Consider the following 253073-nt stretch of genomic DNA (forward strand, 5'->3'; position numbering starts at 1 on the left):
TTTATGGCTTTTAAACGCGTTTTCTCCTCGAGAGAAACACGATTTCACTAAAAACGTTATAGTTTAAACATGCCTGTTGTACATGTGTGCAAATACCTCAGAGCCTTAAGATAGGGGTTTCACCAATGTGTTTTTTGGTGAGAAACCTTCTATTTCAAGGTTCTGTGCGTTTTCAGACAAGTACAATATGTATTTATAGTGTTTCTGATGAAATCCCTCCTTTTAGTGCATTTTCTCACAGAAAACGAGTCTCTCGCCATGGGAACATGGCTTTTTTGAAAAAGCATATTCTGGTCGAGAAATCGTGTTTTAAACAATAAAAACGACTCCCGGCCTTACTTAGTTCACATTTTTACTTTTGGTAAGCTAGCCCGTATTCATAACGCACTGAACCTTTTTATCGCGTTAAACGCCTTTTCTCGACGAGAAAAGCACAATTTCATCAAAAACAAACAAAACAAGAAAAATGAATCTATTCAACAAGTCTACAACACGTCCTTAAGAGTTACATGATTTCACCCAATGTCAATGTGTCATTTCTCCAGTTCTGATCATTTTTTGGTTGTTGGTAGCTTGGTCAATGAAAAAACACATTGAAATCTTTTTATGGCTTTAAACGCGTTTTCTCCTCGAGAGAAACACGATTTCACTAAAAACGTTATAGTTTAAACATGCCTGTTGTACATGTGTGCAAACACTCAGAGCCTTAAGATAGGGGTTTCACCAATGTCTTTTTTGGTGAGAAACCTTCTATTTCAAGGTTCTGTGCGTTTTCAGACAAGTACATTATGTATTTATAGTGTTTCCGATGAAATCCCTCCTTTTAATGCATTTTCTCACAGAAAACGAGTCTCTCGCCATGGGAACATGGCTTTTTTGAAAAAGCATATTCTGGTCGAGAAATCGTGTTTTAAACAATAAAAACGACTCCCGGCCTTATTTAGTTCACATTTTTACTTTTGGTAAGCTAGCCCGTATTCATAACGCACTGAACCTTTTTATCGCGTTAAACGCCTTTTCTCGACGAGAAAAGCACAATTTCATCAAAAACAAACAAAACAAGAAAAATGAATCTATTCAACAAGTCTACAACACGTCCTTAAGAGTTACATGATTTCACCCAATGTCAATGTGTCATTTCTCCAGTTCTGATCATTTTTTAGGTTGTTGGTAGCTTGGTCAATGCCAAAACACAGTGAAATCTTTTTATGGCTTTAAACGCGTTTTCTCCTCGAGAGAAACACGATTTCACTAAAAACGTTATAGTTTAAACATGCCTGTTGTACATGTGTGCAAACACTCAGAGCCTTAAGATAGGGGTTTCACCAATGTGTTTTTTGGTGAGAAACCTTCTATTTCAAGGTTCTGTGCGTTTTCAGACAAGTAAAATATGTATTTATAGTGTTTCTGATGAAATCCCTCCTTTTAATGCATTTTCTCACAGAAAACGAGTCTCTCGCCATGGGAACGTGCCTTTTTTGAAAAAGCATATTCTGGTCGAGAAATCGTGTTTTAAACAATAAAAACGACTCTCGGCCTTATTTAGTTCACATTTTTACTTTTGGTAAGTTAGCCCGTATTCATAACGCAATAAACCTTTTTATCGCGTTAAACGCCTTTTCTCGACGAGAAAAGCACAATTTCATCAAAAACAAACAAAACAAGAAAAATGAATCTATTCAACAAGTCTACAACACGTCCTTAAGAGTTACATGATTTCACCCAATGTCAATGTGTCATTTCTCCAGTTCTGATCATTTTTTGGTTGTTGGTAGCTTGGTCAATGAAAAAACACATTGAAATCTTTTTATGGCTTTAAACGCGTTTTCTCCTCGAGAGAAACACGATTTCACTAAAAACGTTATAGTTTAAACATGCCTGTTGTACATGTGTGCAAACACTCAGAGCCTTAAGATAGGGGTTTCACCAATGTCTTTTTTGGTGAGAAACCTTCTATTTCAAGGTTCTGTGCGTTTTCAGACAAGTACATTATGTATTTATAGTGTTTCCGATGAAATCCCTCCTTTTAATGCATTTTCTCACAGAAAACGAGTCTCTCGCCATGGGAACATGGCTTTTTTGAAAAAGCATATTCTGGTCGAGAAATCGTGTTTTAAACAATAAAAACGACTCCCGGCCTTATTTAGTTCACATTTTTACTTTTGGTAAGCTAGCCCGTATTCATAACGCACTGAACCTTTTTATCGCGTTAAAAGCCTTTTCTCGACGAGAAAAGCACAATTTCATCAAAAACAAACAAAACAAGAAAATGAATCTATTCAACAAGTCTACAACACGTCCTTAAGAGTTACATGATTTCACCCAATGTCAATGTGTCATTTCTCCAGTTCTGATCATTTTTTAGGTTGTTGGTAGCTTGGTCAATGCCAAAACACAGTGAAATCTTTTTATGGCTTTAAACGCGTTTTCTCCTCGAGAGAAACACGATTTCACTAAAAACGTTATAGTTTAAACATGCCTGTTGTACATGTGTGCAAACACTCAGAGCCTTAAGATAGGGGTTTCACCAATGTGTTTTTTGGTGAGAAACCTTCTATTTCAAGGTTCTGTGCGTTTTCAGACAAGTACAATATGTATTTATAGTGTTTCTGATGAAATCCCTCCTTTTAATGCATTTTCTCACAGAAAACGAGTCTCTCGCCATGGGAACGTGCCTTTTTTGAAAAAGCATATTCTGGTCGAGAAATCGTGTTTTAAACAATAAAAACGACTCTCGGCCTTATTTAGTTCACATTTTTACTTTTGGTAAGTTAGCCCGTATTCATAACGCAATAAACCTTTTTATCGCGTTAAACGCCTTTTCTCGACGAGAAAAGCACAATTTCATCAAAAACAAACAAAACAAGAAAAATGAATCTATTCAACAAGTCTACAACACGTCCTTAAGAGTTACATGATTTCACCCAATGTCAATGTGTCATTTCTCCAGTTCTGATCATTTTTTGGTTGTTGGTAGCTTGGTCAATGAAAAAACACATTGAAATCTTTTTATGGCTTTAAACGCGTTTTCTCCTCGAGAGAAACACGATTTCACTAAAAACGTTATAGTTTAAACATGCCTGTTGTACATGTGTGCAAACACTCAGAGCCTTAAGATAGGGGTTTCACCAATGTCTTTTTTGGTGAGAAACCTTCTATTTCAAGGTTCTGTGCGTTTTCAGACAAGTACATTATGTATTTATAGTGTTTCCGATGAAATCCCTCCTTTTAATGCATTTTCTCACAGAAAACGAGTCTCTCGCCATGGGAACATGGCTTTTTTGAAAAAGCATATTCTGGTCGAGAAATCGTGTTTTAAACAATAAAAACGACTCCCGGCCTTATTTAGTTCACATTTTTACTTTTGGTAAGCTAGCCCGTATTCATAACGCACTGAACCTTTTTATCGCGTTAAACGCCTTTTCTCGACGAGAAAAGCACAATTTCATCAAAAACAAACAAAACAAGAAAAATGAATCTATTCAACAAGTCTACAACACGTCCTTAAGAGTTACATGATTTCACCCAATCTCAATGTGTCATTTCTCCAGTTCTGATCATTTTTTAGGTTGTTGGTAGCTTGGTCAATGCCAAAACACAGTGAAATCTTTTTATGGCTTTAAACGCGTTTTCTCCTCGAGAGAAACACGATTTCACTAAAAACGTTATAGTTTAAACATGCCTGTTGTACATGTGTGCAAACACTCAGAGCCTTAAGATAGGGGTTTCACCAATGTCTTTTTTGGTGAGAAACCTTCTATTTCAAGGTTCTGTGCGTTTTCAGACAAGTACAATATGTATTTATAGTGTTTCTGATGAAATCCCTCCTTTTAATGCATTTTCTCACAGAAAACGAGTCTCTCGCCATGGGAACATGGCTTTTTTGAAAAAGCATATTCTGGTCGAGAAATCGTGTTTTAAACAATAAAAACGACATCCGGCCTTATTTAGTTCACATTTTTACTTTTGGTAAGCTAGCCCGTATTCATAACGCTCTAAACCTTTTTATCGCGTTAAACGCCTTTTCTCGACGAGAAAAGCACAATTTCATCAAAAACAAACAAAACAAGAAAAATGAATCTATTCAACAAGTCTACAACACGTCCTTAAGAGTTACATGATTTCACCCAATGTCAATGTGTCATTTCTCCAGTTTTGATCATTTTTTAGGTTGTTGGTAGCTTGGTCAATGCCAAAACACAGTGAAATCTTTTTATGGCTTTAAACGCGTTTTCTCCTCGAGAGAAACACGATTTCACTAAAAACGTTATAGTTTAAACATGCCTGTTGTACACATGTGCAAACACTCAGAGCCTTAAGATAGGGGTTTCACCAATGTCTTTTTTGGTGAGAAACCTTCTATTTCAAGGTTCTGTGCGTTTTCAGACAAGTAAAATATGTATTTATAGTGTTTCTGATGAAATCCCTCCTTTTAATGCATTTTCTCACAGAAAACGAGTCTCTCGCCATGGGAACATGGCTTTTTTGAAAAAGCATATTCTGGTCGAGAAATCGTGTTTTAAACAATAAAAACGACATCCGGCCTTATTTAGTTCACATTTTTACTTTAGGTAAGCTAGCCCGTATTCATAACGCACTAAACCTTTTTATCGCGTTAAACGCCTTTTCTCGACGAGAAAAGCACAATTTCATCAAAAACAAACAAAACAAGAAAAATGAATCTATTCAACAAGTCTACAACACGTCCTTAAGAGTTATATGATTTCACCCAATGTCAATGTGTCATTTCTCCAGTTCTGATCATTTTTTAGGTTGTTGGTAGCTTGGTCAATGCCAAAACACAGTGAAATCTTTTTATGGCTTTAAACGCGTTTTCTCCTCGAGAGAAACCCGATTTCACTAAAAACGTTATAGTTTAAACATGCCTGTTGTACATGTGTGCAAACACTCAGAGCCTTAAGATAGGGGTTTCACCAATGTTTTTTTTGGTGAGAAACCTTCTATTTCAAGGTTCTGTGCGTTTTCAGACAAGTAAAATATGTATTTATAGTGTTTCTGATGAAATCCCTCCTTTTAATGCATTTTCTCACAGAAAACGAGTCTCTCGCCATGGGAACGTGGCTTTTTTGAAAAAGCATATTCTGGTCGAGAAATCGTGTTTTAAACAATAAAAACGACTCTCGGCCTTATTTAGTTCACATTTTTACTTTTGGTAAGCTAGCCCGTATTCATAACGCACTAAACCTTTTTATCGCGTTAAACGCCTTTTCTCGACGAGAAAAGCACAATTTCATCAAAAACAAACAAAACAAGAAAAATGAATCTATTCAACAAGTCTACAACACGTCCTTAAGAGTTACATGATTTCACCCAATGTCAATGTGTCATTTCTCCAGTTCTGATCATTTTTTAGGTTGTTGGTAGCTTGGTCAATGCCAAAACACAGTGAAATCTTTTTATGGCTTTAAACGCGTTTTCTCCTCGAGAGAAACACGATTTCACTAAAAACGTTATAGTTTAAACATGCCTGTTGTACATGTGTGCAAACACTCAGAGCCTTAAGATAGGGGTTTCACCAATGTGTTTTTTGGTGAGAAACCTTCTATTTCAAGGTTCTGTGCGTTTTCAGACAAGTAAAATATGTATTTATAGTGTTTCTGATGAAATCCCTCCTTTTAATGCATTTTCTCACAGAAAACGAGTCTCTCGCCATGGGAACGTGCCTTTTTTGAAAAAGCATATTCTGGTCGAGAAATCGTGTTTTAAACAATAAAAACGACTCTCGGCCTTATTTAGTTCACATTTTTACTTTTGGTAAGTTAGCCCGTATTCATAACGCAATAAACCTTTTTATCGCGTTAAACGCCTTTTCTCGACGAGAAAAGCACAATTTCATCAAAAACAAACAAAACAAGAAAAATGAATCTATTCAACAAGTCTACAACACGTCCTTAAGAGTTACATGATTTCACCCAATGTCAATGTGTCATTTCTCCAGTTCTGATCATTTTTTGGTTGTTGGTAGCTTGGTCAATGAAAAAACACATTGAAATCTTTTTATGGCTTTAAACGCGTTTTCTCCTCGAGAGAAACACGATTTCACTAAAAACGTTATAGTTTAAACATGCCTGTTGTACATGTGTGCAAACACTCAGAGCCTTAAGATAGGGGTTTCACCAATGTGTTTTTTGGTGAGAAACCTTCTATTTCAAGGTTCTGTGCGTTTTCAGACAAGTAAAATATGTATTTATAGTGTTTCTGATGAAATCCCTCCTTTTAATGCATTTTCTCACAGAAAACGAGTCTCTCGCCATGGGAACGTGCCTTTTTTGAAAAAGCATATTCTGGTCGAGAAATCGTGTTTTAAACAATAAAAACGACTCTCGGCCTTATTTAGTTCACATTTTTACTTTTGGTAAGTTAGCCCGTATTCATAACGCAATAAACCTTTTTATCGCGTTAAACGCCTTTTCTCGACGAGAAAAGCACAATTTCATCAAAAACAAACAAAACAAGAAAAATGAATCTATTCAACAAGTCTACAACACGTCCTTAAGAGTTACATGATTTCACCCAATGTCAATGTGTCATTTCTCCAGTTCTGATCATTTTTTGGTTGTTGGTAGCTTGGTCAATGAAAAAACACATTGAAATCTTTTTATGGCTTTAAACGCGTTTTCTCCTCGAGAGAAACACGATTTCACTAAAAACGTTATAGTTTAAACATGCCTGTTGTACATGTGTGCAAACACTCAGAGCCTTAAGATAGGGGTTTCACCAATGTCTTTTTTGGTGAGAAACCTTCTATTTCAAGGTTCTGTGCGTTTTCAGACAAGTACATTATGTATTTATAGTGTTTCCGATGAAATCCCTCCTTTTAATGCATTTTCTCACAGAAAACGAGTCTCTCGCCATGGGAACATGGCTTTTTTGAAAAAGCATATTCTGGTCGAGAAATCGTGTTTTAAACAATAAAAACGACTCCCGGCCTTATTTAGTTCACATTTTTACTTTTGGTAAGCTAGCCCGTATTCATAACGCACTGAACCTTTTTATCGCGTTAAAAGCCTTTTCTCGACGAGAAAAGCACAATTTCATCAAAAACAAACAAAACAAGAAAATGAATCTATTCAACAAGTCTACAACACGTCCTTAAGAGTTACATGATTTCACCCAATGTCAATGTGTCATTTCTCCAGTTCTGATCATTTTTTAGGTTGTTGGTAGCTTGGTCAATGCCAAAACACAGTGAAATCTTTTTATGGCTTTAAACGCGTTTTCTCCTCGAGAGAAACACGATTTCACTAAAAACGTTATAGTTTAAACATGCCTGTTGTACATGTGTGCAAACACTCAGAGCCTTAAGATAGGGGTTTCACCAATGTGTTTTTTGGTGAGAAACCTTCTATTTCAAGGTTCTGTGCGTTTTCAGACAAGTAAAATATGTATTTATAGTGTTTCTGATGAAATCCCTCCTTTTAATGCATTTTCTCACAGAAAACGAGTCTCTCGCCATGGGAACGTGCCTTTTTTGAAAAAGCATATTCTGGTCGAGAAATCGTGTTTTAAACAATAAAAACGACTCTCGGCCTTATTTAGTTCACATTTTTACTTTTGGTAAGTTAGCCCGTATTCATAACGCAATAAACCTTTTTATCGCGTTAAACGCCTTTTCTCGACGAGAAAAGCACAATTTCATCAAAAACAAACAAAACAAGAAAAATGAATCTATTCAACAAGTCTACAACACGTCCTTAAGAGTTACATGATTTCACCCAATGTCAATGTGTCATTTCTCCAGTTCTGATCATTTTTTGGTTGTTGGTAGCTTGGTCAATGAAAAAACACATTGAAATCTTTTTATGGCTTTAAACGCGTTTTCTCCTCGAGAGAAACACGATTTCACTAAAAACGTTATAGTTTAAACATGCCTGTTGTACATGTGTGCAAACACTCAGAGCCTTAAGATAGGGGTTTCACCAATGTCTTTTTTGGTGAGAAACCTTCTATTTCAAGGTTCTGTGCGTTTTCAGACAAGTACATTATGTATTTATAGTGTTTCCGATGAAATCCCTCCTTTTAATGCATTTTCTCACAGAAAACGAGTCTCTCGCCATGGGAACATGGCTTTTTTGAAAAAGCATATTCTGGTCGAGAAATCGTGTTTTAAACAATAAAAACGACTCCCGGCCTTATTTAGTTCACATTTTTACTTTTGGTAAGCTAGCCCGTATTCATAACGCACTGAACCTTTTTATCGCGTTAAACGCCTTTTCTCGACGAGAAAAGCACAATTTCATCAAAAACAAACAAAACAAGAAAAATGAATCTATTCAACAAGTCTACAACACGTCCTTAAGAGTTACATGATTTCACCCAATCTCAATGTGTCATTTCTCCAGTTCTGATCATTTTTTAGGTTGTTGGTAGCTTGGTCAATGCCAAAACACAGTGAAATCTTTTTATGGCTTTAAACGCGTTTTCTCCTCGAGAGAAACACGATTTCACTAAAAACGTTATAGTTTAAACATGCCTGTTGTACATGTGTGCAAACACTCAGAGCCTTAAGATAGGGGTTTCACCAATGTCTTTTTTGGTGAGAAACCTTCTATTTCAAGGTTCTGTGCGTTTTCAGACAAGTAAAATATGTATTTATAGTGTTTCTGATGAAATCCCTCCTTTTAATGCATTTTCTCACAGAAAACGAGTCTCTCGCCATGGGAACGTGCCTTTTTTGAAAAAGCATATTCTGGTCGAGAAATCGTGTTTTAAACAATAAAAACGACTCTCGGCCTTATTTAGTTCACATTTTTACTTTTGGTAAGTTAGCCCGTATTCATAACGCAATAAACCTTTTTATCGCGTTAAACGCCTTTTCTCGACGAGAAAAGCACAATTTCATCAAAAACAAACAAAACAAGAAAAATGAATCTATTCAACAAGTCTACAACACGTCCTTAAGAGTTACATGATTTCACCCAATGTCAATGTGTCATTTCTCCAGTTCTGATCATTTTTTGGTTGTTGGTAGCTTGGTCAATGAAAAAACACATTGAAATCTTTTTATGGCTTTAAACGCGTTTTCTCCTCGAGAGAAACACGATTTCACTAAAAACGTTATAGTTTAAACATGCCTGTTGTACATGTGTGCAAACACTCAGAGCCTTAAGATAGGGGTTTCACCAATGTCTTTTTTGGTGAGAAACCTTCTATTTCAAGGTTCTGTGCGTTTTCAGACAAGTACATTATGTATTTATAGTGTTTCCGATGAAATCCCTCCTTTTAATGCATTTTCTCACAGAAAACGAGTCTCTCGCCATGGGAACATGGCTTTTTTGAAAAAGCATATTCTGGTCGAGAAATCGTGTTTTAAACAATAAAAACGACTCCCGGCCTTATTTAGTTCACATTTTTACTTTTGGTAAGCTAGCCCGTATTCATAACGCACTGAACCTTTTTATCGCGTTAAAAGCCTTTTCTCGACGAGAAAAGCACAATTTCATCAAAAACAAACAAAACAAGAAAATGAATCTATTCAACAAGTCTACAACACGTCCTTAAGAGTTACATGATTTCACCCAATGTCAATGTGTCATTTCTCCAGTTCTGATCATTTTTTAGGTTGTTGGTAGCTTGGTCAATGCCAAAACACAGTGAAATCTTTTTATGGCTTTAAACGCGTTTTCTCCTCGAGAGAAACACGATTTCACTAAAAACGTTATAGTTTAAACATGCCTGTTGTACATGTGTGCAAACACTCAGAGCCTTAAGATAGGGGTTTCACCAATGTGTTTTTTGGTGAGAAACCTTCTATTTCAAGGTTCTGTGCGTTTTCAGACAAGTAAAATATGTATTTATAGTGTTTCTGATGAAATCCCTCCTTTTAATGCATTTTCTCACAGAAAACGAGTCTCTCGCCATGGGAACGTGCCTTTTTTGAAAAAGCATATTCTGGTCGAGAAATCGTGTTTTAAACAATAAAAACGACTCTCGGCCTTATTTAGTTCACATTTTTACTTTTGGTAAGTTAGCCCGTATTCATAACGCAATAAACCTTTTTATCGCGTTAAACGCCTTTTCTCGACGAGAAAAGCACAATTTCATCAAAAACAAACAAAACAAGAAAAATGAATCTATTCAACAAGTCTACAACACGTCCTTAAGAGTTACATGATTTCACCCAATGTCAATGTGTCATTTCTCCAGTTCTGATCATTTTTTGGTTGTTGGTAGCTTGGTCAATGAAAAAACACATTGAAATCTTTTTATGGCTTTAAACGCGTTTTCTCCTCGAGAGAAACACGATTTCACTAAAAACGTTATAGTTTAAACATGCCTGTTGTACATGTGTGCAAACACTCAGAGCCTTAAGATAGGGGTTTCACCAATGTCTTTTTTGGTGAGAAACCTTCTATTTCAAGGTTCTGTGCGTTTTCAGACAAGTACATTATGTATTTATAGTGTTTCCGATGAAATCCCTCCTTTTAATGCATTTTCTCACAGAAAACGAGTCTCTCGCCATGGGAACATGGCTTTTTTGAAAAAGCATATTCTGGTCGAGAAATCGTGTTTTAAACAATAAAAACGACTCCCGGCCTTATTTAGTTCACATTTTTACTTTTGGTAAGCTAGCCCGTATTCATAACGCACTGAACCTTTTTATCGCGTTAAACGCCTTTTCTCGACGAGAAAAGCACAATTTCATCAAAAACAAACAAAACAAGAAAAATGAATCTATTCAACAAGTCTACAACACGTCCTTAAGAGTTACATGATTTCACCCAATCTCAATGTGTCATTTCTCCAGTTCTGATCATTTTTTAGGTTGTTGGTAGCTTGGTCAATGCCAAAACACAGTGAAATCTTTTTATGGCTTTAAACGCGTTTTCTCCTCGAGAGAAACACGATTTCACTAAAAACGTTATAGTTTAAACATGCCTGTTGTACATGTGTGCAAACACTCAGAGCCTTAAGATAGGGGTTTCACCAATGTCTTTTTTGGTGAGAAACCTTCTATTTCAAGGTTCTGTGCGTTTTCAGACAAGTACAATATGTATTTATAGTGTTTCTGATGAAATCCCTCCTTTTAATGCATTTTCTCACAGAAAACGAGTCTCTCGCCATGGGAACATGGCTTTTTTGAAAAAGCATATTCTGGTCGAGAAATCGTGTTTTAAACAATAAAAACGACATCCGGCCTTATTTAGTTCACATTTTTACTTTTGGTAAGCTAGCCCGTATTCATAACGCTCTAAACCTTTTTATCGCGTTAAACGCCTTTTCTCGACGAGAAAAGCACAATTTCATCAAAAACAAACAAAACAAGAAAAATGAATCTATTCAACAAGTCTACAACACGTCCTTAAGAGTTACATGATTTCACCCAATGTCAATGTGTCATTTCTCCAGTTTTGATCATTTTTTAGGTTGTTGGTAGCTTGGTCAATGCCAAAACACAGTGAAATCTTTTTATGGCTTTAAACGCGTTTTCTCCTCGAGAGAAACACGATTTCACTAAAAACGTTATAGTTTAAACATGCCTGTTGTACACATGTGCAAACACTCAGAGCCTTAAGATAGGGGTTTCACCAATGTCTTTTTTGGTGAGAAACCTTCTATTTCAAGGTTCTGTGCGTTTTCAGACAAGTAAAATATGTATTTATAGTGTTTCTGATGAAATCCCTCCTTTTAATGCATTTTCTCACAGAAAACGAGTCTCTCGCCATGGGAACATGGCTTTTTTGAAAAAGCATATTCTGGTCGAGAAATCGTGTTTTAAACAATAAAAACGACATCCGGCCTTATTTAGTTCACATTTTTACTTTTGGTAAGCTAGCCCGTATTCATAACGCTCTAAACCTTTTTATCGCGTTAAACGCCTTTTCTCGACGAGAAAAGCACAATTTCATCAAAAACAAACAAAACAAGAAAAATGAATCTATTCAACAAGTCTACAACACGTCCTTAAGAGTTACATGATTTCACCCAATGTCAATGTGTCATTTCTCCAGTTTTGATCATTTTTTAGGTTGTTGGTAGCTTGGTCAATGCCAAAACACAGTGAAATCTTTTTATGGCTTTAAACGCGTTTTCTCCTCGAGAGAAACACGATTTCACTAAAAACGTTATAGTTTAAACATGCCTGTTGTACACATGTGCAAACACTCAGAGCCTTAAGATAGGGGTTTCACCAATGTCTTTTTTGGTGAGAAACCTTCTATTTCAAGGTTCTGTGCGTTTTCAGACAAGTACAATATGTATTTATAGTGTTTCTGATGAAATCCCTCCTTTTAATGCATTTTCTCACAGAAAACGAGTCTCTCGCCATGGGAACATGGCTTTTTTGAAAAAGCATATTCTGGTCGAGAAATCGTGTTTTAAACAATAAAAACGACATCCGGCCTTATTTAGTTCACATTTTTACTTTAGGTAAGCTAGCCCGTATTCATAACGCACTAAACCTTTTTATCGCGTTAAACGCCTTTTCTCGACGAGAAAAGCACAATTTCATCAAAAACAAACAAAACAAGAAAAATGAATCTATTCAACAAGTCTACAACACGTCCTTAAGAGTTATATGATTTCACCCAATGTCAATGTGTCATTTCTCCAGTTCTGATCATTTTTTAGGTTGTTGGTAGCTTGGTCAATGCCAAAACACAGTGAAATCTTTTTATGGCTTTAAACGCGTTTTCTCCTCGAGAGAAACCCGATTTCACTAAAAACGTTATAGTTTAAACATGCCTGTTGTACATGTGTGCAAACACTCAGAGCCTTAAGATAGGGGTTTCACCAATGTTTTTTTTGGTGAGAAACCTTCTATTTCAAGGTTCTGTGCGTTTTCAGACAAGTAAAATATGTATTTATAGTGTTTCTGATGAAATCCCTCCTTTTAATGCATTTTCTCACAGAAAACGAGTCTCTCGCCATGGGAACGTGGCTTTTTTGAAAAAGCATATTCTGGTCGAGAAATCGTGTTTTAAACAATAAAAACGACTCTCGGCCTTATTTAGTTCACATTTTTACTTTTGGTAAGCTAGCCCGTATTCATAACGCACTAAACCTTTTTATCGCGTTAAACGCCTTTTCTCGACGAGAAAAGCACAATTTCATCAAAAACAAACAAAACAAGAAAAATGAATCTATTCAACAAGTCTACAACACGTCCTTAAGAGTTACATGATTTCACCCAATGTCAATGTGTCATTTCTCCAGTTCTGATCATTTTTTAGGTTGTTGGTAGCTTGGTCAATGCCAAAACACAGTGAAATCTTTTTATGGCTTTAAACGCGTTTTCTCCTCGAGAGAAACACGATTTCACTAAAAACGTTATAGTTTAAACATGCCTGTTGTACATGTGTGCAAACACTCAGAGCCTTAAGATAGGGGTTTCACCAATGTGTTTTTTGGTGAGAAACCTTCTATTTCAAGGTTCTGTGCGTTTTCAGACAAGTAAAATATGTATTTATAGTGTTTCTGATGAAATCCCTCCTTTTAATGCATTTTCTCACAGAAAACGAGTCTCTCGCCATGGGAACGTGCCTTTTTTGAAAAAGCATATTCTGGTCGAGAAATCGTGTTTTAAACAATAAAAACGACTCTCGGCCTTATTTAGTTCACATTTTTACTTTTGGTAAGTTAGCCCGTATTCATAACGCAATAAACCTTTTTATCGCGTTAAACGCCTTTTCTCGACGAGAAAAGCACAATTTCATCAAAAACAAACAAAACAAGAAAAATGAATCTATTCAACAAGTCTACAACACGTCCTTAAGAGTTACATGATTTCACCCAATGTCAATGTGTCATTTCTCCAGTTCTGATCATTTTTTGGTTGTTGGTAGCTTGGTCAATGAAAAAACACATTGAAATCTTTTTATGGCTTTAAACGCGTTTTCTCCTCGAGAGAAACACGATTTCACTAAAAACGTTATAGTTTAAACATGCCTGTTGTACATGTGTGCAAACACTCAGAGCCTTAAGATAGGGGTTTCACCAATGTCTTTTTTGGTGAGAAACCTTCTATTTCAAGGTTCTGTGCGTTTTCAGACAAGTAAAATATGTATTTATAGTGTTTCTGATGAAATCCCTCCTTTTAATGCATTTTCTCACAGAAAACGAGTCTCTCGCCATGGGAACGTGCCTTTTTTGAAAAAGCATATTCTGGTCGAGAAATCGTGTTTTAAACAATAAAAACGACTCTCGGCCTTATTTAGTTCACATTTTTACTTTTGGTAAGTTAGCCCGTATTCATAACGCAATAAACCTTTTTATCGCGTTAAACGCCTTTTCTCGACGAGAAAAGCACAATTTCATCAAAAACAAACAAAACAAGAAAAATGAATCTATTCAACAAGTCTACAACACGTCCTTAAGAGTTACATGATTTCACCCAATGTCAATGTGTCATTTCTCCAGTTCTGATCATTTTTTGGTTGTTGGTAGCTTGGTCAATGAAAAAACACATTGAAATCTTTTTATGGCTTTAAACGCGTTTTCTCCTCGAGAGAAACACGATTTCACTAAAAACGTTATAGTTTAAACATGCCTGTTGTACATGTGTGCAAACACTCAGAGCCTTAAGATAGGGGTTTCACCAATGTCTTTTTTGGTGAGAAACCTTCTATTTCAAGGTTCTGTGCGTTTTCAGACAAGTACATTATGTATTTATAGTGTTTCCGATGAAATCCCTCCTTTTAATGCATTTTCTCACAGAAAACGAGTCTCTCGCCATGGGAACATGGCTTTTTTGAAAAAGCATATTCTGGTCGAGAAATCGTGTTTTAAACAATAAAAACGACTCCCGGCCTTATTTAGTTCACATTTTTACTTTTGGTAAGCTAGCCCGTATTCATAACGCACTGAACCTTTTTATCGCGTTAAAAGCCTTTTCTCGACGAGAAAAGCACAATTTCATCAAAAACAAACAAAACAAGAAAATGAATCTATTCAACAAGTCTACAACACGTCCTTAAGAGTTACATGATTTCACCCAATGTCAATGTGTCATTTCTCCAGTTCTGATCATTTTTTAGGTTGTTGGTAGCTTGGTCAATGCCAAAACACAGTGAAATCTTTTTATGGCTTTAAACGCGTTTTCTCCTCGAGAGAAACACGATTTCACTAAAAACGTTATAGTTTAAACATGCCTGTTGTACATGTGTGCAAACACTCAGAGCCTTAAGATAGGGGTTTCACCAATGTGTTTTTTGGTGAGAAACCTTCTATTTCAAGGTTCTGTGCGTTTTCAGACAAGTAAAATATGTATTTATAGTGTTTCTGATGAAATCCCTCCTTTTAATGCATTTTCTCACAGAAAACGAGTCTCTCGCCATGGGAACGTGCCTTTTTTGAAAAAGCATATTCTGGTCGAGAAATCGTGTTTTAAACAATAAAAACGACTCCCGGCCTTATTTAGTTCACATTTTTACTTTTGGTAAGCTAGCCCGTATTCATAACGCACTGAACCTTTTTATCGCGTTAAACGCCTTTTCTCGACGAGAAAAGCACAATTTCATCAAAAACAAACAAAACAAGAAAAATGAATCTATTCAACAAGTCTACAACACGTCCTTAAGAGTTACATGATTTCACCCAATCTCAATGTGTCATTTCTCCAGTTCTGATCATTTTTTAGGTTGTTGGTAGCTTGGTCAATGCCAAAACACAGTGAAATCTTTTTATGGCTTTAAACGCGTTTTCTCCTCGAGAGAAACACGATTTCACTAAAAACGTTATAGTTTAAACATGCCTGTTGTACATGTGTGCAAACACTCAGAGCCTTAAGATAGGGGTTTCACCAATGTCTTTTTTGGTGAGAAACCTTCTATTTCAAGGTTCTGTGCGTTTTCAGACAAGTACAATATGTATTTATAGTGTTTCTGATGAAATCCCTCCTTTTAATGCATTTTCTCACAGAAAACGAGTCTCTCGCCATGGGAACATGGCTTTTTTGAAAAAGCATATTCTGGTCGAGAAATCGTGTTTTAAACAATAAAAACGACATCCGGCCTTATTTAGTTCACATTTTTACTTTTGGTAAGCTAGCCCGTATTCATAACGCTCTAAACCTTTTTATCGCGTTAAACGCCTTTTCTCGACGAGAAAAGCACAATTTCATCAAAAACAAACAAAACAAGAAAAATGAATCTATTCAACAAGTCTACAACACGTCCTTAAGAGTTACATGATTTCACCCAATGTCAATGTGTCATTTCTCCAGTTTTGATCATTTTTTAGGTTGTTGGTAGCTTGGTCAATGCCAAAACACAGTGAAATCTTTTTATGGCTTTAAACGCGTTTTCTCCTCGAGAGAAACACGATTTCACTAAAAACGTTATAGTTTAAACATGCCTGTTGTACACATGTGCAAACACTCAGAGCCTTAAGATAGGGGTTTCACCAATGTCTTTTTTGGTGAGAAACCTTCTATTTCAAGGTTCTGTGCGTTTTCAGACAAGTAAAATATGTATTTATAGTGTTTCTGATGAAATCCCTCCTTTTAATGCATTTTCTCACAGAAAACGAGTCTCTCGCCATGGGAACGTGGCTTTTTTGAAAAAGCATATTCTGGTCGAGAAATCGTGTTTTAAACAATAAAAACGACATCCGGCCTTATTTAGTTCACATTTTTACTTTAGGTAAGCTAGCCCGTATTCATAACGCACTAAACCTTTTTATCGCGTTAAACGCCTTTTCTCGACGAGAAAAGCACAATTTCATCAAAAACAAACAAAACAAGAAAAATGAATCTATTCAACAAGTCTACAACACGTCCTTAAGAGTTATATGATTTCACCCAATGTCAATGTGTCATTTCTCCAGTTCTGATCATTTTTTAGGTTGTTGGTAGCTTGGTCAATGCCAAAACACAGTGAAATCTTTTTATGGCTTTAAACGCGTTTTCTCCTCGAGAGAAACCCGATTTCACTAAAAACGTTATAGTTTAAACATGCCTGTTGTACATGTGTGCAAACACTCAGAGCCTTAAGATAGGGGTTTCACCAATGTGTTTTTTGGTGAGAAACCTTCTATTTCAAGGTTCTGTGCGTTTTCAGACAAGTAAAATATGTATTTATAGTGTTTCTGATGAAATCCCTCCTTTTAATGCATTTTCTCACAGAAAACGAGTCTCTCGCCATGGGAACGTGGCTTTTTTGAAAAAGCATATTCTGGTCGAGAAATCGTGTTTTAAACAATAAAAACGACTCTCGGCCTTATTTAGTTCACATTTTTACTTTTGGTAAGCTAGCCCGTATTCATAACGCACTAAACCTTTTTATCGCGTTAAACGCCTTTTCTCGACGAGAAAAGCACAATTTCATCAAAAACAAACAAAACAAGAAAAATGAATCTATTCAACAAGTCTACAACACGTCCTTAAGAGTTACATGATTTCACCCAATGTCAATTTGTCATTTCTCCAGTTCTGATCATTTTTTAGGTTGTTGGTAGCTTGGTCAATGCCAAAACACAGTGAAATCTTTTTATGGCTTTAAACGCGTTTTCTCCTCGAGAGAAACACGATTTCACTAAAAACGTTATAGTTTAAACATGCCTGTTGTACATGTGTGCAAACACTCAGAGCCTTAAGATAGGGGTTTCACCAATGTCTTTTTTGGTGAGAAACCTTCTATTTCAAGGTTCTGTGCGTTTTCAGACAAGTACATTATGTATTTATAGTGTTTCTGATGAAATCCCTCCTTTTAATGCATTTTCTCACAGAAAACGAGTCTCTCGCCATGGGAACATGGCTTTTTTGAAAAAGCATATTCTGGTCGAGAAATCGTGTTTTAAACAATAAAAACGACTCCCGGCCTTATTTAGTTCACATTTTTACTTTTGGTAAGCTAGCCATTATTCATAACGCAATAAACCTTTTTATCGCGTTAAACGCCTTTTCTCAACGAGAAAAGCACAATTTCATCAAAAACAAACAAAACAAGAAAAATGAATCTATTCAACAAGTCTACAACACGTCCTTAAGAGTTACATGATTTCACCCAATGTCAATGTGTCATTTCTCCAGTTTTGATCATTTTTTAGGTTGTTGGTAGCTTGGTCAATGCCAAAACACAGTGAAATCTTTTTATGGCTTTAAACGCGTTTTCTCCTCGAGAGAAACACGATTTCACTAAAAACGTTATAGTTTAAACATGCCTGTTGTACATGTGTGCAAACACTCAGAGCCTTAAGATAGGGGTTTCACCAATGTCTTTTTTGGTGAGAAACCTTCTATTTCAAGGTTCTGTGCGTTTTCAGACAAGTACATTATGTATTTATAGTGTTTCTGATGAAATCCCTCCTTTTAATGCATTTTCTCACAGAAAACGAGTCTCTCGCCATGGGAACATGGCTTTTTTGAAAAAGCATATTCTGGTCGAGAAATCGTGTTTTAAACAATAAAAACGACTCCCGGCCTTACTTAGTTCACATTTTTACTTTTGGTAAGCTAGCCCGTATTCATAACGCACTGAACCTTTTTATCGCGTTAAACGCCTTTTCTCGACGAGAAAAGCACAATTTCATCAAAAACAAACAAAACAAGAAAAATGAATCTATTCAACAAGTCTACAACACGTCCTTAAGAGTTACATGATTTCACCCAATGTCAATGTGTCATTTCTCCAGTTCTGATCATTTTTTAGGTTGTTGGTAGCTTGGTCAATGCCAAAACACAGTGAAATCTTTTTATGGCTTTAAACGCATTTTCTCCTCGAGAGAAACACGATTTCACTAAAAACGTTATAGTTTAAACATGCCTGTTGTACATGTGTGCAAACACTCAGAGCCTTAAGATAGGGGTTTCACCAATGTGTTTTTTGGTGAGAAACCTTCTATTTCAAGGTTCTGTGCGTTTTCAGACAAGTACAATATGTATTTGTAGTGTTTCTGACGAAATCCCTCCTTTTAAATGCATCTTCTCACAGAAAACGAGTCTCTCGCCATGGGAACATGGCTTTTTTGAAAAAGCATATTCTGGTCGAGAAATCGTGTTTTAAACAATAAAAACGACTCCCGGCCTTACTTAGTTCACATTTTTACTTTTGGTAAGCTAGCCCGTATTCATAACGCACTGAACCTTTTTATCGCGTTAAACGCCTTTTCTCGACGAGAAAAGCACAATTTCATCAAAAACAAACAAAACAAGAAAAATGAATCTATTCAACAAGTCTACAACACGTCCTTAAGAGTTACATGATTTCACCCAATGTCAATGTGTCATTTCTCCAGTTCTGATCATTTTTTAGGTTGTTGGTAGCTTGGTCAATGCCAAAACACAGTGAAATCTTTTTATGGCTTTTAAACGCGTTTTCTCCTCGAGAGAAACACGATTTCACTAAAAACGTTATAGTTTAAACATGCCTGTTGTACATGTGTGCAAACACTCAGAGCCTTAAGATAGGGGTTTCACCAATGTGTTTTTTGGTGAGAAACCTTCTATTTCAAGGTTCTGTGCGTTTTCAGACAAGTACAATATGTATTTATAGTGTTTCTGATGAAATCCCTCCTTTTAGTGCATTTTCTCACAGAAAACGAGTCTCTCGCCATGGGAACATGGCTTTTTTGAAAAAGCATATTCTGGTCGAGAAATCGTGTTTTAAACAATAAAAACGACTCCCGGCCTTACTTAGTTCACATTTTTACTTTTGGTAAGCTAGCCCGTATTCATAACGCACTGAACCTTTTTATCGCGTTAAACGCCTTTTCTCGACGAGAAAAGCACAATTTCATCAAAAACAAACAAAACAAGAAAAATGAATCTATTCAACAAGTCTACAACACGTCCTTAAGAGTTACATGATTTCACCCAATGTCAATGTGTCATTTCTCCAGTTCTGATCATTTTTTAGGTTGTTGGTAGCTTGGTCAATGCCAAAACACAGTGAAATCTTTTTATGGCTTTTAAACGCGTTTTCTCCTCGAGAGAAACACGATTTCACTAAAAACGTTATAGTTTAAACATGCCTGTTGTACATGTGTGCAAACACTCAGAGCCTTAAGATAGGGGTTTCACCAATGTGTTTTTTGGTGAGAAACCTTCTATTTCAAGGTTCTGTGCGTTTTCAGACAAGTACAATATGTATTTGTAGTGTTTCTGACGAAATCCCTCCTTTTAAATGCATCTTCTCACAGAAAACGAGTCTCTCGCCATGGGAACATGGCTTTTTAGAAAAAGCATATTCTGGTCGAGAAATCGTGTTTTAAACAATAAAAACGACTCCCGGCCTTATTTAGTTCACATTTTTACTTTTGGTAAGCTAGCCCGTATTCATAACGCACTGAACCTTTTTATCGCGTTAAACGCCTTTTCTCGACGAGAAAAGCACAATTTCATCAAAAACAAACAAAACAAGAAAAATGAATCTATTCAACAAGTCTACAACACGTCCTTAAGAGTTACATGATTTCACCCAATGTCAATGTGTCATTTCTCCAGTTCTGATCATTTTTTAGGTTGTTGGTAGCTTGGTCAATGCCAAAACACAGTGAAATCTTTTTATGGCTTTAAACGCATTTTCTCCTCGAGAGAAACACGATTTCACTAAAAACGTTATAGTTTAAACATGCCTGTTGTACATGTGTGCAAACACTCAGAGCCTTAAGATAGGGGTTTCACCAATGTGTTTTTTGGTGAGAAACCTTCTATTTCAAGGTTCTGTGCGTTTTCAGACAAGTACAATATGTATTTATAGTGTTTCTGATGAAATCCCTCCTTTTAGTGCATTTTCTCACAGAAAACGAGTCTCTCGCCATGGGAACATGGCTTTTTTGAAAAAGCATATTCTGGTCGAGAAATCGTGTTTTAAACAATAAAAACGACTCCCGGCCTTACTTAGTTCACATTTTTACTTTTGGTAAGCTAGCCCGTATTCATAACGCACTGAACCTTTTTATCGCGTTAAACGCCTTTTCTCGACGAGAAAAGCACAATTTCATCAAAAACAAACAAAACAAGAAAAATGAATCTATTCAACAAGTCTACAACACGTCCTTAAGAGTTACATGATTTCACCCAATGTCAATGTGTCATTTCTCCAGTTCTGATCATTTTTTAGGTTGTTGGTAGCTTGGTCAATGCCAAAACACAGTGAAATCTTTTTATGGCTTTTAAACGCGTTTTCTCCTCGAGAGAAACACGATTTCACTAAAAACGTTATAGTTTAAACATGCCTGTTGTACATGTGTGCAAACACTCAGAGCCTTAAGATAGGGGTTTCACCAATGTGTTTTTTGGTGAGAAACCTTCTATTTCAAGGTTCTGTGCGTTTTCAGACAAGTACAATATGTATTTGTAGTGTTTCTGACGAAATCCCTCCTTTTAAATGCATCTTCTCACAGAAAACGAGTCTCTCGCCATGGGAACATGGCTTTTTTGAAAAAGCATATTCTGGTCGAGAAATCGTGTTTTAAACAATAAAAACGACTCCCGGCCTTATTTAGTTCACATTTTTACTTTTGGTAAGCTAGCCCGTATTCATAACGCACTGAACCTTTTTATCGCGTTAAACGCCTTTTCTCGACGAGAAAAGCACAATTTCATCAAAAACAAACAAAACAAGAAAAATGAATCTATTCAACAGGTCTACAACACGTCCTTAAGAGTTACATGATTTCACCCAATGTCAATGTGTCATTTCTCCAGTTCTGATCATTTTTTAGGTTGTTGGTAGCTTGGTCAATGCCAAAACACAGTGAAATCTTTTTATGGCTTTAAACGCATTTTCTCCTCGAGAGAAACACGATTTCACTAAAAACGTTATAGTTTAAACATGCCTGTTGTACATGTGTGCAAACACTCAGAGCCTTAAGATAGGGGTTTCACCAATGTGTTTTTTGGTGAGAAACCTTCTATTTCAAGGTTCTGTGCGTTTTCAGACAAGTACAATATGTATTTATAGTGTTTCTGATGAAATCCCTCCTTTTAGTGCATTTTCTCACAGAAAACGAGTCTCTCGCCATGGGAACATGGCTTTTTTGAAAAAGCATATTCTGGTCGAGAAATCGTGTTTTAAACAATAAAAACGACTCCCGGCCTTACTTAGTTCACATTTTTACTTTTGGTAAGCTAGCCCGTATTCATAACGCACTGAACCTTTTTATCGCGTTAAACGCCTTTTCTCGACGAGAAAAGCACAATTTCATCAAAAACAAACAAAACAAGAAAAATGAATCTATTCAACAAGTCTACAACACGTCCTTAAGAGTTACATGATTTCACCCAATGTCAATGTGTCATTTCTCCAGTTCTGATCATTTTTTAGGTTGTTGGTAGCTTGGTCAATGCCAAAACACAGTGAAATCTTTTTATGGCTTTTAAACGCGTTTTATCCTCGAGAGAAACACGATTTCACTAAAAACGTTATAGTTTAAACATGCCTGTTGTACATGTGTGCAAACACTCAGAGCCTTAAGATAGGGGTTTCACCAATGTGTTTTTTGGTGAGAAACCTTCTATTTCAAGGTTCTGTGCGTTTTCAGACAAGTACAATATGTATTTGTAGTGTTTCTGACGAAATCCCTCCTTTTAAATGCATCTTCTCACAGAAAACGAGTCTCTCGCCATGGGAACATGGCTTTTTTGAAAAAGCATATTCTGGTCGAGAAATCGTGTTTTAAACAATAAAAACGACTCCCGGCCTTACTTAGTTCACATTTTTACTTTTGGTAAGCTAGCCCGTATTCATAACGCACTGAACCTTTTTATCGCGTTAAACGCCTTTTCTCGACGAGAAAAGCACAATTTCATCAAAAACAAACAAAACAAGAAAAATGAATCTATTCAACAAGTCTACAACACGTCCTTAAGAGTTACATGATTTCACCCAATGTCAATGTGTCATTTCTCCAGTTCTGATCATTTTTTAGGTTGTTGGTAGCTTGGTCAATGCCAAAACACAGTGAAATCTTTTTATGGCTTTTAAACGCGTTTTCTCCTCGAGAGAAACACGATTTCACTAAAAACGTTATAGTTTAAACATGCCTGTTGTACATGTGTGCAAACACTCAGAGCCTTAAGATAGGGGTTTCACCAATGTGTTTTTTGGTGAGAAACCTTCTATTTCAAGGTTCTGTGCGTTTTCAGACAAGTACAATATGTATTTGTAGTGTTTCTGACGAAATCCCTCCTTTTAAATGCATCTTCTCACAGAAAACGAGTCTCTCGCCATGGGAACATGGCTTTTTTGAAAAAGCATATTCTGGTCGAGAAATCGTGTTTTAAACAATAAAAACGACTCCCGGCCTTATTTAGTTCACATTTTTACTTTTGGTAAGCTAGCCCGTATTCATAACGCACTGAACCTTTTTATCGCGTTAAACGCCTTTTCTCGACGAGAAAAGCACAATTTCATCAAAAACAAACAAAACAAGAAAAATGAATCTATTCAACAAGTCTACAACACGTCCTTAAGAGTTACATGATTTCACCCAATGTCAATGTGTCATTTCTCCAGTTCTGATCATTTTTTAGGTTGTTGGTAGCTTGGTCAATGCCAAAACACAGTGAAATCTTTTTATGGCTTTAAACGCATTTTCTCCTCGAGAGAAACACGATTTCACTAAAAACGTTATAGTTTAAACATGCCTGTTGTACATGTGTGCAAACACTCAGAGCCTTAAGATAGGGGTTTCACCAATGTGTTTTTTGGTGAGAAACCTTCTATTTCAAGGTTCTGTGCGTTTTCAGACAAGTACAATATGTATTTATAGTGTTTCTGATGAAATCCCTCCTTTTAGTGCATTTTCTCACAGAAAACGAGTCTCTCGCCATGGGAACATGGCTTTTTTGAAAAAGCATATTCTGGTCGAGAAATCGTGTTTTAAACAATAAAAACGACTCCCGGCCTTACTTAGTTCACATTTTTACTTTTGGTAAGCTAGCCCGTATTCATAACGCACTGAACCTTTTTATCGCGTTAAACGCCTTTTCTCGACGAGAAAAGCACAATTTCATCAAAAACAAACAAAACAAGAAAAATGAATCTATTCAACAAGTCTACAACACGTCCTTAAGAGTTACATGATTTCACCCAATGTCAATGTGTCATTTCTCCAGTTCTGATCATTTTTTAGGTTGTTGGTAGCTTGGTCAATGCCAAAACACAGTGAAATCTTTTTATGGCTTTTAAACGCGTTTTCTCCTCGAGAGAAACACGATTTCACTAAAAACGTTATAGTTTAAACATGCCTGTTGTACATGTGTGCAAACACTCAGAGCCTTAAGATAGGGGTTTCACCAATGTGTTTTTTGGTGAGAAACCTTCTATTTCAAGGTTCTGTGCGTTTTCAGACAAGTACAATATGTATTTGTAGTGTTTCTGACGAAATCCCTCCTTTTAAATGCATTTTCTCACAGAAAATGAGTCTCTCGCCATGAGAACATGGCTTTTTTGAAAAAGCATATTCTGGTCGAGAAATCGTGTTTTAAACAATAAAAACGACTCCCGGCCTTATTTAGTTCACATTTTTACTTTTGGTAAGCTAGCCCGTATTCATAACGCACTAAACCTTTTTATCGCGTTAAACAACTTTTCTCAACGAGAAAAGCACAATTTCATCAAAAACAAACAAAACAAGAAAAATGAATCTATTCAACAAGTCTACAACACGTCCTTAACAGTTACATGATTTCACCCAATGTCAATGTGTCATTTCTCCAGTTCTGATCATTTTTTAGGTTGTTGGTAGCTTGGTCAATGCCAAAACACAGTGAAATCTTTTTATGGCTTTAAACGCATTTTCTCCTCGAGAGAAACACGATTTCACTAAAAACGTTATAGTTTAAACATGCCTGTTGTACATGTGTGCAAACACTCAGAGCCTTAAGATAGGGGTTTCACCAATGTGTTTTTTGGTGAGAAACCTTCTATTTCAAGGTTCTGTGCGTTTTCAGACAAGTACAATATGTATTTGTAGTGTTTCTGACGAAATCCCTCCTTTTAAATGCATTTTCTCACAGAAAATGAATCTCTCGCAATGAGAACATGGCTTTTTTGAAAAAGCATATTCTGGTCGAGAAATCGTGTTTTAAACAATAAAAACGACTCCCGGCCTTATTTAGTTCACATTTTTACTTTTGGTAAGCTAGCCCGTATTCATAACGCACTGAACCTTTTTATCGCGTTAAAAGCCTTTTCACGACGAGAAAAGCACAATTTCATCAAAAACAAACAAAACAAGAAAAATGAATCTATTCAACAAGTCTACAACACGTCCTTAAGAGTTACATGATTTCACCCAATGTCAATGTGTCATTTCTCCAGTTCTGGTCATTTTTTTGGTTGTTGGTAGCTTGGTCAATGCCAAAACACAGTGAAATCTTTTTATGGCTTTAAACGCGTTTTCTCCTCGAGAGAAACACGATTTCACTAAAAACGTTATAGTTTAAACATGCCTGTTGTACATGTGTGCAAACACTCAGAGCCTTAAGATAGGGGTTTCACCAATGTGTTTTTTGGTGAGAAACCTTCTATTTCAAGGTTCTGTGCGTTTTCAGACAAGTACAATATGTATTTATAGTGTTTCTGATGAAATCCCTCCTTTTAATGCATTTTCTCACAGAAAACGAGTCTCTCGCCATGGGAACATGGCTTTTTTGAAAAAGCATATTCTGGTTAAGAAATCGTGTTTTAAACAATAAAAACGACTCCCGGCCTTATTTAGTTCACATTTGTACTTTTGGTAAGCTAGCCCGTATTCATAACGCACTGAACCTTTTTATCGCGTTAAACGCCTTTTCTCGACGAGAAAAGCACAATTTCATCAAAAACAAACAAAACAAGAAAAATGAATCTATTCAACAAGTCTACAACACGTCCTTAAGAGTTACATGATTTCACCCAATGTCAATGTGTCATTTCTCCAGTTTTGATCATTTTTTTGGTTGTTGGTAGCTTGGTCAATGCCAAAACACAGTGAAATCTTTTTATGGCTTTAAACGCGTTTTCTCCTCGAGAGAAACACGATTTCACTAAAAACGTTATAGTTTAAACATGCCTGTTGTACATGTGTGCAAACACTCAGAGCCTTAAGATAGGGGTTTCACCAATGTGTTTTTTGGTGAGAAACCTTCTATTTCAAGGTTCTGTGCGTTTTCAGACAAGTACAATATGTATTTGTAGTGTTTCTGATGAAATCCCTCCTTTTAAATGCATCTTCTCACAGAAAATGAGTCTCTCGCCATGAGAACATGGCTTTTTTGAAAAAGCATATTCTGGTCGAGAAATCGTGTTTTAAACAATAAAAACGACTCCCGGCCTTATTTAGTTCACATTTTTACTTTTGGTAAGCTAGCCCGTATTCATAACGCACTAAACCTTTTTATCGCGTTAAACGCCTTTTCTCAACGAGAAAAGCACAATTTCATCAAAAACAAACAAAACAAGAAAAATGAATCTATTCAACAAGTCTACAACACATCCTTAAGAGTTACATGATTTCACCCAATGTCAATGTGTCATTTCTCCAGTTCTGATCATTTTTTTGGTTGTTGGTAGCTTGGTCAATGCCAAAACACAGTGAAATCTTTTTATGGCTTTAAACGCGTTTTCTCCTCGAGAGAAACACGATTTCACTAAAAACGTTATAGTTTAAACATGCCTGTTGTACATGTGTGCAAACACTCAGAGCCTTAAGATAGGGGTTTCACCAATGTGTTTTTTGGTGAGAAACCTTCTATTTCAAGGTTCTGTGCGTTTTCAGACAAGTACAATATGTATTTATAGTGTTTCTGATGAAATCCCTCCTTTTAATGCATTTTCTCACAGAAAACGAGTCTCTCGCCATGGGAACATGGCTTTTTTGAAAAAGCATATTCTGGTCGAGAAATCGTGTTTTAAACAATAAAAACGACTCCCGGCCTTGTTTAGTTCACATTTTTACTTTTGGTAACCTAGGCCATATGCATAAAGCACTAAACCTTTTTATCGCGTTAAACGCATTTTATCTTCGAGAAACGCACGGTTTCATTAAAAACTTATAGTTTAAAAATTGCTGTTGTACCTGTATGCAAACACAAAGAAATTCAAAAGGGAAGATTTCTCACTTTATTGTGTTATTTCACAATTTCTAATTATTTTTTATGTTTATTAGCTTAATCTATGCCTGAAGCAGTGAATCGGTTCATGCTCATTAAACGCATTTTCTAGCCTAGAGAAGCACTATTTAAATCAAAATGGCTATAGTTTAAAACGTATGTTTTCATCGCCTTGAAACGTACACAACCTTAAAAGTTATTTGTTTAAACCCTATTGAATGTGTTACTTCACAATTTCTATTGATTGTGTACATTTGGTAGGGTGGTCAAAATGCCTGAGGCAGTGACTTTTTTGTTATCAATTTAATCGCATTTTCTCACCGAGAGACACACGATTTCAATAAAAACGCTTAGTTAAAAAATTGCAATTGTATGAATATAGTGTTTTTACCTTATTGAATGTGTTGATTCACAATTTCTATTGATTGTTAACATTTGGTATTTTTGTCAAAATGCCTGAGGCACTGATTTGTTTTTATTGCTTTAAACGCATTTTCTCATCGAGAAACGCACGATTTCATTAAAACCGTATAGTTTAAAAACTGCCATTGTACGGGTGTAGTGTTTTCACCCTATTGAGTGTGTTAATTCCCAATTTCTAACGATTGTTAACATTTGGTAGGGTGGTCAAAATGCCTGAGCCAGTGATTACTTATCATTGCTTTAAATGCATTTTCACATCGAAAGACGCACGATTTCATTAAAAACGTTTATTAAAAACTTCTGGTTTAAAAACTTCTATTGTACCTGTATGCAAACACACAGAAATTCAAATGAGAAGGTTTCTCACGTTATTTTGTTAATTCAAAATTTCTAATCATTGCTAATATTTGTTCGCTTAATCTATGCCTTAAGTAGTGAATAGGTTTATGCTCATAAACGCGTTTTCTAACCTAGAGAAGCACTATTTATGTCAAAATGGCTATAGTTTAAAACTTATATTTTCAGCGCCTTGAAACGTACACAACCATACAAGTTTTGTGTTTTCATCTTATTGAATGTGTTAATTCACCATTTCTAATGATTGTGTACATTTGGTAGGGTGGTCAAAACGCCTTAGGCAGTGATTTTTTTTTATTGCTTTAAACGCATTTTCTCCCCGAGAGACACACGATTTCAATAAAAACGCTTAGTTTAAAAATTACCATTGTATGACTATAGTGTTTTCACCTTATTGAATGTGTTGATTCACAATTTCTAATGATTGTTAACATTTGGTGGCTTTGTCAAAATGCCTGAGGCACTGATTTGTTTTTATTGCTTTAAACGCATTTTCTCATCGAGAAACGCACGATTTAATTAAAAAACGCTTAGTTTAAAAATTGCCAATGTACCTGTATGCAAACACAAGAGAAATTCAAAAAAGATTATTTCTCATCTTATTGTGTTATTTCACAATTTCTAATCATTGCTTACATTTGTTATCTTAATCTATGCCTTAAGTTGTGAATCGGTTTATCCTCATTAAACGCATTTTCTCGCATAGAGTAGCACTATTTATCAAAATGGCTATAGTTTAAAACATATATTTGCAACGCCTTGAAACGTACACAACCTTGAAAGTTATGTGTTTTCCCACTAATTAATGTGTTAATTCACAATTACTAATGATTATTGACATTTGGTAGCTTGGTCAAAATGCCTGAGGCAGTGATTAGTTTTTATTGCTTAAAACGTATTTTCTCACCGAAAGACCCACGATTTAATTAAAAACTCCTACTTTAAGAATACCTGTGTGTAAGCAAACACAGAAATTCAAAAGAGACTATTGTGGCAGGAATGAGGAAAAACACATGAGACCAAGGCGAGTTTGATGTTTATTCCTCAACTCCAAAAACCAACTGCAGCAGGAACAACCCTGCCCCGGCGAGCCCGGGAACGTAAACCACGCCCCCAGCTCACAGTCCTGCTGGGTGAGAGGCATAGCCCCTAGTGTCCGCCACACATGCCCCCCCCCCCGAACACCCAGAAGGGACTCCTGGAAAGAAACTTAGTGTCTCACTGGAGGCTTAAGCAGCCTGCCATAACGGCTGCGCCGTCCCTCAGCCGAAATAGTAGGTGAAACACAGTCCAAAGCCGGCTGAGAAGCAGAACGCTGAACCCGTGAAGACACTGCCGGGGTCCTGGAAGGAGGACGACCCCGACGGGGAACCTGGGCCGGAAACACAACTTCGCCTGCCCCCCTGTGCGCCGGTTTAAGCCTATCAAGCGTGACACGCTCCCTACGCCCACCCATATCTAGCACAAAACCCTTAGGACCCGTCTCAAGAACCCGAAATGGGCCATCGTATGGGGGTTGGAGGGGTGAGCGGTGAGCATCATGCCGTACAAAAACAAAACGAGCCGACATGAGCTCCGCAGGCACGAACGACCGCGGAAAACAGTGGTGAACGGGGCCTGAAACCCGAGTGCCGTCGGACAAAAAAGGATAAACGGCCGGACGGGGTCGAGGAGCGGAACTCCCAGGCAAAAATTCCCCAGGGACGCGGAGTGGCTGACCGAGCACCAGCTCAGCGGGTGACGCGTCGAGGTCCTCCTTAGGAGCCGAACGCAACCCGAGCATAACCCAAGGTAAACGATCCACCCAGTTACCATCCGAGAGCGCAGCGCACAGCGCTGCCTTGAGCGACCGGTGAAAACGTTCACACAACCCGTTAGCCTGAGGGTGATACGCGGTAGTGCGGTGTACCTGCACACCCAAGGATCGCGCAAGTGCCGACCAGAGCTCTGACACGAACTGGGGGCCCCTGTCTGAGGTGATATCTGACGGAGTGCCGAAACGGGCGACCCAGGAGGAAAGAAAAGCGCGTGCAACATCCGAGGATGTTGTGGAGTATAGAGGGACAACCTCTGGCCACCTGGTGGTCCGATCTACCATTGTGAGCAGGTGCGTAAAACCCTGTGAAGAAGGTAGAGGGCCCACCAGGTCCACATGCACGTGGTCGAAACGTCTGGCCGGGATCGGAAACGGCTCGAGGGGCAATTTAGTGTGCTGGTGGACCTTAGCGCGCTGGCACGCTACACATGCAGCTGCCCACCCCTTGACGTCCTTGCGGAGGCCAGGCCAGACGAACTTGGAACCGACCAACTTCACCGATGCCCGAACTCCAGGGTGCGAGAGGGAGTGAATCGAATCGAAAACTCGACGGCGCCAGGCCACTGGAACAACGGGGCGGGGACGGCCGGTGGAGACATCGCAGAGGAGGGCAGGACTGCCTTCCTGCATCACAGCGTCCTCTAGCTTGACACCGGTACGCGTTGACCTAAGGGCAAGGACGTCCGGGTCACTGGGCTGGTCGGCAGCCATAGCGGAGAAATCCACACCGAGGTGCACAGGACACACAAGCACACGCGACAGACAATCAGCAACAGGGTTGGACTTCCCGGCCACATGCTGAATGTCCGTTGTGAACTCGGAGATCGCCGCTAGGTGGCGCTGTTGACGAGCAGACCACGGCTCAGTCACCTTGGAGACGGCAAAAGTCAGCGGCTTATGATCCACATAAGCCGTGAATGGGCGACCCTCCAGCAGGAAGCGGAAATGCCGGGTTGCAAGGTGCAGTGCCAGCAACCCCCGGTCAAAAACGCTGTACTTGCGCTCGCTATCTCGCAGTTTGCGGCTAAAAAATGCGAGTGGCTGCCACGCATTCGCCACACGCTGTTCAACCACAGCCCCCACGGCTATGTCAGACGCATCGGTTGTTAAAGCTATGGACGCCGTGGGTGTGGGATGGGCGAGGAGGGCAGCGTTAGCCAGGGCGCACTTAGCTCCGTCAAAGGCCTGGACCTGTTCGGGACTCCAGTCGACAGGGTCGTTAGCCTTCTTAAGCCGCAGGGCTTCGTAAAGTGGCTGAAGGAGGTGGGCATCGCGAGGGAGGAAACGGTTATAGAAATTCACCATTCCCAAGAATTCCTGCAATGCCTTTACAGAGACCGGGCGGGGAAATTCCGCCACCGCTTGCACCTTAGAAGGCAACGGGACCACGCCTTGCGGCGAAATGCGGTGACCCAAGAAGTCAATCACCGGCAGTCCAAACTGACACTTGGCCGGGTTGACTATCAGGCCGTGTTCGTCCAGACGACGGAAAACCTGTTTCAGGTGCGCCAGGTGCTCGTCAGCTGACGGACTGGCCACTAATATGTCGTCGAGATAAACAAACACGAAATCAAGGTCACGCAACACCGAGTCCATCAGCCTCTGAAAGGTTTGCGCTGCCCCCTTCAAGCCAAAAGGCATGCGCATGAATTCGAAAAGCCCAAACGGGGTGATCACTGCGGTCTTGGGCACGTCCTCTGCGCGCACGGGAACCTGATGATAGCCGCGCACCAGGTCCACCTTAGAGAAAATAGTGGTACCTGCCAGGCGTATGGAAAAGTCCTGTATGTGTGGGATGGGATAGCGGTCATTGGCGGTGACGTTGTTCAGGCGGCGAAAATCGCCGCAAGGGCGCCACGACCCATCCGCCTTGGGCACCATGTGAAGCGGCGAGGCCCACGGGCTGTTGGAACGCCTTACTATACCCAGACGCTCCATGATGGCGAACTCCTCCTTAGCTGTAGCCAATTTTACCGCGTCGAGGCGCCGCGCGCGCGTGCAAAAACTGGCGGTCCCAGAGTGGGAATGAAATGTTGTACCCCGTGTTTAGTAACCGCGGTGGAAAAGGCAGGTGTAGTCAGCGATGGAGAATCCGCCAGCAAACGCTGAAAAACATCCCCTAATGCTAAAAAGGTAGCGTGTGTTAACGGCCCGGCTCCCCTTGTCTCGCACGGAACAGTGGCGAAAGACACAGCATCAATTAAACGGCGGTTTAAAACATCAACCAGCAGACCATCAGCACACAGAAAATCCGCGCCGATAATAGGAACAGTAATGGCGGCCACTACAAAGTCCCACTCAAAATGGCGCCCGTGGAAGCAAACAGTCACCAACCTTGTGCCAAACGTCGCAATGGACGAACCGTTAGCTGCACTTAACTGTGGGCCGCCGCCTTCGGCCGACCTGTCTGTCTTAGCAGGAGGGAGTAGGCTCTTTTGCGAGCCTGAGTCCACCAGAAACCGTCTTCCTGACATCGTGTCCTCAATGAAGAGCAGCTCACTACGTCCGCCACCGCCCACAGCTGCTACTGAGCGCTGGCCCTGGAGTTTCCCGCCGTCTCAAACGTGCACGGAGGGACGCAGCGCCTCGCCTTGCCGCCGAACCGCTGGTGGAAGAAACAGAGGCCTCTCCCGCGCCGTCTCCGGGCAGTCACTCCAGCCACCACTGCCGGGTCCGCGTCCTCCGACGTCGGCTGCAGAGGCTCCGATGCCACACTCTGCACAGAGAACCGTCTGGTAGCCAGCAGGACCCGATCGGCCTCCTCAGCCAAACCTCGGCAGTCAACAGCGGCCAGACACGGGGAGTTAGCCAAAGCCGCGCGCACAGCAGACGGGAGCTGGCGCAAGAAAACGTGCGGGAAAAGGAACCCACCTTCGTCTGAGCCTAGCAGCGACAGCATATTGTCCATGAGATCCACAGCCGTCCCGTCGCCCAAACCGGATAGGGAAAGGATTCTATCTGCCCTCTCTGCGGCAGATAGGCTGTACTTCCGGAGCAGAAGATGTTTGAGGGCGACGTATTTATCGTGTTGCGGAGGGGCGCGCAACAGCTGCATGGCCCGGCGTGTGGACTGCTGATCCAGCGCAGCGACGACCAGATAGTATCTGGAGTCGTCCGCGGAGATTCCACGCAGGTGGAACAGCGCCTCGACATGCTGGAACCACGAGGCCGGGTCGCTCTGCCAGAACTCCGGGAGCTTCACAGCTGCGGCGAGAACGGCCGGCTGAGAGAGTTGGGGCGGCGTGGCCGAAGTGGATTCACACACATCTTCTGCTCCAAACATGTTCAATTCGGGGTCACCAATGTGGCAGGAATGAGGAAAAACACATGAGACCAAGGCGAGTTTGATGTTTATTCCTCAACTCCAAAAACCAACTGCAGCAGGAACCACCCTGCCCCGGCGAGCCCGGGAACGTAAACCACGCCCCCAGCTCACAGTCCTGCTGGGTGAGAGGCATAGCCCATAGTGTCCGCCACACGATAACAAATATTAGCAATGATGAGAAATTGTGAAATAAAACAATAAGGTGAGAAAATTTCTCCTTTGAATTTCGGTGTGTTAGCATACAGGTGCAGTAGGAATTTTTAAACAGCGTTTTTGATGAAATCGTGTGTCTCTCGGTGAGAAAATGCGTTTAAAGCAATAAGTATTCACTCCCTCAGGCATTTTGACCACCCTACCAAATGTTAACAATCATTAGAAATTGTGAAGTAACACGTTCAATATGGTGAAAACACATAACTTTTAAGGTTGTGTACGTTTCAAGGCAATGAAAATATCCATTTTAAACTATTGCCATTTTGATATAAAAAGTACTTCTCTAGGCTAGAAAATGCGTTCAATGAGGATAAACCGATTCACTTCTTTAGGTATAGATTAAGCTAAGAAATACAAACAATGATTAGACATTGTGAAATAACAATAATCAATCATCTCTGTTGTGCTTACACCGCCCCGAGCTGCCTCCCCGGCACGTTCAAGCCACTCCCCCAGCTCGGACGTGCCGGAAACATCCGAGCGCTCGGCTCGCGCTCTGAGGAGACGAGCGCTGCACTGCACCAGGTGTTTGCCATCATCCATCAGGCACACCTGTGGCAATCAGGCAGCCTTCTACAAGAAGCCTCCCAGAACGTCTCTCAGTGCTTCGACGTACTGAACCCTGCGACTCTCCCTCCGCGATTTCCACGGCTCCCCGCGTCTCCCTCGTCCCCAGCGACCTTCACGTCTCTCCCCGGACCTCTCCTGCGATCTCCCCCCTTGTCCCTCTATCTGGACCCCTCCTTTCGGACTCGACTTCCCGGATCTCGGACCTGGACTTTCTCGGACAACCCCTCTTGGATCACGGACTGGACTTTCTCGCCAGGTGCACGCACATTTTTTCAACACCTCCTGGTCATTTACATACCGCACCACACATTGGCTAAAAACACTCACACATAGTTATTCACGCAAACCACGGGACACCACACATAGTTTATTCACACATCCCACTAACAGAACGCCTTTTTTCACCATACATTTCCCTCCCACAATAAAACCTCCCTTTGTAGCTTTTGAAGTCATCTCGTGTCTGTCTGTCTTGGGTCTCGCCACACGGGTCAGGTTCTGGTGCGCGAGCACAACAATCTCTTTTGAATTTCTGTGTTTACATACAAGTACAATAGACGTTTTTAATGAAATCGTGCCTCTCTCGATGAGAAAATGCGTTTAAAGCAATTAAAACAAATAACTGCCTCAGGCATTTTCACCAAATATTAACAATCATTAGAAATTGTGAATAAGAACATTCAATGAGGTGAAAACACTATAGCCAAACAAACATAATTTTTAAATGAAACGTTTTTGATGAAATATTGTGTCTCTCGGTGAGAAAATGCGTTTAAAGCAGTAAAAACAAATCACTGCCTCAGGTATTTTGACCACCTTACGAAAAGCAAACAATCATTAGAAATTGTGAAGTAACACATTCAATAATGGTGAAAACACATAACTTTTAAGGTTGTGCAAGTTTCATGGCAATGAAAATGTACGTTTTAAACTATAGCCATTTTGATAGCCATTTTCGCGGTGAGAAAATTGTTAGGGTTTGTGGAAGACCCCAAGCGCACGACACCAGACAGAGATGGGGTTAGCCGAAAACTGGCGTACTTTATTCCTTACGCGTACAAATAGTCAACATAGGAAGGCAATGAGCGACAAGGAAAAAAACGGAAAGTCCAAGGGGAGAAAGGCTCGCGGGTAATCCAAACGGGAACACGGCAGGATACTTCCACGGGGAAGCTTTGCAAGGGAAAAACATGAACCAAGGGCTGGGATGAGTTCGTAGAGAAAAGGACCGTGAGAGGAGAATGGCCGCTACTGTGGGTGCGGGGAGGTTACAACACGAACTGACAACGGGCACGTGGGAGGCCACCAAAGTTAAGCCCAGCCCTGATGACTAAGCCCGGCCCTGACGAGCCGATTGGCTGCCGGCGCGGGGTGGGCGGGCCACGGCGCGGGGTTAGCGAGCCATAACAGTACCCCCCCCCCCTCCACGGGAGCCACGAGGCGACTTGCCCGGCTTGTCGGGATGGGAACGATGGAACCCAGTGAGCAGCCCAGGGTCCAGGATGAGCTGGCGGGAGACCCAGCTACGTTCCTCCGGACCGTAGCCCTCCCAGTCCACCAAATACTGGAACCCCCGTCCTCGGCGCCGGACGTCCAGCAGCCGGCGGACCTTCCACTGAGGGTGCCCATCCACGATCTCAGGGGGAGGCGGAGCCGGGGCCGGAGGCATCAGAGGACTGTGGGAGACAGGCTTAACCCGAGACACATGAAACACGGGATGGGTCTTCAAGGAAGCCGGAAGCTTAAGCCGCGGGGCTGAGAACCTTCCTGATCTCAAAGGGCCCGACAAACCGGGGGTTCAGCTTCTTCGCGGTGGACTGAAGCGGGAGATCCTTCGAGAACAGCCACACCCTTTGGCCTGGTTGGTACGTAGGTGCTGGGGACCGGCGTCGGTTGGCTCCCCGACTGGCGCGCTCAGCTGCCCTGAGCAGAGCAGCTCTGGTCACCTCCCAGACGCGACGACACCGGTTCAGATGGGCCTGCACGGAGGGAACCGCCACTTCCGACTCCTGCGCAGCAAAGAGAGGCGGCTGGTAGCCCAGGGACACCTCAAAAGGTGAGAGGCCGGTGACAGAGCTGACCAGGGAGTTGATGGCATACTCGACCCAGGGGAGGAACCGGCTCCAGGAGCTGGGCTTCTTGGCGGCCACGCACCGGAGGACAGACTCCACGCTCTGGTTCATCCTCTCTGTCTGTCCGTTAGTCTGTGGGTGATAGCCAGAGGAGAGACTAACAGAGGCGCCCAACCCCTTACAAAAGGCCCGCCATACCTGGGAGACGAACTGTGGCCCTCGGTCCGAGACGACGTCCAGGGGAAGGCCGTGGAGACGGAACACGTGGCTCGTCAGGAGGTCCGCCGTCTCAGAAGCCGATGGGAGTCTGGGGAGGGCCACCAGGTGCACTCCCTTACTGAAGCGGTCCACCACTGTCAGGATCACAGTGTTACCCTGGGCGGGAGGCAGTCCGGAGACAAAATCCAACGCCACACGGGACCAGGGCCGGCTTGGAGTTGGGAGGGGCTGCAGCAGACCCGTGGGTGCCTGGTGAGAGGCCTTGCTGCGAGCACAGACGGAGCAGGCCCCTACGAAGTCCCTGACGTCGTTCCTCATGGTGGGCCACCAGAAACGCCGAGCCAGAAAGGTGAAGGTGCGGTGGACACCCGGGTGGCAAGCAAACTGACTGGCATGGCCCCAGAGAACCCGGGGCCGGACTGCGTCCGGGACGAATAGGTGGCGTGGAGGGACGCGGCTCGGGGCGGGATGGGAGCGCAACGCCTGCCTGACCACGGTCTCGATGCCCCAGGTAACCACGCCAACCACCCTGGCCTCAGGAAGGATGGGAGTCGGCTCCTCTGTAGCTGGCTCCCTCCTCGGGTGTTGTCGGGACAGGGAGTCTGCCTTCGTGTTGCGGGACCCGGGGCAATAAGTCAGCGTGAAGTCAAACCGACTGACGAAGCTGGCCCACCGTGCCTGCCGACCATTGAGGCGCATGGTTGCCCGGATGAACGTCAAGTTCTTATGATCCGTCCAGATGGTGAACGGCTGTTCCGCCCCCTCCAGCCAATGGCGCCACTCCTCCAGAGCAGCCACCACTGCCAGCAGCTCCCGGTTCCCGACATCGTAGTTCTCCTCGGCGGGGAGGAACCGGCGAGAGAAGAAGGCGCATGGGTGGACCTTCTGGTCAGACGCTGACCGCTGGGAGAGGACAGCCCCCAACCCGGTGTCCGAAGCGTCCACCTCTACGATGAACTGCCTCTTGGGGTTGGGGTGGAGCAGGACTGGGGCGCTGGTGAACCTCTCCTTGAGGGACTGGAACGCAGAGCGGTCAGCCGGGGACCAGATGAACGGCTGGGAGGGGGAGGTCAGCCTGGTGAGAGGTTCTGCCACGCAGCTGTAGTTCGCAAACCCGAGGAAGCTCTGTAATTCCTTCCGTGATGTGGGATCGGGCCAGTCCACCACAGCCTGGATCTTGCGGGGGTCGGCCCGGGTCTGTCCCCTCTCAACGACGAAGCCCAGGTAGTCAACGGAAGGGGAATGGAACCGGCACTTCTCTGCCTTGACAAAGAGCCGGTTCCGGAGGAGACGTTCGAGTACCCGGCGGACATGCTGGACATGTTACTCGAGGGTACTGGAGAAGATGAGGATGTCATCGAGGTACACCACCACAAACTCGTCGAGCATGTCGCGGAGAATGTCATTCATGAGCGCCTGGAATACCGCCGGGGCGTTGGTGAGGCCAAACGGCATGACCAGGTACTCATAATGACCCCGGGGCGTCTTAAAGGCTGTCTTCCACTCATCCCCCTTCCGGATCCGGACAAGATGATAGGCACACCGGAGGTCCAGCTTAGTGAAGACTGTAGCCTGGGCGAGGGGCTCAAGGGTGGAACTCATGAGAGGAAGGGGGTACTTGTTTTTGACGGTTATCTCATTGAGTTGGCGATAGTCAATGCAGGGTCGGAGGCCCCCGTCCTTCTTCACGAAAAAGAATCCAGCTGCCACCTGGGAGGACGAGGGCCGAATGAGCCCCGCTGCCAAGGACTCGGAGATGTACTCGTCCATCGCAGCTTTCTCGGGGATGGTCAGACTGTACAGACGACTGCTGAGAAGGGGTGCCCCAGAGTGGAGGTCGATAGCACAGTCATAAGGCCGATGAGGAGGAAGAGATTGGGCCCGGGTCTTGCTGAAAACCTCACCTAAGTCATGGTACTCAGGGGGAACAGAGGAGAGGTAGGGAGGCGGGGTACTAGGGGCATGTCGGGGGGATGGGGCGGGAGCCGCCTGGAGACATTGAGCATGACAGGAGGAGCTCCACTCCATGATGGAGGCCCAGGCGATGTGTGGCTCATGCTGCACGAACCAGGGGCGCCCTAGGATCACAGGGACTAACGGGGACTGGATGATGTAGAACCGAAGTCTCTCCACATGGTTACCTGCTATGGTGAGAGAGACAGGGTGGGTGCGTTGGGTGACGCTGGCCAGGCAGCGCTCGTCCAGCGCGAAGGCCTCCATGGGCTTCTTCAGCGTCTCTAGCGGGATGTTAGCCTGGGCAGCAAACTCCGAGTCCAGGAAACACTCATCAGCCCCCGAGTCGAGGAGTGCACCCACCGTAAGCCGCTGGTCAGCCCAGGCCAGGGTAACGCTAACTAGATGGTTCTGTGGGGCAGGACGGCGGGAACAGGAAAGTCGGCTCACTAGGATCTCCCGGGGCCCCAGTGAGCCTAGTCTTTTGGCCGAGTGGGGCAGCCGCTGATCAGATGTCCCTTCTGGCCACAGTAGAGGCATTGATGTTGAGGTTTGTAGAACGAACTCAATAGCGACAACACAAGACAAAGTAAAGCACCAACCTGGCAGGACTCGTAGAGGAGAGCCGGCCGGGCCTGGACAGAAGGGGGAGGCGCTTCAGGCGGAACTTGAGAATAGCTTCTTAAAAATGGGAAAACGTAAACTGCCCCCTTAATCCGAAAATGAAAAAACGTAAACTGCTCCTTTAAAGTCTGAAAGGGAAAAAAACACAAACTGCTCCTTTAAAGTCCGAAAGGGAAAAAAACACAAACTGCTCCTTTAAAGTCCGAAAGGGAAAAAAACACAAACTGCTCCTTTAAAGTCCGAAAGGGGAAAAAACACAAACTGCTCCTTTAAGGTAGAAGTCCAACCGAGTAATAAGATCCACAGTGAGAGAGGAGAAATTAGAATATCAAAAACTTGATCTCAACTAGAAAATCACGATGGGAAAATCCAATGGGGAAAACACAAAGAGAGTTCTTCTCCGAACAAGCTCTCAAGGAGAACTGACACAAGGGAATAATCAAACAAGCAAAAACACGGAGAATACTACAATCTGTACTCCACCGGGAGACACAGAAATGTCACAAAACTCGAGACGAAGAATTTACTCACGGGACTGTTCAGGACGAACTCGCGACGAGTTCTGGAAAGCAAACAAACTTATACTAGAGTGGTTAACGAGTAGGTAGGCTGCAGGTGTTTCAGACGCGCCCTTCCCCCGCTCTCATTGCTGGTTGCCAGGTTGGTCAACAGACCGAGCCCTAACAGTACCCCCCCCCCTCTACGGGAGCCACCAGGCGACCTGCCAGGCTTGTCAGGGTGACGGCGATAGAACTCAGCGAGCAGACCAGGGTCCATGATGAGCTGGCGGGATACCCAGCTTCGTTCCTCCACCCCATAGCCCTCCCAGTCAACCAAATACTGGAACCCCCGTCCCCTGCGTCGGACGTCCATCAGCCGACGGACCTTCCACTGTGGATGCCCATCCACAATCTCAGGGGGAGGCGGAGCTGGGGCCGGAGGCATAAGGGGGCTCTCGGAGACAGGCTTTACTCGGGACACATGAAAAACCGGATGGATCTTCATGGAGGCCGGGAGCTTAAGACGCACAACTGCAGGACTGGGTACTTCCTGGATCTCGAAGGGTCCAACGAACTGGGGATTCAGCTTCTTGGCAGAGGACTGAAGGGGGAGATCCTTGGTGGACAGCCAGACTCTCTGTCCGGGTTGGTAAGCTGGTGCTGTGGATCGGCGACGGTTAGCTCCTCGTCTGGCACGTTCCGTAGCACGGAGCAGCGCAGCCCTGGTGATCTCCCAGACACGACGACAGCGGTCCAGATGAGTCTGCACGGAGGGAACCTCCACTTCGGACTCCTGTGCAGAGAAGACGGGCGGCTGGTAACCCAGGGATGCCTCAAAGGGCGAGAGGCCGGTGGCGGAGCTGACCAGGGAGTTGACCGCATACTCGACCCAGGGGAGAAACTGACTCCAGGAGGTTGGCTTCTTGGCAGCGACGCAACGGAGAGCAGATTCCACACTCTGGTTCATCCTCTCAGTCTGTCCGTTAGTCTGCGGATGATATCCCGACGAAAGGCTGACCGAGGCGCCCAACCCCTTGCAGAAAGCACGCCACACACGGGAAACAAACTGGGGCCCTCTGTCTGACACAATGTCCTTGGGAAGTCCATGCAAACGGAAGACGTGGCTCATCAGGAGGTCAGCGGTTTCTGAAGCAGAAGGAAGCTTAGGCAAAGCCACCAGGTGAACACCCTTGCTGAAGCGATCCACCACCGTCAGGATCATTGTGTTGCCCTGAGACGGAGGAAGTCCAGAGACAAAATCCAACGCCACATGGGACCAGGGCCGACTGGGAATAGGAAGGGGCTGCAGCAGACCAGCCGGTGCCTGGTGAGAGGCCTTGCTGCGGGCACAGATGGTGCAGGCCATGACGAACTCCTTGACGTCCCTCCTCATAGTGGGCCACCAGAACCGTCGAGCTATGAAAGTGAAAGTGCGGTGGACTCCAGGGTGGCAAGCGAGCTGACTGGTGTGGCCCCATTTGAGGACCCGAGACCTCACTGAGTCCGGAACAAACAGTCGGCGAGGCGGCACGTTGCTTGGGGCTGGACTGGAGCGCAAGGCGCGCTTGACCACCGTTTCAAGGCCCCAGGTCACCACGCCAACGACCTTGGTCTCAGGGAGGACGGGACTTGGCTCCACCGTTACAGGTTCCTTAAGGTGTTGACGAGACAGAGCATCTGCCTTGGTGTTGCGGGAGCCAGGACGATAAGTCAGTGTGAAGTCGAACCGACTGAGGAAACTGGCCCACCGTGCCTGCCGACCATTGAGACGTTTGGTTGCCCGGATGAACGTCAGGTTCTTATGATCAGTCCAGATGGTAAATGGATGCTCTGCCCCCTCCAGCCAATGGCGCCATTCCTCAAGTGCAGCCACTACAGCGAGAAGCTCCCGATTACCAACATCGTAGTTCTCCTCGGCGGGAAGGAACCGGCGGGAGAAGAACGCGCAAGGATGAACCTTCTGGTCGGTCTCTGATCGTTGGGAGAGCACAGCCCCCAATCCGGTGTCCGAAGCGTCCACCTCAACTATGAACTGCCTCTTGGGATCGGGATGGAGTAGGACGGGGGCACTGGTGAACCTCTCCTTGAGCGACAGAAATGCAGAGCGAGCAGCTGGGGACCAGACGAACGGCTGAGAGGGGGAGGTTAGACGGGTGAGGGGTTCTGCTACAGAGCTGTAGTTTCGGACGAACCTCCTGTAAAAGTTCGCGAACCCGAGAAAGCTCTGCAGTTCCTTACGTGACTTAGGATCCGGCCATTCCACCACCGCTTTGATCTTGCGAGGATCAGCTCGAGTCTTGCCTCCCTCCACGATAAAACCTAAGTAGTCCACTGACTCAGAATGGAACAGGCATTTCTCAGCCTTGACGAACAGCCGGTTACGAAGGAGGCGTTCGAGAACCTGCCGCACGTGCTGGACATGCTCCTCGAGGGACCTGGAGAAGATGAGGATGTCATCAAGGTAGACGACAACGAATTGGTCGAGCATGTCGCGAAGGATGTCATTCATGAGTGCCTGGAACACCGCCGGGGCGTTGGTGAGGCCGAACGGCATTACCAGGTACTCATAATGACCACGGGGAGTCTTAAAGGCTGTCTTCCACTCGTCCCCTTTCCGGATCCGAACGAGATGGTAGGCGTTCCGGAGATCCAGCTTAGTGAAGACAGTCGCCTGGGTCAGGGGTTCGAGGGTGGAGCTCATCAGAGGCAGGGGGTATTTATTCTTGATGGTGATGTCGTTGAGTTGGCGATAATCAATGCAGGGTCGGAGACCACCATCCTTCTTCTTAACGAAAAAGAAACCAGCTGCCACCTGGGAGGATGAGGGTCGGATGAGCCCTGCCGCCAACGATTCTGAAATGTAATCGTCCATAGCAGCCTTCTCGGGAATGGAAAGGCTGTAAAGACGACTGCTAGGGAGAGAGGCCCCAGGACGGAGGTTGATAGCACAATCATATGGCCGATGCGGAGGGAGAGACTGAGCCCGCGTCTTGCTGAAGACCTCCCCGTGATCATGATACTCTGGAGGAACAGAGGAAAGATCGGGAGGAGGGGCAATCGGAACAGTCTGGACTGCTGGACCAGGTGCGGCCTGAAGACACCGGGCGTGACAGGAGGAGCTCCACTCCAAAATGTTACCAGACGACCAAGCAATGTGTGGCTCATGCTGAGCCAACCAGGGACGCCCCAAGATCACAGGAACTAAGGGAGACTGGATGACGCAGAACTGAAGGCTCTCCACATGGTTTCCAGCAATAGTGAGAGACACGGGACAGGACTGTCGGGTAACACTGGCCAGGCGGCGCTCATCCAGAGCAAAGGCCTCTATTGGCCTCTCCAATTCCTCACATGGAATGTTAGCTTGAGCAGCAAACGTAGAGTCCAAGAAACACCCATCAGCTCCCGAATCGATGAGTGCGCCTACAGTGAGCCGCTGGTCTGCCCAAGCCAGGGTAACGCTCACAAGATGGTTAGCCGGAGCAGGATGGCGGGAACAGGAAAGACGGCTCACTAGGATCTCCCGGGGTCCTAGTGAGCCTAATCTTTTGGCCGCGTAGGACACTCGCTGATCCGGTGTCCCTTAAGACCGCAGTAAAGACAGAGACCTGCCTTGAACCGGGCCTCACGTTCAGCGGGAGTCAGTCGTGTACGCCCAAGCTGCATAGGTTCCTCCTCTGTCACTGTCTGGGAGGAGGAGAGGCTTGCCACAGGGGAAGTGGAGTGCGACGAAGAAGAGCCCCCTTCGGAAGCTCTGGATGGCTGAGAGGTAGAAACGGTTCCCCGTAGACCTCGCTCGCGCCTTCTCTCGCGGAGACGTCCATCGATGCGGATGGCAAGGCTGATAAGGTCGTCGAGAGAGGTAGGATCCTCCCGGGTGGCTAGCTGATCCTTGACGGCATCGCTGAGGCCCCTACGGAAGGTTACCCGAAGTGACTGGTCGTTCCAGCCACTCTCAGCCGCAGCCAGCCTGAACTCGACTGAGTAGTCAGTGACACTGCCACTGCCCTGCTGGATCCTGCTCAATCGGACACCCGGATCCTGACCGTACACTGGATGATGGAATACCTTCCGAAGCTCAGCCACAAAGTCATCGTAGGAAGAGCAGAAACTGGCCCCCATGGACCAGGAAGCAGTGGCCCACTGAGCAGCGCGGCCAGTCAGCAGGTTAGTCACGTAAGCAACTCTTGCAGCATCTGTGGTGAACCCCCTGGAATGGTGGGCGAAGACAAGCTCACACTGCATGATGAACGTGGCACAGGTCTCAAAGTTGCCATCAAAAGGCTTGGGATTGGAGATACTGGGCTCCCGGAAATCCGAAACATAAACGGTAGGATTCTCTAAGGCAACGGCTGCGGGCACTGCTGGAGGAGGGGCGGCCGGAACTGGTGGGACAGCTGGCTGGATGGTGATAGCCGCTGTGAGAGTTTGCAACTGCTTAAGAACCTCCTCTTGTTGGCTCGCGAGCGCCGCTTGCTGGGCCGAAAGAGAATCCACCGAAGCCTGGAGGGGTTGCACCTGAGCCCGGAGGCCCTGCATGGCAACAGCGGCCTCTTGTAGTTGCTGGCCGTGGGAGGCTGTAAGCTGAATCTGCTTATAGAGAGCAGCCTGGACAGGATTGGCGTCTAGGTTGTCTGGGTTCATAGTGAGGGCGAGTTCGTACTGTTAAGGTTTGTAGAACGAACCCAATAGCGACAACACAAGACAAAGTAAAGCACCAACCTGGCAGGACTCGTAGAGGAGAGCCGGCCGGGCCTGGACAGAAGGGGGAGGCGCTTCAGGCGGAACTTGAGAATAGCTTCTTAAAAATGGGAAAACGTAAACTGCCCCCTTAATCCGAAAAGGAAAAAACGTAAACTGCTCCTTTAAAGTCCGAAAGGGAAAAAACGTAAACTGCTCCTTTAAAGTCCGAAAGGGAAAAAAACACAAACTGCTCCTTTAAAGTCCGAAAGGGAAAAAAACACAAACTGCTCCTTTAAAGTCCGAAAGGGAAAAAAACACAAACTGCTCCTTTAAAGTCCGAAAGGGGAAAAAACACAAACTGCTCCTTTAAGGTAGAAGTCCAACCGAGTAATAAGATCCACAGTGAGAGAGGAGAAATTAGAATATCAAAAACTTGATCTCAACTAGAAAATCACGATGGGAAAATCCAATGGGGAAAACACAAAGAGAGTTCTTCTCCGAACAAGCTCTCAAGGAGAACTGACACAAGGGAATAATCAAACAAGCAAAAACACGGAGAATACTACAATCTGTACTCCACCGGGAGACACAGAAATGTCACAAAACTCGAGACGAAGAATTTACTCACGGGACTGTTCAGGACGAACTCGCGATGAGTTCTGGAAAGCAAACAAACTTATACTAGAGTGGTTAACGAGTAGGTAGGCTGCAGGTGTTTCAGACGCGCCCTTCCCCCGCTCTCATTGCTGGTTGCCAGGTTGGTCAACAGACCGAGCCCTAACAATTGACCCGCCTTGAACCGGGCCTCCCGTTCGGCCGGACTAAGGCGCGTGCGCCCCAGCTGCATAGGTTCCTCCCCCGTCGTGGTCTGGGGCGCGGGGGGGAGAAACGGCCACAGGGAAAGTGGGGCGAACAGGAGTAGGGATCCTGTTAGGAGTGCTGGACGACTGGGGAATGGACGGGGATCCACGCAGGGCTCGCTCGCGCCTCTTCTCCCGGAGGCGTCCGTCGATGCGGATGGCGAGCTTGATCAGGTCCTCGAGGGAGGTGGGCTCCTCCCGGGTGGCTAGCTGGTCCTTGACAGCCTCGCTGAGACCTCTCCGGAAGGTGACCCGAAGTGACCGGTTGTTCCAGTCGCTCTCAGCTGCGGCCAGCCTGAACTCCACCGAATAGTCTGTGACACTGCCACTGCCCTGCTGGATACTGCTCAGCCGAGCACCAGGGTCCTGGCCACCGACTGGATGGTGGAAAACCTTCCGTAGTTCCGCCTCAAAGGCCTCGTAGGTGAGGCAGAAACTGGCCTTCATGGACCAGGAAGCAGTGGCCCACTGAGCTGCTCAGCCTGTGAGCAGGTTGGTCACATAAGCGACCCGGGCAGCATCAGACGTGAACATGCTGGGTTGGTGCAGAAAGACCAGCTCACACTGCATGATGAACGTGGCACAGGTCTCAAAGTCGCCATCAAACGGTCGTGGGCTGGAGAGGCAGGGCTCCCGGGGAACTGGGTTGAGCCCCACAGGGTTAACCGGGGCGGCGGGCCCGGGGGGCGGGTTACCCACGACTCCAGGGGCAGGCTGGCCCGGCGGCTGGATGGTGAGAGCCGCCGTGATGGTTTGCAACTGCCGCAGGATCTCTGCTTGTTGGCTCGCCAACGCCGCCTGCTGCCTCGTTAGGTTACCCACACAGGCCTGGAGGGGCGGGACCCGAGTCTGAAGATCTCTCAGCGCGGCGGAGGCCGCCTCTAGCTGCAGGGTGGGACCAAGTCATTGTTTTGCAAGTCACAAGTAAGTCTCAAGTCTTTGCCCTCAAGTCCCGAGTCAAGTCCCGAGTCAAGACAGGCAAGACTCGAGTCAAGTCCCAAGTCAAGACCGACAAGTCTCAAGTCAAGTCCCAAGTCCTACCGTTTGAGTTTCGAGTCCTTTCGAGTCCTTTTAACAACAGAGAAATAATGTTTACACAGATCATGTATGCTTTTAAGATCTGTATTTATTTATCAAACCTTTTTTTGCAAGAACATTGTTCAAACACATTTGAAAGAAACAAATGCAAATGTAATTTGCACAAAAAGTGCTGACATTGTATTTCCATAGCATATTGCACTATAACTAGTTGCACAGCAGTTTCTGTCCTGTATTGTATTAATCTCATATCGTATTGCAAAACCGTTTTCACCTTCAACTAGACAGGCTTTTTGACTCCTTTCAAAACTTAAATCTAGCCTTAACCTTTTCCAAACATGTCATCACTTAAAAAAAAAAAATCCTCACTCCCCAAAAAATTATCTGAATTATCTCTTCTGAAAAACTGCACCGACTTTCTTGAAGTGTCTTCATTTTTGAAAAGTTTCCTTAAGATTCAAGTGTCCTGACTTTCCAAAAGTGTTTGTTTCTGTCTCAAAATATCCTCATTTTTGTAAAACAGTCTTCACCTTAAAACTTAAATCTAGCCTTAAACTAAAAACCACGTCTTCACCCTCAAACAGGTATTTGGATGAAGTGAGGATCACAAAAACAGTCCTCCAAAAAATGTTACTTTTCCAAATGTGTCACCACTTTCTAAAAAATATTTTTCAGTCTTTTTAACTCCTTTCAAAACCTAAGTGTAACTGTAACCTTTTCAAACATGGCACCACTTTATAAAAGATATCCTCACTCCCAAAAAAATGATCTGCATTCTATTAAAGTTTCCTGACTCTTCAAAAGTGTTCATCTTCATTACAAAATATCCTCAGTTTTGCAAAACAGTCCTAATTTTTGTAGTTTTCAAAAATTTTCTCTAAAAATGTCTTCACATCTTCAACATATCCACACTTTCCAAAAACTCTCCTTCCACTCCAGCGTGTTCACATCCTCCGTTACGGTCCTCACAGATATAGAAACACGCACAAACATAAATCTACATGTAATATATTCACGCCTCTATCAGTTCCTGTTGCTCCCTTGATAAAAAAATCTTTGTATATATATATATATATATATATATATATATATATATATATATATATATATATACACACACACATGGAGGCTAAACCGCTAAAATAATTGGTATGCATCCCTAGAGACTGAGACTGGTGTTTGTGTGTGTGAGTGTGAGTGTGTGAGAGAGAGAGAGAGAGAGAGAGAGAGAGAGCGAGAGAGAGAGAGAGCGAGCGAGAGAGAGAGAGAGAGCGAGCGAGAGAGAGAGAGAGAGAGAGAGAGAGAGAGAGAGAGAGAGAGAGAGAGAGAGAGAGAGAGAGAGAGAGAGAGAGAGAGAGAGAGAGAGAGAGAGAGAGAGAGAGAGAGAGAGAGAGAGAGAGAGATTGGAAGGGGGGGCGGAGGGCAAATACATGAACATAACAATGAGCAGGGTTGTGCTTTTCTATGTCAGGGCCCTATGCTGCATTGCATTTGCAAAAGATCAAATTGGCCAAAAGTCTGTCAGTCATTTGTGCACGATGGGGATGTAGTATGATGCCACCATGGCTGAAAACTCGCTCCACTGGAGCACTAGAGGCAAGCACCGCCAAGACTCTGATGGCCACTCGGAAGTGTGAAGGAAGAGTCTTCATGTTCAGTGCCCAGAACAAAAGGGCAGCCTGTCCTTTGGCTATGTCAATGTAGTGACTTAGCTGTAGTGCTGGAGTGGTCCCAACATCCTTCTTCTGCCTCTTATGGTATGCAGCAAACAGCCCTTCTCCTTCTCCAATATCCTCTTGCTCTTCTTCATCAACCAGAGACACAGGTTGCTCAGTCTCTGCAGCATCTTGCAGGATCAATTCTGGCAAAATATGTAACAGCAACAGCAGAAACAAAAGAGCCCTTATTACCATTGATGTTGGTGATAGTGTTAGACTGAAAAATGTAATTATTGTTGCAGTCAATTAGATCAGATTATGAGGAAAAAATTTGCATTAAAGTCAATAATATTTACCTTTAACTTGTTGTGCCACCTCTGTCTTGATGTCACGATTGACCAGCACATGGGGCTCCACCCACAGCAGAGAAAAGGCTGGATCCAAGGTGGCTGCTTTGAGGTAGACTGGGTCTGAAAAGGGGGCAGTGATCCCATCTTGAGTCCTGGCCATTTTCACGTTAATGAAGATCCCAAGAAATCTTTTTTTCAGGGATACCTGGAGACTTCTGACCAGGCCGCTCAGGAAACGAACTTGAGACTTCAGCTTCTCAAGGTGGTGATTGAGGGACAAGACGGATGGAACAACTGCACTGATTGTGACGACCTTCTCCCCCTGTGTCAAATCAGTTGCTTCTCCAAACGGCTTCAAGATGTCCACCAACTCCTTCAACAGATTCCACTCTCGTGGTGTGAATGACAACTCCTTATGCCCAGCCTTTTCTAGAACAGCACAGAGCTTTAGATGATCACACTGGAGAACTGCCTTCACTTGCCTCAGTGTTGAGTTCCATCTTGTGTTGACTGCGGCAGGGATGCCTTTCTGTTCCCCAAATTCACTATCAAACACATCTCTGAATGTTGTGCTTGTGTGCAGCAGTGAGCTAAGTTTAGATAACTTGGAAAGAGAAGGACATACCACTTTTGTTTCTTTCAAACTGTCTCTCACCACCAGCTGAAGAGTGTGCGCAAAACACTGCAGGCGCTGTTTCTTTGCAATAGCAGCATCTACCGTTTGCTGATCTTCCAGGGTTAAGTTACACCAGAGCTCAGGGTCATCAAGATGGTCTCCGTCATCATCATCCTCTTGTTCACTGGGGAAGCACACAGTGAACGCCTTTCGCATGTTAGCAGCATTGTCACTAATAATGTAGTACAATTTATCTTTGATGTTGTATTCATCACATATTGACTCAAATTGGTCACAGATTCGTTCAGCTGTGTGTGACCCTTTGAAGCAGTTGCAGGCCAAGAGATTAGTCTTTAGCTGTATCCTCTCTGCCTCTTTCTTTATGCAGTGGACAGTGACACCAAGGAATCCCCTCATCTTTCGGTCAGACCAAATGTCCACAGTGACTGAAACATGGTCAGTGTTGCTCGATTGAGTTTTTAATTTTGAACGTCTCTCCTCAGCGAGGCTCACTGTTTTTGATGTCAATGTTCTGCGACACACTGGGCTGTACTTACTGTCAAGTACTGTCAGAAAGTGCCGAAAACTCTTGTTTTCCATAATAGACAGGGGAAAGTTGCAATCAATAATCAAGTCAGACAGTATTGCATTGGTGATAGCTCTATGCTGTGGATGACTCATGCTGTAATGCCCTACACGACGGTCCAGGAATTTTGAGATTGAAGGCTGTTGTGGTTCATTTATGATGCTTTTGTTCATCTGGTATTCTTCAAATCTGTAACAGGTAAGCATATGAAACAGATGTCAGAAAATCCCTTATAGCCACACATGAATTGCATTTGAAACTACTCTTTACTCACATATCAATCGTAACATTGTGTTAATATTCATTTTGTGTTAATATTAATTGTATACTGTATTAGTGTGTGTGTTGTAACATTACATCAATAAAATCAATTTCATTGTCATTGTATGCTATATTAATAATATTTTCACTGCTTTACCTTGCCATCAAACAGCCCTTTCCATCAGGAAACTGAAGTTTTATGCTTGTTAATTCACTCTCTCCAGCACACCAGATTCCATTGACAAAAACAGCAATTTTACCTCGCGTCACACAGAAATTGCTGGTCTACTGCTACCTCAATCATTAAGTTTATTTGTGCTAATTTATGTCTTCGGTGATAGTTCAGCTTAGTTGTGATTTACCGAAATGACATAAACGACCTCAATGAGGCAGCAGTAAACAAGCAACTCCCGTGTGCTGCAAAGTAAAATGGCTGTTTTTGTCAGTGGAATCTGGTGTGCTGGAGAGAGTAAGATATACTTCGCTTTCCTGTCGGGGGGGAAAACTCGTCTGGCAGCAAGCTAACATGGTAACGTACACATATTCTTAATATAGAGTACATTTAAACTGACCTTGATTTGATTAGGTTTGCTTATGTTTTACTGTTGACAGCAGTCTACTGTGTGTGTGATACACTGACTAAGCACCTTAACTAAGCACCTTATACAATCCCGCTTCAAACATCCCAAACTGTCCTGTTACAACATGATGAGTAGGAGTAAGGGAATGAACCCGCAGTGGATGCAGATTACCGTGTTTGCAAGGTGACGTTAACAGTGAGTTTACACTCTCATTGATTTAACTATGCAGCTAGCAATTACGTTACTTAGCCGATAAGCTAGTGTTAGCTTTCATTCAAAACTTACCGTTCTTTGTGCAACTTCAAATGTCGAGCGAAGTTCGAAGTTGTTGCATCTCCGTCCGTAATCTTCGACCCACATGTTTTACATACTGCAATTCGTTTTTTGTTGACCACCTTGTAATTTTTATACCCAAACGAAACTATCTTTGGTATCATTTTGCCAACTGGCGCCTTGTTATCTGTTATTCTTCATTGGTTGTCCTGTAATTTGATTGGTTGGATGCTGTCGGCTCAAAACAACGTGGATCTAATTTGATTGGATGTCGTGCCGACAGCGCGCCATCTCTCTCTCTCTCACACACACACACACACACACAGATGCACACGTGTATGTACAAAGAGAGATAGAGCGGTCCATGTCAACATACTTTTTAATCTTTGGGTTTGGGGGAAGTGGCAAGTCTTTTCAAGTCAAAAGAGTCAAGTCCAAGTGAAGTCACGAGTTACTGATGTTAAAGTCCAAGTCGAGTTGCAAGTCTCTTTACATTTTGTCAAGTCGAGTCTAAAGTCATCAAATTCATGACTCGAGTCTGACTCGAGTCCAAGTCATGTGACTCGAGTCCACACCTCTGGGAGTTAGTCAGTTGGATCTGTTCGATGAGAGCCGCTCGAAGCGGGCTGGCCGGTACGCTCTCTGTGTCGGCTGGGGTCGTCATGGTCAGTTGGTCAGTGCGGGGAGGTTACAACACGAACTGACAACGGGCACGTGGGAGGCCACCAAACTTAAGCCCGGCCGTGACAAGCCGATTGGCTGCCGGCGCGGGATGGGCGGGCCACGGCGCGGGGTGAGCGAGCCATAACAAAAATGTGTTTAAAGCAATAAAAACAAATCACTGCCTCATGCATTTTAACCACCCTACCAAATGTAAACTATCATTAGATATTGTGAAATAACACATTCAATATGGTGAAAACACATAACTTTTAAGGTTGTGTACTGTAGTGGGAAATGCCTGGGGATGTACTTGGAATGTTGCACTGGGCTCGTGCAGCCAGAGGACCAATCACAGGTTAGCTCGCGCTGTCACAGACGCAACTATATTAGACACCGCGGGAGAGACCAAGCGCCAGAACTGTTTAGTAACCATATCGTAGACTGTCACCTTAGCGTGGGATAGAGCAGGGAAACCTAGCGTATCCTGGGCTAGACAGTAGATACGGTGGCTAGCAGTGGTAGTGTTAGCAGCAGACTGCCTCGGTACCTGTAGCTAGCTGACTACCCCCGAGAGCTTCCCCAGAGAGACTGAGAGAGACATTCACCCGGTCACACCGGAGCCAGAGTACAGAGACTGAGAGAGACATTCACCCGGTCACACCGGAGCCAGAGTACAGAGAGAGAGAGAGACACGCACCCCGGAGAGCAGCCATCCATCTCCCGCCCCGCCTAGAGCTCAGCCGCCCTATTCCATCACCAGCCCTGGTCCCAAGGTGAGCTTGCTAACCCATTAGCACACGGCTAACGAGCTAACTAGCAGGCTAGCCCTAGCATTGGCGCAGCTATCTAGCTAACGGTGGTGAAGCCCGGTTTGTCGCACCTAAAAGTCCCCGCCTCCATCCATAGTTATCCGGGCTATAGAAAAACCGCGACAAGTGGTGTCAGAAGTGGGATAAAAGGTTGGGATTCGCCATAATCTCAACACCGGAGGATCCTGCCCCGGTCACATGGCGGCATAATTCAGCCTGCACACTGTGAGCTAACCCAGCTAGCAAGAAGCCATTTTGTGAAGCACTGTAACTTCTTCAGTAGTCACGTAAATCAGTGGAAAAATAAAAATGTCACAGGACAAAGAAAATGTAAAAGAACAGTCTGAGTTGAGTCTGGATGGTGCTGGTGTGGGGACAGAAGACCCCGGAGAGCACGCCTGGATGAAGCTCCTCCTGGCGCAGATGGAAACCATGAACCAGACCCAGGTTCAGATGCAACGCCAGATGGAAAACATGGAACGCCAGACCCAGGTTAAGATGCAACGCCAGATAGAGATGCAGATCGAGGCCCTCACAGCGCGTAACGATGGACTAGCGGAAGCGGTGGCTAAGCGATCTCGTCCCCCCACACCTCCCATTCAGCGCACCGATTGGGCCCGTCATCGTTCAGATATCCAAGGTGAGCCTCCCGGTTTGTCGCCCATCGCTCAAGTAGTGAAGCAAGGGGTTTCTCCTAGTAGCCCTCAAAGCGATAGTGGTGTAGGGTCGGCAGGGGCTGTGCTCGAAGAACGAACTAGCAGAACGGTGCAAGACATGAGCCTACTCTCGCAGTTCACCCCGGCCCGGGAGAACCCAGGGGCCAGACAGCGAGACGGCGCTGATCACCTGTTGCCAGCAGCTATGGCCGCAGTGGCTAACTTGAGCGACCGGCGCAACGAGGAGACGCCAGCCAGGCCGAGCAGCAAAGCGGCCCCAGCAGCCCTGCGCTATACAGGAAATGGACCCAGTGAGCCCGCATCACTTACCAGCACTCCGATCGGTCATGGTGGAAAAAATGGAGCGACTGCAGTACCATCCCCCGACGGGATGCAGGGTGGCCAAATGTCCCTGGACAGCAACGGCGGCCGAAACCTGCTGGATGACAGCGTTGGAGGGCAGGCAGGTTCCTCTAGAGGTCAACAGAGCCAGACAGGAGACCTTCAAAGTCGGAGCGGCAACCGAAGCTAACAAGGTCCCGACCGAGGACACGAAAATGACATCAAGCTCCTCGCCACTTTTGATGGTAAGGGCGACTGGGATAGTTTCGTTGGACCATTCGAACGGATGGCGAGAAAGAGGGGCTGGACCGACGAGACCTGTTTGGACGCCTTGTATCTCCGACTGAGGGACAACGCCATGTCTTTTGTCATCGCGCAGCCGGCTCCGATAAAAGATGACTACCACGCGCTCATCACCCAGTTACGCCGCCGCTACAGTAAAGAGCTGCCTGAGGGAACTGCGCGCCGTAAACTCAGCGAGGGTAAGCAGGCCAGAGAGATGACCCTCTATGAGTTTGGCGAGGAAGTGAGGAGACTTGTCACACTGGCATACCCGCAGGTTGGTGTTACACTGCAGGAGGCCTACGCTGCAGAAGCCTTTCTGCGCGGGCTGAAGAACCAAAACATCGCGTATGAAGTCCTGGGGGCAGAACCCAAAACACTAGCTGAAGCAATCAGGAAGGTTGAGGCACGCGAGTATGACTTTAAAGCGACGCTGGGGCGAGAGGTTGAAGGAAAAGGGAGAATCCGGCGAGTAGCATGGGAAGACGAGTGGCGTCGCGATAGCTCTCCAAGTCCTCCGCCGGTAGGAGACAGCATGAGCACCCCCGAGCTCAAGACCCTGGCCAGTGGCATCGACAACATTAACAAGGTGAAGTTGCACAGGCACATCAGCCCAGACCACCTACTCCAAGTGTGTTCTAGAGTATGTCCACTGCTGGAGAAAGAGGTTCCTGCCAGCGTGCCTGGTCTCCACAGCATCCTGGGAGCCGGCAGGCAGAACCTCCTGCGTACCAACAAGAGCTGCAAGCATGTTGTGTGGAAGGGCTCAGCGCTGGCTGCTCTGCACTGTGGACGACCCCCAGAGCCTCCTATTATCTATGGGAGTCCACCCAATATCGTGGAGACGAGCAATGGGCGTCGGCTCAATGGCTCCTACCGTCTACGCCAGCTACTGCCTACAGCTGTCTACCAGCACATGAAGATGCACAAGAGGATTCTGGGACATCTCTCCTCTGTCTACTGTGTCACCTTCGACCGCACCGGGCGACGCATTTTCACGGGCTCAGATGACTGCCTGGTGAAGATCTGGGGCACAGATGACAGGCGCCATGCTCTGTTGTCTGCTCCAGCACCAGCCATAGGGCCGCAGGAAACACCTGAAGGAGGTCCTCCCGCTGCTGACATGGAGGAGCCGGGGCCGCAGAGAACAGAGGAGTACGAAGGAGTGACAGAGCAGGAGGAGATCGATGAAGACCTTGATCTCTGGCTGGAGGACCTGTTCCACGCAAATGACGATGGAGGACCCAGCACACCAGGCTCCCCGGCTCGGTTCCAGCCGCTCCAACACACTGCTGCCAGCTACTCTTCAGGCGAGTCGACAATCACCCAACGTCGTGGGACAGCAGCCTGTGCTCCGGGCGGGCAGCCCAACGCCCCTGACCCAGAAGGAGACGAAGCCGACGCCACTGAGTCCCATCTCCCGTACACCACCAGACGGGGCCGGCCAGTCCGGAGGCCCGCCTGGCTCCTAGACTAACTTTGACGGACGTGACTAGTTGACTTGGGGGTTACTAGGCTAGTCACAAGAGTCCAGTATGGATAGCGACCACCCACATTTGTTTGACGCCCTTTGTTCCGGGCCTAGTTCATTTCGCGGGTGTTCTGTCCCGTTTATCGTGTTAGATTAATCAGACTGATCTTTGTAGTCTGTTGTTTATTTATGTTGAAGGGACTCAACAGTGCTGGAGGGGGGCAGTGTAGTGGGAAATGCCTGGGGATGTACTTGGAATGTTGCACTGGGCTCGTGCAGCCAGAGGACCAATCACAGGTTAGCTCGCGCTGTCACAGACGCAACTATATTAGACACCGCGGGAGAGACCAAGCGCCAGAACTGTTTAGTAACCATATCGTAGACTGTCACCTTAGCGTGGGATAGAGCAGGGAAACCTAGCGTATCCTGGGCTAGACAGTAGATACGGTGGCTAGCAGTGGTAGTGTTAGCAGCAGACTGCCTCGGTACCTGTAGCTAGCTGACTACCCCCGAGAGCTTCCCCAGAGAGACTGAGAGAGACATTCACCCGGTCACACCGGAGCCAGAGTACAGAGACTGAGAGAGACATTCACCCGGTCACACCGGAGCCAGAGTACAGAGACTGAGAGAGACATTCACCCGGTCACACCGGAGCCAGAGTACAGAGAGAGAGAGAGACACGCACCCCGGAGAGCAGCCATCCATCTCCCGCCCCGCCTAGAGCTCAGCCGCCCTGTTCCATCACCAGCCCTGGTCCCAAGGTGAGCTTGCTAACCCATTAGCACACGGCTAACGAGCTAACGAGCAGGCTAGCCCTAGCATTGGCGCAGCTATCTAGCTAACGGTGGTGAAGCCCGGTTTGTCGCACCTAAAAGTCCCCGCCTCCATCCATAGTTATCCGGGCTATAGAAAAACCGCGACAGTACGTTTCAAGGCGATGAAAATATCAATTTTAAACTATAGCCATTTTGATATAAAAACTGCTTCTCTAGGCTAGAAAATGCGTTTAATGAGGATAAACCGATTCACTGCTTTAGGCATAGATTAAGCTAACGAATACAAACAATGACAATAGCAATGTTTAAACTAAGGGTTTTTTAATGAAATCGTGTGTCACTCGGCGAGAAAATGCGTTTAAAACAATAAAAAGTATTCACTGACTCAGGCATGTTGCCCACCCTACCAAATGGAAACAATCGTTAGAAATTGTGAATTAATACATTCAATAAGGTGAAAACACTATATCCATACAATAGGAATTTTTAAACTAAACGTTTTACTGAAATCGTATGTCTTTCGATGAGAAAATGCGTTTAAAGCAATAAAAATAATCACTGGCTCAACCATTTTGACCAAGCTACCAAATGTTAACAATCATTAGAAATGGTGAATTAACAAATTCAATATGTTGAAAACTAATAACTTTTAAGGTTGTGTACGTTTCAAGGCGTTGAAAATATACGTTTTAAACTATAGCCATTTTGATATAAATAGTGCATTCTCTAGGTTAGAAAATGCGTTTAATGAAGATAAACCGATTCACTTGCTTAAGGCATAGATTAAGCTATCAAATACAAGCAATGATTAGAGATTGTGAAATAACAATAAGGTGAGAGATGTTCTCTTTTGAATGTCTGTGTGTTTGCATACAGGTACAAGAGGAATTTTTAAAACAAAATATTTTAATGAAATCGTGAGTGCCTCGATGAGAAAATGCGTTTAAAGCAATAAAAACAAATAACTGCCTCAGGCATTTTCACCAAGCTACCAAAAGTTAACAATCATTAGAAATAGTGAATAAGAACATTCAATAAGGTGAAAACACTATAGCCACACAATTTTCATTTTTAAATGAAGCGTTTTTGATGAAATCGTGTGTCTCTCGTTGAGAAAATGCGTTTAAAGCAATAAAAATAAATCACTGCCTCAGGCTTTTTGACCACCCTACCAAATGTTAACAATCGTTAGAAATTGTGAATTAACACATTCAATAAGGTGAAAGCACCATAGCCATACAATGGAGATTTTTAAACTAAGCGTTTTTAATGAAATAGTGTGTCTGTCGGTGAGAAAATGCGTTTAAAGCAATAAAAACAAATCACTGCTTCAGGCTTTTTGACCAAGCTACCAAATGTTAACAATCATTAGAAATGGTGAATTAACACATTCAATAAGGTGAAAACACTATAGCCATACAATGGAGATTTTTAAAGTCAGCATTTTTAATGAAATCGTGTGTCTCTCGCTGAGAAAATGCGTTTAAAGCAATAAAAAGTATTCACTGGCTCAAGGCATTTTGACCATCCTACCAAATGTAAACAATCATTAGAAATTTTGACGAAACACATTCAATAGGGTGAAAACACAGAACTTTTAAGGTTGGTTACGTTTCAAGTTGATGAAAATATATGTTTTAAACTATACCCATTTTGATATATAAAGTGCTTCTCTAGGCTAGAAAATATGTTTAATGAGGATAAACTGATTCACTGCTTAAGGCATCGATTAAGCTTACAAATACAAACAATGATTAGAAATTGAGAAAAAACAATAAGGTAAGAAATCATCTCTTTTGAATTTCTGTGTGTACAATAGCAATTTTTAAACTAAGCGTTTTTTATTGAAATCGTGTGTCTCACGGCAAGAGAATGCGTTTAAAGCAATAAAAAGTATTCACTGGCTCAGGCATTTTGACCACCCTACCTTATGTAAACAATCATTAGAAATTTTGAAGTAACACATTCAATAAGGTGAAAATACATAACTTTTAAGTTTGTGTACATGTTTCAAGGTGTTGAAAATATACGTTTTAAAGTATAGCCATTTTGATATTGTAGTGGTTATGGGGCTACATAATTCCCCTTATTGAGCTGGTAGGAACATTAGTTTACAGCTGCTGTTTTCTCGGTTCGGGTTTACAGTGGTGCACTTCCGCTGCGCGGGTTTTTTGTTGTCGTTGTAATGGTGGAAGGAATAAATGGTGCACGTTGTGTAGCCGAAAGAGAAAGTTGTCACGACTCCTGCTTGAGCTCCTCTACACTGGTGATCCCGACGTTTGTCTCTTGGTAGTTATCAGAGACAATCTTTCGAACGAACATGGTTGACGAAATCAACGCGGTTTCTCTGAAATTGCCAGAGTTCTGGGAGTCATCGGCAACGACGTGGTTCGCCCAGGCGGAAGCGCAGTTTGCTATCCGCAAAATAACAGATGATGCTACTAAATACTACTACGTGGTATCGGCGCTCGGGTTTTCGACTGCAACTAGAGTGGTGAGTCTCCTTACAAATCCTCCGGCGGCAGACAAATACAAGGGGCTCAAAGACCACATCTTGAAGATTTTTTGAACTTTCCGACGCCGAGAAGGCCCACCGTCTCTTTTCTCTGCAAGGCTTGGGTGACAGCAAGCCATCCGAGCTCATGGACAAAATGCTGAATCTGCTGGGACCGGCGCACACACCTGATTTCCTCTTTGTACAACTGTTTCTGCGACAACTGCCTGCTCAGGTGCGGACCGCTTTGGCTAACACCAGCATTACCGATTGCCGCAAGCTAGCTGAAGAAGCTGACAAGTTCTTCCTGGCCAGCCAACAGCAGCACTGCGCGTCCGCGCTCACCCCTGCCCACCCCCACATGCCACCACCTGGTGACTCAATGGTGGTCGCAGCGGCAACCCCCGGTCGGCGACAGGAGCCCGGCCTGTGCTTTTACCATGCAAAATTCGGGGCCAAGGCGAAAAAGTGCACCTCCCCGTGCAACTTCAGCTCGCCGGGAAACGCCAAGGCCGTCGCACACTAGTGGCCATGGGCGTCGGCGTGGAGGACAACAGGCTACTTTTCCAGCGAGACTCCATCTCGGGGCGGCGTTTCCTATACGACACTGGGGCGCAGAGGAGTGTCGTACCTGTATCGAGTGTGGACGCCCTGTCGGGCGCTCACGGCCCTCCCATGGAAGCTGCTAACGGCAGCTCTATCCGTACGTACGGCACAAGGCACATTGACATGTGTTTTAACGGACAGCGGTTCAGCTGGGATTTTGTCACCGCCGACGTGGCATTTCCCCTCCTCGGTGCAGATTTCCTTTGTGCTCATGGGCTGCTGGTGGACGTCAGGAATCGACGCCTGATTGACGCCGTCACCTTCGCTTCACACGCGTGTGCACTCAGCGATACAGGCTCCGTCAGGCTGTCCAGCATGCTCTCCAATGAGGACGTGTTTCTCCATCTTCTCTCCGAGTTCCGTGACCTCACTCAGCCCACATTCTCGTCATCTACGATCAAACATGGGGTTGAGCACCACATCGTCACCACAGGCCCGCCGGTGCACGCCCGAGCTCTCTGTCGCCAAGGCGGAGTTTGAGAACATGGAGCGCCTCGGCGTCATCCGTCGCTCCAGCAACCCGCGGGCTTCACCCCTCCACATAGTGCCTAAGCCTGGCGGTGGGTGGCGTCCATGTGGTGACTACCATCGGCTCAATGACGCAACAACACCGGACCGCTACCCGGTCCCTCACATCCAAGATTTCTCCGCCCACCTGGCTGGGAAAGTGATCTTTTCCAAGGTAGACCTCGTCCGTGGATACCACCAGGTGCCCGTCCATCCCGCTGATGTCCCCAAAACGGCTATGACAACTCCGTTCGGACTGTTCGAGTTCCTGCGCATGCCGTTTGGGCTCAAGAACGCCGCGCAGTCCTTCCAACGCCTCATGGACTCAGTGTTGCGGGACCTGCCTTTCCTCTTTGTGTACCTGGATGACATCCTGGTCGCTAGCGCCTCCGTGTCCGAGCACTTGTCCCACCTCAGAGCCCTTTTCGAGAGACTCAGCCTGCACGGGTTGATAGTTAACCCGGCCAAATGCCAGTTTGGTCTGAGCACCATCGACTTCCTGGGCCACCGGGTCACCAAGGACGGGGCGGCCCCCCTTCCATCTAAGGTGGAGGCCGTCGCAGACTTTCCACGCCCACACACGGCCCAGTCCCTCCGGGAGTTCATTGGCATGGTGTCCTTCTACCACCGGTTCATCCCCCGGGCTGCCGATCTCATCCGCCCCCTATATGAGGCTCTGAAGGGCACAGCCCCCAAACACGCTGTGGACTGGTCTGTAGAGAGGGACAAGGCTTTTAAGGTTGTGAAGGCCGCCCTTGCTGACGCGGTGATGCTGGCACACCTTGTGTCTGGAGCGCCCATCGCCATCACGACGGATGCTTCGGACTACGCTGTCGGCGCGGTTTACGAGCAGTGGGTGAGCAGTGCGTGGCAGCCGCTTGCCTTCTTCAGCCGGCAGTTGAACCTGAGAGAGCGCAAATACAGCACCTTTGATCGTGAGCTGCTTGGCCTTTTCCTCGCTGTTAGGCACTTTCGTTTCCTACTGGAGGGCCGTCGGTTCACGGCTTTCGTCGATCACAAACCGCTGGTGTTCGCGATGGCCAAGGTGGCAGAGCCGTGGTAAGCCCGCCAGCAGCGACAGTTGGCCTACATCTCAGAGTTTACCACCAACATGAGGCATGTCGCTGGGAAGTCCAACCCGGTCGCCGACTGTCTCTCCCGGGCCATCGCTGGTGCCGCCTATTGTATTTTTAAATCACGTCAGGACACAGCGCTGTCGCTCGACACAACCTCTCCGTGGCATTCTTTATTTAGACTGACACAGCATCAAAGGCAGACCCGATCAAACAACCCAGAGCCCGCAGGCATCACCAATCGATCCCAGCACAATAGAACAGCACCAAATCAAATGCAGCACTGTCGATGTGTGCAGACATAACATCCCCCCCCCCCCCGGCAGGATTTCAAACATGAAAGGTTGACACAAAGTCCTCTAGGTGGCCAGGGCGTAAACGTGTGCGAACAGGTCGCGGGGCGGCCTGAGGCTGGGCAGGCCGAGGTGGGGAGGGAGATGGCAGGGGAAGCTGAGGCCCAGAAATGTCTGGGGCCCGTGTAGGAGCTGCATGAAGCCCCGGGGCGTCTCGCCATGCTGAGGGAATGGCTATGGTTGTGTCACCAGCTGTGTGTGGCGGAGCTGACACCTTCCGTAGACGACTGGAGTGCCACCGAGTGACATCGCTGAGGAGGTAAGTGGCTGGGCCCAGCTGACGGGTGACTTGGAGAGGAAAGGACCAGTATGAAGCCATTTTATTGTCCCTGTGGGGCCTGCGGACCCTGACCCAGTCTGACACATTGATGTCTGGCACCCTGGTTCGTTTTGACTGGTCAAACCGTTGCTTCATCCGCGTCTGCTGACGAGTGACTGAGGCTCTGACCCCAGAGGGAGGTGCCTGAGGTGTGGAGGGGCAGAGCCTGTCAAGGGGCATGCACAGTTCCCGGCCTAGCATGAGAGAGGCTGGGGAGACGCCTGTGGTCGAGTGCTGTGTGACCCGATAGTGCAGCAGAGTGTGACGGATGGCCTGCGTGAAAGAGCACCCTTGGGCCATGTGTGCTCTGAGGCCGTTCTTCAGTGACTGGTGAAAACGTTCAACGCCGCCATTGGCCTGGGGGTGGTAGTACGCAGTGCGTATATGACGGATGCCCTTGCTTTCGAGATAAGCAGTGAACTCAGCAGAGACCAGCTGAGGGCCGTTGTCAGTGGTGATGGCCTTTGGGAGGCCCCAGCGAGAGAAAAGAGAGTCCAGGAAGTCGATGATGATCTGTGAGGTCACAGTGCCGGAAGTGGTGAGTTCAGGCCATTTTGAGTGTAGATCGTAGGCGACCACCATGAAGCATTGGTGGTGGGGAACTCCATGGATCTCACCACAAATGTCCAACTGCAGGTGTTCCCAGGGCTGAGAGGGCCAGGCGAGAGGTTGCAGGGGTGGGGGAGCCTGGAACCTTAACTTTTAAAGTTTTGTGTGTTTGCAGACGTGAAATAGTTCTTTTTAATGTGTCACGTTTTTTGAAGTAATTGTGCATATCCTGGCTAGAAAATGTGTTTAATGCAATAAAAATGATTCACTGCTTTATGAACCAAGATATGAAAATCAAACAATGATTAGAAATGCTGAAATAATACATAGACTACGGTAAAAAAAAAAACAACCCTAAATGTAACTACGATTAAAAACCTATTTCGAATAGGTATTTTTGATGACACCATGCTTCTCTTGGTGAGAAAATGTTAGTTTAAATCACCATAAAACGGTTCCGTGTTTCAAATGTTTTGACAAGCTACCAAATGTTAATAATGTGAAATAACATGTTGAGTATGCTGAAAAATCTTAACTTTTAAGGTTCAGTGTGTTTGCAGGCTTGTGGAATATGGGCTTTTTAATTCAAAGCTTTGTTGATAAAACCGTGTGTCTTTTGGCGAGGAAATTAATTTATGTCATTATTAAAAAAAACATTCACTACTTCAGGCATTTTAACCAAGCTATAAAATAAAAAAAACATTAAAAATGGTGAAATAATACATTGATTGGGGTAAAAAACACCTTTTAATTTAAGGTTTTGCGTGTTTTCAGACTTTTTGAATATGTATTTTTAAACTATAGCTTGTCTGATTAAATCTTGTGTCTCGGCGAGAAAATGCGTTTAAAGCTTTAAAAAAAATCCACTGCTTAAGGCATTTTTTATCGTTAACAAATACAAACATTGATTAAAAATTGTTAACTACCGCATTGATTAGTTGTGTGAAACCTAATTTAAGATTCTGTGTGCTTGCAGATTTATGAAATAGTGACTTTTTAAACGATAGCTTTTTTGATGAAATCGCGGTTCTCTATGCGGGAAAAAGTGTTTAAAGCAATAAAAACTATTCCTATCTCAAAGCATTTGGACTTATCTACCAAATGTAAACAATGATTTGAAATTGTGAAATAACACATTGATTAGGGTGAAAAACCATTTTAATTCAAGGTTTTGTGTTTTTTCAGACTTTTGGAATAGGCACTTGTTAAACTATAGCTTGTCTGATTAAATCTTGTGTCTCGACGAGAAAATGTGTTTAAAGCTTTAAAAAAATTCACTGCTTAAGGCATTTTTCATCGTTACCAAATGCAAACATTGATTAAAAATGGTTAACTACCGCATTGTGTGAAACTTAATTTAAGATTCTGTGTGCTTGCAGATTTGTGAATAGTGACTTTTTAAACGATAGCTTTTTTGGTGAAATCGCGGATCTCTATGCGGGAAAAAGCAATTAAAGCAATAAAAACTATTCCTGTCTCAAAGCATTTTGACTAATCTACCAAATGTAAAAAATGATTTGAAATTGTGAAATAACACATTGAAAAGGTAGAAAAACCTTAACTTTTAACGTTGTGTGTGTTTGCAGACACGTGGAAGCTAGCAAAACGATTCACTGCTTTAGGCATTTTGACCAAGCTCCCAAATGTAAATATTAATTAGAAATGGTGAAATAATACATTGATCACGGTGATAATCCTTCTATTCGTGTTTTTGCAGACATGTATAATCGGTATTTTATAGCGTTCTTGATGAAATCGTGGTTCTCTTGTTGAGAAAATGCGTTTGAATCATTAATATTACATTGAACAGGTGGGTAATCTATACTTTTAAGGTTCTTTGTATTTGAGAAAAGTGGTACTTTTTAAACGGTATTTTTGATAAAACCGTGTATCTCTTGGCAAGAAATTGTTTTGACACCAATAAAAACTATTCACAAATTCAGAAAGTTTGATCAAGTTTCTAATTGTAAACAATGGTGAAAATTCATGCGCTATTTCACCGGTTCACAAAGGTGAAGTGGTGAAATAACATATTAAACAGGTGGGAGTTTTCCCTACCTGTTTAATATGATATCCCACCTGTTTAATGTGCTTAAGCTGCTCTGTGTTTGAAAATTTGCGGAATAGGTCCTTAGGAATTTCTGATGAAAATGCGAGAAAATGCCTATAAAATAATAAAAACTTTTCACTACTCAGTCCCATGAGCGAACCTGATTGTCCCATTTACCTGATTGCCCCTGACTGCCCCTGCTGTACTCAGCTAATCTCGAGCCCCTTCTTTGCCTTGCGGTTCCTGCCCTGCTCACCGGTTCCCCATTTCCTTGATTGGCTCTCCAGCGTTATATAGTCCCCCTGGTTGGACTGGCGCTTTGTCGATCGACACACACACACACACACACACACACACACACACACACACACACACACACACACACACACACACACACACAATTTGTCAAAGGCTTTCCACTGTTTGAATTAAATGTTAATAATAGGACTATAATCTTAAAAAGTGTGCTTGTGAAAATGTTAGCTAATGGTCGCAGGCTCTCGCAGCAGGCTTGAGAACAGTGATACTCTTATTTTACATCGCTGAGTCTGGATAATTGCTCTGCTGACCGAGTTTTAACTGAGGTTTTGGGTTTCTTAAAGAAGCGTCTCTTCTTTTCAAAATCTCGACCAGAGACAGCGGCTCAGGTAAAGCCAACCGTAATAATACCTGCCCATACCTAAGGCCGATAAACTGTTATGACTTGTTTCAGAAACATATTTCTGAAAGACAGTCTCCTTTACAGGCGGGTCAGGACTTTTGGGACAGTGCCTCATATTAGGATTTACCTTTAATTGTGAACGATAACCAAGCACAAAACACTAAGAGTACGCTTTTGACATTTCTCGTAATTTTTTTCTTGAAAAAGAAGTCAAAACCAAATTAACATTTTATATACTGCCCTTTCGACCAGTAGTGCCTCTGAATGTAGGCTGTGCACGTAGCTATTGATTTGCAGAGCTATTTTTATATAGATCATCTGTGTCTATACACCGGTAATTGAACATCTGCAAGAAAGAACCGCTTACCTTCTTACCTTACTTCTTACCTTTAATGCGGCATTTAATGTGTCCCTTTTCCCTCCAATAACTAAAACTTCGCTTTGTTAGCTAATTTTGTTGGTACTAATCTAATGAGTGACTGTATTTTGTTGGGGGGGGGTGTTGGAGGGGTTACTAAGTGACTAGTTATTACAGTGGTTTCGCTGAGCATTAATCATATTGACTAAGCAAGAACATGAAATTTTGATTATGAAATGGTGACATAATAGATTAAATAGGGTGACAAACCTTTCATTTAAGGTTCAGTGTGTTTGCAGACGTGACATAGGTACTTTTAAAGTGTCAAGTTTTTTGAAGTAATTGTGCGTCTCTTGGCGAGAAAATGTGTTTAATGCAATAAAAATGATTCACTACTTTATGAACCAAGATATGAAAATCAAAGAAAGAGTAGAAATGGTGAAATAAAACATTAACTGGGGTGGGAAAAACCTTGCAATTTAAGTTTTTGCGTGTTTGCAGAAGTGAATTAGGTATTTTTTAAACGATTGAGTTTTTGATGAAGACGTGATTCTTTAGGCGAGAAAAACCGTTTAACGATCCACTGCTGCAGGCGAAAACTAGCAAATGTATACAAAGCTATCAAATTTATACAGTGATTAGAAATGGTGAAATGATACATTGACTACGGTTAAAAAACTTTATTGTAAGGATCTCTAAAACCTAGGTCCCTAGGATGTAAATAGAGGCCTAGTATAATAGTTTATTGTAATGCATATGTTATGACATTGTACTGTTTAGCATACTGCTTGCTGTACATACTTCGTGGCACTTCATTTACCAGCATGCTTTGTGTCTTAAGCATTTCCTGTGTTCTTATAGGTTTCTAAACATGTAAACTAATGAAATGTATTTGCTCTTTCTATTTTTATTTGAATTTTGTTATCATCCAATGATATTGTGTAAAGTTATTATGCCCGCGAAATCGCGAGGATGTCAACGTTGTATCTCCTCACGGAGAGAGAGGAGGCGTAGTCCAAGCCAGTACTCCCTGGAAAGAGGTCAATTTTTTTCTGCTGCTCCATCTCAGTACCAGTTTCGCGGAGACTTTATACACAGCCCGTGTACTAGGCCCGCATTTGAGTTCATGAGTGTTGCGATTGGCCCGCGGTCGTACTGCACCATGAGGCGACATCGCTGACCGCTCGACTAAAGAGGATCGGCCGGTGAGAAGTGTCGGAGCTTCATTGATTTGGTCCCTGCCTTCGAGAGAGCCAGTGTAGCCGCTAGTTAGCTAAATGGATTTAGCATCCAGTGCTAGTGTGTTAGCCGACTTGAGTTGTGGGGGCTAGCAAGAAGTCATCACTCTGCTCCATTCCTGGGACCTGTCTGCTGTCCAAAGAGGACTCGCTTCATCTGCTCTCCGGTGCTGGGCCCACCGGAGGACCACCATCTTCGCCAGGGTTTTCTGATCATTGCAACCTGTGGCCATCTTGCGGCTGAGGATGCTAACGTGGAGCCGACACCTGCCAGCTGCTAGGCTAGCACCACGCCTTCCATCCTCTGGACTGCACACAGCCTCCCGGTCGAGGGAGCGATGGGTTGTGAGTAACCTAACATTGCATTTATACTGACACACACACACACACTTTTATCTCGTCGCCTGGGCATCGTAGTGGTTGCTGCCTTGGCCTCAGCTCAGAGAGCTGCTTTATGTGCACCAACGGGCCCCAACGGAAAGCGCTGGGTATTTTTGTGTTCTTTTGATACTTTTCTTCATGTTTTTTTGTGACCGGTTGTCACACCCTGTGTAATTTCAATTAATGTACCGATGTCAATAATCTGTTATCGATTTAAGCATACTGCTATTGTTCATTGGGTGTTAAGCTGTGCGATTCACAGCTAGTGCTACTAACACTGGTCTGTAACGCTACTTAGGCTAAAAGCTACAGCTAGCTTGAACCTAGGTTTCATGTAGCTTTTTGAGTTTGTTTATTTAATCGACAGTACTACACTCGTGTGGTACTCTCTCTCTCTCTCTCTCTCTCTCTCTCTCTCTCTCTCTCTCTCTCTCTCTCTCTCTCTCTCTCTCTCTCTCTCTCTCTCTCTCTCTCTATCAAATAAATCCTATTATTATTAATTATATTTCGTGTGTATTGGCAGCTCATTTCCGCTTATGCAAAGCCTAGGTTACTTTTAGAGCGCTGGTAATAAGCTTGTACAGTAATTCAGTACACAGCAGGGTTATAAGATCTGCATTCACCACTAATATAACTGATTCACATGTTTGTTTAATTCTGGGAACATACACCATTCACTAGCCTTATGTAAGTGTAGTATTTTCACAGTGGAGGCACCGCGCTACTAAATTGATTATTATATTGGTTAATTATTTCTATTATCATTTATCACTAATATTGTCATTAGTGGCGCTAGCCTACTAGTACACAGGAAGTTCAGCCAGCTCACCATTCCACCGCTGAGAATTCAGGATCCTGTTGCGCCATTGGATTGTATTGTGATGTAAGGTAGTAATGTAAATCCGCCACAGGGTGGCACTGTTACGCTGTATGTTCCCCTGGGAATGCCGCAAATGGCAATGTTTGTCCCTTTTGCAACACCGTACCCCTAAGTCTTGTCCCGGGCAAAAGGCTACGTCGATCAAATGTTTTTTTGTTTCTTCTGCCGGAAGCTGTGAGTATGAGGAGGCCAGCGGCCAGCTGATTGATGAGAGGTGAAGTGTAAGCGAGTGCCAATAAAGTGTCCAGGTCTCAGCCACGAGCACAAGCCTCCGCCTCCTTCCTTTTCCACGCAAACATCATACTACAACAAACACAACGCAGAGTCCCAGGGCGTGTAGGGAGACGACGGCCGAACGCAAAGTGCGGGTTACATCATGGTGCCGTGACCCGGATCGTGGTGCTTCGAGATCCAAGGAGATACAGAGACTCGCGTCCTCGCCTTTGCTGCTGCATTGAACTGCGTTACCTTCAGTGACTGGACAGTGTGGTGGACTGAACTACTGTCATCGGCGCTGCAGCATTGGCAAGATACTCACCTCTTCAAATATCCTTTAAAGACTGTTGAAAGCTTGCTATATCCATTTGAGGACTTTTTATGATATTTCGACAAACTTAACTGTTATTTGAGTTGTGTAAAAGTGTGCTATGTGAGATCCTGCTATAGGAACACTGTGTTTAACATTATGCTGATATATATCATTCATAATTTTTTGGTTTTGGTTAAGGGTTGTGTATTGACCATCTGATTTTGACTCAAGTTTGATGTGAATTTTGAGTTGATAGTGATTATTGTTTTTTGATATATTTACTGGAAAAAAGGGGAGATTTTGCATACACAGCTAAACTTATTCTGTGAACACAGTGAATCATTAATAGTCATCTGTTTTGACACCAACAGTTACACCAGTCATAGTGATTTAGAAAAAAATATATCAAAATGTTCAGTGACTATGCAGATTATCAGTCAAAGCAAGAAGGTGCCTCTGCTGCCACACCGGGTTCCCAACTGCCCCCGATGCCCACAGCCAGCCACAACTGTGACACTCCAGCCCAGACACAACCCCACCTTTCAAGCAAGGGCGTAACAACCACCAGTGCTGCAAATCAACAGCAATCAGTGAGGCCAAAGCTTAACAACTACTTCACTAGCCCCACCACCACCCAACAGCTGATCCTCCCTCAAGACCACCACAGCAGTCAGCAGCCCCCATACCCAGGACTAAGTGCACCACTCACTCCACCACCCCCAATACTGTCACCTTACCCTATTCACTACTCCACTCCAGCTCATGCACCCACCTTGCCAGCCTCTAGAGCTCCAATGCAAGCACCCTCACTATGTTTTGACAGCAGCCCAGCTGCCAAACCAATCCACCGAAACAGCAGGCCAGACTACAGCCTGCCCAGTGCATCCCTTCCAGCTGTACAGATATTAGTGGAACCTAATCCCCCGGCCAAAGCCAGTGTGAACCAGCACACACACCCTTTGCCCATTCACAGCCTCTCGTGCCCCACCTCCACGGAAATGCAAACTGTACAGCGGCCGACCATGACTCACCCAGACACCCCTCCTTACCAAAGCCCTGCTGCTGAGCCTAAACCCAGGTCTACACTGGTCCTGCATATAATCCCCCTGTGCCCCAGGCCCTCATGCAAAGCTTTCAAATGCCACCAATGATGAACATTATGAGCTACCCCTCTTCTACTGGCCAGACCCTTCAAAGTTTGCAGCATGGATCAATCCCCCAGCTGCATATGTCACAGCCTGCTGCCCTCTACCCCCAAGAGGTGACCACCCCACTAGCAGTGCAACATGTAGCCCCTAACCACACAGCCCCTGCCTCAGACCCTCGAGCTGTCATGTACCACAACACACTCCCACAACACCCTCCACCACACCCATCTACAGTAACACTTTAGTAACTGGTAGCATTGGGCTTTTGTCTTGTTTAAATGTGCTTGGCATTGCCCGCCAGTGAAAAAGGGGTTACATTTTGGAGGCAACGCTGGCATTTTCCTGTTTTACTAACTTTAGTAGGTAGTTTGCTGTTTATTGCTGTTTGCTGTTGTGATTTAAGACAGTTAGCATGGAGCTCAGTCAGGCTGTCGAGTGGAGCCGTGAGGAGAATGTGGATGTGTCTCATGATATTTTGCTTAGCAAAGTGCCACTGAATGTCGGAAATGATATTGTGAGCCGTGTACTTGATACAGTCAAAGTTTTGGGTCGCACTCGGATACATGGTTGCCTTGGCGACAAGACTGGTAGGCACATGTTCATTTTAGTGGAGACTGTTGCTGCTTTAGAGCCCGTTTCTTTACCCCCTGAGGTGGGAATTGTAGGTGAAGCGGGTCCCTGGTCTGTTCATGCTCTGAGTAGCTTGCCGTCTGCTAACCTCCCTGAAGGGGATGCATTTGAGGCCAAGCTGTTGGCATTGTTACAGCAGGAGGGTAAGTCAATGGGTGATGTTAATGCTGTTGTCATGGGCACCCAGCCTCTGAGGTTGTTTTCAGGTTTGCGACCTGTTCCCCCTGGTGAGGAGGAATATGATTCCTGGATGGAACAGGCTACTCAGATGATCACTGAATGGCAGTGTGCAGACGCTGCAAAGAGGCAACGCATTGTTGAAAGCTTGCGTGGGCCTGCTGCGGACATCGTGAGGTTCTTGAAGGTCAGTAATCCCTCTTCCCCGGCTACTGAGTATTTAGCTGCTCTTGACACTGTATATGGGTCAACTGAGAGTGGGGCAGATCTTATGGCATCGTTTCGCCATACATTCCAGGAAGATGGAGAGAGACTGTCTGCTTACCTCTATCGCTTGGATAAACTCCTCCACCGTGTTCTTGTGAGAGGAGGGATTGGTCCTGCTGACTTGAATCATGCATGCATGGAGCAGCTCTTCAAGGGTGCCCTTACCACTGACTTGGTGGCTTTACGTGTGCGAATGATGCATACTTTACAAGATCCACCTACTTTCTCTCAGCTGATGCGAGAAATCCAAGAAGAGGAGCATTGGGTAAGTGTGAGAGAAAACACTAAGCTTTCTGTTGCTGACGCTGCTGTTCCTCGTTTGCCTGTGTCTGTTGCCGCCGCCGTTCCTCGTGACTGCTGCTGCTGCTGTTCCCCAGGTGGCTGTGAATCCGGTGCTATCTGAGGTGGATAGTTTAAGGAATGAAGTCAAGGAACTGACAGCTTTAGTAAGTAGAGTTTTGAGTGCTGTTACCCTGACTCCTGCAATGCCAGCCCCGCAGACTGCAGTGGGCCAGAGATTAGAGACCACTGTTTCAGCTGTTTCCCTGAGGGTTGTTTCCTCGACCTTTCCCACATCTGCTGCTTTATCTTCTTTGCCTGGCATCTTTTGCTATAAGCGTGGGGAGGATGGTCACACCAAGCAAGAGTGTACGCGTTCTGAGAACCTCAGACTGGTGAATCAGAAGCTGATCAAAGATCACGGCCACAGGGAAACTTCAGCAGAGCTCAGTGACGGAACGGCGTCGAGCTCCATCACACAAAATCTGTTCCACCCAATGCTTACCTCAAATTAAAGTCAGCCAGTCACCCTTGCCGGCTTTCTTGGTGGGGCCCTCTGCTGAGGTGCCTGTGCAGATAGAGGGGATTTATGCCAAAGCTCTTCTTGATAGTGGTTCCCAGGTCACTATCTTGTATCGCAGCTTTTATGATGCATATTTGAAACATTTGCCACTGCAGCCAGTGGTAAATCTTGAAATATGGGGTTTGAGATCTCACAAATACCCATATGATGGCTACTTGTCTCTCAAGCTTGAGTTTACTGAGGCTGTTACTGGAGTGCCTCAGGTGGTAGACACCCTAGCTCTTTTGTGTCCTGACCCTCAGACCAAACAGGGGATAGCTATTTTGGTTGCCACAAACACTCAGGTAGTGAGAAAGTTGTTTGCTTCTTGTAGGGAACAGGCAGGAGACCGGTTTCTCAGCACCCTGAGAATACACCCGGTCATTAAAACGGCTTTTGAGTCCCTCCAACACACTGGTATCGTGCAAGATTGTGTGGACAAGCATGGCACTGTGTGGTTTACAAAGCCTAAACCTTTTGTCCTGCAGCCTGGCCAGGTGTTGCAGCTTTCCGGCGTGCCTAAATTACCTGGTACCTTTAGTGAGTGTTCTGTGCTTGTAGACCAGGCTGTTACCAGTGATGAACCGTCTGTCCCTGAGCTACAAGTGAGGCCTGAAGTTCATCTTGTCTCTGTTGTGTCTAGTCGGCATATTACAGTAACTGAAAGGAATGTTTCCTCTAGGGAATTAGTGGCGAAGAGAGGAAGTCCCCTTGCTCACCTCTTTCCAGTTGAAGTAGTGCCGCAGGTTCCGTCCACTAACCGCTCCGAGGATGTCGGTGTGCTCAGTCCTTCTTCTTTTGACTTTGGCACTTCTTCTATGCCAGAGGAGGCCAAGCGGCGCCTCTGTGAGAAGATGATGCAGCGAAACGATGTTTTTCTGTCATGAGTGGGAAGTGGACTGTTCCAAAAGCACCATGCATGATATTAGGTTAAATGATTCACGGCCTTTTCGAGAGAGGTCTCGCCGCTTGGCTCCGGTGGATTTAGAGGATGTGCGAAAGCATTTGCAAGAGCTTCAGGAGAACGGCATCATCTCAGAATCCAGGAGTCCGTACGCCTCGCCTATTGTAGTTGTGCGCAAGAAGTGTGGAAAGGTCAGGATGTGTGTGGACTACAGAACGCTTAACCAGCGGACCATCCCTGACCAATACACGGTTCCCAGAATTGAGGACGCCCTCCATTCCCTCTCTGGCAGCAAGTGGTTCTCTGTTTTGGACTTAAGATCTGGTTACTACCAGATTCCCATGAGTGAGGCTGATAAGGAGAAAACCGCCTTCATCTGTCCTTTGGGGTTCTATCAGTTTGACAGGATGCCTCAGGGAATCTGTGGTGCCCCCGTCACATTTCAGAGTCATGGAGCGGACTGTCGGGGACATGAATTTCCTGGAAGTTCTGGTATACCTAGATGACTTGACTGTGTTCGGACACACATTAGAGCAGCATGAGCAACGGCTCCTTAAGGTTCTGGACAGGTTGAGAGATGAGGGTCTGAAACTATCTCTGGATAAATGTCAGTTCGGCCGGACATCGGTGAACTATGTTGGGCATATAGTTTCACAGGACGGTATAGCCACTGACCCTTCCAAGATAGCTGCTGTTGTTTTTTGGCCTCGACCTCAGACGGTGACCGAGCTGCGGTCATTTCTGGGTTTTTGCGGTTATTACCTTCGCTTTGTGAAGGGGGTTTACACACTGTGTCGACCCTTGAATAAGTTGCTGCAAGGCTGTCCGTCGCGTGTCAAGAAGAAACCAGTGAGTTCCCAATCCCCGGACTCTAAACCTTATTTTCAGCCCTCTGAGCCGTTTGGCCCCAGATGGAGCGACCTGTGTGAGTCTGCTTTTCAGGCGTTGAAGATGAGGCTTACTCAGGCTCCGGTGCTGGCCTTTGCAGATCCTCAAAAGCCGTATGTGTTGCATAGCTGCATGCGAGCTTGGACGGTTTAGGTGGTGTCCTGTATCAGGAGCATGTTTACGGTTTGCGCCCAGTAGTTTTCATCAGCCGTAGTCTTTCTCCTTCGGAAAAGAATTATCCAGCTCATAAGCTGGAGTTTTTAGCTTTGAAGTGGGCTATTGTTGACCGGCTGCATGACTATCTTTATGGGGCCACTTTGGAGGTCAGGACTGACAATAACCCGCCGACATATATAACTAAGTCAGCTAAGCTGGATGCCACTGGTCACCGTTGGTTGTCAGCCTTGTCCACCTACAGCTTCAGCTTGAAGTATAGGCTGGGGCGGCGAAACGTTGAAGCAGACGCGCTGTCGAGACGCCTTCCCATCAGTCTGTCCCCTGATGATGAGTGGCAAGAAATTTCAGCGCCTGATGTCCGAGCCATTTGTCAGGCGGTGTCCTTACAGCGAGCATGTTGTTCCTCGTTCCCCTGTGTTGTCAAGCAGATTGGTAATCATGAGTCAGCCATTCCGAAAGTGTCTGTAATGCTGCTGTGGTAGCGAATGATCAGATGCCCTCTCTCAGTTCTGCTGAGCTTCAGGATGTTCAGAAGACAGATCCTTTCATAGGAGAGGTGTGGCATGCCATTAGTCTGAAGAAACCTGCTGGCAGTATCCAAACTAGGCACCCAGATTTTAGGCTCTTGAAAAGGGAGTGGACAAGTTTTCTATTGAAGGAGGGTTGCTGTATAGGACAGTTAAAAAGGGGGACCCGCGTGTTAAGCAGCTGCTCCTGCCAAAGCGTTTTCACAGTCTTGTCTGTAAGATGCTACATGATGACATTGGTCACCTGGGGTTTGACAAGTCATACAGCTTGGTGCGGGACAGGTTTCATTGGCCTCGCATGAAACTTGATGTTGAACAGTATTGCAAGTCCTGTGAACGCTGCATCAAGCGAAAGACTCTTCCTCAAAGAGCTGCTCCTCTCTCCCACATCCAGAGTTCTGGGCCCATGGATCTAGTTTGCATCGACTTTCTTTCGATTGAGCCTGACTCTCGGAATGTCTGCAATGTGCTAGTGGTCACTGACCACTTCACACTCTATGCCCAGGCTTTTCCCACCAAGGACCAGACAGCTGTCACGGTGGCAAAGACTTTGTGGGAGAGGTATTTTATCCATTATGGCTTGCCTACGCGTGTACATTCTGACCAGGGGAGAGATTTTGAAAGTCGGCTAGTGACTGAGATGTTGTCCATGTTGGGCGTAAAGAAGTTTAGGACGTCTCCTTACCACCCACAGGGTGATCCTCAACCTGAGAGATTCAACAGGACCCTGTTCGATATGTTAGGTACTCTGGAGTCTCATGAGAAGTCTAAATGGAGCCAGCACATTGCACACCTGGTGCATGCATATAATTGCACACCTAATGGGGCTACTGGGTACTCACCCTATTTCTTAATGTTTGGTCGGGAAACTCGGCTCCCTATAGACGTTTGTTTTGGTGTTTCGTCTGATGACACGTCGTCTGCGTCACATATGAGATATGTGGCAAAGATGAAAGCGGAGTTGCAAACTGCTTATCAGCTAGCGCAAGCTTCTGCGGATAGGATGAACCAGAGCAACAAGGCGCGTTATGACAAGAAAGTCCTGGGGATCGGGTTTTGATTCGGAATCTAGGTTTGAAAGGGAAGCATAAGCTTGCAGACCGGTGGAGCTCCTGTCCTTATGTGGTGAATGGGCAGCTGGCTGATCTTCCTGTGTACCGCCTAAAACCTGTGGATGATGGCCGGGCCAGTCAAAGTGATGCACCGTAACCACATCTTGCCTTTGAGACAGGAGGTAAGATTGGGTCCTGTGGCTGACACCACTCCTGCTCCCAGCCCTAGAGCTGTCAGGCGTAGAAGAGCTAAGAATAAGCATAGAGTCGTTGAACCTGAAGTTCCGACTCCTGTAACTCAGGAACGGTTCAGTTTCTCAGATGGCGATTCCGAGTCTGAGTTTGGCAGTTATGCTGAGGATGCAGTGCAAAACGCTCCTCTGTGTGTAAACATCCAGGATGTGCAGCCTGTGATGGAGTTAGACTCCGCAGCGCCTTGTGTCTCCATTGCGGGTAGAGGTTCTACTCTAGTGCATTCACCTAGTAAGAGGGTTAGTGTTCCTGCAGAAATGGAACCTACTGTCAGCTCACACAGTATAGTGGAGGTTGAAGAACCTGTTAACCAGCACTATAGTTCTGATGCTCCCCTTCCAAATGCCTCTGATGTAGTTTCTTCAGAGTCCTTACCTGCAGTACGAAGGTCTCAACGGACGAGGAAACCTACTGATAGGTTAGTGAATGGAGAGTTAGGAGTCCAGGGTACGAACCATGTAGTTGCATCACACATAGCGCCAGTGCAGCCTCCATGCCTGGTGGTGTAGCCCACACTCCTGTTGCAACACATGCGTACCCACACCTGTGCTTATGCCATGCGCTCCTGCCATTGCACCCATAGCTAGTTTCTGAGTGCTAGACTATGTTTGTTGTTTTGGTAATTTCTTTCTTTTCTTTTCTTTTCTTTTCTTTTCTTTTCTTTTCTTTTCTTTTCTTTTCTTTTCTTTTCTTCCTTACTCACCTTATTAAGTATGTGACCTGGTATGGGCAGGACATGTTATTTATTTGGTGGGTTTGGTGGGTGACTTTTTTTGTTTATTGGGTTTCTTTCTTCTCTTACTGCCTGTGTGACTCAGCATGGGGGCATACTGCTTATTTGGTGGGGGGAGTGTAAGGACCTCTAAAACCTAGGCCCCTAGGATGTAAATAGAGGCCCAGTATAATACTGTTTATTGTAATGCATATGTTATGACATTGTACTGTTTAGCATACTGCTTACTGTACATACTTTGTGGTACATCATTTACCAGCATGCTTTGTGTCTTAAGCATTTCCTATGTTCTTATAAGTTTCTAAACATGTAAACCAATGAAATGTATTTGCTCTTTGTATTTTTATTTGAATTTTGTTATTGTCATGTGCATATACGACAGGCAAGGGAGTCGCGATTAATACCGTGCTTTATTCAGCCATCTGCTTCCAGTACAGAGTAGAACAATCCGAGAATGCCCCAGTACAGAACCGCGCTAAAACATATTGTTGCGTGCCCCTCCTCTTACGTACACAGCATGCTGGGCACAGTAGTTCTCATCACATCTCCCTCCTTTTAAAGAACATGTATGTTCCAATGGAAACAATAACATTGCTAGATTAGAAAACATAGCAATAGCAATACCATATTAGCAATTTGCTAATTAACAGCATAACCAGCTAACAATGAAGACATGCACTTCAAAAATTCAAAAATTAACCTGAAGGGTGGGGTAGACTGCCCAGCCCTTCGACTGAGTGTGGGGATTATTCTGCCCCATTGCTCACTCAGTATCTAAACATCATACCGCTTTGGGGGTTTTATAACTCTGCCACTGGAGGTGATGGTGAACCCAGAGGGCCTTACTGGCACGTCCGGCTCCGTGGGAGTGACCGATGAGGTGGCGACCGGTGGGTTGAGTTGCTCCTGCTGCAAGTCATTGCTGTCTCTGGCTGGTTGGGTTGCAACAGTTGCAGGGGCAGGCACGGATTGCAGATGCCTGCGGTTCCGTCTGAAGACAGCCCGTCTTCCGTACGCACCGTGTAGGAGCGTGGCTCACCTCAGGAATTCACCACGACTGCGGGCATGTTCCACCCCTTCTGCCCGTCTAGTTTGACTCGTACCCTCTCACCTGAGTGCAGTTCGGTTAGGGCACGTGCAGAGTGTCTCCTGTCGAAGAAAAACTTATAAGCCTCTTTTGCCCTTCTGTCATTCTTCTCCACCTCCTTGTGGTCGAAGAGCTGTGGCTGGAGTTTCCGGATCTGGCGGCCGGTCAAGAGCTGCGCGGGACTCGCACCTGTGGCAGCAATTGGTGTGGAGCGGTAGCACATCAGCGCTAGGTGTGGGTCAGGATGCCGCAAAATTCTTTTGGCCGTCCCGACGGCCCTTTCGGCAGCTCCATTTGCCTGGGGAAGTCGGGGCTGCTGGCGGAAATCATAGTTTCTCAACAAAACTGCCTAAATTCGGCTGACGTAAACTGTGCGGCATTGTCACTAATGAGTTCCCCAGGGATGCCCCATCGTGCGAACATACCCTTCAGCTGCTCAATCACCTGTAGACTGGAGGTGGTCCGTAGCTGGGCGATCTCAATGTCTCTGGAATAATAATCAACCACCACCAGGTAGTTTTTTCCATCCTGCTCGCAAAGGTCTGCCCCAATCTTGTGCCATGGGCCGGGCGGCAGTGGTGTTGTACGTAGGGGCTCTTTGTACTGTGAGGGCTTATTGATTTGGCAGAATGCGCACTGTGTAACTTTCCGGTAAATGTCCGATCCGATGCTGGGCCACCAGATAGACATCTTGGCTCTTTCACGACACTTTGTAAGGTCTTGGTGCCCTTCGTGAATCCTGTGTAGGATGTCTTCCTGATACGCGGGAGGAATTACAATCCTGTCTTGGTACAGGAGCAGCCCGTCTGCCTCGGACAGCGATGCCCTCGCAGTGTGGTAGCCATGCAGATAAAAGGGCACGTGCCTCGGCCATCCCTCTCTGGTGTGTAGTGATATAATGCTATGTATATCCACTGGAAATCCACTAGGTGTTATGTACTACCCGGACTGTTATTATGGTTACACCACTACCATGTATGGTTATTACGTCTGCCTACTGAGCCACGATTAAACCTGAGTTCTATAACCCGGTGTGATCATTGATCCTCGACCAATACTACCCCAAGTATTAGTTCATGGTGGCAGCGGTAAAGTACTCTCTATGAAGAATGAAGATAGACTGATAAAATTGTCCGTGGATAATTTCTGTCATCATTCAAGCAAGAGGGCGCAGGAGCTGAGCTAGCCGCAAAGCTAACTAGCTAGCTAGCAACAGGAGACGTCATGGCATCGCATCTACCGATGATGAATAGGTCAGACCCGGACCTGGGTGAGGCAATTTCACTGTATAAACAGAAAATGACTCTGTATTTAGAAGATGAAGAAATACATGGCGCAACTAAACAAGCTAGGAAAATATGTCGTGGAATCGGAGATGAAGGATTAAAAAGACTGAACGCCAGTGGTCTCACCGATGATGAAAAGAAAAAGCCTGCCAAACTATGGGACTTCTTTGAAAAACAGCTAAAGTTGAACGTAAATTTCAGAATCCGTAGACTGCAACTGAGGCAACACAGACAGAAACCAGATGAGAATATTGATGATTTTGTGACCAGAGCCCGAACACTAGCACAGAAATGTCAGTTTTCAGACGAAGAGCTTAACGAGTGTATGATTGAGCTTATTATTGCGAGCACTCCCCATGATGCTCTGAGGAATGATCTATACAGCAAACCAAAAGGATATTCCTTAGCAGAGGTTCTGGCCGAGGGACGAAAATATGAAGCCCTGACAGCAGGCAATGTTAGACAAACTTAGCCTGTCACACAATGAGAGAATCCACGCTGTGGACAGGGACCGCATAGGTCGTAACTGTGGGAGAAGCCACAAACCACGTCGATGTCCTGCATATGATGATGAATGCAATGCATGTGGTGCAAAAGGTCACTGGGAGCGGTGCTGCAGGAAGGCCAAACGAGAGCGCCAGGAACACTCCAGCCAGAGCAGGAGCGGGGGAAGTAAGTCCCACACACCACAAGACAAACAGCACAAGCGCAAAACCTATAAAGACAAAAAGCAACAGAGCAGGACTCGCATACATTCTGTAGAGAGTAGCAGTGAAACGGACAGTGAGAACGAAAGTACCTACCAGAAACAGTTCCACTCCATAACTATCAGTGAAAAGTGCATGCATAGCATAGACAGCAAGCCGGCCAGAGAGGAGGCTCACACAGTCCTGAAGGTGACACCACCTGACCTACCTGGTCGTGGATACACACTACGTCTGAAGATAGACACAGGTGCGTCAGGCAACATACTCCCATTACGTACCTTCAAGCAGATGTACGGTGAAAATGCATGCACCCAGAAACGACTGAAAAAAACCAACAGGACGCTATCTGCATACAGTGGTCACGTCATCCCCTGCCTAGGCACCATTGACATTCCATGCCAGTAAAAAGAATCCAAATGGATCAATGCAAAGTTCTACGTTGTAGACGTACCAGGGCCAGCTATAGTTGGGCTGCCAACATGTGAACTGTTAAACCTAGTGACTGTCAATGTAGATGCAGTGACCGAGAAAGGACATGCAAACCAGAAAAAAGTCAACACAAGACAGACAAAACCCAAAATGAGCATATCTAACAGTGCAGACCTAAAGAGAGCATACCCAGACCAGTTTGACAAAATTGGCAACTTCAGTGGAAAGGCCAAGCTCTTCCTGAAAAAGGATGCTGAACCACTCATAGACCCACCACGTAAGTGCAGCATTCACATCAAAGACAAACTGAAAGATGAACTGAATAACCTAGTTGAACACGATGTGTTAAGAAAAGTAGAACAGCACACAGACTGGTGCTCGAGTCTGGCATACAGCACAAAAAAGACGGTTCCCTTCGTATATGCTTAGACCCCCAAACGCGTAATGCCAGCCTTAGGAGATGCCCACACAAGATTCCTAATGTGGAGGAACTGAACACGAAGTTTGCAAGTGCAAAAATATTCAGCAAACTTGATGCAAAAGCTGGATATTGGTCAATACACCTAGAGGAAGAGTCACAACTGCTTAGCACATTCCGAACTCCATTTGGTAGATACTGCTGGAAACGTTTGCCATTTGGTCTCAGTGTCTCTCAAGATCTCTTCCAGGCAAAGATGGAGGGGCTCGACGGTGTCGTCAGCATAGCCGATGATATCGCAGTCTACGGAGCAAGCGAAGAGGAGCATGACAGGAACCTGACCAACCTGATGGAGAGAGCAGCCAAGACAGGTATTGTGTTCAACAGTGACAAGTGCACAATCAAACAGACAAGCATCTCATTCTTTGGCAACCTGTACACAGACAAGGTATCAAACCTGACCCAGCCAAAATCAGGGACATCCAGAAAATGCCGACACCCCAGAACAAAGATGAACTGAGCAGATTCTTGGGGATGCTGACCTACCTGTCACCCTACATCCCAAAGTTCGCAGACAAAGCACACACACTGAGGGTGCTGCTGAAAAGTGAAGTGCCTTGGACATGGGACACTGACCACCAAAAGAGCTTTGAGGACCTGAAATCAGTTATCAACGAACATGACTGCCTGAAGTACTATGATCCAAGCACACCTCTGACACTTGAGGTCGATGCATCACAGAAAGGACTGGGCGTGGCATTAGTGCAGAACAAAAGACCCATAGCTTTTGGCTCAAAGACACTGGACGACTGCCAATCCAGGTACAGCAACATAGAGCGAGAAATGCTGGCCATAGTCTATGGAATGCAGCGATACCATACCTACCTGTATGGGAAGTCATTCATTGTAGTTACAGACCACAAACCCCTCGTTACCATATGCACAAAGCCACTGCATGTCGCCCCGCCACGGCTTCAGCGAATGCTGATAAAAACACAAGGATACAACTACGAGGTCACGTATCGACCAGGAAACCAGATGGTCCTGGCAGACACACTCAGCCGACTACCCAACCCTGAGAACAACAGCAACATCGAGCTGGACGAGCGCATTGACGGAATAGAGGCAGAAGTCGAGGATCCAGAGATGCTCACTGTTGCAATGATAAACTTCTCTCCCGAGAAACAGGACGCACTCCGCACGGAAACCACCAGCGACCCCAGACTCAATGCACTGAAAGAGCTGATCCACCAGGGATGGCTAGACAACATCAAAGCTCTACCAAGACAACTACGTGAGTACTGGTCATTCAGAGATGAGCTCGCAGTTGAAGCAGGAGTCATATTCAAAGGCAGACAGGTGCTCATCCTAGACTCCATGACTGATTCTATACTCGAACAGCTGCATGTAGGACACCAGGGCATCGAAAAGATACGGCGACTGGCGAGAGAAAGTGTCTACTGGATCAGAATGAACGATGACATCGAAAGAGTCTGCAGGTCATGTAGCGTATGCGTGGAACATCAGGATGCAAATCCAAAGCAACCTCTCAACCCACACAACACACCGTCAAAACCATGGCAATCCCTAGCTTCTGATCTATTCGAGATCGATGGACATAAGTATTTACTGATTGTGGACAGATATTCTAAGTTCCCTCTAGTGGATGAAATGCCCATGCCTGTGTCCAGCCGGGCAGTTGCACAAAAAATGGAAATGTACATGTCTCTTTTTGGAAGGCCTGACGAGATACTTACAGATAATGGACCCCAGTACACAGGGCACGCGTTCCAGAAATTCACAGCTGACTGGGGAATCGGGCACGTGACAAGCTCACCCCACTATCCAAAAAGCAATGGATTCATTGAGAGGCATGTGCGACACATCAAATCCATTGTGAAGAAAACCATGAGACAAGGAGGTAACATACAAGTGGCCTTACTACAGGTCAGAGCAACACCCATCGACAGTAAACTACCATCACCAGCAGAACTGATCTTTGGAAGGCCAGTCACCACCCTGCTGCCGAGTCGAGGGGACCCAGGCAAGGAGGAAAACCGACTCCTCCTGGAGCAGAGAACAGCAAACATGAAGGAACATCATGACCGCAGCAGCGGCAGATAACTACCTCCACTCGGTCCCGGACAGCACGTATCTGTCCTAAACAAGGAAAAAGGGACTTGGTATCCAGCCACCGTCGTACAAAAGTGCGATGAGCCAAGGAGCTACATTGTGCAAACATCAAATGGGAACAAACTCAGACGTGGCAGGAGCCACCTGCGGGAAATTCACCACCCCCATGCACTGAGGAGCGCAAGAACCCGCTTCACAGAACCTCAACGGGACACTCATGCAGCTGGAACTCTTCCAGCCAAACCTGTGAAACACACAAGACAGTGCGCACAAGATATGGAAGAGCTGTTTCCAAACCAGCTCACTACAAGGACTACGAGTAGAGACAATCACACACAAAAGGAGGGCTCTGAATATGTTTATTGTTTTTTGAGATGGACAATTCTGAGTGTGTTGTCTAAAAAAAAAGAGAGAGAAGGCAACGTCTGTGTAATGACTGTACAGTACTGATCAATGATTGTACCACATTGGAATGTTCTAGAGTATTTTGATACTGTAAAAATTGAAAATTAAACAGGGGGGATGTAGTGATATAACGCCATGTATATCCACTGGAACTACACTAGGTGTTATGTACTACCCGGACTGTTATTATGGTTACACCACTACCATGTATGGTTATTACGTCTGCCTACTGAGCCACGATTAAACCTGAGTTCTATAACCCGGTGTGGTCATTGATCCTCGGCCAATAGTACCCCAAGTATTACTTCATGCCCATCCTGTTCCTGGTACAATGCCGCACCAAGGCCTGTCGTGCTAGCATCCGTATGGAGAGTATAGGGTAACTTAGGGTCTGCAAACCCTAGGACTGGGGATGATGTTAGTTTCCCAATGATCTCCTCAAAAGCTTCCTGACAAGCTGGTGTCCATCTTTCTCCAAATGGCTCCTTAGGGTTGAAGTATTTGGCGTGTTTTGGTCACTTTGGTCATTTTCCAGGTTGGTGGATAGCCTACAGTGAGATTTGTTAAGGGTTTCACGATTTTTGAGTAATCTTGCACAAATCTCCTGTAATAACCAGAGAACCCAAGAACCTTTCTTCTCCTTTAAGGTCTGAGGTCTTGGCAACGTTTTGAGTGCTTCAGTCTTTTGAGGATCTGTCTCCACCCCACTCCAAGACACAATGTGTCCGAGGTAATGCACTGATGTCTGAAAGAAGCGACACTTTTCTGGTGATAGTTTCAAACCGTTCTCTCGCAAGCGGTTCAGGTCATTTGTCAGTCTAACTTCGTGTTCCTCTAATGTTTAAGACAAAACGATAAGGTCATCAAGGAAAACAAGTACCTCTTGTACAGGTGTATATCGCCCATGTATTTTTCCATCAAGCGTTGGTAAGTGCTTGGTGCGTTTGTTATCCCTTGCGGCATACAATTCCATTCCCAAAAACCTAGTGGGCACACAAAAGCTGTCTTTGCCTTGTCACTTTCTTCCATCTCAATCTGGTAATACTCTGACTTAAAGCTACCTCAACACTTAAGATGTTTGGATGTAAAGCTACCTCAACACTTAACTTAAAATGTTTGAATGTAAAGCTACCTCAACACTTAAGATGTTTGTATGTAAAGCTACCTCAACACTTAAGATGTTTGGATGTAAAGCTAGTTCAACACTTAACTTAAAATGTTTGGATGTAAACTAGCTGGATACTTAACTTGAAATGTTTGGATGTAAAGCTACCTCAATACCTAACTTAAAATGGATGTAAAGCTACCTCAACACTTAACTTGAAATGTTTGGATGTAAAGCTAGCTCAACACTTAACTTAAGATGTCTGGATCTAAAGCTACCTCAACACTTAACTTAAAATGTTTGGATATAAAGCTACCTCAATACTTAACTTAAAATGTTTAGATGTAAAGCTATCTCAACACAACTTAAAATGTTTGGATGTAAAGCTACATCAACACCTAACTTAAAATGGATGTAAAGCTACCTCAACATTGAACTTAAAATGTTTGGATGTAAAGCTACCTCAACACTTAAAATGTTTTGATGTAAAGCTACCTCAACACCTAAAATGTTTGGATGTAAACCTACCTCAACACCTAACTTAAAATGGATGTAAACCTACCTCAACATGTAGCTTAAAATGTTTGGATGTAAAGCTACCTCAACACTTAAGATGTTTGGATGTAAAGCTACCTCAACACTTAACTTAAAATGTTTGGATGTAAAGCTACCTCAACACTTAACTTAAAATTTTTGATGTAGAGCTACCTCAACACCTAACACTCACTGCACTTGATGACATCATAATTCATGGACTCTGGTCAACACAATTTCTGGAGACATGGTTCGGAGGAGAGAAGATGGAGGGGAGGGTTTCATCATTCCTGTAATATGCTCACTTGCCAGATGTGACTAAAAGTCCAACTGTGCCTTTAACAAAAAAGAAAAAAAAAAGAAAAGAAAAAAAGGCTATTTGCCATATCTAGGATACCATTCTGACATCGTCTCTTGGTCTTCAGCAGTTTTCATCAAAAGAGAACACACCCAGACTTTCAGCGTAATTTCAGTAAATCAAGGAAAAATACAATCATGATTAATATTTTCTTTTATTCCGAATACATGTTTTATACCACCCACTTTTAGCACTTTCACTTTCCACCTCTTTATTGACATGGTTATTCAACATCATAAAGTTTTGGGACTTCATAAAGATTTCTGAACAAATAAACTGGTGAAATGTGCTTTTGATTAGTAAAACTGGCGGCATGTAGTGGCTGTCATGGCCACATGATGTTAAGATCAGACACTTGCCAATAATCACCAACGATTCTTTTTAAATCCCTGGCCGGTTTAAGAGCCAAGATATGCCCAGTTATTGGTTTGACACGTGCATTTCAAGGGTATTACGCTGAACACGTCGTGTTTTGGCATGTATACTTCCAACCCATAACAGAACAAGAAGCAACAGTAAGAGAGGTTGAGGCAGTATTTTCTGATAGGGTCCGTTGGAAAAGCCGTTACTCCCCCTTGAAACAAGGCGGCCTCTTCTCCTTGAATGCAGCAAGACCCTCCAGCCTGTCCTTTGTTGGTATCACCTTGGAAGCAACACACATATAAAAGCTGAAACAATTGTCATTTTCATTTTACGCACCTTGTCAAGGCTAGTTTAAATGAAGATTTTAATTTTTAGATGATTTTTCTAGATTTAATGATCGTTACATCCTCAGGATGATTTAGTCACCTAATTTAAACAACATAAAAACTGGACTCCATCCTTCATCAATCCATGCATTTGAAAACCAAAGCATATGAAAACTATGGAGTGAGTGTTACATGACAGTTGACATATGATATAAATGGCACTGTTCTTGGGTCCATGTCACACTTATCAAGTCAATACTACTACTTTCGGCTCCTCCCGTTAGGGGTCGCCACAGCGAATCATCCGTTTCCATTTCTTCCTGTCTTCTGCGTCTTCCTCTGTCACACCAGCCACCTGCATGTCTTCCCTCACCACATCCATAAATCTCCTCTTTGGCCTTCCTCTTACCTGGCAGCTCCATATTCAGTATCCTTTTCCCAATATATCCAGCATTTCTCCTTCACACATGTCCAAGCCATCTCAATCTTGCCTCTCTTGCTTTGTCTCCAAACTGTCCAACCTAATATAATCGTTCCTAATCCTGTCCTTCTTCGTTAGCATCTTCAACTCAGCCACCTCCAGCTCCACCTCCTGTCTTTTCATCAGTGCCACTGTCTCCAAACCATATAACATAGCTGGTCTCACAACCATCTTGTAAACCTTCCATTTAACTCTTGCTGGTACCCTTCTGTCGCAAATCACTCCTGACACTCTTCTCCACCCACTCCACCCTGCCTGCACTCTCTACTTCACCTCTCTACTGCACTCCCCGTTACTTTGGACAGTTGACCCCAAGTATTTAAACTCATAAGCCTTCGTCACCTCCACTCCTTGCATCCTGACCATTCCACTGTCCTCCCTCTCATTCACGCATAGGTATTCCGTCTTGCTCCTATTGACTTTCATTCCTCTTCTCTCCAGTGCATACCTCCTCCTCTCCAGGCTCTGCTCAACCTGCATCCTACTGTTGCTACAGATCACGATGTCATCCGCGAACATCATCATCCACGGAGACGCCTGCCTGATCTTGTCCGTCAACCTGTCCATCACTATTGCAAACAAGAAAGGGCTCAGAGCCGATCCTTGATGTAATCCTACCTCCACCTTGAACCCATCTGTCATTCCAACCTTGCACACTTCACCATTGTCACACTGCCCTCATACATATCCTGTCCCACTCCTACATACTTCTCTGCAACTCCCGACTTTCTCATACAATACCAAACCTCCTCTCTCGGCACCTTGTCGTATGCTTTCTCTAAATCTACAAAGATATCCTTCTGGCCTTCTCTAAACTTCTCGATCAACATTCTCAAAGCAAACATAGCATCTGTGGTGCTCTTTCGTTGCATGAAACCATGCTGCTGCTCGCAAATCGCCACTTCTCCTCTTAACCTAGCTTCTATTACTCTTTCCCAAATGTTCATGCTGTGGCTGATCAACTTTATACCTCTGTAGTTGCTACAGTTCTGCACATCGCCCTTGTTCTTGAAAATAGGTACCAGTATGCTTCTTCTCCACTCCTCAGGCATCCCCTCACTTTCCAAGATTGTGTAAAAAACACTTTTAAAGTCAATATTCACATAATAAATGAACATTTGGTAAATTAGAAAACTGAGTGCCTTAATCCAAAATATCAGCTTTTTGCCTCTAAAATAACAAAATTGGGGGTTTTAATCATTTTTATAATTTTACTGTTTTTTGTTATATGATTGGAACATCAGAAAAGGGAAAATTTGCATCAGGAGTACCAATAATATAAAATGTGTTTCCTTGCAAAATTAAAAGATGGGAAATTGGGGTCGAAATTTGGTAGTTTAATTTTCTGATTTTTGTCATGAAGAAACGTGCAGTCTAGAAACGGATATCACCAAAAGACTGAAAGGTGCCCACACTGCCTTTGGCCGACTTTCTCACCATGTTTTATATGATTGTGATCGCAAGACATCAACCAAAATGATGGTTTACCGTGCAGTGGTTCTTTCAACCCTCCTGTACGGCTGTGAAGCCTGGACCCTCTACAAGTACCAAATCCGTGAACTAGAATGCTCCCACCAGCAAAAACGGAGAACTATTCTGGGAATTTCCTGGCAAGAATGGGTCACCAACAATCAAGTTCTCAAAACAGCTGATCTCCCTTTCATTGAGATGACAACTGAACGTAACCAGCTGCGGTGGCTTGGCCACATCCAGAGGATGCCAAACAACAGACTCTCGAAACAAATCCTATACTCCGAACTGACTGTTGGTCAAAGAAATAGAAGAGCTCTCAAAAAACGCTACAAGGACTGTATCAAGGGAACGCTGATCACCTTCAACATCGACCGTAAGAACTGGGAAAAAGTAGCGGAAAATCGAAAGCACTGGAGAGCTGCCTGCCTGGCTGGTTCCATCAAGGCTGAAACTGACAAATGAATGCATGCGGATGAAAAGCGCCGCCACCAAAAAAATCCGCCAAGAACAGAGAGCCGCAGGAATGGGTCCACCCCCTACTGTCTCCTGTCCACACTGTTCCCGTCTCTTCTATTCTCACCTTGGACTGTCAAGCCATCTTCGTTTCCAGCACACATCTTAATCCCTTGGAACAGATCCTCGGACACAACAGACGCCAACAATGACGATTGAATTTAACACTGCTTACATATGGTTTTGATAATTAACTCGGCTACAGCCTACACTTTTCTTTTCCACTATGCTCTGGTTAGTTGGCATCATTGTGTGCATCCAGTGTTCAACACTAATGCTCCACTTACTTTTCATAAACTGTCACTCAAATTTTGGAGCTGCTAATGGAAAAGTTCAGTTGTTTTCAACATGTGATAATACACTCAACTGTAACTCAGAATACACAAATTAGGTATCAAAATGTTGAGCTATTCCTTCTGTAACTAACCGAGTAAAAGTAATCTGAGCTACAATTTCCAAAATATGAGTAGTTTTTGACAGTAGTGTTTCTTATTTAAACTTATGGAGCGCTAACCCACTGTGCCTCTCTGTAGTTTGCTGAGTCTACTTCCAGTCAAGCCGCTTGTCTTTTTTTCCGATTTTTCCTTTTCCTCCCCAGTTGCACTTGGCCAATTACCCCACTCTCCCAGCCGTCCTGGTCTCTGCTCCACCTGCTTTGCCGATCCGGGAGGGCTGCAGACTACCACATTCCTCCCCCGATACACGTGGAGTCGCCAGCCGCTTCTTTTTACCTGGCAGTGGGGGTTTCACCAGCGGCATGTTTTCATAGGCTTATAAGCCTACGGCATAGCATTTGATTTATATGACTGCGCAGATGCAACCCATGGGCTGTTATTTGCAGCCGATAAAATGCCACCCCCCTTTTTTTCTGATGTTACAATCGTATAACAAAAATCAGAAAATTTCAAAATTGACTAAAAAACAACAAAACTTAAATTTTCTATTTATTTGAGAGGCAAGTGAACTTTTACAATACTGCAGTTAATTTTCTTATCCAGCAGGGTTCAAATCTATTCACTGAATGTTAGTTTTCAGTTCAGGATGCTTTGCCATTCATCCAGATGGTTTCTTTAGTTCAGACACTGGGGGGAAAACCCTCACAAGCACACCTTGCAGTTGTGTTTCCTCAATGTTGTGTAGTAATGCGTTTTGACTCAAAGATGCTTTGTGACACTGCCATTCACTCACATTGTGTTACTGAATTTATCCAGCTTTGGAACTGTGATGACAAATGGGTCCAAAAAAAGATTCGAAGGTACAATGAAAAGCACACTATGTGGGGGTTTCTTATAAAAGCTGAAGACAATTCTGGTTAAGGTGGCCCATCTTGACTATAAAGCACCGGGAGAAACACTCGGTTTGGTGTCCTGTTTGTTTGCTGGTCTGTTTTTGTTTTCCGTGTTTTATTGTTCCTGTTTTCATGAAAGCCCAATCTGTGCGTGTGGGTTTGTTGTATACCCAAATTTCAATTTTTGCCCCCCACTCTGAGAGAAATGGTACAGTCCAAGAAGGCCAGTTTGTTGTCTGTCATTCATTTCCAGCTTTGTGAATCTTGTGTTGTTCAGTAAATGTGCCATTCTCACTGGCCTTGGTCTTCACCCACATGTCATCCACATGTTCACGTCATCCACATATTCACGTCATCCACATATCATGCACATGTCATCCACATGTCATCCACATATCATACATATCATCCACATATCCACGTCATCCACATATTCACATATCATCCACGCCATCCACATATTCATGTCATCCACGTCATCCACATGTTAATCACATATTCATGTCATCCACGTCATCCACATATTCAAGTCATCCACGTCATCCACATATCATCCACGTCATCCACATCATCCACATATCATCCACGTCATCCACATACCACATATTCACATAGCATCCATTGCCATCCATATATTCATGTCATCCACGTCATCCACATGTTCACATATCATCCACACGTTATTCACGTACCATCCACATCATCCACATATCCACACGTCATCCACGCACCATCCACGCACCATCCACGTCATCCCCATACCATCCCCATGTCATCCACATATCATCCACATATCACACATATCATCCACGTCATCCACATATCCACATATCCACACATCATCCACATATCCACATATTCATGTCATCCACGTCATCCACATGTCATCCACATATTCATGTCATCCACATATTCACGTCATCCACATTATCCACATACCACATATCACATATCATCCATGCCATCCACATATTCATGTCATCCACGTCATCCACATGTCATCCACATATTCATGTCATCCACATATTCACGTCATCCACGTCATCCACATTATCCACATACCACATATCACATATCATCCATGCCATCCACATATTCATGTCATCCACGTCATCCACAAGTAATCCACATGTAATCCACATATTCACGTCATCCACATGTCATCCACATATCATCCACATGATCCCCAACCACATATTCACATATCATCCATGCCATCCACATATTCATGTCATCCACATCATCCAAGTCATCCACATGTCAACCACATGTAATCTGCATATTCACATATCATCCACATATCCACACGTCATCCACGTTCCATCCACGTCATCCACATATCCACACGTCATCCACGTACCATCCCCATGTCATCCCCATCATCCACATATCCACATGTCATCCACATATCGTGTTACAGTTTCACCCCCGCAACCTACCTCTTCCGTTCCCTCTGGACCTCCACAGCGCTCAGCTTCGCCTGATTATCCGCTCCTCACCACCAAAGCTGGGGCGCGTTCACGTTCCCCATCACCAGACTCAGACCCTGAGGACGCCAGCACCTCCCAACGGGCACGGCGTGCCCTACGGCACCGGTCACTCATTCCCTCAGCTGTTTCCCATCTACAATCATCTCAGCTGTTCCCCATCTGCAATCACTTCTACCCCTACAAGAACCTGGACTTCTCTCAAACTGCACATAGGATACCTCTGGCTTGTTGCGCAGAGCTGGCTCGCCTGCCAACCAACCTTCCTCCTCGGACCACCACTTAGACTTTGAACTTGGACTGCTGCTTTGCCTTTGAACTCGGTCTACTCCTCGATTCCTCTTTGCCCTCGGACTTGGTACTTTGGCTGGTACACGCACACTTACACAACACCCAATGTCCCATTCACATTTTACACACACTTAGGATAATTTACACTAACAAATAACTAGACACATTACTGCCTGTCACTATACATAGCGTATTCACACACCCCACACACAAAAATACCTGAGCACCATACACATTCCGCATTTCTCTCTCCCCTATTATTTTTCCCCCCTCTGTTAATTTTCATTAAACATTACTAAGAGTCCTCCGCCTCCCGTGTGGTCGTCTGGGTCCTCCTGCACAACCCGTAACAGAGGACCTGGTGCATTGTGCCCTCTTCACGCAAGCCCAGTCTCTCACAGCTCAGGCTGGGCAGCTCCGGGAAATGGTCATGGCCCATCAAGCCTTGCAAGACCAGGTACAGGAGCTCCGGTCTCTTCCGGATGAGATCCGCTCTTTGGTAACCCTGCAACAACAGACTATCGCTAACCTGGCAGCCAGACAGGCTCAGTTGGAGCAGACTATCCAGGAGCTCTCCGCCGCTGTGCTCTCTCTCACCACCACTGCCACCTCAGCTGCTGCCTCCGCTCCACCCGTCGTCGCTGCCACTGCCATAGCTCCCAGCCCTGCTCCCCTGACGACCTCGTTCCATCGGGAGCAGTTCGTTCATGCACCGGAGCGTTATGACGGTGACCTGGGGGGCTGTCGAGCCTTTCTGACCCAGTGCGCCCTGGTGTTTGACCAACAACCCCTTTCCTATCCTACTGACCGCATCGCCTATCTTGTGGGCTGTCTGAGGGGTTCCGCTCTCACCTGGGGTAGTTCTGAACTGGAGAGGGGAACGGCTGCTTGTGCCACATACGAGGCTTTCACCACGGAGATAAACAAAGTCTTCGATCACCCTGTCTGCAGCGAAGAGGCCGCCAAACGTCTCCTCACGTTCCGACAGGGCGCACGCAGGTGTGGCAGAGTTTGCCGTGGAATTTAGGACCCTCACTACGCAAAGTGGGTGGAACAACGAGTCGCTCCAGGCAGCATTTCACAATGTGCTAAGTGAGGTTCTTAAGGACGAGCTAGTATCTCGCGATGCACCCCGTGACCTCAACCATCTCATCTTGCTCACCATCGCCATAGACAATCGTCTCTGTGAACGTTGCAGGGAGAGGGCCACAAGGTCTTCACCACCCGGCACCACTTCCAATGCGCTTCGGCATCCACCCCAGTACCCCCCTGCTCCTGTTGGATTGGAGGAGAAACCCATACAGGTCAGCTGGACCCGCCTCTCTGTGGCAGAAGGGGAACACCAGAGAGCTGGGGGTTATGTATGTACTGTGGCCTTAAGGGACATCTGCTGGAGACCTGAACTGCCCAAGGACCCCAAGAAGACTAGGCTCATCAGTCATCGCAGGATACCTGCTGAACCGAATCTCTCATCCCCAGCCTCCTACTCGCTCCACCAGGTTTGACTCCACTCTCTTGGTCGCAGCTTTCATCGACTCGGGGGCTGACGAGAGTTTTATCAACAAGGATTTTACCCACAAAGTGGCTCTTACCCTTATCCCTCTGGACAACCCCATCACTGCCTTTGCCCTGGACGGTCATCCCATGGGTCCCATCACTCATCGTACTCTGCCCCTCACTCTGACCATATCTGGGAACCATGTGGAGCAGATCCGCTTCCTCATTATCCTTACCCCCGATGCACCTCTCATCCTGGGATGACCCCGGCTGGAACTCCACGACCCCCATATCTCCTGGGCCTCCGGACACATCCTTGGCTGGAGCACCTCATGCCACGTCTGCTGCCTCCGGGCAGCCCTCTGTCCCCCCTTCATCCTTGGGCATCCCTCTTGACCTCTCCTTGGTGCCCCCCATCTACCATGACCTTGGTGAGGTGTTCAACAAGGAACCCTTCCTCCTCACTGTCCTGAAGACTGTGCAATTGAGCTCATTCCTGGGTCACCTCTCCCTGTCAGTCCTCTCTACAACCTCTCCCTTCCTGAGAAGGCAGCCATGGAGGCCTACATCAGTGAGTGTCTGGCTGAGGGGCTCATCTTGCCCTCTTCTTCCCTGGTGGCAGCGGGTTTTTTATTTGTCAATAAGAAGAGTGGAGAACTCCAGCCCTGCATTGATTTACAGACAACTCAACAACATCACTGTAAAAAACAAATACCCGCTCCCTCTCATGAGCTCCAACTTCAAACCCCTCATGGGGTCCACCATCTTTACCAAGTTGGACCTCCGGAGCGCCTATCACTTCGTCCGTATTCAGGAGAGTGACGAGTGGAAGACGGCGTTCAAGACACCTTGAGGCCATTACAAGTACCTGGTTATGCCGTTCGGCCTCACCAACGCCCCAGGGGTTTTCCAGGCACTCATGAACGACGTCCTCTGGGACATGTTCGACATGTTCGTGGTCGTCTACTTGGTCGATATTCTTGTCTACTTCCGGACCCGGAGGAGCACCCCCCAACACGTCCTGATGGTTCTCCAACGCCTCCTGGAGAACTGGCTCTTTGTTAAGGCAGAGAAGTGCACCTTTCATAACCTCTTAGGTGGAGTTTCTCGACCTGATCATGGAGGGTGGAGCCACTAGACCTGACCGCCGCAAGAGCCAAGCTGTTGTGGACTGGCCCCTGCCGACCACACGGAAGCAGCTCCAGAGCTTCCTCGGCTTTGCCAATTTCTATCGGCAGTTCGTCCAGAACTACAGCCAGGTTGCTGCTCTACTCACCCAGCTCACCTCCACTCTCCGCCCATGGTCTTCGGCCACCGACCATGCTTTCGCCGACCACAAGCAATGGTTCACCACGACCCCGATCCTCCTTCACCCTGACCCTGCCAGGCAGTTCATTGTGGAGGTGGACGCCTCTGACACAGGCATCGGGGCTATTCTGTTCCAGTGGTCTGCGGAGGATCAGAAGCTCCACCCCATGCGTTTTTCTCTCGCCGCTACCTCCCTGCTGAGGCCAACTATGACATCAGCAACACGGAGCTGCTGGCTGCCTTGGAGGAGTGGCGCCACTGGCTGGAGGGTGCCAAGCACCCCTTCAACATTTGGCCTGACCACAAGAACCTGACGTACATCAGGTCGGCTAAACGTGTCAACGACCACCAGGCACGCTGGGCCCAGTTCCTGAGTCGTTTCGACTGCACCCTCACCTACCGCCCAGGTTCCCATAACGCCAAGGCGGATGCCCTCTCCTGCTTGTTCCCAGTTAAAGGGACCACTGAGGCTCCGGATACCATCATCCCTGCAGCTCGGGTGGTGGGGGTGGTCAACATGGGCATTGAGACTGTGGTGAAGCGGGCCCAGCGCACTCAGCCCAATCCAGGAAACGGACCCCCACATTCTCTCTTCGTTCCGGACAGGGTTCGGTCCCCGGTCCTCGAATGGGGCCATTCCAGTCGGTACGCCTGCCACCCCGGCATCCATCGCACTCTGGCCTTCATCCAGCGATGGTTCTGGTGGCCCACCATGAAGTCCGACGTCCGGGAGTTCGTCGTGGCCTGTTCGGTGTGCGCCCGCAGTAAAGCCTCACACCAAGCCCCGGCGGGCCTGCTGCGCCCTCTTCCTGTGCCCAGTCGTCCTTGGTCCCACATAGCCTTGGACTTTTTGACCGGTCTGCTCCCCTCTCGGGGTAACACCACCATCCTCACGGTGGTAGATCACTTCTCTAAGGCTTTGCACCTGGTGGCCCTCCCCGAGCTTCCGTCTTCTGCTGAGACTGCCAGGCTGCTTACAGAGCAAGTGTACCGGCTTCATGGCCTGCCCCGTGACATTGTTTCCGACCGTGGACCCCAATTCCCTTCCCAGGTCTGGCGAGCTTTCTGTCGAGGGATCAATGCCACCGTCAGTCTCTCCTCCGGCTACCACCCTCAAACTAACGGGCAGGCTGAGTGAGCCAACCAGAACATGGAGATGGCTCTCCACTTTGTTACGACCAAGCACCCCTTCTCTTGGAGCGACGACCTACCCTGGATTGAATACGCCCTGAACACCATGACCAGCGCTGCTACCAGGCTCTCCCCCTTCGAGTGCTCTCTCGAGTACCAACCAATGGAGGTACTTGTACGGAGGGAACCGCCACTTGTACGGAGGGAACGCCTCCGTACAAGTGGCGGTTACCTCCGTACAAGCCCATCTCTGCCAGTGCTGAAGGGTCTGGCAGACCGAACGGGCCGCCCTGCTCCAATCCAACGACCGCACCTGTCGTGGGGGCTAAATGACGCCACACTCCGGCTCCTGCCTACCAACCTGGGCAGAAGGTATGGCTATCCGCAGTGGGCCTTCCTCTCCAGCTCCAGGACACCTCCAAGAAGCTGTCGCTTCATTGGCCCCTATGTTATCGACAGCCTCATCAACCCCATGGCTGTTCGTCTCATCCTCCCTGCCTCTCTTAAATTTCACCAGGTTTTTCATGTTTCCAATATCTCAAGCCAGTCTCCTCTAGCCCTCTTATGCTCTCTGGGAACCAGAATGAGCCAGAATGAGCCAAAGCAAACCCGAGGGGCAGGCGATCGCTCAGGGAGCTATAGCCCCTAAGCCCCAGAACCCTATAGCTCTCGAGGTAGTGGTAAAGAACCACAGCACTCAACTCACCCAACTCCATTCTGGGCTTAGCGCTGCCTTCTCCCGGATCACTGGAGAAATCAGCGGGCTCCAGGCAAACTCGCATACCTCGGCGAGCACCCTTGCTTCACTCTCTGCGCAGATCGCTGCTCTGACTGTGGCAGTGTCCAAGATCAGCGACCACCCTGCTCTGGCCCCGGTCCCTGCCCCCAGCCCGGCCTCCGGATTCCTCGTACCTGGTCCCGACGTTCCCCCTCCTCTGAGTCAACCCCCAACTGGACCCCCGGTTCTAGCCTAACCTTCCCTGCCCCAAGGCCTTCGGTGGGGAGTTCGAGCTGTGCAGGGGTTTCCTTGGTCAGTGTGAGCTCCTGTTCAAACACCAGCCAGTCAGGTATAGGACAGGAGAAATCAAGGTAGCCCTTGTTATGTCCCTCCTCACCGGCAAAGCCCTCAGCTGCGCCATAGCGGCAGCTGGCCATTCCGAGTGGCTCGCCTTGGACTATGGTGCCTTCCGCCGTGAGTTCTGTCTAGTGTTAGACCCACCTTGTAGTTGAGGATACTCGCGGCAGACAGTGGGTGGGATGACACTGTGCTCAGGAACGCGTACAGGAGGGGGCTGAGCGAGCCCATCAAAGACCTTATCGTTCGGGACCGCCCTGTCTCCTTCAACGAGCTCGTCACCCTCGCCCTCCTGATGGACGAATGGCTACGGGAGCGGCGCCAGGAACGCGCCACGCGCACTGGGCCCTCCCCCATCCGTTCTACCGGTGCCTTCCCTGGGTCAGCGTCCCACGAGCTCTCTCAACCCTCACACTCCCCCTCGCAACCCTGGGTGTCTTCTGGATCCCGGCCGGAGGAGGAGCCCATGTAGTTGGGTCGGTCACGGCTCCCGCTAGAGGTTAGGGAGGAGAGGATGCGCGACCACCTCTGCCTCTACTGCGGGAGGTCAGGCCATTACATCAAGGCCTGCTCGACTCGCCCAAAAAGACCCGGCTCACTAGCGAGGGGTGTCCTAGTGAGCCTGACGACCCCGCCACAGCCCCAGACCAAGAAGGAGCACAACCAGCTGTTTCCTGTCACTCTCACCTGGGGTAACGACTCTCACTCTCTATTGGTGCACTCCTGGATTCGGGGGCGGACGAGTGTTTGATGGACATCTCGCTGGCCCGGCAGGCCGGCGTTCCACTCATCCCCCTTGTCCGCCTGGTCCTCCAACGGCTGCTGGAGAACAGCCTGTTCGTGAAGGCCGAGAAGTGTGTTCCACTCCGCCTCCGTGGAGTTCCTTGGCCACACCGTGGAGAAGGGGCTCGTCCGCACCGACCCCAGGAAGACCCGAGCGGTGGAGGAGTGGGCACGGCCCACCAATAGGACGCAACTCCAGCGCTTCTTGGGGTTTGCAAATTTCTACCGGCGCTTCATCAGGGGGTTCAGCCGTGTGGCCGCCCCCCTCACTGCACTCACCTCCACCCTCCGCCCCTTCTCCTGGACCTCGGAGGCAGAGGCCGCCTTCTCGGCCCTGAAGAGGCTGTTCACAACGGCTCTGGTGCTCGCTCACCCGGACCCATCCAAGCAGTTCATCGTGGAGGTGGACGCGTCAGACATGGGCATCGGAGCCGTCCTCTCCCAGCGGTCGGAGGAGGAGCAGAAGATCCACCCGTGCGCCTTCTTCTCCCGGTGTTTCAGTCCTGCGGAGAAAAACTACGACATCGGCAACAGGGAGTTGCTGGCTGTCCACACCGCCCTAGGGGAGTGGCGACACTGGCTGGAGGGAGCAGGGCAGCCGTTCATCGTATGGTCCGATCACAAGAACCTGACCTACGTGCGGACGGCTAAGAGGCTCAACCCCAGGCAGGCGCGCTGGGGCTCTCTTCTTCAGCCGGTTCAACTTCACCCTCACTTAGCGCCCGGGAACCAAAAACGTCAGGGCAGACGCCCTCTCCCGTCTGTTTCCCGAGGGGTCCCCTGACGCCCCAGACACCATCCTTCTCCCGGCCCGGGTGGTGGGTGTCGTCACCTGCGCCATCGAATCGGTGGTGAGAAGGGCCCAGCGCACCCAGCCCGACCCAGGGCAGTGGACCCCGGAACCGGCTATTTGTGCCTCCCTCTGTCCGGGCCCCAGGTGCTGGAGTGGAGCCACTCCAGCCATTTTGCCTGCCATCCCGGTGTCCACCGAACGGCGGCCTTCATCCGCAGGCGCTTCTGGTGGCCCACCATGGAGGCAGACACCAGGGAGTTCGTGGCTGCCTGCACCACCTGCGCCCGCAGCAAGGCTCTCCATCGCCCTCCAGCAGGTCTCCTGCGCCCCCATCCTGTCCCCGGCCGACCTTGGTCCCACATTGCCTTGGACTTTGTAACTGGCCTCCCCGTGTCCCAAGGCAATGACACCATTCTGACTGTTGTCGACCGGTTTTCCAAGGCCGTCCACTTTGTTGCCCTCACCAAACTCCCCTCTGCAGCCGAGACGGCGGACCTTCTCGTCTCCCACGTCGTCCGACCCCATGGGATCCCCCTGGACATTGTCTCTGACCGTGGTCCCCAGTCACTTCTAAGGTGTGGCAGGCCTTCTGTAAGGGGATTGGGGCCACGGTCAGCCTCTCCTCCGGATATCACTCCCAGACCAATGGGCAGGCAGAGCAGGCCAATCAAGCCCTGGAGGCGGCTTTGCGTTGCGTTACCACCAGCAACCCCGCCTCCTGGTGCAAGTACCTGCCCTGGGTGGGGTACTCGCTCAACTCCATGGAGAGTTCCGCTACCGGTTTGTCCCCCTTCGAGTGTTCCCTTGGTTATCAACCCCCTCTTTTCCCCCGTCAGGAGTTGGAGGTGGTGATCCTGTCCACGAGGGCCCATCTCCGCTGATGTCGGCGCGTTTGGAAGACCGCCCAGGCCGCGAGCTACAGAGCGGGCCCGGCGCAGCGCCAACGGGCGGAGAGTGCCGGCCCCAGCCTCTCGACCTGGCCAGAGGGTATGGCTCCTGGCCCGGGACCTGCCCCTCCCTACCCTCAACCTGAAGCTGGCTCCCCGCTACGTCGGCTCGTACACCATCGACAGCATCGTCAACCCCTCGGCGGTGCGTCTCCATCTCCCTACCTTACTCAAAATCAATCCCGTTTTCCATGTCTCTCACCTCAATCCGGTAGCCTCCAGCCCCCTGTCTCCCCCTGTCCAAGCTCCTCCACCCCCCAGGGTCCTCGACGGTGGTGACATGGTCTGGGATGTTGACCGGCTGCTCGCTGGGGGTGTGGGTACCATTACCTGGTGGACTGGGTTGGCTATGGGCCTGAGGACCGCAGCTGGGTTCCCCGGTCCTACCTGGGCGACCCCGCACTCCTGGAGGAGTTCTATCGGGCCCACCCCAACGCCAGCGGATGGTCGTCCGGTGTCTCCCATAGGAGGGGGGGTCCTGTTGTGGTTACACCGCCCCGAGTTTCCTCCCCGGCACGTTCAAGCCACTCCCCCAGCTCAGACATGCCGGAAACATCTGAGCGCTTGGCTCGCGCTCTGAGGAGATGAGCGCTGCGCTGCACCAGGTGTTTGCCATCATCCATTAGGCACACCTGCGGCAACCAGGCAGCCCTCTACAAGAAGCCTGCCAGAACGTCTCTCCGTGCTTCGACGTACTGAACCCTGTGGTAAAGCTCTGACAAGCCCTCCAGCGTTCCTTGCCCTCTTGCTATTCCGTTTATTCCCAGTATCTATATTCGTGTCTCTGTTTTTTCTCTCCCAGGACTCTCCCTCCGCGACTTCCACGGCTCCACCCGTCTCCCTCGCTCCTCACCCCCAGCGACCTTCACGTTTCCCCCCGGACCTCTCCAGCGATCTCCCTCTGTGTCTCTCTACCTGGACCCCTCCTATTCGGACTTAACTTCCTTCCATCATCCCCTGTGGCAGTGTTAAATCGCCCTTCAGGTTATCCCGGTGATCTGTTGTCTGTCTGTCCTTTTGGGTTTCGCTACACTGGCCTCTGGTCTTCATTCGTGCAACGTAACAGTTGTAATGTCCTCCACATATCCACGTCATGCACATATCATCCGTATGTCATCCACATATCCACGTCATCTACATATCCACCTATCATCCGTATGTCATCCACATATCCACGTCATGCAGATATCCACATGTCAAAATGACTTCGGTACATCTGGATCAAAATCTTTTTTTGTCAAAAAATTATTTCCAGCTACAAAGAGAAGCTTAACATGGTTCGACACATCATACTAAATCAGTGCTTTTTGTTGGCTCATCCATTTAAGAAGATTGCTTACCTTACTGTGGTAGTAAGCCATGTTTAATACAACTGTGCAGCGCCCTTTCTCTGAAGGTAGGACTGTGATGTTTCAGTCCTGTTTGACTGAGAAGGAGCAGTGGTACCTTGGCTTCCTCCCTGGCCCTGCTCAGAGAGAGCCAGGTGACCCACATGATTGATATCATGTTCAGAGCATGCCAAAAGAACATGTGCTCTGAACGCATGTCCTCGTTCCAAAAGAGGCGTGGTATGACCACGGGGACAAATAACGAGTTTGCTACACCTGGCGTCAAAAGTCAAGAAGCCATCTGGATGAATGGTGAAATGTATTCAACTGAAAACCAGCAGCCATTGAATAGAGGTAAACCTCCTTGTTATATGTCATTACATCTTATTTTCCAAACGTTATGACAAAATTGAACTAATAAGTGTTACATGGACCGTTCTAGGGATTTTATATAGTAGTTCAACAAGTTAAATTTTTTAAATACTCACCTGGGCATAGCATGCCTCTTCAATCGCCATTCCTGTAGACAAATCAACCTAGAAGGCATACGGTATTGCATCAGGTTTATTTTTAAATTTACTGTCTAAATTTACTTTTAATTTTAAACACTGAACATTGAGAAAAATCTAACAAACAAAAACACACACAAACACATATATATACACACACACACACACATATATATATATATATATATATATATATATATATATATATATATATATATACGTAGTAAATTCTAGTGGAAGAATTTCATGTGAATATGGAGGTATGGAGGACAGGAAACTTCCACTGGTTGCTGAGGAACTATCAAAACCATTGACTCTACATGAATAGAACATGTGACACCATCAATTCTAATGACTACATGAATAGAACATGTGACAGCATCAATTCTAATGACTACATGAATAGAACATGTGACAGCATCAATTCTCATGACTACATGAATAGAACGTGAGAGCATCAATTCTAATGACTCTACATGAATAGAACATATGACAGCATCAATTCTCATGACTCTACATGAATAGAACATGTGACACCATCAATTCTCATGACTACATGAATAGAACATGTGACAACATCAATTCTCATGACTCTACATGAATAGAACATGTGACACCATCAATTCTTATGGCTGTACATGAATAGAACACGTGACACCATCAATTCTTATGACTCTACATGAATAGAACATGTGACACCATCAACTCTCATGACTCTACGTGAATAGAACATGTGACACCATCAATTCTCGACTACATGAATAGAACACGTGACACCATCAGTTCTCATGACTCTACATGAATAGAACATGTGACACCATCAATTCTCGTGACTCTACATGAATAGAACATGTGACACCATCAATTCTCATGATACTATTTTGAAACCAAAATATTGTTATTTTTGCCACTGCTATTTTAGCAATTGATGAAAACTGGAACCAGCTGCTGCACAGTTGAGGTGGGAGTTGGAGAAGTACCCCTGCCCAACTGTATTATGTGCACGGCCCTGTCATTGCGGGGCATGTGCTCAGTGACTGAGCTGCCTGCTTTTGTGAGTATAGTTGTTATAGCCAGACCCTTTGAATATAAACAAATAATTTCTATAGAATGATAGATGTTGGGAATGATGTTAATGTGAAGGCAAGTGGTTGAAATGACAGAACCCACTTGAAGGAAAACATGTGAAGTAAATCCTTTCAAATAGGCATCCCAGAGGTTTTAAAATAAATAACTTAAATAACAACTTCATTCTTCTGTGCTGCTTTGAGAAAAGCACAAATGTAACAATTGTTTCATAGGTCATCGTTATTGGGAAACACGGTCCTGATATGTATTCCAAAACAGTCGTAGGCAAGATTATCATAAAGTTATCATTATGGTTTTACAATCACTCCTAAAGTTACCCAGAAACTTGGGCAAAAAAGCCAAGATGGCTTTACATCAGTTAGAATTCTTAAAGAGAAATCACCTTAACAGATCCAGGACTTATATAAGAAGACCAGGTTAAGAGTTAGCCCCTGTACAGACCGCACGAGGCTGAATGAGTCAGTCAGATTCACAGAAGTAGAGTACATGAGACGTGCAACACACGACATTAAAATATAATACATGGGAACTTTCATATGTAGGGATAATAGTTGACGTGTTCTGAAAATGCTCTTAGATGCTCTGAGATGTTCTCTCTGAGGATTTTAGACATCTACCATGTGGGTTTTCCACAGAAATCCTTTGGATTACATCAATGATGATGTGCCCTTGCTTATCATCTGAAGATGTTTCGTTACACCTGGTGTCTACCAGGAACAGGCTGGTTAACAACCAGGAGCTGGTAGGTGATGACTGGAGAGTCATCAGACAGCATTTTTGAGGAGTGCGACCACAGCAAACAGATGAGCAGGTACAGTAAACTGATGAAACACATGTCTTCTGGATGCACCTTACCTCTATTCCTTGGTTGATTGCCAGTTTTGCCATCCTAATTGCAATTGGTCCCTGTGGAAAACAAAAGTAACATCAGAAACTACCCATATGAGATCTGAATGGGTGTCCTGGTTAAAGAAATCCATTGGATGCTTTAACCAGTAGTGGCGCTATAGAGCACGGTAAGAAAGTCTGCTCCCGTTTTGTTGTATCACGCTCTTCTAGCATGCATAGGATGAACTTGAAAACCATGATACATTACTACACCTCTGAAGACATGAAACACAAACAACATGAAGAAATGTTGACCAGAGGATGTCTTTTGATTTTTTTTATTACCACCTAGTTGGCATGTTTATAATTATTCTATAAATATGATATAATGAAACAGATAGCTTGTCAGTTTCATAGGATTTAGAGCCCCTGGACACCCGCACAGCGGTTCTCAGTTGAGCTGGCGGGTTAGACATCCTCTCAGGTCTGTCAGAGCATGTACACACTGTTTTACTGACATCTCCCTGACTCGCCTAATTTAGTTTTGTTGCACCTATTGGGTGAACAACTTACACTATTAGTTATTTGGAGTACATGTTACATGCTGACCTTGGCATGTAGCAAGAAGAGCGCTTCCTACCTTCACTCCCAGGAGAGGTCTAACCAGGTAAAGTAACCAAAAACCGCAGTGCAGGTGTCCAGCGAATGTAATGACTGAAAGACAGCAGCCTACTGTCTGCTGCTGTTTGTAACAGCAATTTAAAAACGGACTTTAGGTTAGAGTAACAATGCCCAAACACTTCCTGAAGTACATTATTAATAACCATCGCCTAAGACCTAAAAGTGAAATTAAGGCAGCATTCAGTTATGTCGTGGTGCTAAGAGGTCTTAACGTTTCAGCTCTGCTGCCAGCATGTAATTAATCCTGCAGTACTAACCAGCATGTATTTAATCCTGCAATACTACCCAGCATGTAATTAACCCTGCAATACTACCCAGAATGAAATTAATCCTGCAATACTAAACAGCATGCAATTAATCCTGCAACACTACCCAGAATGTAATTAATCCCACAATGCTAACCAGCATGTAATTAGTCATGCAATACTACCCAGCATGTAATTAGTCCTGCAATACTACCCAGGACTTTATTCAGTCAAGCAAGAGTACTGGGTATTAAAAATTTCACGAAAAGGAAGCAAAAAAGAAAAGGAAATCCCAACATGAGGACGAACATTTGGAGGGGGAAGAAATAAACGACGCCATGGCTGCCGCAGATGACAACCTTGACGAAGGAGATGGTGAAATACTGGACTCAGGAGAGAACAGCAATCAAGACATCATGAATGCCATAATGTCCTTGAAAAGAAGACTCTATAAGAAAACTAATGTTGTGCAAGCAACAGTTATTGATATAAGAAAGCAGGTACAGGAATGCACAGGGCGCCTTGTGCACGCGGAACACTGAACACAACATTCATGGGCTGATATCCACAGTCAGCACACTGGAAAGCACCCTTAAAACATTTACCTACAAGGTGGAGGACCTGGACTGCAGAAGCCAATGGAACAACATCAGACTGATTTCATCATTCATCTGGAACACTTCAAAGCCCAGGATGAAGAAAATATACTTGGAGGTCCCTAAGCAGACAAGGGCTTGCCTAACTTTATTTGTAACTACTATTTAGTACAGATAAACCACAAGTATCTGACCATCACATTTTTGCAAATACCAGCTCGTCATATTGCACAGAGCAGGGCACTGGGGCTTTATAAATCTCCCCAGGCCCCCCTGTGGCATAACAAAGGTATCTTTATAGGAGGCAAGACTGTCTGTTGGAAACAATGGCAGGAGGTGGAGATTAGCTGTATATCTGATTTATTTGATGAACATACTAAACCATACATAACCTTTGACCAAAGTTCAGTTAAGTATTAATCTCCCACAGAATCCATTTTGGAAACATATTCAAATGCAACGTGCTTTGTCCAAATTGCTTGTCTGTCCGACAGGCAGTCCAACTGAGGAGCTTCTAACAAAGGCATCATCCTGAAAGGGAGTGGTTCCAAAAATGGACTGCATGCTACAGGAACAAATGTCTGACCCTTTAAAAAAGGTTAAAGATCAGTGAGCTGGTTCTGGATGTTTCCCCTGTTGAGTGGAAATCATGCTTATTACCGCGAATACTATGTACAAAAAAGTAGGAAATAACGTTTTTTTTTTTAATTTCCCCTCCTTTTTCCTCCCAATTGTACCCAACCAAATACTCCACTCTTCGGAGTCGTCCCAGTCGCTGCTCCACCCCCTCTGCCAATCCGGGGAGGGCTGCAGACTACCACATGCCTCCTCCCATAACATGTGGAGTCAACACCCGCTTCTTTTCACCTGACAGTGAGGAATTTCACCAGAGGGGATCACGCTATTCCCCGCCCCAGGCCCTTCTCCCCTCTGAATAGGTGCCCGACCGACCAGAGGAGGCACCAGTGCAGCGACCAGGACACATACCCACATCCGGCTTCCCTCCCGCAGACATGGTCAATTGTGTCTGTAGTGTAAAAAAGGCTCTGACATTTATAGGTGCCTGCACCTTTAAACCGGCCTGCCCCTTTAAGATTCTGGCCAGATTCTCCAGTTGTGAGTGACGCAGCCTATGTTCAGTTGTAGTTTGAAGCTAGATGCCTTGCCTAGCGCACGTTGAGACTGTGTTCGTGTTATAAGTGCACACTACATGTAGTTTTCCCCTGCAATACTCGTGTCTAGGTGTATAGTGAAGTTATCCTCATTTGTCCTTTGTTGCAATCCAGTTTGTTCTTTGAGTCACTGACGAAAAAACTCGCTATAATTTATGCTGGATTTCAATACAGTTCAGACAAACGAAGTTCACGTCTCCTCTTCATTCCTGTGTTCTGACCGACACACCATCCTGTTTCCTCTCTACCTAAGACAAACTAGCCCTTCCAAATTATCACACTAACAAATAGGTCCTTCGAGCCGGATGAGAGTATTCAGGATGGAGTCAGATGAAGAGATATATCGTGATGTGAGGCCTAAATGACAGATACATCCACCTGCCAGACTGCAAGACTACGAGGTGGACTACGTGGGATATCGCCAGAGAGACCTGCCAGAATGGAGCCTGCCACCTCCAACCCTAGAGATGAGAGTGTCACCAACATGGGAGGGCCCAGTCCAGATGACCCCCTTCCCGACATCCCAGACTCGCCCAGAGAGCTACCATGGGAATGCTGCTCAATACGAGATTCCTCAGCTAGCCCCAGGTCGCACCCAATGGAGAGATCGGTATAGTAATGCCCGACCTGCACACACACTCTCATATTGGCAGAATCAGTACACCTCCCATTCCCATTTGGAAATGAGAGCTATAAAAGAGGAGAATGCTAGGCTGCACCACACACAACAGGCCTTCCAGGCAGGTCTGAAGGAACTTCATGAGGCACTAACTGAGCTGAAAGAGCTAATTGAGGTCACCCGCTCACTGAAAGCAGACGCAAGTCAGGCACCCACCCTAGCCTCAAACTACAGCACCTACGAACCTCCACAAGCCAAAGCTAGGCCTGGAGCCATCATGGTAAAGCGGAACCGGAGGAGGAAGACTGGCCACCACCCCCACCATGGCCAGAGCTTGATGAGGATCTGCATGGAGGTATGAGCAAACTTAAACTTCATAAACAGAGCTCGACAGCAGACAATTCTACCACACTCCTTACAACAATCCACACCTGCCTTCCAAACCTCCACCCCCCATAGAAAAGCATCCTCAGCCTTCCTACCCAGTCGCACAGACTTTTGATCGTGATACCATCACGATTATGAACTGATTTACGTGATGTGGTCACGAAGGTTAGGGTTAGGGTTAGGGTTCTATCAGATCGTGACCACATCACCTAAATCAGGTCATAATCGTGATGGTATCACGATAGATTAATTAACGTGATGCCATCACAAAAGTCTGTGCGACTGGGTTGCAGCCTTCAGCCCCTGCACCCAAGAGGATTCTGTCCTATCTACCCCACCTCCACAACCCTCTCAGCCGCTGTCACACCCTGCTCCAGCACCTGCAGGCTTCATGCACCCGATGCCTGCACAAGCTCATCATCCCTCAGCATCTACTGGGGCAACGCAGAGTATACTGCTACCTAACCACCCTATGCAGCTTTCTGAACAGGTGTATAGAGGCCCCAAACCTACTATCCCAAAGTTCATCCACCCAGACCCCAGTGAGTTCGCAAGGCTTCGCATCGCTTTAGAGAACCTACTCCCATCCAACGCCACAGAACTCTTCAAGTACCAAATACTTGTAGATCCCCTGAAGTCGGAGGACGCCACGCTTATAGCTGATGCTTATCTCACCTCACCAACCCCTTACACAGACACCATGACAGCCCTCCACGACAAACATGGTCAACCTCACCAGCTTGCCTTAAACAAGATAGCTAGTGTCCTAGAGGCCCCTGAAGTCAAGCATGGAGATACTACATCTTTCCAGAAGTTCTCCCTCAAGATACAATCATTGGTGGGCATGCTGCAGACCTTGGGTCCTGACGGGGAAATCGAGCTGAAATGTTGCTCACATGTAGCTCAGCTGTTGAGTAAGCTCCCCGCACAACAGCGAGCTGACTTCCGCCGGCACCAATTCAGACAGTCCAAGGCGACCCCCACTCTGTGTGATCTGTCTGAATAGCTTCGTTACGAGTCGTGGTGTCAGGTCTTGGACGCTCAGACCACCGGCAGAAACAGCAGAAACAAGCAGCATGTAAAGACTGACATTCGCCCTGGGAAACGGACAGCGACAGTCCTGCATGGCACTGGACAGCCTTCAGAGACTGCCTCCCAGCCACAGTAGGAGAGTTCAGAGAACAGGGACGGCAAAGGTAAAGTCTATTGCGCCTACTGCGAGAGCACTGAGCACTACCTCAGTCAGTGCAGTGACGTCGCCGAACTTTCCAAAGACCAGCTCAAAGAGTGGTTCCAGGTTAACAAACGGTGCTGGCGTTGCGCACGAAAATATCAAGCAGCCCAGTGCACGTTGGAGAAGCCCTGCAATATTGCCAGGGAAGACACCTCCGTGCTCTTCACGAGTTAAATACAAAGCCGGCGAAGGGCAGCGAAGAAACAGCAGCTAATGAAGTGAGCTGCTGTACCAACTCTATTCCTAACTCCCTTTACCTGGACAGACCTGGAGCTGAAAATCGTGCCTTGTTAAAGGTTGTCCCGGTGCTCGTACACTATGGAGAGCGCATCCTGGACACCTTTGTAATCATCGACGACGGGTCCGAGAGGACTATGCTACTCTCAGCCGCAGCTAAGTCCTTTGGCATGAAAGGTTTCCCCGAAGATCTTCCTCTGCGCACAGTCCGCCAGGACATCGAAGTACTCCATGGACACTCTGTGTCCTTCCGAGTCTCCACAGCTGCAAACCTCCAGTGTAGCTATAAGATAGATGGTGCCTTCACTGCCAGCCGCCTCAGCTTAGCCCAGCATACCTACCCCGTTGACCACCTGCAAAGGAAGTTCACCCACATACGTGGCCTTCCCATACCTGCCCTGAAGGAAGCCAAGTCATTACTCCTGATAGGTTCTGATTATCCCCATCTGGTCACCCCTGTGGAGCCCGTCAGGCTCGGCCCACCTGGAGGCCCAGCAGCAGTCCACACCAGGCTTGGGTGGACCCTTCAGGGCCCAATCCCACTCATGGGGCGGCCAGCCCTTTCTACGCAGTGCCTGTTCAGCTCATCTCCGCCACCAACTGATGAGCTATACCAACATGTCGTAAGGCTTTGCAAGTCGACACCCTACCCTACCGGCACGAGAGAGAGGTGACCCGGTCAATGCAGGATCAGCAAGCTGTGGCAATGCTTGAAGCCAAGACGGTCCATATAAGCGTAGATGGAACCCTCAGGTATGCCACACCACTGCTGCGCCACGCCAACATGCCGCCATTGCATGCACCGAAGGAGCCGGTCATGCCCCTGCTGCATAGCACCGAGAGATGGCTCATGGAGGACCCTGAGAAAGCGGACGCCTATAAGGCAGAAATGCAGAAGCTCATCGAAGCAAGAGCCGCGCGAGAAATCAGTCAGGAGACAGCTGACACAGAAGGTTGGTACATCCCCCACAATCTTGTCAGCCATAACGGAAAGAATCGCCTTGTCTTCAACTGCTCACACCAATACCTCTGACAGACCCTCAACCAGCACCTGCTAGCGGGCCCTACCCTCAGTGCCCCCCTACTGGGAGTCTTGGTTAGATTCCGCGAGCAACGTGTTGCAGTTAGTGGAGACATAAAAGGAATGTTTCATCAGGTGCGCCTCCTCCCTGATGATCGCCCCCTGCTCAGGTTCCTATGGAGGGACTTGCGAGTTGATGAGCCTCTGAGAACGTTCGAGTGGCAGGTGTTGCCATTCGGCACGACGTGCAGCCCCTGCTGTGCCACCTACGCCCTGCAGCGCCACGTTGTCGACCACAGCCAGCCTGAAGATGACCGGAGATTCTCTGTGGAGAACTGCTTCTATGTCGACAACTGCCTACAGAGTGTGCGTACACCAGGAGAAGCCAAGCTGCTGGTGGACCGGCTCAGAGAACTCCTGGCCTCTGCAGGCTTCGATCTGCGTCAATGGGCTTGCAATGATACAAGCGTCCTGAGCCACCTACCTCAAGAAGCCAGATCAGGAAGCCTGGATCTGTGGCTGGCACAAGATAAGTCCAACCCCCTGGAATCAACACTCGGCCTAAGCTGGAACTGGGAAACAGACAATCTAGGCTACAAACACAGGCCTGTGGTCTACGATGCCTCAACGCTGAGGAATATCTACAGAGTCCTAGCTTCGCAATATGATCCCCTGGGGTACCTCCTACCCTTCAACACTCGAGCGAAGCTCATCATCCGACAACTATGGAGCAAACAACGTGGTTGGGATGACTCTAACCTGCCCTCAGAACTCCTGCAAGCCTGGTCCAGCTGGGAAGCTGAGCTCGAGTCCCTACCTCTCCTTGCCTTTCCGCGTGCCTACACACCTGCTGACGTCAACCTAGAGGGTGCCACCCGCGAAGTGCACATCTTCGCTGACGCCTCGGAGCAAGCCTGTGGAGCAGTAGCCTACATGAGGACTGAGGACAAGGAAGGCCGGACGCACCTGTCCTTCATGCTTGCCCGCTTGCAGATTAAATTCTGCTTTAACCCCCCCGCAGCACCACACTTCGGCGGAGTGTGGGAAAGAGAAGTCCGTTCAGTCAAATCTGCGCTCTACACCTGTGTGGGGGCCCAACCCCTGCACGAAGATGTCCTTCTCACGGTGCTCCTGGAAGTTGAGGCAATCCTCAATTCCAAACCGCTGGGTTATGCGTCTGCAGACATCGCGGGCGTGGACCCCGTGACTCCAAACAGTCTGCTCCTGGGGCGGCCTGATGGATCACTCCCCCAAATGGTCTATCCTGAGACGGAGATCTTGAGCCGCAGACGCTGGTGGCATTCGCAGATCCTCGCTGACCAATTCTGGTCCCAAGTCATCCGGGAGTACCTCCCGAGCCTACAGACCCGACAGAAATGGCACCGTTCTCCTCCCAATCTGCTGGAGAAAGCCGTTGTCATGCTGGTGGACCCCCAGCTGCCTCAGGCCCGGTGGCCCATTGGACATGTAGTCAAGGTTCACCGCAGTGACGATGGGTGCATCAGATCAGCTGATGTAAACATCAAGGGACATTTGTACACCCGGCCAGTAGCTCGGCTGGTGGCACAACTGGATCTTCCGTCTGGGGAGGATGAACACTCGCAGAGCGCCGTCCTCCCTGAACTTGACTGATGAGCCTTTAGTTGGAAGTAAATGTGCCCTGCACATTTTGGGGCGGCTGTAAAAAAGGCTCTGACATTTATAGGTGCCTGCCCCTTTAAGACTGCCTGCCCCTTTAAGACTCTGGCCAGATTCTCCGGTTGTGAGTGACGCAGCCTATGTTCAGTTGTAGTTTGAAGCTAGATGCCTTGCCTAACACATGTTGAGACTGTGTTCATGTTATAAGTGCACACCACATGTAGTTTTCCCCTGCAAGACTCGTGTCTAGGTGTATAGTGAAGTTATCCTCATTTGTCCTTTGTTGAGATCCAGTTTGTTCTTTGAGTCCCTGACGAAAAAACTCGCTATAATTTATGCTGGATTTCAATACAGTTCAGACAAACGAAGTTCACGTCTCCTCTTCATTCCTGTGTTCTGACCGACACACCATCCTGTTTCCTCTCTACCTAAGACAAACTAGCCCTTCCAAATTATCACACTAACACGTAGAGATGCCCAACCATGCCAGAGGTAACACGGGGATTCGAACCAGAGATCCCCATGTTGGTAGGCAATGGAATAGACCGCTATGCTACCCGGACGCCCCCCGGAAATAAATTTATCCAACTGAAAATAATTCATAGATGGCATCCATGAATTATAAAAATTGCATAGGAGGAATGTCATATCAGATGACTGCTGTTGGAGATGTAAGGGAGCTGGGGCCTCTATTTCACATATGGTTATGAGTGGCACTAAAGGACTGGTGGAAGAACATTCAACAAGTTTTATATGACTTGTTATTATCATCCTTGATCTCACCCTCTCTCCCTTGAGCCACATATCTGCCAAATGGTCAAATCCCCCTTCTACCACCTTCGCAACATTGCAAAAATAAGATCCTCTCTCACACATCCTGCTGCTGAGATACTGATCCATGCCTTCATCTCCTCCCACCTTGATTACTGCAACTCACTGCTCGATGGCATCAGTGCTAGCTCTATCAAGAGACTCCAATTGGTCCAGAATGCATCCGCCCGACTTTTAACTTTCACCAAATCCTGGCACCGCATCACCCCAGTCCTAAAAGACCTCCACTGGCTACCCTTCTCCCACCGGATCAATAATAAAATCCTGGTTCTTACTTATAAAGCCCTTCACAAACTGGCTCCCCCATACCTCACCGATCTCCTCTCCCCCTACCAACCCTCTCGGTCCCTCAGAGCCACCTCAGCCTCCCTTCTCTCTACCCCCAGGTCCACCCTCCGCGGTTTTGGTGACCAAGCCTTCCCCAGAGCAGCTCCCAGGCTCTGGAACTCACTTCCCCAAATCATTAGAGACTCAGAATCCCTCCCACTCTTCCAATCCCGTCTCAAGACACACCTTTTCTCCATTGCCTTCTTGTGCCCCCCCCCCCCCCCGTCCACTCATCCACCCCTGGTCTGGGGCAGGCTGGGGACTGAGCGCTCGACCTGCCCCCTCCCTCAACCCCCCCCCCCAACTGCCTCCCAAGCGCATCGGACACTGCTGCGGGCTGCCCACATTCAGGTCATTGGTCGGGACTCACCTCTTCAGACTTCATCTGTGATTTATGTGATTTATGATGTTTGTTTTTCTTTCCCTTTTGTATCTGTCCAAGTAGGAGAGTACTGCTGGCGTCGTGTGCGGCTGCCGCTTCTCCCTCTCGTAGCTCCCCTTCTCATCCACCCCTGTGTGTCTGTGTTATGTTTATCTGTCAACTTGTTTCACCCCGTTTATTGTAGAGCGACTTTCATTATTAGAAAAGCGCTATATAAGATTGATTTATTATTATTATTAGTAATATTGTTATGAGGCAATTCCCAACCACCGTAAAGCTGTTTATGTTAGGCTAACAACAGAACTCAAGGACTCTGGCCTTTCCTCCTTTGAAAAGAGGTGGATTATTCTGGCCACAACTGCAAAGCGTATACTATCCAGACTGGAAAAAAGAATACCCCCCTCCCTATGAAGAGTGAGCTTCAACTATGGCTCAGCTAGCTATGAGAGGGTCTCATACTCTTTTTTGGACAAGATGGACCAATTTGACCTTACCTGGTGCCCATTTGTGGCTTGGTCAACAAGAACATAGAGGTGGAATTGTGTACTGAAGGTTGTATATGGTATTGTTACAAAATTTTGAGGGGTAATTTTATTTATTATTATTATTTATTTTTCTCCCCAATTGTACCTGGCCAATTACCCCACTCTTCCGAGCCGTCCTGGTCTTTGCTCCACCCCCTCTGCTGATCCAGGGAGGGCTGCAGACTACCACATGCTTCCTCCGATACACGTGGAGTCACCAGCTGATTCTTTTCATCTGACTGAGGAGTTTTGCCGGGGGACGTAGCGCGTGGGAGGATCACGCTATTCCCCCCATTCCCCCTCCCCCCCGAACAGGCGCCCCGACCGACCAGAGGAGGCGCAAGTGCAGCGACCAGGACACATAGCCACATCCGGCTTCCTACCCGCAGACATGGCCAATTGTGTCTGCAGGGATGCCCGACCAAGCCAAACGTAACACGGGATTCGAACCGCTGATCCCCGTGTTGGTAGGCAACAGAATAGACCGCCACGCCACCTAGACGCCCTATTATTATTATTATTTCTTTTTCTGTCCTGTCTTTCTCTTTGAAAAATGTTAATAAAATTGTTCATCGCAAAAACAAAAAAAAACACAAGTGGAAAAAATATGGCACAGCAAGTGAAATTACAAAAACCAGGACGACCCTCTAAAATTGACAAGAGGACAAGGAAAAAACTGGTCAGGGAGGCTGCAAGAGGCCTACAGCAACATTAAAGGAGCTGCAGGAATTTCTCCCAAGTATTGGTTGCTCCCTCCATGTGACAACAATCTCTCATATTCTTCATATATAATGAATAATACATAATGCACTTTATTCTGATATTAGGAAGGGCTCCCTCAACCAGCTGCAATTGGTACTACACGCTGCTGCTTGGCTCATTACTGGGATAAAGAGGCATGACCATATCACTGCTGTGCTTGCCTCCCGACACTGGCTCCCTGTTACATTTTCAATTGATTTGAACATTTTATCGCTCACTTTTAAGGCTTTAAATGGTCTTTCTCCTACATATATTTCTGATTTATTTACCAGTTATACACCCTCTTGACCATTAAGGTCCAAAGATGGAGCCCTGCTGGTTATTCCCAGGTCTCGGTTTGTTACAAAGGGGGATGGGGCTTCTGCTGTTAGAGCCCCACACTATGTATCAGTCTTCCTGTTGAACAAACCAAGTCTCTAGCTTCTTTTAAATCTCGTCTTAAAACTTTTCTTTTTATGAAAGCTTTTACAAATATTATATATATGTTTTTATTCATTTATACTGTTTTTAGTTTTACTCTTTGGACTTACTTTTATTTTTGCCTTGTTTGGTTTTATTTCGTTGTAAAGCACTTTGTACCATTGTTTTAGAAAAGTGCTGTATAAAATTATTATTATTATTGTTATTTCTTCCATATTTCCTGTTTTACATCCTGTAGAGCCAGGTCCAAACTATGGACCTGAGGCACTATAGGGCAGATGTCACTTGATTGACAGTACTCGTCGTAATATGTGAGCTTTTCCGAGTAGGGCAATCTTCTGGACTGCATGGATGTTGCTTGGGATACGGTTGGTGAACTTTTCCATTCCCTTCTTCATGAGTCCTAGAGCTCCAATGACCACTGGTGTTGTTTCGGTCTTCATTCCCCACATCCTGTTGATTTCAATCTCCAGGTCTTTGTACTTGGTCAGCTTCTCTGTGACTTTCACTGAGGTGTTTGTTTCGGGTGGTGTTGCCATGTCGATGAGCATGCACCTCTTTTCCTTCCTGCCCTTGATAACGATGTTGGGCTTGTTGGCATTTATCTCTCTGTCAGCGTGGATGGGCGTTTCCCAGAGGATGGTCACATCATTGTTTTCAGTGACCGTTTTTGGCTGATGTTCATACCACTTCTCAGTCGTGTTGATCTTGTAACTCCTGCAGATCTTCCAGTGCAGGTATGCTGCTGCCTTGTTGTGCCTGTATATGTACTCGGTCTTTGCCAGTTCCAGGCAGCCTGAGATAATGTGGTCGATGGGTTCTTCGTACATTCCACAGATTCTGCATTTTGGGTCTGTTTGATAATGTGATGGTGATAGGATCATTTTGCCAGGCTCTGGTCTTGTGCAGCAATTATCAGGCCCTCCGTACAGATGGTCCGGTATGAAACATCTAAGCCCGGCTAAATTTTGCAAAAAGATAAATCCAGTCTCAGTTTACCAGTCACCACCTTGGTCTTATTTTGATACAGGAAATACCCCAAGTTTGAGATTTCTTTTAAGGTTTATTAAAAATAAAATTTTCAATGTGGGGAAATAGGGACCTCAGTGCAATTCTGCCTCGTCATTTTGGTTTGGTTTTTGGTTTCATTGGATTTGAGATGGGCATAAGGGAGAAGGCATGATAGTCTGTTAGGCTGTGAGGGACAATGTTTCTGTTATGGAGGAGTCACGAAAGCGCTCTTGTTCATGATGCATTCACACAATGCCAAACTTTGGTACAGTGTGAATCAATGAAAAGTGGATGGAAAGAAGCAATACAGCGCAACAAGCTACTTTCACCCCAAATATAGACATACATTATATATTTTTGCAGTTGGCAAAACAACACTTGACTGTTACAGGGAGCTGTCCTGATTGGTTTGCTACAAGCAACGTTTTTGCTTAAATATAACATTTTTCAAGAGTGACCATTTCCCTCGTTTCACAAATTTTGGGGTGAAACAGCAGCTCATTGTGCATATTGCCTCTTTCCTTTTCACTTTTAACTGATTTGTGCTGTGACAAAGTTTGGCACAAGCGAGCCCATGATTGCTATCATCATCAGATTAATAAAGAACATGTTTTGGAAAGATGAGAGCGCTAAAATCAGAAAAAAGATTTAGCAGTTATACCGACCATGTAACATATTTACTGTGAAAGTAAGTGACCTTTTGTAATTTCCAGCAACTGTGTTATTGCAGGTATACTACATAGGTGGTGAATCAGGAATAAGAGGGTTGTAGCACTACCCGGCAGCTACACCTTACAAAAAAAACACCCAAAACACAACAGTTACATACAGCAAAATTCAACATTTCCAACATTACAGATTCTACTTCTAAGAAATAGTTTGATTCAAATTACAGGAAGTCTTTTACTTAGTTAGATGCTTCTTTTACCTGGGGATTGAATTCTCGGGCTAATTCAAGTGCACGGTGATAAGCAGCATCTCCACTGTTATTCTGCTCTACAGAATGACTGACAAGGCCAAGGCGGTGAGCCTCTGTCCCATCCACCACCCGTGCTGCAAAAATAAGCTCCTTAGCCAGGGACACTCCAATAGCCCTTGGTAGCCGCTGTGTGCCACCTGTAGAAGAAAGACAAGATATTAGTTAAAACAAAGGCCCTTGAATTTGACATCAAACCCATAACTGTTAATTATCTCCATTACCTGTTGGATTAAAGCTATCTCAGAAGTAAGAAAAATACATTTTAAATCTTGATTGATGCTTTTATAAAAATGCCTAAATTGCACTGCATCCGACATCAGCTTAACCAATAAATTTTTTTTTGCATTAACTGTTATTTGTTGCATCTTAACTGTTATTGTTGCAAGAGTACCACTGTAATCTTATCATTTTTTTGGTACACAGAATGCAAAGCTGGCTGACTGTTGTGGTTACACCACCCCAAGCTGCCTCCCCGGCACGTTCAAGCCACTCCCCCAGCTCGGACGTGCCGGAAACACCTGGTACACTGCACCAGGTGTTTGCCATCATCCATCAGGCACACCTGTGGCAATCAGGCAGCCCTCTACAAGAAGTCTCCCAGAACGCCACTCCGTGCTTCGACGTACTGAACCCTGCGGTAAAGCTCTGACAAGCCCTCCCGCGTTCCTTACCCTTTTGCAATTCTGTTTATTCCCCAGTGTCTTATATTCGTGTCTCTCTGTTTCCTGCCAAGACTCTCCCTCCGCGACTTCCACGGCTCCCCGCGTCTCCCTCGTCTCCAGTGACCGTCACGTTTTGCCCCGGCCCTCTCCAGCGATCTCCCCCCGTGTCCCTCTACCTGGACTCCTCCTTTCGGACTCGACTTCCCCGATCTCGGACCCGGACTTCCTCGGACAACCCCTTTTGGATCACGGACTGGACTTTCTTGCCAGGTGCACGCACATTATTCAACACCTCCTGGTCATTTATATACCGCACCACACATAGGCTAAAAATACTCACACATAGTTATACACGCAAACCACAAGCTTCACATTCACAAAGAGGTTCACTGTTCCATGCAGTACTTAACATAGGTGTTTCAGATGTAGCTCTATATTTGCTGAATTCTAACTTATTTGACAGAACCATTACCATAACAGTTGGTTATGGTACATCTAATTTTTTTGCAGTGAAATATGGTGTACCCAAGGCTTGGTCCTTTGCTCCTCCCTCTAAAACTAACCTCTTGGCCAAATTATACGCAGCAATACATTTTGATTGCTACACTGATGATACTCAGTTGTATGTTCCTGTAAAGTGAGACATCCATCCAGCCATCCATTATCCAAACCGCTTATCCTGCTCCCAGGGTTGCAGGGATGCTGGAGCTTATCCCAGCAGTCATTGGACAGCAGGCGGGGAGACACCCTGGATAGGCCGCCAGGCCATCACAGGGCCAACACACACACACACATTCACACCTAGGGACAATTTAGTACACCCGGTTCACCTGACCTTCATGTCTTTGGACTGTGGGAGGAAACCGGAGCACCCGGAGGAAACGCACGCAGACACGGGGAGAACATGCAAACTCCACACAGAGGACGACCTGGGACAACCCCCAAGGTTGGACTACCCTGAGGTTCGAACTCAGGACCTTCTTTCTGTGAGGTGACTGCGCTAAGCACTGCGCCACCGTACCGCTCTAAAGTGAGACAGTCACTCCAATATCAGAAATTTAGAGGCATGCCTATGCACGGCAATAAACTGAACCTCATCCAAGTCTTTACAACTTAATTCTGAAAAACCAATTGGCCTTGCTAGACAAAGTCACAAATATGATCAAGTAACGGTATCTCTTTACAACTGTGTGATCTTCCAAAGCTCCAAATCCAAAAACCTTGGTGTTATTTTTGATCATACCCGATCTTTTGGATTTCACATTATAGAAATCACCAGGATGGCTTTTTCCACATGCAAACATTGCAAAAATTTGGCCCATTCTGCTTGTGGCTGATACTAAGACCCTGATAATATCTATTCATATAGTGCTTTTCTAAACCATTTTTTATAAAGTACTTTACAAAGAAATAAAACCAGACAAGGCAAAAATAAGAGCAAGGTCAAATAATTAAGAGTAAAAATAAAAAACTATGAATAAATAAAAACAAATATCAAACATTTGTAAAAGCTTTCATTAAAAGAAAAGTTTCAAAATGAGATTTAAAAGAAGCTAGAGACTTGGTTTGTCTTAGTTCAACAGGAAGAGAGGTCTATAGTGTGGGGGCTCTAACAGCAATATCACCCTTTTGTAACAAACCCGAGACCTAGAAATAACCAGCAGGGCTCCATCTGCGGATCTTAATGGTTAAAAGGGCATATACCTGGTAAACCCCGGTGACTGCTGGGATAGCCTTCAGCATCCCCGCGACCCTGAGAGCAGGATAAGTCGTTTGGATAATGGATGGATGGATGGATGGAGGCACAAGACCATTTAAAGCCTTAAAAGTGAGCAATAAAATTACAAAATCAATATTAAATATAACAGAGCCAGTGCAGGGAGGCAAGCACAGGAGCGATATGGTCATGCCTATTTGTCCTGGTAATGAGCCGAGCAGCGGCATTTTGTACCAACTGCAGATGGCGGAGGGAGCCCTTTCTGATACCAAAATAAAGTGCATTACAATAGTCAAGCTGATAATAGATAATAGATGTACAACTTTTTACAGATTGCAAAAGCTTGAGCTGGAGAAAGCATGACTGAACAACATGTTTGATTTGATTATCAAAACCAAGGTCAGCATTGAATACTACCCCAAGATTCCTAGTAGCCTGCTGAAGACTACCTGACAGACCACCAGGATTAGTAACAAAACAGCTGATGGAATTTTCAGGACCGAACAGAATGACCTCAGACTTATCATCATTAAATTTGAGAAAATTTTCAGACATCCAGGATTTAATGTCAGAGAGGTAAGTTATGAGATTTGCTAGGGTGCTAGGATCTGTGGGTTTTAGTGGCACGTATAACCGAACATCGTCAGCATAAAAATCGTAAAGCACATCGTGATTTTGAATGACCTGGCCAAGGGGTAGCATGTATAGATAAAAGAGAAGGGACCAAGAACTGAGCCTTGAGGGACACCACAACTCAACTGAGCCATCGAGGAAGTAGAGTTACCCAGATGCATGCTTTTGTTTCATCCAAATCAGAGATGGGAAACTGGTGGTCCACACTGGCAGGTCACTTTCAAAATAACAATAAATTGTTGGTTTCACAGGCATTGGAAGCAAGCGGGCCATTTAACCACAATTTGAACCAGATCCCAACTGTAATTATACTGTCCACTGATAGAGGGCGCTCCCTCGAAACACAAGAGGCCTGTAGCCAAGCAACTGCTTGCACATAGTCTCGTTTTGGTCTCAGCAGGCCTCTTCTGCAACAACACGCAACGAGATGCGACATGAGCGGCAAAAAAATAAAACTTGGGCATCCGGGTGGCGTAGCGGCCTATTCCACTACCTACCAACATGGGGATCGCCAGTTCGAATCCCCGTTTTACCTCCGGCTTGGTTAGGTATCCCTACAGACACAACTGGCTGTGTCTGCAGGTGGGAAGCCGGATGTGGGTATGTGTCCTGCTCGCTGCACTAGCACCTCCTCTGGTCGGTCGGGGTGCCTGTTCAGGGGGGAGGGGGAACTGGGAGGAATAGCGTGATCCTCCCACACACTACATCACCCTAGCAAAATTCCTCACTATCAGGTGAAAAGAAGCGGCTGGCGACTCAACATGTATCGCAGGAGGCATGTGGTAGTCGGCAGAGGGGGTGGCGCAGTGACCGTGACGGCTTGGAAGATTGGGGTAATTGGGCGGATACAATTGGGGAGAAAAGGGGGGAAAATCCACAAAAAAAAGAAGACGAAAACTTGACCTAGAGAACCGTGTCTTCCAGGCAAGATGGGAAACAGAATATCTTTTTACGGAATTCAAAGGCAAACCAATGTGTTTAGTGGGTCTGGAAACAAATCAGCCATAATAATAATAATATAATAGCCATGAAGGATTTCAATTTGAGTCGCCACTACAATTGTTACATATCACGAATGAAGACGAGGCCAGTGTAGCGGAACCCAAAGGACAGACAGACACAGAGCACCGAGATAACCCGTAGGCAATTTTAATGCAGGAAAATAAACAACACTGCCACAGGGATGATAACAAGGGGAATCTCAGGTGGGGGTTGTTGAGACGATGTGCGTGCTCCTGGCTACCAAAGTCCGAATCCGTAGAGCGAGGGGTTGTCCGAGGAAGTCCGGGTCGTCTCCTCAGCGCTCATCTCCTCAGAGCCTCAGAGTGCGAACTGAAGTCAAAGGCAATATGTGACCAAGGTCGACCGGGGACAGGGAGAGGGCACAGAAGACCCGCCGGCGGGCGATGGGTAGCCTTACTGCGGGCACAGGTGGGGCAGGCGGCCTGCCTCCATAGTGAGGAACCAGAAGCGTCTGCGGATGAGGGCCACCATCCGGTGGACGCCGGGATGACAGGCGAACCAGCTGGAGTGCCCCCACTCCAGCACCTGGGACCGGACGGTGGACGGGACAAATAGGCGATTCCGGGATCCGTTGCCTGGGTCGGGCTGGGCACGCTAAGCTCTTCTCACCACTGATTCGATAGCCCAGGTGATGGCATCCACCACCCGGGCTGGGGGAAGGATGGTGTCAGGGGTGTCCGGTGCATCAGGGGACCCCACTGGAAACAGGCGGGAGAGGGCATCTGCCCTGACGTTCTTGGAACCCGGGTGGTAGGTGAGGCCGGCTAAAAAAGAGCCCAGTGCGCCTGCCGGGAGTTAAGCCTCTTCGCCGCTCGCATGTAGGTCAGATTCTTGTGGTCTGACCACACAACGAATGGCTGCTTCGCTCCCTCCAACCAGTGTCTCCACTCTTCCAGGGCGGCATAGACCGCCAGCAACTTCCTGTTGCTGATGTCATAATTCCTCTCTGCAGGGCTGAAACACCAGGAGAGGAAGGCGCACGGGTGAACTCTCTGGTCCTCCTCCGACCACTGGGAGAGGATGGCTCCGATGCCCATGTCCGACGCGTCCACCTCCACGATGAATGGCTTGGACGGGTCAGGGTGAGTGAGCACCGGAGTTGTCATAAACAGTTCCTTCAAGGCCGAGAAAGCGGCCTCCGCCTCCGGGGTCCAAGAGAAGGGGTGGAGGGTGGAGATAGTGCCATGAGGGGGGCGGCCACTTGGCTGAACCCCCTGATGAAGCGCTGATAAAAAGTGGAGAACCCGAGGAAGCGCCAGAGTTGAGCCCTATGGAGTACAAATTGTACTCCATATGCACTCCGTATGTACTCTGTAGCTTTCCACTTCTCTGTGTGTATGAAACTTCTCACTCACTGCAGACACACACACATGGCCACTAAATCCCACACACTGCAGACACACATGGCCATTAAATCATGAGGGCCTCTCCAGCCTGGGACAGCAAAGATAAGGTTAACGGACCCACAGACACACCAGACACAGGACATGATTAACATAGATGTTTTCCTGCATTCCTTTGTAAGACAACACCTTGGTTAATGCAAGAAACATAGGGTATGACGCGACGGACTGCTCTATAAAAAACCACTACCTCCAGCTCAAGTTAGAGCATATCCTCACAGACTGACTTTTCTGTGGTTATATGTCTCTCCATCTGCAGATGCATTAAAGATTCTCTGTTTACTCCAATATTTGTCCAATGATTATTCTTCCCAGAGGTTGCTGGGGCAAGAGCCCATTAAAAGGTTAAAGGAAAATCCACGACAGCCCTGTCGATAGGCCATGCCCACTCCTCCACCGCTCGGATCTTCCTGGGGTTGGTGTGGGTGTACCCCTTCTCCACAATGTGGTCGAGAAATTCCACGGAGGCGGAGTAGAACACGCACTTCTCGGCCTTCACGAACAGCCTGTTCTCCAGCAGCCGTTGGAGGACCAGGCAGACGTGCTGGTGGTGTTCCTCCTCTGTCCTGGAGAACACGAGGATGTCGTCCAGGTATACCACCACAAACGTATTTAACATGTCCCGCAACACGTCGTTGACCAGCGCTTGGAAGACGGCCGGGGCATTGATGAGACCAAAGGACATGACAAGGTACTTGAAATGCCCTAAGTGCATGTTGAAGGCCGTCTTGCAATCGTCACACTCTCGAATATGCACCAAATGGTACGCACTACGTAGTTCTAGTTTAGTGAACACCGTGGCGTGAATGAGTGGCTCGAAAGTGGAACTCATAAGGGGAAGTGGATACTTATCTTTAACAGCGACGTCATTTAACTGACGATAATCTATACCGGGCCTCAGGCTGCCATCCTTCTTCGCCACAAAAAAGAAGCCCGCTGCAACCAGGGACGACGAGGGCCTTATGATTCCTGAGGCCAGGGACTCTGTGATATAATTGCGCATAGACTCCTTCTCCAGGACCGAGAGGTTACACAGCCAACCAGTGGGAAGGGCAGCCCCGGGAAGGAGGTCTATGGTGCAATGATAGGTATGGTGAGGGGGGAAGTGAAAGTGCACTGTCTTTGCTAAACATGGGAGCTAAATCGTGATAGACAGAAGGTACACCAGTGAGATCCGGGGGAGAGAGCACGGGGCTGGGGCCACTGGTCGGAGAGAGAGCGGAGCGAAGGCAGTTGGCATGACACGCAACGCTCCAACCCAATATCCGCCCAGTGGACAATGAGATGTGGGGATCGTGCCTCTCCAACCACGGTCTACCTAACACGAGGGGCACTGCCGGGACGTGCAAGGCCAAAAAACGCGCAGTCTCTACGTGATTGAGAGAAGCTGTGCTGTAATTCTACGGAGTGAACGACCGTCTAAGGTTTGGGCTGTGAGGGGAGTGTCAAGCGGGACGAGTGGAATGCTGGCTTGCCAGGCCAGTGAGATGTCAATCAAACACTCGTCTGCCCCTGAATCAGACAGTGCGCTGATAGAAAGTGATTTCTTATCCCAGGTGAGAGTGACAGGAAACAATCAATTGTGCTCTTTTTTGGACTGTGGCAGGGTGGTCAAGTTCATTTGGACACCCCCCACTAGCGAGTCTGGTCTTTGTGGGCGAGTCAGGCAGGCTCGAATGTAATGGCCTGACTTCCCACAGTAGAGGCAGAGTCGGTCATTCATCCTCTGCTCCCATTCCTCCAGTGGAAGCCGTAACCGACCCAACTGCATAGGCTCCTCCTCCGATCTGGGTGCAGATGATGCCAGGTGCAGCATGGGGTATTGAGAGGGCGGAGAGTGGCTGCGGGACGCTGGAACAGGGGACCCGCTGGTAGTTCGGGCGGAGGTAGGTCTATGGGAGACTCCGGCGCATTGAGCGCGCTCCAGACGCCGCTCCTGCAACCGTTCATCCATCCGGAGAGCGAGATTGATGAGCTCATTGAAAGAAGAGGGCCGGTCTCTAACAATGAAATCCTTGATGGAATCGTTCAGCCCCCTCCTATATGCGCTCTTAAGCGCTGTGTCGTCCCATCCACTGTTAGCTGCCAGTATCCTAACCTCCAGGGTGTAGTCTGCCACTGACCTAGCTCCCTGCTGGATAGAATGGAGGCGGCCAGCTGCGTCCTCCCCGTCCACTGGGTGGTCGAACACTAAACGAAAGGCATCATAGTTGGTGGAGAATGGTTCGTGATGGCCAACCGCCGCCAATGCCCAACTGAGGGCTCTGCCAGTCAACAGGGATATCACCAGGGCTACCTTAGCCGTCCCATACCTGGCTGGCTGTTGTTTGAACAGGAGCTCGCACTGACCGAGAAAACCTCTGCACTGCTCAAACTCCCCACCAAAGGCTTTAGAACAGGGGAGGTTAGGCTCAACACGGGGATCATGATACAGTTGACCGGAGGGAGGCTCGGAGGGACTGGGAGCTGGAGCTGGGCTGGGGCCAGAGACTGGGGTCACAGCAGGATGATCGCTGATCTTGGACACTGCCACTGTCAGAGCAGCGATCTGCATGGAGAGTGAAGCAAGGGTGCTCGCCGAGGTACACGAGTTAGCCTGGAGCCCGCTGATTTCTCCAGTGATCTGGGAGAAGGCAGTGCTAACCTTAGAATGGAGTTGGGTGAGTTGAGTGCTGCGGTCCTTTACCACTGCCTCGAGCTATAGGGTTCTGAGGCATAGGGGCTATAGCTGCTTGAGCGACCGCTTGTCCCTCGGGTTTGCTTTGGCTCATTCTGGCTTCGACGTTCTGTTACATATCAGGAATGAAGACCAGAGGCCAGTGTAGCAAAACCCAAAGGACAGACAGACAGAGCACCGAGAAAACCCAAAGACGATTTTAATGCAGGAAAATAAACAACACTGCCACAGGGATGATAACAGGGGAATCTCAGGTGGGAGTTGTTGAGACGATGTGCATGCGCCTGGCTACCAAAGTCGGGATCCGTAGAGCGAGGGGTTGTCCGAGGAAGTCCGGGTCCGAGATCCAGGACATCATGTCCGAAGGAAGGGATCCAGGGAGAGAGATACAGAGGGAGATCGCTGGAGAGGCCCGGGGAAAACGTGAAGGTCGCTGGGGACGAGGAGCGAGGGAGACGTGGGGAGCCGTGGAAGTCGCAGAGGCCGTAACAGAGGGTCTTGCGGAAACAAAAACAGTGAGACAAAACACATAAAAACAGGAACACAGGAGTTAGATACTGAGGAATAAAACAGCAGTGTGAAAATAGTCACAAGAAAAAGTTAAGCAGGAAAATCACTGGAATAGACTTGTCAGAGCTTTACCGCAGGGTTCAGTACGTCGAAGCACAGAGAGGAGTTCTGGGGGGCTTCTTGTAGAGGGCTGCCTGATTGCCGCATGTGTGCCTGATAGATGATGGCAAACACCTGGTGCAGCGCAGCGCTCGTCTCCTCAGATCGTGAACCGAGCGCTCGGATGTTTTCAGCATGTCCGAGCTAGGGGAGTGGCTTGAACATGCTGGGGAAGCAGCTCAGGGCGGTGTAACCACAACAACAATACCACGCACAAAGGCAAATATGGCATGTGCACCTGAGTTGCCAGAGCCGCTATCATCGCCGACCTCAAAGGAAAAATACACCAACAACCGAGCCTTTTTACCAAAGCCACATCTTCAGCTTTACCAACAGACAAAAGAAAAGATCGTGGAAGCCTTGAAGAAAGCACCCAGAGTAGCACTAACATGTGGCAACACCAGCCACTCTTAAAAGTGCAGTGTACAGTTACACATGAGAAGTAATGAAAAAGGACTGCCTAATGTTGAATGTGTAACTGGGGAAGCGTAGTGAAGTAAACTTGCCAGTCATGCTATTCAGCTACTTCTGATGTTAGGAAGTATAATGCGGCCATTTTGTGTTACTGTGTGTTCCTGACTTATGTCTGTGAAAGAACAGGAGGAGAAAGAACTGTTTCAGATGGAGACCTCTGGCTAACAGTGTTTATTGCTCATTTTATTTGAGTCCATCCTCCAGGGAAATTTAGTTCACGTTTTAAAAGTTAACCACTAGTTACAGCACTTTGCTGCTAAATGTAGAAGGCAGCTATTGTCTGTTTGATTTTGTTATTTGAGTACTGAATTTAAGTTATTATTTGAAGGTCTGCACTTTGCAGTTTATCTTTGCAAACATTTTTATTTTTGTATTAAGTATTCATGTTACCCTTTGTCTCAGGGCTGCCTTGGTTTCCTGTTGGCTGAGTGGGCTAGGCGTCAGGTTTATGGTTAGGCTTAGGCTTAGGATTAGGGTCAGGCTTACGGTTAGGCTTATGCTTACAATTAGACTTAGACTTAGGTTTATGTTTAGGGTTACGTTAAGGGTTATGCTTAGGGAAAATAAATCTTACTCAGGGTGGACATTGAGTAGTAAACGTTTACATTTGATTGAGTGTGATTTTTTTCCCCCACTGAGACCTATAAAAGTGTCTACCGCAGTCAAGTGGGAAAGTAACTCAAAACAGCAATCCAAAATCAAATCTATGAATGTACTGAACTGAGAATCGATTTTGAATGCGAATCAATTTTGAATTGAATTGTGATCCCAAGAATCGGAATCAAATCGAATCGTGACATTTCCTGAATTGTGCACCCCTAATCTTAGCCATTGATATGATCCCACGCTGGGTGCATTATCATTTATTAACCTCTAGGTGGCTCATCATACCTCTAGAAGGCTATAGATAATCTGCACATAGTTTTGTATACAAAATTATGCGCAGATTATCTGTAGCCTTCTATGGAGTGAACAGTCAATGTAGCTTTGTATGAAGGATTCCGTTAATCTACATACAGTTAGGTCCATAAGTATTTGGAGAGTGACGCAATATTTGTAAATTTGCCCCTGTACACCACCACAGTGGATTTGAAATGAAGTAACAAATATGTGACTGAAGTTTGGACTATCAGCTTTAATTTAAGGGGTTGGACAAAAATGTTGCTTTAACCGTTCAGGAATTACAGGTCTACTATGGTCACTCCATTTTCAGAGGATCAAAAGTAATTGGACACTTGACAAACAAGTGGTTTCATGGGCAAGTAAGACCTTTTCCATCATTATTCCATGACAAATTAAGCAGATAAAAGGTCTGGAGTTCATTCCAAGTATTTACATTTGCATTTGGTAGCTGTTTATCAGAACTCTCAACATGAAGTCCATACAGGTATCAATACAAGTAATGGGGGCCATCATTAGGCTCAAAAAGCAAAGGAAATCTATCAGATGGATAGTAAACACTCCAGGAGTGGCCAAATCAACATTTTGGTACATTTTTGAAAAGAAAGAATGCACTGGCAAGCTCAGCAAACACCAAAAGACCACGGAACACATGTACAGTGGATGATCGCAGAATTATTTCCCTAGTAAAGACAAACACATTCACAACATCTAGTGAGGTCAAAAACACTCTTGAGAGGTAGGGGTATCATTGTCCAAGTCTATAATCAAGAGACGCCTGCATGAAAATAAATACATAGGGTTTACGACAAGGTGAAAACCACTGGTGTCACTTAAGAACAGGAAGGCCAAATTAGACTGTGTTTAAAAACATCTAAAAACCTACCCAATTCTGGAACAAGGTTCTTAGGACAGATGAAGCAATGATTAACTTGTACGAGAAGGATGGGAAGAGGAAAAGTGTGGAGAACAAAAGGAACAGCTCATGATTCTCAGCATACCATATCATCTGTCAAACATGGTGGAGGTAGTGTAATGAAATGGGCATGTATGGTTGCCAGTGGAACTTGGTCATTGGTGTTTATTGGTGATGTGACTACTGACAGAAGTATCAGGATGGATTGTGATGTTTATGAGGATATACCATTTGCTCAGATTTAGCCAAACGTCAAGAAACTGAGAGGACGGCGCTTCACACTGCAGATGGATAATGACACAAAACAAGCTGAAAAAGTAACCCAAGAGTCTCTCAAGGCAGAAAAGTGGAATATTAATCAGTGACCAAGTCAGTCACCTGACCTCAACCCAACTGAGCATGCTTTTCACTTGTTGAAGATCAAACTAATGGCCAAAAGACCTGAAGTAATACTTGGGGTAGTATTGGTCGAGGATCAATGACCACACCGGGTTATAGAACTCAGGTTTAATCGTGGCTCAGTAGGCAGACGTAATAACCATACATGGTAGTGGTGTAACCATAATAACAGTCCGGGTAGTACATAACACCTAGTGTAGTTCCAGTGGATATACATGGCGTTATATCACTACATCCCCCCTGTTTAATTTTCAATTTTTACAGTATCAAAATACTCTAGAACACTCCAATGTGGTACAATCATTGATCAGCATTGTACAGTCATTACACAGAGGTTGCCTTCTCTATTTTTTTTTTTAGACAACACACTCAGAATTGTCCATCTCAAAAAACAATAAACATATTCAGAGCCCTCCTTTTGTGTGTGATTGTCTCTACTCATAGTCCTTGTAGTGAGCTGGTTTGGAAACAGCTCTTCCATATCTTGTGCGCACTGTCTTGTGTGTTTCACAGGTTTGGCTGGAAGAAGTTCCAGCTGCATGAGTGTCCCGTTGAGGTTCTGTGAAGCGGGTTCTTGCGCTCCTCAGTGTATGGGGGTGGTGAATTTCCCGCAGGTGGCTCCTGCCACGTCTGAGTTTGTTCCCATTTGATGTTTGCACAATGTAGCTCCTTGGCTCATTGCACTTTTGTACAACGGTGGCTGGATACCAAGTCCCTTTTTCCTTGTTTAAGACAGACACGTGCTGTCCGGGACCGAGTGGAGGTAGGTCTCTGCTGCTGCTGCGGTCATGATGTTCCTTCATGTTTGCTGTTCTCTGCTCCAGGTGGAGTCGGTTTTCCTCCTTGCCTGGGTCCCCTCGACTCGGCAGCAGGGTGGTGACTGTCCTTCCAAAGATCAGTTCTGCTGGTGATGGTAGTTTACTGTTGACGGGTGTTGCTCTGACCTGTAGTAAGGCCACTTGTATGTTACCTCCTTGTCTCATGATTTTCTTCACAATGGATTTGATGTGTCGCACATGCCTCTCAATGAATCCATTGCTTTTTGGATAGTGGGGTGAGCTTGTCACGTGCCTGATTCCCCAGTCAGCCGTGAATTTCTGGAACGCGTGCCCTGTGTACTGGGGTCCATTATCTGTAAGTATCTCGTCAGGCCTTCCAATAAGAGACATGTACATTTCCATTTTTTGTGCAACTGCCCGGCTGGACACAGGCATGGGCATTTCATCCACTAGAGGGAACTTAGAATATCTGTCCACAATCAGTAAATACTGATGTCCATCGATCTGGAATAGATCAGAAGCCAGGGATTGCCATGGTTTTGACGGTTTGTTGTGTGGGTTCAGAGGTTGCTTTGGATTTGCATCCTGATGTTCCACGCATACGCTACATGACCTGCAGACTCTTTCGATGTCATCGTTCATTCTGATCCAGTAGACACTTTCTCTCGCCAGTCGCCGTGTCTTTTCGATGCCCTGGTGTCCTACATGCAGCTGTTCGAGTATAGAATCAGTCATGGAGTCTGGGATGAGCACCTGTCTGCCTTTGAATATGACTCCTGCTTCAACTGCGAGCTCATCTCTGAATGACCAGTACTCACGTAGTTGTCTTGGTAGAGCTTTGATGTTGTCTGGCCATCCCTGGTGGATCAGCTCTTTCAGTGCATTGAGTCTGGGGTCGCTGGTGGTTTCCGTGCGGAGTGCGTCCTGTTTCTCGGGAGAGAAGTTTATCATTGCAACAGTGAGCATCTCTGGATCCTCGACTTCTGCCTCTATTCCGTCAATGCGCTCGTCCAGCTCGATGTTGCTGTTGTTCTCAGGGTTGGGTAGTCGGCTGAGTGTGTCTGCCAGGACCATCTGGTTTCCTGGTCGATACGTGACCTCGTAGTTGTATCCTTGTGTTTTTATCAGCATTCGCTGAAGCCGTGGCGGGGCGGCATGCAGTGGCTTTGTGCATATGGTAACGAGGGGTTTGTGGTCTGTAACTACAATGAATGACTTCCCATACAGGTAGGTATGGTATCGCTGCATTCCATAGACTATGGCCAGCATTTCTCGCTCTATGTTGCTGTACCTGGATTGGCAGTCGTCCAGTGTCTTTGAGCCAAAAGCTATGGGTCTTTTGTTCTGCACTAATGCCACGCCCAGTCCTTTCTGTGATGCATCGACCTCAAGTGTCAGAGGTGTGCTTGGATCATAGTACTTCAGGCAGTCATGTTCGTTGATAACTGATTTCAGGTCCTCAAAGCTCTTTTGGTGGTCAGTGTCCCATGTCCAAGGCACTTCACTTTTCAGCAGCACCCTCAGTGTGTGTGCTTTGTCTGCGAACTTTGGGATGTAGGGTGACAGGTAGGTCAGCATCCCCAAGAATCTGCTCAGTTCATCTTTGTTCTGGGGTGTCGGCATTTTCTGGATGTCCCTGATTTTGGCTGGGTCAGGTTTGATACCTTTGTCTGTGTACAGGTTGCCACAGAATGAGATGCTTGTCTGTTTGATTGTGCACCTGTCACTGTTGAACACAATACCTATCTTGGCTGCTCTCTCCATCAGGTTGGTCAGGTTCCTGTCATGCTCCTCTTCGCTTGCTCCGTAGACTGCGATATCATCGGCTATGCTGACGACACCGTCGAGCCCCTCCAGGATTTGGTCCATCTTTGCCTGGAAGAGATCTTGAGAGACACTGAGACCAAATGGCAAACGTTTCCAGCAGTATCTACCAAATGGAGTTCGGAATGTGGTTAGCAGTTGTGACTCTTCCTCTAGGTGTATTGACCAATATCCAGCTTTTGCGTCAAGTTTGCTGAATATTTTTGCATTTGCAAACTTCGGGTTCAGTTCCTCCACAGTAGGAATCTTGTGTGGGCATCTCCTAAGGCTGGCATTACGCATTTGGGGGTCTAAGCATATGCGAAGGGAACCGTCTTTCTTTGTGCTGTATGCCAGACTCGAGCACCAGTCTGTGTGCTGTTCTACTTTTCTTAACACATCTTGTTCGACTAGGTTATTCAGTTCATCTTTCAGTTTGTCTTTGATTTGAACGCTGCACTTACGTGGTGGGTCTATGAATGGTTCAGCATCCTTTTTCAGGAAGAGCTTGGCCTTTCCACTGAAGTTGCCAATTTTGTCAAACTGGTCTGGGTATGCTCTCTTTAGGTCTGCACTGTTAGATATGGTCATTTTGGGTTTTGTCTGTCTTGTGTTGACTTTTTTCTGGTTTGCATGTCCTTTCTCGGTCACTGCATCTACATTGACAGTCACTAGGTTTAACAGTTCACATGTTGGCAGCCCAACTATGGCTGGCCCTGGTACGTCTACAACATAGAACTTTGCATTGATCCATTTGGATTCTTTGTACTGGCATGGAATGTCAATGGTGCCTAGGCAGGGGATGGCGTGACCACTGTATGCAGATAGCCTCCTGTTGGTTTTTTTCAGTCGTTTCTGGGTGCATGCATTTTCACCGTACATCTGCTTGAAGGTACGCAATGGGAGTGTGTTGCATGACGAACCTGTGTCTATCCTCAGACGTAGTGTGTATCCACGACCAGGTAGGTCAGGTGGTGTCACCTTCAGGACTGCGTACGCCTCCTCTCTGGCCGGCTTGCTGTCTATGCTATGCATGCACTTTTCACTGATAGTTATGGAGTGGAACTGTTTCTGGTAAGTACTTTCGTTCTCACTGTCTGCTTCACTGCTACTCTCTACAGCATGTATGCGAGTCCTGCTCTGTTGCTTTTTGTCTATATAGGTTTTGCGCTTGTGCTGTTTGTCTTGTGGTGTGTGGGACTTACTTCCCCCGCTCCTGCTCTGGCTGGAGTGTTCCTGGCGCTCTCGTTTGGCCTTCCTGCAGCACCGCTCCCAGTGACCTTTTGCACCACACGCATTGCATTCATCATCATATGCAGGACATCGACGTGGTTTGTGGCTTCTCCCACAGTTACGACATATGCGGTCCCTGTCCACAGCGTGGATTCTCTCATTGTGTGACAGGCTGAGTTTGTCTAACTGTTCATTGCTTGCTGTCAGGGCTTCATATTTTCGTCCCTCAGCCAGAACCTCTGCTAAGGAATATCCTTTTGGTTTGCTGTATAGATCATTCCTCAGGGCATCATGGGGAGTGCTCGCAATAATAAACTCAATCATACGCTCGTTAAGCTCTTCGTCTGAAAACTGACATTTCTGTGCTAGTGTTCTGGCTCTGGTCACAAAATCATCAATATTCTCATCTGGTTTCTGTCTGTGTTGCATTAGTTGCAGTCTATGGATTCTGAAATTTACATTCAACTTTAGCTGTTTTTCAAAGAAGTCCCATAGTTTGGCAGGCTTTTTCTTTTCATCATCAGTGAGACCACTGGCGTTCAGTCTTTTTAATCCTTCATCTCCGATTCCACGACATATTTTCCTAGCTTGTTTAGCTGCGCCATTTATTTCTTCATCTTCTAAATACAGAGTCATTTTCTGTTTATACAGTGAAATTGCCTCACCCAGGTCCGGGTCTGACCAATTCATCGTGGGTAGATGCAATGCCATGACCTCTCCTGTTACTAGCTAGCTAGTTAGCTTTGCGGCTAGCTCAGCTCCGGCGCACTCTTGCTTGAATGATGACAGAAATTATCCACGGACAATTTTATCAGTCTATCTTCATTCTTCATAGAGAGTACTTTACCGCTGCCACCATGAAGTAATACTTGGGGTAGTATTGGTCGAGGATCAATGACCACACCGGGTTATAGAACTCAGGTTTAATCGTGGCTCAGTAGGCAGATGTAATAACCATACATGGTAGTGGTGTAACCATAATAACAGTCCGGGTAGTACATAACACCTAGTGTAGTTCCAGTGGATATACATGGCGTTATATCACTACAAGACCCACAAACAACCAGCAACTGAAGGCAACTGCCGTTAAGTCTTGGCAGAGCATTTCAAAGGAGGAAACTCAGAATTTGAAGATGTCGATGGGTTCCAGACTTCAGACAGTCATTGACTGCAAAGGATTTTCCTCCAAATTTTAAATATAATTGTTATAATCATAGTTATGTTTGTTTGTCCAATTACTTTTGAGCCTCTGAAAACGGGGCGACCCTGTATATCCATGGCTGTAATTCCTGAACAGTTAATGCCATATTTTTATCCAACCCCTTAAATTAAAGCTGAAAGTCTACTCTTCAATCACATCTCAAATACGTCATTTCAAATCCACTGTGGCGGTGTACAGGGGCAAAATTACAAATATTGTGTAACTGTCCAAATACTTATGGACCTAACTGTACATTACCGTTTACTCTTCTAGAAAATGTTGAAACGCACAGCAAACTGGAGGCAGCACTTCAACAACAGTTACTTCACAATAAATAACCAAATGAATGGACGTAGAACGCCACTTTACCTGCTCCTGGAATGATCGCAAGTTTGGTTTCAACTAACCCCATCTTTGCAGAACTGGCTGGAAGAAAAAAAAGAAGAAAAATAACCTACTTTCAGTGCATCCTTATATACCTCATATATTCACAAGTCATTACTTGTATTGACTGCTTGAATATGGTTTAGCTCAACATGGTAAGAGAAAGAAAAGGAGGCCCACATACACAAGCACATTCAAATATGTCAACTGCATATACTGCATCTGTTTCAAGATTCTATTTTTATATATCAATTCCTATTCCTATCACTATTGCTATCATACCTCTATCTATTCCTATGATATCGCTATTTATTCCTATCATACCTCTACCTATTCCTATCATACCTCTATCTATTGCTATCATACCTCTATCTATTCCTATCATATCTCTATCTTGTTGTGGTTTCACTGCCCCCAGCTGCCTCGCCGGCACATTCAAGCCACTCCCCCTGCTCGGACGCACCGGAAACATCCGAGCGCTCGGTTTGCGCTCTGAGGAGACGAGCGCTGCGCTGCACCAGGTGTTTGCCATCATCCATCAGGCACACCTGTGGCAATCAGGCAGTCCTCTACAAGAAGCCCCCCAGAACGCCTCTCTGTGCTTCGATGTACCGAACCCTGCGGTAAAGCTCTGACAAGCCTATTCCAGTGATTCCTGTGAACTCTTTTCTCGTGGCTATTCCACGCTGTTGTTTTGTTTCTCAGTGTCTAACTCCTGTGTTCCTGTTTTTTGTTTCGTCTCGCCGTTTTGGTTTACCTGAAGACCCTCCCTCCGCGACTGATTTGAATATTCCATCAATGTTGGTAGGTTAATTATAAAATATTAAACGCCAAAATTAAAGGTAACGCAGTGTATTTGGATCCAATTGCAGAGAAGAGGCAGAGGTAATTTGTAAAGTAACAAGTTTTTTACTGGACTTCAAAAACAACACAAAATAACAAAAGACCACTGCCCAACAGGGCAGGCAATAACGCAAACTAGAATAAACACACAAAACTAAACGACGCAAAAACACTCTCTCACACAGAGGAGGCAGGAGACACGGGCTTCCACAGACCGACGCGAAACCTCTCCAAGACTCGACCCGGAATGGCTACAAAGGACCCAGTCAAATACCATTCAGCACAGGTGGACCTAATCACAGGCCAACCAGTACACAGGTGCCACTCATACTGGCTGATTGCAGGCCGATAGGGAAATGTTACCTGTTGGCTGCGGATCCTCTGACCAGTGATCGTGTCAAATACATTTATGAGACTGATTTTATGAGACTGATTTGAAAACTCTGTTGCACCCATACCTTCTGGTGGTCCGTGAGAGGGTTGGAATTGTTGATTTCTGTGATATCATTACAACAGGAAAATTATTAATTAGAATAATTAAGTGAATTCCTCTAGTCTAGGGCATTCACGACTGCTGCATTTTACTAGTCATCACATGCTCCCAAAAAGTAGTCATTAGTCAATTAATCGCGAGATATACCATATTTTGTCACTCATTAACAACGATCATTTTCATCAAAAAAGTCTGAAATACATCCAATAGAGGCTTAACTAACGTAGGTGGGACCAACCTGGGATTAGATGAAATAACTAAGTTGTTGATTGGCTCTAAGAGGCCGTTTACAAACCTTCAGCAAGCTTGTCTGAGCTGCAGATACTGTATGACTGCAGTAACAGTGCGACTGCTTTTTCAGAATCAGAATCAGAACCAGAATACTGTAGCGAATTCCGGGGGCAACCACAGGAACTGCCGCAGCCGGGACGCCAACGTGTATCTCCCGCGCTGCGGGAGACATCTCAGACCGCTCGATTAAAGGGTCCGACCCGTTAGCCAGGGGCCAACGTGTCTACTTATCCATGCACGTTACACTACCCCGCTCCTTCGGGAAGCGCGTCCTAACGCTTAAGCATATCAGCTCCTTCACGCCTCTGGGCGCATACGCTTCCGATTGTTTTACGGTCTCACTTTCCCACTTCTGACACCAATGTAGTGAATTTGGTGGGCAGCTTGGGACGCCGCATCCGGGACGCGAACCCATGGCTCCCATACAGCAAGCGACTACGTTAACCAGTCGACTAAAGGGTCCGACCCGTTAGGCAAGGGCTGCCGAGCCTATTCATCCGTGATCGTTACGTTGCCCCCTTCCTTTGGGATTTGCGAATCACCACAGCCAGGACGCAAACCTGGGGCTCCGCACCGCAGGCGACAACGTTAACCAGTCGACTAAAGGGTCCGACCCTTTAATAATAAGTCAAGACCCACAAGCTCCAGGACCCCCACGAGTGCGAGTTCATCAACTGTGACAAATACCTGCAGCAGATCTTTGAGACCCAGCGTGTGAAGTTCTCTGAGATCCCTCAACGTTTGCATGCATTGCTGATGCCCCCGGAGCCCATCATCATCAACCATGTGATCAGCATTGACCCCAACGACCAAAAGAAGACAGCCTGTTATGACATTGATGTGGAAGTGGACGACACCCTGAAGACTCAGATGAACTCATTTCTGCTCTCTACTGCCAGTCAGCAGGAAATAGCAGGCCTCGACAACAAGATCCACAAGACCGTTGAAACCATCAACCAGCTGAAGACACAGAGGGAGTTCATGCTGAGCTTCGCCAGAGATCATCAGGGCTTTATCAATGACTGGCTGCAGTCTGAGTGCAGAGACCTCAAGACCATGACTTATGTAGTCGGGAACCCGGAAGAGGAGCGAAGGGCAGAATTCTATTTCCAGCCTTGGGCCCAGGAAGCAGTCTGTCACTGCTTCTACTCCCAAGGTTCAGCAGAGGTATGAAGGAGTTGATATGCTAAAGCGCGGGGACACACATCCCGAAGGAGGGGGGTAGTGTAACGTGCATGGATAACGGGTCCGACCCTTTAGTCGACTGGTTAGCGATGTGTCCCGCGGTGCGGGCGATACGGGTTTGCGTCCCGGCTGCAGCAGTTCCTGTGGTTGCCTCCCGAATTCGCTACAATACTTTATTCATCCCTGAGGGGAAATTGGGTCCTATTACAGTACAGACACTCGTGCTGTAGTAAAGAAAAACTAAACACTAACAAGATACAAGATAAAAAGAAAATAAAAACAACAAGATAGATTAAGAGAGCAGCTAGCGTTTAATGAAGAATTTGAGATTATGGGTCACTTCCCCACTGAGGATAACGGTATAAAATACAGCTGGCTATGGTTGTTTCCCCACATTATAAGAAATGTTACGAGAGGTGAATGAGTGTTAGTGAGAATTCTATATGTATATATATATATATATATATATATATATATATATATATATATATATATATATTTATTTCTGATTTTTCTCCCAAATTTGTGGCCAATCGATCCCTAGTGAGAAAAATTTAACTTACGGAAATGGTTAGTGCAGATATTAAACATGGATGAGTGTATATTTAAAACTGACGAAGCAAAATTAAAGGCATTTACGAGGACAATGCATGTTCTGTTCGTGTTTTCAACATCACTAAAGTAACCAGTTAACATGATCGGATTTTGATGCAAGAGAGACTTGTATCAAAATCCGACTTTTCCTGTTGTTAATCGATGTAAGGAGCGTGGATGTGATTGATGAGAAAAATGGTAGCCCTAAAATCACAATAATGGCCAGATGAGAGATATCGGCAGTTTACTGGTTTCCGGTTGGCGAAAATGTGGTAACTTGCTGCATCACGAATTATCATTAGCATAGAGGGCGGGTCCGTAGCGGGATGCTATAAAAACGGAGATGCACCCTTTTGGCTCGAAGGAATATGGCTGTATTGGCTGAGCAACATATTTGTGAGGCGAGTAGTCAACTTCAAATGAGAAAGAGGAATCGTCTTCCACTTCCACATCCTCAACCTCAAAGCTGCTGTCTTGTCGCTTGCCTTTTTTTTTTTTTTTGGTAAAGTGACGACAGAGCAGGAAGGGGGCTGCACCAGTGGATTTCTCGTTTTTCTACGGCAAGCGGCAAGCAGTTCAGCCCCAGTGTGTAGCCCACCCAGCCACACCGACACGACCACCCTGAATTTCAGTAGCCAATAGCTATGAAATCATAAAACCACACCTACCTTTCGGTTGTAATTCAAATCACCCGTGTAAAAAATTTGCTCAGAAACAGCATGAAAGTATCTCTAGCCATCGCTGCTCTAATATAATTGTTCCTAATCCTGTCCTTCTTCATCACTCCCAATGAAAATCTTAGCACCTTCAACTCTGCCACCCCCAGCTCCGCCTCCTGTCTTTTCACGAGTGCCACTGTCTCCAAACCATATAACATAGCTGGTCTCACAACCATCTCCTAAAGCTTCCCTTTAACTCTTGCTGGTACCCTTCTGTCGCAAATCACTCCTGACACTCTTCTCCACCCACTCCACCCTGCCTGCACTCTCTTCTTCCTCTCTTCTGCACTCCCCGTTACTTTGGACAGTTAACCCCAAGTATTTAAACTCATACTTACACCTTCGTCAACTCTACTCCTTGCATCCTCACCCTTCCACTGTGCTCCCTCTCATTCATGCATAGGTATTCCGTCTTGCTCCTACTGACTTTCATTCCTCTTCTCTCTAGTGCATACCGCCACATTTCCAGGCTCTCCTCAACCTGCACCCTACTCTCGCTATAGACCACAATGTCCTCCGCAAACATCATAGCCCACGGAGACTCCTGCCTGATCTCGTCCGTCAACCTGTCCATCACCATTGCAAACAGGAAAGGGCTCAGAGCCGATATTTGATGTAATCCCACCTCCACATTGTCACACTTCCCTCATACATATCCTGCACCACTCCTACATACTTCTCTGCAACTCCTGACTTCCTCATACAATACCACACCTCCTCTCTCAGCACCCTGTCATATGCTTTCTCTAAATCCACAAAGACACAATGTAACTCCTTCTGGCCTTCTCTATGTATACTTCTCCATTAACATTCTCAAAGTAAAAATCACATCTGTAGTGCTATTTCGTGGCATGAAACCATACTGCTGCTCGCTAACCATCTCCTCTCCTCTTAACCTAGCTTCTATTACTCTTTCCCATATCTTCATGCTGTGGCTGATCAACTTTATACCTCTGTAGTTGCTACAGTTCTGCACCTTGTTCTTGTTCTTGAAAATTGGTACCAGTATATACTTCTCCACTCCTCAGGCATCCTCTCACTTTCCAAGATTGTGTTAAACAATTCAGTTAAAAACTCCACTGCCATCTCTCCTAAACACCTTCATGCCTCCACAGGTATGTCATCAGGACCAACTGCCTTTCCATTCTTCATCCTCTTCACAGCTGCCCTCACCTCCTCCTTGCTAATCCACTGCGCTTCCTGATTCACTATCCCCACATCATCCAACCTGCTCTCCCTCTCTCATTTTATTCATTCATCAGCCCCTCAAAGTACTCCTTCCACCTTCTCAGCACACTCTCCTCGCTTGTCAGCACAACTGCTCCTATACGATAGGATGGGTTAAATGCAGAGGACAAATATCGTTGTAACCTTACAATGACAAAATAAAGTGGCTTTCTTCTTTCTTCTTCTATTACTGCACAATGCTACAACCACAGATGAACGATTAGTCTACAACTATGCAGAGTGTACACTAGTAGTTTTGTTAGTCGACTAGTCGAATATTCAGTGAAACCCCTACTCTAGTCTAATGACTTCAGTTTGCTGCGCAATTCCAGGTATCTACTAGATAACATCATCGGTCCTTTGAGACTGCTAGGGCATATATTCAGGTGTGGTTGTGAGCTAACAGCAGTATATTGTTATTAACCATCTTAACAGTCGTGTTTTTTAGAATAGCTACTACAGAATCCACAACTGTTAATTTGTCGCCATAGCAACCCTTTTCAATCATCCTGGGGCTCAGCGTCACCTTGGCAAACAAAACACTAAAGGTTTTTGGGGATGTCATCTTTTACTACTGTTTAGCTTGATGTCTCAAAAAAAGCAACCACAGTTCTTGATGCCTGCCCCAAGGGGCACAGGTGTGTCAGGAGACCAGGCGGTATTTGCACTCTGACTGGACTGGATGTTGTTATCTTGCAAAATTTACACAGCAATAATCCAGTCTGTCCTCTGCACATCCATCACTATCTGGTTTGGTTCGGCCATCAAACAGGACAGGGACAGACTACAATGGACAGGTAGGTCTACAGAGAAAAACCATTGGTGCCAACCTGCTCTCCATTCAGGACTTATACACCTCCAGACTCAGGAAACGGGCAGGCAACATCACTGCAGACCCATCACACCCTGGTCACAACCTGTTCCAACTCTTCCCCTCTGGCAGGCGCTATAGTGCACTGTACCCCAAAACAACCAGATATAAAAACAGTTTCTTTCCGCAGGCTGTCATTCAAATGAATGCTTCACTGTCAAATAAATGTGACCATGTTGTATATACTGTTGTATATACATTGTATGTATACTAGTACACTCTGTCATGTCCATCTACCTCAGGCATGTATGTAAGTAACCTGCCAACATCTATTTCAGCATCTCTGATATATTCTCTGCACCACTGCACTTTATCACCTCTTATTTCACCTGTATAAGTCAATCCTTGTGTATAAATATATATATGTGAAGGTTGTTGTGTTGTAGTGTTATTATTCTATGTTAAGTACATTGAGAGAGCCACGAAACCAGAGTCACATTCCATGTATGTGCAAACCCAGATGGCCAATAAACCTGATTCTGATTTATCACTCCTACCACTATATTTACATATACTATTCACTCCAATGATCATGTTTCAACTAGGAGAGAGATAGCCATATTCCTCTTATTTCTTAACTATATCTCTAGTGTGCCATTCTCGCACAAGCTTGGGTGATGAAATAAGCATTGGTCTTTTCCGTGGTTTTTCTTGCTGAACACATTGATAATGTGACCTACTCTTTATAGGTTTTCATTAATGAGGCGATAAAAGGCTTTGAACTAATGTCTATTGAACTCCATAGTTTATGGGCGTTTGCCTTGGTCCCGGACTATCTCCTGGACTATTTCCTAGACTATCTCCTGGACTGTCCCCTGGACCATCTCCTGGACTGTCTCCTTGCTGTGCAAGCGGGGTGTGAACTGTAATAGATGGCCTTTGCTGCACACTAGTAAGTAACTCCATGACAACATGACTGATGGACTATTCTTCTTACCTTACTCAACCTGAACATGTGTTATAGCCCAAATGATATCTTTTCTTGAATATGGTTCAGGTGCTTTATCAATTTTAAGTAGTTTTATTATTTTATCTTGTGTTTGTAGCCTCACTAGTTTGAATATCTATCAAGCACGGTGTGTTTGTAACCTGCTTGAGCACTGTGTATTTTATCTTTGCTATGATTTTGAGTTTGACCTTGTCACAACACTTATACTTTATCATGTAGCATTGTATTAGTATTATCCTTAGTTAATTTCATTTGATTAGTTTGTGTGATTATTCTGTGCTTTAGTTGTGATGTTGGGGAAAACTTGCCTCTATTTGGCATTTTTCCTATTCAGATATTTGAGGTTTTTTTCCTAAATGGCTGGCTAGAATAGTGTAGTCTTATACATTAAGTGTTTTACCTTCTTCTCCTAGTCCCCTATATGCCCCTACCCCATATATCTGGGGTAGGATGTTTGGCTCATGTGTTTGGCCTTTACCCTTTGGTAATGATCAGGTGCTCAGTAACCGTTGGACTGATCAGATGCAACTCTTCAGTCATGTTGGATGTTAGTATGTTATTCATACAAGAAGTTGCCTTATCTGATGTCAAGCATTTCTTCAGTTATCTCCCTTTTTATGCTACTGTTCATTTACACCACTGTTCTGTACATACTTGTGATTTTGGATGTATTCATAAACTACCTACCTACCAGCCCCTCCTAAGACCAGGCTGTGGTGCATTCTGGTCCAGGAGTTCTCAGCTCTGCATGTACCAGGAAAACCCTTCTCATTTTTATAGACACAGTAACCTCATAATTTTTTATAATCAACCACTGGATTCTTCAGTATCCCTCATGTCTCACGTGGCTCTCTTCTGAAACTACTGCATTTGGGCTGATCATACATACGGCTTCCTGTATGCTCAGGACAACTTTGTTTTTACACTCCAGTCAAACATCTTACATGCAATCCTGATGTCACATGCGAGGGCCATCTCCAAGCCCCCTCCCAAAGCTGCTCCGTCAATGGCAGCAATCGTTGGCATTGGCAGATTGCCTAAAAAAAAGTTTAAGATTAGTTAACCATAGAAGAAACTACATACAGCTTTGATACTGTAAAACAACCCTTCATCTCCAAATTAGTCAGTTAGAGTTGACGTTTGCGTTTGATTGTTAAATTAAATATACATGAATCAAAGATGAATAATTAAAGATTAACATTTAAATGTATAATTTAGATATTTATTAGTGATATTTTAAATTGTTTATTGGTTTTCTGATTTATCAAAACATCAAAAACACAAAACAATGTACATATGTTGGAATGGTTAGTAAGAAGCATTACACTGAATAAACATACAGACATGAAGAGACAGTTCTCTGCAGGAAAAACCTACAGGTCCTCTGCAGGAAAAACATTTCACAGAAATGCAAATTTGCTCTGAATAATAATTTTCTAATGCAGGTACTATGTATAACAGGTATACAATAAACGTGGGAGGTTAATAAAAATAATCATACATTTATATAGCGCTTTTCTAGACACCCAAAGCGCTTCACATTGAAGGGGGTAACTCACTTCAACCCCCACCAACGTGTAGCACCACCTGGGTGGTGCACGGCAGCCATTTTGCACCAGAACACTCAGCACACATCAGCTTGAGGTGGAGAGGGAGGAATCATTGAGCCAGTTACACATTAGGTAACCAGATGGAGAGAGCCAGGTTGGGAATGTTGCCAGGACACCGGGGAACCCCCTACTCTTTGTGATAAGTACCATGGGATCTTTAATGACCACAGTCAGTCAGGACCTCGGTTTAATGTCTCACCCAAAGGACGGCATCTCCTACACCACAGTTTCCCTATCACTGCACTGGGGCATTGGGATCTGATATTTGTTGTTTTTATCAGGACCAGAGGGAAGACTGCCCCCTACTGGCCCATCAACACCACTTCTGACAGCAATTCAGTTTTCCCGGGAGATCTCCCATCCAAGTACTAGCCAAGACCATACCTGCTTAGCTTCCATTATTTGGCAGAGCCAGGGTACATGTTGGTATGGCTGCCGACATTATAGCCTAGTTTTTACATGATCAGTGAAAGGTTGCCACATTCTTTAGAATTTGTCAGTCAAACCACTTGAGAGGATTTACGTTTTTCTAATTCATGGTGTGGCATCATGTCATTGCTGTGTATAGTATATATGTATATATAGTATAGTAGTATACAGTGCATCCAGAAAGTATTCACACTCCTTCACTTTCCCCACATTTTGTTATGTTACAGCCTTATTCCAAAATGGATTAAATTACTTTTTTCTCATCAATCTACATACAATACCCCATAATGACAAAGCGAAAAAGATTTTAGAAATTTTTGCAAATTTATTAAGAATACAAAACTGAAATATTGCATGTACATAAGTATTCACACCCTTTACTCAGTACTTGGTTGAGGCACCCTTGGCAGCGATTACAGCCTCAAGTCTTCTTGGGTATGAAGCTACAAGCTAGGTACACCTATATTTGGGGTATTTCTCCCTTCTTCACTGCAGATCCTCTCGAGCTCTATAAGGTTAGATGGGGAGCGTCGCTGCACAGCTATTTTCAGGTCTTTCCAGAGATGTGCAATGGGGTTCAAGTCTGGGCTCTGGCTGGGCCACTCAAGGACATTCACAGACTTGTCCCGAAGCCACTCCTTCGTTGTCTTGGCTGTGTGCTTAGGGTCGTTGTCGTGTTGAAAGGTAAACCTTCACCCCAGTCTGAGGTCCTGAGTGCTCTGGAGCAGGTTTTCATCAAGGATCTCTCTGTACTTTGCTCCATTCATCTTTCCCTCGATCCTGACTAATCTCCCAGTTCCCGCCGCTGAAGAACATCCCCACAGCATGATGCTGCCACCACCATACTTCACTGTAGGGATGGTATTAGCAAGGTGATGAGAGGTGCCTGGTTTCCTCCAGACGTGACGTTTGGCATTCAGGCTAAAGAGTTCAATCTTGGTTTCATCAGACCAGAGAATCTTGTTTCTCATGGTCTGAGAGTCCTTTGGGTGCTTTCTGGCAAACTCCAAGCAGGCTATCATGTGCCTTTTACTGAGCAGAAGCTTCCGTCTGGCCACTCTACCATAAAGGCCTGATTGGTGGAGTGCTGCAGAGATGGTTGTCCTTCTGGAAGGTTCTCCCATCTCCACAGAGGAACGCTGGAGCTCTGTCAGAGTGACCATCGGGTTCTTGATCACCTCCTTGACCAAGGCCCTTATCCCCCGATTGCTCAGTTTGGCTGGGCGGCCAGCTCTAGGAAGAGTCCTGGTGGATCCAAACTTCTTCCATTTACGAATGATGGAGAATACTGTGCTCTTCGGGACCTTCAAAGCTGTAGAAATTTTTTTGTACCCTTCCCCAGATCTGTGCCTCGATACAATCCTGTCTCGGAGGTCCACAGACAATTCCTTTGACTTCATGGCTTGGTTCCTGCTCTGACATGCACTGTCAACAGTGGGACCTTATATAGACAGGTGTGTGCCTTTCCAAATCATGTCCAATCCATTGAATTTACTACAGATGGACTCCAATCAAGATGTAGAAACATCTCAAGGATGATCAGTGGAAATAGGATGAATCTGAGCTCAATTGTGAGCGTCATAGCAAAGGGTGTGAATACTTACGTACATGCAATATTTCAATTTTTTATTTTTAATAAATTTGCAAAAATTTCTACAAAACGTTTTTCACTTTGTCATTATGGGATATTGTGTGTAGATTGATGAAAAAAAAGGAATTCTATCCATTTTGGAATAAGGCTGTAACATAACAAAATGTGGGGAAAGTGAAGGGGCGCCCCCCCCCCACACACACACACACACAAACACACACACACACGCGCTGGAAGGGACATTGCACACAAGCATACGTCAGCACCCAGTGAACTGAACTGAAGTGAACGGGACTGTACAGCAACGGCGCTGGTACACGCGCACACGCGAAACACACACACACACACCACACTATTAACGGAGCAACACGGTCATTCAGACTAGTACAGCAGATGTGTTCAGCCATGTCTGAATAACGGTTTAATCAGAAAGAAGTGTTGTACTTACCTGTTATTGCTGAAGCCAAATGCTTTTAGCGTGACGTCACCCTTTATGGAAACCATGATTTTGAGTGACGTGTCATTTGAATGTTAAATGCCTGTCTAGAGATAATCTGTATTCTAAAGGAAGTTTCCTCTGGCCTGTTTAAAAGGAGCCATTTCAGTTGTCATAATAGGGCTACATTATGGGCTGTTTGTTTCTCACGTTTAAATGTGAATGTTAAATGGAAAGGGTATGGCTCATTAATGGCCAATGGTAAGGGTACTGTATGGATTTCATTCATGGGTTTGCGTATTAGTGGCCAAGTGTTTAAATGAAGTCATACTGTTACCAAGTTTTATTTTAATAATTTTCCTAAAAGCCCTGTGTTTATTATAAAGTAAACATCAGAGAGAAAAGGCTGCAATTTTTCTATTTAATTTACCAGTGTATTGGGATACTTACCTGGGGGTAGGGGCGCTTCACCTGTTTAGCTAGATCTTTGTAAAGTAGGGGGGTGTTATCAGGTCAGTTCGGTACTTACCTTGCACACAATGCACACACTTCAGTCGGCCCCTTAGGACTCTATAAGTACCCTGGAGTCTACTTTACACAGTCTAAGAAGCTACTGTTGGTCCAGGCTGCTAAACAGCGCACCACTTCTTCACTCACCTGAATATTGAAGCCATAAGCATTGGGTGTGAAGGACCTAGATCCTGTCCCACTCAGTCCTCCCCAGATTAAGCACTTTGTTACCCCCTACAAGGCGGCGGCAATAATTCCGACCGTCACAAGTGGCGTCATGAACAGGATAGAATAAGCAAACATTTTAAATGGAAACAATGGCCGATTTAGAGAAACTGAAAAAACAGTTTGAGCAGATGAAGGCGAAATTCAACGACCAGGCTGAGGCCCTGCTACAAGCTAGAAATGAGCAAAGAGAGGCTCTGGCATTAGCTAAAGCAGTCATAGATCAGCAGAAAGAGAAGCCGCCTGCAGCTACTGTGTATATCCCCAGAGGCCGCAAGATTTCGGATTTCAATGGCAAGCAAGGTGATGTGGATATTGAAGAATGGATCTCATCTGTGAAATCCCTCTAAGTCATGAGGGTCCCCATAGAGGACCAAGCTGAGTTCATTAAACAGTACCTTAAAGGCGAAGCCAAACTCACAGTCAAGTGTGTGACGGACGACAAAGTTAAGGATGCAGCGGGCATATTTGAAGAACTACGTAAGACTTATGGCGACAAAGCTCCTTTAGGCACCCGGTTTAAAGAATTCTATGACCGCAAGCAGATGCCTGGAGAGACCATACGTTCTTATGCCTATGACATCCTAGAAAAGCTAATGCGGATTCGGCGCAGAGACTCGAATCGCGTCCCCGATGTGGAGGGAATGCTAAAAGAACAGCTTGCACTTGGGCTCCGAGATGATATCCTTAGAAGAGAGATCAAGAAAAGACCAAAGGAAAATGAGAGTCTTACCTTTGCTGCGCTAACGCAAGATGCTATCTCCTGGTCCGAGGAGGAAGAGGTTCATACTTCTGATAGCGTGCAAAGCAGTTCCCGTGCCAAAGGTACCGTTAATGCTACTAGGGCAACCGATGAACCGTCTTCACAGCTGACGATGGAGATGCTGCATGAAAGCAATACAAAAGATAGCCATTTGTCAGGATGAACTGTTTCAGATGGTGGGTCGCAGGGGCACTAGCGTGACACAAGGGAGAGATGTGAAAGCAAGAAGCCCCCCCCTGAAGAACGAAGAAGGGCAGTTTATCTGCTACACATGCAATGAGCCTGGGCACACAAGCAGACACTGTCCCCTGAACAGAGGAGCTATGGGCCTAGCACGTCCTCCACTCAGAAGGGATGGGCCATCCGGGGCTGTAGGAAACAACCCGGGAGGGGCGATGCACCCGAGTCCAGGCGCCCATGTTATTAGAAGTCACCTGGCAAGGCAGCCCTATAACGCTTCTCAAGCTCTGAGTACAAGTGCCTTCGGAAACTGCTTGGTTATAGAAGTGAAGATAGCTGGCGTGAAGACAGACTGCCTGTTGGTGACCACAATCCGCGAATCTCACTTCAGAGTACTTTGGGAAGTCCGCATTGTCCTCAGCCAACTGGGTGCAGCTCGCCGCTGCAAACGGCCTCGAAATTCCCCTCCTTGGATGCCTGAAGGCGGAGATAGAGTGCATGGGGAAGACCGTTGGCAGGAAGTGTATCTTTGTCCTCAAAGATGAAAGCCCAGATGTGGAAGAGATGAAAGGCCTCCCTGGTATCCTGGGAATGAATGTGCTAAGTGAACTGAAGGATCTTTCCATTGCCACGGACGGCATGAAGAAGATGAATAAGTACAGAGGCCCCGAGGCTAAAGTCCACAGGGTGCTAGCGAACATCAGAAAGGAGACAGGGTCCCTCGGACAGAGCGACCGAATAGGCTATGTGAAAGTGGCAGGCAGAGAGACAGTCACCATTCCCCCACTCAGCGAGTGCATCCTTGAAGGTCGTTGCGGAGTGCCATCAAAAGCAAGCTGTCAAGTGTTAGTGGAGGCCACTTCTGGGATGAGCCTGCCGAAGAGCCTCCTGGTGGTTAATGTGCTCGCTACAACCACAGGTGGGCATGTGCCTATCCGGGTGCTGAATTCAAGTGAAAAGCCAGTGAGGCTGAAGCCAAGGTCACGGATCGCCGTAGTCTATAAGCCACAGGACGCATCCAGAAGAAGGAAAAGAGCCTATGACCGCAGAGCTGCCGGGGCCCTCGTGAGAGCTGGGGATCGCGTTCTCCTACGCAATCACTCCCATCGGGGCAGAAACAAGACAGGAGACAAGTGGGAACCATTTCCTTACATCGTGGTCAAACAAAATCACAGCGACATCCCTGTTTACACCATCCTCCCCGGGAAGGGAGGCCCCTCAAAGTGGTTCACAGGGACCAACTCAGACTCTGTACTTTCCAGTCACCCCCACCACGTCCTGACGGCAGGCACCAGACTGTGTTGTTGACTGTGTGTGTGTGTGTGTGTGTGTGTGTGTGTGTGTGTGTGTGTGTCTTTTGGGTTTTTTTGCCTTGTTCTCGCCATTTTTGCATGTTTTTGGTGGTGTCGTTTTCTTTTGGATGTGTTTTTTGTCTTTTGTGTTGCACTGCTGTGAGCTGGGAGAAATGAAATTTCGGCTCTTTTGTGTGTGAAAGTACATGATTGAGATGAAAATAAATTGTTTCTGATTCTGATTCTGATTTTTGATTCTGAAGGTGGGGATGGAAGTGGAATAGATTAAAAAAGGTACAGAAACTTAGGCAAAACTGACATTTTTAAAATGGTGATACGCCCAATCATAGATATGGGCAATTCTGTTCATTTATTTGTAACCTTATTTGTGAGAGGGTTGTAATTGGTTGGGATAATTTTATCAATACTGGCGGAGCTCGCAACACCCAAATAGGTGAGACCACTTACTGAGACCATAAAAGGCGTAGAGGAGGTATTTTTGCGAATTGCCATGGCAAGTGGCTCGATGTCCAGGGTGAACAACAGGGGAGAAAGGGGACAATGCTATCTTGTTCCCCGATGAAGTTTAAAGGGTGCCATAGAAAGCCCATTAGTTAAAATCACAGCCTGTGGGTTAGTATAAAGCAGCCGGATCCAACTAAGAAATGTTGCCCCTAAACCAAACCTTTGTAGGACGTCAAATAAATACTTGATACTCCACTCTGTCAGAGGCCTTCTCAGCATCCAAAGACAAAATAGCATTATCCGTGCTGTGAGATTTTTCAAAGTACTCTTTGAATATTGTGAACGCCTCGCCTTCCCTGGACAAATCCGTACTGGCCAGAATGAACCAATTTTTGGCAAGAATACCTCTAGTCTTCTAACTAGTACTTTACAAAGAATTTTGGTATTATTAAGAAGCAAAATCGGTCTATAAGATCCACACAGGGTCGGTGTTTTCCCTGCTTTCACCAGTAAAGCAATTGCTGCCATATTGAGAGACGGAGGAAGGGATCCATTATCAAAAGATTCTTGGAACATATCAAGTAGAGGCATCATTAGTTTTGTCTGGAAAGTTTTATATATTCCATTCGGGATCCCATCTAGTCCAGGGGTTTTTCCTGCCATCATACTATATATGGCCTCAGACAATTCTTCAGCCTTTAGGTCAAGCTCTAGAGAAGCTAGGGAGTCTTCATTTAGGGGTGAGAAGGCTAACAAATCCAGAAATTCCTTTTGTTTTTGCAGAGCTGAGGCTGAATAGTCAGAACAATACAAATAAGATAGAAACTCAAGAAAGCTTCATTAATTTATTTTGAATCCACGTCACCACACCTTTATCTGCCTGAATTGAGTTTATTGCCCTTTCAGCTTCCAGCTGTTTAATACGCCAGGCTATGAACTTACTAGCTTTTTCACCCTGCTCATAATAAGATTGCCTCAATCTCATCAAACTTTTAGCTGCCTTATTTATAGATAGAACATTATATTTAGCTCTTAGCTCATTTAGTTCCACAAATAACTGTTGGGTGGGATTCTGGAAAAAAATCTGTTTCCGTTTCCTTTATTCTTTGTTCAAGTTTTTCCATTTCTAATCTAAAAGATTTCTGCTTAAATCTAGTGAAGCTTATCATCTGGCCTCTTAAAAGGGCTTTAAAAGCTTCCAACTATACAGCAGTAGATGTCTGGTACTTATTATATTCAATATAATAATCAATTTGTGCTCCAATAAAATCCATGAATTCTGAGTCCCAAAGTCAGAATGACTGAAGACGCCATCTTGGGGAGTAATGCAAACAGTTAGGAATATTCAAAACAAGTGAAACCGAAGCATGGTCCGAAATTATTATGCTATCATACCAGCAACGTGTAATTGTAGATAATAAAGTAGCAGAGACCAAATAGTAATCAATTCTGGAGAATGTCTGACAAGTACTCGAATAACATGAGAGGGTTAGCTGATCCAGATATTCTCTTCTCCACACATCAACTAAATTAAAATCTTTAATATGCTGTAATAACGCATTTCTTGTCCGATGATGAGAGGTATCTGTCCCCGTGGAGCTGTCTATCTATTGGAGTACACAATTAAAATCCCCACCTATGATAAATTTGCCAGGCAAAGCAGCTAGAGATAAGAACAGGTGTCTAAAAATGGATGGATCATCATTACTGGTTTCATACACATTGACCAGATTTAATCTAATTGAAAGAATTTTGCACTGAATAATGAGGTACCTTGCCAAATCTATCTTCATTAAAACTAATAAGGTGCAAAGGCACAGAATTATGTATCCGAGTGATTACCCCACGTGAGTGTGAACTGAAGGAAGCCGGAAATACTCGACGCAGTCATCTTCTCCTCACTCTAACTACATCTTCAGAGGTCAAATGAGTCTCCTGGAGAAAAACTATTTTGGCTTTTAATTGTCTGATCCTACTCATAACTTGCTTTAACTTTATAAGTTTGTTCAAACCTCTTACATTCCAAGAGGTGAACTGAAGTTCAGAGGACATTTTGTTATAATATCAACCAAGCTGAGTTGAGCAGATTTGGATGGGCTGAGAGGGGAAAACAACAACAACAACAACAACAAAAGACAAATCGAAAGAAATGTGCCTTAGAACATTGTAAACATAACAAAGTGTACTTCCCCAACTGAAATACACCCACCCCTCCCACAATAAACACATCCAAACAGTCCCAAAAGGAAGCCTAACTATAGGGCTTAGCTGGTCTGCCCATGTCAATATCATGGAGAGGAACAGCATGCTTAGCAATCAAAACAAAGCCCCACGTGTAACATTATCAGTAGTGGAAACTATTGCAACCAAACAGCCTAAACACTTTGCACGATTTGAACCAATTCTATTAGCCTACACCTAATGTCAGTATTGTGGCGAATTCTACTAGAGTGTTTCTGCTCCGGGTTCATTCGCATATTACCCACAATGCAACTGAGGTGTCAATGTTTTGGTTTGGTTGTGGGATATTGAACATGTTAAAAACGGACATATCTGTTACAGATAGCGGTGATGTGGTGGAAGGTAATGGGGACGTTATGAGAGAAGTTGTATTACACAACATGCTATTTCCCACCATGAGGGTAAAGAGTAGGCAAATAGATAGGGTCGCTTCGGTGGCCAAGAAAAGGGTGGAGCTAAGACCCATACAAACTTGTATCTGTTTTGACTTGCTTGACTTGCGGTCATTAAAAGCTTACTTGGTAACTCCGAAAGGTTGGCTAAGAAGCCCATTAGTTAACCACGTCACATTGGTGTCAGAAGTGGGATGGACTTCTTTAGAAAGCAAACGTTGGCCGAAGGGCGTAACCGAAAGTCGGCCGGTAAGCGTATGGAAATCGCTACTCTTGAAAAGGAGATCAGTGGTCTGCTCTGTCTGCCAGATGGGAGTAGCGCAGTGCGGCCTCAGGAAGGGGGAGACCCGTGCCCACCCCTGAGTGCGGTAGATGCGCTGGGTAATGTCCGAGGGGCGGAGTCCCAAGGAAATGGAAAATGTCTTCTCTTTCAGAGTGAGTCCAATGAGGAGTCCCCGTCACAGCCTGCCCCGACCGTGCGACGAAAAACAGCCAGCGCTTCAAGCCATGGGGAAGCCACCAGAAGCAAGTTGGACATGACCCGTGGAGAGAGAGCCACCAGCGGCCACCATCAGGAGCAAGTTGGGCACGACTGGAGAGTATGTCACCAGGGGGAAACATCAGCAGCAAGCTGGACACGATCTACAGAGAGGGAACTTCAACCCAAGTTACTCACTGCCCCATTTGCCACTAATGGAGAGTGGAACACACCTTGCAGATATGGTTCCAGTATAAGACTCATCAACTGTACCGACCGCTGGCCAAGCCCAAACACTCCCCCGGTGAAGTTGGGGCACTACGACGGGAGCTCCAGCTGGGAAGGATTCCTTGCTCAGTTCAACCTGATTGCTAGGGTGATGAGATGGATAGAAAATCAACAAGTAGTCAACCTAGCAGCAGCCCTGGAGGGAGAAGCAAGGCAGGCACTCCTAGACCTGGCAGCTGGAGAGATATCACTGGGGGCGCTAACCACTGCCCTGGGTCGCTGGTTTGGCAACACCCAATCGCTGATTAGCCTCCGGGATCAACTCCATTCAAGACAGAGACAAGGCCAGGAGAAGTTGGGTAACCTGGTGGCTGACATTCAATGCCTGGTGAGCCGTGCGTATCCTGATATACCCCAATCTGCCATTCAATGCCTGGCCCTGGATTCCTTCCTATGGGCTTTACAGCCACCTCACCTCAGGCAAAAGGTGCGGCTGGCAAAGCCACTCACCATTGAAGAGGCGCTGCATAGGGCAGCGGAGGTGGAGGCCATTATGGCGGAAAAAGGAGCGGCCCCAACACTGCACCATCATGTGCGGGCACTGCAGGAAAGTGAAGAGGGGCCACGCACATCCGTTCAGGCAACACGACGAGCAGAGACATTTCTGTGCTGGGGCTGTGGGAAACCAGGGCACCAAAGGCAGTGTTAGAAGACAAACAGACGCTTTTACCAATGAGTACGGAGGCCTGTCACCTAAGTAGCCGCCTCTTCTGAACCGGGAAACGACCAAGGGTCGGCCTAGAGGGGGACTGGCCGGCCCACACAACCTCCCCCCGGAGAAATAATCCCAGCGTCGTTGGACGGATTGGCGCTGGCTTCAGCCTCCATGTCTCCTGTCAGCTGAATGGCAATACCTGCATTGCGCTGGTCGACACCGGATCCACCATCAGCTTGGTGAGACCAGGGGTCCTCGGAGAAGAAGTACAGTGGATGCCGACAGAAGTAAAGATGGAGACAGTAACAGGTCAGTGTGCTAGAATGGAGGGGAGAAGTAAACTGACCCTTAAGATGGGAGAGATGGAGGTACAGCAAGACTTTTGGCTAGCAGACATACGAGAGAGCTGTATCCTTGGACTGGATGCCTTGAGAGCCATTGGTGCGGTGGTACGGGCGGCCGGTCCACAGTTGGAGGTGGGCAACCAAGTGCTGAATGCCATTACCAGACGCAGCAATCCGGGGGGGCAATAAAGGTGGACCACGAATCTTGTGCTTGGCTTCAGGGCCACGGGAAGGTACATCACCAGAAACGGCCTCTGCACTGGAAGAACTGGCCCAAAAGTGCATGGAGGGTTTGAGCCAAGAAGAGGGGGAGCAGGTACGGAACCTGCTGATAGAGAACAGACACCTCTTCACTTCGAATGATCTGGAGTGTGGCCGCCCCATCTTGTACAGCACCACATTGACGCTGGTAATGCGGACCCAGTCCGCCAGAGAGCTCGCCGTCTCCCTCTGATGAAATTTCAAGAGGCAGAAGCAAAGATCCAGGAGATGGCAGCTGCAGGGATCATTGAACCCTCCGATAGCCCGTGGGCGTCCCCTGCTGTGCTGGTTACCAAGAAGGATGGTTCCCTCCGATTTTGTGTGGACTATCGGCGACTAAACAACTTGACCCGGAAAGACTCGTACCCACTCCCCCACATTGACAAAGCTCTGGACTGTGTGGCGGGTTCCCAATGCTTCAGCTCCCTGAATTTAAGAAGTGGGTACTGGCAGGTAGAGATGGCCCAAGAATCCCAGGCAAAGGGTGCCTTCACCATTGGCCGAGGACTCCGGCAGTTCCCAGTCATGCCATTTGGCTTATGTAATAGCTCGGCCACATTTGAACGCCTCATGGAGCATGTCCTTGGCCCCATCCCTCGCTCTGCCTGCGTGGTGTACCTGGATGACCTCCTGGTGCATGCAGCTACGTTTACTGAGGCCCTCTCCAACCTCCGACTGGTGCTCGAACGCATCAAGGCAGCCAACCTATGACTCAATCCGAGAAAATGCAATCTACTGCAGCGGGAGACAAGGTTCCTTGGACATGTGGTGGGGCCTGGAGGTGTGTCCACAGACAATGACAAGGTCACTGCAGTCAGGGATTGGCCAACGCCCACCTCAGGAAAGGAGGTGAGGAGTTTTCTGAGACTGGCATCATATTACCATCGGTTCGTGCACGCCTTTGCAGACAGTGCCCGTCCGCTCCACCAGCTCACCGAGAAGGGACGACGGTTCCACTTGACTGAAGCATGTGAGAGCTCCTTTCAGATACTCCGGAAAGCATTGACCCAAGCGAGCCCTCCCAGACAGGCAGCGGCCATTCATACTTGACACTGACGCCAGTGATGTAGGTGTGGGAGCAGTCCTGTCGCAGCCCAGTGGGGAAGGGGAAAGAGTGGTGGCCTATTACAGTAGAGCCTTGAGTAAGGAAGAAAGGAACTACTGTGTGACTCGGAGAGAACTCCTGGCAGTAGTACAGGCCGTAAGGCATTTTAAGCCTTAACTGTATGGAAAGGACGTCCTGCTGAGGCCTGACCATGCATCGCTCCGCTGGCTGCTTAGCTTCAAAGAACCAGAAGGGCAGGTAGCCAGATGGATAGAGGCCTTGCAGGGATTTACTTTCACCACGGAGCACCGAAGAGGCAGCCGACATAACAATGCTGATGCTCTCTCCAGACGCCCCTGTTCGGATCAGGCCTGCCACCATTGTAGCCGGTTGGAGACTCGAGAACAGCAACAGGTGAATCGGGTTACAGTGCGGACACTTGTGGTCCCAAGTGCGCCACTGGAGGAGATGTCACCATCCAAGATAGGGGAACTCCAACGTCGGGATAGCCACCTGGGACCCGTGATACGTTGGCTAGCACATAAAGAGGTCCCAAGAAGAGAGATGGCAGGTCCCCACTCCCCCACCACCAAGGCGTTGCTGGGACAGTGGAATTCACTCATGCTTCATGAGGGCTGCCTCTATCGTGTGTGGGAAGAGCCAAGGAGGGGAGGCAGTACCTGGCAACTAGTTCCCCACGCACTACAACAACAAGTGTTGAGCACAGTACATGGCCCCCCTGGAGTGGGACACTTCGGCATTACCAAAACTCTGCGGCGGCTGCAGGAAAGATTCTACTGGGGGAGGTGCCGGCGAGACATGTAGCGGTTCTGCCGTAACTGCAACACCTGCAATGCAAAGAAGGGGCCAGCTGGGCAATCCCATGCCCCCCTGCAGCAATACAGGGTGGGGGCGCCCATGGAAAGAATTGGGTGGATGTGGTTGGGCCATACCCCGTGACAGAAGATGGTAATGGTTACATTCTCACAGTGATGGATTATTTTACCAAGTGGCCCGAGGCCTATGCCACCCCTGACCAATCTACAGCCACCGGTGGTAGACTTCGTCATTGAGGGGATGTTTACCCGGTTTGGGGTGCCAGAGGAGTTGCACAGTGACCAGGGGCGCAATTTTGAATCCCAGGTGTTTGGGGAGATGTGTCGGCGCCTTGGGGTATGGAAGACCAGGACCACTCCCCTACACCCTCAAAGTGATGGCCTGGTTGAGCAGTTCAATCGGACCTTGGTCACACAACTAGCCATGCTCACGGCGAGGTATCAAAAGGATTGGGACCGCCATCTGCCCCTGGTACTCATGGCATACAGGTCGGCCATTCAGGAGTCCACGGGGTGCACCCCAGCTGCACTAATGTTTGGTCGGGAGCTACAGACGCCTGTGGATCTAGTCTTTGGCAAGCTGCCAAACCCACCAGTACGAGGGCCGCCGGGCCAGGACTATGTAGACGCACTACAGGACCGGATGGAGGCTACTCATCAGCTGGCTCGAGAGAATATGGCCTCTGCAGGAGAAAGGCAGAAGAGAGCCTATGATGTACATTGCCACCACAAAGAGTACCAGCAAGGGACAACGTATGGGTGTATAACCCACAGCGAAAGAAGGGACCGTCCCCAAAGCTGGACAGCAACTGGGAGGGGCCCTGCCTCGTCCTGAAGAGGATCTCAGAGGTTACCTATAGAGTGAAGCTCCACAGCCGCCCTCGGATAGTCATCCTTCACTAAGATCGCCTAGCACCTTAATTAAGTCGGGACAGCGACCCAGCTGGGACTGAAAGTGCGGTGGGAGGAGGTGGGGTGCCAGACTCCTCCTCCTCTGTAGACCAGGCTACCGGGGTCCAGGGAGGGGTTAAGGACACTGCTGGATCAGAGCCAACCTCCCTGGATGTCAGCAAGGAGCTACCATTAGAGCACCTTGTTTTGGGCCAGGGAGGGGGCGGGGACACTGGGTTTACAGAGCTACCCTCCCTGGCCACGAATGGAAACAGCGGTGACGTCGAAGGTGGGGGCTCAGACCCAGCGGATGTAGAGCTACCCCCGTCATCTATCAGCAGCCCGCGGCAAGGAGCAGCCCGGGATGGGAGAGGTGCTTGGCGGAAGAAACCCTCATGGTGGATGGACCCATCCACATGGGATTTGGGTTAGGCCAACGGGACGTTGGTCTTTTAAGGAAGGGGGCAGTGGGGCGAATTCTACTAGAGTGTTTCTGCTCCGGGTTCATTCGCATATTACCCACAATGTAACTGAGGTGTCAATGTTTTGGTTATGTTGTGGGATATTGAACATGTTAAAAACAGACATATCTGTTACAGATAGCGGTGATGTGGTGGAAGGTAATGGGGACGTTATGAGAGAAGTTGTATTAGACAACATACTATTTCCCACCATGAGGGTAAAGAGTAGGCAAATAGATAGGGTCGCTTCGGTGGCCAAGAAAAGGGTGGAGCTAAGACCCATACAAACTTGTGTCTGTTTTGACTTGCTTGACTTGCGGTCATTAAAAGCTTACTTGTTAACTCCGAAAGGTTGGCTAAGAAGTCCATTATTTAACCACATCACAATATTATTAAATTATGTCCATGAAGTCAATGATCAGAGCATGTTGTCTCACTTGCCCCAGCCTCCTGACTGTAAACCTTCAGTACACGCACAAACGTCTCCACTCCCAGTGCCATGTCAAAGATGTGCCGTTTCCCTTTGAAACTTAGACGTTTAGCAGTTTCAATTATTCCATATCACAGGTCGGGATAGAGAGGGAGGCCAGCTCCTTCTTTGCTGTGTCAAAAACTGTCCTTCGCTTGAGAAATTCGGCAGAAACATCGCGAAAAAACAACAGTCTGGTTATGACAAAATCTTTGACCCTTGCTTCTGGCAGCTTTCATGAATCGAGACTTATCCACATAATTTAGAAATTTCATTATCACCACCCTGGGTCGCACAGCATACCGTGTGTCAGCTTTGGCAGTTTTGCCAATTCTGTGCGCTCTTTCAATCAGCAGGAGCCTCGGGAAGTTATATTCACCAAGCACCTCGGGGATCCACTTTTCCAAAAAAAAAAAGGTACGCATATCAGTCCCCTCCTGCTTCTCCGGCAGACCCACCAGACGAAGATTAGAACGGCAGTCTCGGATTTCCAAATCCTCCATTTTAAGCACTAACACTTCAATCACCACCTTCATCGTAGTGTTCTGGTTTCTCAGGGACTCGATATCATCTTTTGTTGGTGCTAATTCTGTCTTCAGCTTCTGTAATACACACCGTGACCACCTTTAGTTCACACTGTATGCTCTGCATAACGTTTAATAGCCCATCAAATCTGGATACGAAGTCTTTTTCCATTGTATGTAGTTTTAAGGATTTGGCTTGGGCTAGCTGCCACAGCCACATCTTCTTCGCTAGCATTGGTGCTAGTTTGCTGCACTGGGTCGCACATGGTGTTTGATTCCACAGATTTTGGAGCCTTTGCTGTGCCATTTGAGCAACTACTTTACCTTAAACAAAAAAAATGTGATTGTTGACAGATTCTGCATAGGCTATCTGGTTGCTTTATTCCCCAAACTTTTCTGCGGAGTTCTGACACACGTCAGCTCAACACAGCGCCATAACCAGAAGTCTGCCCAGGTTTTTTTTTCCGCAAAATGGTTGGTTTGTTTGTCGACTGAGATAGACAGCTATCATGGGCAATGATGGCTTCAAATTGAACTTTCATCTTTTATTATCAATGCATGAATAGTATGCGAGGGTAGGACTAGGAAAGTTCTCAACTTCTTCTTACCCCATTTGACCATTATCGGTATTATTTGGGTTGCTTATTTGTCGTTTATAATTTTGTTTATTTGTTTTTATTGCTTATTTTTTTAATATGTTCAATAAAATTGATTGACTGACTGACTGATAGAGGAGCAAGGAGAGCTCATTGGTGTCAGAAGTGGGATGGTGAGACCGTGAGGCCATTGGAAATGTGTGCGCCCAGAGGCGTGAGGGAGCTGATATGCTGAAGTGTGGGGGGTGCGCTTCCCGAAGGAGGAGGGGGTTATTGTAACGACCACGGATGACTAGACTCGCTAGCCCTTGGCTAAGGGATCGGACCCTTTATTCGACTGGTAAACGTAGTCACCCCGGGTTCAGGTCCCGGCTGCGGCGGTTCCCGGCTGCCCTCTGAATTCGCATTTCTGATTTTTTTTTTTTTGCGAATTCAAAGTGCTTTCTGATTTTGTCTTTACGCATGTTCAATAATTCAGGTAAGGAAATCACAGGGAATCTATCTGTTGTCTCTCACATACTGCTGATTGCCACTTGTCTGTGAGTTTGTGTATGGTCTGGGTAGATTGTGGAACTGAACTGCCCTTCTGGGATAAATAAAGTTGTGAATCTGAATCTGAAATCACAGAAAGTTGAATTAGTTCATCTGGACACAATGTTTATTGTATTCTGATTTTGGACAAGATCTTAACAGAATACCTATCGTACAATGGATTGTTCATTTTAAGTTCTTAATGCAGGGTTAGAGGGGAGAACAAAAGTGCACAAAGAGATGTGGAAAGACAAAAACTATGCTGTCTGCAACTAGGTCAGTTCATTATTTGACTCGCCAGTCAAGGTCCAGAAAGAACGAGCGTGAATATTACAGGCTGGAAGTGTGGTAGTCCATTCCTACAACCTGTTTTGGTCTTTCTAAAAAGTCTTGCGTAATGCCGTTTTTTTATCTTCTAAAAGAACTGCTTTGAGAAGGTTGATGGAGAAGTATAGAGAAGTTCAGGAGTTACATTGAGTCTTTGCAGTTTTAGAGAAAGGATATGACAGGATGCCAAGAGAGGTGTGGTATTATATGAGGAAGTCGGGACTAGCAGAGAAGTATATTAGAGTGGTGCAGGCTATGTATGACAGCAGGTAGGAGTGACGGATAGGTTCAAGGTGGAGATGGGATAACATCAAGGCTGTTAGCCCTTTCTTGTTTGCAATGGTGATAAACAGGTGACAGCCAGGTTGACGGACAAGATCAAGCAGGAGTCTCCGTGACGTTCACGGATGACATTGTGATCTGTAGTGAGAGTAGGGAATAGGTTGAGGAGAGCCTGGAGAGGTGGAGGCATGCACTGGAGCAAAGAGGAATGCAAGTCAGAAGGAGCAAGATGGAATACATATGCGTGAACAAGAGGGAAGGCAGAGGAATGGTGAGGATGCTAGGAGTAGAGGTGACGAAGGTGGATGAGTTTAAATACTTGACATTGCACCTAACATACGGCTGCGCCGTCACACCACTGCTCGATACATGCATTGAGATCAATGTTGCACTGAGAACATTTTTGGTACTGTTCAGCAGGGAGTCTGCATCCAACCATGAGCCGGGGTAAAATGTAAGAATTCCTCATGTATAGCCACAACAGAAATTTGCTCTTTCTTACCCACATCTTTACTCTCATCTACCATGAATGCAAAATACTCTGCCTTCCTCACTTCATTACTGATTTCTTTTCTCAATTTATCTGCCATTACAGAAAAAAAAAATCTCATTTTGAATGTCGTGGTGTGTGTATTTGGCGTTTGATGGGTTGTTGGCCATCTTTTTGGCTACTGTACTGTCAAACATGATTACATGCAGCAGTTCAATGAGATTCCCCCTATTGAATGACTGCTCACCCTCAGTGTGGCCTCGCTGAGCAATGCCTTGGCATGCTGTGTAGCGCAAACTCTCAACCATGGCCTTCATGTACTGCCGATTTTCGTTGACAAGCAATGAATGTCCCTTATGAAACATGTTCGCTATTTTAGAGCCGCTTTCCTGCTTCATTTTGAATTCCGTCCATGCCTCCATTGAAAATTTGTGCCCCACACTTTTGTTATGAGCCTTAAATTTGGCTTTTCACCAACCATTCACCAGTTTTGGAAGCCATTGATGGTGGACGATGACTCGGAATTAAATCTGTGCTGACCTGGTCGTAAAAAATGCCTGCTTACAAAACATAAAGCTGTATCATTTGTGATGCTATATTGCAGCTATTGCTTGTATCAGCTTCTATTGAAACTCCTTTGCTGAGTCCCAAAACTCTATGATCGGTATTGGACGTCTTGGCCCTTCCTGTGGATGTTAGCTAACATCCACATCAGCATCCACGTTGGCTGTAGCATGGTCAAACTGATTCTCCTCCTGCTCTAGCTGATCTCCCATCTCTAAACTTGTTTCAGGAGACTTGCTACCAACTGTTGCGGGTTGATCATTCACAAAACGTGGCCGTTTGGAGACCAAGAAACGATCAATTTGGAATGATATTAGTCACTGACCTCTGCATTGACAATGCGTCTTCGATCATTACACAAGCCCAACAAGCCATTAGCCAACCACACCAGCTATTTTAAGCACAATCACCAAAATGCATGGTGGTGCCAGCGAACGTACCATAAATAATGTAGTATCGGTCATCTATTAATAGGCTCAGACAGGTCCTATTAATAGATGACCGATGATAATGACCAGATAATTTCACTGTCGAACAATGAATTTAATTAATTTAATTTACAATTAATTTACACTGTAAATTGATTTATTAATCTATTTTGTAACAACTTCACACATTTCATTTTTTTCACTTAATAAATTAATTGCTCGACTGACAACCAGATAGTGCCACACAGTCAAACAATTCATTGAATTAATTTAATTTAGGATTAATTTATATTGTTAATTCATTTATTAACGTCTGCGATGGACTGGCAAACTGTCCAGGGTGCTGCCCCGCCTTCCGCCCAATGAGCACTGGGAAAGGCTCCAGCACCCCACGACCCTCATCAGGATAAGCGGCTTAACTACAAAGTCTTGTAGTTAACTACAAAGTTAACTACAAAGCATTTGAGGCTTTCTGCGAGCTACTTGGATACCTCAAAATTAGTCTTATCTACACCACAAATAAAAATTAAGAGCTGTGCGGCTTAATATCGTTGCTTTCGTCAAGTGCAAACGAGAAAAACACAAAGTTTTTAGATTTCTCTTGCAACTGATTGTGCAAATTGGCCCCGATCTCTTCAATTCTCCGTGGAATTGTACTTGCCAATAAACTCACAGAATACAGGACATCTTTTATCGGGACACACCTCCACTGTGATTGCGGTTAAACACTGTTTCACGAACTCACCTTTGGTGAAGGCCTTTCCGTTCTTAGCTACCAGTCTTGCCATACGAAAGCAGAACCAGTCATACCTATGGTATGACTGGTTCTGCTGAGCTTGAGTTAAAAATGTATTCTACTGTGTAGGTAGCAAAAACCTTAGTTTTCTTGTCTGTCCACACGTGTCCTTGCAGATTACCATATTTATCTTCGTGTTTTGTCTCAAAATGTCTGTACAAATTGTAATCCTTGACAACCGCTACCGATTCCTGGCATATCAGACAAATTGCCTTGTCCTTGCATTGAAGAAAAAAAAATCAATCCATTGTTTGTTAACAACTGGCACTCATGATCGATTTTCCGTTTTCAATTCATCTTTAACATGTCCTCTGAAATGAATGAAAATTAACAAGCTGGGTTAAAAAAAGAAATACCTGTAACAATATTCTTGAGGTGCAAGACTGCAGCGGGAGCCTGTCCGGCACAAACAGTTGCTATGGTGACTAAATGGCCGTCTAAATATGGTGGCGAGCAAAGGAAAAAATGGGATTTCGAGCGAAATGCTCCTTATGGCAGAAGGCCAAACTAAATAAACCAGAGGGCCAGTTACAATATATTACATACATTTCTTTGGGGGCCACCTAGAATCTGAGGGCAGGCCGTATCCAGCCCGGAGGCCGTGGTCGTACTTTGGGGACCACTATACTATGTGAATACATAAATATATGGTATAATTTATACAATTATTAGTATAATTTTTGTATTTATGCGTATGTATACTTGCTTATATATATATATATATATATATATATATATATATATATATATATATATATATACACACACACACACATATATATATATATATATATACACACACACACACACACATATATATATATATATATATATATACACACACACACACACATACACACATATATGTATGTGTGTGTGTGTGTGTGTTCATTAATGCACTAATATTCACCAAATCACATAAAAAAAACTGTTTTACGGAAAAGTCTCACTGGCCTCAATTCATTCTGATCTGTTTAAGCCCAGTTTTAGCACTCAAATTTGTCCCCAGGAGGTGGCTTCAGATATTCCATGTTGACGAAACAGTTCTGTTCGAGAGAATCTCTGGCGATATCTACTTTAGCTATCTACATTTTATCAAACCAAAGCTTTTGTCAAGATGCAATATCATTGCGTTTGTCAGGAAGATGTTCCATCTGGTTAGTGCCAAGATTGGGCAAGGGGATCAAACTGAGTAGTGACACTCACTAGAGCTACTGTAAATGTCAAACATCAATATGCCAGGAGATTGCAACCATACAACATATATCTTTTTTTAAAACATCTCTAGACCTACGGAAATCGTATATAAGTTTGTGCAGTCAAAATAGATCAGGCATTTACATTAGACTGAAAGACTTGTAGTGGAAGTACATAGAGTATGCTAAGCTTGCTCCAAAAAAAAAAGAAAGAACATATACTTGTCAGTAAAGAAAATAATAATTGAATAATGATGCAAATAATTAACTTGGTAAATTAAGGACTAAGAAAAAACATTCTGTAAAAAGCCATTGCTAATAAAATGCCCTACCAAGTTCTGAGATTAGTGCCCTTGCTCTGGACACAAAAGGTCCTACTTCACTTTGGTGCATTTTTGCCCTCTCTTTCAGGTCTGCACCTGTAAAGAGTGAAAGCAAACATTCTAAATTCAAAGGCATTAATCAGAAGAAAATATGTTGCTGTTGCAGAATAACAATTTTTGAATATATTTAAATCAAAGTATGTACATTGGACAATTCATTGTGGTAACTGTTGATCAAAATCATACATGTTGCTCAAATCTAAAATAATGCAGGATACATAAACAAAATTTGCACAAATGCAACAGATTGAGCAACTACTTTACCTGCACAGAATATCCCAGGGACCAAACTGCATAAAATGACACTCCGTACTTTGTTGTTTTTTTTAACATTGTCAACAGCCTCAGACATCTAAAATGGCAACAGAAAATAGATTCCACGGATTACATATAAATCATCATATGAATATATGAAAAATGGTAGTATTTACGTAGGTAAGATTTGCGTTTGCAAAAAAAAAGTGTTATTTTCTTAGGTGTGGGTATGATCAACTGCATTTTGGAAATACAAAAAAAATTATATCAATTAGCAATCTGGTTGTTGGTCAGGAGTTTAGTAGTAGGAATGGGTAAGAATAGTCAACTAGTCAGATAGTCAACTACTGTGCCAACTTTACATTTAGGATGTTTTTAAAAGATTCATTTTCTAATACAATATTCTGCATGGATTTGACTAGATTTTCTTAATTCCTTAGATTATAGTAATAAAATAGATGAGCCAAATAATATTGTCCCTATATCAGTTTGACAACATCCCTTTTTGATAGGGAAAAATTATTGATAAGCAGCATGCCATGACACATTATCGTAGGAATAAAATTACAGTGCAAATACAACATATCAATGATGTTAAATTTTTTACACATACACCAATTTATTGTGAATGTTTGTAAGAACACTTAAACAATCATAAGTTTTTACTAAAGCAAAAAAGTCCAGGAAAAGTAGAGCCAATTAATAGGGCTCACTTGAGACCAACTTGTGGACTATTTGCTCAGACAACCTCCTCCCACATTGCTCAGTCTCCCCGGGAAAGTCTACTCTAGGGTGCTGGAAAGGAGGAGCCGACCGATTGTCGAAGCTCAGTCAAGGATGAACAATTCGGACTCCGTCCTGGCCGTGGAACAATGGACAAACTCTTTACCCTTGCATTAGTGCTGAGGGGGGCATGGAAGTTTGACAAGCGAGTCTACATGTGTTTTGTGGACCTGGAGAAGGCTTATGACTGTGTACCCCGGGGCACTCTGTGGGGGGTAATGCGGGAGTATGGGGCAGTTGCTACAAGCCATCCGGTCCTTGTATAACCAAAGTGAGGGTGAGATCGCGGATACAAGCAGCTAAAATGAGTTTCCTCCATAAAGTGTCTGGGCTCAGCCTTAGAGATAGGGTGAGGAGCTTGGACATCCGGAGGGAGCTCGGAGTAGAGCCACTGCTCCTTCACATCAAACGGAGCCAGTTGAGGTGGTTTCGGCGTCTGATTAGGATGCCTCCACGGCGCCTTCCTTTGGAGGTTTACCGGGCATGGCCAACTGGGAGGAGACCCCGGGGTTGAACCACAACTCGCTGGAGGGACTATATGTCCAATCTGGCCTGGGAATGCCTTGGCATCCCCCAGGAGGAGCTGGAGGGCGTTGCTCTACTTAGCCTGCTGCCACTGCAACCTGACCCTAGAGAAGCGGCTGAAGATAAATGAACCTCCCCCCACTCGTCAACTTGGAAAAACTTGACTTTTACACATCCCTACTAGGAAGATGGTCACTATTATTTTGTGGAAGGATTTGTCCAGCAGTTTTCCTGGTATTTCCTTTTTAGAGCCGGAATTTCGCCCAAGAGGTTGTATGGGAATTTAGAATGTGGAGGACAGATCTGCTCTCTTAACAGAAGGAAATCTAACTCAATGCTGCACACACAATTTTTCAGTCACATACACAAAAAATATATCGAAACTTAGGAGAACTTGTGGTGCCACTCACAAAGAAAAAGTAAATAAAATTTATCATTTCTGAGATATGATCATTTGTTTGGAGGGTGCGTGTCCCATTCACTAACATTACATGATCATTTATGATGCATTCTAAATGCCACACTAAATCTTCTAAATTTTCACCGTATTTAAATTGATGTAATGTCCCCAATTCTCACTGTATTTAGACAAAACACATCAAAAGGTATCACTGACTTCTTGTGACACAATGTAAAAATCTAAGCTGTGCAATGTATATGGTTTGACATATGAGCATTTGTTCGAAGTGTGTGTCTTCATAGTAAATGCATTGACCCAGACAGGGAAACAGTTTGATCAACACCTACAAACAGATGAACAAATATGGTCCACTGGAACATCCTCAATTCTCACTCTACTCAGACACAGGACACATCACAATGTTGGCTGACTTCTTCTGACACTGATGATGTACAAATCTAGGCTGTATGATGCATAGTCTTAAAGACAAGAGCACATGTTTGGAGGGTGTGGGCCCATAGAAAATGCATTGACGAGGCTATAATATCCCTAAGCAACATGTCAATGATCATTGACCCCACAGGGATGGCTCAATCCAAGGCCTTTCCTGTGGGTGACCTGGGCTCCTGTATGAACATACTTTTTTTATTCTTGCAGAGAAATGTAACACACAAGTATAATTTATCGTCACTAATTAATGACTTAAATAATAGAATTACAATAAAATTCAAATAAATTCAAAATAAAATGTAACGGTTAATTTTGACAGATCCTCCCATTCAAGAGGATACACCACGGGATATTTGAAGAATATTAGTACTGTTTAAAAATCGGCAGACAAAGGCCACCCTTCTCAAGGGGTTTGTGTATGTGAGCCTTGGGTAACCTAGGTAGACTTGCCATTTTGATTGCATTTATCTGTCCAATCATGGATAAGGGCAGTATCCTTCAGGACTCAATATTAGTTCTTAAGTTTTTTGGTTTTTTTTTACTGATTCTGTTAAGTTAAATCTGAAAATATACTTTGGGGTTCTTGTTCAGTTTAAGCCCCAGATAGGCGAAACAGTCCCTCGTTACTCTAAAAGGCAATTTTAAGGAAGTCTTCAGTAAACTGACCCACTTTACTGACCAATTTATGGTGTAGCCAGAAATAATCCCAAAGGAATTTGTAAATTCTAGTAGGATGGGAATAGAGACTGCTGGGTCGGCTAGACCGACAAGGAGATTGTCTGCATACAGAGTCACGTGGGTTTCAATACTGCCCAGCTCTATACCTTTTATGTCTGGATGCCCCCTAATGCAACCTGCCAGCGTGTCCAGTGCAATGTTAAACAGCAGGGGGAAACAAAGGGTCCCCTTGGTGAATGCCAAATTGCATTGAGAACAGACTGGATTTATCCCCATTTGTGAGAATGGAGGATTGTGGATTGGTATGTGTCGCTGAATCCAAACCTCTTGAGTGTCACAATTAGATAGCGCCACTCTTTCGTGTCAAATGCCTTATCATCTAAAGACAATATAGCAGCTCTATCATCCCATCTTTCCCATGGATGATTTTCGCTATGTGCTTGCCCAGCCGATTTGCTAATACTTTTGTAATTATTTCACCATGACTAGATCATAGTGTAGGAAAGCAATGGGCCTGTAACTGCCAGGATCCGTTTCATCTTTACCTTACTTAATAAAACACAGATGTTTGCTTCGCTAAGAGAGGATGAAGGCTTCTTGTTTTTGAAGGCATCTCGAATCATTTTAAGCAGTGTAGGTGCAAAGACCTCTCGGAAGGCTTTATAGAACTCTGGCCTGAACCCATCTGGTCCAGCCACCTTTCCAATGAGAAAGGCCTTTATGGCTTCCTGTAGCTCATACAGTGAAAAATCAGAGTCCAGGTTTTCCCTGAAGGCTGTGCAGGTGTTGATTTGGAGGTGTAAATATCTGAATAGAACTCACTAAATTGTTTGCTAATACCCTTTAAGTATGTAATCATCAGGCCAGATTTGGATTTTATTTTGTAAATGGCTCGTTTTGCTTGTTCTCCTTTTAACTGCCTTCTCCTTCTAACCCTTCTGTGGTTTGTCACCAAGCTCAAAGTATCTCTATTGAAGTTTAGGTAGTATGTTGCTAATTTGTTCCCCTAGAATGGAGTTGTATACATCAATTAATTTAAGAACATATTATAATCTTGTTAGAGCAAAGAGTTTTTATAAGCTTGCTCTGCAGCTAATAATTCTTTCTAAATCACTTCCAACCTACCTTGCTTTTCAATGTTTTTCACGAGAAATGTCCTCTGATATATACTTTGAGTATTTCCCCATTGGTCTCAAGGAACTGCAAGTTGTGCGTGGTAATGTATTCTTTAAAAGCCTGATCTGTGAGCTAAAAGGGGTTAAAACGCCAAGCTATAGGCTTGCCTGGGGAGGGACAGTTGAAAGTTGAGATTGACAGGACTATGGTCTTATATTATGCTGTGATATTTGGTGTGGTCAATGTTAAAGATTAATCTAGAATTGGCTAAAAAGTAATCGATCCATGTATATGATCTGTGCACATGAGAATAGAAAGAATAATCGTCATCAGATGGATGTTGTAGTCTCCAAATATCCACTGACTTCTGATCAAATTGTTAAGAGTTTGCACAGCAAGAATGGGTGCAGGGAAGCCCATCTAAATATGGATCCAGATAACAATTAAAGTCACCTCCAATCATTATATGGCTTGCACTGTTATCTGGGATCAAGTCAAACACCTTATGAAAAAAAAACTGGGTTGTGTTTGGCCCATAAACATTTAACGGGAAGTGAAGTGATATGCCCAGCTAAAATAATAAGCCTGCCATTTGGGTCAATTGTGGAACAGTGAAAACAAAAAGGCACAGAAACAGCTATGGCTTTGGATGTGAAAGGTGACTGGCAGACCTGTAAAATCCAATTAGCCCTGAGTTTCCTATGCTAAGTGGCTTTAACATGTGTTTCTTTTAAGAATATAATGTCGGATTTCAGTGACTTCAGGCAAGCAAAAACATTACCTTACTTTACTGGGTAACCTAAACTGTGAACATTCCAAGAGACCAAGGCTATGGAATCAAGAGTATTATTCATTTGTGATACCTTGAAGGAGCCACAAGATTGGGCATTGAGCAACAAAAGATCGTTGCATTATTATAAAACACAAACTTAACATTCAAACTGGCAACCAGCAACAACCAAAAAAAAAAAATCGAATAAACAGTGAACAAAATCCCAACCCAGTGCTTCCCCAAACGAAGCAGAGTTACCCTCATCAACATCTGGGACCGCCGGCCAAAGCAGAGAAACACATCTCCACTTTAAAAGCCCCTCAATGGCACACACAGCACAGAACAGGTGGAGCATAAAAAAAAAACGCCATTATATAAGTCTGCTTAGTGCATGTTTAGACTCTTCATTTATGTTTCAGAAAATAGCCTTTGAGAATGTAGGTCTATAAAATCCTTCGGTTCAACCAGATCGCTGAGTACTTTTACTTGTCCTTGATGGTGAACATGGATCCTGGCTGGGAAATGTAATGAGTGCTGAATCTCCTTCTCTCAGCAGTTGCAGCACCTCACGGAAGCTCTGCGGTTGCACCATCACTTTGCAGGGTAGTCGGGAAGATTAAAGTTTAATGACCTTCATATTCCATTGAACGCTGCCTCCCGAGCCACAGAATCTTCTTCTCCTGTGCAACATGCACCAGTGCATTACCGTGCATGGTCTGGATTCTTCCGGTGGTCTGGGCTGTGTGCAGTGTGCCCTGTCGATCACTACCTGCTTGGTAACGTTGTCATCCCCTGCAGCTTGGGGATAAGATTGGAGACAAATTCAGTTGGCCTCCTTTTCTCCTCACCTTCAGGGACGCTACCAAGCTTTATGTCGCTGCGCCTGAATTCCCTTCTAGATCTGAAAGTTTGGCCTGCAGTCTTTTTCTTGCTGCAGCTCAGCAACTGAAGTTTGCATGGCCAGAATTCGCTGCTGGTGGTCTGCAGTTCTATTTCTGGTGGTGGACAGTATGACAGCCATCTAGTTCACTGGAAAGACCCAACAAACAAAAACAAAACAAAACAAAAAAGAAAAAAATACCCTGACCGATTTCGTGTGAGCAGGCTTGACACATGCACCAAATGACGTACCCAGTCAAGCCACACGGGGGGTTTTTTTCCGAGCATCAACAGACAGAAGGTTCGGGAAATTTCCAAGCACTTCAAACTAATTCACAAGCTAGCAACCAGGCTAACTGACTCTTGCTCACTGTAATTAAGTACCACTTCGGTCAGGTTTAAACTGTCTCCAGTAGAATCCGTTTCAGTTTGATTCCTGGGTTTTCTTCTATTTCTGATGTTATTCACGTGCTTGATCACGCTGCTCTGAAAATGGTGCTCTCACTGTTTCTCCACACGACGCCAAAAAAAGAAGAATAAAAACTCACTCAGTTGCTCCCCAATGAGACTGGAGCAGGTGGGCGGGACCAGCTACCGACAGCAGGTGGGCGGGACCAGCTACCGACAGCAGGTGGGCGGGACCAGCTACCGACAGCAGGTGGGCGGGACTAGCTACCGACAGCAGGTGGGCGGGACCAGCTACCGACAGCAGCTTACTGCTTGGCTGGAACCTCGCTCTATTCTATCCTATCGTTCTATTCTCTAATATTTAATTGGGTATTAATATAATGTTGTAGTGCTCTCAACACCTATTGTGTGTGAAAGAATCGCTTTTGGGTTCTTTTACAGAATATTTTGTTGTATCTTGGATTACTAAACTATGAAATCAACTATAAATAAGTCAAAGTAGTGAATACTATTATTTACAAAGTAGTTAAACTAGTAAAGGTATTACTAAATTCACTGACAATGTGGCAGGAATGAGGAAAAACACATGAGACCAAGGCGAGTTTGATGTTTATTCCTCAACTCCAAAAACCAACTAAAGCAGGAACAACCCTGCCCCGGCGAGCCCGGGAACGTAAACCACGCCCCCAGCTCACAGTCCTGCTGGGTGAGAGGCATAGCCCCTAGTGTCCGCCACACAGCCCCCCCCCCCCCCCGAACACCCAGAAGGGACTCCTGGAAAGAAACTTAGTGTCTCACTGGAGGCTTAAGCAGCCTGCCATAACGGCTGCGCCGTCCCTCAGCTGAAACAGTAGGTGAAACACAGTCCAAAGCCGGCTGAGAAGCAGAACGCTGAACCCGTGAAGACACTGCCGGGGTCCTGGAAGGAGGACGACCCCGATGGGGAACCTGGGCAGGAAACACAACTTCGCCTGCCACCCTGTGCGCCGGTTTAAGCCTATCAAGCGTGACACGCTCCCTACGCCCACCCATATCTAGCACAAAACCCTTAGGACCCGTCTCAAGAACCCGAAATGGGCCATCGTATGGGGGTTGGAGGGGTGAGCGGTGAGCATCATGCCATACAAAAACAAAACGAGCCGACATGAGCTCCGCAGGCACGAACGACCGTGGAAAACAGTGGTGAACGGGGCCTGGAACCCGAGTGCTGTCGGACAAAAAAGGATAAACGGCCGGATGGGGTCGAGGAGCGGAACTCCCAGGCAAAAATTCCTCAGGGACGCGGAGTGGCTGACCGAGCACCAGCTCAGCGGGTGACGCATCGAGGTCCTCCTTAGGAGCCGAACGCAACCCGAGCATAACCCAAGGTAAACGATCCACCCAGTTACCATCCGAGAGCGCAGCGCACCGCGCTGCCTTGAGCGACCGGTGAAAACGTTCACACAACCCGTTAGCCTGAGGGTGATACGCGGTAGTGCGGTGTACCTGCACACCCAAGGATCGCGCAAGTGCCGACCAGAGCTCTGACACGAACTGGGAGCCCCTGTCTGAGGTGATATCTGACGGAGTGCCGAAACGGGCGACCCAGGAGGAAAGAAAAGCGCGTGCAACATCCGAGGATGTTGTGGAGGATAGAGGGACAGCCTCTGGCCACCTGGTGGTCCGATCTACCATTGTGAGCAGGTGTGTAAAACCCTGTGAAGAAGGTAGAGGGCCCACCAGGTCCACATGCACGTGGTCGAAACGTCTGGCCGGGATCGGAAACGGCTCGAGGGGCGATTTAGTGTGCTGGTGGACCTTAGCACGCTGGCACGCTACACATGCAGCTGCCCACCCCTTGACGTCCTTGCGGAGGCCAGGCCAGACGAACTTGGAACCGACCAACTTCACCGATGCCCGAACTCCAGGGTCCGAGAGGGAGTGAATCGAATCGAAAACTCGACGGCGCCAGGCCACTGGAACAACGGGGTGGGGACGGCCGGTGGAGACATCGCAGAGGAGGGCAGGACTGCCTTCCTGCATCACAGCGTCCTCTAGCTTGAGACCGGTACGCGTTGACCTAAGGGCAAGGACGTCCGGGTCACTGGGCTGGTCGGCAGCCATAGCGGAGAAATCCACACCGAGGTGCACAGGAGACACAAGCACACGCGACAGACAATCAGCAACAGGGTTGGACTTCCCGGCCACATGCTGAATGTCCGTTGTGAACTCGGAGATCGCCGCTAGGTGGCGCTGTTGACGAGCAGACCACGGCTCAGTCACCTTGGACATGGCAAAAGTCAGCGGCTTATGGTCCACATAAGCCGTGAATGGGCGACCCTCCAGCAGGAAGCGGAAATGCCGGGGTGCAAGGTGCAGTGCCAGCAACTCCCGGTCAAAAACGCTGTACTTGCGCTCGCTATCTCGCAGTTTGCGGCTAAAAAATGCGAGTGGCTGCCACGCATTCGCCACACGCTGTTCAACCACAGCCCCCACGGCTATGTCAGACGCATCGGTTGTTAAAGCTATGGACGCCGTGGGTGTGGGATGGGCGAGGAGGGCAGCGTTAGCCAGGGCGCACTTAGCTCCGTCAAAGGCCTGGACCTGTTCAGGAGTCCAGTCGACAGGGTCGTTAGCCTTCTTAAGCCGCAGGGCTTCGTAAAGTGGCTGAAGGAGGTGGGCAGCGCGAGGGAGGAAACGGTTATAGAAATTCACCATTCCCAAGAATTCCTGCAATGCCTTAACAGAGACCGGGTGGGGAAATTCCGCCACCGCTCGCACCTTAGAAGGCAACGGGACCGCGCCTTGCGGCGAAATGCGGTGACCCAAGAAGTCAATCACCAGCAGTCCAAACTGACACTTGGCCGGGTTGACTATCAGGCCGTGTTCGTCCAGACGACGGAAAACCTGTTTCAGGTGCGCCAGGTGCTCGTCAGCTGACGGACTGGCCACTAATATGTCGTCGAGATAAACGAACACGAAATCAAGGTCACGCAACACCGAGTCCATCAGCCTCTGAAAGGTTTGCTCTGCCCCCTTCAAGCCAAAAGGCATGCGCATGAACTCAAAAAGCCCAAACGGGGTGATCACTGCGGTCTTGGGCACGTCCTCTGCGCGCACGGGAACCTGATGATAGCCGCGCACCAGGTCCACCTTAGAGAAAATAGTGGTACCTGCCAGGCGTATGGAAAAGTCCTGTATGTGTGGGATGGGATAGCGGTCATTGGCGGTGACGTTGTTCAGGCGGCGAAAATCGCCGCAAGGGCGCCACGACCCATCCGCCTTGGGCACCATGTGAAGCGGCGAGGCCCACGGGCTGTTGGAACGCCTCACTATACCCAGACGCTCCATGATGGCAAACTCCTCCTTGGCTGTAGCCAATTTTACCGCGTTGAGGCGCCGCGCGCGCGCAAAAACGGGAGGTCCCAGAGTGGGAATGAAATGTTCTACCCCGTGTTTAGTAACCGCGGTGGAAAAGGCAGGTGTAGTCACCGATGGAAAATCCGCCAGCAAACGCTGAAAAACATCCCCTAATGCTAAAAAGTTAGCGTGTGTTAACGGCCCGGCTCCCCCTGTCTCGCACGGAACAGTGGCGAAAGACACAGCATCAATTAAACAGCGGTTTGCAACATCAACCAGCAGACCATTAGCACACAGAAAATCCGCGCCGATAATAGGAACAGTAATGGCGGCCACTACAAAGTCCCACTCAAAATGGCGCCCGTGGAAGCAAACAGTCACCAACCTTGTGCCAAACGTTGCAATGGACGAACCGTTAGCTGCACTAAACTGTGGGCCGCCGCCTTCGGCCGACCTGTCTGTCTTAGCAGGAGGGAGTAGGCTCTTTTGCGAGCCTGAGTCCACCAGAAACCGTCTTCCTGACATCGTGTCCTTAATGAAGAGCAGCTCACTATGTCCGCCAGCGCCCACAGCTGCTACTGAGCGCTGGCCCTGGAGTTTCCCGCCGCCTCAAACGTGCACGGAGGGACGCAGCGCCTCGCCTTGCCGCCGAACCGCTGGTGGAAGAAACAGAGGCCTCTCCCGCGCCGTCTCCGGGCAGTCACTCCAGCCACCACTGCCGGGTCCGCGTCCTCCAACGTCGGCTGCAGAGGCTCCGATGCCACACTCTGCACAGAGAACCGTCTGGTAGCCAGCAGGACCCGATCGGCCTCCTCAGCCAAACCTCGGCAGTCAACAGCGGCCAGACACGGGGAGTTAGCCAAAGCCACGCGCACAGGAGACGGAAGCTGGCGCAAGAAAACGTGCGGGAAAAGGAACCCACCTTCGTCTGAGCCTAGCAGCGACAGCATATTGTCCATGAGATCTACAGCCGTCCCGTCGCCCAAACCGGATAGGGAAAGGATTCTATCTGCCCTCTCTGCGGCAGATAGGCTTTACCTCCGGAGCAGAAGATGTTTGAGGGCGACGTATTTATCGTGTTGCGGAGGGGCGCGCAACAGCTGCATGGCCCGGCGTGTGGACTGCTGGTCCAGCGCAGCGACGACCAGATAGTATCTGGAGTCGTCCGCGGAGATTCCACGCAGGTGGAACAGCGCCTCGACATGCTGGAACCACGAGGCCGGATCGCTCTTCCAGAACTCTGGGAGCTTCACAGCCGCGGCGAGAACGGCCGGCTGTGAGAGTTGGGGCGGCATGGCCGAAGAGGATTCACACACATCTTCTGCTCCAAACATGTTCAATTCGGGGTCACCAATGTGGCAGGAATGAGGAAAAACACATGAGACCAAGGCGAGTTTGATGTTTATTCCTCAACTCCAAAAACCAACTAAAGCAGGAACAACCCTGCCCCGGCGAGCCCGGGAACGTAAACCACGCCCCCAGCTCACAGTCCTGCTGGGTGAGAGGCATAGCCCCTAGTGTCCGCCACAACAACACCTTTAACCAGGCAAACAAGAAGATCTTAATAAAAGGCAAATTATTATTTTCAAAAGTGAAATAAAATCAAACACAGTAACCAATTCAGCAATACAGCCTTTCCGTGGTTATTTCAAAAGTAAAATAAAAGTAGATATCTGTTTACCCTTTGAGCACACATAGGAAAAACTTCACAATGTTGTGGTCCAGACGCAAGGCGCGTCTCTGCCTGAGTCTACCAGCAGGGCTCAATCAGCGCGCTCGTTGAGAGCGCAGCTGCGCACCAGAGGCTCATCGGTGATCAGCGCACCTGAAGCCAATCTGCAGCCAGCTATAAGAGAGGACGCTGACGTGCAGTCGTTGCCAGATTGTGCCATCTAGTACGAACCCGCCGGTGCTTCTCGGGCTCCGTCTTTCTCGCGTCCCTTGTGTTCCTCGGACCCCTCCCTTGTGCTCCCACACTGCCTCCTGCAGAACTCCTACTCCTGGACTTGCGCTTCACCAACACGCACAAACACCCTCCAGTCATTTACATTCCTGCACACACGCACCACACTCGCCCTGCACACAGACAGTCTTTTACACACCCCACATCCAGGACTCTAGTGCACCATACACATCCCACATTTCCCTTCCCTGAACCGAAATAAACGTGCCTACGGGCTTGATCCTGCCGGACCCCTGCACTGGTTCCTTTCCGACCCACAACACACAACTTCACATTCACTCACATCAATACCCAGAGCTAGCAATTTCCTATAGCGCACACTTAGCTTCTTACCAAGCTAACAATTCTGTGGGCCCATAGTCTTACACTACCGGCCAACACCGCCCCAAACTCCGCGTAGCAGGCCTGGCTCGGTGCTTGTGTTCGTGGCGGCCCAGTGAGACAGAAATTGGCCTCTTCACTCCGCAGAGCAAACAAAAAGAAAACGAGCATCTACCTTATTGTCGTCGAATGTGGTCTTCTTCCGGTCAATGGATCCTTCTACCTCCTCCCGGCCGAACTTGGTCAAGAAGCTGTCTCGGTGCGCCTTGGATCGTTTGGCCAACAATCACTCCAACACTGCAACGGCTCACACAGCGAGCACAGAGTCCATTTCGGAGAACTAGCCGTCTCTCTCGTCCTCCAGCCTTCGCTAAGTCACCGGCATCTCTCTCGTCTTCTCTTCTTTGGAACGCTCTTTCCCTTCCCATAATTCTCAAGTATAACCCAATCAGAATTAAGTACATTTCTAGCAGCCAGTTAGAATTTACTGACGTTACATGTATCTAGGCAGACAGTTTCAACAGCTTTTCACTCAATATAAGCAACAGATTTCCATACAAATTAAAGGAATAAAAGGAAACTTAAACATTATGCATAGGGAACAATCATAATATGGCTATTCTCTTTAACCATACAGCTTCAACTCTTAAACCATATATACATGGAATGTTAAGTATATTCATTCAGCATGAATTATAAAACTTTTTAACCTTTTTACTTTTAGTACTTATTATAATATGAACTGTAATATATAATCTCACTGGATATGTTTACCTTTTAACTATAGTTATTCTAATTATGAACTTATATTTATGTATTACATTATAGCCTTATTTCCGTAAGGCTACACTGTGAACTCTGGGACTATTTCCTTTATTACTTCTTGAGTAAAATTGCTGAACTATACGAATTATATACTTTGTCTTTTTTTATATGTAATCCATTATATTATCTGGGTCACACCTAGTCTGCACATTTGTAGTCTAGTAAGTGGGTGTTCTGTTGCGCCACATAGTGGACACAGGAAGTAATATCTAAGTGATATCTAACTCGACGTTTGATATTCATGAAAACACATATGCATGTCAGACAACCTCCACTAAATGTACTGCTGCATTAATGACACAATTCATGTGTAGCATCGCCCACTGGCAACAGGAAGTGTAGAGTGCTACTCATAGTGCCACCTACTGGCAACCTGAAGTCAGCCTTATATGACAACATTTGATTTACATGGACTTTACATAGTGTGGTCTACACTATGTAAAGTCCATGTAAACAACACGACATATAATTAGTAGACGTTCTCTAGTGCCAAATAGTGGACACATGTAACAATATTCGATATTAATGAAAATACATATGCATGTCATGCTACCTCCACTAAATGTATTGCTACATTAATGACACACTTGTGTAGCACCGTTTACTGGCAACAGGAAGTCAAGCCTTAAGTTGGAAACTTCTTTTGATGTACATGAAATGTAATGTGTTCGGTACATTTGATATGCAGCAACATAAGGTGCACATGATACTCCTCCTACAGCTTTCAAGCTGAACATGCCATTCCAAATTTATAATATTCATCTAGGCTCAGAATAGGTTGCTTGGATTTTGCAAAGACTTTGTCATCATCGTGGCGCTATGATAGGTAATTTAAGGTGTAAAAATTGTAATTGAAGGTATAAAAATTGAGAGCTCGTGCCCCTCACACTGTTTTATCTATAGTCATGATTTCTGGTTCATACGTCCCTCTCTTCACATGGAACAAATATACCTCAAGAACCCATAAACTACATCATCTTTAATATCCTCCCATTTTGAATTTTGCAAAAAGAAAAAAGAAAAACATGAAATAACAGCTGCTCCAGAATGTCTGAAACAATTTGCACAAAATTTGGTAAGTAGCAACTATAGACCAAAATTGTGCCGTAATACTTTTCGATTTTTTGCTCAAACAATACGGTCAAAACTGTCACGTGCAAGACCAACAATTAATATTTTACTTAATAACACTGTAACCATTTTAGATAAATGCTTACATTTACTTCCATTGTAAAGCTGAGATTCATATGTTTACTTTGAGCGATTGTCATTGGCTGAGCTATGGCTAAACTATTCAATATTTTCTGAATGTTTGGAAGTGGTAAAAAGGCAGAATTTGGTGACACAGTAGCACTGTTTGTAAAGTGCAATCCCATTAGGTTTTAATGTTCATCAGGTTAAAGTGGTGGAGTTTTAAGGCTCTTTAACATTTTAATCTGGTAACAGCTAGACAGTGACACAATCTGACACAATCACATTAGGTTATTCATAAACTTTAAATCTGGTTGCTATTGTAGTTTTGTAGGCTATTGTAGTTTGGACCTGCTGGACCTGCTGAGTGAGCAGTTACAAGTCAGCAGTGTCAGCCATCTCATTAGCTCACAGTTGTTAATGTTGAGACTGAGAATACACATGTACACCGATCAGCCAAAACATTAAAATCACCTGCCTAATATTGTGTAGGTCCCCCTTGTGCTGACAAAACAGCTCTGACCCATTGAGGCATGAACTCTACAAGACCTCTGAATGTGTCCACTGGTATCTGGCACCAGCAAATCCTTTAAGTCCTGTAAATTGCGAGGTGGGACCTCCATGGATTTGACTTGTTTTTTCAGCACGTCCCCCAGATGCTCAATCGGATTGAGAGCTGCGGAATTTGGAGGCCAAGGCAACACCTTGAACTCTTTTGTCATGTTCCTCAAACCATTCCTGAACATTTTTAGAGTGCAGGTGCATTATCCTGCTGAAAGAGGCCACTGCCATCAGAGAATGCCGTTGTCATGAATGGGTGTACTTGGTACTTATCGATGGGCGTTGGTAAACATCTGATCACAAAGAGCCACGTATATCAATAGCTCTGACAAAGACTCCTAGGTGATAAATATTGAGTCTCATCACCAGCCAGTCAGACTAGCTTGGTCTAGTCAGAAAGGCACGAACTGAGGAAGCCTCTTGGATGAGAGGCGAAACGTCTTCACGGATATATACCAAGTCCAGTTGCACTTGATTCAGCTCCTTTGGATAACCATGACTTGGATGAATGAGAACATTCACAGACATGTTTAGGTAAGTTGTGCGTGTCAAAGTAACATCCACATGAATGCCAAGACCCAAAGTTTCTCAGCAGAACATTGCGCAGAACATCACACTGCCTCTGCCGGCTTGCCTTCTTCCCATAGTGCATCCTGGTGCTATCTCTTCCCCAGGTAAATGACGTACACACACCTGGCCGTCCACATGATGTAAAAGAAAATGTGATTCATCAGACCAGGACACCTTCTTCCACTGCTCCATGGTCCAGTTCTGACGCTTACATGCCCATGGTATGCAATTTCAACAACGGATAGGGGTTATCGTGGGTACTCTGACCGGTCTGCAGCCATGCAGCCCCATACGCAGCAAGCTGCAATGCACTGTGTTCTGACACTTGTCTATCATAGCCAGCATTACATTTTTCAGCAATCTCAGCTACTGTAGCTCCTGCTGGGATTGGACCAGATGGGCTACCCATCGCTCCTCACATGCTTCAATGAACCTTGGGCGCCCATGACCCTGTCTCCGGTTCACCGGTTGTCCTTCTTTGGACCACTTTTGGTAGGTACTGACCAGTGCATACCAGGAACACCTCACAAGGAGTATCGTTTTGGAGATGCTCTGACCCAGTCGTCTAGCCATCACAATTTGGCCCTAGTCAAAGTCGCTCAGATCCTTATGCTTGCCCATTTTTACTGCTTCCAACACATCAACTTCAAGAGCTGACTTTTCACTCACAATGTTAATCACTTACCTGCCAGTGGTTTTAATGTTTTGGCTGATTGGCATATACTCATATTCGCACTTCCATTGGATGATGCAGTTTGGTAGCCAACTAAGCCATTTGGAACAAGGTTTATAGAGATTGATGATGGCACTGCCTTAAGTTCTCTCTTTGAAAGCAGGGGAAAGTATTGAAATTGGTTGGATTAAGTTTTTCTGAATTGGGCTTTTTTTTGTGCGGTCCCCAACAACAAGGGATTCAACATGAGAACCTGTGTATTATTAAATGTTCTTGAAATACATGTTTAACATTTCTTAATGTAACCTTTGGTTAAATTAGTGATAGAGTCAGAAGTACAATAATATATTGTAAAAAAGGATACATACCAATCGCACCAGGTTCTTGCTGATGGCGTTTTTGGCCTTTGGTCGATTTATTCCAAAAACGACAATTCCTGAGGAATAGGATGTGATCATTAAAAATAACATTTAAGATCATGTAAATCATGATAAATAGATATGAAAAGCTAAGCAAATACCAGATTCTGTAATAAAAATCATGAAATAAAGACACACGGCTGAGACAGTATCCTTTCATGTACACAGTATCCCAGTCAAAGCAATGCTCTCCAATTGTGCCGTCTGTCGGCTACGTAGCAAATTACAATTATCAACTCTGCTGACGATTTTGCTATCATGAAATAGTGAAAAGCGCAATCTATTATATTCCCAATCTGCATATGTTGTTCCTCCGTGCATCACAGAAGAACCATAGCATCCACTGTCCCAACATATTACATTGAGTATGGGTAGCGCCAACGAAAGACTTGCAATCTGGAAGTGAGAGCAGTTGAACTTTCATTCGGTAAAGAAAGGTCTACTGATACGTATTTCTTATCATTCTCTTCAAAGCTCAACTGGTTGAAAATTAATAGTCTTCAAAGTATCAAACACTAGAACAATTTACACAATTAAAAGCTAATAGAGCACACATATGCTAACCCACAGTGTCTTGCAAAAGTATTCAACCCCCTTGACAGTCGTCACTAATTTCTGGATTATAACAGCATGTTCCCAAAGCCAAAATAAGTTACGTATTACAAACATTTTATTAATGAATTAAAAACTAAAATACAGTGCTTGCACAAGTATTCAACCCCAACATATCAATACTTTGTAGAGTACCCTTTTGCAGCAATAACAGCCATGATTCTCTTTGGGTAAGTATGTTCAAGCTTTGCACATTCTTGCGGAGTAAGTAATTTTTGCCTTTTCTTCTAGGCAGAATTTGTACAGGTCTTGCAGGTTGGTGGGATGGTGCCTTAGGACTGTGATTTTCAGTCTGTGCCACAGATTTTCAATGGGGTTGAGGTCCGGACTGTGACTTTGCCACTCCAAAACGTTCACCTTTTTGTTGCTGAGCAATGCCATTGTTGCTTTAGCCTTGTGCTTAGGATCATTGTCTTGCTGGAAGGTGAACCTTCTCCAAAGCTTCAGTTTTATGGCAGACTGCAACAGGTTTTCGTCAAATATTTCCCTGTATTTAACTCCATCCATTCTTCCCTCAATTTGAACAAGGTTCCCAGTGCCTGCAGATGAAAAGCAACCCCATAGCACTATGCTGCCGGCACCATGTTTCACTGTAGGAAGGGTGATTTTTAGGGCATAATCAGTGTTGGGTTTGCGCCACACATAACGCTTTGAGGTTTGGGCAAAAAGCTCAACTTTTGTCTCATCTGACCACAAAACCTTCACCCACATCCTAACTGGGTCTCTCTCATAGTAGCAAACTCCAAGTGTCCTATATTTTGTTATATGCATAGTTTTGAGCAACGGCTTCTGTCTTGCCAGCCTCTCATACAGGCCAGATTTATGGAGAGCCCGTGATATGGTTGACTCATGCATATTTACTCCAGTTTCAGCCACTGACCTCTGGAGATCCTTCAAAGTCATTGCAGGATCATCTGTGGCTTTCCTCACCACCCCACGTCTTGCTCGGAAACTTGGTGTGATTCAGCTTCCACTTTCTGACAATGAATGCAACAGTGTTCCATGGGTCATCCAAACACTTGGATATTGTTTTGTATCCCTTTCCCGCATTCTGCATTTTAATCACTTTGTCTCTTACTTCAGTATTGTGTTCCTTTGACTTCATTTTCTGAGGAAGCTCATGCCCGGCTAAGGAACTTTACAGAGTGCTTTTTATACCCATAAACAAGACTTTAACATCTTACAGGTACACACTAATTATGTCCAATTGTGTTTACCTGAGTTTGTTTTAGGAATAATTTGTCATTTGTGTAACCTTGGAGCATTCAGAGCACAAGGAGTTGAATACTTATGCAAGCATTATATTTTAGTTTTTAATTTATTAATAAAAAGTGAATGAAACATAACTTGTTTTAGCTTTAGGAACATGCTGTTAGAGCTGATGAGTTCTGAAAAATAATATTGTTCAGGAACAGATGTGAGTATATTTTATAATCCAGAAATTAGTGATGCCTGTGAAGGGGGTTGAATACATTTGCAAGGCACTGTAGTGACCGGTGCCACATTGTTAGTCTTGCATGACTTGATTATGGCTTGTTTTCTACAAACCCCTATTCCAATGAAGTTGGGACGTTGTGTAAAACGTGAATAAAACCAAAATAAAATTATTTGCAAATCCTTTTCGACCTATATTCAATTGAATACACTACAAAGACAAGATATTAAATGTTCAAACTGATAAACTTTATTGTTTTTTGCAAATATTTACTCAATTTGAATTTGATGCCTGCAACACGATCCAAAGAAGCTGGGACAGGGGCAACAAAAGACTGGTAAAGTTGAGGAATGGTCAAAAAACACCTGTTTGGAACATTCCACAGGTGAACAGGTTAATTGGAAACAGGCGAGTGTCATGATTGGGTATAAAAGGAGCATCCCCGAAAGGCTCAGTCGTTCACAAGCAAGGATGGGGCGAGGATCACCACTTTGTCAACAACTGTGTGAGCAAATAGTCCAACAGTTTAAGAACAACGTTTCTCAACGTACAATTGCAAGGAATTTAGGGATTTCATCATCTACAGCCCATAATAAAAACAGGAGTATTTTTGCACATTCAGCTACCCATGGCTCCCCTATAGACATTAATGAACAGACATCTGCCATACTAGCCTACATTAACTTTTGTACTGCGAGTGTCACAACAAAAAAATCAGTCCGCACCTTTCCAAACCAGAAACTCTGGATGACCAGTGAGGTCCGGCAGCTGCTGAAAGTCCGGGATACAGCGTTCAAGTCAGGTCACTGTGAGGCCTAAAGCGCAGCCAGATCCAACCTCAAAAAGGGCATCAGAACAGCCAAACATAAATGTTCTCTACGAATAGAGGACCACTTTCACAATAACTCTGATCCCCGGTGAATGTGGCAAGGCATTGAGTCTGTCATAGACTACAAAAGCTCTAATTGCGGTCCCACTGTCCATGATGCCTCCCTGCCAGACAAGCTAAATCATTTCTATGCCCGCTTCGACAAGAACAATGCTGACCCAGCCACAAAAATCCCCAGCCACCCAGAAAACCAGGTGCTCACTCTATCAGTCGCAGAGGTCAGAGAGTCACTGCGCAGAGTGAACACACGGAAGGCTGCCGGACCGGACAGCATACCGGGTCGGGTCCTCCGGGAATGTGCCGACCAGATAGCTGAGGTCTTCACACCTGTATTTAACCTCTCACTGTCCCAATCAATAGTCCCGGCATGCTTTAAGACCACCTCTATCATTCCTGTCTCCAAGAAACCAACATCCACATGTCTAAATGACTACCGACCCATAGCACTCACCCCCATTGCCATGAAGTGCTTTGAGAGACTGGTTCTGGCTCACATCAAAAACACTATCCCCCCAGTATTCGACCCACATCAGTTTGCCTACCGTCCCAAAAGGTCTACTGAGGATGCCATTGGCACTGCCCTGCACGTTGCCCTGACCCACCTTGAACTTAACAACACATACATCCGGATGCTGTTTATAGATTACAGCTCTGCCTTCAACACTATCATCCCCGCCAAACTAACCACCAAACCCCTCTCCCTTGGTCTCAACCCCTCCCTCTGTAACTGGATCCTGGACTTCCTGACCAACAGACCTCAGTCTGTTAGGTTAGGTGAGCACTCCTCCTCCACCCTGACCCTCAGCACAGGTGCCCCTCAAGGCTGTGTTCTGAGCCCCCTCCTTTTCTCCCTCTTTACCCACGACTGCCTGCCAACTCACCCTTCAAATTTTATAGTTAAGCTTGCAGATGAAACCACAGTCATTGGCCGTATCACCAACAATGACGAGATGGCCTACAGAGATGAGATTGAGCACCTCACACCATGGTGTACTACCAACAATCTTGTCCTTAATGTGCAGAAGACAAAGGAGCTGATTGTGGACTTCAGGAGGTCTAGAAGCTGCAGCCACTCCCCCATACATATCAATGGGGTGGAAGTGGAGCGTGTTCCCAGCTTTAAATTCCTTGGAGTCCACATCAGCGATGACCTTTTGTGGACACCAAACACCCAGGCCCTTGTGAAAAAGGCCCAACAATGCCTGCATTTCCTGAGGAGGCTGAGGAGCGCCTGTCTACCCCCCAAAATTGTCACCAACTTCTACCACTGCACCATAGAGAGCATCCTGACCATCTGCATCTCAGTGTGGTATGGCAACTGCACCTCAGTAGACCAGAAAGCTCTGCAGCGGATCATCAAGGCAGCCCAGGATATCACCGGTACCCAGCTCCCAGCCATAAAAGACATTTATCACAAACGCTGCCTTCGAAGGAGTCTGAGCATCAGCAGAGATCCCACCCACCCCAACCATGGACTGTTCTCCCCCCTGCACTCTGGGAGGCGCTACAGGAGCCTCAGAGCCCGCACTACCAGGCTCAAAAACAGCTTCTTTCCACAAGCTGTTGCCCACCTGAACCTGGCTACCCACTGAATGTCTTTAGATATTTTTAAATATTTTGCACTCCAGCTCTTTTTTAACTTATTTTTAGCCTTTGGTCTTCATGTATTGTATTTGCTGTGTTTGTCTGTGTCTGTCTTGCACTGTTTGATGAAGCCACAGCCCTCATTTCATTTTTAACATGTGCCTGCAAATTGTTTTTAATGACAATAAATTGAATTGAATTGAATTGAATTGAATTGAATTGAATTGAATAATATCATCAAAAGATCCAGAGAATCCAGAGAAATCTCTGCACATAAGTGTCAAGGCCGAAAACCAACACTGAATGCCCGTGACCTTCGATCCCTTAGGTGGCACTGCATTAAAAACCGACATCATTCTGTAAAGGATATTACCATGTGGGCTCAGGAACACTTTGGAAAACCATCGTCAGTTAACACAGTTCATCGCTACATCTACAAGTGCAAGTTAAAACTCTACCATGCAAAGTGAAAGTCATATATCAACAACACCCAGAAACGGGTGCTTCTCTGGGCCCGAGCTCATCTGAGATGGACTGACACAAAGTGGAAAAGTGTGCTGTGGTCTGACGAGTTCACATTTCAAATTGTTTTTGGAAATCATGGACGTCTAGTCCTCCGGGCTAAAGAGGAAAAGGACCATCCAGATTGTTATCAGCGCAAAGTTCAAAAGCCAGCATCTGTGATGGTATGGAGGGTGTTAGTGCCCATGGCATGGGTAACTTGCACATCTGTGAAGGCACCGTTAATGCTGAAAGGTACATACAGGTTTTGGAGCAATATATGCTGCCATCCAAGCGACGTCTTTTTCAGGGTCGTCCCTGCTTATTTCAGCAAGACATTGCCAGGCCCCATTCTGCACGTGTTACAACAGCGTGGCTTCATAGTGAAAGAGTGCGGGTACTAGACTGGCCTGCCTGCAGTCCAGACCTGTCTCCCATTGAAATTGTGTGGTGCATTATGAAGCACAAAATACGACAATGGAGACGCCGGACTGTTCAGCAACTGAAGTCGTACATCAAGCAAGAATGGGAAAGAATTCCACCTACAAAGCTTCAACAATTAGTGTCCTCAGTTCCGAAATGTTAACTGAGTGTTGTTAAAAGGAAATGTGATGTAACACGGTGGTAAACATGCCGCTGTCCCAGCTTTTTTGGAACGTGTTGCAGGCATCAAATTCAAAAGTTAATATTTGAAAAAAAACAATAAAGTTTATCAGTTTGAACATTAAATATCTTGTCTTTATTGTGTATTCAGTTGAATATAGGTCGAAAAGGATTTACAAATCATTGTATTCTGTTTTTATTTACGTTTTACACAACTTCCCAACTTCATTGGAATTGGGGTTTGTAAAAGAAGACAGCACAGTTTATCGTAAAGGGGTTTCCTCTCTTCTTGAAGAGTATGTTTCAAACTTTAACTGTATTGATGACGTTATGGTGGTTTGAATGTTGGCACTATGACTGGTAGAGGGAGAGAGCTGGCTGATATGATGGAAAGAAGAAAGGTAGGCATACTGTATGTGCAAGAGACTAGGTGGAAGGGGAGTAAGTCCAGAAGTATCGGAAGTGGGTTCAAACTCTTCTACCATGGTGTGAATGGGAAGAGAAATGGGGTAGGGGTAATTCTGAAGGAAGAGTATGTCAAGAGTGTGCTGGAGGTGAAGAGAAAGTCAGACAGAGTGATGAGTATGAAGCTGGAAACTGAAGGTGTATTGCTGAATGTTATCAGTGCATATGACCTGCAAGTTTGGTGTGAGATGGAAGAGAAAGAAAATGCTGGAGGGAGTTGGATGACGTGGTGGAGAATGTACCCATGGAGGAGAGACTGGTGACTGGAGTGGACTTCAATGGACATGTTGGTGAAGGGAACCGAGGTGACGAGGAGGTATGGTGTCAAGGGGAGAAATTTAGAAGGACAGGTGGTGGTGGATATTGTGAAAAGGATGGAAATGGCTGTGGTGAATACATATTTCAAGAAGAGGGAGGAACACAGGGTGATGTACAAGAGTGGAGGAAAATGCACACAGGTGGACTATATCTTATGTAGAAGGCACGATCTGAAAGGGATTGAAGAGTGCAAGGTGGTGACAGGGGAGAACGTAGCTAGGCAGCATCGGATGGTAGTCTGTAGGATGACTTTGGAGACCAAGAAGAGGAAGCAAGTGAAGGCAGAGCCGAAAATCAAAAGGTGAAAGCTGAAGAAGGAAGACTGTTGTGTGGAGTTCAGGGAGGAGTTAAGACAGGTGCTGGGTGGTAGTGAAGAGTTGCCGTATGGCTGGGCAGGCACTGCAGAAATAGTGAGGGAGACAGCTAGGAAGGCACTTGTTGTGTCATCAGGACAGAGGAAGGAAGACAAGGTGACATGTGGTGGAATGAGGAAGTACAGCAAAGTATACGGAGGAAGAGGTTGGCAAAGAAGAAGTGGGTTAATCAGAGAGATGAAGAAAGTAGACAGGAGTACAAGGAGATGCAACGTAATGCGAAGAGAGAGGTGGCAAAGCCAAAGGAAAAGGCGTATGGTGAGTTGTATGACAGATTAGACACTAAGGAAGGAGAAAAGGACTTGTACCGATTAGCTAAACAGAGGGACCGAGCTGGGAAGGATGTTCAGCAAGTTAGGGTGATCAAGGATAGAGATGGAAATGTGCTGACAAGCGAGGAGAGTAGGCTGAGAAGGTGGAAGGAGTACTTTGAGGGGCTGATGAATGAAGAAAATGAGAGAGAAAAGGTTGGATGATGGGGGGATAGTGAATCAGGAAGAGCAGTGGATTAGCAAGGAGAAAGGGAGGGAAGCTATGAAGAGGGTGAAGAGTGGAAAGGCAGTTGGTCCTGGTGACATACGTGTGGAGACATGGAGATGTTTAGGAGAGCTGGCAGTGGGGTTTTTAATTAGACTGTTTAACACAATCTTGGAAAGCGAGAGGATACCTGAGGACTGGAGAAGAATATACTGGTACCGATTTTCAAGAACAAGGGTAATGTGCAGAACTGTAGCAACAATAGTGGTATAAAGTTGATCAGCCACAGCATGAAGATATGGGAAAGAGTAATAGAAGCTAAGTTAAGAGGAGAGCTGATGATTAGCGAGCAAGAGTATGGTTTCATGCCATGAAAGAGCACCACAGATGTGATGTTTGCTTTGAGAATGTTGAGTGAGAAATATAGAGAAGGCCAGAAGGTGTGTCTTTGTAGATTTAAAGAAAGCATATGACAGCGTGCTGAGACAGGAAGTGTGGTATTGTATGAGGAAGTCGGGAGTTGTATGTAGGAGTGGTGCAGGATATGTATGAGGGAAGTGTGACAATGGTGAGGTGTGCAGCTGGAATGACAGACGGGTTCAAGGTGGAGGTGGGATTACATCAAGGATCGGCTCTGAGCCCTTTCTTGTTTGCAATGGTGATGGACAGGTTGACGGACGAGATCAGGCAGGAGTCTCTGTGGACGATGATGTTTGCGGATGACATTGTGATCTGTAGTGAGAGTAGGGCCCAGGTTGAGGAGAGCCTGGAGAGGTAGAGGTATGGTACTTTTACAATACTGCAATACCCCCCCCCCCCAGAATTTTACAATACCTTCCCGAATTCACTACAATACTGCAACGAATTCGGGGGGCAGTCCAGCCGGGACGCGAACTCGTGTATTCTGCACCGCGGGTGACAACGTTAACCAAGCCTATTCATCCGCGATCGTTACATTGCCTCCATTCTTCTGGAAAGGCATCCCCGGCCGGACCGTCAACGCCGGGGCCGCGAACTCGTGTATTCCGCACCGCGGGCGACAACGTTAACCAGTCGACTAAAGGGTCCGGCCCGTTAGCCAAGGGCTACTGAGCCTGTTCATCCGTGATCGTTACAATACCGTGGCAAACGTAGAAGTAACGACAAAGGTAACTTTTCAGTCTCCTTTATTGAGCACACGCAGAGACAAGAACTTAAGAGAAATGTGACACAATACGTAGGGGTCATCTACCTGAACAACAAAGTTGATCAGGGTTTCAGTACCAAAGTTACACAACACAACAGAATGACAACTACAATTACACCACACCAAATAGTAATCACATGAACGCATAAAACACTTACAACACATTTAATAACCACTGACAATCTGAACGTTGTGCCTGATGGGTAAAACAGGACGGCACAATTCTGACGGGGTAGCCGCCTCTTTGCTACAGTACGTTTCTCCGGGTTCCTTGCCAGGCTTCCGAAAAACGCCCTCTGGTCCAAGGTTCTATCGCTCGTTCGTCCTGTATGTAGGGGTACACCTTGAAAAAAGTTATCTTCGACTGCCCTCTGGCTCATTATCCTCCTCTTTTCCCTCCTGCTCGTCATGTTTGCTAGTAGCAGGTGCTGCCACTCTTGTGCTAGCTAGCTGCTACTGTGCTGTGCTGTGCTGTGCCCTTCCTTGTTGGTCTTCCGAAATGACCATGGCTTTCTTAGGGTTCGGCTGACCTGCTGGTCTGAACAAACTAAACACATCTGACTGTCTTTTTGACATTTTTTAATCAATGGCTTTTGATAGAGCAGGTGGCTAGTTGTTGTGAGTCTAATGTCGCGGTAATGTTAGCGCCTGTGACATTTACCTTGAATGATGAGCCGCTCACCACCATAGCCATATAGTGGGCGAGTGGAGGGCTGCAATGCACTCTGAATTCCCAGTCTTCTGAAAGCTTGTGTGGGAATGACATTAGCTGAGGACCCAGTGTCTACTTTAAAACTGAGTGTGCTTTTGTTTGGACCTACTTGCATATCAGCGAAAACTTGATCCGTATTTTTACTGTCTTTACCTTGTGTCAATGCGTCGATGAACAGTTCTTCATTGTCTGAGCATCTGTCAGACTCATTTTCCTCCACAGTGTGTACGCCTTTTCCTGGTCTGGAGAGACACACTTTAGCGAAATGGTTCCATTTGCTGCAGCTGTTGCATTGCTTGCCTTTTGCTGGGCAGGTTGCGTTTCCACTGTGAGTCTTGTTCCCACAGTATTTGCATCCTTTACTGCGGTTGTTGTCTCTCGCTCTCCATGAGGCATTGTCTGACGCTGCGCGCCATTTTGTGTCGTCCTCGCGCCTTTTCCAATGCTTCTTCTTTGTTGCATCCCGACCGATTGCATGCACAGCCTGTTCGCGCGTGCCCGTGCTGGTGCTAGCAATGGTTTTGAGCTGTGCTTGTGATGATTCATGAGACCTAGCAACGTCTATTGCTTTTTCCAATGTTAGCTCGGAACCGATGTTCAGTAGTTTTTCTCTCACTCTCGGTGAATGAACTCCGAAAACGATACGGTCTCTGATCTCCTCTTCACTCTCTCTATAATTACAGTCCTTCACAAGCAGTCTCAAAGCAGTCACAAACAGTTCGAAAGGCTCGCTAGCTGCCTGTGCCCTTCCATGGAATTTATGGCGCGCGAAGATCACATTTGCTTTGGGTTTTACATACCGTTCAAAACGACCGTAGTATGTTTCCAACAACTTCCCCTCCGCTTCTGAGAGCGTCCATGTATTGTAAATGTCCCGTCCATTTTCTCCTACCCAAATCAGTAGGTAGCTGCATTTTTCTTCCTCCTATTTCCTCTTTAAAGGTCCAGAAAACATCAATTCGACGTGCAGTTTAAACTTGCGCCATGCTTCGGGCAGACTGCTAGCTTCCCAGTCCATGCGGGGTGCAGGAACTCCAGCGACGTCCATTCTGACTTTTCTGTTTCTTCTTTCTTCTCCTTTTCACGCTTTCACTCTGACACCATGTCTGACTTTCTGTCAGTTTGGAGGAATCCGACGACGACTTTATAATTCAGTGTCTTTATTTCAACGGTGACGGCTACAATCATACAGTAGCTAGCTCCACAGTAGTGACTCGTCTGAGTGCTAAACATAGACTGACGATTATGTGGTTCCCCTGCGTCCTCATGCGTCAGATGGACCAATCAGCTTGCAGCTAACTTAACAGCCAATAGGAGTGCTTGTATCACATCAGATGGACCAATCAGCTTGCAGCTAACTTAACAGCCAATAGGAGTGCTTGTATCACATCCTTATAGCCAAATGGGCTATTATATTCTAGAGAATATTACACTTCCATACGCCCGCTTTTAAGCCAGAAGGTGCCGGTCGGATTGTATCCAAACTCCGGTTGCTCGTGCAAATCCATCCTCACCAAAACGTAAGAAGCAGCCTAGCTTAGAACCCAAACACGATACATATGTTTTATGTCCGCTACGTTTCATCATCCAGTTGATTCAGCGGCAGCTGTAAAGAGCGTACAGCCCATTCAAAAATTGAGCTTTATTTCTGATTATTGCGTTTTCCGCATCATCGAAACATAACCTTTTATGAGAAAATCTCAATGCATCTAAGAATCAATCCCCCCACCCCACCCCACCCCTATAGGACAGTTACAAGTACCTGGCTATTCCACGGTCAAATGGAAACCACGGGGAGGCAGCAAGGAGGTCAGCTACAGACAAATACCTCCATAGAGTGAGGCAGGTCCTGAAGAGCCACCTCAATAGGAAGAATATGATCCAAGCCATCAACATACACTCACTGGCCACTTTATTAGGTACACCTTGCTAGTACCGGGTTGGACCCCCTTTTGCCTTCAGAACTGCCTTAATCCTTCGTGGCATAGATTCAACAAGGTACTGGAAACATTCCTCAGAGAGTTTGGTCCATATTGACATGATAGCATCACGCAGTTGCTGCAGATTTGTCGGCTGCACATCCATGATGCGAATCTCCCGGTCCACCACATCCCAAAGGTGTTCTATTGGATTGAAATCTGGTGACTGTGGAGGCCATTTGAGTACAGTGAACTCATTGTCATGTTCAAGAAACCAGTCTGAGATGATTCGAGCTTTATGACATGGCGCGTTATCCTGCTGGAAGTAGCCATCAGAAGATGGGAACACTGTGGTCATAAAGGGATGGACATGGTCAGCAACAATACTCAGGTAGGCTGTGGCGTTGACACGATGCTCAATTGGTACTAAGGGGCCCAAAGTGTGCCAAGAAAATATCCCCCACACCATTACACCACCACCACCAGCCTGAACCGTTGGTACAAGGCAGGATGGATCCATGCTTTCATGTTGTTGACGCCAAATTCTGACCCTATCATCCGAATGTCGCAGCAGAAATCGAGACTCATCAGACCAGGCAACGTTTTTCCAATCTTCTATTGTCCAATTTTGATGAGCCTGTGCGAATTGTAGCCTCAGTTTCCTGTTCTTAGCTGACAGGAGTGGCACCCGGTGTGGTCTTCTGCTGCTGTAGCCCATCTGCCTCAAGGTTCGACGTGTTGTGCGTTCAGAGATGCTCTTCTGCATACCTCGGTTGTAATGAGTGGCTATTTGAGTTACTGTTGCCTTTCTATCAGCTCGAACCAGTCTGGCCATTCTCCTCTGACCTCTGGCATCAACAAGGGATTTTCGCCCACAGAACTGCCGCTCACTGGATATTTTCTCTTTTTCGGACCATTCTCTGTAAATCCTAGAGATGGTTGTGCGTGAAAATCCCAGTAGATCAGCAGTTTCTGAAATACTCAGACCAGCCTGTCTGGCACCAACAACCATGCCACGTTCAAAGTCACTTAAATGACCTTTCTTCCCCATTCTGATGCTCGGTTTGAACTGCAGCAGATCGTCTTGACCATGTCTACATGCCTAAATGCATTGAGTTGCTGCCATGTGATTGGCTGATTAGAAATTTGCGTTAACGAGCAGTTGGACAGGTGTGCCTAATAAAGTGGCCGGTGAGTGTATCCGCCCTTCCAGTGATCAGATACCCAGCTGGAATAATAAGCTGATCAAAGGAGTAGATAAAGGCCACATATATCAGGACATGGAAACGCCTCACACTATATGGAGGGTTCCACCTGAAGTCCAGCAGCTTGAGACTGTACGGTAAGCGAAAAGATGGGGGCCGGGAGTTAGTGGGTGTCAGGGCCACTGTGCAGAATGATACAAGGAACATCCATGAGCACATCAAAAAGAGGGGCCCCCAGGATGAACTGCTAAGTGAGTACCTCAGGGGCAGAAGACAGAGAGTGTGGAGGAAGAAGAGAACGTATCATGGAATATCAAGCCCCTCCACGGGATGTACCATCGACAGATAGAAGACGTTAGCTGGTATCAGGAAAAACTAAAATTGGTTAGAAAAGGCTGGACTGAAGGGCAGCACAGAGGCTCTGATCATAGCAGCACAAGAACAGGCACTCAGGACCAGATCGGTTGAGGCAGAGGTCTACCACAACAGACACGTTCCAAGATACAGGCTGTGCAAAGATGACCCTGAGACAGTCCAGCACTTAGTAGCAGGGTGTAAAATGCTAGTTGGGAAAGCATATACTGAAAGGCATAACCAAGTGGCTGGGATAGTGTACAGGAATATCTCTACTGAATACAGACTGGAAGTCCCCAAGTCCAAATGGGAGACACTGCCAAAGGTGGTTGAGAGTGGCAGAGCTAACAGTCTGTGGGACTTCAAGTTCCAGACTAACAAGCAGGTGCTGGCTAACCAACCAGATATTGTGGTGGTCAACAAGGAGCAGAAGACAGCAGTAGTGATCAATGTAGCAATTTCAAGCAACGGCAACATCAGGAAGAAAGAGCATGAGAATCAAGAGAAATACCAAGGGCCGAGGGAAGAACTAGATCGGATATGGAAGGTGAAATCCGCAGTAGTCCCAGTGGTAATAGGAGCACTAGGGGCTGTGACCTCCATAACTGGGAGAGTGGCTTCAACAGATTCCAGGAACACCATCTGAGGTCTCTGTTCAGAAGAGTGCAGTCCTAGGAACAGCTAAGATACTGCGCAGAACCCTCCAACTCCCAGGCCTCTGGTAGAGGACCCAAGCTTGAGGAAGACACAAACCACCTGAAAACGGTGAGAGGGAGATTTTAGGGAGGTTTAGGACTAATTTGTCATTTGTGTAAACTTGGGACCTTTCAGAGCACAAGGGGTTTAATACTTATTATATTCTAGTCTTTATTTACAAAAAGTCAGCTAAACATAACTTATTTTGGCTTTGGGAACATGCTGTTAGAGCTTATGGGTTCACAAGAATAATATTGTTCAGGAACAGATGTGAGTATCTTTTATAATCCAGACATTAGTGATGACTGTCAAGGGGATTGAATACTTCCGCAAGGCAGTGTATGAATATTTGTTACAGGTATATCTTGTAATTTGCGATTCAGTTACTGTGTGGGTCACTCCACAGTTGCAGGGATTATTAAAAATGTATGTGAAGCCATACAGGATAACCTACTACTACTACTTTCGGCTGCTCCCGTTAGGGGTCGCCACAGCAGATTATCCGTTCCCATTTCTTCCTGTCTTCTGCGTCTTCCTCTGTCACGCCAGCTACCTACATGTCCTCCCTCGCCACATCCATAAACCTCTCTTTGGCCTTCCCCTTTTCCTCTTCCCTGGTAGCTCCATATTCAGCATCCTTCTGCCAATATTCCCAGCATCTCTCCTCCACATATGTCCAAACCATCCCAATCTTGTCTCTCCTGCTTTGTCTCCAAATCGTCTAACCTGAGCTGTCCCTCTAATATACTCGTTCCTAATCCTGTCCTTCTTCATCACTCCCAATGAAAATCTCAGCATCATCAACTCTGTCACCTCCAGCTCCACCTCCTTTTCCTCAGTGCCAGTCTCCAAACCTTATATGCCTTTGCCACCTCTACTCCTTTCATTCTCACCATTCCGCTGTTCTCCCTCTCGTGTACGCATATGTATTCCGTCTTGCTCCTGCTGACTTTCATTTCTCTTCTCTCCAGTGCATACATCCACTTCTCCAGGCTCTCCTCAACCTGCACCCTACTCTCACTACAGCTCACAATGTCATCTGCAAACATCCCTTATCTTGTCCGTCAACCTGTCCATCACCATTGCAAACAAGAAAGGGCTCAGAGTCGATCCTTGATGTAATCCCACCTCCACCTTGAACCCATGTTATTCCTACTGTACACCTCACCACTGTCATACTGCCTTCATACATATCCTGCACCTCTCCTACATACTTCTCTGCCACTCCTGACTTCCTCATACAATACCATTACATTACATTACAGTCATTTAGCTGACACTTTTATCCAAAGCGACTTACCATAAGTGCATTTAGGAAATCGGGAGAACTACTAGTCACCAGAGGTCATAAGTGCATCTTCTCTCTAAACAAGCATCTAAGAGCAAAACCAGTGCTAAAGTAAAAGCGCAAGAAAGAGATTTTTTTTTAATGAGTGAATACAGTAAGTACTAAGAGCAAGTAACAGGGTAGTAGTTTTTGAAGAGGTGAGTTTTCAACCTGCGCCGAAAGATGGGCAGCGACTCCGCTGTCCTGACATCAGTGGGGAGTTCATTCCACCACTGTAGGGCCAGGACAGAAAAGAGCCATGACCGGGTCGATCGGCAGCAGGAGCCTCTGAGCAACAGGGCAACCAGGCGCCCCGAGGTAGCAGAGCAAAGTGGCCGGGCGGGAGTGCAGGGCTTGACCATGGCCTGGAGATAGGAAGGAGCTGTTCCTTTCACTGCCCTGTAGGCTAGCACCAGAGTCTTAAAACTGGATGTGAGCAGCTACTGGGAGCCAGTGTAGGGACATGAGAAGGGGAGTTGTGTGAGAGAACTTAGGGCAACCACGAGCTGCAGCTTTCTGAACAAGCTCCAGAGGTCTGATGGCCAACGCCAGGGTGCCAGCAAGGAGGGAGGTGCCGTAGTCCAGCCGGGAGATGACCAGAGCCTGGATGAGCACCTGTGCCGTCTCGTCAGTGAGGACTGGGTGAATCCTCCTGATGTTATAGAGGAGATAGATATCTGCAGGAGCGAGCAACTCATGCAACGTTTGCAGCAAATGACAGTTGGTCGTCCAGGATCACACCCAGATTCCTCGCAGTCCGAGTTGGCATCACCACGGTGTTGTCAATGGTGATGGCCAGGTCTCGGTGCGGGCAACCTTTCCCTGAGAGGAACATCAGCTCTGTCATGTCCAGATTGAGCTTCAGGTGGTGTGTCACCATCCACTGCGAGATGCCAGTCAAGCATGCAGCAATGCGTGTCTGTATTTGTGTGTCAAAGGGAGGGGAGGACAAGATCAGCTGGGTGTCATCGGCATAACAATGGTAAGAGAAGACATGCGAGCGAATAACAGAACCCAGGGATGTCGTGTACAGGGAGAACAGGAGAGGACCCAGAACTAAACCTTGTGGAACGCCTGTAGTCAGTCTGCGAGGCTCCGACACAGATCCCCTCCATGTCACCTGATAGGAACGACCCGTCAGATAGGATGCAAACATTGAGAGTGCAGGTGACACCAAGCACTTCGAGGGTAAAGAGGAGGATCTGGTGGTTCACTGTGTCGAATGCAGCTGACAGGTCCAGGAGTATCAGGACAGAGGAGAGAGAGTTTGCTCTCACAGAGTGCAGCGATTCTGTCACTGCAAGGAGGGCGGTCTCTATCGAGTGACCCACCTTGAACCCAGACTGGTTGGGGTCCAGGAGGTTGTTCTGGTGGAGGCAGGGTCCGAAATTAACTTTTTGGCTTACCGGCCAAGGGGACTGGTAGATGAAAAAAATCTACCGGCCAAGCATATTTTTTACCGGCCAAAATAATTAGTAGCCCTTTTTGTGAAATACATACGTTTTCAGTACATATCAATGAGAGAATAAGGTATTGTGTTGTCTGTGAAAGTTCTCATTCATCCAGGTCATGGTTTGAAAGAGGGGTGAAGGAAGCCATCTATGTGAAACTGGAAAAACCATCCCTCAACAGAGGAGGAGGTCTGCGACACCACCTATCTCCCACTTACCATGCCGTCCTTTCATCTCTACCCAGGAGACTCAAGAAGCTTAGCCTCCAAGAAAAACAGTCAGTCACTAACGGCTCCAACGACTCATGACCACTGAATGGAGCACTAACGAAGTCGAAACTAACACCCCCAACGACTGTCGCTGCTTAACATCGGATCACAAAGAGCCACGCATATCAATACCTCTGATAATGACGGGCGTTGCTACACATCGGAACACAAAGAGCCATGGACATCAATAGCTCTGATAACGACTCCAAAGAGGATAAATATTTGAGTTTCATCACCAGCCAGTCAGACTAGCTTGGTCTAGTCAGAAAGGCACGAACTGATGAAGCCTCTTGGATGAGAGGCGAAACGTCTTCACGGATATATACCAAGTCCAGTTGCACCGATTCAATTCCTTTGGATAAGGTATTGTGTTGAATAAAAGCTTTTAAAAATGTGACAAGAGCAGATCTGAAGCAAAAATATTTTTATGTAAAATTAGTCAATTGTTAAAAGATAAAATGTTACAAGTATGATTTCGTGTTTTATTTGCAGTATTATTATAACTACTCGAGTGCTCCACATGCCCATCCCTAGTCTCAGACTACTTCTCACTCTACAGCAGCGACTCTCGAGTGCTCCACATGCCCATCCCTAGTCCCAGACTACTTCTCACTCTACAGCAGCCACTCTGTTTGCACCATCCATGAAGTCTGGCCTCCTGCTCCTGACAGAGACTTGGTGCCACAGATCAACAGCACTGGTTGGGTCATACTCCCTGATCTCAGGAGATGACAGCTGCACCATCAGTAGATCTGAGAGTGTGTCTGAGTTGAGGTTGGACCGCCAATCAGTTTTAAGCTGTTCCATGGTGTTGAAGCTAGAACACAACTAACGTTAGTGCAAGCTAGGTGTCACATATTAGTAGGGTTACCAACAATCTATCCCAGGAAAACGCGACAGGAGGGATGGGAGGGCGGAGGCAATCAAGAAAAAATTGCCAGAGTAACAGCCTACATGACGCTTTGTATAGGTAGCCCAGAGCCTTATGTAATAATAATAATAATAATAATAAGGTCCATAAAAGTTCAACCCCTCCTCCACGTGGCACGGACCGGGCAACGCAAGTATGGCAAGCCAGCAATACAAGCGCCCAAAGGGGCTCTGACAAAAACAAAAGCACCGAGTCTCCAAAAGTACCGGGCTGGCATCCGGCGGGGGTTAGCTTGCCTCGTCGGCAAGAGAGGCTCTTTAACCTTGGTCGGTAACTCTCCTAGAGCTGGTATCTCGAAAAATACTGGTGGTTGTGCAACCTAAAATTCACTAAAACATTTATTATGGAAACTCCATAAACTCAATCTGGAGCTCAATCTGGACAAGACAGAGCTGATGTTCCTCCCGCGGAAAGGTTGCCCACACCGAGACCTGGTCATCACCATTGACAACACCGTGGTGACGCCAAATCGGACTACGAGGAATCCGGGTGTGATCCTGGACGACCAACTGTCGTTTGCTGAAAACATTGCATCGGTTGCTCGCTCCTGCAGATTTCTCCTCTATAACATCAGGAGGAGTCGCCCATTCCTCACCGACGAGATGGCACAGGTGCTCATCCCGGCTCTGGTCATCTCCCGGCTGGACTACGGCAACTTCCTCCTTGCTGGCGCCCCGGCGTCGGCCATCAGACCTCTGGAGCTTGTTCAGAAAGCTGCAGCTCGTGTGGCGTTCAACCGCCCTAAGTTCTCCCACACAACTCCCCTTCTCATGTCCCTACACTGGCTCCTAGTAGCTGCTCGCATCCAGTTTAAGACTCTGGTGCTAGCCTACAGGGCAGGGAAAGGAACAGCTCCTTCCTATCTCCAGGCCATGGTCAAGCCCTACCCCCCGCTCGACCACTTCGCTCTGCCGCCTCGGGGCGCCTGGTTGCCCCATCGCTCAGAGGCCCTTGCTGCCGATCGATCCGGTCATGGCTCTTTTCTGTCCTGGCCCCACAGTGGTGGAATGAACTCCCCACTGATGTCAGGACAACGGAGTCACTTTCCATCTTTCGGCGCAGGTTGAAAACGCACCTCTTTAAGAACTACTACCCTGTTACTTGCTCTTAGCACTTATTGTATTCACTCATTAAAAAAAAATCTCTTTCTTGCACTTTTACTTTAGCACTGGTTTTGCTCTTAGATGCTTGTTTAGATGCACTTATGACCTCTGGTGACTAGTAGTTCTCCTGATTTCCTACGTGAAATCCACTTATTGTAAGTCGCTTTGGATAAAAGCGTCGGCTAAATGACTGTAATGTAATGTAATGTAACTCGTATTACCAGATATTAATACCGCATCGGTCGTCGTTTGGGTTACCAAGGACCGCGATCTTCAGTGAGGAACTAGGCTGAAAAGTGTGCTACTGGAACAAACTATACCCAAAATGCACCCGAGGATCACCACACCAAGGACATTCCTCAAACAGGCCCCCATGGTGCACCATCTCAAAATCCCACTAAAGCCAGTCGACAGAAATTGTCTGCTTCCTTCAACCCAAAAACATCGGTAATTCAAAGAACCTATGACATCTGGCGTGCCAATAACCCCACAAACAGGCTAAATCTAGACGACAACAAACTTGCAAATGTCCGCCGTGATATCGTCAATAAGAAAAGACTAACCGAAATTGAGCTGCAAGCCATCCAAGCAGGAGTGAAGCAGAGAGATGAGAATGTAAAACCTGATGAGAGGGATACAAACGCAGATCCAGAGGAGCAAAATGAAGATAAGAATCACAAAAATGAGAGAACTGATAAGCCAGGTGACCAAAAACCACCGAACAAAGATACACAAGATGAGAAAGTGAGCGCAATGAAAAAAAGCATCCTTAGAAAATATGAAATAGCCAAAGAAACCCTAATAGGCCAGAGACCACCAATTCCAAAGATAAAAAGTGATCAGCACTCAAAATCATCCATAGAAACAGTAAACAAAGCCATCAACCAGATAAAAGACCAACTCCCAGGAGTGCTGTCCCTCACAGACATTAACCACCTTGTCTATGCAACTGCCACTGCCATCACTGAATCACTGGACATCAAACAAAAGAGGAAGAATAGACCAAGAAACGATAACCACCCAAAATGGGAAAAAAATTGAAAGTGAAATACACAAAATTAGGGGAGACATAGCTACACTAAATGAGATTAAAAACGAGAAACCTGTCAAAGAAAAATGAAAAAGAGCACTAATCAGGAAGCACAAAATTAAACAGAAAGAGCAAATAGTAACAGCCATAGAAAAATTGAAACAACAACTACAAGCAGAAGCCCAACGAGTGGAAAGGTTCCATAAGAGAAACAAGTTCTTCCGACAGAACAAAACTTACAAAGAAAACGCAAAGAAATTCTATAGAGAACTAGGGAAAAGGTCCATTGAGGTAAAAAAAACCCTAAAATTGATGAAGTAGAGAACTTCTGGAGCAACATCTGGGAAAAACAAAAGAATTACAAAAAAAAAACGCTGAATGGATAGGCCAAATAGAAACAGAGAACATCCAAACCAACCAACAAGAATGGCCACAAATAACCCTAGAAGAAACAAAAACAGCAATACAGAAGTCCAGTAACTGGAAAGTCCCTGGTAATGACGGGATGGCGAACTTCGGGATCAAGAACTTACCAGCTTTACACCAAAATCTGACAAACGCCTACAATGGATGCATCAGCAACCCATAAACCTGCCCTGAATGGCTCACAACTGGTACCACCTACCTACTTTCCAAAACAGACCACACCAAAAACCCTCAAAACTATCATCCCATCACACGTCTCCCTACAACCTGCAAGATCTCAACATCCACCATCTCCGGGAGAGTTTACAAATACCTGGAAGAAAACAACCTACTTCCCATAGAACAAAAAGGGTGTCGAAAAAAGAGGTATGGCTGCAAAGACAGCTTGTAATAAACAAGGCCATCATTAAGTAAAAACGAGGAAGAAAAATCTGACAGCAGCCTGGATAGAAAATAAGAAGGTGTTTGACTCTGTACCCCATGACTGGAAACTAAAATGTCTTAACATCTACAAAATATCATCAATCCTTATCCAATTCCTAACAGCAAATATGGACCAGTGGAAAACAACCCTTGTTCTAAAATACACAGACGGGATGCTACATTAAAGGCAGATCAACATCAATAGTGGCACGCTATTGCCGCTATTAATGAAAGGCACTATCCATCAAATAGACTTCTGCCTCATTCTAACCCTAGGCCCAAGGAATGGGCCCGGTTATTATTGTAACCTATTTTTCTGGACTTAGCCTGTTAGTGATTTTAAGTTCCTGTTATAAGCTGTTGCCACAGTATATGCCTTGAGCTCTTATTTTGAAGGCTGAAGAGAGAGGGGAAGATCTGTACGCAGTGTTGTTGCTGTGGAGTTCTGTTGGGGGAAGAATCCAAATAAAGTGGTCCTCGTGTGAAAGTGGAACCTCCGTATTTGTTATTTTATAGTTTCATACAGTATAGGCGACATCTACAAACCCTCGGTTATATTGGTGGCAGCGGTGGGATCTGGAAGTGTGCAGATCCTCAGAAGTCTCTTCGGAGCGCGGGAATAACAAAGCGCGAGGGCGCGCTTCCGGGGAGGGTGACGACTGTAAACTACTAATAAGACACGTTAGGCGACATCACTAACCGCTCGGCTAAAGGGTCAGACCCGTTAGCTAGGGACTAACGTGTCCTATTAGTAGTTTACAGTCGTCACCCTCCCCGGAAGCGCGCCCTCGAACTTTGTTATTCTCGCGCTCCGAAGAGACTTCTGAAGATCTGCACACTTCCGCATCCCACCGCTGCCACCAATGTAACCGGTTATTTTCTTGCCCGGTGCGGGATTCGATACGGGGTGTACTGCAGCACAAGGCGACATCACTAACCGCTCGGCTAAAGGGTCAGACCCGTTAGTTAGGGACTAACGTGTCTTATTAGTAGTTTACATTATGTTGTATTATGGCAAGAAGTTAAAGAAAATTTATATAATAATAATAATAGTAATAATAAAAAGCTTTATTTGTATAGAACATTTCATACAATGTAGCCCAAGGTGATTTTACATTTCAACACAGAAGATACTATAGTAGGCTAAAGCTATAGAGTAAACATATATCAGTTAAAAATATATCCATAATAATAACAATAATAATAACTTTACTACGGAGTACTTTTTGCTGTTAACCTTATTGTTACAGTCAATGCTGTTTTAGCTCAGTCCGTGTTTAACTGTATGATGTTATGCTCGCGCACCAGAACCTGACCCGTGTGGCGAAACCCAAGACAGACAGACACGAGATGACTTCTAAATCTACAAAGGGGGGTTTTATTGTGGGAGGGAAATGTATGGTGAAAAAAGGCGTTCTGTTAGTGAGATGTGTGAATAAACTATGTGTGGTGTCCCGTGGTTTGCGTGTATAACTATGTGTGAGTGTTTTTAGCCAATGTGTGGTGCGGTATGTAAATGACCAGGAGGTGTTGAGGAAATGTGCGTGCACCTGGCGAGAAAGTCCAGTCCGTGATCCAAGAGGGGTTGTCCGAGAAAGTCCAGGTCCGAGATCCGGGAAGTCGAGTCCGAAAGGAGGGGTCCAGATAGAGGGACAAGGGGGGAGATTGCAGGAGAGGTCCGGGGAGAAAACGTGAAGGTCGCTGGGGACGAGGGAGACGCGGGGAGCCGTGGAAATCGCGGAGGGAGAGTCGCAGGGTTCAGTACGTCGAAGCACAGAGAGACGTTCTGGGAGGCTTCTTGTAGAAGGCTGCCTGGTTGCCGCAGGTGTGCCTGATGGATGATGGCAAACACCTGGTGCAGTGCAGCGCTCGTCTCCTCAGAGAGCGAGCCGAGCGCTCGGATGTTTCCGGCACGTCCGAGCTGGGGGAGTGGCTTGAACGTGCCGGGGAGGCAGCTCGGGGCGGTGTAACCACAACAGGACCCCCCCTCCTACGGGAGACACCGGGCGACCGTCCGATGGCGTTGGGGTGGGCCCGATAGAACTCCTCCAGGAGTGCGGGGTCGGCCAGGTAGGACCGGGGAACCCAGCTGCGGTCCTCGGGCCCATAGCCAACCCAGTCCACCAGGTATTGGTACCCACGCCCCCGGCGGCGTACGGCGAGCAGCTGGTCGACATCCCAGACCATGTCACCACCGTCGAGGACCCTGGGGGGTGGAGAAGCTTGGACAGGGGGAGACAGGGGGCTGGTGGCTACCGGTTTGAGGCGCGAGACATGGAGACGGGATGGATCTTGAGTGAGGTAGGGAGATGGGGACGCACCGCCGAAGGGTTGACGATGCGGTCGATGGTGTAGGGACCGACGTAGCGGGGAGCTGGCTTCCGGTTGAGGGTAGGGAGGGGCAGGTCCCGGGCCAGGAGCCATACCCTCTGGCCAGGTCGATAAGCTGGGGCCGGCACTCTCCGCCGGTTGGCGCTGCGCCGGGCCCGCTCTGTAGCTCGCAACACAGCGGCCCGGAGATGGGCCCTCGTGGACGGGACCACCACCTCCAACTCCTGATGGGGGAACAGAGGGGGTTGATAGCCCAGGGAACACTCGAAGGGGGACAAACCGGTAGCCGAACTCTCCATGGAGTTGAGCGAGTACTCCACCCAGGGCAGGTACTTGCTCCAGGAGGCGGGGTTGCTGGTGGTAACACAACGCAAAGCCGCCTCCAGGGCTTGATTGGCCCGCTCTGCCTGCCCATTGGTCTGGGGGTGATACCCGGAGGAGAGGCTGACCGTGGCCCCAATCCCCTTACAGAAGGCCTGCCATACCTTCGAAGTGAACTGGGGACCACGGTCAGAGACAATGTCCAGGGGAATCCCATGGGGTCGGACGACGTGGGAGTTTGGTGAGGGCAACAAAGTGGACGGCCTTGGAAAACCGGTCGACAATGGTCAGAATGGTGTCATTGCCTTGGGACACGGGGAGGCCAGTTACAAAGTCCAAGGCAATGTGGGACCAAGGTCGGCCGGGGACAGGAAGGGGGCGCAGGAGACCTGCTGGAGGGCGATGGAGAGCCTTGCTGCGGGGGCAGGTGGTGCAGGCTGCCACGAACTCTCTGGTGTCTGCCTCCATGGTGGGCCACCAGAAACCCCTGCGGATGAAGGCCGCCGTTCGGTAGACACCGGGGTGGCAGGCAAGATAGCTGGAGTGGCCCCACTCCAGCACCTGGGGCCGGACAGAGGGAGGCACAAATAGCCGGTTCCGGGGTCCATTGCCTGGGTCGGGCTGGGCGCGCTGGGCCCTTCTCACCATTGATTCGATGGCCCAGGTGACGACACCCACCACCCGGGCCGGGGGAAGGATGGTGTCTGGGGCGTCAGGGGACCCCTCGGGAAACAGACGGGAGAGGGCGTCTGCCCTGACGTTCTTGGTGCCCGGGCGCTAAGTGAGGGTGAATTCGAACCGGCTGAAGAAGAGAGCCCAGCGCGCCTGCCTGGGGTTGAGCCTCTTAGCTGTCCGTACGTAGGTCAGGTTCTTGTGATCGGACCATACGATGAATGGCTGCTCTGCTCCCTCCAGCCAGTGTCTCCACTCCTCTAGGGCGGCGTGGACGGCCAGCAACTCCCTGTTGCCGATGTCATAATTCTTCTCCGCAGGACTGAAACGCCGGGAGAAGAAGGCGCACGGGTGGATCTTCTGGTCCTCCTCCGACTGCTGGGAGAGGACGGCTCCGATGCCCTTGTCCGATGCGTCCACCTCCACGATGAACTGCCTGCACGGGTCCGGGTTGGCGAGCACCGGAGCCGTTGTGAACAGCCTCTTCAGGGCCAAGAAGGCGGCTTCCGCCTCCGAGGTCCAGGAGAAGGGGCGGAGGTTGGAGGTGAGTGCAGTGAGGGGGGCGGCCACACGGCTGAACCCCCTGATGAAGCGCCGGTAGAAGTTTGCAAACCCCAGGAAGCGCTGGAGTTGCGTCCTGTTGGTGGGCCGTGCCCACTCCTCCACCGCTCGGGTCTTCCTGGGGTCAGTGCGGACGAGCCCCTTCTCCACGATGTGGCCAAGGAACTCCACGGAGGCGGAGTGGAACACGCACTTCTCGGCTTTCACGAAGAGCCTGTTCTCCAGCAGCTGTTGGAGGACCAGGCGGACATGCTGGTGGTGTTCCTCCTCAGTCCTGGAGAACACGAGGATGTCATCCAGGTACACCACCGCGAACGTGTTCAGCATGTCTCGGAGCACGTCGTTGACCAATGCCTGGAAGTCGGCCGGGGCGTTGGTGAGGCCGAAGGGCATAACGAGGTATTCGAAATGCCCTAGGTGGGTGTTGAAGGCCGTCTTCCATTCATCCCCTTCCCGGATGCGCACCAGGTGGTACGCACTGCGCAGGTCCAGCTTCGTGAACACCGTGGCGTGAGTGAGTGGCTCGAACGTGGAACTCATAAGGGGGAGTGGATATTTATTTTTCACCGTGATATTATTTAACATTCGATAATCTATGCAAGGCCTCAGGCTGCCCTCCTTCTTTGCCACAAAAAAGAAGCCCGCCGCCACCGGGGAAGACGAGGGCCTTATGATTTCTGAGGCCAGGGACTCAGTGATATAATTGTGCATAGCCTCCTTCTCCGGGACGGAGAGGTTATACAACCGACCGGTGGGAAGGGCAGCCCCGGGAAAGAGATCTATGGCACAATCATAGGGACGGTGAGGGGGGAGGGAAAGCGCACTGTCTTTACTAAATACAGGGGCTAAATCGTGATAAATGGAAGGAACACCAGTGAGATCCGTGGTAGGAGGCACGGGTCTGAGGCCGTTGGACGGGGAGTGGGCGGAGCGAAGGCAGTTGGCATGACACGCAACGCTCCAACCCAAAATCCGCCCAGTAGACCAAGAGATGTAGGGATCGTGCCGTTCCAACCACGGTCTTCCTAACACCAGGGGCGCTGTGGGGGCGTGCAAAACCAAGAAACGGATAGCTTCCACGTGATTACCCGAAAGAGTGAGGGTGAGGGAAGCAGTGCTGTGTGTGATCTTACCAAGTGAACGACCATCTAGGGCTTGGGCTGTGAGGGGTGTGTCTAGGGGGACGAGTGGAATGCCGGCCTGCCGGGCCAGCGAGATGTCCATCAAACACTCGTCCGCCCCCGAATCCAGGAGTGCACCAACAGACAGTGAGTGGTTACCCCAGGTGAGAGTGACCGGAAAAAGGTGGTTGTGCTCCTTCTTGGGCTGGGGCTGAGGCAGAGGAAGGGTCGTCAGGCTCACTAGGACACCCCTCACTGGTGAGCCGGGTCTTTTTGGGCGAGTCGGGCAGGCCTTGATATAGTGGCCCGACCTCCCGCAGTAGAGGCAGAGGTGGCCATGCATACTCTGCTCCCTAACCTCCAGCGGGAGCCGTGACCGACCCAACTGCATTGGCTCCTCCTCCGGCCTGGATCCAGAAGCCACCCAGGGTTGCGAGGGGGAGTGTGAGGGTGGAGAGAGCCCACGGGATGCTGACCCAGGGAAGGCACCGGTAGGACGGACGGGGGTTGGTCTATGGGAGGGGCCAGCGCGCGGGGCGCGTTCCTGGCGCCGCTCCCGCAGCCGTTCGTCCACCTGGAGGGCGAGGGTGACGAGCTCGTTGAAGGAGGCAGGGCGGTCCCGAACGATGAGATCTTTGATGGGCTCGCTCAGCCCCCTCCTGTACGCGCTCTTGAGCGCAGTGTCATCCCACCCACTGTCTGCCGCGAGTATCCTTACCTCCAAGGAATAACCTGCCACCGACCTGGCTCCCTGTTGGATGGAATGGAGGCGGCCGGCAGCGTCCTGCCCGTCAGCTGGGTGGTCGAACACCAGATTGAACTCGCGGCGGAAGGCACCATAGTCCGAGGCGAGCTGCTCGGTATGGCCTACCGCTGCTATGGCCCAGCTGAGGGCTTTGCCGGTGAGGAGGGGCATGACAAGGGCTACCTTGGTCTCTCCTGTCCTATACCTAGCTGGCTGGTGTTTGAACAGGAGCTCACACTGACCAAGGAAACCCCTGCACAGCTCAAACTCCCCACCGAAGGCCTTCGGGCAGGGGAGGTTAGGCTCGCACCGGGGTTCCAGTGGGGGTTGACTCGGAGGAGGGGGAACGTCGGGACCAGAAACGGGGAAACCGGAGGCCGAGCTGGGGGCAGAGACCGAGGCCAGGGCAGGGTGGTCGCTCATCCTGGAGACCGCTGTGGAGAGTGCAGCGATCTGCGCGGTGAGGGCATCTAACGCGCTCGTCGCGACCTGGGAGCCGGACTGAAGATCGCTGATCTCTCCGGTGACACGGGTGAAGGCAGTAGTAAGCTCTGAGTTGAGAGAGGCAAGTTGGCAACTGTGACTTCTTACTACTGCCTCTAGGGGGACGGGGCTCAGGGGCGTCACAGGGACCGTCCGCTCCTTGGGTTTGCCTGGGTCCATAATGGCTCCGACGTTCTGTTATGCTCGCGCACCAGAACCTGACCCGTGTGGCGAAACCCAAGACAGACAGACACCAGATGACTTCTAAATCTACAAAGGGGGGTTTTATTGTGGGAGGGAAATGTATGGTGAAAAAAGGCGTTCTGTTAGTGGGATGTGTGAATAAACTATGTGTGGTGTCCCGTGGTTTGCGTGTATAACTATGTGTGAGTGTTTTTAGCCAATGTGTGGTGCGGTATGTAAATGACCAGGAGGTGTTGAGGAAATGTGCGTGCACCTGGCGAGAAAGTCCAGTCCGTGATCCAAGAGGGGTTGTCCGAGAAAGTCCAGGTCCGAGATCCGGGAAGTCGAGTCCGAAAGGAGGGGTCCAGATAGAGGGACAAGGGGGGAGATCGCAGGAGAGGTCCGGGGAGAAAACGTGAAGGTCGCTGGGGACGAGGGAGACGCGGGGAGCCGTGGAAATCGCGGAGGGAGAGTCGCAGGGTTCAGTACGTCGAAGCACAGAGAGACGTTCTGGGAGGCTTCTTGTAGAAGGCTGCCTGATTGCCACAGGTGTGCCTGATGGATGACGGCAAACACCTGGTGCAGTGCAGCGCTCGTCTCCTCAGAGAGCGAGCCGAGCGCTCGGATGTTTCCGGCACGTCCGAGCTGGGGGAGTGGCTTGAATGTGCCGGGGAGGCAGCTCGGGGCGGTGTAACCACAACATATGATATACAGATGAAATCTCGCACGCAGCAACTTTGTCATTTTCTGTAGTAGTCGTGGTGAAGAACTTGCTAATGCTAGATTGTGTAGTCCTCTTGTGCATGGCGGTATGTTGTTTCACGTTGTTTTCTCCTCTGTGGCTGATCAAAAACTCCTGATGATACAGGTTGCAGACATCTCTCAACAAATCGCCACTGACAGGTTTAAACCAATTACAGACCCTTTTACAGCTGGTAAACAGTGATCACGTGATTTTGCTGCCAAAATGCGCGCGCTTACTATGTGTGACGTAGGTCATAAAAGGGTCTCTACTTCTCTCCCCACTGCTTATTGTATGTACACAATCTTTTCTTTTTCGGAGGGCCCGAATCGCCATCTACACTTGCACTCATTTTTCCCAACAGGGTCGAGAGGAAGAGACGGGTAAGTTACACATACGGGCCAGTTAGTTTAAAATGATGCTTCTTTCCAACTCAGCGCCACCCATTGGTATTCCCACACAGCACACATAGGCCAGATTTAAAGGCAGTATATGTGTATATGTAAAATATGTTTTAAATCATTTAGATACGGAACAAATGTCGTCCCGTACGGGACAAACCACTTTTGATCTAAATACGGGGCGTCCCTGCTATATACGGGACAGCTGGCAACCCTACCTACGAGTGCTAGCTGGCTAACGTTAACTACAGCCAGCACTTTGTTTACGCTGTAAAAGGATATTTTGAGATGACAACTAAATTAACTTACTCGCACATCCATTCGAAGTCGGAGAGTGGTCTCGCCTTCTTGCCAATGGCATGCACAGTCCTAAACATGTTCTGCATTTTCATGCTGGTCTGCTCGGACATGGCTATTGGCGCCTTTACGGAGGATGTTGCGAGGACAGACTCCCTCATGTTCCTTGATGTTTTCTACCTTCATTATCTTGTTACCGATGACAAATGAATTAATACGGTTTTTTGGCATCCTGGCGACAGACGGAGCAACTCATTATCACGGTCTGTGCATTATACTCCAGCCAGCCTCTTGCAGCTCCTTTATCATCATACCTCCACTTTTTACTAAACTTTCTTTTTTTCGGTTTGGTGGTGATGGTGGCTTCTTCCTCCTCTTCGGGGCATGGTTGTCTTTCTGATAATGGTTTTGCTCCTTCTAAATATCACCACGTAACTGGTGTTGCTTACTAACGTTAGTTAAAAGAATAGAGTAAGCTAGTACCGAGGTTGACGGTACTTTTGTTGTTGCTATGTTATTGCTGTTGCTAAGGAGAGAGAGAGAGAGAGAAAGAGAGAGAGATGGGGGGATTAAGTGGTTGGATTTCACGTTTTTTGTTACTCGCCATGTGGCAGGTAGGCTTCTGAGATTTACTCACCAATCAGAAAACCTACTCACATTTGGTGGGTGGCGAGTGTTAATTTCAGACTCCGGGTGGAGGTACAACGAAAGCTGGTTAAAGGACAGCACGTTCAAAAGTTTTGGATAGAGAAGGTAAAGGGAAACCGGTCTGTAGTTTTTGACGTCAGAGGGGTTAAGTGATGGTTTCTTGAGAAGGAGGGTGACTCTAGCAGTCTTGAAGGCAGATGGAAAGCATCCTGCCTGGAGGGAGGTGTTCATGAGGTGGGTTAAAAAGGGAAGGAGTTCAGGTGCTATAGACTAAAGAAAAGGGGAGAAGACTGGGTCAAGGGAGCATGTGGTGGGGCGACTGGATGTGATGAGGTTGAAGACCTCGTCGGGGGAAAGGGGAGCGATGTGGGATAGGGTGGGATGTGGAGAGGTGAGGGAGGGTGCAGAGGGTGGGCTAGTGCAAGGAGCACTAACCGGGTGGTGAGAAAAGGAGGATCTGATGTCGTTTACCTTCTTGTCAAAGACATTAGCGAAGTCATCAGGGAGAAGAGAGGAAGTAGGAGGAGGAGGTGGTGGTTGAAGAAGTGTACAGAAGGTTTCAGAGAGTTTCTTAGGATTAGAGGCAGAGGATAGGAATTTAGAGCGATAGAAGGCAGCCTTAGCAGCAGAAAGGGAGGAGGAGAAAGTGGAAAGAAGAGCTTGGACGTTGAGAAGGTCCTCTGGGAGTTTGCCTTTTCTCCATTTGCGCTCTGCCACTTTTAGGCTCCGTCTGTCAGTATGTACTGAGTCGGACAGCCAAGGGGCAGATGGAGTTGGGCGTGCAGGCCTGGAGGTGAGGGGACAGAGAAGAGGAGATGGTAGAGAGAAGAAGATCAGTAGCAGTGTCGGGAGTAGGAGAGAGAAAGATTCAACCAGGTGTAGGGAGGATAGAGGTAACAGAGGAAGAAAGATCAGTGGTGGAGAGAGAGCAGAGGTGTCTACGGGTGGAAACCATGAGGGTAGGGGGAGGGGATGAGGGGGGTGAAGAGAGGGAGAGAGAGTAGGACATGGAATAGTGGTCAGAGAGTTGGAAGGGAGTAACAGAGAGTTTGGAAATAGGACAGTGTCTAGTAAAGATAAGGTCCAGCTGGTTGCCAGCCTTATGGGTAGGAGGAGAGGGTGAAAGGTGAAGGTCAAAGGAGGAGAGGAAAGAGAGAAGATGATCTAGCTTGTCAGTGTGGATGTTGAAGTCACTGAAAAGGATAAGTGCAGAGCCATCAACAGGGAAGTGCGAGACAAGTGTGTCAAGCTCCTCCAGAAACTCACCAAGGGGGCCTGGTGGGCGGTACACAACCACAATGGCGAGTTTGACTGGATAAGAGACAGTAACAGCATGAAATTAAAAAGAGGGCAGAGAAAATTGTGGAATGGAAACAAGAGAGTATTTCCATTTCAGGGAGATTAGCAGGCCAGTACCGCCACCTCGGCTGCCAGCTCTGGGAGTGTGAGAAAAAGAGTACACATCTGACAGAGCTGCGGGTGTGTTGGTGTTTTCTGACATGATTCAGGTCTCAGTTAGAGCAAGAAAGTTGAGGGAGAGCAAGGACGCGTAGCCTGAGATAAATTCAGCTTTCGGCAGCGTGGACTGGCAATTCCAGAGCCCTCCCGTTACCACTTGCTCAGCGTGAGTAGAGAGAGTGGGATAGATGAGATTGGTAGGGTCACAGCAGCTAGGAGTGACCCAACATCTATGACAGCCCCAGGAAGAGGAAGGGACAGGAATGCGAAGGAAACACATAGTCTATACTAGGTACACAAAATACAGATGACTGACCGGATCTAAAAAGAGCAGTCCTTGCTTGACAAAATCTTGGCTTGACGAAGTCTTGGCTTGAAAAGGTCACGCTTGCCTTTGTTCACTCATGCCTTTGTTCAACCTAGACCTCTTTGCCCTCGGCTTGTTTGCCTGTCGCTTGGTAGCAGCAGTGATTTAAAGAACACTGATTGCTAATTGTCTGCCAGGAGTGCAGGCCACACCCTGGCCACTTAACACCCAATTGGCCAAAGAGGTACACTGAAACTAGGCCTATTGCCCAGAAACTGGTCACTTATGTAAAACTCTATCAAACCTCACACAAAACTAGCTGCTCTGGTGGCCGAGCGGAATAAACTGCCGTTCTTGCAACCCGCTCGTCATGTGGCTGGGAGGTTCGTATCCCAGACTCGCCGTAACCGGTCACGGCCAGAGCGTCCACGGGGTAAGGCATTCATTAGGCTACCTTTACCCGAGGGATAGTGGATGTAGATCGGTGTAGTGTTCGGGGACTCGTCGTTCTCCAGCGACCCCTCTGGCCCACCCGGGCGCTTGCAGCCAAGCAACTGAAAGCATTCTCCCTACGCCTCCTTCGCGGCCTGAAGGTGATGCAATCCATGCGAGGCTTCAGCGTGTAAAATAGCGAGAGCAGCCGGCACGAGTTTGAAGGAAGCTGGTGTAACGACTATCTCCTTCCTGTAGAAACGTGAGCCAGGGGAGTTATTCGACAAGAGTTCCGGCCATATGCCATTGGGTTAATCGGGTGGGATAAGGGGAAAAACTCGAAATAAATTTTAAAAAAAAAACTCACACAAAACTATTAAAACTGCAAACAGCAAGTTACCAAGGAATATATTTATAAGCTAAAAGGATATCTAAGTCAAAACAGCTAGGCAACAAGACATATTTACGGACACACTAGGTGAAAAACAGCTACAGCTAGAATAAGACAGCTACAGCTAGAATAAGATCCCACTAGTTCCCACTAGGAACCAGCAGCAAATCTATAGAGAAAATTATTAATACTCAAGCAGTTGGAATAAGACTAATAGCAACTTGTTAAGCAAGAAAGATGACACTTTATTCTAGATGAACCAGCAATTCAGAATCACTCCAGAAGTTAAAATGCACACTGGATTGAAACTGGACCAGGCCAGACTTCTAAATCCCTGTGATGTTCTTTTTTTTAACTTTGTTTATTAAGTTTTGCATGAAAATACAAGTGCGCCACCAGTGCATTACAAAATGTTTTTATCCAAAACAGGTATAAATATATATGTATATGTACATATACGATAAACTTCTCTATTATCAAAATACTGTAAAAAAGTGACAATCAAAAATGTTATACACAAAAACAGCATTACTGCCTCAGAAAATAAACTGAAAATAACAATAAAAAAGGAAAAAACAAAAAACAAAAAAATAAGACAAAAACAAAAACGCTGCCAAAAGAGAGAGGAGGGAGAAAAAGAAGAAAAGAAAAAAAAAAAAAAAAAACATCAGTCAGCAAACAGTGGTGTCCCCACTAGACAATTCCGTAACGCGCACGGACAAGCAGACACGCCGGCCCCCGACCAACAGGCCGGACCCCCCAGCCGACCGGCCAACGCTGCCGCCCGCGGAGCGGGAGACACGGGCCAGCGCCCCGACTAAAGGGTCCGACCCACCAGCCAAGGACCAACGCGCCAACCCACCCACGCACGCCACAATACATTGGTATAACAGCAGTTAAACTGCACGCTGCCCAGCATCAATAGCACTGTAAACCATAAACACGTTTATCAGTCCGGGATAAATGGGAAACTTATGTGATTAATAAATTGAAAAAATGGACACCATAATTTCTGGAATTTATCAGCAGAACCACTCAGTGAAAGTCGAAGTTTTTCTAATTTAAGAAAATAGAGAACGTCTCCAGCCCAGTGAAAATAAGAAGGTGACAAGTGAGACTTCCATTTAAATACTATTAGTCTCCTTGCCAAAAAAGTGGTAAAAGCGAGGTCTTTTTTAATTGCAGAGAGAGTTGGTAACATAGGAAAGACTCCAAACAACGCACCAAAAGCGTCAGGCTCAACTTTTTCCCCACTTATTACAGAAATTATATTAAAAACTTCTGTCCAATATTTATGCAAAGATGGGCAGAACATATGTATAAGATCCGCAGGTGAATGCTGGCATCTGTTGCATGCAGGGGACACCCCATAATAGAACTCTGACAAACGGTCATTAGTATAATAGGTGCGATGAACCAATTTACACTGAATAAGGCTATGCCTCGCGCAAATAGAGGATTTATGAACTCGTTTTAAAATCTCCGCCGAAATTTCCTCTGATATTGCCTCCCCCAAATCCTTCTCCCATAACATCTTAATGGAATTTAAGGAGTCTGGATGTAAAATATATGAGATGGAGCCTTTTAAGGTTGGGGTTGGTGTCAGGAAACTATCTAGAACAGAATCATTAGGTAGGTGGGGAAACATGGGAAACATGTTATGAGCAAAGCTCCGGACCTGCAGATATCTGAAAAAATGTTGCTTAGGAAATTAAAATTTGTCTGACAATTGCTGAAAAGAGGCAAAAACGTTATCAATATACAAGTCTTTAAAGGTGTTGATGCCAAGCCTTTCCCATCTTAAAAAAAACACTATCCACCAGGGAAGGAGGGAAAACATGATTGGCGGCTAGTGGAGCATAGGTAGAAAAAGTCTATAGGCCAAAGAGGCGCTTAAACTGAACCCAGATTCTAAGAGATGTTTTAACAATTACATTCTTAGTATATGGAGATGTGGAGGAATGGATAGGGGAGTGTAGCAAAGCTTTTAATGATGCAGGTTTAGCCGAATTGGATTCTATGATAAGCCATTCTGGAGGGGGTTGAGAGGCCTCAAGTTGAAGCCAGGATTTAAAAATTCTTATATTGGAAGCCCAATAATAAAATCTAAAGTTAGGCAGTGCCATGCCACCGAGCAGTTTAGGCCTTTGTAGATATTGCTTACACATTCTAGGAACTTTCTTATTCCATACAAACTCCAGGATCATGCTGTCCACTTTGTGGAAAAACGTCTGAGGGAGGAAAAGAAGTATACATTGAAATAGATAGGACAAGCGTAGGAGAATATTCATTTTGACCGTATTGACTCGTGCAACCAAAGAAAGATTAAGAACGGACCAGCGATCCAAATCCCCTTTAATTCGGGTCAGCAAAGGGGCAAAATTTGCTTTATAAAGATCCTACATTTTTTGCGTGACTTTAACTCCCAAATATGTGAAACTGTGTTGGGCAATCTTAAAGGGTAGAGTATGCAAGGGATAATCATTAGCGGCGGTATTAATAGGAAATATTTCACTTTTGCTTAAATTCAGTTTGTATCCCGATATCAGGCTAAACGACTGAAGAGTGGCGAGTATAGCAGGGACAGAGGTGGGCAAGCCAGAAACGTATAAAAGGAGATCATCAGCGTAAAGTGAGACTTTCAGTTCCATGCCATTTCTTACTATGCCTGCAATATGGGGATTGGATTGAAGCGCTACTGAAAGGGGTTCAATAGCAATAGCAAATAACAAAGGACTTAAGGGGCAGCCCTGTCTTGTAGAGCGGAAAAGGCGAAAGTAGTCAGAGTTAATATTATTCGTCCTGACTGAAGCATGTGGAGAAGAATAGAGTAAACGAATCCATGAAATAAAGTTTTTTCCAAAGCCAAATTTCTCTCAAGTGAAGAAAAGATAATTCCACTCCACTCTATCGAATGCCTTCTCGGCATCTAAAGATATCATAGCCTCTTGAGTGTCAGAAGACGGAGTATTATAAATTACACTGAACAAACATCTAAGATTAGAGAATGAATGCCTATTTCGAATAAATCCTGTTTGATCTTGAGAAATTATAGAAGGGAGAACAGATTCAAGGTGTAGTGCTAGTAATTTGGATAACAATTTAAAGTCAGCATTCAGTAAACTTATTGGGCGATAAGAGCAGCAAGCTAAGGGATCTTTGTCTTTTTTCAAGAGGAGAGAAATAGAGGCTTGATTAAGAGTTTGAGGAAGACGTCCAGCGACAAGTGATTCGTTAAACATATCTAATAGTAAAGGGGCCAGCTTGTGCCAAAACTTCTTATAAAATTCAGATGGAAAACCATCTGGGCCTGGGCACTTCCCATTTTGCAGAGATGTAGCAGCTGCGTGAAGTTCTGAAATAGTAATTGAATTCTCTAATATTTTCACGTCTGATAGACCAATAGAGGGAATATCTAAATTTTCAAAGAAGGTATCATAATTAGGAGGAGATGGACCTTGATCAGAAGAGTAAAGAGATACATAAAATTCCTTAAAAATATTATTAATTTCTAAAGGGTCAGTAGTTTTACCTGAATCTGTTTGGATCTGAGAAATGTGACGCGATGTAGCCATTTGGCGCAACTGGTGTGATAGTAGCTTGCTGGCCTTATCACCATGTTCATAGAACTGGGATCTCGACTGGAGCAAGAGCTCAGTAGTGCGATGAGTCATGAGGGCATCGTACTCAGCTTGTAAGGAGAGACGTTCCTTGTAAATATCTGGGGACTGGGAGGAAGCATACAAGTTATCAAGTTGAGAAATACTCTTTGCCAGCCTAGATAATTTTTCCTCTCTAACTTTTCTCTCATGTCTTGAATAAGACATTATTTCCCCCCTAATATATGCCTTTAATGTCTCCCACAGCAAAGAAGCAGACACATCAGCTGTTTTGTTTACACTCACAAAAAGTCAATCTGTTGTGAAACAAAGTTAACAAAATTCTCATTCGATAGTAAGCGTGTATTAAGACGCCATGGTGAGTGCGTGTTGATTATGTTTTTGAAAAAATGTTCATTGAGATTGGAGCATGGTCAGATATAATAGCATTGTATTTGCAGTCTGACACCGATGAAAGTAGTCTATTATCAACCAAGAAAAAGTCAATACGGGTGAAAGTGTGATGCACATGGGAGAAGAAAGAATATTCCCTTTTAGAAGGGTTGAAAAAGCGCCAGGCATCAGAAACTGCAAACTCTTCCATGAAAGACTGGATTACTTTGGCAGATTTCGAAGGTGAGCAAACCTTAGAGGAGGAGCGGTCCAACTGAGGATTGAGCCAGCAATTAAAGTCACCTCCTAAAAATCAAACAGGAAATAGGGAGAATTGAGAAGAGACGTTTAAAAAAGGCCTCGTCGTCATAATTTGGAGCATATACATTTGCCAAAATCAAGTGAGTGTTATGTATTTGGCCAGTAGCAATAACGAATCTACCATTTGGATCAGAAATAACAGATGAATAAATAAATGGAACAGATTTGTGCAGCAGAATGGCAACCCCCCGTGATTTGCCCTGGAATGTAGAATGGTATATCTGACCCACCCATCCCCTTTTCAATCTGGCATGATCAGAAGCTTTAAGATGGGTTTCTTGTAAAAATATCACCTGAGCACCAAGAGTGTGAAGATGATGCAACACCTTGCTACGTTGTATGGGGTTAGTGAGTCCTTTACAGTTAAAACTAACGAATTTAATGCCCCCCCCCATATGAAGGCACTTTTAAATTAGTATGAGACATGACTAAGCATATACAGTGCTATATACAAGGGCAGCACGACAGTAGTAGAGCATAACACTGAAAACAAATGCCTGACTGATGGGGAAAAAAGAAAAAAGAGGACCAAGAACAAAAACGAAAAACAAAACCGAACCAAAACCAAAAGCCCTTCCACCCACCCACCCACTGGCAGAAGCATCCCCCCAAACGGGATGCGCGCAACTTGACCCCAAAAAACAGACAAACTATCACGCCTCCTAGTAGCTCTGATAAAAACCAGCCAAACACTACTCGGCGTCCACTAAGAAAATGTGACATTTTAAGGAAACAATAAAAATATACAATAATAAACAGGCTTATAGCCTAATAATGTAAATATGTATGGTCTAAGCAGCTACATGTAACTATTCCACCCTAGAAAAAGTAGACAAGCAGAATGAATTTGCAGCATCAAACAAGCTTAACATGAAAGTGACTCCTGTTGTTAAAACTTCGAAGTTGAAGTATTCATGCATAATTAAACAGCAAACGTGTATTCAAGTTTTAACTGTAAACAACTTAAGATTTTTTAAAAAAAGCAGCAAAAAGTGAACAGAAAACAGTGGTAACATCAGTCTCTAGCATAGACTGGTCTCTAACCGTAGGCAATCTAACGTCCCTGAAGCAAGGCACTATGGGAAATGTAGTCTTATCACCTGGCAGTAGCGGCTAACCAACTAGCCAGTTAGCATGTCAGCTAAACTGCATCAAGATCGACAACTTTTTTAATGTTTTTCTCAACAAAATCTGATGCCAAAGCAGGGTCATCAAACCTGTGAGCTTGTCCGCTGGGTAAGGTAATGCGAAGCGTTGCCGGGTAGAGAAGACCAAACTTGATGTTTGGGCAAGAGTGGAGCTCCTTTTTCACTTTGGCAAAGGCGGCCCGTTTCTTGGCCGTCGCTGGAGGGAAATCCGGGAAAATCGAGATCCTCCCGCCATTGTAGGAGAGAGGAGAGGCTTCCCCGGCGCGTCGCAGAATCTGGTTCCGAACTTGAAACAGGTTAACCCGAATAACAAGCGGACGTGGAGGTTCACCATCTTTGGGGCTTGCACGGAGGGTACGATGGGCCCGATCCAGTACAGGTTTGTCATCAAGTCCCAAAAGGTCTTGTAAGAGTTGGGCAGTAAACTTGGTGGGTCGCTGGCCTTCCAGACCCTCAGACAGGCCCACCAGGCGTACATTATTCCATCTTGACCGCCCCTCCAGGTCCTCGCATTTCTTGGAGAGAGCGTCGACCAGGGTGCTAACATTAGCTTGAAGGTCGGCTAGCCTGCTATCGTGGTCGTTAGCCGAGCGCTCGAGGTCAGTTATAGTCTCAGTCTGAGAGGCCATTTTAGCTTCGATTGACTCCAGAACCGCCGTAATCTCTCTTTAGACAGCACCCGAGACGATGAATTCAAATTTATTGATGATATCGGAGCGCATTTTGTCCATCATCTGCCCCATATTCATTAACAGGGCTTCATTAGCATCTAGCTGCTGCTGGGGTTCTGGCTCAGGAGAAAGCCGAGGCTTGTTGCCGCGACCTGATTTGGGAGCGTCGGATTTCCCTCTATTTGCCATCATAGATCGTCCTCAGTCGAAAAAAAAATCACTTAAAGCAAGTAGCTGCAAAAGTAAAGCTCGAAAAGCTACAAAAGTGTAAAATAGTGCAAAAAAGTATAAATTAAGTCACATTTCGGCGGAGCACCTGCAAAACACGTCCTACATCAAGCCTGCTCAGCAGCGCCCCCCAATTAGTCCATGGGCCAGAGCCCAAAATTTCCTATTTCGGTACACTCAAGGTGGCAAAACTTACTTATAATTTTTGAAAGGATCCATGTCTGTAGATGATATTTTGGTATGATAACCATTCCTGAGTGGCAGCTGTATCACAGTTATCAGCTCATGAAGTTAACCACCCCCTAAAGTAAATTGCATTTTAGACGCTGGTGCATATCCTGGTTTAGCCTCATGGTCAGGACATTTTTCAATGTTCTATAATATTGTCTTTGGTATCATTTTAAAGGGGACCTTCTTAGCTTTCATTCAAGCCCTGTTGTGGATATTTCTCACAAATATAGAGGTCACTTGAGCTCTTCAACCCGTCAATAACACACATCTTTCTGCAATTTTCGCCTAAACTATATACTTTCTTTTAGCCCTGTGGCATCTAGGAATATCAGGGACACAAAACACAAAAACTGGAATACTCACAGGACTGTAGAGATTCAGGAAATGTATAATATACCCATACTATTTCATTGTGTGAGGTGATTGTGAACCTTAAATTAGAAGGGCATTATTACTAAGAAACTAACTAGACCAAAGCCAGTTAGTCCATGGGTCAGACCAGATATCGATATCACCCAAGGTGACACAACTTCACTGGTGCCATTTTATTTGGTACACTAACAGAAGTAAAATAATACATGATAACCTTTCCAAATGAGCAGCTATTTCATTTTTCTTTCAGGAAACCTGTTTCTGTGCCTCTCACGATTGTGTATTTGCCCAGATTTTTACAAATATAGCATTTCAACACCCCTTGTACTGATTAGCCTAGCTTAAACTCTGGGACAGTTCTTAGTTGGCCAACAACCAAGGATAACCAGTACTGTGTACTTCCATTCATTGTGCTAAGCTAGGCTAACGTGCAGCCAGATAGCTTTCTACTAAACACATATAGAGGAAACTGGTATCTATCTTCTTGTCTCACTCTGGAGAAGATTGTAAGCTAATTTCCCATAATGTTAGCATGTTCTTTTAATGTATATGTTAATATGATTAGTTAAAGTGGCTACGAGGAACTTTCATCTTGTGTTGATTTTAGCGGCCTCATGTGGACAAAATACAGCTGTTGCATAGCAACTAGGTAATGTATCTATTTGTGGCTATGTAAGATAAATAATGGTAATATGACGCTGGTGAAGCAAAGTAAACTTTGTTTTAGTAGTGTTCATACACCTAAGTTACATGTATTTGTTTGTATGTGGCAGGTGAAAACTGACTGAATATGGCCACTGGTGAACAAGCAAGTTTTTACCCAATACCAAAGCGCCCACGGGTGGAGTGCATTATCCACTGTTCTGATGACACAGATAAGCTGGTTTCACTACAAAGTGTCGACTCATGGAGAACTCTGCTCAGGGCAGCTCAGATACGAAATCATGCACCAGTTTTGAAACTGGCAAAAGACATTCCTGAGGGACAGATTCCAGCAATCTACTACCACAGAAAGTGTCGCAGTATCTTCACTATGAAGCAAATTCTTGATGGCCTCCTTGCAAAAGAAAAGAAAAGTTGTGTCTCTGCTGAAGAGAAACAATCTAAGAGAGTAGCTCGACATGCTCCAAGTATATCTAGGACTTATGATGCAGAGTGCATATTTTGTCAGAAAAACAGCAAATATTCCAAGAGACAGAATACGAGAGAAGTACTGGTGCAGTGTCGAGAACTGCGAGCTGATGCAAAGATCAGGAGTGCAGCCACAAAGAAAAGGGACAGCAGAATCCTTGCCATTGTGAGTAGAGACCTTGTAGCAGCTGAAGGGCACTACCACAGGTCATGCTATAGACTTTACACCAAAGAAGAGGTTTCCAAAGGAGAGGTTGCCAGCAATGAAGATGATGATGCTGCAGCCCAGTATGAAGCTGCTGTGAATAAGGCATACAATGAGCTGTTCCTCTTCATCAGGATGGAGCTTTTTGGCAATCCTCAAGTGATGACAATGACTGATCTCTCTTCTAGACTGGTAGCTTCAATGAACTCCCAAGGCATTGCCCAAGTCAAGGAATCAACCGAGAAGCACATAAGGCGAAACCTGGAGAGTGAGTTTGCTGTAGCCTTGCAGATATTCCCTGATGAGAAAGGAAAATTCCTCCTCTATCCCGATAACTTGTCCATGAGGGAACTTGCCAAAGAAAATCAGTCTCTCAAAAGGGAGCTGCAGACCCTGAAAAGTGTCAGTGCACAAGATGTTATAGCCAAAGCAGCCATCAAATTGAGAGCAGACATTAAAAGTCAAGATGTTCCTCAAACCTGGCCGCCTGAAGTCAAACCAGAAGCAGAATGTCCTACCATTCCAGAGTCGCTCATTATCTTCCTGTACTCTCTACTCACAGGCTCAAATGATCCTGATCATGCATCCCAGAGAGTGCAGTGCCTTCTGCAGTCATTTGGCCATGACATAGTATATGCAGTGACATGTGGAAATACCAAGCCTTCCAAGCACATTGTTCTGCCATTCAGTGTCAAATCGTTGACAGGAAATGTAGAGTTGATAAACATCCTCAACCGACTTGGTCACAGTGTGTCCTATTCACACATGGAAGAGATCAACACTGCCCTGTGTCTCCAGAAACTCTCATCATCAGGGAGTGGCATTGCCCTTCCAGCTAACATCCATCCTGGCATATTCACAACTTTAGCCTGGGACAATAGCGACCGTCTTGAAGAAACTGTCAGTGGTGAGGGAACATCTCACAGAGTCAATGGGATTGCTGTGCAAGCAAAGCCAGTCAACCCACTTCCTGTCCAACCCATGCCCACTGTTCCCAAAACAAAGAAGAGAAGCATTGATGGACCCCCACCAATGTTACCAACTTACAATGCTGGACAACGGGTAGGGCCACCACAAAGCAAAAAGTCAGATGCCGATACTGCAGCCAATACTAAGCTTGCCAGAGAGAAAAACCTTCTTTGGGTCCTAGCACGCATGTCACAACAAGAAGAACAGTCAGTCAGCAGCTGGACAGGCTTCAACATCCTGACTCGAGGAGAGATGACGGTCATCCCCGACAATATAGGCTATCTGCCTACCATCAATGCTCCAGCGACACAAATGTCTACTGTCAACGAGGTGCTTAACCAGTCACTGAGCATCATGCAGTGCTTAGGCCTGAGGAAGATTGTCTGTGTCTTTGACCAAGCCCTGTATGCCAAGGCTGTCGAGATCACATGGAAACACCATGACAAGTTCCATGATATCATCGTTAGGCTTGGGGTATTCCACACCATCTGCACACTGCTGGCAATAATAGGAAAGCGTTTCCAAGATGCTGGACTCAAAGACCTCTGCATTGAGTCTGGCATGATTGCAGAAGGCTCAATTGCTGGTGTTATGGATGGCCGCAAGTACAACAGGGCAGTGCGACTACACAAGCTCCTGTATGAGGCTCTCATGCGACTGACCTTGAATGGTTTCCTGTCCTGGTTGGAAGAAACTCACAGGAATGACATGGTTCACCTGAATGAGACACTGAAGACCATTGACAGCCTTGGGAAAGAAGTCTCACAACATGCTTTGAAGGAGGTCCTCAAGAACAGCTCTTGTACACGCATCATGGATCTATTTGAAGTCTACCGTGAGTTCCTTAGAGGTGGAAACGGCAGCCTCTCGAACTTCTGGATGTCCTATTTGGACATGGTTGAAATCTTGTTGGGGCTCATCCGAGCATCCAGAGAGGGAGACTGGATGCTACACTTGGCTAGCATTCGAGCAATGATCCCATGGTGCTTTGCTTATGACAGGATGAATTATGCACGCTACCTCCCCTACTACTACGCCCAGATGTCTGAGCTGCCCATTACACCCAGATGTGTACACAGAATTCATGGAAGGAGGCTTCTCAGTCCAACTGGGCTCCACCAATCCCTTTGGCCGAGTCCCTGTTGACCAAGCTATAGAAGAAACGGTGAACAAAGACACCCAAACAGCTGGAGGGACAAAGGGATTCAGCTTGAAGCCAGGAGCTGTGACCAAATATTATCTCACAGCTGAGTATAGAAGCATGTACCTCAGACAGCTGAGAGACCTGACAGGTCAAGGCAGGTGCAAATGGTCTCATCCAGATCTACAGAGTCCAAGGATCAAGAGAGATGAAGCAGATGTCCAGTCTCTCATGGACCTTATGGAGAATAACTGGCTCAATCCTATGCCCCCTGATGAGATTGATTTGGTTAGCCTCTCCACTGGCAACATGGCTCCACCTGATGTGACCATAGATCTCTTGAGAGCTCTTGAGAAAGGAGAAGAGGCCTACCAAGCATTCCAGCAAACAAGGTTAGATGCAGACCCACCACCTGTGAAATTCCACGACAAGATGACCAAGCAAAGTCTGAAAACATTCTCCAACGTCAGCACAAAACAAGCTCATGGAAAGAAAGCACAGGATGTGGTTCTGAAGGCAGATAGAAACCTTTTCAGTCACATGATCCTGGTGGCTGAAAGCAGGAAGGTGAATCTGAAGGATGTCCTTGCCTACCCATTGGGCCCACTACCATGGGCACTGGCAAATGCTGATGGGTCCTTACGAAAAACAAACAAGGCTGCACTTGCCAGAGAGCTTGAAAAGAATGTATCTCCTGCAGAAGACATCCCAATCCCATCTACTTCCATCATTGATGGGATGAGCCTGGTCCAAAAAATGAATGGCAACAACAAAACCTTTGCACAGGTGGCAGAGTCAGCCTTGACCCAGGTCCTCCATGAGGGAGCACAGAGTGGGAGGATTGATGTTGTTTTTGATGTCTATCACCAGACTTCGATCAAAGATGCTGAACGACTGAACCGGGGTGGAGACATCACTCTCCAGTACAAGAATCTTGCAGGGGGACACCACGTCCAGCAGTGGAGAAAATTTCTGTGCAGTTCCTCCAACAAGACCAGTCTCATCAAGTTTCTGGTGGAAGAGTGGAAACTCCCACGATACAGAGCTATGCTGCATGGTAAGGTGTTGTACATGACCTGTGAGGAAACCTGCTACAAGTTGACAGAAGATGGGTGTGAGGAAGCAGCAGAACTGCACTCCACACATGAGGAAGCTGACACCCGTCTGCTCCTGCATGCATTGCATGCAGCAAATGCGGGCTCAAAGTCAGTTATCATCACAGCTGAGGACACTGATGTCATGGTGCTTTGTCTTGGCTTCCAGAAGGACATCACCTGTCCCATCTACCAGAAGTGTGGGACTCAGAACCGCACACGGTTTGTCGACATCACCAAACTGGCAAGTTCACTTGGAGACAGCATCTGTGACAGCCTAATTGGCTTACATGCCTTCACAGGCTGCGACACTGTCAGTGCATTCGCTGGTCGAGGGAAGCTGAATGCCCTGAAGATAGTGAGAAAGCACACTTCCTGCCAAGAGACTTTTAGTCAACTGGGACAGACATGGAATGTGAGTAATGAGCTGTTCCAGAAAATTGAGCAGTTCACCTGTCGGATGTATGTTGCTAATAGCAGCACTGCTGAGGTGAACAAACTGCGTTACCAGCTCTTCTGCACCAAAAGGGGAGCGGTTGAGTCCAGCCAGCTGCCACCATGTAGAGACTGTCTCTTTATGCATGTTCAACGAGCCAACTATCAGGCAGCAATATGGAAGTGCTGTCTGCAGGCTAACCCTGTGGTGCCAAGCCCTACTGAGTATGGATGGACAGACGATGAAGGCAAGCTGGCCATTTACTGGATGCGCTCCCCACCTGCACCAGATGTGGTCTTGGAAATGCTAACATGCAAGTGTGTGCATTCATGCAAAATGCCAAGCTGCATGTGCCTGTCAAATGGACTTCCATGCACAGACATGTGCAGGTTACAGACCTGCAGTAACCAAAAACAGCAGGATGGTCCAGAACTGGACTTTGAACTTGGGGAGTCAGATGATGAGAGAAACGAGCAGTTTGATGAATGACAGTGTGATGATTCTGATGGTATTACTGTGGTAGTAGTCTATTGATGCACAGGATGTTGATTCTGGATTTGGTTACCCAGAGCTTGATAACAATAATGTAACCATATTCACATATACCCATTACCCTACCCATTACCATTACATATACCCACTAATGATATGGGATTACATGTATCATTGACTAAGTATATGTAAATGTCAATGTTGTTTAAAATATTAAAATAGTTCATTACCTCACTATGGTATTCCTTTTTATCATGTATTTTGATTGTGTATTTAAACAAATGTATAGAGACCAGTTTGTGACCTAACTGGCTTTGGTCTAGTTCTCATTTAAGGCTCACAATCACCTCACACAATGAAATAGTATGGGTATATTATACATATTATACTATTTATATATATTATTTCCTGAATCTTTACAGTCCTGTGAGTATTCCAGTTTTTGTGTTTTGTGTCCCTGATATTCCTAGATGCCACAGGGCTAAAAGAAAGTATATAGTTTAGGCGAAAATTGCAGAAAGATGTGTGTTATTGACGGGTTGAAGAGCTCAAGTGACCTCTATATTTGTGAGAAATATCCACAACAGGGCTTGAATGAAAGCTAAGAAGGTCCCCTTTAAAATGATACCAAAGACAATATTATAGAACATTGAAAAATGTCCTGACCATGAGGCTAAACCAGGATATGCACCAGCGTCTAAAATGCAATTTAGTTTAGCGGGTGGTTAACTTCATGAGCTGATAACTGTGATACAGCTGCCACTCAGGAATGGTTATCATACCAAAATATCATCTACAGACATGGATCCTTTCAAAAATTATAAGTACGTTTTGCCACCTTGAGTGTACCGAAATATCGTCTGGCCCATGGACTAAATCCCTGTGATGTTCTGGTCACACCCTGGCCACTTAACACCCAATTGGCCAAAGAGGTACACTGAAACTAAGCCTATTGCCCAGAAACTGGTCACTTATGTAAAATTCTATCAAACCTCAGACAAAACTATTAAAACTGCAAACAGCAATTTACCAAGGAATATATTTATAAGCTAAAAGGATAACTAAGTCAAAACAGCTAGGCACCACGAAATATATAAGGACACACGAGGTGAAAAACAGCTACAGCTAGAATAAGACAGCTACAGCTAGAATAAGATCCCACTAGTTCCCACTAACCAGCAGCAGATGTATAGAGAACATGACTAATACTCAAGCAGCTGGAATAAGACTAATAGCAACTTTTTAAGCAAGAAATATGATACTTACTCTATTCTAGATGAACCAGCAATTCAGAACCATTCCAGAAGTTAAAATGCACACAGCAATGACACTGAACCAGGACAGACCTATAAATCCCTGCAATATTCTGGTCATACCCTGGCCACTTAACACCCAATTGGCCACAACTCCTCCACCTAACAGCGAATGCTGGAGAGGAATTGCAGCTTATTTCCAGTGGATGCGGAATTTCCCCAACTGTATTGGTGCAGTGGATGACAAGCATATATTGATCCAGCAACCAGGACATATACCCACTTCCAGCTTTCCACCCGCAGACACGGCCAATTGTGTCTGTAGGACACCTGACCAAGCTGGAGGTAACACAGAGATTCGAACTGGCGATTCCCGGTTAGAGTAACTTCTTGACTGCTTGCTGTAGCCACAGCCTTGTGTTAGCTACCAGAATAGCCAAACTTGCTGTCGACAGCACCTCCGTGTTTGACATTAGAATCCACCCACAATGAGTCTTCAGTGGCCCCATATGTGACCCCACATGCAAATTGATTAACCGGGATGAAATAAATGTTTAAATCCAATATTCTGGAGGCACGCACTGGTGATTTTGAGTTCAAAGATGGCTCCATCTGTTGTCCTTTTTTTGCCATACATTATGGTAACGTAAATGCAGCAGATGCCGCAAACAAAGCCATCTTCGAACTTTGCTGTACATAGTCATAACACACAACAAAAAAGTGCACCAGGTGGGCTCATCTTCAAACTCAAAATCAATTAGTACAGGCTGTTGAAATGTTGGATTTAAACATTTATTCCATCCCGACTAAACATCCCGACCCCACTGCTTAGAATGCAGTGGCCTTGGGGATCATGACGATAACTGTGAAAATGCTATAGCTGATTGAGAACATACAGAAAAGTAACACTCTGATTTATTCTTCATCGTTTCCTATGGCCATCACAGGGCCATAGACAGTATGGCCCTGTGATGGCCTGGCAGCCTGTCCAGGGTGTCTCCCAGGCCTGCTGCCCAATGACTGCTGGAATAGGCTCCAGCATCCCCGCGACCCTGAGAGCAGGATAAGTGGTTCAGATAATGGATGGATGGATGGATGGATGGATGGATGGATGGATGGATGGATGGAGTTGTCTTTGGTAAGCGCATGTGACCCCATCTCATAAGCAACAGAAAGGTAGGAATAGCTGGGATCACAACGGGGCAACGTCTTCAATTGATTGTGCACACATCCCCGCATTCACCTCACTCTAACCGGATGCGCTCAAATTACTCAGTGGGGTAGCGCCCTGTCATAAAGCACTTAGGCCCCGCCCCCTTTTGGGGGGCGAGTCGTACCTTTACATAACACGAGAAACAGTAAAATGCTGTAAAGCTGTTGTAATAGCAGCATTAGAATATCGTCTCCAACTAAATCCCAGCCTAGCCTAGACCAAACAGTTTGCTATTAACAGGCTGGTTATTTACAGACAACACTTAGCCTAATACCATCTGCTGTGTCCATCGATAAGCCATGTCTGGCCTCTGTGTTGGGTTTATTGATCAACTTGGACGGTGGGAGGCAGAAGGGGCTTGACGGCTGACCGCTCAAACTTAAGGTATCGCCAACGCTCAGGTTCAGGCAAAATAATTACTAGACATGTCTATAAGACAAAGGTTTGTTTAACACGAAATTAATGCGTAGAAACTTCTCAGCTAAACACACATCAAATCGCATTAACATCTTTAGCATCTGATATTTTTCATCCCCCAAAAAGGGTCGTTTTATAAGGACCCGTAAAGGCCGGTCTGGTTTATAGGACATGAAACCTCTTCCTGTAGTATCTGGTGTCATGTTACATATTGCGTTACACCGGAAGTATGGTCTATAGGACATAAAACCTCTTCCTGTGGTATCTGGTCTCATTAGTTCCATATCGCGTTACACCGTGCAACATAATGCATTGGTACAGCCGGTGTGTCCGCGGCGAGGTAGACGAGGCAACGGTCCGATCGATGACGTCATACATGCTACCTCAGCGTTCCACATCTCATCCATAGTTGTAAACTGTTAGTAGGCACTTTATGCCCCCTTACATGCATAAATATGGACAACCTATGTACTACTTGCAGCAAGTTACATTTAAACGTGTTTCCGTTTAACTGCACCAAAAAGCACGATTTTTAAGTGATAATCCGAGAAAACCTCGATGTTTTGTTTTGCCTTGTTTTGTTTTGTTTTGATGTTTCTTACCTGAATCGTCTCCGTCCAGATATTTAACTCGCAGGTCATCCTTTATGTCGGAGCTGTAACAACGCGCCGGTGCAAACGCTGTTTTATATGACGGGGCAAACTGCGAGTTGAAATAAGCTCCCAATCTGCACACATTCTCCAGGTTTCCTGTGTGGAGACGAAGGGTTTGTGAAGCGTTTCTGCACCCCACTAGGACGGCCATAGTGTCACGCTGCAGTGTTGTTTTGACTTTCAACTTTTTTTTCCTTTTTGTCCTTCTTCTTCTGCTGCTGCTTCTTCTTCTTCCGCTTCTTTTTCTTCTTCTGCTTCTTCTTCTTCTACTTCGTCTGCTTCTTTTTCTTCTGCTTCTTCTTCTTCTTCCTCTTCTTCTGCTTCTTCTTCTTCTGCTTCTTTTTCGTCTGCCTCTTCTTCTTCTTCTTCTTCTTCTTCTTCGTCTCTTCCTCCTGCTCTTTATATGGCAGGTGGCAATCAACGACATAGTGCATTACCTCCACTAATAGGTATGGAGTGTGAATTGGGCTTTTGTAAAAAAAAAAAAAGATCCTATTAAGCAAGTCTTCAATTTTATTGTAACGTCCAAGTCACACTGTTCCCCATCACGTCTCTGTAAAATATATTTTAAATCATAATTTAACTGCAGTTCCCTAAGGTTTTGCATCAAGTATATTCTCTTTCGAGAGTATAACGGGAGAAAACAGGAAAAAACCTGCATCAGAATGTTCTAACAGAAGCACCAGAACGTTGTAAAAGCAGCATCAGAATGTTGTAATAGCAGCATCAGAATATTGTAATAGCAGCATCAGAATGTGGTAATAGCAGCATCAGAATGTGGTAATAGCAGCATCAGAATGTGGTAATAGCAGCATCAGAATGTTGCTATAGCAGCATCAGAATGTGGTAATAGCAGCATCAGAATGTTGTAATAGCAGCATAAGAATTTGGTAATGTCATTATACTGACATTAGCAGCTGATGAGTGCGCGACACATGAAACAATCTTATTCTGTTATGTATTAAAAGTTTGTTTTCCTACATCTATCTTATAGACATATGTAAACTACTAATAAGACACGTTAGCCCCTAACTAATGGGTCTGACCCTTTAGCCGAGCGGTTAGTGATGTCGCCTTGTGGTGCAGTACACGTCGTATCGAATCCCGCACCGGGCAAGAAAATAACCGGTTACATTGGTGGCAGCGGTGGGATCCGGAAGTGTGCAGATCCTCAGAAGTCTCTTCGGAGCGCGGGAATAGCAAAGCGCGAGGGCGCGCTTCCGGGAGAGGGTGACGACTGTAAACTCTTTAGCCCCTAACTAATGGGTCTGACCCTTTAGCCGAGCGGTTAGTGACGTCGCCTTGTGGTGCAGTACACCTCGTATCGAATCCCGCACCGGGCAAGAAAATAACCAGTTACATATATATATATGTATACACTACCGTTCAAAAGTTTGGGATCACCCAAACAATTTTGTGTTTTCCATGAAAAGTCACACTTATTCACCACCATATGTTGTGAAATGAATAGAAAATAGAGTCAAGACATTGACAAGGTTAGAAATAATGATTTGTATTTGAAATAAGATTTTTTTTACAACAAACTTTGCTTTCGTCAAAGAATCCTCCATTTGCAGCAATTACAGCATTGCAGACCTTTGGCATTCTAGCTGTTAATTTGTTGAGGTAATCTGGAGAAATTGCACCCCACGCTTCCAGAAGCAGCTCCCACAAGTTGGATTGGTTGGATGGGCACTTCTTTGAGCAGATTGAGTTTGAGAGGACAGCACAAACAGGCTCTAACCAGAGTAGAAAAAGAAGTGGGAGGCCGCGTTGCACAACTGAGCAAGAAGATAAGTACATTAGAGTCTCTAGTTTGAGAAACAGACGCCTCACAGGTCCCCAACTGGCATCTTCATTAAATAGTACCTGTTAGAGCCTGTTTGTGCTGTCCTCTGAAGGGAGTAGTACACACCGGTGTAGGAAATCTTCAATTTCTTAGCAATTTCTCGCATGGAATAGCCTTCATTTCTAAGAACAAGAATAGACTGTTGAGTTTCAGATGAAAGTTCTCTTTTTCTGGCCATTTTGAGCGTTTAATTGACCCCACAAATGTGATGCTCCAGAAACTCAATCTGCTCAAAGAAGTGCCCATCCAACCAATCCAACTTGTGGGAGCTGCTTCTGGAAGCGTGGGGTGCAATTTCTCCAGATTACCTCAACAAATTAACAGCTAGAATGCCAAAGGTCTGCAATGCTGTAATTGCTGCAAATGGAGGATTCTTTGACGAAAGCAAAGTTTGATGTAAAAAAAATCTTATTTCAAATACAAATAATTTTTTCTAACCTTGTCAATGTCTTGACTCTATTTTCTATTCATTTCACAACATATGGTGGTGAATAAGTGTGACTTTTCATGGAAAACACGAAATTGTTTGGGTGATCCCAAACTTTTGAACGGTAGTGTATATATACATAGCGGGTTTTTTTTTTTCGGAAACCGTCAATGGTGTTGATATAAGTGCTCAACTAATAAGGAGCGGAATATCAATATAGATGTAGGGGGGGAATATATATATTGTAAGTAGACACGTTGGCCCTTGGCTAACGGGTCGGACCCTTTAGTTGAGCGGTTAGTGACGTCTCCCGCGGTGCGGGAGATACAGGTTCGCATCCCGGCTGCGGCAGTTCCTGTGGTTGCCCCCCCCCCCCCCCCCATATTCGCTCCACTGGTGTAAGAAGTGGGATACGCGCGGACGCGCTTTCCCGAAAGAGGGGGGTAGTGTAGTGTGCATGGATAAGTAGACCTGTTGGCTAACAGCTCGGACCCTTTAGATGCGGGAAATACGGGTTCGCATCTCGGCTGCGGCAGTTCCTGTGGTTGCCCTCCCCCCGAATTCGCTACAATATATATCAACACAGATACAGGGGGAAAAAAAGTTTTAATGCATAGCAGGACAGGTGTGTTTCGTGCGTCGCCCACTCATCAGCTGCTAATGTGGTTCAACAAAGAAGCATACAGTTCAGAAGACACCGCTATATGTACATTCCCAGAAAAAATTAGTTAAGGATTCATCCTTATTTCTACAGAAGGTACAGCTAACAGCAGTATCAATCCTATATCTAGAAAAGATATAGGAAAAGATAAAGATATTTCTTCCTGAAAATATTGTACTGAGCCCCCCAGCTTATACTATTTCATTTTACACAACCTTTGCTTTTTGTTTTTTCCTTTTGGAGTATGCCTTGTTTTCTTTGTATCCTGCTGTTCATTGTATTATTGTACATCTGTTCATTGTACATTGTATTATTTGAATTGCACTTATTTTGATTAATAAACAGTGAAAGAAAAAAAAGAATCATACAGTTTACGTTGCCCAGCGTCACGCCCATAATTTCGGTTGGGCAGCGACTAATCAGATGGGGAAACATTTAAACTATAACAACCAATGGGGTAGGTAGTTATGATGCACAGCAACCAATGGAGGGGTAGAAAACATTACGACCAATGGGTTAAGGGACTGGGGCTTGTTTTGAAAAGCATTTAGGGGCCAGGGCACTGTTGAAATGGCCTACATTAAAAATGTAAGAAGGTAATTTATGTGAATTATATAGTGGGGTGGTGTACAGTTGGAAGGAGAGGTAGTTAAAATACAAAAACAAAAAAACAAAAAAACAAAAAAATTCTAATAAATGTCACATGTGTATCATTTAATGGGGGGGGGATAATAAAGACGTTTTACTTGTAGTTACAAAGGAGATATTTTTTCGGTGTCTGCAGCTGGTGGCCAATTCATTTCTATTATTCAAGGTGGACATATCAGGTCTGCAAATAATAAAATACTTTTCTGCCAAGCACAGGTTACATCTTCTACCCCTAACTGAATATGCACTACTCTTTGCAAGGATTTTCCATGAGACAGAGTAACCGATATTATTGTCTACCAATGACCACTGCTCCTATGAACCTAGTTAGGAGGTGTACTTACTCTACAGAAGAGTTACACGGTAAAATTTGGCGAGCCAGCCAGGAGTGGTGTGTGACTGTATTGTGAATATACACTCACTGGCCACTTTATTAGGTACACCTTGCTAGTACCGGGTTGGACCCCCTTTTGCCTTCAGAACTGCCTTAATCCTTCGTGGCATAGATTCAACAAGGTACTGGAAACATTCCTGAGAGTTTGGTCCATATTGACATGATAGCATCACGCAGTTGCTGCAGATTTGTCGGCTGCACATCCATGATGCGAATCTCCCGGTCCACCACATCCCAAAGGTGCTCTATTGGATTGAGATCTGGTGACTGTGGAGGCCATTTGAGTACAGTGAACTCATTGTCATGTTCAAGAAACCAGTCTGAGATGATTCGAGCTTTATGACATGGCGCGTTATCCTGCTGGAAGTAGCCATCAGAAGATGGGAACACTGTGGTCATAAAGGGATGGACATGGTCAGCAACAATACTCAGGTAGGCTGTGGCGTTGACACGATGCTTAATTGGTACTAAGGGGCCCAAAGTGTGCCAAGAAAATATCCCCCACACCATTACACCACCACCACCACCAGCCTGAACCATTGATACAAGGCAAGATGGATCCATGCTTTCATGTTGTTGACGCCAAATTCTGACCCTACCATCCAAATGTCGCAGCAGAAATCGAGACTCATCAGACCAGGCAACGTTTTTCCAATCTTCTATTGTCCAATTTTGGTGAGCCTGTGCGGATTGTAGCCTCAGTTTCCTGTTCTTAGCTGACAGGAGTGGCACCCGGTGTGGTCTTCTGCTGCTGTAGCCCATCTGCCTCAAGGTTCGACGTGTTGTGCATTCAGAGATGCTCTTCTGCATACCTCGGTTGTAATGAGTGGTTATTTGAGTTACTGTTTGTGTATTCGGTTTTTGAAATTTTATACTGAAGTTTTTATTTCTACTGGGTATATGTTTAGAGTGAACTGCCTTTTAAAATGGATATCGTTGCAGCTGAGAATATCAAAGTGCCCAACTCTCCCGTTATTAGTGGGTTGTCTAACATTATTGTAGATGAGGAAGTTTTTGACTGCCTGAAGTTCTATGGGCCAATTTCTAGGATCGTCAAGTTCAAAGCTCCCGAATCCAAATATCACAACCAGGTAATGGTTGAGTTTCAATTCGGCACTGCTATAGAGGAACTTGAGAGTAGCTTACCGTATGATAGACAGTGTTCTGTAGATCCCGAGGTTGTGCATCGCATCCAAACCTTATCTGGCATTTACAGTAACCAAGTAGGTACTGTAGTGACTGGTACGTTCCTGTCAGAGCTATAAGGTGTAGCCAAACTGAGTGGTAAACCGTTTGAAGAGGTTTTGCGAGAAGAGTTGGCCATGGTTACTAAGTCTATTGGTATAGAGAATTCCAGTGATGAAGTTGAGCCAAGTGATGAGCCAGCTCCAGACCCACTACCGAGTAAACGGCCAGTGACACCTGCTGGTGATATTCAGCAAAGCTTCACCCCAGCTTCTGTAGAGGTAAACCGGACCTCTGGTGGAACACCGTCTCATCCTATAGCCGCAGTTTCCCCTAAGGTAAGAGAACAAACATGCTTTTCGGTTACCCCCTGATCAGTTAAGCACTTCTGAAGTACAGCGTGTAGTAGTAGAGCACATTGTGAAGAGTGGAGAAATAGGTTAACAAATCCAAACTGAGACCCTTCTCAGGGAAGTCACCTCTTCCTAACCATGAGGTTGACCACGAGACATGGCGCAGCAGTGTAGAATTCCACTTGTCCAATTCTACTGTATATGCGCACAGTTAGTGAGGGAATTCGCTGATAGCCTGTTACCGCCAGCCGCCACTGTGGTTAAACCATTAGGTCCACAGGCTTCTCCAAGTGCTTACTTGGAACTACTTGACTCAGCTTATGTGAATGTCGAAGATGGAGATGAGCTTTTTGCCAAGTTTCTCAGCAACCACCAGAATGCTGGAGAGAAACTTGCATACTACCTGCATAGGCTACAAACATCCTTGAACACAGTTGTAAGCACAGCTTCTCAAACAATTCTGCAGAGGATGCTGGAACAACACCCTGATCTCAACACTTCAGCTAGAGCAGAAAAAACAGAACCCACCCACCTTTGCAGAGCTGTTGTTGCTCTTGCGCACTGAGGAGCACACACAAGTGATTAAATCCAGCCGTATGAAGAAGCATCTGGGGCTTACCAAGGCCAAAGCTCAGTCTAACGAACAGGCTACATGTTTCCCTGGTGATGATGAACATGATGAATCTACCCCAGTTGATGTAAGCTCATCAGCTATGGTTGAAATCAAGCAGCAGTTAGCCACTCTTCAAGCCCAGATTGCCCCCCTAACAACCTCCAAGGAAGGGAAGCATGGGAAAAACAAAAAGAAGAAAGAGAACGAGAAATCTAAACCAAAGCAAGAAAAGTCAGAGGAGCTGTTGCCAACCACCACGGATGCAGTGGCCAAAAAGCCCAGACCTTGGTACTGTTTCCAATGTGGAGAAGATGGTCACATTGCTAATGCCTGTAGCAATCTCCCGAATCCAACTCTGGTTGCAGCGAAGAGAAAAGAGCTCAAAGAAAAGCAACAGGCTAGGGAAACGAAGTATAGGTTAGCAGTGCCCCTACTTTAAACTAGAAGTGGGTTCTGTTGAGGGACAAACAGAAACTCAAAGCCAAACAACCTGTCCCAAATCGAATGCAAAGAGCAAAGTGTCACTAAACTCAATGGGTCTCGACCATGAAGCAAAACTCCCCAAAAATCTAACTGGTGACAAATGCATAACCAGTGTCAATGTGTCTGGTGTAGACTGCAACTGTTTGCTAGATACAGGTTCTCAGGTTACTTCTGTATCCCAGTCATTCTATGACAAGCATCTCTCAGAACAGCCTATTAATCATGTGAGCCATATTCTTGAAGTTGAGGGAGCAAATGGCAAATGGCAAATGGGAGCTTTGGTTGTACCCGATGTCCATTCTAACAGCATTAATGTACCATTACTCATAGGAACAAATACTCTTGACACTCTCTATGAGCAGTATTTTAAGGGCAAAAGGCTTACTACCTCATTATGTGGTTACAGTCAATTACTTAAAACACTGGACTTGAGGCAAAAGCAGAACTCTAGCAGTAGAATTGGGTTAGTCAAGCTTAGAGGCCGTACACCAGAAGTCCTTCCAGCTGGTCAAAAAGTTCTCCTGGAGGGTTTTGTCTGTACCAAAGCTGTAAATAATGAGAACTGGGCTTTACTGGAGTAACTATCTATGTCATCTCTACCAGGAGGGATATTCGCAGAAAGCTGTCTAGTTACCCTGCCAATGCAGTATTATTACAAACTCCCTGTAGTGCTTAGGAATGAAACTGACCATGATATTAGTCTGCCAGCTAACTGTGTTGTCGCAGAGCTAAATGTACCAGAGCAGCTCATCCAAAAGAACACTGATAATCAAGATGCTACAGCCGAGAGTTCCAGTCAGCAGTCAACTGGAAACAGTTCAAACTTATTGTTGGACTTAGGTGATTCTCCACTGTCTGAAGAGTGGAAGACTAGAGTAACCCAGAAGCTGAACACTTCCTCTGATGTCTTTGCTCATCATGACCTGGACTTTGGATATGCAACAAAGGTAATGCATCACATCAAGCTGAAAGATGAAATGCTGTTCAAACAGCGTGCACACCCCATCCATCCACAAGACTATGAAGCAGTCAGAAAACTCTTGTCGATGCAGGAGTCATCAGAGAGTCTGAGTCTCCATTCTCATCACCAATAGCGGTGGTCAAGAAAAAAATGGTGACATCAAGTTATGTGTTTGCAACCCACTTGGATAAGGAATAACCTGCAAGGATGATTAATAACCATCTAAGGTAAGTAGTAGTAACCATAGGGTAAGTACACCTCTTTACTAGGTTCGTAGGAGTCGTGATTAACTGGACTGAGAAATGATAGGAGCCGGACAACCAGGATAAAAGGTAAGTAGAATTATTTAGTGTTGTAGTTGCAACACTCAAAGGTACACATACAATTATACAATGCAATATACAATAATCCCTCAAAGACCCGGGTCCTAATACAGTAAGTGCTTTTGGTTCAATAAAGAAAATAAAAATATGTGTGTTTTTCTGTGTCCTACCACACCAGACGTGTGGAAGATAGTAGGTGGAGAATCTTCTCTTTCTCTTGGTTCTGAGCGGTGGCTCGCCAGTTCCTCGTCAGGAACAATTAATCACTCAAAAGACCCAACCAAGACGAACGTTTCTCACGCAGCAACGATGCAGAAATTCCACCGGAGCCCCGGTGGAAAACAGGAATGCTGGTGATGTCTCTAACTTTTATCAACTCAACTTAAGACTTCTCTTATAACAAATCAACACAGACACAAGAAGACAGGCCGACTGTCTCCCCGCTGATGGACAATGGCGAATTCTTTCGTTCACTCTTTTTTCGCTCACTTTTAGCTCGAGAGATCGCATGTGTGTTTTCTGTGGCGCGTTCTAACAATCTCGCGCACACAGCAGCTGACTGCAATGGAGGCGGGACTTCCAGATAGGCAGACGCTTCTCATTGGCTAGAAAACACAGCTCTACACAAATCAATCAAAAAACAATATTAACCCTTTGCTGGGATAACTGGATCACATCTAACCAGATATTATTAATAACCCATTGTGTGACTGAGTTACATCCTCCCCTTCTAAATTAACATGAGTCCCTTCACGTTCTTAAACAACTGCTATCGGCTCAAGATAAGGGTTTTCATGACTCTCAAAAACATCAACAAGCACTTTGTTGAACCCTTCTAACAGACTATGAGCAAAGGAAACAAGTGGATTCCCAAGCTTTAGATACGTTAAGCGTCCAGATGCTCTTCTAGAACGCTCGGATCTCCGAGGATCATCATCAGTTCCTTCACTGGACTGAAGATTGGTTGTTTCGATCTCTGCTGGAGGGATATCATTGGTTGTGACCCTTTCCACTGGAACTTCGTCTTCTGGACTGGACAAGTCGAGCATCGGAACATCATCATCATCTTCAACAGTTTCCTGCAGGGAAGTTCGGAATATTTCCATCCTCCTCAGTTGGAGACTCCTCAGGCATGGATATGTCAGAAGGCCTTTCAACGTTTTGCTCTTCTTTTCCAGCCTCCTGAGAAGACACATCAGCTAGGTTCTCTGTTTCCGGCAGGACTTGAGTAGACTGGACAACCTCAGTAGTGGAACTCATAGGTGAGTACTCCATCTCTTCAATAGGACTGGCTACGTCCGTAGTCTCTTCCATTCTCTTGGGGATATGTAACTCTGTAGTAAATCTTCTCTCTTCCACATGATTTACAGGAGTGTGGAACCACTGAGAGTTGTCAGCTTCATCTTCCGACTCGTCGGTTTCCTCCTCTGTTTGGATAGGATCCTGCCTAGTCCTAGGCTTGCGAACTGGTTTGACTGTTTCCTCCTCTTCTGTCTCAGACAAGAAACCACAGGGAAGTAGGAGATCACGGTGCAGTATCCGTGTGGGTGATTCTTGACCTTCTGGACACACTACATAGACGGCTGCTCTCTTCTTTACGATATAGATCATAGACTCCCACCGATCAGCAAGATTGTGTTTGTCGCGGGGACGGAGATTTCGTACAAGGACTCGGTCACCTACTTCTAGACTAGACTCTCTCACATGCTTGTCAGACCGCTGTTTGTTCTTGTTTGCGACTTTCTTGGCATTTTCAACAGCAAGTTGATAGCTCACTTCTAAGTGAGACCTCAGGTTTTTTACATACTGTGAGTGTGATGTTGATGAACAGTCCCCCCTGACAAGTAAACCAAAGGCAATATCAATGGACAACCTAGGCTGGCGGCCAAACATAAGTTCGTATGGCGAAAACCCGGTAACTTCATTTCGTGTACAGTTATAGGCATGTGTGAGGGGTTTGACATGATCACACCACTTTGACTTCTCTTTGTCGCTTAGAGTGCCCAACATACCCAACAAAGTACGATTAAAGCGCTCAACCGGATTTCTCCTAGGGTGATAAGGACTAGTTCTGACTTTACGTATACCAGCTATTGCGCAAAGTTCTTTGATCGTTTTAGATTCAAAATCCCTACCCTGATCACTATGGAGACACTCTGGGAAAACATGAAAGATAAGGAACAGGTCCCAGAGGCATTTAGCTACTGTTTTTGCTTTCTGGTCTTTCGTTGGTATAGCGACGGCATACTTTGTAAAGTGGTCTGTGATAACTAGAATATCTTTTGTGTTATGGCTATCTGGCTCGAGAGACAAGAAGTCCATACAGACCAATTCCATCGGTCTGCTGGTCTGGATGTTAACCAAAGGAGCTGCTTTCTCTGGTTGCTTCTTTTGGCGTACACATCTTCCACAGGTTTTCACCTTGTTTTCTACGTCTGCGGCCATCTTTGGCCAATAGAACCTCGATCTGACCAGCTCAAGAGCCAGGTCGTCGTTTTCCTGCTTCCGCCGCATGTTCGACTCCTTCAGGCGCCGATTCTCTCGCTCGTATCGCTCAATGGGGGCCTCTCGCTGCTCCTTACGCTCCAGTACTACGCGCTGAACTTCAGGCGTGCTCAGCTGATCAGGAGGTAAGTGAAACAGGTTTGTTCTCCTCTTATTACTAGGAGAAGCTGTGGTTGCAAAATCCACATGAAACAGTGTTTCACCGGAGGTCAGGTTTACTTCTACAGAAGCTGGGGTGAAGCTGTGCTGAATATCACTCATCTGTTTGTTAGGCGAAATGATCGAAGCTGGTTCATCAGCTGGCGCAGTGTTACCACTAACACCCTCAATACCAATGGATTCAGAAATCTTAGCCAACTCCTCTTGCAAAACCTCAGCAAACGGTTTCCCACTCAGTTTGGCTACACCCTTAAGCTGTGTCAGAAACGTATCAGTCACTGTGGTACCTATCTGGCTACTGTAAACAATATACAAGGCTTGGATACGAAACTCAAACTTGGGATCAGCGGAACATGATCTGGTATCTGGCAAGAAAAGAGCAAGTTCCTCTATTGCAGCGCCGGATACGAATTCAACATGGTCATTAAACTCAGACTCTGCATCTCTGATCTTAACTATCCTAGAGATTGACCCTACTGTCTTAAGATAGTCAAAAACTTCCTCATCTACCACAGTGTTAGACAACCCACTGACGATGAGAGAGTTAGGCACTCTGATATTTTCAGTTGCAACGATTTCCATGTCTGCGGCTCATATATTTCACAGTACAGTACACACAACTCCTGGCTGGCTCACCAAATTTTTACCGTGTAACCCACTTGGATAAGGAATAACCTGCAAGGATGATTAATAACCATCTAAGGTAAGTAGTAGTAACCATAGGGGTAAGTATACCTCTTTACTAGGTTCGTAGGAGTCGTGATTAACTGGACTGAGAAATGATAGGAGCCGGACATCCAGGATAAAATGGTAAGTAGAAATATTTAGTGTTGTAGTTGCAACACTCAAAGGTACACATACAATTATACAATGCAATATACAATAATCCCTCAATGACCCGGGTCCTAATACAGTAAGCGCTTTTGGTTCAATAAAGAAAATAAAAATAAAAGTGTGTGTGTGTGTTTTTCAGCGTCCTACCACACCAGACGTGTGGAAGACAGTAGGTGGAGAATCTTCTCTTTCTCTTGGTTCTGAGCGGTGGCTCGCCAGTTCCTCGTCAGGAAAAATCAATCACTCAAAAGACCCAACCAAGACGAACGTTTCTCACGCGGCAACGTGAGCCCCCGGTGGAAAACAGGAATGCTGGTGATGTCTCTAACTTTTATCAACTCAACTTAAGACTTCTCTGATAACAAATCAACACAAAGACACGAGAAGACAGGACGATTGTCTCCCCGCTGATGGACAATGGCGAATTCTTTCGTTCACTCTTTTTTCCTCTCACTTTTAGCTCGAGAGATCGCTTATGTGTTTTCTGTGGCGCGTTCTAACAATCTCGCGCACACAGCAGCTGACTGCAATGGAGGCGAGACTTCCAGATAGGCAGACGCTTCTCATTGGCTAGAAAGCATAGCTCTACACAAATCAATCAAAACACAATATTTGCTGGGATAACTGGATCACATCTAACCAGATATTATTAATAACCCATTGTGTGACTGGGTTACATGTTGACTACAGAAAACTGAACACCCAGACCATCAAGGATGCTTATGCACTTCCCAATCTGGAGGAATCATTTTCTGCGCTCACTGGATCCCAGTGGTTTTCAGTGATGGATCTGAAATCTGGTTATTACCAGATAGAAATGGAGGAGAGCAACAAGGCGAAAACAGCTTTTGTATGTCCCCTAGGGTTCTGGGAATTCAGTCGAATGCCACAGGGTATTACAAATGCACCAAGCACATTCCAGCGCTTAATGGAGAAGTGCATGGGAGACATAAACCTAAAAGAAGTGCTGGTTTTCCTTGATGACATCATTGTGTTTTCCAACACCTTGGAAGAACATGAAGAAAAGCTTACACATGTTCTCCCCAGAGAAATGCCGATTCTACTAGACTTCAGAGCGTTATTTGGGGCATATTGTCTCATACCCAGGGGGCAAACTGATTTTTGCACGGGTCGGATGCTGTAAAAGGTTGTTCTCCAGAAATCATATCTAGGACCTACATGGATCAAAACCTGGGTGGACAACCCGGAAAACAAGTTGCAGGAAAGCTACAGGAAGCGTCAAAAGTTGCCCACCGGGCCTATGAACATTAACCAATAGGGGTAGACAGGGTTAAAATTTTAACCAATAGATATCTGCATGAAAATCACAGTGTTGATTACGCACATTGAGACAAACAAAAAATGTAGTGGAAGTTTTTTCAAAAATGTTTTTTACCAGAGTAAATGACGCATATATAATTAAGTATGTGCTAATTTGCATAAATATCACATAGCCGGAGGAAATGGTTTTACAGACATGTTGTAAAGCGTTGTCTAGCAGAAATCATATCCAGGACCTTCAGGGATCACAACCTGGGTGGACAACCTGGAAAACAAGTTGCTGAAATGCTGCAGGGAGGGCCCAAACATGCCCCTCCACCATACGAAAACAGTCATTTAAGCTGGTTGGGTGATATTGCACAATCCTCCTTGTGAATGAGTATCTCTGTAAGAGTTCACAGTAAAGACACATTGAGACAGCTTATGGAAATTAGAAAATATGCTCTGATCTTATACCTTGGTTTGTTCCCAGTAGAAACATGAGATAGGCCTATACCTTAAATTAATCACGAAACAAACAAAATTCCTGTAACTGTAAATAATGTAAGATGTATTTCTTATTTTATACATTGAACACAATATACTTACTGAACACCAAATAATTACCTGTGCCAAAACTATAACAAGTTATTTAAAATAAATAAATAAATCATATCTAGGACCTTAAAGGACAACAATGAGATGGGTATATTCTTTAGTATACACATGAAACAAACAAAATAATTTATACTTTGAACACAATATGCTGAACACAAAACGTTAGCCCAGAATTTGAAAAGCAGGACTTTTTAAAGAAATTTTTTATAGAACTTTGCCCATGTCTTCTCACTCGCTTTCTGAGTCACAGCTGCTATCACTGCTCTCAACTCTAGCAGTATGTATTCTGCTGCATTTGCTCGCCAGTCCTTGGCAACGGCACCCGATGTAGCACGGAACTGCCTTCCTTGCACATGAACAGTTCTTCTGACAACCCTTGACACATGCACATGAGATTGTCGTTTTCATTGAGACAGGCCAGGCTGGCTTTGTTGCCGGAACAGGAACTGCATGTCCATCAACCAGAGACCAACCAAATTCAGTGCATGGGGTAATTTCTGGCTTCGCGATATGTGCATTCTTGTCAATGATAGTTGCCAGCGCAGCCCTTTTCAGGTGTAGCATAAATGCATCTTCTGTTGGGGGTAGAAGCTTTAATAGAGTTGACTTGTTGTTCAAAAACTTGTACACTCTCAATTTGCCCAGATCGGCCCCCTCAAACTGATCAGCTGTGGATGTGTACACTGATATGGTGAGGTCCCGCGCCTGATTGAGAAGGTCATCGGTTATGGTATCGCTAGGGTTTTCACCAAAGTCTTCAAGTGCAGGGATGTCACGACTTATGCTGCTCTTGAACCATATCTTCTTCCCAGTGAAATATGGGTAGCTAGTTTTGTCTCTACCACTCAGACTGTGGATGAATGGCATGGCGTGACACTGTGAAGGTCCCAGAGCTACAACCATCTCATGTATAGGCAGGTATGCATTCTGACCTGTTCTAACCCACATCTCTGGTAGATCACTCAAGTGTGTTGCACCATAGTACAGACATGTTGTAATGATATCAGTGTCATTAGCATGTATGACAACTCTTTCAACTCCCTCATTCTGGACAGTGTAGAGTGTGTGGAGGATTATCCTAGTGTCAGCCTCCTGCTGCGTTCATTCCAGAGCAGGAACATCCATCACAGACCCTGCGGAGAGCACCACACTCTGTCTCTTCCTTGAATCCACCACCCAGGTAGAGATGAGTAGGGCCAAGATCACTCCCCAGTTGCTCCTCCTCACACCATCTTTCACAGAGAAAGCTCAGCAAGTTTGCTTTGTTAGTAGACACAGCAAAAAAACTCATGTGGATCTGGAGCTGTGTACTGCTCACTGACTTCATACACTTTGGCTGGTTTGGATCGAGCATATCTCTGTTGTTGCTCAGCTGACTTGATACTGGTTCCACTGTATCTGTCACAACAGAAGTGTATTATTTCAGTACCACGAGGCACACATCAATCAGCAGCAGGTGTTTGTATCTGTCAGCGATTGCTCCAAATCGTTCATCTTTGTGAAAAGACCAGTGTCTTATGGCAGACCTAGCATCTACAAGTACTGCTGTCTTGAGGATGTTTTGGGGTAGATCAGCATTGGTGGTTACTTTGGTCTCCTCTTTCAGGGCCTTTACAAGGCTGGACTTGGTGCCAGTTCTCATACTGCCATCTTCCTTGAAGAGGGATGGGGGAAGGTCACTGTACTCGTGGTTGCCTACAAAGTGTCAACAATGTCGAGTTCTCCACCACTAGCAATGATCTGTGTCATATGCAGAAGGGCAGTAACTTCATTGCTCTTGCCAGTGGTGCAGGTTTTCCCCCCGGACTTCTTTGGTTTCATGTGTTGTGTGTGGAAGGTGTTAAGCTTAACAACACTTGTCTTTTTATGATGACTGGTAAGTGACTCAGACAGTGCCTTCAAACCAATTTCTTTTACACTTAACAGGTTGTCCTTGACTATAGCATCTGCAAACTCACCAGTATATATATTGATCAGGGATGATGTGGCTGTTGTGAATGGGTTGGTCTCTACTGCTGCTGTGACCTTGACTACCATCTCTGCATCCCTGTTGACACGACTCTTGCCAGATTCATGGTGTGGGCTTGAGGTATGGAGGTGCAGCATAGATTTGAGCTCTGCAGAAATGGCTGCAGTCTGTGGTTTTGTGTAGATCCACTTCCTCCTGGCGGCAGGGTTGAGGGTAATACCATCCAGACCACTGGCCTCTTTGGCATCTGCATTGTACGTCTGCTCTAGACTCATGTCAGGAGAGACACCATTGTGGTTTCCATTTACTCTCCTCCCTACAAATGCACCTGCGATCAAAGCTTTGTGTGCCTCTGGAGCTGTCTCTGGCAGTTTCTTCATCTCAGACAAATACAAAGGCAAAGACTGCTGCCCATATTTGTAGTGACCTGCTGCAGTGAGATAAGGTAGCATCTGTGCTGACTCACAGAGATGTCCTTCCCTGTTGCCTTCTCACTGGTAATAGATGAACCTGTGGAGAATGTCTGACATCTCAAGAAAGCTTGACCAAAAAACTGCAGTTGGTTGAACCTCAAGAGATTCCTGGAAAAGTGACATCTCTTCTCGTAGGATAGATAACTGTGGACTTGACATTTGGATGATCTCCAGCTTCTCAGGACCTGTGGTGCCTTTCTCAAACAACACCTTCACAACATTTTCGACTTGTGACTGCCATTGTTGTGATTCTCTCTCTGCTGACCACATCTCAAATGCTTGCCAGTACAGGCGCCACATGGCCTCACTGAGGATCCTGAGGGCATGCATTGTTTGGTAGTAGTCAGCCTTCTCCCCAAACATCTTCTTGGCAGTCCCTTCCTGACACAGGCCAGCTGCTACAAGGATATCTTCTGCACCTGCATCCCTGATGATCTTGCAAACACCCTTCATGTAGTTATAAGCTTGGTGAAAGCCCCCCAGCAGCAACACCACATTGCAAAACTCTTCTCTGTGTTTGTCTCTGATGGCAACTGCCAGTTCATAATGTAGCTTGATCTCCAATAATAATTGTATATTTGTCTCCCAATGCACGGGGTGTCTTGACCAGCCATTAAATCTCTTCTTTCAGATCAGCAGGATCGGTTGGAGATGCTGGGATGAGAGGAAAATAGCCAATGATGCTGGCCGGTCTTTGTGGGTGGAGCTCTGCACAGAATGCAGAAAAGCCAGGCAGTCCTACCTCTGTATCTTGCGGAGGATTTAACAGTTCTGAAGTTGTAACCATTCTTGCTATGCGCCACATAAGCAACAGGTCTTCAGCTGTGCCATCTGAGGAAGTCTCCAGACTTTCTTGCTTTTCAATATGCTCAAGTGACCTGGACCTCTGCCTGTCTTTAGCTGGTATGTGACACATGGCAGCAGGTTGTAAAGTGTTATCAGAGAGGGTTTTTCTTCTGTTAGTGCTAGATGTGGGGAGCCTGGCACCCTCCTGGCCTTTCACAATGTTTTGGTTTTCGATTATTATTGCAGCGGTGGCATTAAAACTCCCACCCTCCAGTGTCTTCTTCTGCCAGTCCAGATTATCAATAGCAAATACATGGGGAAACTCACTGTTTTTTGTCATGGTCTCAGGGACATAAACACCATCCGTTTCAACCTGCTGCATTACCTTCTCACTTTGTGCTGTCAGCTGACGCTGCAGACGCTCATAACTGATCCCAAGCCCCAATCTGTTGTTCATCATTATTAATGATTTACTACGTGTCTGGTTGAATAAGTGGTAGGTAGAGGCTATGCCCAAAGGTGTTGGTATCCCAGAGATATACTGGAGGATATACTGTGACATAATAATGGTTTTTTTTGATGTTGGTTGATCAACAATGACTCTTCCATCAACACTGGGTTTCTGTATCTTGTCATTTAGTAGCATGGCTGTAAAGTTGAAGAGTGAGTCAGGAACCATCTCGTGAGCAGATCTGAGGGATATCTCAGTTGAGTCCTTCTCAAAGCTTTCCCTTTTGCACTTCCCGCAATCGACTCGAATAATTTTTGCAGCTTGCCACATTGCATTATATTTCTCGCCTTCCTCATTATTTGCTTCTAGTTGCCTCAGCTTCTTTAGGGCATCGCCGAGGGGTACATCAGATCCACATATGAATCCCGAACCACAACTCTGGTCAAGTATTGAAACACGTTGTCCATAGTGTTGTTGCAGCTTCAATTTCAGTAAACGTGGTTCGTACTGATCTGGCTAGCTCACAAAACCACTCTCTTTTTGGAGGGAAATCTGTAAACCAAATCAAATCAACTTAAATTAGCATTGGAAGGAAACCTTTATGTTCATGTAACCCCAATAGATGATTCAAAAATAATAATTTAAACATATTTACCCATTTTGATGGCAGCAAATATTCCACATGAACAAAAATCCATTGCTGAAACTAATCTCACTTCAGGCAGACAAACCAGAGACAGCTCCATCTAGTGGCCTTGTGATCTCACTTCAGGGAGATAAACAATGCACAGTTCCACCTAGTGGCCTTAATGGGAACATGATTTAACAATGTAGAACTTGGGAGCTTATTTTCTGCACTTATCATTTTATTTTTGCTGTGAAGTCTTAAAGATATATTCAATAACAAAGATAATTCTGCTATATGACCCAGCCTTTTTATTGTATGTTTCTGTATGTGGGGGGGGGGGGGGGTAATATGGACCCTCCCTGTAGCTGTCCAGCAACTTGTTTTTCAAGTTGTCCATCCAAGTTGTGATCCTTGAAGGTCCTAGACAGGATTTCTGGTAGACAACCCTTTACAACAAGTCCGTAAAACCATGTTCACCATTTATGTGGTGTTTATGCAAATTAGTGCATACTTAATTATATATGCGTCATTTACTCTGGTAAAAAAACATTTTTCATAAAACTTCCAATACATTTTTTGTTTGTCTCAATGTGAGTAATCAACACTATGATTTTCATGGAGATATCTATTCGTTAAAATTTTAACCCTATGTACCTCAAATGGTTGTGTTCAGGCAGGGTGGGCAACTTTGGACGCTCCCTGTAGCTTTCCTGCAACTTATTTTTCGGGTTGTCCACCCAGGTTGTGATCCCTGAAGATCCTAGATATGATTTCTGGTGAACAACCTTTTACAGCATCAGACCCGCGTTTTCCCCCAAAAATGGGGTTTTGCCCCCTGGGTATCAAGAGAAGGAGTGAAAACCGATCCAGAGAAGGTTCAAGCATTAAAGACCTGGCCAAGGCCCCAAACCTTAAAGGAGCTCAAGTCTATTCTTGGGTTCTCCGGTTATTACCGGAAGGTTTGTACAGAACTACTCGAGGATTGTTAAGCCCCTTACCAATCTCACCGCTGGTTATCCACCCTCTCGGAAAGGAAGTAGGGTAACAAAGAGTGATGGCAAGTATTTCAACCCCAAGGAAACTTTTGATGAACACCGGACATCTGCCTGTCAGCAAGCATTTGACCTTACCATAGATAGGCTGACATCATCCCCAGTTCTGGGATTTGCCAACTCGAAGTTATCATACATCCTCCATACGGATGCCAGTACTACAGGATTGGGAGTGGCATTGTATCAAGAATAAGATGGAGAGAGTCGTGTTATTGCCTATGCAAGTAGAGGATTGTCACGCAGTGAAGCTCAATACCCAGCTCACAAACTGGAATTTCTAGCTTTGAAATGGGCTATAACAGAGAAGTTCCATGAATACTTGTATGGAAACACCTTCACTGCCGTAACAGAGACAACAACAGCAAAACTGGATGCTACAAGCTATCGTTGGTTAGCTGCCCTTTCTACATTCAGTTTTGACATCAAGTACCGAGCTGGTAAGCAAAATCAGGATGCAGATGGTCTTTCAAGACGATCCCATGGTGCACTAGCAAATGACAGCATCTCCCAGGAGGAGAGTGCCAGGATTCATCATTTTGCTTTTCATCACCTGATACCAGCTGAAGACAGTCCCTTTTCTGTGGAAGTAGTTAAAGCAACCTATCAGAAGCATACTGTTAGCCCAGGGTGTGGAAACCCACATTCTCTCTCTTAGTTGAATCTGTAGCAATACACCCTGAGGCTATTCCAGCCATGTTTGAGAAGGAGGAATTTCAAGATAGTCTCATCACAGTCCCTAAATACAGTGATGAAGATTTAGTCAAGCTTCAAAGGGCTGATCCAAGCATCAGTAAAGTCATAAACCTGATGGAGTCGGGAGAACAGCCTTCTGCCAGTCTCAAGGCTGAATCAAATGAGCTACACTTAATGCTGAAGGAATGGAGTCGTCTGGAGTTAACAGATAACCTGTTATATAGGAGATGTCAATGCGACAATCGACCAGTATGTCAACTTGTCCTTCCCCAAGCATTAAGGCAGTCAGTCCTGCAAAGTCTCCATAATGACATGGGTCACATGGGAGTGGAACGCACCCTTGAGTTGGTGAGATCGAGGTTTTATTGGCCAAAGATGGCACTTGAAGTGGAAAACGAGGTCAAAACCTTGTGGAAGGTGCGTACGAAGAACAAGGCAACCAGACAAGGCAGCTCCTTTGGTCAACATCCAACCAGCAGACCAATGGAATTTGTCTGTATGGACTTCCTGTCTCTGGAGCCAGATAGTCACAACACCAAGGATATTCTGGTGATCACAGACCACTTTGGAAAGTATGCCGTTGCTATACCAACAAAGGACCAAAAGGTCCACTTCCTAGTCCACTACGGTTTCCCAGAGCGTCTCCTTAGTGACCAGCGTCGTGACTTTGAATCTCAGACAATCATGAGCTTAGTGCATTAGCTGGTATACGTAAGGTGCGAACGAGTCCATACCATCCCAGCGGAAATCCAGTAGAGCGCTTTAACCGTACACTGTTAAGTACGCTGGGCACTCTAAATGACAAAGAGAAGTCAAAATGGCGCGACCATGTAAAACCCCTCACACATGCTTATAACTGTACAACGATCAAAGTTACTGGTTTCTCGCCATACAAGCTTATGTTTGGTAGCCAGCCCAGGCTGCCTATTAATATTTCCTTTGGTTTACCAGTCAGGAACCAGTCGTCAAAATCGCACGCACAGTATATGAAAAACTTGAAGTCTCACTTAGAGGAGAGCTATCAACTTGCTCTTGATAATGCCAAAAAGATAGCAAACAGGAACAAAGAGAGGTTTGACAAGCAAGTGAGGGAGTCCACTTTAGAAGTAGGTGACAGAGTTCTAGTGCGAAGTCTCCGTCACCGTGGCAAGCATAGATTTGCTGATCATTGGGAGTCCATGATCTATATTGTGAGAAAGAGAGCAGGAGATCTACCCGTCTACACGGTCTGTCCTGAGGGTCAAGAAGGTCCCACACGGACGCTGCATTGCAACCTCTTACTCACTTATGTTTTCTCGCCTGGGACAGAGAAAGAGGAAACTGTTAGGCCAACACAAGTTCATAGGCCTAGGACAAGGCAGAATCCTACCCTACTGGAGGAGGAATCATATGATTCAGAGGATGAAGCTGATAACTCTCAGTTCTATGCTACAAATCCTGTTGCGGAGAGAAGATTCACTACAGTCTTTCATATCCTCAAGATGATGGAAAAGACAACTGAGGTAGTGAATTCCATTCCGCAGATGGAGGATTCACCTGCAAGTCCCACTGCTGAGGTTGTCCAGCCTACAAAAGACCTACCTGAGGTATCCTCTGAAGATGCTGGAAAAGAAGAGCAACTGGTCAGTGAACCTTCTGACATATTCCAACCTGAAGAATCTCCTGCTGAAGAAGGTGGAAACATTCCTGAGGTTCCTACAGAAGTGGAAAAAGACAATGTTGAATATGATGATTTTCCAATGCCCGACTTGTCTAGTTCAGAGGACAATGGTGCAATGGAAGAAGTCACTACCAATGACATTACTTCAGCAGAACCTGAAGTAACCAATCTTCAACCTACTGATGAAACTGGTGAAAATTCTCGGAGATCTGAGCATTCAAGAAGAGCATCTGGGCGCTTTATGTATCCAAAGCTGGGAAATCCACTTGTTTCCTTTGCTCAAACCCTGTTAGAGGGGTTCAACAAAGCACTTGTTGGTGTCTTTGAAAACCAAAATCTTAATGCAAACCCTTACCCCGAGTCATTTGTAGCTATGTAAGAACACGAAGGGACTCATGCTGATTAAGGAGGGGAGTGTGTAACCCAGTCAAAGAAAGGGTTAATAATGTTTATTTGAGCATTAAATAGGAGAGCAGGTCTTAGGACCAATGAGAGATGTGTTTATTGGGGAAGCACTGCCCCTATTGAGAACGCACGTCTTTGCTTCCTGTGCTGTGAGAGAGTTCGTTCTCTTCCAGGAAAATAACCCAGAAGCATCCCCATGCTACAGTCACATTTCACTTTGAAAAGTGTATCTATCTTTTAAAATAATAGAAAAAACTACGTTATCTGCTAGATATTATCAGTATTCTCCGCGAAATGTCCTGTGAATCGTCTGATGCAGGTTGTGTATCAGATTTGTCTTGGTGAGTGAACGTTATTGCTAGCTCTAGTCTAGCTGGCTAGCTCTTGTGAATGGGGGGTGGTGGTTTTTAGCAGAGATGTGAAAGGGGGATGATAACGTTTTTTCTTGAAAGAATTTGTGGTTTACTTTGTTCCTTTTGCATGTCGACCTGATATAGTTGATGTATGGTGTATTCAGGTGAAGCCATATTCAATCTTTTTTTTAAGTTATATAGTTAAAATATAGCTGGCACTGCACCAGTGTTAGTGGAGCCATTGTCTGGAAGCTGGGCTAGGTGTGGCAGGTTTAGGCTACTGCAAGTGTAGCTGACTGTAGTTATGTTTGGGTGTTTTATCCAACATATGTGTAGTATGAAAATGTGTGTTCTATGCAAATTCAGTCACAGTACCGTGTTTGAAGCAGGTTCCGCTTTAATGTCATGTTATTTGGCAGTATACAGCAGCATTGCAGAACATGTGTTACGGGTAATGTGAAAAAACGGTTAATGTGCAAACTACCCGGTTAATGTGCAGATTACCCGACGGGGCGGTTAATGTGCACATTACCCGCCAGAACGGGATATCTGCACATTACCCGGGTGGTCTGCACACTACCCGCTTGGGTGGTTAATGTGGATGGAAGGAACCTACAACTCATCTTTTTAGGATATGTGGATATGTAAATCAGCAGTAGGCCTTTAGCCTAATGACTCATGAAGTGAGGCCATGTAAGGAATCATAACTTGTGGTAAATGAAAGAACAGACGTTGGTGATATCATTCTGTCTTTAGATCAACGTTCCCCCCACTTGTATAACGAGGCTATTAGCATCAAAGAACACACACATGAGGCCTCCTCCTCCTCCTCGCTCTCTATCTGATCCCTGATATGAATGAGTACATTTGACAAGGGTGAAAAGAAATATCAGTGTCGGCCATCTCCCATCAGGCTGCTATAGCCTACTCTCACTGGAGACATGCGTCATTCAACCAATCCCAGATGGCACCACTCCGTGGACAGACTGGTAAATAACACTTTAGGGAAGAGGGGTACTGGCGGGGGATACACTAAGACTAGATGATATGAAAACAGAACAACATCCGTTTTATAAACCCAGTATGTAGGAGCAGAAGCAGCGACAACATATGTCCAAATGCCATTCCTGTCTGCCAATCAGGCAAGACACATGAATGAACAGGCCATACCTTTCACATGCACTTTTACACAACCACCAAAAAAGACCAAAATGCGCCCGATCCCCTCCCTCGCCTGGCTAATATGCTACTAGTAGCCTACATATTTCATCCATCATGTCCTCATCTAACCCAGGATACGGGAGGGAGCAAACACATTGTCCATGTAGACTAGACTCGCTGCTGTGCAAGTAAAGCACACACACGCACGCACGCACGCACGCACGCACGCACGCACACACACACACACACACACACACACACACACACACACAGACTGATAGAGCCGCCATTGCGTTATTTTGACGCAGATCAGTAAGTAATGTGTAAAGAGCCATGCTGTAATAACATATTGAGGCCCCTCACTCTTTGACCTTTCCTAAAACAGTGTGGTGTGTTTCCCTCCCTGTTGTCCATGACGTCATGAATAAATCCATCCAAGAGTTTGGGACATTTATACCTATTTCCGCCATTACGCGTCAAATTCATGCATTGCTTTTATTATTGGGCTTGCTTCGCACTTGGCTTGTGTGTGTGTGTGTGTGTGTGTGTGTGTGTGTGTGTGTGTGTGTGTGTGTGTGTGTGTGTGTGTGTGTGTGTGTGTGTGTGTGTGTGTGTGTGTGTGTGTGTGTGTGCTTTACTTGCACAGCAGCGAGTCTAGTCTACATGGACAATGTGTTTACTCCCTCCCATATCCTGGGTTAGATGAGGACATGATGGATGAAATATGCAGGCTACTAGTAGCATACTAGCCAGGCGAGGGAGGGGATCGGGCACATTTTGGTCTTTTTTGGTGGTTGTGTAAAAGTGCATGTGAAAGGTATGGCCTGTTCATTCATGTGTCTTGCCTGATTGGCAGACAGGAATGGCATTTGGACATATGTTGTCGCTGCTTCTGCTCCTACATACTGGGTTTATAAAACGGATGTTGTTCTGTTTTCATATCATCTAGTCTTAGTGTATCCCCCGCCAGTACCCCTCTTCCCTAAAGTGTTATTTACCAGTCTGTCCACGGAGTGGTGCCATCTGGGATTGGTTGAATGACGCATGTCTCCAGTGAGAGTAGGCTATAGCAGCCTGATGGGAGATGGCCGACACTGATATTTCTTTTCACCCTTGTCAAATGTGTTGGCTGCTCATTCATATCAGGGATCAGATAGAGAGCGAGGAGGAGGAGGAGGCCTCATGTTTGTGTTCTTTGATGCTAATAGCCTCGTTATACAAGTGGGGGGAATGTTGATCTAAAAACAAAATGATATCGCCAACGTCTGTTCTTTCATTTACCACAACTTGTGGTTCCTCACATGGCCTCACTTCATGAGTCATTAGGCTAAAGGCCTACTGCTGATTTACATATCCACATATCCTAAAAAGATGAGTTGTAGGTTCCTTCCATCCACATTAACCACCCAAGCGGGTAGTGTGCAGACTACCCGGTTAATGTGGCTAATGTGGTTCCTTCCATCCACATTAACCGCCCAAGCGGGTAGTGTGCAGACTACTCGGGTAATTCGCAGATAACCCGTTCTGGCGGGTAATGCGCAGATAACCCGTTCTGGCGGGTAATGTGCACATTAGTAGTTTGCACATTAACCGTTTTTTCACATTACCCGTAACACGTGTTATCACCACGGATACAGGAAAAAAGATGTTAATACATAGCAGTACAGGCCTGTTTCGTGCGTCTCGCACTCTTCAGCTGCTAATGTTTTTTTCCCCACAAAGAATCATACAGTTTACGTTGTCCAGCGTCACGCCCCTAATTGTTACAATCTGGTGCCACTAGAGGGCGAGATTGGCGAATTTCTTCTTGTGCTCAGGGGACTCTGGTCCTTGTTCCGGTTGAGTAAGCTGAGAGATGCAGGCGAAATGCATTCTGAGTCCATCTAATGAAATCCATGGGTGCAAATAGCGCGATGAACGTCGTGGGATGTACAGACTGTCTGAGGAAGTCTAAAAGTGATTAGCAAGATATTAGGATTTTTGAACAAAGCCAGAAGCTCAACTTGGAGGTCCCTGTGAAGGGAAATGGAACTGATAAGCCCACTGCCATATTTTGATTTGTTTTTGAGTTTTCTTTTGTTTTTTTTGTTATTTTGTATTTGTTTGAAATCTTTCTGCCTAAACCATGAAATCTTTTTGCCTAAACCATCCAAATTAGAGTGATAACACAAAAACATAAAGAACCCCAAAAGTAGTGATTGTGTCCTGTGTAGTACCTATTTCCACGGGTTACACAATTCTGGTACCAGGAGTGGGGTTGGAAACTTACCAGTTGGCAAGGGCCGATGCTAGAAAAAAATCATAAAAATACGGCAGTGGTGAAGACTGGCTGACGGTGAAAGGTGACCCAGTGGCCAGCTTGGTGAAAGAGCAGTTGTTGGGAGAGATGACTGGTGGTGTTCCAGAGGGAGCCAGTGGCGACAGCTGCAAACTTACCTGTGAGGGAGATCATCTTTCTGGCTGTGGTTTCGGTTCCTTTTGGTGAGTCTTCAGTCATCTACAAGCAAGTTCTGGCGGAGTCTGCATCTTCGAGAGACTGTTGCTACACAAATATCCTTGAGACTGTAGCTACATATTGGACTGAGTATAATGTATTAGTAGTCACATGTAATAATGTCTGTTGAATCAAGGGAAGGAGAGGTTGGGTCTAATGTGAGTGACCAGGTCACAGAGGGAGGTGCTAGTGGTAATAGGGACACTATGGAGGAACCGCTGAACCAGATTCAGGAGCTTAACAGATGGAGGGATGAAACAATGGCTAGTAGGGCCAACAGTAGCAATAACTCCACACGTTCTTACATCTGTATATCAAGAGAAAGGCAGATCCAAACTTTTACAGGAGATTTCAATAGGGATGAGAGGCCAGTGGAGGAATTCATTGAGGAAGTGGAAAGAGTCCTCAGGTCTAAGGAACAGTCTAGAGAAGAGCAGTGTGACTTCATACTCTCCCTGTTAAGAGGACCTGCTCTAGAAGGTTCAGGGTTCAAGGCTCAGGGTTCAAGTTTCAGGGCTGGTTTAAAACAGTAGATGGCATGTAGAGCCATTTTCAACCCATGAAACGCTGATCATTTTAAATGTGGTCAGAAATGTCAGTATGAACACCAGCTTTGATATGTTCCATCACCGAAGAGGAATATCATTTAGTTTACAGCTCAAAAAACATGTTTACGCCTTTAGTACTTCTTCAACATATTAGCAGACAGTATTGGATGTTTTTTCCTGTTCCTCCTTTTCAAATAACAGCGTCACTGTTTTCCTGTTTGCTTTCTGTGCCGTACTTTATCGCAACTTTAAAGGAATGGCAGTACATTCCTCTCTTGAAATACTAAATTAGCTAATGCAAAGTATCGCTGCATTCAGCTCGTTCACAGGAAAAGCCCTCCAGCAGCGCAGCTATGCCGCTCATTAGATTCCCGCTAATCTGCCAGTTTGGTCTACCCCGTCAATTTTTTTTTTTGCCATGTAGCAAATGTATAGTCATATCTATTGATCTTTTCTACCCTATTGGAAAATCTTACCATGAGTCAGTAGCCAAAAAAGTCAGTGGTCCTTTCCTTTATCGGAAAATGCTTGCGTGCTAACTACATTATTACCTCACCTGAACCTGGCCACCCACCGAATGTCTGTAGATATTTTTAAATATTTTGTACTCTTGCTCTTTTTTTAACTTAATTTAGCTTTTGGTCTTCATGTGTGTATATCTTATACTGTGTTTGCTGTGTTTGTGTGTGTCTGTCTTACAGTGTTTGGTGAAGCCACAGCCCTCATTTCACTTTTAACATGTGCCTGCACATTGTTTTTAATGACAATAAATTGAATTGAACTGAATTGAATTGAATTGAATTGAATTGAATTGAATTGAATTATTATTGTAGCGACCGGAGGAGGCGGCCGCTCTGACTGTCAACGGTTCTGTGCTGGGGAGTGCAGGGGTTCATGGGACTGTTAATGTCCGAGTTGGGATTGTTGTTGATTGTGTTATATTTTTGCGTGTTCAGATGTTTGGTTCATGTTGGGATGAGTAGTTTGTTTGGGGTTTGACTCGGACTAAATAGAAGACCTTTTACTGACCGTAGGACCGTGACTTAGACTAACATCGCCAGTTCTGACCTAAGGGGGGAAATTATTGTTTTTGTAGTACGTTCCAAAGGCAAATATAAGAACACTTCTGGGACTGCGCGGTGTATGGCGCACGGGAATTGCGATTAAACAGAAATCTCTTCCTCTCGACTCCTTCTTCCATGCTAGCTCGCCACATTGGTGTCGGAAGTGGTATTGGACTGAAGAATGGAGAGGGAGATCCAGAGACTGGAGCGAGACATTGAGTGGACCCATTGGCACTTTGAAAACCTGGCATGGCAAAACACGGAGCCCACTATAGATGGAAGTTTTCCAACCCACCATGATGGCTCCAGTGCACCGTGGACCCACCGCCCACTAGAGGCCAGAAGTGCCAATACAGGGGAATGCCTGCTGCCCACCGCCACCAACTGCCCCCTAGCGACCAGGATAATTGCTGCCAACGGACAACCACCACCGTTCCCCACGCCCACCCCGCAGTTGTGCATAGAACACTAGCCAAGTTGCTCAAGTAAAACGGGATGACACAGCTAGAGCCGTACCTCTCACAAGTCCAACTAGCGGCATGGTACAGCAGATGGAGCTATGAAGAAGCGGACATTCACCTGCCCCTGGTGTTGGAGGGAACGGCTTTGCAGGTGCTCCTCAACCTAGCCCCTCCCAGGCCCTGACCATGGCACTGGAGAGGTGATTGTGGCAGCGATCCTTCATTGACCATAGCAGGGAGCAGCTAGCCAGCTGCCGCCACCAAGAAGGAGAGAGCCTGGGAACCTTCATCGCAGATGTGCCCAACATGGTTACCTGCAATTTAGCACCGCCACCCAAGTAGAGCTGGCCCTTCACGCTTTCCTGCAGGGGCTCATACCTGACCAGTTGAACAAGCATGTCTGCCTCGCCATGCCCCAATCTCTTAGAAAGGCTCTCTGCGAAGCTGAATGGGCTGAGATGGTACTCTCCATGTGGCCTAGCCAGCAGAAGGCCTCCGCTCTCTGACTGCACGTCAGGTTGGCCGACTACAATGAAGAGGTTTACCAAGTTCGGCCTTCACCACAAGCAGTCTCAGCGATGGCCTCCAACATCCAGGCGACGTCCACCACGGCCGACTGACCGCTGTTACAGTGTGGCGAGCCTGGTCCCATAGCCCGTGATTGCCCAGCACCAGCACCGAAAGCCACAGTCACCCAGTCGGCGGGGAAATGACAGTGAAGTGACCTAGTGAGTGGACTGCTATTCCAGTCTCCAGCCCCCCGTAAAGGTCGACGCTACCTGGTTGGCCGCCTAGGTCACACCAACTTGACTGTCGGCCCTGTCGAGCCCTGGTAGACACCATGTCACCAGCCCCTCTCGGTGGTATGGTCACGAGGTAATGACCTCCTGCAGCTATTGGTGCCCCGTGTGCTCCAGCCATAGGTTGTGTACATGGTCCATGGCTCAGTGGGGGCAGGGCACTAAGGGAATGCCAAGACCCTCCACCGCCTCAGAGGACAGTTCTACTGGCATGGCTGTCGACGAGACGTGTAGCTACACGTGCAATACTGCGACTCCTGCACCGCTCAGAAGGGGCCAACCCAGCCCTCCCATGCCCCACTGCAGCAGTACTTGGTGTTTGGGACCCCACCCGAGCTCGAACTTGCCGGGGGGAAAGAAATTGACTACTTCTGAAGACCGAGGGACCGCCTGCAGGTGGTCCACATCTACACCTGCAGGGCTCTGTCCAAATCCTGAGTGCGGCAGAAGAGGACCTATGACACCCGGTGCCTTGGGAAGGCCTTCATGCCAGGGGACAAGGTATAGATGTATTGTCCCGTTCACAAGAAGGGGATTTCCCCCAGGCTTGGGAGATGGGGGGAGAGAGGCGGTGTCCAATGAATGGGTGAACATATCAATCAGGAGAGGGGCCATCATGACCATAAACTTCCTGTAAAACTTGATCTGGTCCGGGGCACTTGGAGCATCGCATTGCACCCGCTGCTATTGCAATCTCCTCAATCGTAATGGCCTGCTCTACTTGAAGCTTGGAAGCTGCATCAACGGTGGGGACAGTACGAAGGGGTCAGCTGACTTTTCAGAAGTATAGAGAGGCATAGAAGCACCTAAATTGATCATTAATTGTTTGAGGCTTAGTCGTTACCCCTGTGGGAGTTTGAATTCAAAGAATTTAATGATTTGAGGATGTCTGGCAAAGTCAGTGGGAAAGTAATGTGATGAACGATGTGTATAGGTCGACTCACCCTGTGTGACCAACTGCTTCTCACACCCCCAGAGAAGGAGGTGTGGTCAGAGTATAACGAAAGACTACAAAAAGGCGGCCTGTCAGTCGGTCTTTCTCTCTCTCTGCTGTTTGCTGCGGGAAGCTCTGCTGGGCTGCTGGGCGACGCTGGGACACGTGCAGGATAAGTGTTTTCCATGCCACCCTTGAGCTACTGTTAATGATAGAGGACAGCTGAATCTGTTCAGGTTAAAATGCTGATTGTATTGTTTTAATGTTAGTTTTACGAATTAGATAGGGACAGCAGCACTTGTTAGGTAGGGACAGTTAGGATGTGTTTTTAGAGTTGTCAGGTTCAGCTTACCCTCCGGCCAGGGAAACAGGCCCATCCCAACCCCCAGCTGGTTTTGGTTAGGCCCATAGGTTGAGGTTTCTAGTTAGGGTGCTAGGTTGTATTGTTCTCCCTTTTCTTGGCATTTACCTTTCTAAATAAATATTTGGTATTTTTGTAAACTGTCTAGACCTTGCATTTGTGCTCGCACCCTCAGAACCCCTTTTTGTAACCTTTCGTTACAGTAATTTACTAGCCTCATCCCCATACTTACAGTGAGTATGTTGTGATTTGAGTAGCATGTCTTCAGCTTGAACAGTTGACAAGTTGACAAACTCCACCTGTAAAGAAAGACGATCCTAGTACACCATCGAGAAAAGGGAAGTTGCATGTCTATTATCCAACTGTAATACCCGAGTCATTAGCTCGGACAGTCTCTTTCC

The 253073-nt window shown here is 46.0% G+C and overlaps 2 protein-coding genes across 4 annotated transcripts; one reads left to right on the top strand and one right to left on the bottom strand.

The window, feature by feature from the left end:
* Positions 1–68530: 68530 nt before the first annotated feature.
* LOC130121652 (paraneoplastic antigen Ma1 homolog) lies at positions 68531–70920 on the top strand. Its single transcript, XM_056290490.1, has 3 exons — positions 68531–69457; positions 70522–70573; positions 70763–70920. The coding sequence occupies exons 1-3, from the start codon at positions 68531–68533 to the stop codon at positions 70918–70920; spliced, it is 1137 nt and encodes a 378-aa protein (XP_056146465.1).
* A 12249-nt stretch (positions 70921–83169) lies between these two features.
* auh (AU RNA binding protein/enoyl-CoA hydratase) lies at positions 83170–223497 on the bottom strand. Of its 3 annotated transcripts, XM_056290718.1 has the most exons (10): positions 223056–223497; positions 175706–175773; positions 159893–159980; positions 159578–159664; positions 138594–138686; positions 130463–130519; positions 113554–113741; positions 100566–100616; positions 98601–98648; positions 83170–83671 (listed from the first exon to the last, which is right to left on the bottom strand). In XM_056290718.1, exons 1-10 carry the CDS (start codon positions 223255–223257, stop codon positions 83594–83596), a joined length of 960 nt encoding a protein of 319 aa, XP_056146693.1. In that variant the 5' UTR covers positions 223258–223497; the 3' UTR covers positions 83170–83593. The 3 variants fall into 3 exon arrangements, with proteins under 3 accessions (XP_056146693.1, XP_056146695.1, XP_056146694.1); XM_056290720.1 differs by lacking the exon at positions 138594–138686; XM_056290719.1 differs by lacking the exon at positions 130463–130519.
* Positions 223498–253073: the final 29576 nt, after the last annotated feature.

Source organism: Lampris incognitus, chromosome 12, assembly GCF_029633865.1.
Source record: "Lampris incognitus isolate fLamInc1 chromosome 12, fLamInc1.hap2, whole genome shotgun sequence".
Lineage (NCBI taxonomy): Eukaryota > Metazoa > Chordata > Actinopteri > Lampriformes > Lampridae > Lampris > Lampris incognitus.

What these genes read in the sequence shown, in the direction of transcription:
- LOC130121652 (XM_056290490.1), top strand. Translation starts at nt 68,531, where the DNA reads ATGGAGCTCAGTCAGGCTGTCGAGTGGAGCCGTGAGGAGAATGTGGAT. An exon ending in TCCAAGAAGAGGAGCATTGG is followed by an intron (nt 69,458 to 70,521) that starts GTAAGTGTGAGA and finishes TTTGTCCTGCAG; the next exon opens with CCTGGCCAGGTGTTGCAGCT. An exon ending in TAAATTACCTGGTACCTTTA is followed by an intron (nt 70,574 to 70,762) that starts GTGAGTGTTCTG and finishes ACCTCTTTCCAG; the next exon opens with TTGAAGTAGTGCCGCAGGTT.
- auh (XM_056290718.1), bottom strand. Translation starts at nt 223,257, where the DNA reads ATGGCCGTCCTAGTGGGGTGCAGAAACGCTTCACAAACCCTTCGTCTC. An exon ending in CCCGAGAATTCAATCCCCAG is followed by an intron (nt 100,617 to 113,553) that starts GTAAAAGAAGCA and finishes TGTTTTCCACAG; the next exon opens with GGACCAATTGCAATTAGGAT. An exon ending in CAATCAACCAAGGAATAGAG is followed by an intron (nt 98,649 to 100,565) that starts GTAAGGTGCATC and finishes TATGCCTTCTAG; the next exon opens with GTTGATTTGTCTACAGGAAT.